The 288358-nt window shown below is 49.9% G+C and overlaps 4 protein-coding genes, 1 long non-coding RNA gene and 4 other non-coding genes across 15 annotated transcripts; 2 read left to right on the top strand and 7 right to left on the bottom strand.

The window, feature by feature from the left end:
- Positions 1-13175: 13175 nt before the first annotated feature.
- Positions 13176-30428, bottom strand: LOC122385836. The gene is made up of 8 exons (XM_043374417.1): positions 29754-30428; positions 27015-27380; positions 22196-22325; positions 20462-20634; positions 19979-20032; positions 14105-14140; positions 13722-13806; positions 13176-13528 (listed from the first exon to the last, which is right to left on the bottom strand). The coding sequence occupies exons 1-8, from the start codon at positions 29815-29817 to the stop codon at positions 13525-13527; spliced, it is 912 nt and encodes a 303-aa protein (XP_043230352.1). The 5' UTR covers positions 29818-30428; the 3' UTR covers positions 13176-13524.
- A 20139-nt stretch (positions 30429-50567) lies between these two features.
- On the bottom strand, positions 50568-91236 carry LOC122385835. 2 transcript variants are annotated; one of them, XM_043374415.1, is made up of 8 exons: positions 91064-91233; positions 72786-73154; positions 69400-69532; positions 68449-68627; positions 63220-63339; positions 62966-62989; positions 56044-56167; positions 50568-50941 (listed from the first exon to the last, which is right to left on the bottom strand). In XM_043374415.1, exons 1-7 carry the CDS (start codon positions 91122-91124, stop codon positions 56082-56084), a joined length of 972 nt encoding a protein of 323 aa, XP_043230350.1. In that variant the 5' UTR covers positions 91125-91233; the 3' UTR covers positions 50568-50941; positions 56044-56081. The 2 variants fall into 2 exon arrangements, with proteins under 2 accessions (XP_043230350.1, XP_043230351.1); XM_043374416.1 differs by lacking the exon at positions 63220-63339 and having other exon boundaries at positions 91064-91236.
- Positions 91237-96304: 5068 nt separating this feature from the next.
- LOC122385834 (hemicentin-2-like) lies at positions 96305-195297 on the top strand. Of its 3 annotated transcripts, XM_043374412.1 has the most exons (23): positions 96763-97066; positions 170672-170858; positions 172249-172403; positions 173089-173250; positions 175261-175422; positions 176409-176575; positions 177460-177610; positions 177824-177935; positions 178830-179011; positions 181672-181872; positions 182162-182359; positions 183132-183241; positions 183614-183770; positions 184690-184817; positions 185130-185355; positions 185708-185827; positions 186273-186413; positions 186687-186938; positions 187330-187470; positions 191211-191320; positions 191841-192314; positions 193574-194084; positions 194565-194702. In XM_043374412.1, exons 1-22 carry the CDS (start codon positions 97009-97011, stop codon positions 194024-194026), a joined length of 4047 nt encoding a protein of 1348 aa, XP_043230347.1. In that variant the 5' UTR covers positions 96763-97008; the 3' UTR covers positions 194027-194084; positions 194565-194702. The 3 variants fall into 3 exon arrangements, with proteins under 3 accessions (XP_043230348.1, XP_043230347.1, XP_043230349.1); XM_043374413.1 differs by lacking the exons at positions 191841-192314; positions 193574-194084 and having other exon boundaries at positions 96305-97066; positions 194565-195297; XM_043374414.1 differs by lacking the exons at positions 191211-191320; positions 191841-192314; positions 193574-194084; positions 194565-194702 and adding an exon at positions 188314-188415.
- Positions 195298-206538: 11241 nt separating this feature from the next.
- On the top strand, positions 206539-261788 carry LOC122385833 (hemicentin-1-like). 4 transcript variants are annotated; one of them, XR_006257271.1, is made up of 24 exons: positions 206539-206980; positions 240640-240826; positions 242922-243076; positions 244587-244748; positions 245492-245653; positions 246304-246464; positions 246683-246833; positions 247027-247138; positions 247744-247925; positions 248493-248669; positions 249048-249209; positions 249549-249658; positions 251739-251895; positions 252806-252933; positions 253252-253477; positions 254279-254398; positions 255375-255518; positions 255728-255979; positions 256945-257085; positions 258661-258694; positions 259124-259209; positions 259720-259868; positions 260184-260287; positions 261197-261788. XR_006257271.1 is itself a non-coding variant. In XM_043374410.1 (23 exons), exons 1-23 carry the CDS (start codon positions 206896-206898, stop codon positions 261509-261511), a joined length of 3510 nt encoding a protein of 1169 aa, XP_043230345.1. In that variant the 5' UTR covers positions 206539-206895; the 3' UTR covers positions 261512-261788. The 4 variants fall into 4 exon arrangements, 2 of the variants coding, with proteins under 2 accessions (XP_043230345.1, XP_043230344.1); XR_006257272.1 differs by having other exon boundaries at positions 206540-206980; positions 255378-255518; XM_043374410.1 differs by lacking the exon at positions 259720-259868 and having other exon boundaries at positions 255378-255518.
- Positions 261789-268744: 6956 nt separating this feature from the next.
- LOC122385855 lies at positions 268745-268862 on the bottom strand. The gene has a single exon (XR_006257282.1). It is a non-coding gene; the product is annotated as a U5 spliceosomal RNA (small nuclear RNA).
- Positions 268863-269895: 1033 nt separating this feature from the next.
- On the bottom strand, positions 269896-270062 carry LOC122385860. Its single transcript, XR_006257287.1, has one exon. It is a non-coding gene; the product is annotated as a U1 spliceosomal RNA (small nuclear RNA).
- A 14668-nt stretch (positions 270063-284730) lies between these two features.
- On the bottom strand, positions 284731-286318 carry LOC122385832. Its single transcript, XR_006257270.1, has 2 exons — positions 285659-286318; positions 284731-285040 (listed from the first exon to the last, which is right to left on the bottom strand). It is a non-coding gene; the product is annotated as an uncharacterized LOC122385832 (long non-coding RNA).
- A 143-nt stretch (positions 286319-286461) lies between these two features.
- On the bottom strand, positions 286462-286579 carry LOC122385856. The gene has a single exon (XR_006257283.1). It is a non-coding gene; the product is annotated as a U5 spliceosomal RNA (small nuclear RNA).
- Positions 286580-287632: 1053 nt separating this feature from the next.
- Positions 287633-287799, bottom strand: LOC122385859. The gene has a single exon (XR_006257286.1). It is a non-coding gene; the product is annotated as a U1 spliceosomal RNA (small nuclear RNA).
- Between the last annotated feature and the right edge of the window lie 559 nt (positions 287800-288358).

Below are 288358 nucleotides of genomic sequence, written 5' to 3'. Positions count from 1 at the left end.
TTGCATCCGGTATAGACAATGGAATGCGACTTAGCTTAGAACACGTACACATCAACTTAAATTTAAATCAGAACCTTCAACAATCATCTGTAGAAGCTTCATTACCCGCGTGCATTTTCTTAATTACAAGTCTGAAGAAAAACCTGTAAGCTCGGTGCCATTGAAACTTACAATTGGTTAATTCTACCGTATGTTTACTTTATACGACTCAGTTTATTTCGCTTAGTAAGATAACGGTGGGCTTCCACGTTATGCATGGAAAAATGTTCATGTTCCCCTTGAAAGTTACCATATTTCATTGCGTAATTGAATAATCACCGTAATTCATCACGTAGCAACGCTGCATTTTTGGAATAGTTACGGATCATGGGAATGCTTAGCAAATTCCTTTACCTGCTCTTGCTGCGCATCTCGCATACCTGGCGCGGCTAATAATCACGTTCGTAGCTGTAAATTGTAAGTTAATGCCATCACCCAGCCAAACAACTCATTTTCAAAATCCATTATTTTTGTTAACCATTTTGTTTTAAAGGCTATAGCGTATCTACTATGTATTTCGTTTTTTTTTCGTTCTTTCTCCAGAGTGTAGAAGCTCCTCTCTTTGCAAGATGGTTATTTTTTTTCGGAGACCACGAAATGTTTTGGCGTGACAGGAAGTCGTAATGCGATTCCAGTAGCAATCAAATCCACCTAAATCCGAACGACTCTAATTTCGGTCCCTTTACGGCCGCCCTGCTGCCTACCTGCTCCCCTTGGCCCCTGACCTATCGATCCCTGCCACCTTCTAATCCTCCTCCTCCTCTCCTCATCTGCTGACGGGCCACGCGCCAGCGGGGGCGGCATCCGGCTGCTGTCGGACCCCTCATCAGCCGCTCTCAGTGACCTGACCGCGGGGCGCCGCCGGAACCTCCTCTGCCCATCATCTCCCGAGTATGTCGCCGCTGCCGTCGCCGCCGGCGCCGCCGCCACAGACCGGTGCTAACTTTAACACACCTTACGACCAGTCTAAGTTAATGACCGTGTAGTTTTTCCTCATCAGCGGCAGTAATGCCGGCCACCCAGCGGTTTCGGCGAGCGTAATTACACGAGCGCGCCCCCAGAGCGGTCATCGCGCAGATTGGAATAGCCGCTGGAGACGAACCGGGCCGCGGCAGGCGGCGGTTCGATTCCCGCCGCGACCCGAGTCGTTAATAATCAATTACCGGCGCTGGATAGCAAATAGGACGCATTATGCGGACAGATTTCGTCTGCGGCCCGCTGTGGTGACGCGGTCTCCGGCGGAGGCTGGTGATTACGGTCGCGTCCCCGGCGGCGGCGGAGCGGCGAGCCCGACCGGCACAGAGACGCACATTCCGTGTCGGTCGGGTGCCCCGAGCAGGCCTCCCTCCGGGTCAGGTCGTCTTTCGAACGGGGGTAACGCGCAGCGCGGCCAGCGGACCACCGCGCCCCGACTGTGATCACGATGCGCGCCTCTTACTCATTAGGTGGTCACCGCCGGCGTTTGGCGTTTTCATATGCAAATTGATGATCAATTAGGCTGCAGCGCGCGGAGGTAACGCGGGGTGACTTGCCGTGCGTGGTCGCTGGACCGCCGGAGTCGCTTCAGCGAACATCCCCGCAGCCATAAGCTCCCCTTATACTGGTGACTGTTCTGGGGTGAGGCGAGCTGCGGCTGTAGTGTTGTGGTTTCATTACGTTTTGATTTTTGTGGACAAGAGATTGTCACGAAGACAGTGAGTGAAAGTTGTAGACGTAAAATACCACCATTATTCTCGGAATAGAAGTTGCTCAAAGGACTATGTCGTTTGACAAGCTTGTTATTCGTGGCCCTATTGCTGCATTCATTATATAACTTCTTTGTGGTAGGACGACTCATCCCTTGTAAACCTTCAGAGGCTGACCCAACGGCCGTGCTGACATTGCTAATCTTAACAGATGAGAGGGATGCTCGTTCTTGGGAAATCTACCGAGATTCAGTTCATAAGACTTCTTATCCGATGCATTACTGACCGATAGAGGTGTCACGTTTTGTTATAAATGCCATTGCAGTCCATGCTCGCAATGTCTTTCAGTCCTCAGCATTGAATCCGCCTTCCTCATCCGTCAAAGCTGTAATATGGTGATATCATTTGAGTGTCGTGTTCCTTGTCAGTTTGTGAATAAGCTCTTTCAATGACATCCATTTAACCTCATGGTAGCCAACAAGCGCACGCAAATTCCTCGCTCAAATAAGCACGAGCATCGTGGAAGGTGATGTCATATTACAGCCATTGTGCTTTTACATAAACAGGCCAACATTTTATTACTGCGATATCGCGTGACATGCGTGTAAGCATATTGCTACCATGCATTCAGTTCTAACACATGCAAACAAGTTTAAAACATCGCCACCACCCACGTGGCATACATGATATCACGGCACACTCATATCACCTCAAAGTGGTTTTATGGAACCGATCTTCTTTATCCACGCCTAGAAAAACGTTTGAAGGAACAATATGCGGACATGAGTCGTCCAACATGTTTTTCTACAGCCCCTCTTCCACACCCTTTCTTCAAGACGTCTTCGTACCACTTGTCATCTCTCACGCTTCCACGTCAACAGTCTACCCACATATCTGGTCACCAGTACGTCAGCGCGTCAGTGAACGCCGCGGCGCCGCTGGAGACGACTGTTGGCGCAGCGGCGGCGACAAACGGCGCAGTGGGGACAAAAACGATCGGTCGCGCCTCGACGACAGCCGTCTGACGCCTAGAGACAACTGTGGAATGGGAACAGGAGATGCGGCTTGGCAGCTGCCGCCGGCCGCGCTGGAAGAGCACCGGCACGTGCACTTTGGGAGACTTTTTGGCACGTGCTGCTTTGTGTCCTTTTGGAGGAGCTGAGTGGGTTTTTGTTGCTGTATGCGTTTATTCAATGATGTAGCACATGCAGATGCTCAAGTCGGGCTATAAGTAAGCTGTGATGTTTCCATGGTATAATTTTAATATTTTTATTATATCTCGTGACCAAACAATGAAGATCACTGTTTACATCGATTACCAGCTAGAAGCATACCTAATTATTTTTAATGGATATCTTCCATTGCATGTGGCTGCAATTCGCCTATTCCTCTTCTCTATGTGAATGCTGGGTATCGCGCTGTTTCATTTGAAGCTAAGTATAACATTTTGCAGTTAAATAACCTCCCAGGACGCGATTAGCGCCCATTAATATCAATGGCGGACGGTGGGGCGCCACCACCGGAATGACCTGTTCATTTGACCCCTGCCGGGATAACCGCCGCCTTTGTTGGTGGCAACGGCCGCTCGCAGCGAGATCAGAGATACCAAGCGCAGCGCCGTGTCACGACGTTTGCAGAGCTGAACTTCCCGTGTCTGAAATGGACACGGTCGTCAGGAGCCATTTGGTTGCAGCTGTGAAGTGTGTGAACACTGAACAATCAGTCGCCTTTGTTTGCAATGCTGGTTTTGACCAGAACAACTTTGTTAGAAATTTTAAATGAATTCGGACCGGCTCTTTTCCAAAAGTATTTTTTTGTTTGATTCTTTGCAAAGAAATACAGAGTTCCGGCGAGGAAGATATTCCTTGACGACTTCGAAACTACTTCCGTTGCTTTGATGACGGTCCATCTTTCTCTTTTAGTTTACTCTCTCCTCTCTCGGTTTGTCTCGTTCTTGGAGCTGCATGTCAACCCTCGTTCAGCTTTGTAAACGGAGGTCAACCTAAAGAACCCTACCTACAAACAATCCCTATTAGCGGCACAATCAGCGTCTCACCAATCCTCCCGGCTGTGCCAGTTTTTGGCCAATCGCTCCGGGTCTCGTGCTGTTCTCGCGGTGTGCTCCCGCATCCCGGGGCGCTTCGTCGACGGATCGGGAGCGCCGCCACACTCGGGTCGCCGCTGCCGACCCGACAGCCCGCTGATCGCTGCCGGGGACCTCGATTAATTGGTCCGAGTGTGCGCCAAATTAGCCGCGGTTATCCCGGCGGGCGGCCAGGGATCCCGGGGACTCCGGCGTGGTTTCCCAGCCTCCTTCCGCGCCTATGCCGGCTGTGACGGAGAGTACGCAGCCTCCCGGAGGTTCCTGCGTGCCTGTGAGGGCCACCACGCCCTGCCCGCCAGATATTGGCGTCTCAATTGCGCCGGTGTGATAATGATCGCGTCCCGCTGTGACCGTCGGGCCACCGCCCACACGTGAGGTCAACAATTTGACGTCTCAGCGACCTTCACTTGGCTCGTGGAAAACGACAGCGTCATGGTACTGGGGCTTAGCCTGATGCTAACACGACTGCTGTGATGCGATTCAAGTTGTACGCAGAGTAATTGCGAAGGATGTTCACTGTTCAATGACAGTGAAACGGTATGGAATGTCTGGACACTGGACAGTGACACTGTATGACAAATGGAACGGGTCAGTTAGGAAGGCTGACAAGGGGAGTGGGGAGGGAGGGAGGGGTCAGTCGGTGGAGGGGAGATGCCGATCAGACGCCGGTCGTGACCGCCATGACGGCTAATCCCGGAACTGGTGCCGTGACAGCGGGGGCAGGAGAGTCCCCCCCCCCCCCGTCACGACCGGTCAACCAACCGGCCTGACAGGCTGGCGCCAAATCTGCAGAAAAATGCGCCACCCGCTCTGGTGGAAGGAGCTGGGCGGAACAGTGCAGGGCCGTTCTGAATGGATGGTGGTTTGTCATGACAGAAGTTGGCATAGGATAAAGACTTCTACCTTGCCTTTGAAATGTTGTTTCTCTCCCCAACTAATGGGTTTGTCGGCTGGTGTCATTCTCTTTGGTATTGAGCAAATGCCGGACCATAGACCTCTGAATGCTTGTATAGAAAAACAGAGGTTGATGGTCGAACAAATTTAATGATTGTTTTGCAGCGGTAGGCATTAGGTGACTCAAAGGCAACGATCTGTGGTTTAGTGTCGTGTCATGTGTCATAAGCTAACCTTAAAAATTGCGAAAACGTGCACAGGTGGCTATAGAATTCAGAATTATGTAAAACTTTTCGACCGTGATTTCAGTACAGCTCATGCCAATTCCATATGGGCTTTGTTGTTTTCTGGAGCTATTAACCCTCGCACGACCAGGCCATTTCTCATAACACGAACGACCAGGGGGGGGGTTGTTACGACCCCCCCCCTGGCGTTTCGAAACGGAAGTTCGTAGAGCTTAGCGGAAAAAACCAACGGATTGCTCTCAACGAGATCTCGCGATTGGTGGTATATTTTTTGGTCCTAGGTCAACATTTGACCTACTTATGACCGGTCAAAGGTCAAATTTTCCGAAAAAATCAAACTTTTTCAACTTTCCGCGGCGATTGCGGCAACACGGTGGGAGATATCGACTTGAAACCTTCACTATCGTGTTCCTTGATCAATTCTCTATCGTTTGGTATGTATTTCGTTTCCCTAGCTCTAAAAATGGCGCGTTGGGAGCGCCGGAAGTCGGCAAGGTCACAGTCGGCGGCAGAAATTCGAAAAATCAAAATTTAAATTTTTGAAATCTGATTGTATTTTTGGATTTGGGAGGTCCATTTGCTCCCTATAGAAGCTAATATTGCTGCATATTCCCATTGAGGTGACAAGAATTAGCAAAATAGTGGTTCGGGCGCTTTTCAAAAATAGTACCGGACGCTGTTCCTCTTGTGACGTCATAGCTCCGTGACCTGACCTGACCCGGTCAATTTTCTTGCACCACACGATAGCCAATGCTTGCCCCAACATGCATGGGAAGTTTCATCATGATCCATCAAACAATGCATGTGGGTATCACCGGCAGAAAACCTAGGGATTCGGCGCACACGTTTGGTAACTGTCGGCCGGAGGCTGTACCTCTTATGACGTCATAACTCCGTGACCTGACATGACCCGATCAATTTTTTTCGGCAAAAGATGCGCAAAGGTTGCCCCAGAGGGTATTGAAAATTTCAGCCCGCTACGACAAGCCGTTTAGCGTGCACTTCGAAAAAACCTCAGGGGGGGGGGTTGATACAACCCCCCCCCCCCCTAGGCGTTCTAGGGTTAACTTTGTCATACGGCAAAGTAATCTTTTTAATGGGCTGAGTTCAAGTTCTTTGTACTGTGGTGCGTTGATTTCATCGCTATTTATGATGGGTGTGTTATCATGAAATAAGTGATGGAAAAGAGCTGAATTTTCGTTTCAGCTCGCAGCTATTGATCCCTTGAGTGGTTGTGGTGACGCAAGGTACCTACTGGGGCGACCAGATGAAAAGGTGCAAATTGCAATAATTGCATGCACTGAAGCACCTCTCTGTCTCGGGCTGTATAAGGTGCATGAACCTGACGGACGCTCCTGATTTTGTCGTGAACAGAGTCTTGGTTATCTTTGTGTTTGTCTCCTTGTCTACTGAATCCGACACTGTCTGTCAGATTGGTATCGTTTGTCGACGGAAGAAAATGACTGTGAGGAGGTGTTAAAACGTTATCGGTTATTTTCATAAAACCGTACTGTACGAATTTACCTTTACCAGGTCAATGCTCTCGAGTGCTAACAACTGAATGCGAAACGGTCCTTTTATAGCACATGTTTTGATAATATCGTTGGGAGAGTCCGACAATTCATTCATACCGAGACAAGATATGCAGGAGTTTCATGAGCTTGGTTTCATAAACTGAAAGGGGATTCGAAAGGGTTTTCTTATTCAATTGACCCCAAAACTTATGAAAACCATTATAGGAGACGGATTATCATTTAGATGTCGTCTGATGTAGGCCATTACACACAATACCCACCATCATATCGGTGTTATGATGCGCCAAATCGCCCGGTTCCCATTGTTCTCCCGTCCAGTTAAGGACTGGGACGCACAGATGGGTGAGCGGTCATCTGGGTGTCCCGGGACACCAGACCGTGACGTCACCACAGAGGTATGGGGTCAGGTCAGTCCCGCATTCTATCGCACCATCACCGAGGCGCTCCGATTAATTACACTGGATCGTCCGACCAATCTACGTCGGTAATTAAATCAAACTGCACTCGGCTCTGTCAGAGAACTCACCTGAAAGTAACACATAACGGCGCCAGCTAATAAGGGAGCTCGATACTTCGTTACAAACACACCAATTAATGCTCATTTGTAGCTTATCGGTCGAGCGTGGACCGCAGCTCTTTTTTGGGCACGCAAGAGGACTCTCCTCGGCATGGCGATGTGGGGACTGCCGTTCTTCTCTCCTACTTGTTACGCTGTCTCCGTCTCGAGCGGCGTCCTATCTTTCCATCGCCCGGTGTCCATCCCACCCGACCGAGGTGTGAGGTCGTGGAGGGTCCCTCACAGGTCGTGGAGGACCCCTCACACCTTCCCCTGAGTAATGGCGGGGTAGGAATGTCCCTGCGACGGCCACCCCCGTATCACCGCGGCGAGGGTGGTGGAACGGACGTTACGCCGCCCAGAGGGACGAAAAAACACCGCCGGGCAGTGAAGACAGCGATCGGGCACAGATAGGTGTGGAAAAACACGGTAAAAATGACAAACTGAGACAGCTCAATGTGCGTCCTCGACCAGCGTTTGTTTTAACTGCCCGGAGTGGATAGGTATGTGTTTTCTCAGGAACAATAGATACTTAACGTGGCAGATGTCCCATAGTACTCTTCGTTAACGCCTCGAGAGCAAAAGCATTGTGCGATAAAGTGAACTGTTTCTCTTCATCAGAACTTTGCTGTCAAGTGGCTATGGAAGGCCTTGTAAATGTGGGTGGTCTATGTCTGGTGGTTAGCCGCCCGATCGATCGGATAAACATGAAATCGGCATTGCTTTATAAGACATTTTCTAAATACCTATCGGTCGTTTTAATTCATGGTTCGTTTTTGAAACATCACATCACATTTTCTGACGACATATATGCTGTTAGTTTTTAGGAGCAGATATATGTCATAGTAAGTTTCCATGTGTTCAACCACACAAGCCAATATTTATACCAAACAGAAAACGTGAGCAGACTGTCACATTGTTTCCCCACAATTCCGACCTCCTCCTTCACCCAGCGTCCACCTGGATTCGGGCGGCGCCGCTCTGAAGTTGGCTTATCTGGTCCTGTCGCGGCCCACACACGTACCGGTAATGTACGGCCGGGGTCGACTATTTACGAGTGGCCTTCCAGTCGCGTGGCCCGCTGATCCCTATCTCCACCCGTTTGGTGCGGATTCGATCGGCGCTTTTGTGTTTGTGCCCGTGTGCCCGAGCGAAACCCCAGTCAGAGTTTATCGCTGAGGAGATACAAATCGCCCGGTGTTGGAACGCTATTGGATTTTTATGGGCCTAAGGAAGTAGTGAGGACGGGAGGGATACAGGCAGTCGGAGAGAGGACGGAAAAGGGAAGGAGTGGGAGAGGCAGAGGAAGTAAAGGGCAAGGAGATGGTAGACAAGGACAAAGTATTCAAGGAAGAAAAACCGAAGCCGAATACCATTAAAAATACTTGTCAAGTTCGCTTGCTGACCTAAATTTGGTAAACTGTGAACTTTCTAGCTTTTAGCAGGTTCATGGGCAAGCATGTGTAATAGCTTCCAAGCCGAATACTTTCCTAAGTGTTAAATATGTTTAAATGATCATTAGTCACGCACTATTTATCATCACGCATTAATCTACAATTAACTTTTTATCAGGCCGTCGTCACGGTTCCGGCTCAGGAGGCCCTCCAGGAACGCTCATCAAACAGCAATAAAACGCTCCTGAAAACTAAACCACGTCAAAAATGCTGACCGGTCGCTGATCATCGTATAATTACCTCCCAGCTCGCGGCACGAGCCAGGATCAAAGCTCCATTCCGTCTGGGCGGCAAAAACTTCCAACAGGACACGGTGACCGCGTTTGGTGGCCCAGCCGGGCCGGTAGCACAACTACAACGTAAATCTCGTCAGGCGTGCCCGTGTAGACCCGAATGTCCAAACATCCGCCATTCGGCGTGTCCAAGTACCCACACACGCATAAAACTGGCCGCGTGTGCGTGTTACGACGCCGAGCAGCGCCGCCCGAGGCAGCGGCCGGCACACCCCGCAGCGGCCGGCGCGCGCGGACGGTGATCATTTCCCCGCGCTGTCACACTCGGACCGAGCGAGGAGCCGAGATTGACGTAAATGGCGCGCCGCCCGCACTGCTGCGCCACGATTGTAAACAGGGCGTCCTGACCCGGATCAGTAGTGGGAATACAGTGGCGAAGGAAGCGGGCGAGACTTCTGCGGGTGCCGAGGTCACCTGACGACTAATGAGTGTCCTGTTCTCAGCATGAACTATATAACTTATCCAAACTCAAAGCAGTTTGGTATAGCTTCGTAACAGTCATCTTTTTAGTTACTAGAAATAAAATAATAGGAACAAACCATGATCCCATTGAGAACGCTAATCTCCCGACCTGTGCCTTATCATCGGTTATTATCCTCTCGGAATCCCGAGAAAAAAAAATGTGGTGATGAAAAGTGCACGAAGTGAAGACTCTGTAAACTTCCGAAGTGTCGCTATGGTGGCCCTGATTTTATGATGCTGGTGGTCTGTTATGTGACCGGTCATTTCAGGTTGGAGCCATTTACTGGATGACCAAGTATGAATGGTGCTTAGCAGTATAAGTGTTATTCGCATCAGGCGGCATATCATCTACCTGGGTGGAAAATCGATATAAGATTTCTGTCTAATACCTTTCAGTATGAGAGTACTATTTAACCCCGTGAAAGTCAGAAAACTCGGCGGGGAACGGATCTCATTTCATCTGTTATCGGCCCCATTTGAGATTTTAGTGTGCCATAAATGAAATAGCACCAGAATGACCAGTCATTATGGAGATCGTTAAGAGTCGTTTCATATAACTAACTAAATGAAATAACAGCCGCGCCATCAGTGGTGGTATCAACGGCGGTCCCCGTTTCTGAAATTTACGCCCTGGATATCAGAGGTTATTCTTCAGTTTTATTCCCAATCGGTGTTAAACCTATTTGTGAATGCGCTCTCTCCTTATGTTTGACATTACCTGGACCTTCCAAATAATCACGAGTGTGCACACTCATTCACACACATTCCCCTTCATGGTTTGTGTGCAAACACCAAGCCCCTTGTTAGGTTTGACAATGCCAGCCTCCCTCCTCTCCCTCCCCCCCCCCGTGCTGCACGGGGTAGTGTCCCGCCGTGCCGTGCCCAGGCGCGCCAGTGTACCCTGTTTACCGCCCTCCTGGGTCGGTCGATACCTCTCACCTCTTCCCCTCCCTCTCCCTCTCTCTCCCCCACCCCGCGCCACCGGAAGCGCCGGCCGGCGACCTCAGGTGTGCCACGACCCTCTCCCCTCTGCGGCCCGTCATGGGCCTCTAACGACCTGCGTGGCGCGTTCGTTACCGGTTCGATCGATGGCAAACCACCGCTCTGCGTTGGAGCCTCGGTCTGCAGTGATACTACCGACAGAACAACAAACATTGCCTGTGTTGGGTGGGTCTTTTTCGTGACGGGTGCCTGTTGTTTCGTGACGGGAGTGTTGGTTTAGTGGCTGGCACGTGCCACACGTAGAGGAAGGGTGAAAGAACGTGAGCGCTGAAACTGATTTCAGCGACATCGGGCAAAAAACAGCCTATTACGAAGTTACGAAGGGTAAATAGTAAGCTGAAAAGGAGGAGACAGGAGTAGGCTTTGTCGGGCAGATATTATTTCGGCTCATGTATGGCCCGTCATTGGGTGGGGCCTAGGGAGCATACCTACTCGTAAGTATCCACCAGGAAATCACGGATCCTCTGAATTTTTACTCTATGGAGAATGGATGTAGAAAGAGTACCCGAAGTGCGCTGAGAAGTGTCATACCGGTCATTTCAGACGTGACCTTGTTTATGATCTAAGCCGATGATGGAGGCTGAGTAGTGACACGATCAGCAACGGCATTCGTTAAAACACACACTAATTACCGACCTACATGGTGACCTTCAAGAGCTAATGACCCTATTCCTGACAGGAGCCTACCCCTGCCAAGTCTATTGCCCTATTCCGCTACCCCGGCTGTCGGTGACCACTCCCCCACGTCACCGCCCTGGCGCGGGTCACTGAAGCGTGAGTGGACGCCGGCGAGGACGGACACGTCGCCGTCCGCCGGCTGACCGGAACAGGGGGCTTCCTGCATCCGTACAGGATGTGACGCGGAAACACCAGCTGCCCCGCGGTTTAAAGAGACGGAGAAAAACGCTGCGCCGGCACCTGGGTAGGTGGGAGGAGTGGCTGCAGGGTGCGGGTTTAAAGGGCAGTTTGAGGGGTGTTGGCAGTAGAGTGGAGGAAGTGCGAAAGCGGTTACTTTACTGAGTCACTTGCTAGTGATTGTGTCATGAAAGTGGCCAACAGTGGTGTTACAATAACATGGAAAATGATTTTTACTATAACATTGATAATGTGAAGCAAAAAAAGAGTTAAATGATTTCATTGATGGTGTTAAAATGCAAATCCAAATTCAAAATACAAATGCCAATTCAGACTCTTTTGGTTTTGCTTTCGCTCCTTCCTGGGCAAATCTGCATCACCTTTACCGCAATTACCCCTGTCACATTTGCACTTTTGCACGCAATATTTCCCCAGAAGCCGCAGTAAATCACAGCCACGCTAAGTATGCCAGCTCACGAGGTTGAGGGTGCCTCGATGTGGTCCATTCTCGGAGACAGAGAGGCCACGATAAATGTGACTGTGCCCGTAACTACCGTGCTGCCAGGTCTGCGCAGTGCCAAGTCACGGAGTTTAGGGGGAATTAGGGTAGGTGCGGGGAGCGACAGCGAACGGTGCACCAACGGTCGCGTAATTAGACCCAGCAGCTGCCTCGGAACGGCCCATAATGAGACGCAGGGCAGTGGGGTGGCTGCTGGTTGGAGAAATGGGGACTCGCAGTGGAGTTCACCCTGCTCAATTGTAGAAATGTACTAGCTGGGACTAACCAATGTGCTCGTATTGACTAACGACTTAAGTTGTTTCGAGTTACACATCAACTACCATTGGAAACTATATAGCTCAACCTTTCTGTAGATGCATAGTGGAAGCGCAATTGTACTCTTTCTTTTGTGATTTCATATCCTGAAATGATCGTTGATGGGATTTCTTGTTTATCACTAAGCAGTCGTTGACGATGACCTCTCTGCAGGTCAACTGATGATAATTCAAAGTCACCTTCATTTCCTCACGGCCTCAGCATCAGACCGTTTATTCCCGCCTCCTTTGTACCTAATTGGACGTGGACCACATCTCTGGTGTCGCATCCGTAAAACCCTTTGAGCGGTCGTATATGATTTACCACAATCAAAGGATTCCCATCATATATCTAGTGGAGCCACTGCCCCAAATCACCGCGCAGAATGGGGATGATTTAGGGCGCTCACCACGGCCGCTGTGATATATTGCTGGCAAGAAATGCAGGGAATCGGCGCTGGTCAACTGTTGCTATGTAGACGAACGCCTAAACTTCTGAGCTTCTTTTCAAAACTTTTGATAGTTGTGTCAAATGAAACGGATAAATCTATTGGGAATCGATTGGGCCATGCGTCAACGGCTCTGACACGAAGCGATTTCATCATATGTGTTAAATGCAAATAGCGATCCATAAATTATGACTGTGGGATGTGATGGTGTGAACTGTGACGTCTATTGCACTTAAATTGACTCTTAAGGGAATTCCTAGAATGATCTAGAATTAAATTAATATTAGTTTTCCTGAGCGGAGCAATAGACGAACCATGATTCATTGCTCACGCGAGTTATTTGACAGCGCCTTAATTGCTTTATTGTGCTCAGTGCCTTAATTGCCGCCAGAATTAGTGGATGCTTGAAGCAAACCTGATTCGATTTTCGCCCCTTGTATTCGCTGACAGTGGGTGGCAATTACACTCGTTCAGAACTGCTTTTATTACGGCAATAAATTACATCGTTCGATTGCGCTGCACCAAATGTTCCCACACGTGCAACTGCTGGTTAACAAGAGTAATATCGTGTGACGAACCGGTATAAGAGCGCTAAACACCTTATCGACATTCTGCATTTCCTTGAATACAACCTCAATGATGTGAAGATAAACAGGCCTGTTCTATCAGCGTATTTATCTGTTTAATTTCGTGTTTGTATAAACTCTGTGACGTATTTGCTGCTGTTCATCATGTGGTGCTTTGGGAATTAGTCACTTTGCTCTGACCGTTCAGTTCACATAGAGTAAAAACAAAATGTCTTATATTATGACACGCTATACAGAATCAATGATATGATATACATCCTCAAACCATATATGACCAACCCTCATCACTACCGGACCACAGGCATCACCAGCTAAAACAACAATAACATACATCGTCTCACGCATGTCCATCTCATACCTCACACATCGAGGAACAGTAAACGCTGCAGCATAGACAGCAGCTTACAACCAGGGGCGATTAGCTGTCATCTATCCCTGGTACGCGAGAATCACAGTGGAACTGTTGAACAACAGAATGACTAGTGTGCGAAGGCGCGGGCACTATAGCCGAGCCAGGTCTCTTGGTCCTCGTACGGAAACTTGTGGACGTATCACCTGGAAATGAAGACTTTGTTATGATGCTTTTACGGTTCGTTTAAACAATAAACAGTCCCTCCGTAAACGTTTCCGATCTACAGAAAACACCTGATTTGGCTATAGTAATATCTGATTTTGATATGGAGAATATATGATATTCCGATTGTCGAACGTGCGCAATACACGTTCTAATTGGGGACACTTTTCTCACCTTAGCTCCAAGAAGAGACGCATCAGAAGACTGGCTGCTGAAGTCCATGCCAGAACTGCAAGGTTTGCGGCCACGGATGGAACACCTAAACACAGGAAAACTGCAGTTACACACCCATTTTGGTCAATGAATGTCGTATCATCTCACGTTAGAGTTCGCGGGCAACTGTGGTTTAATCTTGCTAAGTCATTTGATCTAAGTGGTATATAATAGGCTGTTTAAATACGAGCTGAGCTACTCATTCGTGTCTTATCCCTATGCATTACATGTGATGAACCTGGCTGTACATTTGAATAATAGGCAATTGCTCTATCATGATACTTGTCTTTGTCTTTGTTATGATTGTAGTTATTTCGATTTTACCATGACTGCGTTCAACTTACCTGATGCCAAGCTGTTCATCTCTCTCCATGAGTAACCTGCAACAGGGGTGTACCGCTGTTATTACGCTGGCCGTAATTGTGTGCAAGATCGCCGGTTATATTGATCACTGAGGGGTGAATAAGTGCCCTAATACTGGCCTCCCTGAAGAGGAGTGTACCGCCAGAGCAGTTATTGGGTGGAGCTGCAACAGTGGATGTGTTAGAAGTGGGAAAAGTCCACGGCGGTCGCTAAATGTGCAGTGTCAGAACTGATAAATGCCGGCAGGCGGTGATCATCAGACATGTGCTTGGATCCGGAAAAATGGATCTGAGATCCGATCCCATGGATCCCGATCCGAGATCCATTCAGATCATAGATCCAACCCCTAAATTTTGTCGAGAGATCTACTGGGATCATAGATCTGACCCCTCAATTTTGTCGCTAGATCCACTCGGATCATAGATCTGGCTCCCCAACTTTGTCGTGAGATCCATTGGGATCATAGCTCACAGGTGCTCAAAATGTTAGCAACTTTCTTTCATAAGAAGTTATGAATACCAAAGTATGGTTAGAAACAAACAATCTTATACAAAGGACATATTAGTAAAGGCATCCAGTTACATTATACATAATACAAAATAAAGGAGGCTCATGACGGTCACAACTTGAGAGAATGGGGTTGGGAACTCGATTTTTTAAGAATGCATGAAAATGATCAAACTATTTTCACAGAATTTATGGTGCATACCATTGCCTCATAAAATCAATATCCTGAGAGAAATGGGGGAAGAAAGATAGGAAACTTGTTTTGAAAAGTTCTTGAAAAAAGATGCTCTTGATGCTGTTACGTCACATGTCACCTTCTGCGGTTGACAAATAATGGCGCATCTGGCGCACCACAGATTACATGTTATATCAATGGGTGAAAGATGTTGTTTGTTTCACTCTGCCATTCGCGCTGTTTTTAACTTTAAATTATGCTAAAACATTTACGGATGAAATGTTCAGTGTCAAAAATTGATGTGTCTGCCGTGTACTATATTCCCACTTAACATTGAGCGCGTGATAAACATTTTATGTACCTCGAATTTTCAAATGATAAAGATGATGAATCGGAGGATGCTGAAAAGCAAAAGCTCATTCCAATATTTGGACTACTTTACGATTAAAATGTTTACATTCCTGTCATCTAATTGATCATTTATTTGTTCTTTTTTATGAAAATAACTTAAGGCGTTGAGAACCGAGGTAATTTCTATCTACCGTGCCTTAACTTACCAGCAACAGCAACGCCCTACGGTGGCAAGGGAGACTGTGAAAGAAGCGTAAGATGGATTCTAAACAATTCTTTTGTGATATACTGAAGGGCAAAGTGCAGAGAAGAGCGTACAAGTCCTGTTTTGTGCCAGGCTATTGCAGCAGCACTTATGAAACTCCGAAAACGATCTTCGTTCATGTCCCGAGCAACATTACCCTGAGGAGATGATCGTCTTCAATAGCAGGAAGAGCTGATGCAAGTACTTTGAAATCCACTATCAAGTCGGTGCTATTGTTGTAATGATCACTGTGAGGTGAGATATTTTGTGTAAGGGCTGAGTGTAATGCCCAGGAGATGACCTCCATTCGCCCCCTGACCGGTCAGGGTTATAAAATTTGAGTGGATGGCAGTCCGTTTGGGGTTCAGATGTCAATTGTATTTTGTTACTGTCAAACAATACATGTTATGCTGGCAGCGAATGTATGTAACGTCGGTTTTCGAAACAGAAGTTAGAACTGTAACGGCAGAGTGCTTGCTGGTCTCATCGTAAGTATTGTAAGTGTTGTAAGCAAAAGCATTGTCAATATTGTAAGTATTGTGAGCATTGATGTATGGTAGATATCACCTCACATGATCTCGGCTCAGATAACCCTCTCCGGTGTCCCTGTCAGTAAATGGCACCTGGATCATTACAGATACGATAATTTGCCATAATTCTTAAAGAATTGGGTGGTTTTGACTCGTTTACTCGAGGTGCAGGTCGCATTTCAATACTTTTCCATAGGCTTGCAATGTAAAGGTCACGACTCTGACCTAACCTCAGGTCACAGATCAAAAATTCTGAGATATACGAACGACACATACTGCAGGTACTGTTTTGAAGACTTGATGAGAGGAAATAACTTCGTGAAAAACTCAAGCTCTGACGTGTTTGCAAACTTTTCTGAGGTGGGGTCAACAAACCCGCTGCCGCTCTGGTTACCTGACCTGACCTGACCCGGCATTTTTTTTTTTTTTTTTGCTGAGATGTGCGCAATGAGCATTTAGGAAAAGTCACCAAATATGAGCTGAATGTCTCGCGGCGTTTGGCAATTGTACAAGAAAATCCTGAAAGGCCTCCCCGTCCGAAATAGGGTTAATGTGTATATGAAGAGTTGCAGATGCCAAACATACCCAGATCTAAGACTGCAGTTCCCAGCGCCGCTGCAACGTTTTTAAAACAAACATACATAGGACATACAAACATGTTTATTTGCATCTGTTTTGGATAATAGCAACTCATGGCGCCATCACCCGCGATAATTGTTAGGATTTGAGATATATTTTTATTTAGGCCATTAGTTTGGCTGTAATGTTTATTAATATTAGTTGAGCGGAGTTTGGTAGTTTTTTATTTAACTTGTGGTATGTTGTGCTGATTGCGGGTTGTTCAAACCTTTCAAATGTAAGGACCTTATTGAACTCAACCCTACCCCTACACTACCCTACATACGACTGGACGCTTTCCAAGCCCACAAGCATGACGACGCCGAGATGGAATGTAGCCGGGAAATCACCCTCGCCATCTGCTCTAGAACTAATCGTGTGGGGCGGCGTGTGGGGCGCCGCTTAGCCTGGGGGTGCACTTCTAGTGGATGGGGACGGGGGTGCACCTGCACCCCTTTCATATGGAAAGTTACTTCCCTGATTACAGCTCCCCGTATTGCACCTAATCAGGGAACGGCCAGCAAACGGAGGAACTATTTCTGGATGACAGGCGAATAACCGCTCACGCAAGGAGCGGAGCTCCGCCCCGTCCAAACTGGCCAACAAAGCAGAGACAGAGGCAGCATCACATCTTCCATCAAAGAACTGGTTTCTGGCTTGGAAGATGAGCTCCATCTTTGCATCCGAGTCGGTGCTGTCAGGAATCAGCTGGTCTAATGGAGTGAGAGTAGTGAGACGACTAGCTATTGTATCAGAGCTGCCTAGTCTTCGTAGCATTTGCACCGATTCTTCTCGATCGGACTCTGAATTCTGTCCCTCCTGCGTATTACTTGAGGCATTGCTATGTAGCTAAGTCTTTGGCAGAGTTTCATTATCCATGCTTTGCAAACAGTGCCATAACAACACAGTTAATTAAGCACCAAGCTGTTTTGCAAGTTCCAATACAGTTGAATCGCACGCGATTTGAGTGCAAAAATCAAGAAAAGTGCCAACTTGTTCCCGTAAAATATTTTGAATATTGACCTAAAAAATGAGTAATTTCCAGATAAAATAACAGCGAAATCAGTTTTCGCTTGCCAATAAAACTCACAGATATTGAAGCTCCACTATTAAAGGAACATTTTAGTATATGCCATTCTTTATAAAACTTCTTAGCCACGCAATACCAGCGCAAAATAAAGAGGCACTGAAAACATGACCAATCACTCCGATTTACCATAGGAAAATACATAGACAATGTATGTCTCAACTGCGCCAAATATACAGACAGTTATATACCTACATGTGACGTCATGATTAGCCCGACCAATCAGAAGCAAGTTGTTTTCAGCCACAAATAATTAATTTCTGAACTAACTAGGCATGTTTTTAACAAAGTGATTTTAAATTAAATCATTAAAAATTCTGAGCTTTTTTATTTTACCAAAACATACAGAGCATGCAGATAGGTCCCAACCCTATTGAGTGACATGAAGATTATTCACATAGGTACCAACAGAAAAGTTTGCATTAACAATTAACATAGAGGTAAGTCAAAGTAATGACTAATGAACAATATATTACTAGATACCTACCACATCACAATTCATGTTAGAATCTACATAATGATATTGATAAGACAACCTTGCATTAGACAACCATGATGCTTTCCAGTTTCCAGCTAACACAATTGATTGATAAACAATAAAAGATGATACGGACAAATGTGGCTTGGTTAGGTAAAGGTATTTCAATCTATTGAAAGAAATATTTGATAAAATAAACTGAGATATAAACAAAAATATAAAAATATTCAACAGCCTGCGGAAGCGATGGGAAGCGAAATATCAATTGTAATGGCCTTGGATATTTACCGTGAAATGATTATTCAGTATCTAAATAGAACTCGTGACGTCATTTCTAACAACAAATGAGCTAAGCGTTCTATCTTCGAGTATAATGAAAATAAATAAAAATCAAATTGGAAATTCAAAAGTTTGGAGTTTTTTTTTCAAAAGAATGTTCATTTTCTCTGCCTCACATAATTTTACGATACGATTGTTTGTGAATATCATCTTTGTAGCCTTGAATTTAATGACGTAAACGTAAGCTGAAACGGTATTACATGACCTTGAGTTGGGTGTGGGCCTTGCATCTTTATTTTATTCACTTTTCAAAAGAATCACAATATCTTACGTCATTAGTTTGAAGGGCCTATTACGGGGAATCTTCTGGAATCATTACGGCTTTAATCAAATTAAGATTTTTCATTGGTCAAACGATAATGACGTAATAAAACAATATTACCAAAACGTGAGCTGTGAATCCACACGTGGCAGTTGGCACGATGCCAAAAGTTGAAGTAGGTAATCTGAAGAAGTTGATGCCATTTTTGAACTTGTAATTTTATTAGGAAAGTATTAGAGGTTGGTTGCTATTCTTGCTAAATCGAAATTGTGTTGCACATACTAATAGCTCATACGAACATTCTGGATTGGGATTTCATACCTGGCAGAAGTGGATTGCTGGATTATTTTTAACAAAACTGACCTATTTGGCTTCCAGGTTTGATTTCCTAACATCTGTCCATAGGCGGCAGAACAGGGGGGGGGGGGTGGCACCAGGGTACAGTGCCCCCCATAGACTTTGGCATTTTAACATTAGCCCTACTGGCGTTGCATGGAAAGAATGGGACCAAAATGAAAATCTGCAGTGCCCCGCTGCCACTGCATCTGTCTGTACTGTTTGTTCATTGAATCAAAGTGGCTGTAGCTTGTTGATAAGATTGTCATCAGTGCTGTCATGAAAAAGTTATAATTGGTCACAAAAAGTAGCAATGTGCATTGTGCATGTTCTTGGTTTATTTTAAATGTAGTACAAATGTTGTTGATTTAAATGCAAATTTAATGATGAAACCTAATGATTACAACTGGTCTTAACCATGTCCACAAGTGACAATTCTCAATTGTATTGCACTGTAAGGTGTACAATTATGTAGGATAAGGGTTTCATTGGCTACATGTTGTCGTGAGATCCATACAGATCATAGGTCCTCCACAAATTTTTGCCCGCTGGATCCACAGAGATCATAGATCCGACCCCTAAATTTTGTCGAGAGATCCATTCGGATCATAGATCCAACCCCTGAATTTTGTCGAGAGATCCACTCGGATCATAGATCCAACCCCTCTATTTTGTCGAGAGATCCACTGAGATCATAGATCCAGCTCTCGGATCCATGCACATGTCTGGTGATCATAGTAGCTATCTACCGAATATCCCCTCAGATAAAATTGTTCGAGTGTGTAATAACGGGCAGAAGGACAATTTTATTGAGCAAGTGCACCAATTAGCATTTCACCTACAAATGGAGAAGGAATTGGTGTCGCATGAAAATTCTGCATTACCTATACGCGATCAAAACCAGCAAGCATTCCGATGTCGAACTTACTCGTATATTTCTCTTTTCGCCCCAACATTGGAGAGCTTGAGTGAGATGCTGAACCTGAAAATACAGAAAGGCGACCTTCACACCACTGCATAGCTGTCGATGAGTTTCGACTAAGAAAATACCAATAGCACTGCAGACTTTTGCGTTGGATGAGAAGCAATTCAACTGAACTAAATGCCTCTATTTCATCCCGATTCTGGCTCCAGTGATTTGTATTTGTATTTGTATTTCATTTAAAGAGATTAATTATGTTCAAACGTCTACCGCCACATTAGAAGATTAGAAGATTTTTTTACATTAGAAGATTTTTTTTCACATTAGAAGATTAGAAGAGAAGATATTTTTTATCGATGTAAAGCCTATATCTTGTTTTTCCACTGACGAAGGCACTTTGTTGTCGAAACGTCTGGTCTTATTACATTGTTTTTGGATTACATTGACTGTGAGAAAAACGTCTACCGCCACTGTGGACGGGTCACCTACCTCTGATGTGCGGTATCTTCTCCGTGACCGAGTAGCCGGTGTGCGGCAGCGAGATCTCGCAGTGGATCAGACACTGTTCGGGCACCTCCCTGTCGTCCAGTTTTTTGGTCACGCGCACACTGTAGGCGCCGTCCACCAGCGTCTTGGTCACCTGCAGGCCTCGGATGCGCTCCCTGGAGGAGGGGTAATCCTCAGTGACGAACGGTGGACAGGCCGACAGTCGGACAGGGCGCGGCGAGCGGGTGTGTCGTGGGGAGATCACACGCGCGGACGACCTCTGACGTCACAGTCGGTGGATCTAAGTGGAGTATAAGCTATGATGATGCTGGTAGAGACTAAGATAAGATCAGTGATTGAAGATAATCTGCTGCATAGGTAATGTGCTGGTAAATTAATAGGGATAGGCGCATCACGCTACGCAGACCTCTGTGAGATCGCTGGATTTATGCCCATGATCATCGGTAGCTGATGGACTAAGACGTCACGTCCGTCTATGGCCAATGGATTCCTTCAGCCCCTGACTATACGGCGTTCGATTCAGCCCCAGGGGAGTCAGGCACGACAACTTTGTACCTAAATATGCCGATCAATTCCAACCATCAACATACGTCGTCCACTTCAGAAGTTTTGAGACTGGCCTCGTAAAATCCATATGAACAGTGCTAGATACTTGTTGTTCTCACAAGTCCTTACCACAGTTGTTATAAACGTACTTGCGTAATTTTGTTTTTCTACGTTGCAAAAGGCGACAACGGTGTCACCCTGAACATGGCAAGTCGCACGCGGCTTATCACAGTGACCAGTGTAGAGTACAGTCAGGTTGTTCATGTGAAGACAACTTGGAGGGTCGCTGTGCAATAAAATTTTGGGAATAGCTTGGCAAAAATGCCCGAGAAGAAACATAGCAAATTGACTCTCAAGTGACTTGAGACGAAAGCTGGATGTATTTTTACCATCCTGAGACCAAGGGACAGAAGTTCCAATGAAAACACACTGACTCCTTCAGACCCAATAAAGACAGACAGCGCAGGTCCACTGGGAAGCTCAAATTAGTCCCTTACTTAGAACAAAAAGGCAACAACTTCATAACCTGGGTCCCCTACACGGCCAGATGGTCAACAAGGAATGATTCGTGAAGGTTCTGAGGGAGTTGAGAAAGAGATTTCGCCGCAAGAGGTCGGAGCTCTTCAACTGTGGCCATGGGCTTCTGCACCAGGACAGCGCACACACCCACAAGTCCACCATGGAGACGAACTATCTGACACAGATGTGCGTCAAAACCGTCCGTAACCCTTCCCACAGTCCTAATCTGGCCCCCTGGCTTCTGGATGTTCCCCAGACAGTGACAGGGAAGCTCAGGGGCCGTCTTTCGGAGGATGTGGAGGAGATGAGTGAGGCTGTGACAGAGGCCCCAGGCACCTTCGCTTTGAAGGCCAATCAGCAGGCCTTCAGGCAGTGACAGGAGCGCTAAAGCAGGTGCATTGGACTCGGGAGGCTCCATTTCGAGAGTCATAGAAGTTTCATGCTTCTCTGAAACAGACATCTGTCTCTACTGAAAAAGTCTCAAAACTTCTGGAGTGCACCACGTAAGTCTCTCTCGACCATAGATTGTCATGTTTATAACAAGGCGTTGCAGTTTCCCATGTGCAATTAATGTGTCTGGCGGGTGGACGGTAGAGACCCATCTGCGAGCCCCGTTACACCTCGCGCCTCTCGTCACTGCAGAGCGCTCACCGTTTGAAGCGCGACCTCTGGACGAGCAGGCTGACCTCCGGCTCCGGGTACATGCCCTCGGCCTTGCACGTCACACTCATGTGGTGGTGGTGAGGCTCGCTGCTCGACAGAGACATCGACTTGACGGGAGCTGAAAGGACAAGCGGGAGAACATGAGTGGTATGAGTACACCCTTACAAAGGGGCTTTGTAAGGGTGTCAGATTCCTGGAAAAGCTTACAGCAGAATGTCGAATGTTAGTACACCATGTCTTGAAATAAGTACCAGAGCTGTGGTATTTGGTCAGGTTTGTTTTTATCTGTACGTAATTCATTTCAAGGCCGACATATTTCTGCAGATTACAGATGCATCGGAAAGACATCAATTCAAAAGCATCCACCGAACATCATAGAGATCTTATATACATAGAGATGACACGCCTATGTTAAAGCACTTGATTTCGTGGCGATTCAGTGGGTCTTTTTAAGCAAGGTTTTCTGGGGTGCCATGGCCCGTGACTTGCATTTTGTAAGGATTCGGTTAAGGAGATTGTGTTCACATCCGCTTATTTTTAAGTACAGCTTTTCTTTTTTGTCTAGCTGTGACGCTTTCCAACGTTATCATTGAAATGAAATTAGGCATGTTATGCTCGTATCAGGTACTACATGTATCATTAACCCTCGCCGGCCGACGGGGGGACGGTTGCCGCCCCCCCCCCCTCCATAGGTTTTTCACGATAGCTCCGAACACGCCGGTGATAGAGGGCTGAAACTTGGCATACCTAACCTTTGATCCAAGCCGCATCTTGTGACACCAACCGCATTTTCAGGTTAGGTCAGGTCACTGACCTGTTGTGACGTCATAAGTGAACCTCTGCACAGTCCTCAGATGTCGCAACTTCGCAACGCCGTCAGTGCCAGAGGAACTTTCACAGGGAGATGAAACTTACAGGATGTAGTATCCTCCAGAGGTCTCATAACTTGTATATCTCGGATTTTCCCTAAAAATCACATGAGGTCAGGTCGGCCACGTGACCTCACCATTAGGCCTATACCCAAGTCAATATGGAAAAATGAAAACTGCTATGTTAGCGCCGAGAACTATCTCAAACTGTCTCCGGCACATGGAATCGTGATTTGTTGCACGCCTTGCAAGGTCCGATGCTTCACTTTTGCATTGTTGACATTGCGTGACGTCATTTATGGTCACTTGGGTCATTAGAGTTTATCAATAACTCCCCATCAAATTGAGGTAGCGAGTCGGGAAAGCCACCAATTAACTCATGAAGACCTGCCGATTCGAGTAATATGTAACATGACCTCTTTCAACCAACTTCGTGATCTGGGGCGCTGACCTGCCCTTGACCCGAGGTCAACACCTCAAGTTGACCTCACCCGAACAAGAACTATACCATTCGACGCGCCTGAGCGAGGCGAACACGATGATGCCAAAATCGCGGCTCTCCGACCGTTTTTTGCGAAGTTATGAAAAACTGAACCCTTGTGTCACTTGACCTGACCTCAGAGGGCACCGGTTGACCTGAGACCTTAAAATCGGGTACCAGTCGCTGCGTCTTGTAACGGCGCACACGCTTGTTTTTTTCGCGACGCTCTAGCTTCATCAGGGGTGAAACGGCGAGGGAAATCGTTCCAACCCCCCCCCCCCCCCCCTCGGCCGGCGCGTATGTAGAAAACCAATAGGTCCGGCGAGGGTTAATGTATCATTGAATGGGAACATGCAACATATGTATATTTGAGCTTGCATCGTGCTCAGAAAGGTTCAGAACAGCCGTTTTCACGACGGTTGACCAAAAGCGCCAAACTTGACCAAATCTCAAGAAACCTACCCTGAAAATTCCATAAACCTGACCCAAATGACCTTAGACCTGTGACCTTTTTTGGGGGACCATGTCAGGGGGCCAGAAAACATGCATCGCACAACCCTAGTAAAGTTGGTTCATGTGCTGACCCTTGGTGACCTGACCTGTGACTTGACATGGTATTTTCAGTGACCTCTAATAGCAACATATATGTATAGTACCTACTAGGCAACGTACAGGGTGGGGCAGAAAGATTTACCTGTTTGTTTTCAGTCCATAACTCAAAAAGTTTTGGACGGACTTTAGTGAAATTTTGCATGCGGCTTCCCAACTGACTCGTGTATAATTGTTACGATCGTTTTTAATTTTGTCATGATTGTTGCCTAGCTATGGCGGAGATTACAAAAAGAGCCCAAATTGCGGCGCCGATGCAGGCTGGCCACAGCGTCCGAAGCGTTCCAAAACAGCTCGGCGTTACCATAAAAACTGTTAACAATCTAAAGAAATGCCTTAAAGGGACAGGTACAGTGTCGAGGAAGCCCATCCCAGGCAGAACAAGACATGTCCGCGCTAAAGAGCTGGTTGATATCGTGCACAAGATGGTGTCTCGAACTCCTTGGCGAAACATGCGCAAACTGGCAAAGGACCTCGATTTTTCGCCCAAAACGATCAGGAGAATCATAAACGACGATTTGGGCCTTGAGTCATACATGATGCAACGTCGACACCTAATTTCGGCGACATCCAAGGAGAAACGGCTTCACATGGCCCAAAAGATATTGGAGGAAATCAGAAGCGCCGGTAGCAAGGTCTTCCTCTGATCTGATAAAAAGATTTCCACGGTTGAGCCCCAGATGAGCTCTCAAGGCGACAAAATCTTGGCAGATGGTTCATCCAGCATTGATCCTGCTATCCAGGCCAGTTTTGGTCGCTACAACCCTGCTGGTGTCATGGTTTGAGCTGCCATCGCATCCGACGGCTCAAAAGGACCCTTGATCTTCATCAAGACGGGTGTGAAAGTCAGTTCGCACGTTTATGTCCATCTGCTGGAGAAAGATGCTCTACCTTGGATCACTCAGTCGTTCCGAGACGGATGCATCGTCGTCCAGGACGTTGCGTCGTCACAGACGGCCAACTTCACTCAACAGTGGTGCAAGACCCACATGCCTGGATTCTGGGACAAGGACATGTGGCCACCGTCAAGTCCAGGCCTGAGCCCGATGGACTTCACCACCTGGGCCATCCTGGAGAGGGAGATGTGTGCAACACCTCACAGCAGCATGGCCGCTCTGAAGCTGGCCCTCGAGACAGCATGGTCGGATTTCGACGAGGGCACCGTGCGGCGCTCGCGCCTCTCCGCAGGGGGAGGTTTCGGGGCAGGGGTGAAGACCAAAGATGGCCATATTGGTTCATAGTGCCGTTGCTGAGATGTGTACATGCTACTGAATACGTGTACCAAAAATCATTTGAATATATTCGTTCTGGACCGAAATATTTTCAAAAATCAAGAGGTAAATCTTTCTGCCCCACCCTGTATTGCTGATTTTCGACAAAATGCGTTTTAGGTACTCTTTGTTATAGCGCATTCCCCAGAAGATCTGTGAACGGCGAAACATTTTCTCTTTGACCTGACCTGTGATGTCATCGGTGACCCCGAGGTCAATGAAATTTATGAAATTGGATTCCGTCGACAATTTTGACATGGCTATCGAACATCGTTTGAATGTTACGGATCCGTCCAGTAGTTTCGGAGATACGGGAGGGGGCAAAAAATGCCCCCCCCCCCCCCACCGCGCGGAATGTGGCCGGGAGGTCCACCGCTTGCCGGGTTGATGAGAGCCTGAATGAGAGAGAATGTTTTTAGGCGAGCTTTTAAGGAATTCAATAAAAACACAAAATGAAATCATGCTACAAATTTCATTGCTTACCTCAGGAATAAAATCAGCCAGGAAAGAACAGCAATATTTTTAACCAGTAAAACGCCTTTTGGGGCGACCAACGGAGCGAGCGAGAGGGTGGGCCTTGGACAAGCGAAATTGCAAGGGACACCTCCAACTAACTTGTGCACTGCACCCTACTAACCGGTCCCTAGCGATGTGCCAAATTTGAACGCAATCACCCTAGCCGTTCTCGAGAACCAGAAGGGGCACCCTGCACGTGCGCACGTGCAAAATGGGTCCCAACTGACTTTTGCACGGCACCCTACTAACTGGTCCCTAACCATGTACCAAATTTCAGCACAATCGGTTCAGCCGTTCTCGAAATCTGGAATCGACCCCTGCACGTGCGCACGTGCCGCAGCAACCCAACTGTGGCACATGCATATGCATTGCCTAGTGGGTGCCTACCTACATACCAAGTTTCAGCGCAATCGGCCAAGTAGTTGCCAAGATATTGCAACAATTACAAAACTGACACCTCTTCGTTTTGCACGTGGCACGTGCATAAGCGGTCACCAACATGCATCGAAAATAGTCCAATACTCGGTAGAAGGAATGAAGCTACCCTACACAAATTATCGCATGTAAATCGGTCAAGTGGTTGCTGAGATATAAGCCTCGCAAAAGCGTAACCACGGCCGGCCGGCCGCTCATACTCAGAAATTTCCGTTAATCTACGAAAGACTACGCTCGCTTCGCTCGCTCCGTAATGATTTCTTCAGACTAACAATGCCTCAGCCATATTGGCACGCTACTGGCTGAAAATAAGTTGCTTAAAAAGACCCACTGAATCGCCACGATTTTAAGTGCATGTCATCTCTATGTATATAAGATCTCTATGCCGAACATCGGTTTAACAATAAAAGGTGCTTGTTTGCTTTGACTGAGTGTTACATCACCCGCCAAAAGATAAGTTCCATCGATTGCCTAAAAAAAATCAGAAGGTATTACCCGTTATGGATTCAAATCGGTAACTATAAATAAACTTAAAAAAATTACGTGTTTTGGAAACTTTAAAACATGTGGAAATACTTTAAAGTCTGCCTCAACAGAACAGTACTCTGCAACTTAAGTTCACTTACAATAGATGACCATCCTCTTGGTGGCCGTGTCGACGCCCGACCAGGTGGACACCTTGCACGTGAACTCGCCGCTCAGCTCCGGACGAGGGTGCACCAGCTGGATGGCACGGTGACGCATCTGTGGGTCATTGCTGATCACGTGACCCAGGTTGACCCGACCCCGGAGGAGGCCGAACGCCTGCGGCGGGTAGCCGGGGATCCACTGGTAGACGGGTGCCGGGCTGCGGTTGTGGTACCATTTGACCACCAGGCCGGCGGCAGAGCTGTTGTCCAGAGAGTACAGGCAATCGAGGACGATACTGTCCATGGAGCCGTTGAGCACCGCAGTTGGCACCGCGAGGTCGATGATGCGCAGTGCCTGACCACCTGCGAAGTATTGTAGGTCAGTGCCCAGCAGACCTGTTCAATACGTCTTGCCCTGCAGCAGCATAGTAACGGGAACTGCGTTCATCGACGCTCAAGGTTAGATATGATTAATTTTAGCACGTGCGATATATTCAACAGAGAGCGCTGATCATTGTTGCAGGAAGCCGCTTCGGTCTGTCTGAAAGATAGCATCTTTTCTCGGTTTTAATTAACAGTGATCAGTGGGAATTGGGATTGACCGCCATCGTCGTTCCTTCCAGTACCAAAAATAATTCGAGCTTTGCGGAAGTGCGCACTAAAATTAATCCTGCAATAAGTTTGCCAGCGTGCTGGCGTCGTGACCAAGTACTTTTCTTGAAACAGAATCCACTTGTACTAAGGACATACTCGATGAAATGGCTTTAGTTCATCAATATGACATTCTACTAACAAGTGCGTATATCAACACAAAGGAAAAATCCGACTTTTTATTCACTATTTAAAATATATATGCTGCAAGCCTACTTGAATATTTATGTTCATATAAGCTGGCTGTTTGGGCGGAAAATAGAGCAAGGTCTCTTGCGTTTCTTTATAAAAGACACCCTCGAACGTAAAAGAATACCGTAACAACTACCAGGCCACCTTTTTGTAACTTTTTTGTTGCACACTTAAGAGCCTGCCTCTTAAAAGCCGCGGAAGATGAACCGACTCGTTACCATTTTTGCTCGTCATTGTCCTGCGTCTGTGATCGTTACGAGGCTCGTTGGGCGCCGGGAGCTCCCTCCGCACAGTCGGCTCGGCACAGCGCGCGCGGTCGTGACACTCACGAGGACCCCTTTGTGCCGGCGCCGCTGCGCCGATGACACATGACGGGAAATTGCCTGCCGTCATCACCGCGATAGGGGCTGATTACCCAGCCAGCGTCCCTTGAGTGCGGCTCATCTGGCCGCGCAGAAAACCCTTCATTCCACGACGGGCCCTTGTGGTCACGACCAGGATATACTCTCTAAACGCCTCCCGACTCTGAACTCTATCCTCGTGGTCAATACCGTGCGCTTCTCCGGTCAACACCGGCGTTAAATCGTCGTCACGCGCGTGTCTGATTGAGTCGTGACTGCAGCGCCGGGCTCCTCCTCCCCGGAGACTGCAGCTCATCACAACACACCAACACCGCGGCGGTTTTTCTCCGACCGCCGCTCACCGGACGACCTTTAGCTCTCAGCGTCACCGGGGTCGCTCGGACGCGCTCGTGAGCCGCAGTCAGCCGTATCGGACACCTTTGAGGGCTAATGATCGCAGGGTCACCGCACACAGAGATTAGGGGTAAACAATTAGTGCCCGAGCTGCGGAGAGCGCCGGGGGATCCACCGCCAGCTGCGCAGCGCGGGGCTGAGCCGGGCAGATCACTATCTGGACGGGTCGGATCGGGCTGTCGGTTCGGAGCGAGACGTGGGGTGAGGCCAACATGCCGCCGAATCACCCCCGGGGCGCCGGTGGCAGAGCAGCATGCAGCGCTATTCTTGTCGGGCTAGTTAGAAAACTAACTCATTGTTTGCATGTGATCCTACCGTTGTGTAAATGCCAAAGTGTCGAGACTGAGGTTCCTTAGTGAGAGAACAATTTGTTCCACCCATATTTTGCCACCATTACATGCAGTAAAGCAGAGCATTCTTTACCCTGGGCAAACACAAACTGCAGAAGAAACCCATATTGATTCGGTCATGAACACGCGATCAATTAGATAAAGGCCTACGGCGCGGTCGTTGATGTGAATTATTACACCAATGTCCAATTATTGCTAGCATTAGCCTGGTTTATGTGGGCTACTTGGAATAAATATCAGACGTTGAATCTAAGACGATAAACTAATATTGAATAGCCGACTGATGGTGCCATGGGCGGATAAGAAGAGAGAAGATGGTGCAATATCATGCAAAATCAACAAGGTAAACACATTACATTGACATTCATATTCTTTTCAACATTAAAAGGAGACGAATCTCAGTGTCGTGCGTCAGGGGCGTGGGGGGCGGGGGGGGGGGAGTGGATGGTAGCAACTCAAAATTTCCGTTTATGGAATTGTTTTCCTACGTGAGGAAACCATCCATAGGCGGCGGAACGGGGAGGGCACCAGGGCACCGTGCCCCCTTTCATTTTGGCATTTTAACATTAGCCCTATGGACGTTGCATGGAAAGAACGGGACCAAAGTCGGCAGTGCCCCCCCCCCCCCTAATTGAAGGCGTTCCGCCGCGCCGCTACTGAAACCATCGTGTCATGTTGAATACTGTCAACGATGCACTGGCTTTGCAATCCATCTATGAGTGAAAAGCGGACCACTGTTTAGCCAACACAGAACACTGACAAATCACTGAAACAGTACTGAACCTCACCTGATAAAAACACAGTGCAGGCAGCCACCAGGCACAGATGCCACCAGTCCGCCGTCCGACCCATCGTCTGGTGCCGATTTCCTCTAATCTTCTCTTCTCACTCGCATCCCAAGCGGTCCACAAATATCCCAGCTCCTCTCCGATAGGTGCTTGTCACCGGCGCGAGCGTCACAGACCTCCCTCGTCAGCCACACGGCGCTACTGAACACGGCACATGGGGAACACGCGAGGGTCGACAGTGACGCGCCGAGAGTGACATCTATCGGCCGCTCGGGTAACCAGCTCACCGCGCGGGTGACCGAGAGGGCCGTAAAATTATTCGGGTATGCCGCCTCCGCCGCACCGTCCACGGAGGAAGCAATAAAGTTAATTTGGCGCCGTTAATTTAGAGCAATGAGTTTCGCTGTCTTTGAACCCCCGCGCACCGGTTAGAGTAGGCAGAAGCACTCGACACTGCCTAGCTTTATGGCTGGCTGTTTGAAAACGTATTTCAGAGTAATGCCGCAAAAAGCTCCTGAGCATGACATCGGCTCTTTTATTGTGACAAAAACTGATGAGGGGATCGTTTTTGTGCGGGTTTATTAGAGGCACGTCAGTATTGGTAGGGAATGATGAACGGTTTCGATATAAACTGCTTTGGATGATGCTCACTTCTGAGGGGTGATCTTGCTGTTCAAGATCAGATGACCTCGTAAAATTAATTAAAATTACGCTACTTACTCACATTCCATGGAGATATGCACATTTGATGCCGCCACTTTAATATTCATAGCCTTGCCTGGAACCAACAGGCTACCCCGTAAACAGACAAAATCCAAGGTAAAGTCGGAATTGCATGCCAACATAAACTGTATTGTCACTTGGTTTCAAAATTGAATGCGCCCGTGGCCCCGTTAGTTGTAAGTATTCCTTAAGCCATGGATGAGATCATACTATGTTGTTTTAAAGTCATTTTTTCCCAGGAAATTAGTTATGTATGGTCACTTTTCGGATTATTCTCTGGGATAATAATATCTAACTCACATTACTATCACATCACATATCTAACTCACATTGGACTTGTGAGTTAGATATTATTATCCCAGAGATCATACTCCTAATCCATGCTTGCTACGTGCTGCTAGTGTTCAGCATATCGTCATTAAAAACTTAAGCTCGCCGTCTTTGGACGGTTCCGCTCCGTGAAATTATTTAAATAAAAGTATCTGACTGTGATCCCGGCTAATCACAGCGTAACCTGTGGCCGTCACCCCGGCTTAATCGATGCTCCCGTTCTGCTCACTGTGTGAGCTGTCGCCTCCCCAATACTGTAACCGGCATTCTGTTGGTGGGTCTCTCACCGCCGTGACTGTGCTGTAAAAGGCTTCCAACGCCCAAATGTAGGCCGCCTCCAATGTGGATGCATATGTAGTGCACCAAGCTATAGTGAACAGCTAAGGAAAGTCTGAGTCATTGTGCGCTGATGCGAACGCCAGCCGGTGCTGTCTTAGAAAATATTTAATCGGTGATATGCTTACTTCTTTGGTTGGATGAATCTAGGTTGCACTGCGCTTTTCCTTGGAGTTTACCTCGTTGTTTGCTAATTTTACGCCAGATGCTGGATATCCATGCGATTAAAATTTGTAATCCGCATGTCGATAGCCGTGAGCATTTCCAGGATTTTCTTTATTTCATTTCTCGTTTCACTTTCCTCTATGTATTATAGTTACCAGTAAAACGCCTTTTGGGCGACCAACGGAGCGAGCGAGAGGATGGGCCTTGCACGTGCGAAATTGCGAGGGGGTACCTCCAACTAACTTGTGCACTGCACCCTACTAACCGGTCTTTAGCGATGTGCCAAATTTCAGCGCAATCGGCCTAGCCGTTCTCGAGATCTGGAAGCGGCACACTGTACGTGCGCACGTGCAAGCGGGGTCCAAACTGACTTTTGCACGGCACCCTACTAACTGGTCCCCAACCGTGTACCAAATTTGAGCGCAATCGGCCCAGCCGTTCTCGAGATCTGGGAGCGCCCCCTGCACGTGCGCACGTGCTGTAGCACCCCAACCTTAACACATGCAGATGATTTATCTGATGGAGACCTAACTGTGTACCGAGTTTCAATTCAATCGGCCCAACCGTTGTGCCGTCATTGAGGTTGCAATTTTGGGGGTTCTTAAAAATGTCCAACTTTACCACGCGCCACGTGCGGTGGTTGGCAAGAACGCATGGTGATTGGTGGCCATCACACCACAAAACTTTTACGTCCAAGTGACATTCAGTAAAGAAGACCGCTTGTCAATCGGATGTCCCGTTCCTAAGATATTAGCTTTTGAAGAGCGTCCCCACGGCCGGCCGGCCGCTCATACTCAGGATTTTCCCTTAATTCAGTATAAGACTCCGCTCGCTTCGCTCGCTCCGTAACAAAACATGATACATGGCAGAATATACGTTACACACATGGAAGCGATGCGCCTCGGCGCTTGCAAGTCGCAACCTTTTTATTTTCACCCGATGCCTAGTCACAGACCGCGTAGGTTGGTGTGAGTGCCGCCATGCCAGCTTTGCCATTCGTGTCACGATCGCATGTTTGACACGGTTTCTAACTAGGCGCAATATGATTATCATTTCAGCGTCACTATCGGTTACCATCGGACATTTAAACAACAGATGTAACACTCATCTGGCGCTATTTATGCAGCGTATCTTACGATCATGCTCCTATGGTGGGAAAATGATGCTTTTTATTGGAATTTATTTCCGCTACGTGATGCTCTGCTTGGCACATTTGTGCTGAAAAGTTAGCGGGATATTCCCGGTTTCGAGTGCAGATTAGATGTTCTGAGGTTCGGAGTGTCATATCTCAACCGGTCTGGCTCTCCTGTCTGGCTGCGGCCCAGCCGTCATTAGATTTGCATGAGTTACTTAGCAACATTGGTGTCGATATGGCTTACAACTCCGACGCCCTGCCATTATCAGTTTACAGCTCTGATTGTCTCGTAACTCAGTCTGGTCGCCCCCCTCCCCGCCCCCCTCCAGCGGCAGACGGCCCCAGCGCGGGATTGAGAATGATGCCCCGTACTGCGGTTATCACGGGGCATCTCTTTGCGGCATGGAGCTGTAGCTCTGGCAGAGAGCTGTTGCGGCCCTATTGAAGCGTCCGCGGACGACAACAAATGAGCCCCTCCTCGGCAGTAGAGAGCTTTACGCCCCACCAATACCACATGGTGATCGGTTTGTCAGGCCGTTCGACAGTTCATGGCTCTGTGGCCGCTTGGCATGGAGCTGATATGGGAGAAGTTATGGCAGGAGCTGGTTCGTAGTTTGTCAGCAGTCTCGGCTCACCGGCACGTGATGTGTTTCTTTTGGCGCCCGCTTCACAGCCGCAATCCGCATACATCAGCTGAGAGCCTCCGCCTGTAAAACGTGGCCCAGTTGGCGCTTACATGTGTTAGCAGCATGTTCTAGTCGTGTCGTGTTACAGTCACAGTACTGATGTCAGCTGCATGAGAAAATCCCATGAAAAAGGCGTGAGCTGTGCGTTATGCAAGCCCGTGATTTCACAGTTGCCAAGCTCGATTGACGAGTTGAGAATAGCACATAGGTATGTAATTTCTCTTGCCGAAAGTAATAATAACTTTTTACAATAATTTTATTAGTTCTTTTCCTGTCGTTAAGGTGACAAATTTACTACATGAATCAGTTGAGTTCCTGTCGCTGGCCGCGTGGTGTCAGGGTTCCTCCGTGACTATATCGGGGAGGAGGGGACCTGTCAGGGCAGAGGTGGAGGGTGCCTGGTCGGGGCGGGTCAGGCCGGGCCGGCACCGCTCAATGGCCGCTAACGAGTTGATGCGGTAGACACGTCACTCAGGGCAGGACGCCGGTGGGTGGAGAGAATGGAGAGGGGAGACGGATATGGGCATGGAGAGGAAATGGATGGGAGGGTGGATAAACGAACTTGTATCTGCTCTTATGAAAGTTCTCTTCTTAAGTTTTTAGTGGATTCGTGATTGAGCATACAGACATAAAGAGCTTTAAAAATGTTTTACTTAACCTTTTAATAAAGCATTTTACAAACTGATGCGCAGCCGTTGCTCTGAACTCTTCTGCTCGGCACATGAAAGGGTCAGGCGGAAGAGGAAGTGGAGTGACAACTGATTAGATCATCCCACCTCACACCTCCACATGGCTGGGTCAGAATGGGTACATCTGCGACGGTCATCCCCGATACTGAGTCCTGCATGTCACCACCCCGAAACAAAGGCCCGGCCACTGCCGCGGTCAGCACACCATCGCTCTCCGGGACAAAACAAAGACATAACCGGCCGGTTGGCGCCGTATGCGGTCCCAGTGGCCACTGCCCGGCCACCCTCTGTGCCGGCACACGTGATAAATTAACACCCGTGCGCGATGCACCCGCGTGACAGCGGCATGGTGTCGAGGCCCCGGCGGGGTGGCGAGGTAAGGCAAGTGTGGAGTGGGGAGGAATGTTGGAGTGGTGGTCTTGTGACGGTCTTATCCAAGTGTTGTTGGTAAAGGAAAGGCCAAGGGTTTCATGATAATTGTGTGCATTTGTCATTGCTATATGTGTAAATGGTGTGTTGCATTTGGAGCTTTTCAAATTTTAAAACAGTTAAATTTCAAGCTTTTTAATCTTTGAATTTACGCATTTATTGCATGTCTTCCGATGCCGCCACCGAAAAATCACCGCCGACTGCCGAGAGGTGAGGGTCAACCATTGTAGATGGCGGTGGTTTACGCACGTGTTGACCACAGCCCCGTACCTCAGTGTCAGATAACTCCTCTCTGTCCGGGGACCGCGGGACGGCACACCTGGTCCAAGAGCAGACCAAACACCACGCGGAGGGCAAACAGCGAGCGCTCGGAGACAGGCCGGGGGACGGCGCGCACCTTTGTCAGCCGAGTGGTGTTCGCAGCGCCGTCCTCGTGTTTGCGCACGCTGAAATGTTGACACGGGGACACTGGAGGCCACTTGAGAGGCCTGAGAGCATTGTCAGTGGCTCACGATACCAGTATTCAGTAGCGGATATGGATAGAATAGGACTTATCCTATTGTTGGATGAATTTACATTGGGGAGATGTCCGCAGCCGGCAGGCTTAGTTGTGATCTAAAGCTCCTTCTCATAGGTATGTCCTCTCGCATGCTGAAAGGAGATGCAACCATCAACAAGCAACCCAATAGACATACAACCTTATAAATAACAGTGCCCAGGGCTGCGGAGTCGATGAATTTACGGCGACTCCGACTCCGACTCCGACTCCGGCTTTCAAAAACCAACTCCGACTCCGACTCCGACACCGGGCAGAAATGTCGACTCCGATCGACTCCAACTCCCGACTCCGACTCCGCACACCTGGCACGGCTGCGGAGTCGACAGATTTTCGGTGACTCCGACTCCGACTCCGGCTGGGGTTTCCAATATCGACTCCGACTCCGACTCCGACTCCGGTCACAACTGTCGACTCCGACCGACTCCGACTCCGACTCCGACTCCGCAGCCCTGACAGTGCCTAACGCTGCACGTGACGAATTGATAAGATGCCTGCACGTATACATGTCTCCACTCCCGGTTGAGCTCATGTCTCACACCTCGGCGCCGCTGCTGACGGGGGTCGTCGTCAACTGGAAACATACACCCCGTTGATCCCGCCTTATTCGGTCACTGCCTCTGCCACCCCGGCCGCGCCTCCCTCCGGTCAGCAGACGCCGCACCGTGAGGGAGCTGCACGACCGAGGCGCTCCGTCAGACGGCTCTGTTCGAGCCCTCCCGGGGCGTGGCCGGTCAGATTTGGCACGGCACGGCCTCTCGTAAGTCGTAATCAGTCCCGCCCGTGATAAACCTCCTCCGCCCGGCCGCCGGACGGTGCTGCCACCTGTGCCCCGGCGGCCGAACTGCACCTGGCAGAGGGCCGCGCTCGAGTCACGCTCGGGAAGAAAATGACTCCGGCCGTGAGTCAGGGGCGCTCCCGAGCGGTAGACGCTTCTGTCACGGTTCTGGCAGTGTTGGCGCCGCCCTGGCAGGTTTTCTGATGACTCGAGGGAGGCGAGTCTGATCCACCGTCGTGCAGCCAACCAGGCGTGGCGGCTTACGAGGAGCCTTCTCAGGCTCCGGTTAACGATTTTACTGGACCATGGCTCTCGGCATTCCGCCGATCGACCTTCTCTCACACTCCGTTTCCCATTTCCGCGTGGTATGACCAAAATAATCCCCGTGTAATCGGCCCGTGCATACCACAGTGACCTCTTTAATCCCCGCCGCCATCAGCAGCCTGTCCACGGCGAGTCAAAATATTTAAATTGCCTGCGACCGCGTCGCTCTCATCGTATTGTGACCGGCCGCCGCCAGACCAGCCTCAGAGAAGTCATTCGAGCGGTGCCCGGCGCGGAAAATTTCCGAGGAATGTCGCCTCGCTCGGCCGGGGCGCTCTCAGGTCCCCCATTGACGTTTGGTCGGGTCCCGGCCGGCCTCACAAAGGGGCCTAATGACTGCACCGGCGGTGTCTGGCGGTCCTACCGCCGCCCCGTCAAAATATTGCCCCCTCGGCGGCCGGCGCAGAAAGGGCGTAGCGGATCTGCGGCGTACATCAGGGCCTGTTATTGAAAACGGGGCCTGAATTTGTCACAGCCGGATGGGAAGTGGGCGCTGGGACGGTTGTGGCGTCAGCGGTAACGCCGGCGGCTGAGGCAGTAATGGGAGCCAATGCGGAGAGGCAGATGCCCGGTGTATACGTAGCGCAGTGTGCCGCCGCCCGCCCGCCTGTCCCGGAAGGGAGTTGTTTTGATGTGGCCGACAGTGACCGTGATTCAGCCCCGCTCGAGCCGCTCGGTGTCGGGCCGAGGCCGGACAAGTGCGGCTATTTTGGCGCCCATCTGACTCGATCGCGGCGCGGCAGACGGAGCGGCAGACGACGGGTGTGTACGGGCGGCGAAGGGGAACGGACAGGCGGACAATACTCCGCATCTACTGCCGTCACTGGTTTGACAGGCGGCTTTATAGGAGGCGGACGATGGGGGTCAAAGGTTGAAACACACGGCGATGGACTTAGGCTGGGGGGATCCGTGCTATCGTAAGTTATATCGGACGTGGCTGCGAAACTTCTCTCGGTACGAAACTTCTCTTGATCGGAAGAAAATCGGAGGGATGAAAAAGAAAGAGGGGCAAATCGGAGCTACGTTGTACGTAAGTTGTTTCGCAGCGTTTAAATGCCAGTTTTACTACGATTTAAATGCCAAGCAGATCAGCTGACCTCGTAGTACCATGTCGATAAGGTCGAATTCCCCATACGTCTATAGTGTAAAAGTGACCCCTATTGCAAAGGGGCTGTCAGGGACATCTCCTCCTCTGTAAATTTGGAGGGATCATGTGTCGGCATTCCCGCGTTCGTTTCGGAGTCCATCTGTTCCATTTGGAGCCCGTCAGTTGTCGTCGAGAGTTGGCGCAGCGAGCGCCCCGAAGACTGCGTCTGCGCACGAGGCTTCGCGATAGAGGAGTACACCTTTTTGCACTCAAAATAGGCATCTTTTCATTCAATTTCGGCGAATTGCATTCAATTTTAGCGATCTCTCTATTCGAAGCAAATGAGAGATCGCTAAAATTGAATGCAATTCGCCGAAATTGAATGAAAAGATGCCTATTTTGAGTGCAAAAAGGTGTATTTTGACGAAATCGCCCTCGCTGCAGAAGAAATAGAGGGACTTGTTGAGAAAGAGGAGGCCGCAGTGTGCCGACGACTTTAAACTGTACGCCAACGCCAAGACCAAGGCAATCAGGGGGCGCTCAGATGATCGGGAGGTTTCAATTGATCAGGGACCCACCAGGTGACCAGGGAACCCTCTGATAACCAGGGGTCCTTCCAATAACCAGGGACTCCTTCAATAACCAGGGGCCCCTCAGTAAACGTGGGCCACTCAGGTTACTGCAAGAGACAGGAGTCCCTTATAACCAGGGACCGGCAAGGTCTCTCAGGTCCGTTTTTGACAAAGCTGTTATTGATGTCATATGCGAGCCCTTTGCCACCAGCAGAGGGCCCTTTCAAGCCTTTTTAGGGCCGTTTAACGTCTCTTGAGTTTCCTTTGAGGCTAAGGGCCTCTTCAGCAGCCGAGGGGTCTTTGAGGCCTTTTTGAGGGCCTCTTAACGTCAGCTGAGGACCGTTGGACGCCATCTGAGGACCGTTTGGGGCCTTCTGATGGCCAGTAGATGCCAACTGAGGGCTCTCTGACACCAGCTGAGAGCACGCTGACACCAACTGGGGGCCTCCTGACACCAACTAAGGGCGCTTTTATATTTGACACGAGCTCAGGGCCCTTTGACGCCCTTTGAGACCTTCTGAGGTCCGTTTGACGCCAGCAGAGGACCCTTGGGGGGCATATGAGGGCCCTTTGCTGCCTTCTAAGCGGCCTTTGAAGCTTTTTGAGGGCCGCTTGACGGCACCTGAGGACCGTTGCGGTTGGACTCCAGTTACGGACCGTTTGAGGCCTTCTGATGGCCATTTTGCGCCAACTGAGGGCCGGGGGGCCCTCTGACACTAGCTGGGGGCCCTCTGACACCAGATAAGGGCCCTTTAAGGCCTTCTGAAGTCCGGTTAACGCTAGGTGAGGGCCTTTTGAGGCCAAATGAGGGCCCTTTGAGACCTTATAAGGGCTCCTTGAGGCTTTTGAGGGCCGCGTGACGGCATCTGAGGACCGTTGTACTCCAGCTGACGACCGTTTGAGGCCTTCAGATGGACTTTTGGCGCCAGCTGAGGAGGGCTCACTGACACCAGCTGGGGGCCCTCTGACACAAGCTAAGGACTCTTTAAGGCCTTCGGAGGGTCGTTTGACGCGAGCTCAGGGCCCTCTGACGCAGGTTTAGGGCCCTTTGACGCCCTTTAAGGTCTTCTGAGGTAGGTTTAACGTTGGCTGAGAGCCCTTTGAACCCATCTGAGGGCCCTTTGAGGCCATCTTGTGGCCCTTCATTTGGCCATCTGAGGGCCCTTTGACACCAGATGAGGGCCATTTGACTCTAACCGAGGGCCCTTCGAGACCATCTGAGGACCCGGTGACCCCATCTGTGGGCCCTTTGAGGTCTTTTGAGCCATTAAAATTTCACCACAATACCCCTGGCTGCGCTACTGGGCATTTATGGACTCGTATGGGCCTGCTGGGGAACGAGATGGGCCCTCCCGGTCTTTTTAATCATTATTTCAGTTCATTTTACATGGTCTTCGGCGGTCTAAAGATTAGGGGCCCCAACTCGAATGGGGGGGGGAGGCCCGTGTGCCCTCTCCTGTGTGCGGCCTTGCCGACACTACACCGCTTCCCCTCCCTCCGCCATAAACTCACCGCTGCACTGCTAGGCGCCGACAAATACGGACCGGCGCCGCAACCGGCTCCCCCGCGGCCTGCCTCGCGTTGACATAGCCCTCCCCGAACACCAGTGTAACCCCCACGCGGCCTAGGTATCGCCGCGCCCACCTGTCCGCGGCGCGGCCTCTGATGGCGTATCGGATCATTGATGGTGCGATACATGTTTTGGTCAGATTTTCGCAATTAACGCGAAAAATTGCCCAAAACACTTTTTAAACTTCAAAATTGAAAAAAAATAATTACAAAAATGACGTGAAAGTGACCGTTTTCAACGTGTAAATTTAAAACGCTCTAGCGCAGCCATTTTTGAAGAAATCGACTTCAAATTTTGCACACGTGTTCATCAACCATATTTGTTTAACATATATTTCGGTTTTGTGAAAATTTCGAAAATTTCTTATATTTTTCTCTTGAGAAAGAGGTAAAGCTTCGCTACGATCGGCCTTCCGATCGACCGAGAAGATTCGTAAAGTTAGTTCGTATCTTCACCATTTGCGATACAACTTGCGTATCTACTTAGCCTACGATGTGATGGATCCCTCCAATATCTGTTCCGATTCAACTTACGTTTGATCGCAACTGCGAGGTGCCTTGCGATCACATGGATCCCCCCAGCCTTAATGACCTCATGCGGCAGCCCTGCAGTGTGATCCTTATCGAGCCTCGCAACACTGATGATGTTACTATTTTGAAGCCGGATTGGTTATACAACGGTTAGTACATCGATAATTTAGCCATCGACATTCGATGCTGTTTGGTTATTTATTACCCCTGGCATCCACTAATTACTTTCGACATTAATGAGCAATTACGAAATCGGCAACTTTGATCGCCGGGGACGGAGACGCGGTCGCCCGGGCCATCAATGTTGCAATGGGATGTCAGCAGGCGGCTCGGACAGGCAAGCCCTTCGATCGAGTGAGCTAACTTCGGCTCGCGTCACTCGATCAATTCGTTTAATTTTCAGCGGAGCGGGAAGCTGCACAGACGCTGCAGTTGGGAAATCCGCCCCTGATATTGGCATCCTGTCCGAAGAGAATGTTCAGGCATTCAGGCAGAGAAAGATCACACAGGATTCACCCGGAAGATGGCAGATATAACAATGTAGTTACCAACGTAGGTGTAGAGTTAGACGGAGTAGGAATATTGCATAACATACCTGCAACAGGTAGGACGGAAAATAGCCACGCAAAAGCGTCCGTTTGATTTGCACCATCACAACTTGGGTGAGAGGCACGTGACTCGGACATTTCCCGTCGTTTTCCGGTCGGCAGTGCAGCGCGGCCTTCCCGACAGTCAGTGTCAGTAGTGATCACCGTCGGCGCGTCGAGAGTGACCTCCGGGGTCGTGTCTGACCTTTGCCGAGACGGCTGACCCCAGAGGCGCACCTGGCCAGTTACGTCACCGCTGCCGGCGCTTCCCTTCCCGTCGGGGTCAGACTCGCACCTCTCACGGCTATCTCCACACCATCACCAGGCGTGATTTCCCACGCCTGCCCATCTCTGCTGATTTCATCTCATCTCAGAAACGGAACTTCAAACATCATAACAGCGGATTAATGATTCCACCATGTAAGACCGGCTATGGTGCTCGTCTCTCGAATGCTCCCTTCCTGTGTTCGATCTCCCACAATGCCTCCCTCTCCCTCTCCCCCAGTCGCTGTGCTCCCCTCCCGTTCCGTTTGGGGGCCGCGTCATGGCGCTCTCCCCACAAACAAAGCTAATGCGCGGTCCGGCCGCTGCTCTGGTCAGGGTCGATTGATCAACGCCTCGTCTCTGACAGCCGGCCGACGCCGACGACGTGGCCGCGATCACGGCGTCGGCTCCGACGCGGAATCGACGCGAGGTCGGCGAGGGATCGGCGAGGGATCGACGCGAGGTCGGCGAGGGATCGACGCGAGGTGGGCGAGGGATCGACGCGAGGTCGGCGAGGGAGCGACGCGAGGTCGGCGAGGGATCGACGCGAGGTCGGCGAGGGATCGACAGGAGGTCGGCGAGGGATCGACGCGAGGTGGGCGAGGGATCGACGCGAGGTGGGCGAGGGATCGACGCGAGGTCGGCGAGGGATCGACGCGAGGTCGGCGAGGGAGCGACGCGAGGTCGGCGAGGGAGCGACGCGAGGTCGGCGAGGGAGCGACGCGAGGTCGGCGAGGGATCGACAGGAGGTCGGAGAGGGATCGACGGGAGGCCTGCGTGGGAGAGTCGCGGGCTCCACGCGAGATCGACGGAAATCGGCGACTGGTCGAAGAGGAATCGTCAGGGACGAGCTAGGGTTAGAGAGAAGTGCAGGCAAGGGATGGATGAAGAATGGTGTATGGAAAGGCGCGAAGGATGGACCAAGTCTGTGAATGAAGGGTAATGGACTGTAACTGAATGACGCGAATCGCCTAGCAGTCAAAGAGATTAGCGCGATCGATGGTGAACCGGGTTGAGATCAACGGACGCGGCCGCACCAAAGGAAAAGCATGGTCGACCAGAGCGAGGGTTCGGCAATGGATCGACAACGGATTTGCGTCGGATCGACGATACATCGATATGCGTTGACACCGCTGAGAGTGGCGAGTAACCGATAGAGAATGATCCTCGATCGATGCGGGAAGGACTTTCGGTCGGCGTGAGAATGACGATAGCGCCGACACTCAACGTGCATGAGAACGATAAAGTGATCTGCTTTCCTGTGCAGGGTGTGCATATAGTAATGGTGAAGCGAAACAAATTTTCCAGGCAAATATCAACCATGTAGAAATAAGCTGGAACGGGACCGAGGTCACATTGTGTCTCAGGAGATGGTAAGCTCAGCTGCTCAGACGGGGGGCGGGGCATACCTCTGATGTCGTGAAGGACAGGGCGGGGCGGAGGGAAGGCCTGTGAAGTCGTGAAGGACAGGGCGGGGCGAAGGGAAGGCCTGTGAAGTCGTGAAGGACAGGGCGGGGCGGAGGTAGGGCCACGGAGGCTGGGTGGCAGGCGCCCTGTTTGTCCCGCTCTGTGGACGTTGGCACGGGGCGCCGAGCCCACCGGCCGTTTGGGAGGTCAGCTGGCCGACTGCTGTAAACAGACTGCGAGCACGGCGGCCTGACCCCGCGGCGACCTTCGCCCGGTGGCGTCCGCCACACGAGCGGCCAAAACGGCGCTCCTCAGACAGCTGCGACTGCTCACGGAGACGAGATAGAGCTGTTTACAAACGGAGCAATATTGGCCAACGTCGGGTGATGGGGTGCTCTCGTTTTCTGAAGAATAAGCTAGTTGCTTTCAAGCTGTGCTTTCAGGTGGCAGAGATAGCGAAGAGAGAAGGGAGCTTATACCTTTTTTACAAGGGTGCGCAATGCACACGGCCCTCCGACTTGTAAAATAGCACGACCTTTTATCGGCTTTAGTAAAACGACCATTATCTGGTCACCCTGAAACCGCGCCGGGTTCGAGCTCAATCGGTCCCGGAAACGACATTTCTAGCGGAATCGTCGCGCCATTTGACCCGACATTGTTCCCGATCTCACGTGCCCGGCGTCGCCGCTGGTCTCGAGGTGCGACCTCAGGAAGACAAACACCCGCCATTTGGCGGTGAATGGGCGGCCAGCGGGTCGGTCTGCCGGCCGCTCTGGGTCACGTAGACGACCTTCCGAGATTCGGCGGCCGCCGACCGGCCCGTGGAGGCTCCGTCTCGAATCGATCGCCGCGGTGGTTGCGTGAGCGAACACTACTTGCGGCGGGCGCTGGAGCGGTCCCGGGCCGACCGCGCCGTGCTTTCCGTGGGCCCTGTTAATGCAGACATCTCGCCATCCCCCCGCGGCCCGACTCCCGTCGACAGTTAATTAACTTGTGTCGGGAGAAACAGACGAATATATTAGGCGGCCGAGACACGGCAGAGCACCGGCACCTGACGTGCAATAAAGCGGAGACTGGGCGCCAGTTTGTTTGACTTTGTTCGTGCTTAGATTGTGAACCGGGCCGGAAATATGACGTCTGCAGCCGAAAATATTCGTTATGCAGTTATTTGATTGTGTTTGTCAGTCGTTCTGGTCGGTCGCTGCTGATTTCACGGCCGCTGGCTCACCTGACGTGGCGTTGAAAGCGGCGTCTCCCCGCGGTCCAAATACGTCATCCGTGACTCACCAAAGCTGTCTCCTCTGAAGGCGCTCCTCCCCACGTCGGCGCCCGTTTGCAGTGTGCCCGAGCGTGGCCGATGCTTTCAAACTGTGGCACGCTTCACCGGCCGGCTGCCTCCTTACGGCACGCCGCATACGCAATTAGAGCATTGTCCGGTACGGACCGGTCGGCCGCCCGGGGCGGGCCCTCGGACGACGCCCATCTGTTCTGCGCCGTGAAATCGAACAACAGGACTACCGGCCAACTGTCTGGTGTGTGTTCTCCGCGCACAATGGGGCCGTTTTCAGATGCAAATCGTCGGACATGCCGCGGCCAGACGGCAGTGCGGATCGTGGAGTTTGTGCCCTCCTCAGCGCCGGCTTGGTGGAGCGTAGGATCGTATCCCCATGGAGAGGGCACTTCATCGTCAGCCTTAGGGCACGGTGTGGAGGACTAAGTTCAGTGATCGCTGCCCGCTGGAGTGGTCTATGACAGTGAGCAGTGTCTGAGGGTCCGAATCAGAGTGCAGTCGGATCGGTGTTTTGTTTTGAGTTTGTTGCATCAACGGATACCAGTGGCTCCATTATACATACGGTGACGATGATGGACAACTGATGGTTGGTGTCTCAGACAGATCCAGATCCATCTCAGACAGATCCATTTGGTATTTGTTTAATCCTTATGCTGGTAATATAACAGAATGTTGAGTCTTGTTGCAGGTAATTTGGATGCCGACAAGCAATCACGAAGCGGTTATTTCATCTTATTTACGGATCAGAGTACAGATTGCTTGGCCAGCATCAGGTTGTCCTGGCAGCATATCAATGGTCTCTTCAGGAAGTTGTTCCTCTTGATCAAATCTCTAACTCACTTCATATTAACATATATTTTCGTGGCCATACGTATCATTCGTGAGAATGCAATCCCTTCCACTTACATGAATTAACATTTGAACTTTATTATTCAGCAATCCAAGCACCTTCAGAGTTTAATGGGTGCAGCCCACTGGCTTCCTTGCATTTACCCTGCACCTCGGAGACTATTCACTGTGCCGGGACCTTTCCTGAAACAGTGCTGTGTTCTCAGCTCTGAACATTTACTGCTCTCACCCACTGTGTGGAGTGGCACACGGGCGCTAATGATGTTTCTCATTGAGGCTTCCCGGCCTCACCTGCCTTTGTCGGGCGCCGAGCGGGTGTCACGAACGTTAGAACGGGCAACAATGGCTAAAACACACTCCGTTCTGCGGGGCTTCGATCGCCGGGGGAGCGAGGCTGGCTCTGAGGTGCAGCTCTGCTGGTTTTGCGGCCACTGAAGTAAGCACTAAATGACAATGACGACCTCTGACAGCAAACAGGAGTTTACTCTCTGTGGGACCTGTCCCTGAAAACTCGTGGGGAGGTTGACTTTTAGCCGGTTGGTCTACTGAATTGATGACCTCTGGGAGTGGGGGTGTCACGGGTCATCTCTCAGCGCTCTGTTGGTCTTGTGAGCGCTATGAGGCGCTCATCTGCTGTTTCCCTCGCTCGCTCGGCCTCTCTCAAACCCTCCCTGAGGGACTGCCGTGACAGACTCACCCGCTCACTGCGGCCGGCTACAAAAGGAGGCGTCGTTTATACCTGCCGACCGTCGTCAGGCTGGCTGTAAGGTGTTTGGACCGCGCCCGGTGTATGCTCGCTCAGGTGCCGTACCGTTGGACTCCCGTGGAGACTACACGGGTGTAGATAAACATGTGTTCTTACCTGGAGGCGAGGGTTTTGGCAAAGACGTAGCGCTGTTAAAACATTAGTGGAGGCAGGCGCTGAAGGCAGGTAATGGTCTATGCAGTTGGCTTCTGGCTGACAGAATGATGAGTCATCTGCGGCTGTTAAAATGAACTCGCCATGACAGGGGGCGGTTGCTTACACTGTTCTGTTTGGCTGCGTGGTGTTTGTTGTTTGTTGCATGGTGTGGCTCATGATGAATGCCTGTCGACAGTTTGAGAGAGTTGAGAGAGTTCTGAATTTCGATTGCTTGGGTGTTGAACAACACAAAACGAAATGATTAAGAGATAGGCAGAGGCAACAGTTATGTGTTTTTATACGCATTTTTGCGTAGCCTTATAAAGCTGCAAGCAACGCACCGCCGCCTGCGTTAGTTAGCCTATTCAGCTGCCTTCTCATCGCCTCTCTCTCCGTCTCCTCATGTTCAAGCACCCCTAATTCTACGCCACGTTCCGCGGCTCCGTCGCTGGAGTGTCCTTCCGATAGTTAGGAACGCGGTCTCAGCACTCTTCTGCCACAGGCGGGCCTCGGTAGCCTCCGCTCCCCTCTCCCTCCCCTCTCCCTGCTCTCCCCGCGGCAGCTGCTCGCGTCAGCCTCCTCAGCAGCCAGTCCTGAACGCGTATATTCGAATCCAGTATGAGTAGGGCATGGGTCCCGAAAAATTCTTCAGAAACTAGAGAAATTCTCGCGGGGCAAGACGTCTGTCAAACTATGTAGAAGCGAACAGCGAGCAGCGAGTCCAGCAGCGAGAAACGTGCCATCCCGATTTAGCTGAAAATTTGCTCACAGAGCCTTCTCAGCACGCTGATTCCGAAAATCATGGTCTCTAGGGTGGGAATCTTTACCGTTCTCGAGATAGAACCCTCTAAAGTTTTCGACACCCATGACCGGGCCATCCCGATTTGGCTGAAAATTGGCTCACAGAGCCTTCTCAGCACGCTGATTCCGAAAATCATGGTCTCTAGATTGGGAATCTTTACCGTTCTCGAGATAGAACCCTCTAAAGTTCTTACCACCCATGACGGGGCCATCCCGATTTGGCTGAAAATTTGCTCACAGAGCCTTCTCAGCACGCTGATTCCGAAAATCATGGTCTCTAGGGTGGGAATCTTTACCGTTCTCGAGATAGAACCCACTAAAGTTCTTACCACCCATGACCGGGCCATCCCGATTTGGCTGAAAATTTGCTCACAGAGCCCTCTCAGCACGCTGATTCCGAAAATCATGGTCTCTAGGGTGGGAATCTTTACCGTTCTCGAGATAGAACCCTCTAAAGTTCTTACCACCCATGACCGGGCCATCCCGAGTTGGCTGAAAATTTGCTCACAGAGCCTTCTCAGCACGCTGATTCCGAAAATCATGGTCTCTAGCACGCGCAGTGGAAGGGGGGGCGGATTTCGCCCACCCCTCCTGTTTTTCGCCAATAACTCGCGCCGCAAGCATAATATCAATGTGAAATTTCGGCTACCTGTCCAGAATTGAATTGCGGATCTTCTCATGCAAAAAGTAAGAAAATCGGTTCACAACTTTTCTAGTAATAGCGGTGTAAAGTCAAACATCCTGCCGCCGCGGCGGCGCGGCGGCGCGGCGGCAGGCGCTAGCCGTTACGCGCCGCCTGAATTGTAGACTGTGCCGGGGCGGGACGGTTCCGTCTTTACATCGCGCTCCTTACCGCTGATTATATTAGATTCGCGTCAAATTCGGTGAGAAGACTGAGAAATGTACAGGCAATCATATGGTCAAAGAATTTTGAAAATCGGCCGGTAACAACTTGAGTTATGAGTGTGTAAACACAAAATTGTGATTGCCGCGTTTCCCGCGTCGGCCGATGCCGCTTCAGCCGGCGACATCTTACCCTTAGCAGGCTTCTAACTGCCATATTTATTGTTGGATTATCTAGAAATTCACCATACATACTCACAAATGTTTGCTCTTTCGTATAGTGAAAGATTTAAAAAAATCGGCCGGTAACTTTTTGAGTTATCGGCGTGTAAACGCAAAAAAGTCGCTAATATGGCAGATTTGACCACATTTGACCTCATTTGACCTTGAAGATATTGACTTAGGGTCATGAAATTCACACACAACAGAGTTCCCCATAGCCCCCACCTACCCTCCAAATTTCGTCTTTCTAGCTCCAGTGGGAGCTGAGATCTTAGGGGGGGGGCGACATCCGCCCCCCTTCCACTGGGCGTAGTACTCGCAACCCTTCCACTGCGCGTGCTAGGGTGGGAATCTTTACCGTTCTCGAGATAGAACCCTCTAAAGTTCTTACCACCCATGACCGGGCCATCCCGAGTTGGCTGAAAATTTGCTCACAGAGCCTTCTCAGCACGCTGATTCCGAAAATCACGGTCTTGAGGGACCGTTTTCGAGATAGAACCCTCTAAAGTTCTTACCACCCATGACCGGGCCATCCCGATTTGGCTAAAAATTGGCTCACAGAGCCTTCTCAGCACGCTGATTCCGAAAATCATGCTCTCTAGGGTGGGAATATTGACCGTTCTCGAGATAGAACCCTCTAAAGTTCTTACCACCCATGACCGGACCATCCCGATTTGGCTGAAAATTTGCTCACAGAGCCTTCTCAGCACGCTGATTCCGAAAATCATGGTCTCTAGGGTGGGAATCTTTACCGTTCTCGAGATAGAACCCTCTAAAGTTCTTACCACCCATGACGGGGCCATCCCGATTTGGCTGAAAATTTGCTCACAGAGCCTTCTCAGCACGCTGATTCCGAATATCATGGTCCCTAGGGTGGGAATTTTTACTGTTCTCGAGATAGAACCCTCTAAAGCTCTACCACCCATGACCGCGGCGCGGGCCATCCCGATTTGACTGGGATGGCCCGGTCGATTTGACAATTGACAGACCATGATTTTCGGAATCAGCGTGCTGAGAAGGCTCTGTGAGAAAATTTTTAACCAAATCAGGATGGCCCGGTCATGGGTGTCGAAAACTTTAGAGGGTTCTATCGCGAGAAGGGTTGAGATTCCCACCCTAGAGACTATGATTTTCGGAATCAGCGTGCTTAGAAGGCTCTGTGAGCAAATTTTCAGCCAAATCGGGGTGGCCCGGTCTTTGGTGTCGAAAACTTAAGAGGGTTGTATCTCTAGAACGGTAAAGATTTCCACCCTAGAGACCATGATTTTCGGAATCAGCGTGCTGAGAAGGCTCTGTGAGCAAATTTTTAGCCAAATCGGGATGGCCCGGTCATGGGTGGTAAGAACTTTAGAGGGTTCTATCTCGAGAACGGTCCCTAAAGACCGTGATTTTCGGAATCAGCGTGCTGAGAAAGCTCTGTGAGCAAATTTTCAGCCAACTCGAGATGGCCCGGTCATGGGTGGTAAGAACTTTAGAGGGTTCTATCTCGAGAACAGTAAAGATTCCCACCCTAGAGACCATGATTTTCGGAATCAGCGTGCTGAGAAGGCTCTGTGAGCAAATTTTCAGCCAAATCGGGATGGCCCGGTCATGGGTGGTAAGAACTTTAGAGGTTTCTATCTCGAGGACGGTAAAGATTCCCACCCTAGAGACCGATGATTTTCGGAATCAGCGTGCTGAAAATGGCTCTGTGAGCAAATTTTCAGCCAAATCGGGATGGCCCGGTCATGGGTGAACTTCAGAGGGTTCTATCTCGAGAACGGTAAAGATTCCCACCCTAGAGACCATGATTTTCGGAATCAGCGTGCTGAGAAGGCTCTGTGAGCAAATTTTCAGCTAACTCGGGATGGCCCGTTTCTCGCTGCTGGACTCGCTGCTCGCTGCTCGCTGCTAGTTTGACAGACGTCTTGCCCCGCGAGAATTTCTCTAGTTTCTGAAGATTTTTTTCGGGACCCATGCTCTACTCATACTGGATTCGAATATACGCGTCCTGAACAGTGAGCTGTCGGCTGTTTCCTGTAGCGGCGATACAGGACCGATAGCCGGCTCGGTCTTTGTGGCGTCAATTGACGCGCTGGTGAGACGAGCGACTGATGCGCGCCGAGATATGGACACTCGGGGCGCGATTTATGGCAGAGCCACGGGAGGTATCCGTCGCACGGACGCGCCTGCGGGGGTCATGTCACGCGTGCTGCTGGAAATAGGGGCTTGGGATGGAGGGAGCGGGAGACACAAACAATAACGATGGCGGCATACGGTTCACGTGACTGGTGATTTATATGATACCATTGGATCGTTGATCCCTTATCAGTAATATCAAAGCGAAGAGGTGCCGAAAGAGCTTCTTCCATGGGATCTGAGAGCACGATACTTTTCAGGCTTCAGTTATTGATTTTCCTCTTAATCATCATCAGTCATCGCACTCCCTATTTTTAGCGTCACAGTTTTAGCCGTACCGATATATTGCGCTGCTGGTACAGAAACCTTTACCTTCGTTTGAAGTCGTTTGATAAATGCGTCCAGTGTGGCAGGCAATAACTCAATGGTGGCAATTTACGGCCGTGCCAGCCCCCGGACGGAGTGACATTCGATAACAGCATTGCTTCGATTGATACTCTGAGTTATTGCCATCGACAGTCCGAAGCTTTGGGTCAAATACGCCTAAGCTGACTGCAAAACTGGAAAACATTACCAGAGGCCAGAGGCAATAACGAACTCCTTCGGAAACATTGCAGGTAGTAATATTCTCAAAATAGAATCGTGAGCTGGGTACATGACACCCGTGCCGTTCTAAATTGGACATTAATATTCCATTTGAGGCCAGCATTCAGCCCAAAGCATCGTCACACGGCAGCCGATGCCGGAATTCAAATAACCTCGTTCCTACACACGCCCATCGCTGTGACATGTCAGCGATTTTCAGCTGCCGCGGGGACACGCGTTCTCGGCGGGCCGGAGCGGGGGCTCAAAGACAGAGCCGTGACCAGAGCTGGCAGGTGCGCGCTTTTTTACCGCCCGTGGGTCGAGGCTGTTTGGCACGCCTAGAGACGAGAAGGGCAGTTACTGGGCTACCTGGGGACCGTTTGGCCCCGTTTCAGCGACCGGAGTGGGACCTATTCCAATGACCGCACTTAACAGAGAAACGCTAGCTAACAAAACTGAGGCGTGTCGTGTACTGTTTGTTGGAGAAATAAACACAGCTTTGCTGGACCTTATTTGTCACCGTTAGTAAAATGTCGTTGACACACGATTTGGGTAGTGAATAGTTGCAAAACGATGAACACTTGTAAAATATTGCTGTTTTATGGTTTTGATACATTTTTATTCAAAACACACACGTTCAGCAGCGCAGCGAGAAATAAAACCATTAGCGAGCGAAACAACATGACTCTCATTCGTATACTTCTACGATCATCCCAACATATTCGAACACCGAAGACTAGCCGGATCACGAACAATGCCTCTCGCCAATAGCGTACACGAATATCATGATGATCACAGAAAACCGTTCAGGTTTCACGGGCTCAACGAGGCTGATGCGCCACATTCGTCTAAACTCACACTCCATTCACGCACGCCCACTGTATATCGCCACACACAGGAAAACAAATCTACGATGAAATTTGGGCTCGATTTCGTTAACGGATAAGTGAATGACAAAGACAAAATACTAGCTTTAATGTGGCAAAAAAAAGGAGAACCGATGTCGATTACTTTAAGACAGCATGAATCGGCTTGCCTAATACAAACTACTGCATTCTGCTTTTTCAATTAGTTGGCTACTGTATCCAACAAAACAGGATGTATCAACTCACATACGCATTGGTATGTTTACCATCATTATCCTACTGCCTCCTACTGAATTCTTGCGATCCAACAACTCAAGAGCACAAACAACGGCACGAGCGGGCGGGGCGACGCCGCCAGCGCGCCTGGGACTAGACGGGAAGGCGGGGACACTTTGGCGACGCGCTTATCATTGCACTTCACAAAATATAGCCATTCGTTTGGCCTCGTCCCGAACACTGGATTCGCAGCCGGCAGCTGGCGTCAGGTGGCTTCGATTGCATTGTCAGCCGGGTGTCGAGAGCACTCTCACATATGGGCAGTCGCCTGCGAGAAAATAGAACCGTCAGTCGTCGGAAAATATCCGAGAGGTCGGGATGTTTTGCAAGATCGTGACAGTCTCGGTTAACCCGCGCCCGGCTGGGGGTCCTGGATTTCCACGCCCTGCTGGGGGGTGTTTGAACACCCCCCCCCTTCTAACTCGGCTCCTGGGCCACGTAGCGATACGCGGAAGCCGGCGTTCGAAAGAGCGTCAAAAATAATAAGGAAATCACTTCTGTTCAATTTTTTGGTCCGGTCAAAGGTCAGGTCACTAGAGGTCATTGAAGGCAAAATTTCGCCGATTTTCAGGTCGAATGTCGACAATTTTCAAGAAGCCAACGCATAACTCGGGAACCAATAGAGCTACAGCGCCGCGGAAAAGCGCATTTGATAGCCCAATTAACGCCCTTTCTGAGTAATTCTCTCAGATTTGACCTAACGTCAACGGTTTTGCCTGCAGGCAGGGTTGTATACCAATCAAGTCGATTGAATTGATTGATTTGTTTCAACGCGTATTTTGAGTTGATTGGATTGAGTCGATTGACTTTTCGAGATGACTGGTTGACTGACTCGTCTGACTTTAGCGACTGGTTGACTGATTTGATTCCTGAAAATTAGAGTGACTCGTATGATTGAGTCGATTGAAAGGAGAGTTCAAATAACTTTTAGTTGACGAAAAATAATGACACCAATTGATGACATCAAAGATCACAAAACTACACTGAAAACTGCTTGTCATCACAACTGCAATATGGGGTAGATGGCCAAATAAAGAACAGGGCCTAAACATGAACAGCCAACTTTGACTTTCAACTGCAATAACTGCACCAATCCTGGTGATAGAACCTGGCGATGCACCTACCTACCTTTCTGCACTCAGCAGGAAACGTTTTTTTTTTCTAATCCAGATGATAAAGTGCAAGGCCCTATATACTAATAAAGTGTGATTAATTAATAATTCACATCTCCACATCTCCTCAGAAACAACCCACTGAACTCCATAAATATCTGAAACCCCTACAAAAATAACTGAAACAAAAGCGCCGTTTTCGTCTCGCTATTTACGTTTACGTGCCTAATTAATAGCTAATTTGCTGCATTGTTTAATTTGCAGCAGAACGTTTGTTGATCCTTTTCCTCTGAGAGCCTAAGCATAACATATTTAATATATTTCATTTTCCTTGAAATATTTTACCGAATATTATTAAGTGGTTTTATTTCAAATAAAATAATAACTAAAACGAAATTGGTGTTGTATAACCGATTTATTTTATAATGATCTACCATACTACATGATAATCAATGACGTCATCTTACCAAAAAATCAAAAGACGTAGAATAAGGATTTATAAAAGCTTAGCATACTTATTGGCAAAACGTTTTCATGCAGTCGCACCGTACCGTTTTCTCGCGTTTTAATTTTCCTCGTTCCCACTTCCTTTGTCCTTAACTTATACTGTGGTTCCAGAGTTCCTGTCCTCTCCATTTCCTTTTAAATATATTTTTTAACCCTCATCCCTATCCCCCAGTCCTAACAGTTTCAAATTGTATTGCAATAAAATTCAAACACAAATGTTTTGAATTCTTCACATAGGTACCTAACATTGACATGCCACGTCCAGAGTCGTGGACCGCTAAATACTTCAAATCTCTTCCTTCCCAATCTGACAACATCCCACGTCTCAAATGCACATTGTGTGGAAAGATTTTTCAGGCTGCCCGTCAGTCTCTGTCTAACCAAAACCGTCACATACAGGTAAGATATTTATTTCTATTTCCCTATGGTTAATATGTTATTGATGCATATAATCCATTGAAATAGACATGGTGTAGGGTAAATGGCCAAATCACGAACACTGCCAAAATCCGAGCAGTCAACTTTCAACTGCAATATCTGATATTTAGTGTAAATGGAGTTGGAATATGGCCAAAATTAAATTGACAACTTTTAGGTGAAAGGTGGTGATTTGGGTTAAGGGGCAAGTCAACTACTGGGTTATTTTGCACCCATTAAATGAAACTTCTGCTCCAATTCTACCCATTGAACCTCAATATCATGATCCACCTGTCCATCACTAGGTATCCTTCCTTATTACATAGAAACTTTGAATGGCATGGCAATTTATAATTTTAAATGACAATATTTTTATGTTTCTTCTGTAGGTAGGTAGGTAGGTAGGTAGGTACACCAGACTGCTATGGACACTTTTCCAAGTTGGTGGGCAAAAACCTAATGTATGTCTTGGTTTGAGTCGTTTGATTGAGTTGATTGATTCCTTTCATTGTCGCGTTTGAGTCGATTGAATCAATTCCCGAAAACTGCTCTGACTTGATTGATTTGATTGGTTTCCCAAATTTGTCGTGATTGAATTGATTGCTATTGACTGAGTCGTATACAACCCTGCCTGCAGGGGGCAAAAACTGCAAAAATAGCCGATTTTTTCGGAAACAGTTTTTCTGCAATAACTTTTGACCCAAGCCTCGTACGAGCTTACTTTTACCGGCATCGTGTTCCTGTTGCCAAGACGCATCGAATGATCTATAACTTGACCTTGAAAGGTCAACTTGAAAATTTGACCTCAGGTCAAGGTCATGACCTGACCGGAAAGGGTCATGTTGCATATCAGTCGATCCGTATCGGCGAGCTGAACACATCTAAGGCGTTTTCATCGCTCTAGCATGCCTCTATCAAAAGTTATTTGCGAAAAACTGTTAGATACCATTCGTGACCTAAGATGACCTCAGGGCATAAACAGGGGTCACGGACACCATTTTCATGTTCAGTGTGTCTAAACCACTTGTAATTCAGTGTTTGGGAGTGTTTATAATGTCTTTCGTCCAAAAGAGGCGCATTTCAACTTTCTCCCATTGACTTATAATGGGGAGGTCGCAAAATTGACCTGACCTTAGGTCATCGATATCAAAATTCTGAGATATACATTTTGTACATGCAATTGCTCTTAGCAATCGCTGAAAGTTTCAAAGCGATCGGTCACTCGGTGTAGCTATGACAGACATTGAAACTTTTTATGAGGTGAGGTCACTTCAAGTGACCTGGTGACCTGACCTTGAATGACCTTGGTCTGAAATTTTCACAACATGTGTAGAATTGATGTATGATAAGGTGTACCAAAAACGGCGGCGCTCCGCGCCGCCGTTTTTGAGATATTCGCGAAAAAACACAAGGGGGGTGTTCAAACCCCCCCCCCCAGCAGGGCGCGGGTTAAATTCGAAGAGGTCAGACAGGATATTTTTTGTCTTGTTTTTTTTTTTTACACAAACAATGAAAACAAAACGCACAGCAAGCTGCGTAATGGTATATATAAAACTGCATAAAGGTGTTGAATAAGTAACAACATTTCCGTTTGTCTTTAAGTTGCATTTCGTTAAACCGTTCCTTTCAAACCAGTCCGCGACAAGTGATTGGCGCCCAACATTTAATTACGATTGAACGATTATCAGTTTTACCAGCCGGTTAGCCCAAGAACGTATACCGTTTAGCCTCGCACATTGCCCTAACCCTGAACATCTCCACTACGACCGACCACCCGCGCCGTCCCGGTGGCAACGGCCATCCATCTTCGCGACAAACGCCGAGATCGCGACGCGTCGTTTTTGTCGCTGCCGACGAATCCGGCGCGTGTGACCGGACGCGTCTAACGTCCGCCTTCCCCTGTGGCGTAGCGTCCCCTGTGCCAGCCGTCAGAGCCAATCCGAGACAAAAACCGGCGCACCGCCGCGCTACAGACGCCGCCGCCGCGGACGACGGGGCAGAGGAGGGGAGGATAAGGGGATAACGATATCGATACGCATCCCCTCCCCTCTCCCCGCTGCCGTGATGAGGCGAAACGATGCGCGGGCCGCCCGCCGCGATGTCCTTTTTTTCGGCGAGAGAGGGATCCAAGAGGGGAGAGATACCAGCGAAAATGACGATTCATCACGGCATCGTTTGATATTCCCAAATCCCAATCCAATGTTTCACGTCCTCACACGGCCCAGTCGTTATAGAGGTGTAAAACGTAATGTCTTCAGCCAGTGACATTACCACGGGGACTTCAATTTGTGGTAAACGGTCTTGGTGACCGCGAACCTGAGGACCGACCCCGAAACTGCTGCAATTCTGCGACCACAAGGCTTTTCCGATTACCCGAGGGCTAATTCCTGGAAAAGATGTGGTCCTCGCTCAAACTGCTCAGTTCAAAACGACTTGTGGAATGTCGGGCAAAGGGGGTTAGCTCCACACTCGAGCGATGTAAGCTCGAGAGGCAGTCGTGTAAGCTCTGGGGACGAGTGTGAGCTGCGGAGCCGAGCTATACGCCCAGCTCCGAGACAGCTGCCGCTGCGGCCGCTGCCGACACGGGCCAATTTCGCCCTCTGCCTGACCGTCGATCGACCGGCCAGCCGATCGGCGGTCCGAACTCCGAGGAACTCTGTCGGCGCCAAGTGTGGCGTGACCTCCTCAATTCGGGCGCCCGATTATTGAGTTATGAAATGAGTTCTAACAGCCGTTTGACGCTGTTAAACACACCCGACAGCGTCTGTGATATGAAGCTTTAAACGTCTCTCTATATATCCGGGCAAACGGTCAATGAATTTAAAGCGTCTGCTTATTGGCATCGATCTTCGTTCGGCATTGGATGCGAGTCACTCGCCGAAACGAGGTCATTTCATCACTAGTATTTCATCCTTTCCATCGCCAATTGACCACACAGTGGACGTCAGTATGCAATCACGACCGTAATGACCCACGATCGTGACCGTTACGAGACGCGTCACGACCCGTCACACGCACGGTCACGTATGTAATTGGTGCGGTCACACGCACGTCGTTTGTCATTGGGTAACGCTTCAGCGCTTCACGGTAGCTGGGCCCTTAGCGTGATGATGGGTGCGCATCTTCGGGCAACCATGCGTGGCAGCAAGTCATGCTTGTTGATGGTACAGTTTTCAGTTGGTGTGCGCCAGCTTATAACCACGTGCTTGCTCTGCCAAGCGATCTATCCTAAATAATGCTCATTGTTTTTCGCTTGACATTGCGCCAGGGCGATGTCTTAGTCCCCTAGGACTAGGACAGTCAAGATCAATGTCAGCAGTGTCAAGTTCATTACCAGTCTCTCAGGCGCAGAGCGGTGCTGGTCGCCCTCTACTATCGGTACAGTGAGATCGCGGAGAGCAGGCAAACGCCCAGAAGACCTGATGACAGCACCCCCGGCCCGCTGGCGCCGTTCATCTCTGTGGACAAGAGCAGAAGGGGGTCACTGACATCCGCCGGAAGCTGCAGAGTCGATCTGGGGAAGTTAGCTAAGCATGCAGTCAGTCGGGACAGAAAGTAATCCAGGACTTCGTGAAAATGATCGACGAGATAGTCACGGTGGAGTGGGATTCTCTGAACATATAATGACAGTTAAATCCACTAATTAGGTGACAGTCTAATATGGGATGGCTCAGAACGGATTATTCTTTATTCCGTCGGTGCTAGGAACTTAGTAATATTTTTAATTGGTTCTTGTTTTGGTTTGTGGTTGTATATCATAATTACGTTGAATTATCTAACCTACAAAAAGTATCCTGCCTTTATTTGCTTTATCGAGGCGCTAATGTATAAATCATTAAGTGTTTTGGTTACATCATTTTTGGGTAAATCTCTACACAACCATGTCTTTCAAATAGCGACGACCGATATAAGATAGGTTTCCGCCCTCATTTCTCCCTCATCCTTCGCGAAGCCTCTCATCGCCAGCCGCCTCTGAGCCCAATATCACTTACTCTACCTAGGCTTCCTATTCACCCGCCTAAACCAATCTCACCTCCTTCTCTCCCATTCCCGTCAGCCCATCGCCCATCTCTACCTCTCTGCTGTACAACCACACCGATACACCGGCCCATCAATCCGCTCTGAGGCTGCGGGAGCGCGGCTCGACCCACCCATTCACCGTCGGCGCCGACCAGGCCGCCGCGCGCCCGTGCGTCGTTCCCGACGGAACGGGCGTGTGGAGCCGTCGTTGCCGACGCCGGAGCGCTCGCTCGGCCCCGTCGGGACGGACCGGGTGCCAATTGGGATGGTCAGCGGCGCGCTCGGCCGGCCACGGGGCGGGCTTACCGGAACGAGCGGCTCTTCCTACTCTCATGGGCCGGTCGGCGCTCGGACGAGGCACTCCGGCTGGAGCCGTTCGGATCGTTCAGGGCCCGTTGTAGCCAGTGGCCGTGCCGCTCAGGGTGTTTGAGCCCGAGGAGATTTGTTCGGATTTCGTGTGAATTGTCAGGCGGCGTTGAAATGTTGATGCTAACAGCGACGAACTGAATGGAGCGGAACAATACAGGTAGACACGTTATGTAACGTGCTATTGCGAGCGTTTTGCAACTTTCTGTAGGGCAGCATTTTATACAATGCGAGCCAGGATAGTATTTTATTCGTCAGACCCGAGACTCCATATGGGCTTTATCGCCTTCCCCCTGATGACTCCGGGTCATTGCAGGAGCTCCCCGAGATCATTAGCCGCGGTCCCTGAGGCACAAGTGGCTCAGCCCCCAAACATTAGCACTGCGGCGCGCGCGCGCGACGGTGATCAGGTACGGCTCGTTTGTGCGTCCATCAGTGAGCATACGCATAGCTAGACACACACGACCCTCCCAGTACTTCACATCGCAGGGCCGGGGGGCCTCCGGTCTGTCATTGGCGAAGTCTGTCCCCCATGTGCCGTCCGTAAGTACGACGTTCGGGCGATGTCTCACGTCCGTACGACATCCTATAGTACGGTCATATGACGTCCGTGCGACTACAGACTAAGGGTAGATGGCCCTGTCTGAGGCCTCGCTTGGCCTGTGTCTGCACTGAAAACTTTTTTACCATTTCCTGAAGGGTAAACCCGCCATAGCATGGTAGCTTGACACACAGACGTTTTTTACCACCTTCCAGATGGTAAATTTTACTCTTTCATGAAGAGTAAACTCGCCAGGGAGGGGTAACATGACACACAGACGTTTTTTACCATCTTCTGAATGGTAAACTCTTTTGATTTACTCTTGTCTAGAGTGTAACATTTTTTGGGTTACACTCTTTGAAAGGGTAAATCTTTAACGGAACCCTTTTTTAGGGAGTAACGCATCATCTACTCTGTGCTTTACCCTCCTACAGAGAGTATATTCTTATGTCCTACCCTTTATCACATGGTAATGTTTACTCTTTCCTTTAGTGTAAACCCCCCAGAGGATGGTAACAGACCCACAGACGCTTCCTTCAGAAGCTTCACGAAGCTTCTGTTAACCGGAGCTCACCAACTAAAAAAAATGTTTCAAGAGCAACAATGTAGGTGTATTTGGCTTCCGTACAAACAATACGAGGGGCACACCAACCATGAACATTGTGAGACTCTTCACTTATTCATACAAATTTATACAAAGCGTTCAGCAATGCACAAGCGGTAAATAAACACCACGATACAACTTGAATGCAATTTGAATATGAATACAAGACATTCAGCGCCCTCATATTGGATTAGGCAGAGCGCACAATATTTGAAGTGAGCGACGGCGTTCCTGGGTGGTCGCCCGTCTGCGTGAGATAATGAGACTGGATCACTACAGTGCAAGGCTTTTTCAACGTCACCAACAAAATGCATAAACTTGTAGCATCACAACAAAATTAATGTACGTACTCACAACACTAGGCCACGTGGCCGTGCACGGGGTCCTGTTAACCAGGTCAAATTAGCACCACTCAACGGCACGCAATGCTCTAGCACATCGGTACTTACAATAAAATGTCCACAGAGGCTCTATAGGCGATGCACAACACACAAGCACAATCACCAACGGCCACGCCGCGCGGCACCGACACTGCTCACATCCGCTCTCGGAGACCAACGGCCGAAAACTGACAGATGCGCGCGATGCGCGCGGTCTTCAAACCGCAAACGGCCGATCTCGTTTCTGATTGGCTGATTGTTTCCATTTCAAATATCATCTTCACGAGGGTAAACAAGATCCACGCATGAAACGACTATCTGTACCCGAGTCATGATACCCAGGAGGAAAGAGTTTTCGTGATGTTCTGGATCGCGAGAGTAATATTGATATTTACATGGTAATGATACTCTTCGCTGGCGAATAAGCTCATATTAACCACGTACCGTTACTATGCACATAATGGTAGCAGCGAGTTACCCTTTCAATATACTATTATCTTGCGGGTTTGATGAAAATGAACTCTCCAGGAGGTAGTAAAAAAGTTTTGAGTGTGGTCACGTGTTCCGCCCGTTTGAGGGCGAGGACCGCAGGGTCGTCTGCTGTGTATACCGCAATGCGGAACGGAGCCCGACTGCGTCGGATGAGGGGATGGATTAGTCGAGGGTAGTTGCCGGGGTGTGCAAGGCAGCGTGAGACGATGAGCTATTTTTGCTGTTCTTGGCTACTTTCTATGATGTTTTTGCTCAGACTTGTTTCACAGTCGAAAAAAATCAGTTATCACAGTTAGAATTTAGGATATCACATATCCCCTTATGCTCAAACATATCTTATTCCTGATGGCACGTTAATTTAAACAATAACATTTAAACTGGAGTTGGTTTGTTACCCATCACGCGCGCCATGACACATAAAGCACCTTTGTGTCTGCCTCCAAAGGCGGAGTTGGACCTCCCGGCGGCCGTTCAGTGCGGTGACCGGCCGGTATCGGTCCCTGCGGGGTGACCTCGGTCGCCGCCGGCCGCCGTGCGGTCTCCCTGCCCCCGGGCCATCAATCGCCGTCACCAGGTCACACCCGCCGACCGATCGGCCCGGCTGAGATCAGGCGGCTGGCACGGGCCAGGACGATATTGGCCCAGACGTGGCATCGGTGGACGGTCAATATTCACAACGTGGTCTTAGGGTGAACAATGTATGTCAGTTGACCATTTTGTGGTCTAACCAGTGTAGTGCACTGCAGCGGAAGATCAACGTCCACGGTCTGTTCTAATCAGCTGACTTCCGTGACGACGACAATTCTAGCCTCTGAATATCTATTGCCACCATTCCCCATCCACTGTCCTATACGTAGGTCCCCCACCAGCCACCTTCCGTTTTCAGTCTACGGCTAGTCCACCTACCGTTCACCATATGTCCACCCCATTCCTGCCCCCATCCCTATCCCCACCTGTGTCAATGGCGGTCGTTCGATCGGCCCAGAGCTCAGTCTACTCTAGGTCAGGCCTGCGAGCCAATGTGAGTCGCCACCCGCGCCGGAGACGACGATCTATTCCTCTGCGGGACCCTCCCAGACCTCCGGACGCCTGGAGACGATTCGAGACGACTTGAAGCACTTGAGGTCGATTCGAGTGGGCGGCAGTTTTGTGCGGAGCTCCCGGAGAAGCTGGATCCGGTGCCCGCAGGACTTTGGGACGGGTTTAGATCGGCGACACGGCTGAACGGGTTGTGGGGAAGATGTGGTGAACTAATCTGCGAGTGGAGGCGGAGCGGGTCGCGAATGTGATGTATAAGCTGGGCAGAGATGTGAGGCAGCAGGATGTGGTGGGGTAGAAGGAAAAGTGAGTAAAATTTGTTTTGTAATCACACATATAAGGATAGATTATCAGCTATCACTATTTGGTATATTTCCACACAGAGACGCGATGAGCCGTGGCCAAAACGGTGGATGGCTCAGATCAGTGTCTAAGTTTCAAGGCGTGATGGGCGGTGGGTGTGGGCGCAGCGCGCCCGTATACCGTCCATCGATTCTGCGGCGCGCTCATCAGCCGCTCGACCGAGCCTGACCGACAGGGCGGTTAGCAACGCCGGAGCCTGACCGACAGGGCGGTTACCAACGACGGAGCTCGACCGACAGGGCGGTTAGCAACGACGGAGCCCGACCGACAGGGCGGTTAGCAACGACGGAGCCCGACCGACAGGGCGGTTAGCAACGACGGAGCCCGACCGACAGGGCGGTTAGCAACGACGGAGCCTGACCGACAGGGCGGTTAGCAACGACGGAGCCCGACCGACAGGGCGGTTACCAACGTCCGGGCCCGACAGACCGACAGGGCGGTTACCAGCGTCCGGGCCCGACCGACAGGACGGTTTTCAAATGACGAACCAACCACGGAAATAACTACCGATTTGTCCAAATATAGGAACACCGTCGGCGCTCGTCGCAAGGCGATTTCCATAAAATGAACGAGCGTTATCAGAATGACAAATTTCGTGAGGGATTGCAATGTCATTTATTTCACGAAGGCTTCCACTGGCCCATCGTTGACTTCGAGACCTCCCTGCTGTATATGTAAACACCATGTTTTCGCCAGTTCCATTCCGATCAGACGCTTATTCACGCCCACCTTTTGATCGGACAGAATCCAATAAAATCTCATCTCGGCCCAGATTCGCTCCAGCGTGGCCTCCAGCCATCGGTCTCTCGCTGTGCCACAGTCAGGGAGCGGCCAGAGATGACCATTAACAATCAATTACCCCGCGGAGATGGCAAATACTCTGTTGGCGCCGCTGGGCCCAATATCGGCTCTCGGCGGGCCACTGGGAGGACGCAGTCGGGGCCGGACCGCCGCCGTCGCTCAGAGGAGGGCTCCGGAGTCGATAGATGAGCGGTGGATGCATTCCGAGCAGGTGCTGAGAGACGGCGAGCGTCGAGCGGAACGGCCGAGCAACTGATCTGGTTCAATGGTCTAGTAGATTGGTGATATGGTATAGAACGACTATCTGACTGGCCAGAAATGAAGTGCAACGGCTAGACGACTATCCCAACAGTCCAGTCGATTTTCACAATTATTAAAGCGGACGACGACCCGACTGTGACCTTAATTATGCACGTTGTATGATTGGGCTAAATGTCTCTCACACTTAGACTTCTGATAGGCTGGATGACGGGCGTCTGAACGCCTTGGTCCCTGGGCGGCAAGCATGTGTGTGGCTGCAGAGGCACACAGCCCTGGAGGTGTGCCAGCCGGTCACAGGTCAATCGGGCGTCCAATCCCCACCGGACCGGCATGGAAATGGATGGGCCGTCGCACCGGACCGATTGCTGTTAATCACTGTAAGGTGCCGCCGGTACTGTTCGCCGGGGAATCCCCACGCGGCGACGTTCAGGTCAGGCCGTGTCAGTCAGCAGTGTGACCTCCGTCAGGGCGTGCCTTGCCAGGTCAGGGGGCCTGTCGTGGCCTAAAACGGAAGCCCCGTATATTTTTTTCAAGCCCTGTGAATGACTGTAAACGACCATTGCATTACTGCATTACGGTGCAATTGCACTAAATCGCTGCACTTTGCGCTAATCCTTTGTAGACAACCGCCAACAATAGAGAGCATTGTCAACAGACAAAGCGACCAGACGGTCAGCGGATCTGTCAATACGCAAACAATGACCGCGGCGCTAGCCAAACACTGGAACATCCCAGCAACGGCCATTGGCGTCAAAAACCGCCGCCGGTCGCGGTGCAGAATGGAACATCACTATTGCGCACGGTGTGATGACCAAAGTCATCCTTGAACTTCGGGTCGGAGTGACGGTTGATTTTCGGTATTCGCTTGCGTCGGTGCCTCCTTATTATCGTGACCAGTGGCGGATCCAGGGGGGGGGGCAAAATGGGCATTTGCCCCCCCCCCAAACGGCATAATTTTAACATTACGCCTATGGACGAGGCATGGAAAGAATCGATAAATTGTTATGGTTTGCCCCCCCCCCCAAAAAAAAACTCTGAGCTGGATCCGCCTCTGATCGTGACGCTAATTTGTTAAAAGGTTTTGTTTCAATTAATTGTCGTACCTACCACATGACGTATTGGTGGTAGTACGAGGGATTGTTGCTATCGACGCTTCACAAGTTCCAGCGCAAAATCGATGCCGTATAGCAAACTGTAGCGCCGACATACGAATAACTAGTACCAAAATTAAGTACCTAACTATTTTGCTGACCCTTTCGCCAATGTGATAGCAATCTAAAATGTCTTCCATCGCCCGCCTACCTTTACACGGCGAAAAGCTATTTATTGGTGGTATTACAATGAAATATTTCAAATCTAACAGCTGTAAATGTTCTGTCTGCACACTCACCTTTGCTGGCTGCCAGCACGGCACCTGAAACAGAAGAGAGAACGGCCATTAGCGCGGTGTGGCAAGCAAACGTAGACACTGGATGGTTGTAAAGAAAAACTTATTGTTACCTCAGGTGTCGTATAAAACTATGGTGCAAATAAGTTAAATCAGTTTCTGTCAACAGACAATGCTCCGCAATTTCCAAAGGAAACACAATCCCCACCAATCTAAAAGGCTACATCGCCATGCAACGAGCCGCGTGTTGTGCTTACCCTCCAGGACCCTGTCGGGACCGTAGTCCGGACCCAGGTCAGCCTCAGTAGCGTTCAGAGGCGAAGGTGCAGCGATTTGCGTTTCGTTATTAACGGAAGAAGTCGGACTAACAATGTCACCTGCGACAGCGGAAACGGAAGTTGAAGAAAACAGCTGAAAATAAGGCAAGACAAACACATGCGAAGAGCGAAGAGAGAAAAAAGAAAGCGTTTAACGGCTGCACCGTCAAGGTGACACCGTGAGAAAAGACGAACGTTTAATTAGCAACATAGCAGCGCGAGCAAAACAGAACAGATGACAGACAACATAAATAAACGGAGACAGGAGAACAGACGACGGAGCTGGCGAACGTCGACGCAGACGCCGAACAGCTGTGCGTGGCAGACACATTCTTGGCGGCTGTGTAAATCCTGGCAGACGGCGATAAATGCCCCCAGTCTGCGGTCTGGCCCGCATGTCTGCAATAACCGGCGTCTCGCGGAGACGTCTCGTCGCCGTTGCGGTGGCGTTACGCCCGGTAACGACTGCGTAACGCTGCCGTTACGGAGCCTTACCACGGCGGTGTCAGCTGCGTGACTCCCCCGCTCACCACATCACACGCTGGCCCGTCTGTTTCCAGTTATGTGTGCTTATGCATGACCCGTGTTCAGACGTGGTTCTGATGGGGCTGCGCGTGGTTTGTGTTGGCGAGGAGACAGAGGACGGGATTATTTAGGGCGCCATTTTCCGGGCTACCGGAGCTGTCGGAAGGTGACGCAGTATCGGTCTGGGATGACCCACGGCGGGATGGAGGAGGACGGCTTCCATAAGGCACTTACTCCGCCGCTGGTGCCTGTAGCCTTGAGGGTTGAGAGTTAAGACTTGATAATTCGGGAAAATTAGCATCAAATTGCATTTGAATATTTTTGATACGTGTGAAATGCGTAAGTTCTTGGATAAAATATGGATACAAGTCCTTATGCATAATATGCAGTGATAAACGTTTTTTTATCTTTTTGTTTTTAAACACTTTTGCGAAATCGTGCAAACCACGAATAGAAATAGTCACATGAGAAACAATCCCGGACAGTCGCGTTAGGTCCGCATTATATAAATCAGTCATTTTCCTGTGATCTAGTTACTTGGCTTTGAACTCAACTTCATCAACAAACCATTTGATTCCTCAGTAAAGGGCGCCTTTTACGAGATTCCGACCTGTTAACTTTGAGTCGCCGCCTCGGCGGACGGTTTTCACGGAGTGCCTTTGAGAGCTCGGCCCGTCTTTTATTGGGGACGGTATTCACAAGGCGGCTGCGCCTGCATGGAGCAGCGCTCATCGGAGGGTCAGATTGGATTTTAGTGGGTTCGCACTAAACGTAATCTGCAGAATGTCCAGCCTGTCATGATTAAGTTTGGTTCGTCTGTCATCAGCGAAAGTCGTACGGTGAAAAACCTCGGACTTGTCATGGATCGCTATCTCACGTTCGAATACCATATCACCCAGCTTGTAACTAAATGTACCGGTGTTCTCATATCACTGTCTCATTCCAAACATGTATTGCCTTCGTGGACTGTCGCCCATGTAGTGAACGCGCTGGTTGTGAGTTCTATTCGGTACTGCATCTCCGTCTATGGGACCTGTTCCAAAACCCAGCTACATCGTGTGCAAAAGCTGCTAAACTTTTGTGCCCGAGTCATCAGCGGGCGTCGTAAGTACGATCATATTTCCGATGTACTCCGTCAGCTTGGGTGGCTGCGTGCCGAGCAGCTTGTGAGCTACCACAGACTCTGTCTAGTCAAAACCGCCTTAGGTACTCGTCTGCCTGCCGATATAGCTGCAATGTTTTCGTTCGTTGACACTTCCTATGAAACCCGTCAGAATGGCCTGCTTTACTGCCCTCGAGCTAAGACATGTTCTGGTGATAGACGACTGGTTCACTGCAGTGCTGTGTTCAATCGGCTGCCTTGTGATCTGAAGTGCCTGAGGCGGCCTGCGTTCAAGCGGCGGCTGAGGCAGCTGCTGTTGCGTGAGGCCGGGGCCGGGTAAAGCTGAGCCTGTGTGCTTGTGTTGTGTTGTGTCGTATGGTCAGCACCGTCGCTTTTACCCGCTCTTTTCATCTGTTTTTATTCGTATTGACGCAGTGTGACTCGGGTGCGAAGAGCCATTGTATGGTGGATGTACCTATGAATACATTGATTGATTGATTGATCGCACCTGGTGGGATCTGGTTAGACGGGTTCATACTATATCAGAAAGTGATAAGATCTAGATACCAACAAGGTGAGGCACGTATACTGCCATCTGATTTTGCAGATTTTCAAGAATAGATCTACGAGTGGATATTACATTCTCCAATGAAAAAAAGCAATTCAAATATCCTTGACGACTCCATCTTGTTTATAATGCATATCTATGCCGTGTATAACCTACATTTGGTTAGTTCTAGGACGCCGGTGCTCTGCCCCGTCCAAAATGACGCGGTTACGCCGAGTTTAATTAAGTCGACCTCCTGTGTGCGGGGGATGCTCGAGTGGGGTGTGTTGCCGTGCCGACAAGACGGCCTGCGTGAGTGCCCTTAATCCCACGGCCAGAAAGTTAGTAGCCCAGCTTCTTCAAGTCAGGCGCCAGTCTGCAGTTACGCGGTCTGCCCCGGTGTTAAATATTTGGAAACGTCTCGAATAAACTCTGTCAGGATCGGAGCAGTTTTGCGAGGGCTCGCATGACGAATAAATTCCTTAAAACCTGAGCTAACTTTGGCTATAGGAGTTGGGCTATAGAAGTTTTCAGTATAAGACCCAATCTCGGGCATGTTGAGTTATAAGCGTAAGGTCGTCATGAATGTCTTATAGTTTTACCACATGCCGAGATATCCCTTTAACATTAGCACGTGCATTTGGGAAATGGCTTCGGCCCGCCTCGGCTAATGTTGAAGGTATTTGGGAAACGATTCGGCCCTAGGGCTTTTTGATTTTCCCAGACAAAGTTTTACTGAATATTCTGAGCGGAAGAACCAATTTCAAAGAAGATATTTACGGATTGTGTGTTCACTAACAGCAACAGCAAAAGTAAGTGACTGCGTGTTTACATACTTTTGCTGTCAACGTAATTCAACTAAACAAGGTTATCGTTCCAATGCCAATGTATTTTATTGCTGCAGAACATGGTCGGAATAATCATTATTTCTACATAATGCACGCAAAAAAACGAACAATTTAAATGCGTGAAGCATCTTTACTGCCACAATGAAACATTTGATATTGTTCCAGCTGGGATCCAAGATGCGTTTGATTCAGCGTTTCACCCAATTTTTAGTTTTCCTTACGGTTTCCTCACTCCTGCTGGACTCCATATCTTTATTCTAACTTCTGGCGTTTCACCATCTTCATCCTCAGCTTTTTCAAACCCTAAATAAGGGGGAAGTAGGAATTTCATCTTTTATACTCAACGCAGCCTAATAATGAAAAACACAAACAAATAATCACGGTGACTATATATATGAACATAGTATTAATATAATATTAACACAATATTAAGATTAAAGTGTAAAATATCAAATGAATATGATATTAACTGTTGCGCCGGTACGGCATGTGGTAAATCTCTTCCCAACCTTGGGCTGTGAAAATGCAGTTTTATTCACCTCGGTTTTTTGCTACGGACCTCGTGCCTACCGGCACTCGGTCCTCCGCACAAAAACCTCGGTGAATAAAACGCATTTTCCCAGCCCCGGTCGGGAATATATAATCCTAAGGAGGATACACAGCAAGACGATGACAACCAGTTGTTTGATTTCCCTAGAAGAGAATTGTCCAGTGACAGCATTTTTTTTTTTAATCACTTACATACGCATTTATGATCAGTCTTGCAAATTGTTTACAAAAGCTGCGAATTTAGGTTTATGTGTACAGTTCAAAAAACAAACATTTGTCCCACCAAACCATTTGTAAATAAGGCACGATGGTTAACATAAGCATTACATGAATTTTAAGATAAAAAATATCCAAAGAAACCGAAGGTTCTACATAGCAGAGTCGAAGAAACCCTTCCCGATAACTTCTGCAGTAATGATTCCCGCTGACAGTTTTACAAATTATGATCATGATGCAAGCCATCAATAGCCGGATTCAGCGACGTGCCGGCCATCTATATTCCCTCTCCGACATCCTCGATTATTTAGCAGGCTGTGGGAATTTCAGCGAACACCTTTCCCACCCTGATGATTTATGAAGGAAGAAGCGTTGGCTCAAGTATCATGAGCTAGTTGCAAGGTTTGGAGTGTAAACGCCCACCAGCGAACGCACCCTGCATTATGAGCGATGCGAGGCAGTCACGATACCGAAGACTTTTGGTCGAACATCTCATAGCTTCTACACATACCTATTGCCAATCTGGAGTTTGTCTTCAAATCACGGTTGGTGATGAAAATCTAATACACGGTTTTCCTAAATTTGAACGCGATGCGGAAGAATTACTTCACCAAAAATAATCCAAAAAATGAATACAATTTTCGAACTCCCATTAATTGGTTATTACCGAAATGGAATAAAATTGCCGCCACTGCACTCAATGTCGGTCTATACCTGAATGTTGCAACATTTTTCAGGTTTCTCAGGACCAATGTGTGGAGGAAAATGAAGAGCTAATGCGGCGGACTGCAAGGCTGTCTGTCTGTCTCGGATTCATTGTGTCCACAACGAGGCTATGGATGTCCATCCTGATGAAATGGCTAGGTGATTGATATCGCCATTGTGTGTCCAATAAAGCCGTGATATTGTGGTGACAATGGCATATCGTTTGTCTTGCAGACTGATGTCAAGTTACTCTATTCCAACTAAATTGGCTCCGCTAGTGTTGTTTCTTATTCCAATGGTTTTAGAGTAATGTATGGCGCTTTCTTGTTTGTGTGTTGCAGTATTTTTATGTACAATTTTTATGCACTGGTCTTTTTTATGCAGTATTTTTACTGCAGTATTTTTACCTTTTTTTGCTAGAATAAAAACGTAACTACAAATCCAATCCAATGCATTGCGTTGCAGGCTTATCGTGTCTTATTCGCTCGAATAAAAAGAATAAAGAAAAGAAATAATGATGGAAAAGTACCAAATTCGTCAAAGAAAGCGAAAGTATGCGAATTGCGAGCACGTGCCGGTTCTACAACTCACCTCCTTGAATCGATGACTGCGCCCAGGACCAGTATGACCATTCACCACTGCCGTTCTTAACCGACCACCCGCTCTAAAACACTCACCATACGAGTACGTGATGGTCCGTTTCTCCATGTAGGGCGTGTCGGGAACGCTCATAACACACTCGAACTCTGTGTTGCCCTCGAGGGACGAATCCTCGATGGTGGCGTGCGCCGCGGCGTCATACAGGGAGTCGTCAGTGGTCTCTGTCCACTCTGTGACGTCCGCCAGTGGCTTCCGGCTGAAAGGAGACGCAGACGTCAATCGCGGTCATAGCGCGGGCCAGAGACACTTTTTGAGTGATGGACATTTGAGGAAATTTACGGCGCTTATGCTTTTGGTCGGTGGGATTTGGCTCATAGGCGGTACAATCAAGCACATTCAAGGTTTCAGGAGTGCTGGCATGACATCAGTCCCTCTCAAGACTGTAGTTAGCCGAGTCAAACGTAAAAGGCCAGTTTTCCATTCAATACTGAGCAATAGGATTGAATTCATTGTTGGTGTCGCCTTGTTTTTTATTGATGCTGATGCAAAATTACAGTCATTTCTCCAGATACCATTCTTTTTAGCAAGACTGCAATGAATTAATGCCACTAAATATGTCTGCTATCATTAAGCACTAAAGGTGGTTGTGCCGTTTGTTTTTCTCCTTCAACATCCCTGAGGACTTAAAAAGAAATATCATAAATCGTTACAAATCACTGAAGTTTCAAATAGATGTAACTGATTCGCCAACAAACACCTTTGAAGCTGGCTGTATTTTTCCGTAACGGTTCAACTTTTATCGCTTTTTTTAACTCTCTCAAGTTTCTCTATCGGGAGCTCAACTACTGCAACATGGGTAATTGAGACGACCAACAGTTTAGTCGGAGTTGGCCGGGCGATTGACTTACTTTTTGCTAAGATAACAGCTGAACGCTTTACGTTGGAGAAATCACAATAATGAAGGGAAAATATTGCATCGGAAAGGGTCATAAAAAGACAGATTTGTTGCGTGCGACAAGTGAGCTCACCTGTCCTTGTTGCCCTCCTGCGTGACGAAGAGCTCCAGCTTGGGGGCCGGATAGACGCCCTCCACCAGACAACTGATATTGACTGATGTGGGCGAGGGCTTGTCCTCGGTCAGGTTCATCGTGCGCGCCGGGGCTGAAGGAGAAAGAGAAACACGTCAAAAGCTGATAGAGGGGGAGAACATCATCAGTACCTGACAAGTGAGATAATGATAATCTTTGTGGATTGCACGTGCATTCGTGAACGAATGCTGTTTTCATAGCTCGTCCATTACCCTTCAAGTTTCCGCCTCGCCCATGCCAAGCCACACTTCCCGTATGGCCGTCATCTTCGCTGCCAAACCCGCTCGGCACGAGTTCTCCCTCTCCCCATTCCCCACATCGACCTCGATGGCCCTCCCACTAACTTGTCCTACTGGCTATACGTTGAACAGGACACAGGCATCCAACTCACGCCCGTCTTGTCTGCGATGCGCCCCGCTCGCGTCCCGCACGACGCACAGAGCACTCACAAACGCCGGAACGCGCGCCGCGCACTCCGACGTCCACCCCGCATCACACACCACCCAGTAATTGGCGAACGGTTCGCCGCCGACTCGCCCCGCCCCGGGGCATAATCAGTGTCATGAACGGCAAACTTCGAATGAGCAATCAATTATCGGGAGCGGACGGGGCGTTCCGAAGGGTGGAATGCGGTCAGGTCGGGAGACGGGGCGGGCTTGGGAGGCGGCTGGGCTGAGTGGTTCGGAGCGCTCTGCTCACTGGCACGCTCCCGCTGCCGTGCGCGGAGCTCGTAACTTTGGAAGACACCGCCGCGCGCGCCGTCCTGAAATGTGGACGCCCACCGCGAATGGTATCAATCGCCGTCTGTGGCTAACTTCTCGGGGCAATTTCGGGGCGCGGTGAATTACCACACGCCGGCAAACAGCCGCTGCCGTAATTGAATATGGGAGTAGTTTGGCGCTGAAGTATCTGATGAGGTGGCGACGAAGTATGGAGTCTATGTTGGCATAAACGACTGATGACTGACATTGTGGGGCCGTTCTGTTTTGGATGAATGCCAATAACCATGAGGAATAATGCGCCCAAGCATGTAGCATTGTTTTCAGTGTGCATGCTCGACAATGTGCTTGAATGTAATCAAAAGCCAACATTCTTCACGTCTTTTTTGATTTGTCTGGATCATGCGAATTTTACTTATACGTTATGAACGTCGGGGTCTCATTTTACCACATTTTACCAACATTGACTGCGTTTGACATGACAATGCTAGTGCTTTCTGAAGCAGCTTAGCAATTTCTTGGAAAGCGTGAATTTATTATCCATCAAGAAGCCAATATTTAAATCGATATTCATTACAAGACTACTACCGGACAAATATGGCATAAACTTTTAATGGGCTAATATAACCAGGATATAACAATCTAACTACTCGGCGATAGGATCGACCAGCGGCCACCACATCAGCTTCCCCCGGGCCTCTGGGTTTGATGGACGCCACAGGGGGACCGTTAGAGTCGCTCCTGACCTCATCCGGCCCAGTCCGTCCGCCCATCACTCTGCCGTGAGGCTCGCGCCGCCAACTAATAACACATTACCCGGCCGGCATTATAGTTTAATGAGTGCACGCGCATCGTTCGATTGAATTAGACTTCTGGCTCGGACGGGGCGGCCTGCGCCGCGGGCTGGAGCCGCATACTGGAGTGGTGCGCTATCCGGCCGCAGAGGAATTTGGACTGATTTCGTCTGGGGTTCGACGGTCGGCGCCCCGCCCTGCTAGCTCTGCCTTCCCCGCTCGGTCGCGGCCGTTGCCGCTGTTCTGCTGTCGCTTTCGATGCCCGGCGCTGGGCAGTGTGAGTGATTTTCTCTCTCTGTCCGTCTGTCTGCCGGACGGCTCGATGGTTGAACAGCCGTCAGTCGCGCGGCTGGTCGGGGAGTCAGCCCGGTACCCAGCTGTTGGGAGACGGATAGCTGCCGACCAGGCGGGCCAGCCGGCGCGGCGGCAGAGCTCTGGGGTGGTCCCTCCCCCGGCCGGGAGCTGACCCATCCCTCCCGCCGCGCCGGGCTCAAATAGACCTGTCGGTCCCCGAGGGCAGCCGCGGTGGTCAGCCGACGTCCGACAGACCGACAGACATACCCAGACACACAGACAGACAGACGGGCATACAGAGGCCAGACGGAGCTAGGCAATCGGCAGCGGCAGGTGGTCGCTTTTCAACCAAATAAGTCGGCAGTCGGGTAGTTTTTGCAGTAATAAATAACCAATTTGTAACAGTTTCTCTGGTGTAAGTTTGCGACGGTTGAGCTGTTGGCCAAACATGTGGCCAGGTGATGGAAAGTTATCGGAAAGTGTGTCTCGAGTTTGTATTTCTTTTCAAAGACTCGCCGTTTCACTCGATTGATGAGTTAAACACTCTAGCAAACTGTCGGACATGTGGCTCAACATCAAAGCTCTTGTGTGATACTTGCGAGAAAACTTGACTCACTACTTGATTTGTGGAGTGTCGGCTGCCAAGCTATAAGAAGCGACCGAGTTGCAAGCGCACGGCTACATCCCGAGACAAACTGGGCCCAGCGAACTCAAACAACCGCCACCTCGACCTCCCACCGCGGGAGACCCGAGATGACCGTGAGTTTTATCGGCCAGCTGGTAACCAGTCCGCCGTCACCTGTCCTTCACCATCGGCGCCAGCTGTTCCCGACCCGCCCGAGTTGGCAGCCGGCACTCCTTCAGTTGGCAGCCTCCTCCGGCGGCGTCAGAGCCGGGGATGCGGGGGCGGCAGGGGGCCAGGGCGGCGGTGGTCGGCTATTATTAAATCCACCGGCTGGGGATACAATCTGGCCGCCGCCACCTCCTGGTTTGTGAAGAGAGGGTCGCTGTGTCGCTTCGTATGTAGGCTATGGTGCCACTACTAACGCGAGGTGATAGCGGGTTGCACGTGAGGTGGAGGGCCGCGAGGGTCGTTGAGGATCCGCTGAGATACAGGCGCTGCACTGGTGGGACGCCGCCGAGGCAAAAGTGGAAATGGTGTTGCGTCGTACCCGGCGACTCCATGGGAGGCTTCTGAGCCTCTTTTTTTAATTGACTTTGCCACTTGCAGATGCTGCCGAGCAGCTTATTAGAACACTTCATAGTTATCATAGTCTTCATAGTCTTCATAGTTAGCATCTTATTTTTAGACTTACCTAGGTATATTCGCAAGAATTCCGCTACAAACCGGCTGGTTCATATAAAAGAGCGACACGGACTTTCATCAATCCTGAATTGCTTAGTTGGTGTCATTAACAAAGACTATTCAATGATGACTGTGTGTCTGTATGTCTGTATGTCTATATGTCTGTAATACACACATTGTAATCAAAACACTACACTGAAGTGACGAACTCACCGTAGACGACCATCTGTTTGGAGCGGATGTCGAAGTTGACCTCTGTGGTGACCTTGCACGTGTACTTGCCGCCGAGCTCGATGGTCGGGTTGATGAGGCTGAGCGCCCTGTGCTTCATCAGCGGGTCGGAGGACACTTCGTGATCCAGATTCACCCTGCCCTTGAGGATGCCGGCCGCCGAGGGCTGGCGGCCCTTCACCCACTGGTAGACGGGGGCGCTCAGGTCGTTAAAGAACCAGCGCACGATCAGCATGCTGATGTCACTCTGCTCGCCCAGGTGGTACTCGCAGTCGAGCACGGCGCTGGTGTTGGTGTTGTGCTCCACCACCGGCGGCACGTGCAGCTCCGTGATCCGGACACAGTCTGAAACTGGAGATGGAAGGGAGTTAGTGGTGGATCAGATAAATAGCTCTGGTCATGGGGTGTGATAGTGTGATGAAATGTTGAGCTTTGTTATTGTTAATTGTTGTTACATAAAAATGACTTAGATAGCTTGGACGGAATGCTGCTGATCCGACAAAGTGAGAAACACATCGCCAACCCAAGTTTCTAAATAAGGTTCTTGTTAGTTTGTTTATATAAACAATTCCGATGTAGCTGTCGGAGAACTAGAAACATTGGCTATTTGCTTTCAGAATTGGAGCATATATGATTTCAAAATGGGCTATTCAAACGCTAAAATGGGATGCGTCCGTTGCAATTAAACGCGCTAAATCCGAGACTAATCCTCGACTGAAAACGAGCCTTCTCGCGCCATTCATGCATGCAAATCGGCCGGCGGCAGTTGGGTCGTGCTGGTGTCTGCTCGTATCCTCTATTATTAGCTGCAACAGCAGCGCTGTGAGGTAACGCGTCGCGGCCTTTGACTGTCGGCTGAGCGAGCTCGACCAGAGCGAGCTCGGCTCCGGCCAGGTCCCGGAAAGGTCAGCTCTGTCTCTGTCGGAGTTTGTCGGTCCCACCCAGGTCAAAAGGTCACGATCTGGGCCGGTGGCGCTGTCATTATGTGGCCCACTTCTAACACAGGAGTCAAACGCTGATAAATGTTTACAATTTAGGTGGGATGTTTGTGGAAAATTAATGGGTTTCCATTCTGAGAAGCAAATGGCCGATTTTATGGGTTGTTTGTAGGAAAGGTTTTTCGACGAGCTACTATGTTTTAAAAGGACATTAACGTTTATTCTTCCCTGTTTGATTTTTCCTTGACTTTCAATGTTGCCTTTGTATGAGCAGCATCGAAGTCAATACGTGACCCTCCTCTCTCGTGTCCCATTACTTCCGATACAATAGGCACGGTTCGTCGGAAGGTCATCTCAGGCTCAAAAGAAACGATAGGGGAGAGCGGGGCCAGTTGAAACACGGGGTCAGATGAAACATGGCTTTATTTTCAACAGTATGCAACATATGGCGTTGCCGACACCACTGCGCATCCGCGCTCGACCACTTCCTTTGTCAACGGCGTTTGGGCGGCAAACGGACGGTAATTTTGATTTGACACTTGTTTTTGTGTTTTTGAGGGGCGTTTGGGAGAAATCGTTTTTATGAATATTTTGTGATATCTCATATACCTTTGTTTGCTGAAAGAAGAACTCTTGGCTCCGGAATAACACCTTATTTGGCCCTTCATTCAGCATGATGCCGTCCCTCCAGCTCGTTTGACATGTGCTTTACGGTGCGTGCGAGATGGCGGGAGCGGATGGGGTCAATTGAAACGCTTCTCTGAGGGTCAGTTGAAACAGGGCCACAGGCCGTTTCAATGGACCCCGGTGACCTTTGCAATGGTTATTGTTCAGGGGCTGTAAACATTAAAGGAAATAGTCCACCTTTGAAATGAGCTTTTAAACTGAAATAGTAGTTTAATAAAGCTCAATTTTTGACCCCTTTTCTCCAGCCTTTTGCTTGAAAGCACACTATAGCCTGAGATATTTCTCATTTTTCTCATCCGCCCATTTTACCACAGTCTATGTACTTTATGTCACCTATTATGAGGAACTTTGCACTTTTAGCTTTCCAACGACCTATTGAGTGTAGCATTTGGAAAAGTAAACCGGACAAAATATCTCCTTAAGAAAGTGGCCTTAAAGAGGAAAACATCCCATTGTTAAGGATAGGTGCAATTGACCCCATGGGCTGGTTCAATTAACCCTCGCATCGGGGTCATTTGAAACGGGCGTAGAGCTGTTTTATAAGCATGCGTTTGGCAGCAAAATATGTTTGAAACATAATTTTACATATCTTAAAATAAAGCCAAAAGAGCATATTTTTTCATGGCATTGTGCATTTTTCGATATGACAACTAGATCTCGCTGTGCATGTCAATGTATAAAAAGTGGTTCAACTGGCCCCGCTCTCCCCTATATACCATTCGAAAGCTGACGGTGAGCTGATTCCAAAAATGTAATTTTTATAAAAATCGATCGATGGCCTTTTTTGAAAATTGCGTTTTTGTAAAAACTTAATAATCTTTTATTCAACGGGCTGTCCCGGACATTCTTGAAAACATAAACATGTATTTTTAAGTTCCAGTGAAAGCTGAACGCCAAAAGAACAATATTTAGCGAAGCAATATTTCCAATCATTCATATGCGTCTCCTACAGCCGACAATAAGGCGCAATCACACAGCTCAGTGTCACGATGGGCCAAAGTCCGCCACACAGAAGCGTGAAATGACCCTTATCGACTCGCAGACCGGGCGCTCTCGGCCCGCCTGACCAGCCACGGAAAGAACGTTCGGCTCTCGTTCTACTAAACAAATGTCATATTTGTCAGTTTAACTGTCCACATCGCTATTAAAGTTATTCAGGATACCTGTGAAGAAAATTCATTGTTCTGTCATCTTCACATCATGCATTAATTTGCATTTGTTCATGTCTACTTTGCTCAATTGAGCTTGGTATCATGCCCATATAAGGAAAATTGGCCGCGCTGAAATGTCAGAGGTTGCACCGGCCTCAGCTCGGGTGGAGTGGGGGTAGCGCCCGGTGGGGCAGGGTAACCTTTGACCGGTCGCACGGCCGAGCAGCTGTCATCAGTACAGCCTCTGACAGTGAAACCTCGCTCACTTCCCCTGCGCGGGCACTGATCGCAGCTGGATGGAACAAAACATGTATAAGAAAAATGTAAATTAAAGCATGTTGTAAATCAAGCAGAACAATGAATTTTCTTCACAGGTATCCTGAATAACTTTCATAGCGATGTGGACAGTTAAAGTGACAAATATGACATATGTTTAGTAGAACGAGAGCCGAACGTTCTTTCCGTGGCCGGTCAGGCGGGCCGAGAGCGCCGGGTCTGCGAGTCGATAAGGGTCAATTCACGCTTCTGTGTGGCTGACTTTGGTCCATCGTGACACTGAGCTGTGTGATTGCGCCTTATTGTCGGCTGTGGGAGACGCATATTATTGTTATGAAATATTGCTTCGCTAAATATTGTTCTTTTGGCGTTCAGCTTTCACTGGAACTAAAAAACACATGTTTATGTTTTCAAGAATGTCCGGGACAGCCCGTTAAATAAAAGATTATTAAGTTTTTACAAAAACGCAATTTTCAAAAAAGGCCATCGATCGATTTTGATAAAAATTACATTTTTGGATTCAGCTCACCGTCGGCTTTCGAATGGTATATACCGTTTCTTTTGAGCCTGAGATGACCTTCCGACGAACCGTGTAGGACCCTGGGGTCGTCCCTGGTAGAGGTAGTGACGGTCACGTCCTTACCAGCCTCGTTGGGAGGTTCCTGCTGACCCAGGGTCGTGTCTATAGGCAGTGAGGCCACTCCGGTCCGTCCCGGCTGCTCAGTTCGGGCTAACTTTTTCCACACCACGGCGGGTGATGACCCGGCCAGCTCATGGCAACGGGGAGTGACTCGACCAGGCCATGGCAACGGGGAGTGACCTGACCAGCCCATGGCAACGGGGAGCTGGGGTGGACGTCCGGTGGTGGGTGGCTGGAGGAATTTCCAATATGATGCAGGGTGGCCGGACATGTGATAATGTGAAATTAGACGTGATGGGGTGTGCGTATGGTGTCAATTTATTTGAAATAACAAATCAACGTGTAGTGTTTTATCTGTTAACTTCATCTGCCGAAGAACGGGTAGACAAAAAATTGACGCGGATTTTTAGTTCCTAGACGAAAGAACTTAACCTTGACGAACTCCATTTCAAGCCATGTTTCACCATCTAGAAGTGTATCTGTTTCTTCCTGTTCATTAACTCTGCACACAGACCTTCATTTCCTCTCCATCAGAGCCGCAGCTCCGAACAAATGCCCTCACATCGGACGATGACACGACAACCACTCTCCGCGGGACTCACGCTGTCCCAGCTACAAATCGCCCTACGCCTTTGCTGCAACAAAAACACAACAAAAACGACCGCCCGGCTCGGTCTCCCTCAGCGGGCTCTCTCTGACATTCAGTTTACGTCTCTGTCCGACCAAGGTCGGTCGCCGCTCGGCGCTCTGAACCGTTTGTCTTTTCGTCGGGCCCCGCGGCCAGTTGGCGGTCGCGACGGTTTGGTTCGGACGCCCCAGGAGAGAGGGAGGGAGGGGATGGGGGAGGAGGGATGACAGTGGGGGGGTGGTGAGACGGTGGGTTGCTCCAGCAGAAGCCCACCGAGACGCCGCGACTCGTCGCCCTGTTCTGGGCCGCGTCACGTCCTCCAGTGACGGCGAGCTGTCCCCGTTAATTGATTCCTTTACGCCGAGCTGGCTTTGCGATTAAACTGTGTCAGAAACGGGCGGCTGGTATAAGAAAAACGGCCCGGCTTTTTGTCATCGCTGGCGTCTGTCGACACAGCAGCAGTCGTGCTTAAAAACGGGACGTCCCGACGTTAGCGCGGTGGGTTCGCGCCGGCTCCCTGCTTGGGCTCGTGTGAGCCGGCGCGTGGGACCGGGTGGAGGCGCGGCCCGTGATGGCACCCCTTCTGCCGTCGGCGCTCCTATCTGGTCATCAGAGGTGCGAGCGGCGCGAGGGAGTAATGACAAGGTCCTCCGCGGCAGGAATGTATCCCGGTCACACCGGCGGACCAGCAGAAAAACGGCCGCAGCACCTCCACTCAGAGGGACAAACGATCCCGCCCAGATAGCGCCGCCAAAAACAAGATTAAAATGACAAATGGTGACAGTTTTGTGAATGCTCTTCACAAAGGGTTGTTTGAACTCAGAGAAATGACTTTGTTTTGTGCTGTGGGTCACGCGCAATAACGTTTAAAACGCACGCACAAGTTCAAGGATTGGTCGGTTTTTCAAACAATTGTGTATGAAGTCTCATCAGCTGTCTTTGAAAACGAAACCTGTTTGCTCTGGTGTAGCTATGAGACCTACCAATTCGCGAATGTTTTTTTATCTGCAAATTTCAGGTGCTTACGAACTTCGTATAGAAATACATCTTGTTTGTCTAATTGTTATTTTGTTTCCCAACCACTCGCTGCTCACTGCGTCTCAGGAAATTCCTCCATGTCTTTTCTTGTTCACTGCATGGCGTTCCGTGCGACTAAAAGAAGAATCCCGGGGTGGCTCGGGCTCCTTTTATGTCCGCTTTACGAGTCGGGCAGTGGTGGAAGTGATAGGTCAATGAGAAGGAGGATACATGGCTAACCGTCTGTTGTGCCCCAAGCGACCCGTCTCTCTCAATAAGGATCTTCCAAGGCACGTCCGGCCGATTCAGGCTGGCCTGTAGAAAAACGCTGAATAGAGCGGCAGGGAGATGGCAGCGCAGCTGACAGACCTGTCCCACGAATAGCTAGAACTGAATGAAGACAAATACCGACCGCAGAATAACATCTGTTGATACGAGTGAAAGGAAAATCGAGCACGACATGCAAGAGGAGTAAAGTGGAGAAGATTTGTTTAGATTCTTGCAACCGAATGCCTACTAAGCTAAGCAGAAGGCACCAATTGAACCAAACAATTCATTTTGAGACTTGTATCCCAGATGTCTATCGGATATACCGACAGCTGGGCGTGTTGGACAAATATCGGCGGTGTCGGCCGGTCGCGCCCTGCCGTGTGGTCCGGTTTAACGGATCACCTGGTGGCTGTTCTGGACAGCGCGCGCCGCTCATTATGCTCATTAGGGCGTTCGCGGCGCCCCGGAATGCGCCGAGACAAAAGACGGCGCAGACGGCGCCCGTGTCGGCTGAAAAGGGCGACTCATTTGACCTGGGTAATGAGCGGTGGCATATCCAGTCAGATGAGCCGGTAACGGCCCGGATGAGGCCCCAACGAGACGGCTGAATGGCCTGTCGTATCGGCCGGCGGCGAGAAACGACGCGGCCGCCGCGCCAGATTTGCGTTTCAATGAGAGCAAAGCCGCGGTCGGGTGGCTGGTAAGCTCATGCTTTGTCTAAGGAATCCGGAAAATGTCCGAATAACAAGCCAAGGAGCTAGTGAATCCAGGGCGTCTCTTGCTGGTGTAAGGGAATAGCTGTAGTGACTACCGAGCGAGAAACAATTCATACATCCTCAAAGCATAGATGAACATTGAACATATTCAGTAAAGAAACAACAAAAGGCAGCAGCCGCAAGCATGCGTGCAATGAATGGCAAGTAGTGTTTTCATCCTATCAGCGTATTTTGAGCCCCGTTTACGACATAAGCTGCCAACGAGCAAACACAAATGGCGTTATGCAGTCGGTGTGTGCCCCCGGTTCACCATTCTGGCCTCCCTCAGCGGCCGTTTGGGCGAACCATCTCGGGACGAGGCCCATATATATGCGCTTCTCGGTGAACTACCTACTTCTCCCGGCTCTGGCAGCTCAAATAAGGAAGCGTCCAACTGCGAGCCTAATTGCCCGCCCGGAGAAGGTTTTTATCCCGCGGAATTTTGATTAATCCGACAGCCCGCCAAAACACGCTTGACCCTCGCAGTGACCTGTACTGCCCCATTATCTGGCCACGTTCGTTTAATAGACTAATTTAATAATAATTAGTCATCGCGGATTTAGGGATCGGCAACCGTTATTCGACTTAAGAAGTAGCACGCAATTACATTGCAGTCAGTCACAGAGAAAAACCCATCGAGTCGGATCAGTGGGCGGACCGAGCGTTTTACTGTGGGTCGTTCATCTGCTCATCTGGTGGACGTCAGCTCTCTAGTCGTTACAAGTTCTTATTTGTCACGATTAATTTGGTTTTGATCGCCGTTTACCAGTGATCGTGCCGGGAGTAGGGATGATTTTTCTCCAGTCACTATTAGGGGATGACGCGCGATGTTTAACCCATGCCTCCTGGTGTGTTTGGCGACCTCACTAATACACAGGACTGGCCAAAATGGACGGCTTGGTTATTTATCTCTGCCGGATCAGGTACCCTTTTAGAATTAGGTAGACGGATGGCGAGATGATTTATCAAGGCGACTCAGAACTCAACCTGGAAAAACAAAAGACCTAAGGAAGACTTTGGAATGAAAAACTTTGTTTCTTGAAAACTGTGCTTTGGACGGTCAGTAGGTATATGTAGCAGTGCCGCCTCCTTTCCACATATATTTAATGTCAATATTATTGTCATTGTCACAAGTAAGATATTTTTCCGATGATACAAGTTACCGGTTTAGATTGTTGACATGCAATCATTTGCTGATACAATGCATTGGACCCAAACACAATTTAGCTTAGGTGTTATTACCAGCACGCCATATGCCTGAACTCCCATATGACATGTCCGCAGTCCTGAGCAGCCAATTTGGGCCTGGCGCCGGACGGTTTAAAGGAATGCCACCACTGACTGCGCCATTATAAATCACATAGCCTCCATCCCCTGATGACGGTGGTAAATCCTCATCAGCTGCTGTAAATCAGACGGAAACACCCCGGCTGCAGTCGCCACTTCGATTGGAAATCTTAGCAGCATGCCTCTTCCAGAAACTAGCTCAAGGAGGACATCATTAGAACACTGCAAGACCAGCGCTGAGCTAGAACGAAACCCAAGCAAAAATGTATTCCCGGACAGTCTCGGCCATTTCAGCATGAGAGCTTCATTTCAACGGCCGCTACAGTTACTTAGGGAACGGAACGGCCCACCAGAGAGTGGATATTTCGAATGAAAGCTTTCTGACAGCTTTAGAGTTGGCAAGAGACTGCTGGAAGTACCCAGGAACGCAGTTACGATGTAATTGTGTACCAGCTTAGAGTGGGCAAAGGCACATACTGCTGAGAGCACTATGACGCAGCTGAGCTCTGACCGTTTTCTGTTTTTGTCTAGGTACAAACACGCCTACTAGAAGGTTTTCTTCAAAATGTATTTGATCCTATAAAACTAAAAAACAAATCGTGTTACCATCATGCTGCAGTGAGGGCGGAAGTATATTTATAACAGTTAAGCATTCAAAAGTTATGCATGGAACACGAGTGCGGCACTTGCCATGATTAGTTGCGACTTAAAGCATGTACATTGTACATATAATGATGATGTAATCTTGGCTTAGTAGCGGCTTTCGTGCACTAATAGCACGGCGTAACGGGAACTATTTTATAGGTTGGATAGCGCACGCAATCTTGCTATTAATGCAATTATGCAGTACGTAAATATTTTAGGTAACAAGTGGTTGCTGCTTTCAAAGCCGACCAACATCTCTCGTTTAAGCTCGTCATTTAAGTATCTTAAATCTAAGAGCATGCAGACAACATGGAATGTCGTCACCAATCGTTCCCGTGGAGGGGTCTGAGCGACAGGCAACATCGCCTGGAATGGTCCCAGTTCATCAAACGGCGACCGATCTAAAGTGCAATCTTTATTCAGCTTTCATTGAATGAATTTCGCTGCCGCCTTCTATTCATATATCTGAAGACGTTGTGATAAATTCAAAATGATGCCTCGCTTTGTGCATGCCAATCTGGCAGTGCTAATTTAGGTCTATGCAGTTTCACGACTATGCCGTTGCACCTTTTAGTACTTATGTTAAGTGTTTTTTCTATAATTTTCACTTCTAACACTCCGATGGATGTTTTTCTTGTGGTTTCCAATGCATCAAACATTGTTTTATTCACATTCTCGAACGTATTTCCTTCCATTGCTTTGATATCTCTCGTACTGTATCGCATAATGTGTATTTTTTATCTCTTTTATGTATCCCAGTCATACGTAACTATGTACGTTACAGTAAGTGCAATTATCAATTTGATTTTTAGACAAACATATTAGCCTGAACACAAAATTGTTTTGCATACAGGTATTCTGCCCTTAGCTGCTTACCTACACCTATCCATCAATGTTCTGCGTTCTGATTCAGCACGCTTTTGCACTGCTTACGAGCTAGAGAGACCCATAAAATCAATCCGCTGTTGGTTGGTTGCTGAGAACGCAGGCTTGACGTTTACAACGTTGCAGAGTAGGGTTCCTTTCATGTCTCTTCCATAATAGATCAGCAATCAGCGCGGCGCGGACAAATGTGGCATTGCAGTGCAATGCCTGCGGAGTGGAAATGCCTGTGCAATGCCTGTGATATCCCTGCGGAGTGGAAACACTCCCTCGTCAATCCCATCCATAAATCCGGCGATCCTTCCAATCCCGTCAACTTCAGGCCCATATCCATCATCCCAGTTATATCCAAAATAGTTGAGCGAGTGGTGCAGCGACAGCTGTACCACTACCTCACTATCAACCACCTCCTTTCCGACACCCAACACGGCTTCCGCACTCGCCATTCCACCGAAACGGCACTGGTCACCATTTCGGATCGCGTTCTCCTGGCTAACGATCAAAATCAAATTTCGCTCCTCTGCCTGCTTGATCTTAGTAAATGTTTCGATGTCATAGACCATTCTAAGCTTCTTCAAAAACTTCAGTTACACGGTGTGGACACTGCATGGTTTGAGGCGTACCTGCAGAACCACACACAGAGCGTCAGCTTCACTGATGTCTCTGGCAACAGGCAGACATCAACCGCGCTTCCGAACAACATGGGCGTTTTTCAAGGTTCGGCACTAGGTCCCCTCTTATACACCGTCTTTCCAAACGACCTCAGCCTGTTCGTGCCGGATGCGACCGTTGTCCAGTACGCGGACGACACCCAGGTCATGGTCTGCGGCAACAGGACAGCCCTGTCAGATCTGACTGAGCGCATGGAACAGGCCTTTTCCTCTCTCGACCTCTGGTTCCGCGCAAATTCTCTCAAGGTGAACCCCGACAAAACTCAGTTGATAGTTTTTGGCAGTAGACAAAATCTGCGGAACATCACACCTTTCGGCGTCAAATTCCGCGAGCGTACAATTCAGCCCGTCTTAGAAGTTAAAAACCTAGGGGTGGTCTTTGATCGCCACCTGTCCTGGGACGCCCATGTGCAAGAAATTACGCGCAAATGCTTCGGGATCCTCATTGGCCTGTCGCACATCCGTCACTATCTTCCGGTCGAGGTCCTCCCCACCATCGTAGCCGCCCTGGTGCTTTCCCGCGTCCGCTACTGCCTCCCTGTGTACGGCAACGGCAGCCGAAAGAATCTAGACAAGATTCAAAAAGTGATTAACTTTGCTGCGCGTGTCGTATCAGGTCGAAGGAAGTTCAGCCGTTCAGCGGACGTCAGGGCGGCACTGGGGTGGCTCGATGCGGAGGACCTATTTAAATTTCATACGCTCGCATTACTCCACAAAATTTGCATGCATCACACACCAGTGTCGCTTTCATCCTCACTCCAAACAAACCGTGAGGCACGAGAACGGAGCACTCGACATGATGATGACCTGCGTCTGCCACGTGTACGGACGGAGACTGGGAGGCGCCGGTTCTTGTACCGTGCACCGATGCTGTACAATGCCCTCCCAGTGGAAATGCGCACGATGACAGTCGCCAATTTTAATCACACTCTCAAGCGAGTTATTAGCACGAGGGAAACATAGGAATGCGTGTTTTACTACTAGTTACTTGCTGTCGTCGTCATTATTGTCTTATTTTAGTTTTTCCCTTTTTATTATGCCCGTTTTAGTTTATGTGCATGTGGAAAGTGTGAATGTCTTTTTATATCACTGCATTTCACAACTTGACTGATGGCAAGGAATAGCCACTTTGAGTGGATTTGCCTGAATAAAAATTGGTATTGGTATTGGTAATGGTATTCCGTCACATTTCTAGAACATTTGCTTGCAAAGCTCTCTAGAATCTGACATGAAAAAATAAGAAATGCATAAATGAAGTTCTTTCGAAACAACTCCATGCATACCTACCAGACTGCAGGTTGTAAGCTATACCTACGATATGAAAATAAACGGGCGCAGTGAGGTTGTGCTTCAGGAACATATGGCACCAGATTACTTCCAATCTCCTCGGACATTGTGTCACATTTAGTGTAACGCATAGGCCCACACTTCCCTACAATCTACATGTAAACTCGTATCATGGTTAACGGAATTAAAGCTGATTTTTTTCTCTTAACGATGTCCAGTTTTGCTGTTCCGCTATAGCATAGGTCTTCCAAGATTCTTTCGCAACAATTTCGATTCGCAGCGAACGACGCCATCACACAATATCCCCGAAGCATCGGCTGTCAATTATCCTCTTTATGGGTGTCCCACCCCACCTGCGCCCACATTGTAACGCCCTCTTCGGTATTGGTCCCGCATGACGGACGTGAAAAATCGCCGAATACTTGCCGTCCGATTACAGAAGTTCAGTATTCATGAAACAGCTCTCCGACGACGATTTCCGAATCGAACTTCTGAGAGCCCGGTGGAGCTACGAGCTATCAGTTACGTTTCCGCATTTAGTTGTGTTATTTGATATTTCATCACTAAACTAACACATAAAACGGTGCCCTCTGCTATAGCGTTCATCCGATTCTGGTTATTTTTCTCCCTTCACGTCTCCGCCAGACTTGCATCTGTTCAGATCCGTCACCGTATCTCTGGCTGGCGGCCAGGCCCGGGGTGGGGGTCGGGGGTGGGACTCCTGCACCAGCTGCAGGCTCGGACGGCGGCGGGATGGGCAGGGGCGGCGGGCTCGGCATGCATAGCGCGCCGTCGTGATCGCCGTCACGTAGCTCCGCTGGCCAGCCGGCCGATTGGAAGCGCTCGTTACGTCGGTCGGCGGTGCCACTGAACGGCCCACACCGCGCCCCGATACCGCCAGCAGAGAGCGGCGAGCGGCGGAAATGGTCGGGGCTTACCGAATGTATTCGTTAAAGGTTTTGTAGGACAATTGGCTTGCATACATGTAAGATTTGTCTGAATTGATGTAGTCATGTAGACAAGAGTGTACCCAATTTTACAAGTGATACAAATAACATGTTTAATTTTTATTTCAAATGCAATGATGACCACTGCCATTCGTTTCCATGTCGTGCAGACAACCGATGAGGCTCTAACACCCTGAGACCCCTGACCACGCCAGAACGATATCATTCACCATAATGGGACAATCGAAAGGCGCTAATCGCCACCATGAATCATATCAAAGCGGTGTCGTCAATTAAGCCCAGAGTCTGGTGGTGAACGGTTACTGGGCTGGGCTGAGGCCAGCGCTGGAGCCGTGAATCCTGCCCTATATGCCAGGTTTTCTAGGCCTGAGTTAATAATTGTAGCCCAGTCTCATCCGTCTGAGGCGGTGCTATAGGGCCCAGAGCCGGGGCCAGTACAAGAGTCGGGACTGGCCGCCCCAGTCCGAAGGGGTATGGCGACCGATTCATTCGCCAACACATTGGCGGGCAGTGAGGTGGAGGGCATTGATAAGGGTAGCCTCCCGCTGACCGGCCGTCCAAACACTGTCATATATCACCCCACGTGTGGCCGGATCCCGTCTGACAAGACGGGCAGGGCGGAGATATGCCGGAGAGGAGGGAGGTTGGCGGTGTCAACAGCACCGACCGTGATTTGATAGTAACTTGCGGCCAAATTCTGAGCGTAGCGTAAGGCCAAAGGCAGTTATCTACTTATTCATTGGTCCCAATGCTGTCGTAAAATGGCGTAGGTATAGGTAGACCCGCATTGCGAATATTTTTGTTCTTCTCCAGCAGCTTCAATTGCGAATGTTTGCCGTTGACGAGGACGATGCTGATGACGATTGCTGCCATTTTCCCGTTGCTGTACTCAAATCCACAAGCGAAAAGAATTACACACTCGCATTTTGCATCCGATGTTTCCCGCTGCTACACACAAAAGCCCAGGAATTCTATTGATCTGCACTTAACGGTATTTCTCCGAGACAGAATTACAAAGCCGCTTCCGTTGGCGAGGGCTTTGGCAGCGGAGAAGAGCCCCTGAGGATAGAACAAACAGCAGACAGCAGCGGCCGCAATCCATAGATCAATAGGGGGTAAGTGGATGGGTTTGGGCCGGTGACCATTGACGGCGGCAGCTCGAGTATCCTTGTTTGCCGAACTCTCTGACGGGCAAACAATGCCATAGTTCGGACATGTGTTGACTCGTTAAGTCAAGAGGGCATACGAGTTGACACATTGTTGGGGAACATACCACACGCGTCCCATGGGAGCAGGCAGGAAACATGCGAAAAATGTGAACATCTCAAACGGTTATCCCAGCCATTGTGCACACGATGCGGAGTTTCAGTTCGGACAGTCCGTTAGCCCATGGTTCTTGATCACACTTCCGTTGAACGGTTACGCTGTCTGACCCGTCCTCAATTATTAGCGGACAGCCGTTGTAGGGACTCTGCTGGCGGTGCTGGCTGAACCTGAAGCCAGTCACGGCCCCACTGTCTGTGCTGTGGACGGCCGGTCTGACATTTGCCGTTTCCCCAGTTGAATCAATAGTGGTGCGTGTCGACTCCAAAGGCACGCCGGGTGGTCCTCATTGCTGACAGTCGCTCTCCCTCTCCCTCCTCTCCCTCTCCCCGCCTCGTGCCCCCGTGGCACCGTCCCTGTGCTCGTGCTTCGCCAACAGGGAGCACCAGAGAGGGAGAACAGGGGCGCACCGGAAACAGGTGACATGGCTCAGGTGCTGCCCAAACCGCCCCCAGCCGCGGTAACGAGTCCCGGCTACTGGGTTACCCTTGAACCCTCTGTGGGGGACCGATCACAGCAGGGGTGGACAGGGGACCGGTGGGCGGCGGCGCACCCTTTACCAATCCAGCTCCACCGCGGCGCCGGCGGACGGCACGCGCCCCAGCCGTTTTGAAGGAGTCATTAGGGAGATCGGTGAGGCGTGTCGCCGGTCGCCTCCCCCCTGTCGCAAGTGTCGGCACGAGCCCGGTCAGCGGAAGCGGTTTGACGCGCTTCACCTGGTCACAGACACGCGGGCGGTGGCCGCGTTTGAACGCAATCATCTGCGTTTTAAACGGAAAACGGCTGAACTGAGGCGTGACGCGCCCGCCGTCCAATTGTGGAACGGGCTCGATCGGCGGGGGAGGTGGAGGTAGATCAAACGCCGGTGCACCGGTGAGGGGCTCTGTTTGTTATCGTTTGCACGGTGGTCTGCTAACTTTGGAGATTCTTTTCTCGCTCCAGGCGTTGTTTGGGTTAATGATAAACCAATGCCGTTCTTTTTGCCTGGCATTTGATCCTCCACATCCGGTAAGAAGAGATACAATTACATGAGTTTGTGTTGGCCCGTAAACCAAAAGCTTATTGTCACTAAAACGTTATGTTCTTTCCAATTTATGCATATCACATGCAGTAAATTTCAAATAACGCTAAGGGAATATTTTCAGAACGCCCCCACACATACCGTGTCGAACAATCGTCTGTTCACTCCTCCCATGTACAATAAACACATTCTGTTCGACAGTTCTCATCAATGGCTGTCGACGCGCTCTGAGGCACCATCTCCATCCTAAATCTCCCCGAATCCCCGGGGCCGAATCCATCCCATCTAACATTCAAACTCCCGGGGACGGCGCGCGTTCAGCCGTCACCTCGGTAGTCGAACCGGGACACGTGTGGTCGAGCGCCGAAATCCCTCCCCATTGACCTCTGCTTTGGTCGCTGCGGTCGCCACGGGTCGCGATGGTCTCCACTGCAGCAATTTCGGTCGCCACCGTATGCCGTTAGTCTCTCAGTGCGGCAGACTCTTTTAGAATCCACGGTGCACATTTTCGTGCCACAGACCGCGCTGTCTGCTCCGCTGACGGAGCGACAATAGAACAATCTGCCGCGGCCCCAGTGCGGGGCCGTTTTTCCGGCCGATTTCGGCACACCACAGGGCCGCGGCGGGCCGCGGCGGGCCAATGCGGGCCGTAGCCGGTCGTAGTCGGCCGTACCCGGCCGTAGCCAGCCGTAGTCGGAGTGAGCCGAACGGTCCGTGCAACTGTTGTAAACAGCTCGGAACGGGCGGTGAGGCGCGGCGCGGCGGACTGAGCGCCCGGGTGAGATGGACTTGGGCGGCATGGCCGGCCTTGGAGTAGAGGATTAGAAGAAATGGGGCAGAGCTGAGCACGAGGAATGTAGGCAGAATGGAAAGGGAAGCTCGCTAGCAGCCTGTGATAGAAAACGGCATAGCGCAAAAGTATTGCAAGGATGCACCGTCACTCAAAATCGCGAACTGTTTCAGTGAGCTGCAAATAAAATATGTTCTTTCATTGAAGCGAAATTTATCCTTTTTTTGTTGTAGTTACATTTTTACAACAGCAATTTACCGGTTACATTCAGTGGAAAACACCATTCCTGATCGATTTTTCGTTTTTCTGCTGGTGATATAGGTTTTTACAGCAGTTTGAAGGATATGGCATTGGCGAGTCTGTTCAGTTACAGTGGAATAAAAAAGTGAGGACGGTAGCCAGCCACCCGTTACATTTGCGTGCGTATAATGTAACCGCCAGATGTGAACGTTATTAGGCTGATTGAATAAAATACGCGATCGATTCTTATTACACGACGCTGATTGAATGAACCGACATTGTTTCCGCAACAACCTTACGTCTGCTAAGAAGTAAATGCATTGTTACTGTTACGGTTGGCTGAGATTCAATGAAGGCTTGACAGGCTGTGATTGATTCAATCACCCGTGTCAGAGAAAATGGGCTAATTCCTGTACAACTAGTAATTGTATCGAACGAATGACATAAGAGTACCCATGACGCGTAATGCATGTCAAATAGGCTTAGGTAATAATAGGTATACTGTGCCAGCGTACAGAACAACCACTTTGCTGCAACGTAACTAGGCATGCTAGTCTTTGGTGATCAAAATGATCAAAACTGTATGCAGTGTAAGTTGTCTCACGCCATAACTACATCCATCATCCATGCACTGCGCATAATTTCAGGAGGATATGTGACCGATCCTGTGAGTAGACGCCGCCACCTTGGTTGACCCTGCTGGTTTAGAGGGGCACCCTGCCAGCCTGGCCTCGGCGGTCCTGGCCCGGTGCCCACCCCGGGCGCTCCCTATGACGCGCGCCTCGCCGCCTGAACTCACAGAGAGCATTTTCCCGTCCGCTTGTCATATCTCCGCTCGGCCCGACCTGTGCCGCAGTATCATCACCATTCCATCGGGCGCCAGAGCGCCGCTGACAGGTTACGAGGCTCGGCCGCCGTTTACAATGCTGCACATTTCGTCCCAATTTCCGCCGAGTGCCGGCGGTGTATGCCAGTTGACAATTAGTTCGCCAGTCTCCCGGTTTGTCGACAATGGCTTTGATTGGGACGAGTTTGTTTCGCGAAATTCTCAAGCGATGATTCGAAAGACAAAAGTTAAACAAGACGACGACGTGAAACTTTGTGAGCGTCATCGGTGTGAATCAAGGTAAGGTCCCCTGGCACACAGACGTGCCAAGGCCAGCCCAGACTCTGAGCGCTGCTCGTGTCGCCGCGGGCTGAGGCCGACACCAGCGTGTCATCTGAGCACCGACGCCGCCGGGAACACCTCCCGCCTGTGTCCCAGCTCGCCGGCTTTAATTACCCTCTGGAAGCTACAGCACCGCACCGGGCCACTCAGACTAATGCCTCCAATTCGACCTACGGCCACATCTCCTCCGCTTTTCATCAGCTCCGCTGCCGAGAGCTACTGCTGTCAGTCTGTCTGTCCAGCGGCCGACGAACCCACCTGTGCCGTCAGAGTGACCGGCCGACGGGGCGGGCCCGCTGTCCGACGCCCGATGACCTGTCAGGGTCGTGTCAGGGTACGGATGGTTCGTATGGCGCCGACACGGGAGTGTTGGGCGGACGATGGAACGAAATTGGCTGGAGGAAAAGAGAAGCGCAGACGGGGTTAATGGAAGGTGACCAGAGACCGAGGTGAAACGAACCGAAATGCGACCAAATCCCGGTGAGTTTAGGGTTCAGGAGAGCTGAAACCCAGACAATACCACTGGGATTGAGCCAGCATGGAGCAATATCGAGCCGAGTTCGGCTGTGGGCAGACAACGCGGACCTCCCTGAACCTGCACAGCTGCCAATGGTTGCCAATCTTTGATGCCCACTGTCCAATGTCCAGCTTGCCAATCTTTGATGCCCACTGTCCAGTGTCCAGCAGTGTCCACTGTCTGTCCCCACTGACCTAGGGAGTCGGGGTCTCTCGTTGCCAATGACGCGGATCACAAAGTTCTTACATATATCAACTCAATGGCTACTGGTCAGTCTCAGGCACTTCGGGCCCGACTCAGGACAGCGTGTCTACCTCTCCAGTGCAGTGGCCGACTGGGGTCAGTTTCCGCCGCCCCAGTGTGACTGACTCGGGTCAGTTTCCCTTGCCCCAGTGACTGGCTCGGCCTCTGGTCAGCCTATCGCTCTAGTAACCGACTCGGGCCACTGTCTCTGCCGGCCTCGAACCAGTCGCCGGCTGACGAGCCGTGTCGATAGCCGCCGTCAGCGCCCATTTCCGATCGGTGTGCCGTGACGCCGCGCTCCATTGGCGCCCGCCTCTGCCCAGCCGGCGCCCCGCCGAGGGCGCCCATCGGTCCGACCGACCCTCGGACAATGCCGCCGACCGGCGGGAGGTCACGGCTCGGCCGACCGGACGCGGCTGTTATTGGTTCGGTCGTGATCACGGCCGTTGCGGGTTTGAATGTCGCATCGATCGTTAACTTTTGATATTTTATGAGGATGACAATTAGCAGAGGTCTGCTCAAATGGAGCGCTGCTCAGGTGGACATTGAACAACTCAAAGGTCAAGGTTGATTGCAGTTTTGGCAGTAATTTACGGTGCCCTTGGGCTGCAATAATGCCCCGCCACCCCTCAGGAAGCGGTCATTTCACGCACCGGAGCAAACAGCCTAAAACGTGTGAGCCCGACTAAATGAAGAGACACGCTTAATTAGTTTGCCTCACGAAGCTGTTATAATGGTCTTGTAAAACAGAATTGCCCTCTTCCCTCAAAAAGCGATACTTTGCGGAAACAATCATTTGCAATTTGCAATACGATCCGAGTGGTTCGTCACCTCTGCACGAGTCGCCGACACTTACCTCGCACTGAGAGCAGGGCCAGGCAGGCCAGGCCGAGCCTCCAGCGGCCGGCCGCGGACATAGCTGCCGGCGATGACTCCCTCCGTCGGCCGCGAGCACCCACGTTTGCCCGCCGGTCGCTCCCGCCGCCGCCACCGGCAGCAGCCGTGTGCGCGCGCCACCCGACCTGCAGCGACATCTATCGCCAGAGCGGCGAACTACCACCCAGCGGCGGCGGCCGACGGAGCGTCGAGCGGCGGCGCCAGCGGCGCGGGCCGACCGTCGTCAGCCGGGGACGCTCCAGCTCCCGCCCCGCCGGGGAGCGAGCGGAAGGCGGGCCCCGGGAGGGGAGCCCGACAGCTAATCAGCGGAAATAATTTGTGTGGGACCGCGCATTACGAGGGCTGATTAGTCCCCGCTGAGGGAAGAGGATCCGGTGGGAACTGAAGACGCCGCGACGATTTGGGACGACGGTGTTTTGCCATGCTGAGCTTGAGCAGCAAACTCTAGGGAGCGTCAGGTCGACAATTTGAGCAAATGTCGCCTCCGTGCCTGTCGATGCGGTGCCGCGAGGTCTTCCTGACTATGTTAAAGGGACTATCCCACCTTTAACATGGGGTTTGAGTTGAGATAGCCAAGTTTGCGGCGAGGTTCAGAAACCACTATCTATCTAGGTTGCAACCCCCGCGGCCTCTTGGTGTTGAAGAAATTCGTTCCCTTCATTTGAAAATGGGCCTTGTACAAGGCCCTATCTTCAACATGGAGCGACCGTTAGTGTGACGTCACCTCGTTTAGTCATTCTGATTTAAATGGGTTTGTTCGTTGAAAAATTGCTTAAAACTTGGTCTGAACTTTGTTGTCGTGCCTACAGAGTAAAAAGAATCAGCTTTATGACAGTAATGTGGCCTGGGGAAGGAGGTAATTTTGGGCTGTGACGTCACATATTTGAAAGTTTGTGTTTGGAATATGGGAAGCCTAAGATCTTTAACCTTCGCCCTGGTGGGGGGGGGCCATTTTGGCCCCCCCCTGTGGTTTTTCAGCGATAACTCAGAAACCACTTGAGTTAGCGCCCTGAAACTTTGTATAGCTGTTTATTCAACATTTTTACATCATGTCCTTTTTTTGGGGGTTCGGGTCAGGTCAGGTCAGGTCACAAGGTCACCAAAACTGACACCACCTCTAAAAAAGTTCAAAGCTCTCTCAAAGGCACAGCTTTTATCCGATCGATGTAAAATTTACAGTACTTGAAGATGTCACCCAGCTCTACAAAATGGCTATCTCGGATTTTTTATAAATGTGACCTAAGGTCAGGTCAGGTCATCGCTGCTCCCCATTATAAGTCAATGGGAGAATCGAAAAGTAGTTGTTTTTCAGCTAAATCGGGCGTGATTGTTCCTATATTTCGTTATTGAAGTGTCTTGGGTCAGCAAATCACAGCCCATGTGAAACCATTTGCTTGTGACCTCGCTGAGGTCACGCTAGGTCATCTCCCTGGTCACCAGAGGTCACCAGCGGTTTTTCTGCACTTACTTGTTATTGAATAGAGATAGAGACTCCGTTCGACGTTTATCGTGTTTGTCTCGTCAATGCGGATCGAATGATATGCAGCATGACCTATTTCGGTAAGGTCATGACCTTGACCTGAGGTCAAATTTTCAAAATGACCTTTCGAGGTCAAACTATATATCATTCGACGCGTCTCGACGAGCCAAGCACGATGGTGCATGAATCGTTTCTCTATTTTCTCGTGAATGCATGCTATAGTTAAAAACATTTTCAACGAAATTTGCCAAGTTGACCTTGCATGACCTCTGTAGGCCAAACCGTTGAGCTGAGGTCAAATCTGACGAACCTTGGCGAAAGAGCTTTAAAAGAGCTATCGATTGCTTTTTTCCGCGGCTCTCTAGCTCTTCTAGTTTCCGAGCTACAGCGGAATATGTCCGGCAACACCGAAAACACTGAAATTTGACCTATGATGACCTCTAGCGACCTCAATATTGACCTTAGCGAAAAAATGACCGAAATACTTTCGAACGTACTTGTTATGGGCTTTCGTTTGCTTTTTTCCGCGTCTTCCTAGCCCTCTTCGTTTTCGAGTTAGACGGGGGGGGGGTCATTTTGGCCCCCCCCCACCAGGGCGAAGGTGGCTCAGACCCACACCAGGGCGCGGGTTAATGAAAAATAAATGCCAGAACCGTGTTCCTGGTCATCCAATCTATAAAGTCGGGCACAATTTAATTGGTTTTAACAACATTTTAGAAGGTGGGATAGTCCCTTTAAACACCACCGGCGATGCGGCATCAAATGAAAATAAACGTCGGCCGAACCGGCCGGCTTTGAACAGTTGAGTAGGTTCCAACAACAACCGGGCGGCCGAGTTTTGCCAAGCCCGCTAATTTTGCTGCCGCCGGTGAGGTGGCCTCGGTGGTCCGTTCGCTGCCGGTACAGGTAGGAACGGGGTAGAGTCGCCTGTCGTTGGATCGTGTTTCGGAACTGATCTACTGACGGGAACCGTGTCAGTGTGCAATTGGGTCAATTAGGGAGCATTTGTAGGTGAACATAGTAGACGTCCTAAACGAGACGATTGGTCATTTGCAACCAACGGATTTTTCCTTATAATTGTGTTCTTGATTTTCCCAATCAAAATGGACCCGAAGTTCGCCAATATTGAAGCTCGTAATTACAGAGAGCCACAGCAGACAGTCCGAATAAACGCTGTTCTACGTTGAACACTGCAGTGTTCACTGCACTATCACCTCTGACTGAGCAGTGAGCACGGCAGTGACACGCCCTGCGCCTATAACCTCTGCAACAACTCATCACTTACTGCACGTATAAGTCATGAACGATTGCACTTCAAGCGTCCGATGCATTTATGGGAACATCAATATGCCACCTTGTATTATAATTCACTCATGAAATCGTCGCTAATTGATGTTGAGCTCATCTTCAGGAATGCATGTATCTGTGAACTCAGGTCACCAATGCATTGCCTGATGTGCAAAAGCCTTGGTGGGAATGGTGACGAGTAAGCGACACTGGCGTACACACCAGCTTTTCCGACCTTTGTACACATATCTTCAGATATCTTCAGTAAGAGGCTCCCTAAATTATTCAGAAATGACTAATTTTCAAAGTAATCAAATGGTTTCTCCACTACGACAGCATAAGTGTTTTGAAAGGAAACGCCTAAATAAGAAGTGTTATATCACAAGAGTGCTACAAATGCACAAATAGTAACATTACGTGAATGTCTGGAAGCAAACATCAGCCGTGTTTGCGCAGTGCACCTTATAAACGAAATTCTTTCACATTTTCTTCGATTATTACATAACTTTCCAGCGAATTTGCCACTTGCCGGTCTCTTAGATCTAATGATTTTTGACGAACGATAAGCATAAAAATATGGAGAGTGTTGCCCAGTGCAACAATGGACATTGTTTATCGTTGGAATATTTTGATAACGATTTACTAAAACAAATAAACCGGGGAAAACGTGGGTGATTGATTCATCTTTTTACTTGTTTTCTAGCTGAGGTCAGTGATGGGATATTGGCGTGATCCCCAATATGCGCCAGATTACGAAACCCTTTGAGCCTCCGACCCGAACGGGGTGAAAGTGATAGATCGACCAATTTTCTCCGCGTCCATGCTGTCTAAGGCATTAGAGCTAATGAGTCAACTCATATTCGTGCGGAGGCATCTGCCGTGCAGTAATTTTACGTCTTGCTTGTCCTTGCACTAATGAGTGCACCGTGCAGCGCAGTAACATCCCGGCCTCCCCACCTCTGCAGCGTTCTCCGCATGATCAAGACACCCGCTCATTACGCCCGACTTACCCTCGCCGGCCGGATGTCCTCGCATGGTTCCGATCCGGATAAGACAGATACTACTGCGGCGATAAACCCGCCGCGGCGCCAAAACCGGCGCAGCAGCGCCATAATGGCCGGAAACCCGGCGCGGCTGCAGAGCGCTGCCGGAGCGCGCGCGCCGCCGGCGCTTAGGTCACCGGGGTCAGTGCCGTATGCCCGGGGGTCAGCGCCGTATGCCCCGGGGTCAGCGCCGTATGCCCCGGGGTCAGTGCCGTATGTGCACGGTGGGTGCGTAATGATGGCGCATTGGCCGCCGGCGGTGCTAACCGGCCACTCACTCGACTGGGTTCCCAGGGGCTGGATGGCAGGGAGGGGAGGGTGGGAGAGGTGGCGTCATCACGGCCTGCTAGCGATGCCGATGACGCTGTCGTCAGGTGACGGTCGCTATGGACGAATTTATATCGGTCCTCCGGCTGTGACAGATTTGCTGTCCGTCTGTGACAGATTTCTGGCCGAGTTTTCAGACTGTCTCCCGGGGCGGGCCAGGTGGCCGATTTGACAGCCGCCTGCCCGGCTCCCTGGCAGACGGCCCCCTCGTCTCATCTCTCGGTCAGACACGGGGGCGGAGTCCTCTAGTAAGGCCACTCAGCCGCCGCCGGTGCCGAATCTGCCGGCGGCCGGGCGGCGCCAGTCGGCTCCGCGTGAACCACAATCCAATCAAGGCCTAATTCGGCTCCGTTTTTATCCGCGGCCGTCTCTGGCAGCGGGGCGTGCCGCCACCACGCCAGCTGCCGGCAAAAACCCTCTGTATGGTCTAGGCTAATGGAGAATATTGAAAATCGCCGCCAGAGCAGCGCGCCGCTGGTAAAAACTCGCCGCTCAAGGCTGTGGATACCGCCCGCCGCGCCAACAGCCGTAAACAGGGAATATCAATCAATGAGTGCGTCTATAACACCAGCGCGGCGCGGGGAGGGTAGGCTGTGCCGCAGGGATGACGTGCTCGCCGGCACAGCCGCACGACAGGGGACGGGAGACTGCAACGAACGCAGAAAGCTATCACCGGGTGGTGAGATTTTACAGCCGTGCAACGATGACTTTACGGGGCGGTATTTTTCGTAATTTGAGTCCTATATTAGCGGAGGAATGATTTGCCACAAGATTCACGACTGGATCAACATTCTTCCTGAAATGTTATGCGTATTCGTGCCAAAAAGTGTGCCGCAAACATTGATAATCTCCGGCTCATCTCGGGCGCCAGGGAGAGCCAACGGGTTGATCGCATCTGTCATCGCGCGGCACGCACTAGCGCCGACCAGCAGACGGGGCCCGAAATACCTGGCGCCGCCGGCTGCGCGTCGCGTCCGTCGCGACCGGCGCGACCCCGGTCCAGCTGGCGGCGCCGCCCGAGCTGCCGCTGCCGCCCCGGCCGACCTGAGCCGCCCCCGCTCTCAGTTGGCCACCCAGCCAAGGTGGTCAGGTGTCTCGGTGACCGTCTCCTCTGTTGGGAGTGCTCTGTGCAGAGCAGCGCAGCGGGCGCGGCACTGAGCAGCTCGGACGCCGCCGCTGCTCAGCGTCAGTCCTGTTTGCTAACGCTCAGTGACAGGCCTGAGCGGTTTGTTGTGGTCAACGCTAACCGGGGCGGGCGGGCGGCCGCCGTCTCGATTTTCGCCGGAACGGAGCTAAGCCGCGCGCGTCTCTCGAGCGGAGGGCGGTCTCCTCTGACGACAAACAGGATCACGGTGACGGAATCCGTGAGCGCGAGCGGACAGCGTCCATCTCCGAGTCCTCATTCCCACCAGGGCTCGGCGACACAGGATCGGCGGGCCGGCGCGGCGGTCCACACCAGCCGCAGTTCCGCCTCCCGCCGCCAGGGGCGCTGAGGTCGGCCGCGGCCGGCCGGGCGGCGGGAGCTCATTTCGAGTTTGGCGGCGGTGACGGTAGGGCGAGTGACCAGGTGCACCGTGTGCGTGAGCATGTGAGGGACCGGCGGTGACGTCAGAACGCAGCTGATGCCAGAGCTGTCTCGGTGGACGCTTGGAGAGGTGGTGTAGAGTTCAGCGGACGGACTGGGGACTGAACTGCGCCGCACCTGCGGCTGAGGTGTGCCGGTTTTAGTGAGCAGCGGCCGCGCTGCGGACTCTGAGGGCCGCTACGATGGAGTGCCGACTACGGTGGGGACTTCTGGTGCTGATGGCAGCGACCGTCGTGCAAGGTAGGTCAATGTTTGCTTGATTACATCCCCAAGAATATCCTGTATCGGGTTACATGGGACAAATGCTTTCAAACGTAAAATATTTCTGTTGAATAATATGAGAAAGCGCTTGTTTGAGGCTCATGATGATAAGTATAATGATGAAAGAAAACCGAAGCCTCATAATAATGAATGTATTCTAAATTATGACCGAGAAGAAAGAGATAACAGTTTCAGGCATAGCCCATCATCAGATCTCCTAAAAGATACATTTTGAAAATTGTGATCTCGCCTTTTAACACATCCTGACACATTTAGCGACCATCCTCTTCTTTGAGAGTGTGATACAAAGTTAGATGATTGTGAGTGTATGCAAGTAGCTTGTACCAATAATAACGATGTAAAAGAATAGAAATTATTAATAAGCATATTTGTGAGAGGAGTATGTGTGTGAGCTTGTAAAGAACGTTCTTAATGTGTGTGTGTGTGGGGGGGGGGGTTGTGTTTGTGTGACTGACTATCGTGTGTATGATTGAGAAGTGTGATTGTAAGTGGAACTGAGTTATTAAATTTGAAGCATGAGCATATATATTACACATGGTACCTATTGCTTTGGACCTGAGTAGTAAGTAACTTAATGAATGAATGAATGAATGAATGAATGAATGAATGTACAGCTAAAGGAATGAGATAATGAATGGTGAGAATGTGTGAGAATGAATAAAGATGCATATTGAATACTTACAAGCGTGAACAGGCGGAGTGAGACGTCTTTGTACTCGTCTTTGGACGTCTTTGTACTTCGTGCTCGTATACTTACACCTCTGCTACTATCATGGTCCGTAGGGTGGTGGAGCTATCAGCTTCCAAGATGATGTTTGAGTGTTGAGTGTTGGGCGTAGGTCACGGATGTACTTTGATTCAGCGATCTTAAGTTCTGCTACATCTTTGCATCTACGCATGATCTGTAGCTGCATAGATGACGCTGATATGATGACGTCTGGATGTTGGGTACGTACGTGGTCACCGAAAGGAGTGTCTGCTGTCTTGTTTTTCGCATCCCGTAAGTGCTCATTGAATCTAAGTCGGATGGGTCTCTTTGTTTCTCCTATATAAGTAGCGTTTTGACATGTGGCACAGGTAATTTTGTATACGACGTTTTTGGATGTGCATTTTCCTCGAATGCCTGCTTCACAGGCATTACACGTTTTGTTTCCTGACGGGCATTGAGGGGGATGAAGTGCCGATCGCGTAAGAATACTGGAGATCGTTTGTCCTTTTTGCCATGCAATTTTGATAGGGAGTCCGGAAGATTTCACCTTTGCGTTGATCTTACGTGAGAGGTCATCGTCTATGAAAGGAAGTGAGATGAAGGTAGTGTTTTGGTTTCTGTCTTTCCGAGTTCTCCTCTCCTGATCTGATGTGTGGCTGACTTTGAAAATGGCGCGCTTGATGACGCGTTTCGGATAGCCGTTGATTAGAAAGATGTTCTCCACTTTTTTGGTTCCCCTCTCTATCGCTTTTTGGTTCGAGCCATTTTTTCTAGCCCGCGTTAGTTCCGAGTTAAGGACAGCTAACTTAACTTGCATTGGTTGAGCTGATGTGAAATGGATGATGACTGGTGACGCCATCGGCTTAAAGTAGAGTTCCGTTTCATACTGTCCTGTCGGATGGACTGTGATCAGGGTATCGAGGAATGGGACACTTGAGATTTGGGTTGGGTCGGTTCTTTCTAGAGTGAACTTGAGTGAGGGGTGGAATGAGTTGACAAATTTGTGATACCTTTCTAGAGCCTCTACGCCGTGGGTCCATACGCAAAAGATGTCATCGATGTAGCGAAGGTAGATAGATGGCTGTTCCATTGGTGACGCTAGTAGGAGGGATTCCACCGTGTGCATGAAGGTGATAGCCAAGGGGGGTGCTACTCTGCTTCCCATGGCTATCCCTTTAGTCTGTTTGTAAAAGTCATCGCCAAATCTGACATAGTTGTGATGAAGGCAGTGACTAAGAAGGGCTTTGAAGTTGTCGGGTGTGAGTCCAAATAGGTCTAGCTTCTTTTCGTGAGTCTTAATCAGTTGATAGACAGCATCTACAGCTTCATCGGTGGGTATATTTCCATAGAGGTTCTGTACGTCCATCGTGAAAACAATGGAACCCGGTGGAAGAGAGTTGGGGAAGTTTTCTTTAAAAGCCGAGAGATATTGTTCTGTGTTTTTTAGATGCGCGGGTATGAATGGGAGAAGTTGCGTCACAATTCTTTCCAAAAGCCAAGTCAGTTTGTCTAATGGGTCGCCACATGCAGAAACTATGGGTCGGAGCGGAGTGTTTTTCTTGTGTGTTTTAGGTAATCCGTAAAATTCTGCCGTTCGTGAACCGTTTGGGATAATAGTTTTGATGAGTTTTTCTGAGACGCTGCTGTCCATTTCCTGATGTATGACTCGTTTGGTTTGTGCTTCTAGTTTTGGAGTTGGATTTTTTGGGATGTGCTCGTACTCTGTTATTATAGCCTTAGCTTTCTCTATGTATGAGTCTTTGGACATCGCCACCATGCCTTTGCATTTGTCTGAACGTTTAAAAATTACGTTGTCGTCCTTACGTGCTTCTTCCAGCGCATCTTTGTCTGCTTTTGAATGGTTTGATTCACATGTTTTATGAGTTTTATAAGCCGAAATAATGTTTTTCTTAAGTTTAGTCATGGTCTTCTCCATTGCTGGAGGAGCAGATGGAGCCATTTTAGCAGCAGTGTCTGAAAAGCGCGGTATGAATGAAGAGGGTTGCACCGGACTTACCTCCTGTGAGCCTGTGTTTGTGTTGCCACTGTCTTCGGTGTTTTGCTCTGTGTCCTTGTTTGTCCCTCCTTGTCTGGATTCAATAAAGTGGCGCCAGCGAAATGCGAATGCCCCCCTTTCAAACCCGATCTCTGCGTCCTCTATCACTTTCTTGTTGACGGCCCTAGATAATGCAAACTTTGGCCCCATATTCAGCATACGGGTAAGGTCAGGTGGAAGTTCTGTGTTAAGGAGGTTGTGCACCGTGCTACTGTCTTTAGTGGTTCTCTGTGTCGTAGTTTTGGCATGTGTCTGTTTTTGCTGGTCAGTAAGCAGGTGGGTTGTGTTCGTCATGCTTGCATTCTTGCCTGGTTTCTGTGGCAGAGATGGTTTAGTGTCTGTCTTTGGTTGGCCGTCGGGCGTCTTTCGGTGCATGGGTGAAGTGTGGGCGTGTGTGTGCTTGGTTACACCGCAGTTAGGCACATCTACATCGCTCACATTAAACACATCGCTCACATTTTCCACAGCATCGTACCATACTTCACTTAGGTTTTCTACACGTTGCAAGTTCCTCGACACGTAATCGATATCGAATGTGCCCGAATATAACGAGAGTGCACTTGAGTGCTCGAAAGTATCTGGATCCTGGGCATCGAACCAAACATCGTCCATATCATCGCTATCTTGGTTACAGTCCGAAAAGGTGATCGAATGCTGACTCTCGGCGCTGTTAACATGAAAAGCTGTTTGGTTGTCGCTATCGTGCAGTCGATTCGGATTGCTCACCTTGTCTGAATCTGGAGAGTTCACCTGGTACTGTGGATCTGAAGAGTTCTCCATGTCCAGCTGGTGGGTGGCATATTCTGCTACGACGGCTACATCTGTTTCTTTCGCTTTGTGTCCTATATCTTCGGCTGCCTGAAGTCCATGAGGGGTTTGAGATTCGGTTGTGATCTCTGTTGGTCCTGTGGACGGTTGGTCTGCTCTATAACGCCAACGCCAGCATAAAGAAGACAAGTATATAGAAGAAGCCTACAGGGATCTAAATAGAGCAGACCAACCGTCCACAGGACCAACAGAGATCACAACCGAATCTCAAACCCCTCATGGACTTCAGGCAGCCGAAGATATAGGACACAAAGCGAAAGAAACAGATGTAGCCGTCGTAGCAGAATATGCCACCCACCAGCTGGACATGGAGAACTCTTCAGATCCACAGTACCAGGTGAACTCTCCAGATTCAGACAAGGTGAGCAATCCGAATCGACTGCACGATAGCGACAACCAAACAGCTTTTCATGTTAACAGCGCCGAGAGTCAGCATTCGATCACCTTTTCGGACTGTAACCAAGATAGCGATGATATGGACGATGTTTGGTTCGATGCCCAGGATCCAGATACTTTCGAGCACTCAAGTGCACTCTCGTTATATTCGGGCACATTCGATATCGATTACGTGTCGAGGAACTTGCAACGTGTAGAAAACCTAAGTGAAGTATGGTACGATGCTGTGGAAAATGTGAGCGATGTGTTTAATGTGAGCGATGTAGATGTGCCTAACTGCGGTGTAACCAAGCACACACACGCCCACACTTCACCCATGCACCGAAAGACGCCCGACGGCCAACCAAAGACAGACACTAAACCATCTCTGCCACAGAAACCAGGCAAGAATGCAAGCATGACGAACACAACCCACCTGCTTACTGACCAGCAAAAACAGACACATGCCAAAACTACGACACAGAGAACCACTAAAGACAGTAGCACGGTGCACAACCTCCTTAACACAGAACTTCCACCTGACCTTACCCGTATGCTGAATATGGGGCCAAAGTTTGCATTATCTAGGGCCGTCAACAAGAAAGTGATAGAGGACGCAGAGATCGGGTTTGAAAGGGGGGCATTCGCATTTCGCTGGCGCCACTTTATTGAATCCAGACAAGGAGGGACAAACAAGGACACAGAGCAAAACACCGAAGACAGTGGCAACACAAACACAGGCTCACAGGAGGTAAGTCCGGTGCAACCCTCTTCATTCATACCGCGCTTTTCAGACACTGCTGCTAAAATGGCTCCATCTGCTCCTCCAGCAATGGAGAAGACCATGACTAAACTTAAGAAAAACATTATTTCGGCTTATAAAACTCATAAAACATGTGAATCAAACCATTCAAAAGCAGACAAAGATGCGCTGGAAGAAGCACGTAAGGACGACAACGTAATTTTTAAACGTTCAGACAAATGCAAAGGCATGGTGGCGATGTCCAAAGACTCATACATAGAGAAAGCTAAGGCTATAATAACAGAGTACGAGCACATCCCAAAAAATCCAACTCCAAAACTAGAAGCACAAACCAAACGAGTCATACATCAGGAAATGGACAGCAGCGTCTCAGAAAAACTCATCAAAACTATTATCCCAAACGGTTCACGAACGGCAGAATTTTACGGATTACCTAAAACACACAAGAAAAACACTCCGCTCCGACCCATAGTTTCTGCATGTGGCGACCCATTAGACAAACTGACTTGGCTTTTGGAAAGAATTGTGACGCAACTTCTCCCATTCATACCCGCGCATCTAAAAAACACAGAACAATATCTCTCGGCTTTTAAAGAAAACTTCCCCAACTCTCTTCCACCGGGTTCCATTGTTTTCACGATGGACGTACAGAACCTCTATGGAAATATACCCACCGATGAAGCTGTAGATGCTGTCTATCAACTGATTAAGACTCACGAAAAGAAGCTAGACCTATTTGGACTCACACCCGACAACTTCAAAGCCCTTCTTAGTCACTGCCTTCATCACAACTATGTCAGATTTGGCGATGACTTTTACAAACAGACTAAAGGGATAGCCATGGGAAGCAGAGTAGCACCCCCCTTGGCTATCACCTTCATGCACACGGTGGAATCCCTCCTACTAGCGTCACCAATGGAACAGCCATCTATCTACCTTCGCTACATCGATGACATCTTTTGCGTATGGACCCACGGCGTAGAGGCTCTAGAAAGGTATCACAAATTTGTCAACTCATTCCACCCCTCACTCAAGTTCACTCTAGAAAGAACCGACCCAACCCAAATCTCAAGTGTCCCATTCCTCGATACCCTGATCACAGTCCATCCGACAGGACAGTATGAAACGGAACTCTACTTTAAGCCGATGGCGTCACCAGTCATCATCCATTTCACATCAGCTCAACCAATGCAAGTTAAGTTAGCTGTCCTTAACTCGGAACTAACGCGGGCTAGAAAAAATGGCTCGAACCAAAAAGCGATAGAGAGGGGAACCAAAAAAGTGGAGAACATCTTTCTAATCAACGGCTATCCGAAACGCGTCATCAAGCGCGCCATTTTCAAAGTCAGCCACACATCAGATCAGGAGAGGAGAACTCGGAAAGACAGAAACCAAAACACTACCTTCATCTCACTTCCTTTCATAGACGATGACCTCTCACGTAAGATCAACGCAAAGGTGAAATCTTCCGGACTCCCTATCAAAATTGCATGGCAAAAAGGACAAACGATCTCCAGTATTCTTACGCGATCGGCACTTCATCCCCCTCAATGCCCGTCAGGAAACAAAACGTGTAATGCCTGTGAAGCAGGCATTCGAGGAAAATGCACATCCAAAAACGTCGTATACAAAATTACCTGTGCCACATGTCAAAACGCTACTTATATAGGAGAAACAAAGAGACCCATCCGACTTAGATTCAATGAGCACTTACGGGATGCGAAAAACAAGACAGCAGACACTCCTTTCGGTGACCACGTACGTACCCAACATCCAGACGTCATCATATCAGCGTCATCTATGCAGCTACAGATCATGCGTAGATGCAAAGATGTAGCAGAACTTAAGATCGCTGAATCAAAGTACATCCGTGACCTACGCCCAACACTCAACACTCAAACATCATCTTGGAAGCTGATAGCTCCACCACCCTACGGACCATGATAGTAGCAGAGGTGTAAGTATACGAGCACGAAGTACAAAGACGTCCAAAGACGAGTACAAAGACGTCTCACTCCGCCTGTTCACGCTTGTAAGTATTCAATATGCATCTTTATTCATTCTCACACATTCTCACCATTCATTATCTCATTCCTTTAGCTGTACATTCATTCATTCATTCATTCATTCATTCATTCATTAAGTTACTTACTACTCAGGTCCAAAGCAATAGGTACCATGTGTAATATATATGCTCATGCTTCAAATTTAATAACTCAGTTCCACTTACAATCACACTTCTCAATCATACACACGATAGTCAGTCACACAAACACAACCCCCCCCCCCCACACACACACACATTAAGAACGTTCTTTACAAGCTCACACACATACTCCTCTCACAAATATGCTTATTAATAATTTCTATTCTTTTACATCGTTATTATTGGTACAAGCTACTTGCATACACTCACAATCATCTAACTTTGTATCACACTCTCAAAGAAGAGGATGGTCGCTAAATGTGTCAGGATGTGTTAAAAGGCGAGATCACAATTTTCAAAATGTATCTTTTAGGAGATCTGATGATGGGCTATGCCTGAAACTGTTATCTCTTTCTTCTCGGTCATAATTTAGAATACATTCATTATTATGAGGCTTCGGTTTTCTTTCATCATTATACGTAAAATATTTCTACGTATTTTATCCGAAGGTTGGGACTTTTCAATTAAGAACAATCACTATTCTTTAGAATTGTGATTTTCTATTGAAAATCCCAACCTGAGCTACCTCTCTAGGGGGGTGTTTAGCGTTTCTGCCGCGATTTAGGACATCTTGATACCCTCGAAAACGGCTCGTTAGATTTTCTTGCCATTTTCAGCGTTTGGTCCCCTATGGGGGAGCTACCGGCTGGTACCGGTCGCTTGAAATATAATTAACCCGTTTTGGGGTAATCGGCACGTGCATTTTCCCATAGGGTTAACATGGGGAAAAATTGAAAATGCGATTTGCGCAAAATCTGTTCAGTAATATTTGTCCACATTTTTAGGGTCAGTTCTTGGGCTGGCACCTCACCTTCTGGGGGTAATTATTTAAAATATAAATGACAAAATTTCGGGTAATCGACGCCGACAGTTACCCCATGTTGAGCCTATGGCAATTTCAAAAAATTATTTTCAAATCGATTTTGTAAAAAATTTCCACGTTAGATTTTGAAAATGTTCCAATATGTTGTGCCCCGGGGTGTCGGCTACCACGTGGTATGGGTCATATATGGGGCGATTGAAAAGCACGTGCCACGTGCAAACGTGTTTGATGGGGTAACCCCAGGGAAAATCCGACATTGGCCAACTGGGGGTCCTATGGCGTGGAAACCACTCCACCTAGCGACACCAAATCAACGCAGCCGGTGAGCAGATGAGTCCAGCTTGTCGCACTAGTGGTCACGTGGCGCACGTGCTATTGCACGTGCCGTGGCAAAGGGTCAATTTTGGTGCTTAAATATACTAGCATTGTGAAATGCAGGGAATGGGGGAAATGGCCGTCAGGCCGTCAGTTTTTATGATAGGGTCGATCTGAAAACGGGCATAGACACAAAATGAAAGGGTCTAAGAAACTGCTATCTCGGATTTTTTGTAAAATGAAAAATTGAAAATTCTGGTGAAATTATATATTCGAAAGGTAAAATTTCCCTCAATTTTCCCCTTTTTCAAGTTTAGCCGTCCACTGTTCAGAGACGGTGACACCGGCCGGGGTCATCTTTTACATGCCGATGGCCACTTATATTGGTCATGACGTGGCGTGAGCCGTTAAGCTGTCAAAGGTCCGGCACGTGCCACGTGGCCACGTGTTTGAGCCGAGTACCTCCCACATAATGGTGTTTTGGCCAACTGGTGGCCGTATAGCGTGGAAACAGAACCAGCCAAGAACACTAAATTGGGTCAGTCGGTGAGGGGACAAGCCCTGCTTGCACCACCGGTGGTCACGTGGCACACGTGCAAATCTGGGCACCTCCGTTGCGGAGATATTTTATAGTGAAATATTCAAATGTACATAACTTTTTCAGTTTAAGTCCGATTGGGCTAGAATTTGGTGGGTGGATGAATTGTTAAGCGACATGAACGAATGCGCCATGTTTGTTGCAGTGCGCCACGTTTGTCTCAAAGCGCCATTTTTGCCGCAAAGCGCAGAATGTGCGTAACTTTGTCGAACATGGGACGATTAGGGTGCGCTTTGATTGAGGGATGGCTGCTTAAACGGCAGATATGAATGCACCACACTTGCCGCAAGGCGCCATATTTGTCTTAATGCGTCAGTGTTTGCGTTTTGCCTACGGCGGGCGTTTTTTGCGGCGGTGTTTGCTTTTTCGGTGGTTGCGTTTGACGGCGGGCGGCCGTTTTTGCGTTTTTGGCGGTGTTTGCGTTTCGCGGCGGGCGGCCGTTTTTTTGCGGCGTTTTGCGGTTGGCGGCGGGCGTGCGTGCGTTGCGGGCGTTTTTTGCGGCGGTGTTTGCGTTTTTTGCGGTTTTTGTGTTTGGCGGCGGGCGGGCGATGCGGGTGTTTTTGCGGTGTTTGCGTTTGGCGGGGGGCGGCCGTTTTAGCGGCGGTTTGCGGTGGGCGGGCGTTTTTTTTGTGGCGTTTTGCGGTTTGCGGCGGGCGGCCGTTTTTTGCGGCGTTTTGCGGTTTGCGGCGGGCGGCCGTTTTTTGCGTTTTTTGTGGTTTGCGGCGGGCGGCCGTTTTTTGCGGCGTTTTGCGGTTGCCGGCGGCCGGGCGTTATTTGCGTTGTTGCGATTTGCGGCGGGCGGCCGTTTTTTGCGGCGTTTCGCCGTTGGCGGCGGGCGATGCGGGCGTTTTTTTGGGCGGCGGTGTTTGCGTTTTGCGGCGGACGGGCGTTTTTTTATCGGCGTTTTTTGCGTTTTTTTTCTGCGGTTTTCGGAGGGCGGGCGATTGTTTTTTTGCGAAGTTTGCGTTTGCGTTTTGGGCGTGCGTTTTGCGGTGTTTGCGTTTGGCGGCGAGCGGGCGGTTTTTCACAATTCAAGTCCCAACCTTCGGATCCGCAGAGCTGTTCGACAAGCGCTGCCCGGGCCTATCACGCTGTCTTGATCTGCTTCGAATGTTCAGCCTAATCATTTTGCAGCATGTACTTTTTAGACAAAAAGTCTTCGAAGAAGTGCCCAGTCAGCCTCGGTCGTTTACGCCCTTCGTTCCCACTTGTTGCGTCTCGTCATTGTTCCGGTGAGGGTGGCGGTGCGGGAGCGGGTACGGGGGAGGGCTTGATGGCGGCCCGCGCCGGAAGCCGTCCCGACCCCGTCTGGCCGGCGTGGGAGCGGCGCCGACCCGACCCGACCATGGCAGAGGTCCAGGGGTGTCGGCGCGGCAACCGACTGCCAGACCAGCCGTCAGACTGTCGGACACTCAGCTGTCACTGTGCTGCACGTTTTAGTCGGTGGTTCACTTTTTATCATCCAGTTTGGTGGTCACAAACAGTACATTGGCTAATTATTTATCGGCGTTACTTTCCATCTGCTTAGTACTTTGCCCGTTGGGTTACAAGTTACCCAGCTGTTGAGTCATTTCGTAGTCGACGTGTGCATCCGGTGTTCAAACTATCTAACCAGCTGTTCATCCTATTTGACCTTCTGTCGTCTGCATCCTAACCCACCGCTAACTTTGGACCGTTCGTCAGTCTGGTATCGCCCCACTCCGGCGCTGCTCGGCTGTTCAGGTAACTGAGCGCATGGCAAAGGGACGCTTCTGGTAAATTGAACTGTCTGCCCCTGGCCCGTGCAGCCCTGCGGAGCAAATTACCCTTCTGCAACGTCCAGAGGACAGGGGCGCTTTGCTCGGGTCACCTCGGGGCACCAAAGTCTGCACGGAATGCGGCGTGTGCCGGTCGGGCCCGCGGACGGTCGTTGATGAGATTTACCGATTGAACTCGCCGCGCTCGTGTGACAGCGGGAAATGAGAAGGTTAGCGTACAATATCCTCCCCACTGATTGGCCCGATCTGCGGCTGGCGTCGCACAGAGTTCAGGTGGCTTCCTTGGACCCTTCTGACTGAGGATAAAACCTTACGACGGGATTCTCACTTACTATTTTGCGAACAGTTATGTAAGCACAACTTTGGACTGTTGAGTGTGAAATGCTGTTTGCGTGTTTGCGATTTTGTATGGGAATCTGTGTTGTTTTAAGGGCGATGATCCGAGCTTAGGCGAATGACGGGAAGTGCGCCTCATGGAAGAATGGCTCTTGAGCTTTTCTCCGGAAGCGATGCCACTCAAGATAGGACATGCTTTCCCAGCGCTGATGGGCTTTATTCCCATGAGCGGAACGATCGCATCAGCACGTCAAAAGATGTAAAAGATCACTCCCTCCTACATTCAACTTTCGAGCCGCTATATCGGAAAACGTCAGACTGTGCATCAAAGCCACCGGCGAGCCACCAAAATGACGCCCGCATTACCTTGGAGCTGCCGAGCGTCATATGATGTTTACCTGACAGGACGCCGGCGAGGACGGCGCCGTCGGTGATGCGGCAATTCCATACCGGCCGACGGCGTGGACAGCGACGAGCGCACCTCGACTTCGGCGGCGAATGAGTGATGGCGCAGGTTTCTCGCATGTATATCGCGCGGGCCTCGTCTCGTGTCCACGTCCGCCCAGCATCACTTAGCGCCGTGGCTCGTCCATCAGTATCTGCGTTATTAAATTTGCATCAGCGACTCCACCTTGCGATTGGAAGTCACACCTCGGCTAACAATGCGCCGGCTGCACGCAAGTGTGACGCCCTGCGCGCGCCTGCTAACCCCATCTATTGGCAGACGTTGGAACTAGGCCGAACCCCCAGCGTGCCAAGGGCGGCCGCGGCCGGGGCCAGAAATACCTGTGGAGATGCCGACCTGCGCCACACTCTGCCCCGGAGTTTGGACGTTTTGGCCGCCTTCTTAATCCACGGGTAGCGCTGAGCGGCGTGCCGAACGTCTCACCTGGCGTGACCCGTCAATTATCAGTCATTTGGTCGGCGGCGGCGCTGCAAACTTGGCTGCAAAGTCGAGCCGAGATAACTACCGGGCAGACGCGCCACGCATCGGGGGCAGCTCTGTCAGCACACAGTGAGATGCTGAGAAGCCGGCGATGCACTGCTTATTATCATGCTAATACCGAGATCCGAGCACTTATGGCATGAATGGGCAGGCCCAGTGGCAGCGGTGAGTGGCGGATACAGAAGAGAATGTGGGGCAATGAGCCAACACTAGGGCCTAGGTCATTGATTTCCCTCAGCGCCTCCTGGAAAATGTTTGCTTTTTACGATTCTTCTTGCTTTCCCATGCTCTGCAAACTATACTTCAATGGGATTAATTTCCGTGTTTGACCCAGTATTTAGATCTCACCGCGTCTTTACTCTTCGTGTAGTTCTAATTAAACTTTAACGGGCTGGCCGCCAAAAAGCTTCTCGGGTTAGATGATGCACTGTGGATTTGATATAGCGTCTCTGTTATCCAAACAGACCGATTAATAACGCTAAAGATGCCCCCGAACCGACAGCCAGCGCAGGAAAAACGGCGAGACGTGCCGTGGAAGGTCAATATGCGCTCCGAACCGTCCCAGAGCGTCCCCAGCAGCTTCGGGAGCTTATTGAGCCGACACGGGTCCGAGAAACAAACAGAACTCGGACATTTTGGCTCTGAGAGCTGGTTCATTCCTCGGCGGCTTGTGTGTCGGACGGGCGGACTGCCACGGTCGGGCGCGGGCCTCCGGAGGGCCCACACCCAGCTGCGTGTGCGTGAGGGCGGGGCGCGCGCGGCCAGCGGGAGACACGCACACATTGTCTCCCTCTGCGACTCCACCCAGCCCATCTGAAGAGGCTGGCCGCGCGCGACGCTGCGAGCGGTGTCATAACAGGTCGCTCGGTCAATGGTCTCGCGACCTTCGTCAGAACACCTTGCTGTCTTGAGATTGCTGATAGAGATGGAGGTATTGCTTTTACGTTCTTGCCACCCATGCTTTGGGCCGGTTCAGGTGCGCCCTCCCGCCGTCTGAGGCCAGGTCAATCACTAAACACTCGACCTGGGGTCACCGTCGTCCATCGACGGCGATTGATAGCTCGGGTTCCCGATTACCGAACGCAGCCAGTGATTTCGCCACCGACATTGCGTGGTCCATGCGCCATCTGGTCCCCCATCTGCGTCGGTCAGTCGTTGGGCCAGGGACGGCAGCGCGGCAGATTGCGGCAGGCTGCATTCCTACCGCTGTGCGCGACCGGACCGAGAGACAGCGGGGACAAGACGATTACGCGGAATGAGTCCCCATTTGTCGGCCGTGTCGGGTGCGATGTCATTGGTCTGGGTGGGTCCGGCGCGGCCGGCGATGAATCGCCGCCGCGGGCCGGCACTGGGCGGAGGCCTCGCGCCGGGGCCGCGCTGCCCAGCCGCCGATGCGGAGGGCGATTCGGCCGTCTGCCGGGCGTGGGAGACGGCGCGGGCCTACGCACATGTTCGCCGGCGTGATCGTATCGCGGGCGTCGCCGCTGAGAGCCGCAGATGAATGTCAACATTGGTTACACCCTTTGTTAGTATCCGCAAATGGAGCTCCTTGGTCCTGCGGCTGTCTGTGGTGGCCATATATGATAATGTAGTCCTATTAATCTGCGATTCTGCACACCCACCGCCTCGTCGGGCAAAGATTTAAAGTCGCCAACGAGGCCTTGTTGAATGTAGGCTCGTCATCGCTCATTGCTGTAGCAACCCGGCCCCTCTGGTGGAGCAACTGAGTGTAGGATGGGGACAGTTCATCACTGGGACTTTGTTTAAAGCCCCCGAACGACGGGCGGAGCTCCTCCGACATCGCCTATCGCATGACGGACACCAGACACCGTCTCGGCACGTTTTTACGCCGCGGCTTTTTGCCGGGGTTCTGACGCCGCGCGCTGGGAGCCGGCGCCCCTCCCACACCCCCAATCAGGGCGTATTGTGCGCGAGCGGAGCAACGCCGATCGCTGGCCTTCCGCGCCGCCGCCCAGCAGGGCTCCTGGGGATGCGTTTGAGGGCACCGCTCCGTACCGACACCGTCGACACCCAAGGCTGCGCAGAGTGGCGGGGATCGCGCATGTACCGATACATTATCCGGCTGGAAATTAGATGCAAATACCTGTTCCGGGAGCCCAAGAGCACAGGCCCTGTTTTGGCAGCTCAAAAGACTTCACTTTGATGTGCTGTCTGTAGGGAAAACTGATAAGATCGGCTCCTTATCTCGGCGCCACGCCGCAGCTCGTCGAGAGGTGCGGTGAAGAGATGGGAACTTCCCTGACTGGTCTGGCTCGAACTTGAGAATCCGGTACATTACCTCGGTACGCTTTGATCGAATCTTGAGGGGAGCGTTCAATCCCGCCCTGTCGCAAGGCGGCAGTGGTGATGGCAGCGGTGTTAGGGACATCGGTAGCTACTGCGGCGTCAGCCGAAGCTGCTGACTGCTCCTGTCACCACAGACGACCCGCCGACCACCCGTCGACCGGTCAGATTGCGGGTCTTCTCGCCCGAGACCGGATTAGAGCGGGCCGGCGACGTTCCTAATTACATGGCGCTGATGAGGCGGCCGGGCCGCCAGGACAGCGGCATTGTCCCGGGCCGGCCGACGACCGGAGACGGATCGGTCCGGCCTCCCCGGCACACGAGACGAGGTGGCACCCAGAATGGGCGGCCAACGGACGGTCGGGAGGGATGAACGGGACGGCCGGGCGCCTGGCGGTGGCTGTCTCCGCCGCGCCGCCGGGGGTAGAAATGACATCGTGATGGGCCTTTGTCAGACCGGGGATCGCTCTCAGGATTGTTGTTAGCGCCACCAAATCCGGCGTGAGAATACGGCGAGACCCGCTGACAGCACGGCGACTGGAAGATGCTTCAGCTTCTCAGGGCCTCCCAAAGGCCATGTAACTGGACAGTGCTGCATTCTACAAAGAACTCCAGGCGTTGCAGAGAAGCTTCCATCGATTCTGCAAGAGGTCACTCTCATATGTCCGATTCGCCGCTGCTGATGAGCGTAAAAACTATCAAACCCATGTAGTTCACACACGACCCGAAAGAGCAGTTTTCTGCGATAATCCCTAATGTCCATTGGGCCCACCGTGGGTACTCGGACCGGTGCGGGGTCGCGAGATTCCCTAATCCCTCGCCGCCGCCCGGCGCTCCGATAACAATGTGGGAACATTCCTTCGCCAGCGCCGCCTTGTGCCGCGCGGTATGTGAACGATGCAGTTCGCACCTCTGCAGTGCTAATTTGCGCCGCCACGAGGCCCGAACGCGCATACACCGGATGAAGTGGTCCATACCTAATTATTATTCAAATATCGCAATCAACTCGCTTTCTTTAGGACTATCCCAAGAACCTGTTCCTAGAAAAAGCTTCCATGTTTTATGCGCCGCCATTCAATGGAGTTAATGTATCTTTATAAACCCGCCACCCACGCACGAAGGCGACAAAAACCGGTGACGTCACGTCACAGGCCGGCAGTGACGTCACTCGGCCGTTGAAGCCGCCTTGTCTCGGTTGGCCGGCGGCCTGGGGCTGGCGCGGCCGGTCGGCAGCCACCTGCCCGTCAGCCGGGGGCACTTCCTGCCCTGGACTGGCTCCCCTACCGACCCTCGGCGACCGGTACTGGCACACTGGCCACCTGTGCCCCTCGAGCGAGCGCCACTTCGGCTTCCACCGCCACTGATATCGCCACAGCCACGGCCGTTACTGCCACCGCCACCGCGGTGTCAGCCCAGATTCGTTGGAGTGGGATTGACACTGACCAGACGCCCCTGATGGGAACTGGGATCCGCAACGATCGGGTTAGGGTGAAATCCGGCCTGTGGTAGCAGCGGGCAAATTGTGCGGCGCTGATGTGTGCTTGGCAATGGGCATGCGTTTTTGCTCATTATTCTGGCTCGTTGCATGACATTCATTTTGTTACGCATGCATAATTATTATTCAATGTATTCACACAATTAACGTACGCATATCGCTTAATTGTGCAACCACCGGCCGCGTCCGACACAAATGAACTTCGGCCTCTCACTTTTAGCTTAATTTTCAACTTCCACGTGTCTCATTTCTCGTTCAATTCATTGCTAGTTCCGCTTTACATCTATCTTTTCCGTGCCATTTTATATGTCAGCCAAATTTAGCACACTCTTATTTTACCCGCAACGAAGTGGCATCAGCCGGCTCGAAGCCTCCCCCCTCTAAGTGACCACCCTCTCAGTTGTCTATCTCCAGTGACCCCCACCTCTTGCTGAGGTCACGGTGCCACGCGCGCCGTGGGTCATCTGAGCAGCCGTCGCCAGCCTCACTCAGAGCTTCTCAGCGGGACGCAATCTGGCACAGTCTGAGCTGCAAAGGATGTAATCTGCCTCAGAGATGACCGAGCCACTGCGCCGGCTGGGTCGGCCGGAGACACGAGCCCGTGTCGGGGTGTCGGCGGGCTGCCCAGCGCCACTTAGAGGATCGTTTCACAACCAGATGGCCAGCCAACGACGGACATTGTCTTGGCGTGGCTAAATTCGTCGCAACTGACGACCGTAAAGTGACGGAGAATTGACGTCATTGCCTAGCAACGGACAAAGGCAAAGTGAAAAAGAATACTACGTGGTTGTTTGTTTTCTATTCTTTTGTTGAAGAACGCAGATTGTTTGTTTTGGTTGACCTCTAACTTTGAATACTATCAACGCCACACAGTTGCTGTTTATAAGAACTATACAATGATGAAGTTGTCGCAAGATTTATCTTTTATATATTTTTTTTTAATCTAGTTAAAAGCCACAGGAGAAGTTTAACCACGCTCACGTTTCCTCCTCCCGCTGTTTCCCGACCGACCCCAGTGCGGTTGACCGGTCCGGCCTCCCACCCGTTCCTGAAGTCGCCGTCTCGCGTGTGGCACCCACACCGGAGTCGCCCGGGGCTCCTCATGAGCCGGCCCGCCGCCGCCGGGCGCGTCGTCTCACCCAGATGATGATGATGATGATGATGGCCATATGCCGCCGCCTCCTCCGAGCAGATGGGGTTCGGCGCGGTGACCCGGCGACCGGCGCTGGCCGCAGCCGTGTCGCGCCAGTCGCCGCCCAGGTTTCTCGGGTCCTTCCAGGTCACTGCACTGCTCCGTGCGGGTGGAGGGAGGTGCTCCGGATCCGGGGCGTTCTGGGTCCGCTCCGCCCGGACCCGGTGCCGGTCGGAGCGGAGGAGCCATTACCGAGCGGCGGCTCTCGAAGCGCGCGCCACTGAAATGGAGGTATGCGGCCCTTTGTCCATGTTGTTGACGCTCTCATCAGATGCGCGCCGGTGGAATGGTCGCTGGCTGACTACCGTTGCCCGGTCTCGGCACTCTCGTCTCCGGGTCGTCGGGTTCCGGCTCCCATGACCCGCCTCTGCCCGTTGCTGGCCTCGCTGATGCATCATTATGGCCAGACTAGCGCCATTGCTCCGGTCTCGGCACATCCTGTGCGTTAGCGGAACCTGCCGTCATCATCTCTCCCATAATCCGCGCACATCTGCCACATTTGCCGGCATCTGCCGACGGCCTCCGCCGCCCCCGGGGAGAAGGCTGCAATAATAAATGCATGACTGCAACATGTGGTGACAAGTTGGCGCGCTGCGGTGTGCCACGTGCGCTGAGCATCCATCTCAGCTGTCTGGTGCGCGCCGTTATGGCCGAAAACGTCGCTGACTCGACGAGCCGCGACCATTAATCGTCGGGCATCTACCGAGAAGAACCGCTGGTCGTGCGAGACACCGGGCTGACCTGGCTGAAATAAACCGGCGAGTGAGGAAAGGTGGTGGCATTTCTGCCCCCGCTCACCAAAGGCGCAATTGGTGGAACATGGGAGATGCAGGCTCTGTCCTGTGGTCGGCTTGTAGTCCAGATTGTGGCCTAATTGGGGAAGGATCGATCCGAGCTTAGAGCGGATTGCCGGGGATGTTCGGCTAAGCCAGCGGAATCGCGTCGTAATTTTTCAGATAACGGAGCAGTCAATTGAAAGACGCGCCGACCCGCTAACCGGTTTCTCCGGCCTTCCAATACACAACAAATGACTGTTCGTTCTCCAGAGGCATTCCAATGCGTCAAATGGCGATACTCGATCCTGTCAAACACGATTCGTCAGAGATGAGTCGACGATATATCACCAGATGACAACCCAAACGACCTCAGACGACCGGAAACGACGAAACGACCACTGAAGCCCAGAGACGACCGGAGACGACCAGTCTACCGCAGACGAACAACCGCAAACGACGCAGGAGAGGTGCATATGTGATGCTCCCCACCCGCACTTTCACCTGCGTGGCGTCCGTCCGGGCCGGGGACGTGCCGCCACCCGGTCATTACGGCCCGCCGGAACCGATCCCAGGCGTCTTCGACGTTTCACCCATCGCCGATGACGCTTCCGACACATCCGCCCACACAGCCACCCGTCTGCCCGTCTGTCTGAGTATGCATGTATGTCTGTCTGTCTATCTGGGTGGCTAGCCGTCCGGCTATATGTCTGTATGTCTGTCTGTCTGTGTGTCTGGCTGCCTTGCTTGCTGGCTTGCTAGCCACCTGTTTACCTGCATTTGTGTACGTATATTCGACCGTCCGTCCTTCGGCACGATCGCTCGTTCGTTCCGGACCGTTCGCTCGCTCTCATTTGTTTGTCTTTGTTCATCTTTCTGTCCGTCCGTCCGTTGCAACATCTGCCAGGCGGAAGGAGTGCTCAATTTTCCCAGTGTCTATGACGACACCTCCGCATGGCAAGGAGTGGCTGACGGCGGCCAATGACGACGGCTGCTTATGACAGCTGATGACGTTCATAAAGGGAGACAAACGCTGACGCTGAACACGGCCAATATGGCAGCGGCTGCTGACCGCTGACGCTGACTGGCGGCTGTCGTGCTGACGGCGGTGGCAGAGGGTTATGATGGCGGCCAATGGCCCTCTTTTACCGTCTCCTTGGGGCGGATGACGGCGGCATCCGGGGAGGGGAGGCGGCGGCGGCGTCTCGAGGGTCGGTGGTGGCGCGGCAGCGGGCGACACCACCTCGGCCGTCCTAAGTGGCCGCCACCTGTCGCGCGGCCCGGGCGGCGGGGAGGCCGCGGGGGCCGCACGCCTCCCCGGGGAGGGATCCCGCCCGCCGCCGCCTGCCCTCCCACCTCCGCCATTGTGTGCCCCGCGTGCCTGGCGCGGAAGGCATCTGAGTCCCCGCAGGAGGCGGGCCGACCAGCCGCCGTCCCATTATCACCGCTCCGAGAGAGGTCACTCGGCAAAGTCGGACGCTCCCGGCTCGAGATGCGTGCTCGATGAGACATCGCTCATGGGAACGGACCGACTCAGACGGCATTCTTTTGTATTGTTCTGTCATGTGTTTCGGCGGATCTTGCGCGGCTGCAGAGGTGCCGATCTGAGACTGTGGGAATCCGTGGGACAGGTGCGGCCGGTGTCGCCGTGTTTCCCAATTTTACGGATCGCCCCTGAGAGATCCCCACGGATCACCCCACCACTGCCATCACAGTGCGCAGCCTTTCATCACGACCCCGTACAAAGCCCGGATTTGTAAAAATTTACGCCGCATAATGGATCAAAGCGGGGCTGTTTGTGGGGTCCAATTTGCGCCGCCGTAACTAAGCCCGCCGCGAGCGGCCCGTATTCGCTCAATCTCACCACCATTGTGAGCTGCCTGGTCTCTCGGTGGGCGACCTTCTCAGTCTGCGCGGCGGACGGGCAATCCATGTTCGTAAATTAGCGCCGCTGTTCAGCCGCGCGGTTTTACGCGCACCAACCGAACGCTAGTCGAGGGCGTCGTTTACAGCTTTCAAACGCCGATTGGTGGAGACGGAACAGCGGAAAGACGACTCGGTATGCTAATGCGACAGCGGTCCGCTCGCTCGCACACCGGCCATTTGCAATGCACATGTGTGCCCATTAGTGGTTGTAAGCGCTAGTCGGAGAGGCGATGGAGGGATACGCAAAATTGATTGCCGAGGTTATTTAGAGTCCGGTAAGCCGACGCCCACCCAGCGGCCCGCTCTGTCGACCCGCGCGCGGCGGCACGGGCTGGTCAGGTCAGGGATACTATGATAGATGTCGGCGCGGGCGAGCGGCTCTTTCCAGTGACCCAGTAACTGGCGGACAGGGTCACTGGAGCCAGCGGACGGCAGATGGTGTGTCCAGGACACGCCCGGTCCCAGACACAGCCCGGTGAGCGGCCGGCGAGTCATTACCACCAGATGAGGCCCGGACCATCAAACCGCCAGCCACCATGATAAATCATACCATACTTTATGACAAAGTTATCATTATTCCCTGTCATAAATTCGGTTGTATGAATGGAATGACAGGCGTTGCCCGACATGAGAGGGTATTTATGTCAAGGCTGGCGGTGGACTCCTTTTCAGAATGTAAACAGTAGTGAGAGTCTGATTACACAGCGCTCGGGAGACAGAGACAGACAAAGAAGCCAAGACCGTTCACCGGTGGGCCGCATTTCGTAAAAGGACCTGACCCCGAGCACCCCGTTGTTCGCACACGTCGAGACAAATGTGGCCCTAATTGTCTGAGAGCGTGGGTGGAATCCGCGGGAAGTGAACCGTTACACAGCTCGAGTCGTGTTAACAGCCCGTTAAACTTTTTTAATTACGCGTTGTAATAGTTTGGTCAATTACATCACATTTTGCATACACTTCTGCCGTCATTAGCCACGGATTAAATTTATAAAAGATCACCCTTAATAGTTTTACCTTGGTTCCAGAAGTTTGCATTGGTGCATCACTCTGGTTTCAACAATGCATCGACATCTTCATCGCCAGATCATCATTGCTCGTTGTGTTTCCCGTGTTGCCTTAACAACACATTCACAGCTATCATAAACATTCGAAGGCACCTCTCAACCACGCTTGCTCAATAACACACACCTCTCTGCACGGTGCTTCCATAGAACCCATCTCCCGGGTCCCGTGACTAGTCGCCCAGGGTCACGTGACGCGCTCCTCACCCGCCGTGACCTGTGACGGCAGGGTCACATGGTTCAGAGGCGAAGTCGTGCCTTCAGCGGCGCTCAAGCGACACCCGGAGTTTCCACTTTCACGTCTCTAGCGATGGCCACGGCGGCGCGGCGGCGCGTCTCCGGGGGGCCTCCTCGCTACAGGAACAATGCATCAGCTATGTGATCCACCCTGATCTTTGCCTCAGATGGGCGTTAGCGGTGCTGGATTGGGTCATGGATGAGGTATGGTGTCACTCACAGTCGAGTGTTTGGCCAGACGCCCGCCGCTGTCATATATTGTCACCGGTGGTGACTGGTGTCATGATTCGGGTGGTTGTGATGTGTGACCTGTCACTGGTGACTGTCGCAGTGATGTCGTGAGTTCTCATATGACGCCGTGAGATGTGATGTTGTCACATTAGGTGAGAATTAGCAGCGGTTATTACAAGCTCTCCTTGCATTCCATACAAGGCAATTATGGCTGCAATACACCCACTCTTATCTTTGATGATGAAGATGAAAAAGATACTGCTTCAACGAAGAATCTGTTATGACACATCACCTATCACCTTTCACACCCTTTGGTCATTGGTCAACACTAACAGGTCCCATTACTACTGGCATCAATTTCTAGATCTCTCACCTGCCCGTCTCATCCTACCATTACCTGTCAGAAGGCCTTCAATGAGTAATTTCTCACATCTTCCTCACTTCTTCCAACCCCAACATTTCCATCAACCTCCATTACTACCCTCACTGGCAGCACCTCCAGTCTGTGCGTTCATCGCGCCGCCACCGCTGGCCGGCGTCCTATACCGTCATGACCTGACGGGCATCCCAGCCGCCGGTCATCCTATTCCTCTGAAATGACCTGTCAGTGAGGGACGGGCCGACGGGTCGGTATACGGTCGACCCGCTACCGGCCATACGCCATACTCAATATCCGCTGCACCCGATACAGCAGTGGCATTCACTGTATAACATATGCGTCGATAAAGACGCCGCTTTTGGCAGCATAACGCCATGGCTGCTCCATGAAGTTTGTGTCGTTGATAGACGTGCTCTGTCGCGGATGCCGGTGTTACTGGGGCGATGAAACTGTTCGCTGCACCTCTGGGGTCATCGGACCGTCGCCAGCGGCCGAGACGGGCGCCATTGTGTCCGTTTTCCACTCATCGCCACCCTGTGGCCTGCTTCCTGTTTCGGCGGCGGCGATTTTTAATCAGTGGTAATTATGATTTGTGTGACAGCGCGAAGAGCGGTCCATTCGCGACGAACGCTGAGCGCTGTTAATATTGCATTGTGCGTCTTGTCAGTTGTCGCAGCAAAGCATCATTATCTTTTGGATGTCCTTTTTGGACGTAAAAGCAAGATGGATGTTTTGCCGTTTCTGGGCTTATGTATGCAAATACTGCATATACCTGGCTTATACAGGATGGCTGGTTCACCGGCTTCCTTTCATCTTCGCCAAAATGAAAACAGATCACCACATCAAACACATCATGAGACATCTTCCATCAACTTTTGTTTATCCCAAACATAACTTTGTCACCGTTTTGGGACGGGACGTCAACACACGCCAATGAGGTCGCTGCTGATCTTGGCCCGTCCTTAATCCTGCGGTGGCCACCGTGACGCGTCCATCCACCTGCGTCCGCGCGACCCACATCCTGCCGAATCGTCCAACGATCCATCGCCGTCCCGAGTCGATCCGCCGCGGTTTGGGGATCGATCCGAGTCGTGAAAATGTCTCCGCAGAGCGTCCGGGGAGTCGTGGAGAATTCGCTCTCCCGCCGGCCGACCCACGCCTGGTTCTCCATCACTGATAACGGCCCAGAAACAAACCCGAACGCCCCGCTCCACCACCGCCGCCACTGCGAGCCACAGAGTGAGACAACCACTACAGAAAATAACAAAGTGATTCATTTTTGTCGGGCGATTAAGGTCCGAGAGGAGGTGACTCTAATGACCCGTGGTAATGCATTTGTCTCACGGAACACGGCGTGTGACAATACTGAACTTGTTACAATTAGCTCCGTTGACGCGATGAAGGTGAATTACTACGAAATGGTAATGCCTAAACCTTTAGCCCTTTTGCAGTGCCGGCTCATTAGATTATCAAGTCGTGAGAAGTTCTTGTCATTAGTTCTGGAGCTTTGAAAAATACATCATCATTATAGTTGCCAAATAAATACATACTTCGCTGACTGGTGCCTGCTTATGATATGTGTCCTTCATTTCGACTAATTCACATCGGCCCCTGAAAGCCTCTTCATTCACCGGACAGACCATGAATGTCACAGAGAATGACCTCCACGACAATTCCTCTCTAATAGCTCGTACAAATATGCTCCTGATCCCACCGGGCATCTACCTATTATAGCAGAATAAGTGGCCACTTCCGCTCGCTGCCCCGCTCCAGCTGCACGCGCGGGGGCCTTGATGCCGCGGGCAGATGGCGTCGTGCCCGTATCGCCGTGCTACACCTGCTTCTGATCCGTTCCCATCATTATCCCCGCCAGCAGTGGAGAACACCGCAGTCGGCTGTCCCGCTGTGGTTCCCCAGCCAGCGTCTCCCATTGTGCCAATCGACGGCACGCGTATTCTTTCGACGCACAATGGAGCCGGTGTTTTGTGTTGTGTCTCAAAAATGTGTCGGCTTCCTTTCTTGGCGCACGGCTGGGGTGTACTGGACGTCTGGCGGACGCCGCTCGCCGTTCTGCGGCGGTGGAGGGAGGGCGGAGGGCGTTGTCTGCCGGGTGTCTGCGGTCAGCGGTGTCTCGGCGGCGGGACGCGTGCGTGGGCCCCGCGGCACTGGCCGGCGCCGACGCCCTCGGCCACGCCCGCTCCGTCCGACCGCAATCAGCGCCGACCGGGACGCCCAGCTCGGTCCCCAGTCCGGCCAGTGTCAGGTAACAGAACTCAGAACTCACAGAGCTCTACCAGAACTCGCGGCTCCGCGCTGAGTAATCGAGAGGACGGACAGCTGCGCTATGAGTAACAAACAGGACAAAGCTCCACGCTGAGACTGCTACTGAGCCGCCCAGAGCTTGTTACGGTACCAGACAGGGAACCGAGTCGCACCCTTCTCTTCAGGAAGCTGGAGAGCGCTCTTCCATGTATTTAAACGAGCGTAGAGACGTTCTTAGCAACGCTTAGTTGAGTTCTTTCAGCGTCAGACTAAACAGTGGACTGAATTCCGCGAAGCTCTGATCCACCCCGCACCTGGCGAGGGGCCAGGTGATCCAGGCCGCTAATACATCCGATTCTTCTTAGTCTGTCATCCGGGTTCTGCTTTTAGAAGACTAAACCAACGCGTCACCTCTCAGCCCGAGTGTGCATTGCCCACGCACCACGGCACAGCGAGCCCGCAGTACCACAGCCGTGCGCTCTGACAGACGTGTGAGCACACCGGGCGCTTACACGACGTAATCAGCGTGTGAAATGCAATTTGCCGTGCGAAATAACGAGCCGGTTCGCTCCCATTGTTGGTCTGACCTGGGACCGGACCGTTTTGACCTCTGTGACCCGCCGCTCGCACTGTTGCAGCTCGATTGCTCGGCGATGGGAGGGGCGGCCTGCGGTGGGAGACACTGCACTTGGTCACGATGTCCAGTCGCTGTCCGGGCTCGGGCCGGGTGAACTGACAGTAGCTGGCAGGTGGGGCACGTGCCAACAGTCGGGGGGCCGGCCCGGCCCGGCGCCGGCGGCTGCCCTGGACGGCGCCAGTGCCGACAAACGGCCTCTGGCACCCTCCGAGACGCCTCCAGAGCCGGTGCAAAAATGACACAGCGCCGCCAGCTGCCCCGACACCGCAGCCGTGACTCACTCGGCTGCTGTTTTTGTGTGTCGGTGCGAGGTGTCCTGGAGGCTCCCACCCCCGCCCCCGCCTCTACCGGCGTTGTCGCCACCGCCGTTGCCGTCGCGGCGGCTGCCTTTCCGCCTGGTGACCCTCCGTACAATAGCGTAATGGCCGCCCAACTTCCGGCGTATTGTGGCGCAGCGCGAGTGGGCTGTCCGGTCGAGGAGCCGCCAGCGCGGGGTCACGGTATCTCACCACTGGGTGACGCTCCGGGCAGACTGCGGTCTGACGGTCTCACCCAGGGGTGCAGATGACCGCAGAGGTGCCTCTCTGAGCCACCCGACCAGCGCGGCGCGTGGCTGGTGAGGAGAGAGACCGCCTGTATCTGGGCGGCCGGCTGTCGTCGCTTATAGAAACAGGTGCAAGTCACGGACTGGCGGTCCGTGAGCCCACTGATTTCGTCACAGATTGGCCCGGTCGAGCTCAGAAGCTCTGGCAAGCTGTATGTCTGTCATCGTTGGCGAGAATATTGACCGAAGCCATCCATCGGCACTCATGATTTTTCACACACTCATTTGTCACCGGGACCCAATGCTGACACGGACGTATGCTCAAAGCAAACACGTCTTCACGCTCGATGAGCGCACGACAGCTCCTAGGGCCCAGCTCTGGCCAACAAGGCATCACTATGCTAGCGTCGTCCAAGCCGAATTAGGTGACAATCGCATTACTGCCCGGGTGCTCACGGTGTCTCAGAGTGTTACCCAGAAGGCAGCTGGGTGTCAAAATGGTGTAGGTAACAGAGCAGCACAGGGCGTCTCCGAGCCAGCTGAGACAATGGGGAAATCTTGTTTGCTCTTAGCAGGACGGATACGAGAACACTTGTAAACAGATTTGCATATAAACGTGGCCTGCCTAAATGGACTAATTAAGGATCTGTTTCATGCATTTGCTCAGTCGTAAAGTAGCAGCTTTGCATGATTCAGCTCCAAGCGTAAATCGTTTGCCTCAGATATAGCCTCTAAATGGCAGGGATGGGTCATTATCACGTACTGAAACGCACTTTTAAGTTGATGCACAAATATGCAGTGCAGATGGTAATTATTTTTCAACGATTATAGACCGCTAGCTGCTAGAATGCAAGATAATTTTGTAATCAGTAATATGCTAAAGGCACCTTTATGGCAAACGCAGCGCCTTTTTGAAGGAGCCACACCCTAAACGAAGTGAATAGAGACGAGAGAATAAACAAGAACATCTCAGCGAGGTTTCCACGGTTTTCGCCGCAGTGTTTTTACGACTTTGTGGTCTCCTGAGGAACCGTCCTTCTATTCTTCCCTGTCTGCCTTTGTCGATGCCTTTCCTGGCACAAACTGCAAAGGAACCCAAGGAGAAGGCAGATGCGTCTCGGCAAAAAAGTTTGCTCGGTTTAACGGCCACCTCTGGGGAATATACGCTTTTAAGGAGCTCCCCAGGTGCCACTGTCCGGACGGCGAGGCCCTTCGCCGATCACGAAACCTCGAATTACGATCTATATCGCTGCCTCTATAATTTCTCTTTACGGTTGGCGTTCCTGTATTTAACGGAGCTGTTTGTTCTGGGGAGCGGGACAAGATTAAAGCCTGACACGCGTTGCGATAGCACCGCGGCCGACCAAGTGCGTGCTGTGGTGCTGGGCGCGCCGCTACTGAGGAGAGATTACATGCGTATCTGGCCGGCAGGAATTGGGAAACGGGCGTGCCTGTTGTGTCTGTCGGGTCAGAGACGTTCGCGACGCCGTCTGATGTGGACCGACGCGACCCTCCGCAGCTGTGTCACGGGTCACTTGTTTCGAAAGGCTGACGATGAGTGGGGTGAAGTCAGCCGCGGGGTTGGCGCCGGGCCCGACCACAGGCGGTCGACAGCTCATCCCTTTCTCCCAGTGATATGGCGTGCTTCTTCCTCCTCTGAGCTCATCGGACAGATATTCTTTCACTCAGAACATTGTGTCTCGCTGTTCAACTACCACCTTTTCTTTGACTGAGCTATGCTTGCCAGTACTCTCTACCGTTGGTCCTCTCTTTAATGTTTCTTCCTTTGTGTGGATAAATTCTTACGTGCTCCCCCTCTGACTTGGTGCTCCCCTCTGACGGTGTGCTCTCTCCTCTGACCGTGTGTTCCCTCCATCTAACCTCTCTGTTCTCTGTGTTTCAGGTGAGTGTCTCCGTCCGTGACAGATGCGTTGTCTCCCGATAGGGCGGCGCCCCTCGTCCGCGCCCTCCGGTGAGTCCTGTCCCGGTGGCCGCCCCGCCCCGGAGTCGCCGACCGTCACGACCGGTGTCACACTCGAACCATTGTCTGTTTAAATGGCGGTGTCGGACGCCGGTGCCGCCGCCGTCTCGAAGCGGACGATCGCTATCCGAGGGGCGCCCCGCCGACTCTAACAATGCTCTTACGGGGACGCACAGGAGCGTGGCATGGCGGTGTGTTCCCCGACTGGGGAGCGGCACCACTCACTGTCTGGCAGTGGTCACCGCCAGGTCACTCTGCCGGTGGTTCTACTCGTGATGTCGCGTCACAGGAGAACCTGGACTGACCCTGAGGCCCGTGGAGGACTCTGGCCCTCTCTGGGAGGCGGCGCGCGCCAGGGTCGGCCCGCTGTGGACTGGTCGGCATTTGAAGCGTCCCTCTCCGACTAAGTGTGTCGCCGGTCCCAGCGGTGCCTGGGGCGGTTCGGCGTCTGCCCACTCCGTCACATTCACAGTGCGCCGGGAAAGCCGCAGTCACGCCACGCGCGTCGGTTTGAGCGCCGGCCGTCCGGCCCACTCGAGCCACCGCCCTGTCTCCATTTATCGGTAAAGCTCGATAAGATGAATGGGTCTATTAATTGTACAGCTAGCCGTCCGAGCATTCCTCGCGTGCGGAGATACGGGCGTGGGGAGACCAAACGCGGCCGGCTCGGGGCGCGCCATTACCGAGCGATCTGGACCGATCTCCGCCCACTCGGCTACACGGAACGCGGGCATTAAAAGCGCGCGCCCGCCGGCGCCTCACCGGTCAAAATAGAGATGTAAATATAGATGCCGGACGCTCTCGGCCGAGGCATCACGCATATCGCCAGAGGTATAGGCCTGGAAATGAAAACAACACGACTGAATTTCGATTAGATGGAGCGTAATGGTTTGGAGCTGTGCGCCGTAATTGTAATTGTTGTTTTGCGTTGTTGCGTGTGTATTTCAGTCCTGTTATCACAGTAAGAGCGTAACGTAAACCGCTTATGCGTTCAGCAGTGCAAAGCCTTCCAAAACAAATACGATGATGAACTGGTGTAACCAATCTTCTGATAGAGTTAGTTTTTGAAATAGTGATACTCCTGTCTCGTCATTGTTTTACACCAGTCCGCCGGGAGTTTAGAACACCATAAAACGTGATGGGTTCTTTGGATACGACCACCATTTCACGCACGTAATCGTGATAGTCACCCTGGTGTGGGCCGCTGCTCCAAACTGGAGTTACCACGCTGCTCGAAAACGCCCCCGCTGTGCTTTACTGGTCCTGTGATTCCGGCGCCACACCGAGCCCATGTCGGGGCAGCGCGGCCGACAGGGCCGTTTGCCGGGCTCGCTCGGTCCCGATCTGATAACCCATCCTCCTGGCCGGTCCCTCGTAAAGCCACCCCTCCAGTCGGGCGTAAAAACAATTCCTGTGTCACCGGCACTGGCCTATTTGTCAGACCGACGCCACGCAGCATGCGCGGCTCGCTGCTCGGCCGTTCATCTGGTGGTACATCTTCCCACACCTCGAGACTGTAGAAAAAACGGGTCCGGCCCGTCCCGGTTGTGGTCGGCCGAGTCGATCCCCAGAGCGTCACGCGGGAGCAGAGCGAACCCGAAAAATGGCAATCTCCCACGTCCATCCGATCGTGGCGAGCGCAGTACTTGTTTCGCAGAACCGGGTGATCGTTCGGCTCGTTTGCGGAGGCGTTCTCATCATATAGAGTACGCAGGAGAGGGCGGGGCGTCGGGTGGCCGCGCGGAGCTGTGCCGCGGCGGCGCGGTGCGATGGTGCTAGTGCCCTGTGCGACACTGCAGTCACTGCGCCGCGCTGCACTGCGGCACAGTATGCCCGCCGCGCGGCAGGCGCAGCGATACTGTCGTGTGCTGGCGCTGCAGTCTCCGGCCGGGCGCGCGGATCGGCGGGTGTCATTTCGACACCTGCATGTGACTTCCAACAATGGTCGGCGGCACGAGGCCGGCGGGGTGCACAGTTCGCGTGATGCGCGTGGCTGCGCGCCGACCCAACTGCTCTTTAGAGGCCGCGAACTGCACCGTCAGGAGGCTGCTGGGAACAATGCGACCCACCGCGGGTCGACGTCGTGACCGCCGCGCCATTGAACACAGTCTCAGCCGCATCGGGCTGCTCCACCCGAGCCGCCGCTACCCTACGATGGCAATCTAGCTGGGACGCGTAAACCGACGCTCGTATATCATCAAAACTGCCGCCGTGGGATTTCGCGAAGCGCCGCCTCGTCTTCGCGTTGTTGTCCCCACCACGCAGTTTACCATTTTGTGCAGATATGTCTAATTTATCAGGTCGTCTCGTCGTTAGAATGCGGGGCGGATCTGGGTGTTTTCTGGTCATTACTCCTCATCCGGGTGGTCCATTTATTCCAATGCTGCTACTACAAAGAGACGGGTGCGCGCTATAATTTTTCATTACGGCATAGTCCCTGACATCAGGGCGATAACTGATGGTGAATACCCGGACCCCGGAGCGTATGTAGCAGTCAGGAGTCTGGTTACCAACATGGTTCTGTGCATGCCGGCTTCATATAGCTATGCACCTATGCGCAATGCACGCACCTGTTCGCACATATTAAAAAGAAATGGACCTACACAAAAAAAAACAAAAAATGACAATTTACAGAGCACATCCGGTATTTTTTTTAAGGAAAACAAAAGCTGCCTTACTAAGTTCAATGCATTACAAAGAAGTTTTTTTGCAGCTTTCATAGCACACTAACCAGGAGACTCATATGTTGTGTAATTTAACCACTCCTAACTAACCCTTCTTTCGAGACACAAATATCGAAATTAATAGCCCGTTTCTTTTTCCTGCTTCGATTTATTTCATACCTTGATCGGGCCGATATCTGTGACCCTGCGTTCAGTGAATGAGGTCGGCCCTGAAGATTCCTCCCATCCGGCTGAGAACGTGTGTGAGGCATTAAACCAGCCCTATCATCCTGTGTGTCGTGACCCTGGAATGTTCTCTTATCAGATCACTCACCGAAGCGGCTTGACAATGAAAATTTAGAAGCATTTATAATGAGCGTAAAATGAAAGCTGGAATGGTTTTCACCAGACCAAAGAGTTCAGAGTGTCATGAAATGGCACCCAAGACACTACGAATGCGAGCCAACTGTCACTTATGTGACCGCCGGACCATTATGTAGATCTTAGGAGGAAATGTTTATTTAATAGTGCTAAATGAATTCCTAATACCGCTCATCTCCATGCCACCCCGGAAAACAAATGTCGCGGGTCGTGTGTACACGGACTCAGATAGGGCTAATGACTCGAGGAACTCGTGCGAACCGACTCTCAGACGCAGCCCACACACGGGCTGCGTTTTTCCGATCTCGGCTACATTTCTGACTGTGATTGATGCCGCTCATCAGATTGTGCAACTCGTGCTCGTCGGCCGCGGCGGGGTGGGTCTCGGGCCGGTGCAGACCCGTCCTGTGGAACGTCACGCCGAGCGGCGCGGCGCCGCTGCAGCCGGCCGGCCGGCGCATGGCTCCCAGTGGCGCCGGGTCGGGGTACTGAGAAGGTCACCGCCTTTCACACAGTTACAGCGTCATTTTGTCTGCCCCTGCAGACCTCCGGCCTGCCGGGTCGACTACGTCGCTGCAATCTTCCCTTCGCCCCGCGCCGCCGCCGCCGCTGCCGCTGCCCTGTTTACTCAGCCAGCACAGAGTAATGGATGTAACAAATTAGTTTTAATTGTCGGTAAAACGAGATGAGCCGACCGGCCGGTCAGGATGGCTGGGTGTCGGACGCCGCTTGAAATCGAACTCGGTCGCGACACTGCCCATGTAACCCACGGTCCGACTTTTGCCCTGGCTGTCCGACATTGTGGCGCAACGCGGCGCAAAGCGTTGTTTACGTCGGACCGTAAAATACAGGCGTCACGTGCGTGGGAATGGCGTGGCACTTCCCACGAGGCCAGGGCCGGCCGATTAACGCGCGCTGTTTACTGGCCCCGTCTGCCAACTGAGATTGCTCGAGTACTGGCCGGGCAGGCGGAGTTGGCATTTGATGGAAAACTGGTAAAAACCCGTGGATTTTTATTCGTCACCTTATGACTGGTGCGTTGAAGATGAGTGAAGATGTCGCCTTACCGAATGATGATTATTTTCTGAAATTCAGTTGTTCTCCGTTTAGTGAAAAAAGAAAATCTCGCCACATTTTCAGACAGAGCACATCTACCACCACGAACTCGTTGCCTGATCTAAAAAAGGAACTGTATTCCATTGCGTGAGAGGGCAAAGTGCATTTTCACCTTTACCAGTGAAATCACGGCTGACGGATGCGTGGGCATCTGAGAATGGTTTTCATCGTGAAAACAACAGTTCTGTGTTGTAAGAGTGGAAGAATGACAAAAAGCGCAACTGCAGTTGTTTGTATCCATTCATTCTGTCACAGGAAGTAGGGAGCGGCGGATGGCTTAGGAGAACAGGTAATTGTTTTGCAAGTGATTCTTTGTTTAATTTTACTTTACTACCAGTGTTGCAAAATTAACTTCGTTTTTAGTGGTAGACAGCCCTTTTAAGACAATTTATGTGGGTCGAATTCGCACGCACGCTTCCATTGAATACCTTCCTAAATATGTGTTAATATATTCACTGGTTAGCACGGCAGTTTTACTGTGTGATAATTCGATATATTGTTTCCTGACATGCAACTTCACAACTCACTAGCGCTAAATTTGCATAACACAAACGAATAACCCCACCTAGTACAACTGTAACCACACATGTAGTTCACAGCTTGCCCGCGAAACCGATATTACCCTCTTCACGGATCGTGTCATGCCGAAGGCAGCAGCACGGCACTGACTGCGTCCGCAGACGTGTAACAGCTTATGAAAATACCCCGAGATGAAATTCAGCCACCCGCTCCGGTCACCGCAGCCGGCGACATGTCCCGCTCCACTGTCAGTCTTTAGCAGCCGGACACGGTCCGATTGTCGACAGAAATGGCGCGCCGTTCAGCAGTTGGCAGATACGGCGCGCCGTTCGCCAGCGGGCTAAAGCACCCTGAACGAGGCGCCGTCCCAAAGAACAATGCCGAATGGGATTTTCTGAGCCCAGTCTGTGAAGATGGATGGCAGACTATAGGCTGGATTTCGGAACGTTTCTGGGGTTGTTCTCCTTACCTCTCTTGTTCTTATATGCTACTTGTACGTTGAAGTTTATGAATTAAAAGAATTTGGGTGTGAATAGAATGCTTTCCTGTACCCAACGTTACATGCTAATTAAGAGGAATTGGCTTAGCGCTCCTAGTCGATTTTAATTCTTTTAAACAAAGTAGATCACAATTAACTGGTACCCAGTTTTCTCTGCTCTTCCCCTTATCCTTGGTTCCTGCAATTCCTGCAGCAACCATAACAAGTAGCTATAAGCGACACTGTTTCTCGGAACCTGTTCCTGCTCGTGCATTTATCACGCTGGCTTTCTCGCTGACACGTCTGCGAGACGCCTCCGTCGGGTGAGTCTCCTTGCAGGTCATGGTCTTTCCCTGCCCTGCTGACCTTTATCAATGGGCTCAGCTCGAGGACATGAGAGAGAAGAGGCCACTGAGAGCGACACTTCCTCATGTCTCTGCAGAATAGACTTCCTGCCTCCTCCTCCAGCCTCCAGTAATGGTCTACCGTTAGCTGTTTTTCGTTTGCGAGGAACTCCCGGTGCGTCTTGTAAGTCAATTCAGCCAGACCCTGCGGCTGCCCCCGCGTCTGACCCAGACTGAAAGGTCAGCCGCCGGGGATGACAGGAAGCATGGCACACAGCGCAAACTGCTTTCTCTAGACAGACAGGGGCGCCAGCGCCTCAAATCCGACATATAGCGCATTCTTGTACATTTTGATGCGACGCCGTGCGTCGAAATAAGGCTTCAATGTGCGTTTCGGTGCGTCTGAAACTGTCTCTGTGTGTTCCGAAGAGTTTTGGGGCATTCTTGAGTGTGCCTGCCCGTCTGCGGCTGTCTCTCTGTCCGTCTTGCTCCCTCCCTGTCCATCTCTGCCTCTCCCTCTCCTCTATTTGGCCCGTTCTGCCCAGCCCGCGGGAGCACCGGAGGCCCCGTCTAACGGCTGCTGTTGTCAGCTCCTCCCGCCCGGGAGGAGGGCGCGCGAGCGGCTGTTTTTACGCACCTGCGTACGGGCCGTTACGGTGTAACGACGCCGACCGAGTAACGGCGGCTGTCAGCCGGACAGAGGCGGCTTCTAAGGTCACCAGGGGTGAGGCCAGACTCCGGACGGGAAACTGAATCTTGGGGTTTGCTGTCGGAGGGCTCGGATGTCGATTAATGATCGGTGTTTTCTTTGGCTAACGCACTGTAATGTATTTCCTATTCGGTTTGTATTGGATGCTAGTGCCCTATGATCAGTTAATCGAGATCAACGGGATTCAAGAGAAGGCCTTTCATGACGCTCTAATTCAGAGTCTGGGAAATGCGATGCCGGGATGTGGGATGCGCTCTCATTCTGAGCGGTCAGCCGCCATCGGGCTGTTGTTTCTTCACGGACAGACGGAAAGCCATTGTAAGCTGCTGGTAGCCGGGCAACCGCTCTGAAACTGGGACAAAAGGAGCATCAATTTCACAGTGAGATGGTGCCGAGCACCGAGTCCTGACTCTCATACATCACTGGGCGGGTTCGGGGCCGATCTTATAATTACGGTGGTAGGCCACCTGCCGAGGATGCGAACATCCCCAAATGAGAACAGAGAAGCTCCACCAAGACGGAATAGCCGCTTTTAGGCAGATTAATTTCTAATGAGATATATTAAGCTGGTTATTCACGCTTTCGTTTCTTTCATAATTTAGACATCAGTATGATATGTGGGGCTTGATTTTGATACAAAGATGCTAGCGAAGCGTGCAGGATTGTCCGCCTCGATGAAAAACTATTATGAGGATGCTATCCCAGGCGTTAAATGCTATTGCCGTTTATATTTGATCCATTTTGTCTGATGGTTTATGCTTTTTTTTTGTGTGTAAAAATAGGTTTGCTTTCAGTCACAGTTTAAAAATATAAAAATATGATCTTTGTGAATGTTCGTACATTCCTAACGAGCTGACCTCAGCAGTGAATCGAAAGAGTGTTAATGATGTCATTACAAAAAATGAAGGATGGCGAGCTATCGAGTACGATGAAAGGGAGCACATATTAAAATTAATACAAATAATTCAAAAGTTATTTATTTATTTTTCAAATTTATTTAGTTTATTTAATTTATTTAATTTAGTTATTCCAAATTCAAAAGTTATTTTCCTACTTTTGCTTCACGCTCACAAGCCAATGTCCAACGCATGCATCACTGGCCGATGCATCCTATTACACACCCCATCGCACTCTGACGCGTCTCTGGTATTGACACGTGCCATAGCGCACACCCCTGATATTGACACGCGTCATGACACGCACGCACACCGACACCCGTGGGTACAGGATTCTGACCGAAAGACTGGCTGAGGCACTCTCTCGCCCGAGTAAAGCTAGGCCAAGTAGAAATTGTATAGTTATGTTGAGTCGTAGACCACTATATCTGGTGGTCTAGTAGTATCTAGTGGCAGTGGATATATGGTGGTCTATGGCTGAGTTGGACTGGTTTTGAGTTGGTGTGAGTCGGGTCGGATGGGGTCGACTGGTTAAGTGAGATCGAGAGCTGGAAAACGTATGGGCCCGATTGTGACGGACGGCATCGCTCTCCCGGCGGCGCCCGGCATGCACCGGTCTAATTATGCCAGAGCTCATTTTCACAACAGGCATGCCAATCGGCTAATTAATGAGGTGGTGGTGCTTAGGAAAACAGCGAGTGAGAGTGGGACGGATATCTCACCAAGTGGCCGTTGTGCTGGACTTTGTGCTTGCTCCTTTGGTGTTAGCGTTATCTATTGAGATGCTTTTGTATAAGGATTGAGCTGAAAAGAAAATCGTTTTATTTGATTTAGCTCTTCTTGCAATTACTGCATAAAAAAATCGATGCTGAAGACACATTTGAGACAAATGTTGCGATACACTCGAATAAAGATGTTTCAGGCGGAATTTTACTAGCGGTTAGGAAAAGAAGCGAATCAAGTATAGAAGATGGATGAGGTCTACATCGCCTCAAACTGATAAATGGCGACGGCTTCACTTATGACAGCCATGAAGCTAGTTTTATAAGCAGATTCAGTGAGTCGCCGAACAAGTGAATCCATGTCACGTGAGATGATGAACATCTTGTTTTATATGTCCCGGCACCCGCCCGCCTTTTATCGCCGGAGAATTTATGAAGTCCAATCGTGGTCCCCAATGTATCATATGTCCACGCGAAGACCATGTTTCACTCCTGTTCCATTCTGTGACAAATGATCGGAAACCGCTCAGCGTCTCAGCTCGAGTGGACGTCGGTTCTTTTTTCATTCACCTCCTCTCTTTTCCCGGACCAGTTTGTATCCACCCGCCCCTCTGCCGATTCGGAATTGACCCATGCCGTGCGCTATCCTTCCGTCAGCGCCCGATCGTGTACCCCATAATCACAGCTGGACGAGAGGATACCGGCCGACCCGGGAGGAGCCCCGGGCCGCCGCGCGCGCGCGCCAATTGATTTATCTACGGTGTGCGTGAGCGCGCCACCACCTGGATGAATAATGCAGAGGAATATTCGATCGCTCCTCGCCGCCGGCCGGCCGTCAGAGAAATAGAAACAAACACACGCTCGTCTGCCTCGATTGCCGAAAAGTGATGATCCGTTTCGTTAGAATAATGTGTCGTGTTATTTGCGCCTCTGAACTAATGTCGTTATCACCTAAGTGTTGCTTTGGTTCGCCAAAGTTTTTGATGAAATATCGCCAAAGGTGCATTGACATCTCGCTCAAATCTTGCCAAGAACTCGCCAAGATGACGCGTGGCGCGTGGCCCGCCGGCTCGGGCCTGCCGCAACCTGTTTACTATTCAGTCTCTCTCACTGTGTTCCATATGCGCCACTGCATAATACCGTCTCGTCTCTGTCTGGCGCGGAGCCTCGGGCGTGATCCCGGAATACCATCGGCCGGAATTACGGCCCGCGGCCGCGTCGGGCGCGGCGCCGACGGCCCGAGTCGCCGTCAGTGTCCGCCGCCTTTGACCGCGCCCTGAGATATACCGCTCAGAAATCAATGAAGAATCTGTGGCCGGTCCATCAGGCCAGCACTAAATAAACGGCCGAACGGCGGGCCGCCCCTTCAGCAGGCACCGGCGCGCGTGCCGGCACCGACCATAAAGCTCCGGCCGCTCATCGCTGGCCTAAATTATTCAGTCCCGGCCGGTCGGCGCAGCTCCGAACCGTTACCTTTATAACGCATACTTGTGAGGCTTCCGAGATGAAAAATTGAATTCATGACTGACCGGCGGATGCGGCGGCTGTGCAGGGGGTCGGTCGTGCGACGTGCGCGTGCTCCGGTTGGACCCGAACGGGGTCAGGCGGCGTGCCTCTTCCCCCGGTCGCCGCCACGCCCCGGCCGCTGCCGGTTACAATGATTGCACGCGCAGTAATAGCCCGGCTCGGTCGTGACTGGGCGGTCAGCCGGTGAGGGAGAGGGAGGTGTGAGAGGCAGAGGAAGAGAGGTGTGAGGGGGAGAGGTCAGAGCCGTGATGGGCCCCGGTCTCGGATCGGCGAGGTGAAACTCGGTAGGTGCCGCGCCGCCGTCGTTCCTCGCGTCGTTTGTGCTGGAACGAGATCCGAAATTGGTTTGTCTGGTGACAAATGTATGCCCAGATTGGATTTGATCGGAGCAGCTCATCTGTGAGTGAAAAAATCGCCGCTCAGAGATTTAGGATTCAATTATTCCTGGTATATCACTCGGCATCATTACGTAGAGTCGAAATAGTCGAAAGACCACTCTCTACCGAGTGACAAATGTTACACGGGGACCATCCATACTGACATTGTTCTCTCTCGTTCCTTTCTCTCGTATTCACTTGACCTCTAATTACCACCCGGGGAATGATCACCGCTCCTCTCAGCGTTCGCCCGTGTTGGCCTGTCTCTGCCGAGATGAGCGCTCAGCGCCACATTCGACCCTTCACAACCCATCCGCGCAGCGAGAGACTGTGCTGACATAAATCACAAAGGTAGAAAGTGTTCTGACTTTTCCGTGACCCGGCAACTCCAGGGCTCGGCTCAGCGAGCACATGGCTCTGCGGCACAGATCAATAATTGTGTTTTATGCGGGTGAAAGTGAGCATCATTGAAATAACGCCCGCTCTGCTGGCGCCTCGCTTCTCGTTGCGTGGTTTGCCTGTTTGGGACAGGCCGGGACGAGCCGGCACTGACAAAGAAAATGCTAATACGAGTCGGAAGTTTTCCGGTCTGCACACGTCCGGTGTCAGGGCGTGGTTTACGCAGCTGCAACTCTGCGCAAATCTGCGGAGATGTTTTCGAAAAATGCTGGCGTATTCGGTCCGAGATGTCGGCCGAATGTGATTCTTTTTGGCAGAATGTTTGGTGTAGTGTGCCACCAACAACACTCTTCCCAGAGGAAGGGAAACAGGATGAGCAGCGGTCTGTTTAGCCAAAACAACCACCGCGATGGAACAGAACTACTACTCCATCTTCCGGCTCAGTTGTTACTGTCCATTCCGAGTTTAGCGCCAGCCCTACATCTCGTTTTCCTAGTAGTTCGTCATTAAGCTCCCTTGCGAAATGTTTCTTATAATTATCACTCCCTGGGGTAACATTTTTAACTCCGCCAGCGACTGCCATCGCAAGCAACCGGAGCAGAAAATTTGTCGCGCAGAATTTCCTCTCGTGAGTTTCTTGGTGGCTTTCTTTTGGGCGGAACTGTCGCCTTTAAAAACCACGCTGCTGGTATCCCATTTCTAATAACTGCTTTGGTCGCTCGAAGATGAATGGTGGCACGCAGCAAGGCCCAGAGACGGCGAGCTCAGTCACTGGCGAAAACACTATCCCTGAAAAAATAAATTCCAGCCAAAGGCGGCGTGTATTGCCCGCCCGTCGTAGCTCCGCCAGCCAAGAGACATCTTTATCTCGCTGGAACACGGTTCATTGTCTGGGAAGCGACCATTAATTGCGCACTTTTGTTGCGAGGAGCAGCTGGGTGCAGCGCACGGTGCTCTAGGGACGCTTCAAATTAGAATACAGCTCCGTCTGATGAGTTCACAGCAACGAGTAACTGTCTGAACGTACTCTTCACTGCCAGTCGTCTAAATTACAGTCTCTCAGACCGTTGCTATTCCGGTGTGCGAGTGTGCCTCGGGCTCGGCTTCCCTCATCAGCGGCGGAGCGGCTGCGCGCATTGTTTCGACTGGCTCGCAGCAGTCGGACGCCGCTGCTCACTCTCCGCCTGCCAGTAGTCGAATTACCAGATAAAATTAGACGCCGGCGCGCCAGCACAGACGATATTTATCCCTCACGCTCAGCCGGGACAGACTGGAGGCAGCTTGTGAGCGCTCCTGAAAACACAATTGTCTCCGGAACGATGCGAGTGTCGTGTATTATACCAGTGTAGCAGATTAGATTAGCTTCGTGCCTCCTTCGCACTGAACCGACACAGAACGGTCAACGAACGGTCGGGGCGAGGGCTGAATGCCGTGACGTCACTGGATCTGACAATGACGTCATCAGGGAACGTGGTGAGGTCATTGCGAGTCTCACAAATTATGTGGGAAGTGGGAAGGTCTCTTCGCTCTGTTGGGCGGTAAAGTGGCGTTCCGAACGACTTCTTTGCCCAAGGATGTCAGTGAGAGATCACTCGAGATTCTCGATCTCACAATGTTGGATAAGCCGTGGGCTCCCGTTTGTCTGCTGTATCGCTGGGTAAAAAAAATAACCCGCCCCCACCTGAGAGAACTGTCGCTTACGATAAATCGGTGAGATAAATCAATCTACAGCCTCTCCTCCATCGCGACACCCATGGCTAAATGAATCGCCGTCATTATTCCATTCCAGTCTATCTGACAGCCACTCTGAGAAACCTGCACACGGGCCTATCGCTGGGCTGATCATTGGTTAACGCCTTCCCATTACCGCCTTCCGCCCTTCTGACCACATACCAACCCAATGACAAAAAATCAATCTCGGTCGCCCCATAAGTGTATCTTTTAATCTGCTCCAAACAAACATTTAACACTGTTGCCTGGCCCCAGCCGGACCACATTCCTAACCAGTCACACTAAAAAGTCCCATCATGTCAGCTCGTCTAAAACCTCCCACATGTTCACACGTCAAAAGTGGACGTCTCCATCGCGTCCTTCCCCATGTCCAACATCCCTTTTCTCTGAGGACCGCCTACATCTGATCACACGCTGATTGCCGGCTCCAATTTGGTGGCCGCGAGCGCACCACGATTGCCGCTGGTCGTCACAATCACGGCGCACCACTCATCACTGGACAGGACGACCTTTGGCGGCGGTAATGGGGCTGTAAACGGTCGGCCGACCCGCCGACGCCCGGCCCCGCAGGACACGCGGCCCGCTCAGCGACCTGCTGACAGACGGACGGTCTTCGTGGTCTGCGTAGTCTCCCTGGTCCTCAGATGGTTCCAGTGGTTCTCAGATGGTCTCCGTGGTCCTCAGATGGTCTGGACGGTCTTCAGATGGGCACATCTGTTCTTCAGGATACTTGGAGACACGGAAGTTATTCGTGGCATCGTGGTAATGTTTTGACAGCTGGCATTTATGATACAAGCAGAGACCTAAGGTTCCGGAATGTGCGGATGGTTTTCAAGGTAGGGGGCAGCTCGCTGATGGAAGTTTATACGACTGTTGGACGATTTCCCGTTGGGATGACCTCGCCGAAATCCAGGCCGGATCTGGTAATGGTTCCTACCCGGGTTCAAACATAATTATAGTGTACGCGTACTCGAAACATGGGACATTATTTGAAATGACTGAAGATTACTAGGGACAACGTTTCGAATGGTCCCTGTCCAGGCGACGCCTCGGATAGCTGAATTGCTTTATAACGGTCTATGTAAACTGCGTCTCACTCGTTTTCCAGCTAAAGTTTGAGGTTTCATGCATTTGTGGGGACCCATGGCGCCGGGCCGGGCCGCCGGTTTGAAGTTTCGGCCCGCAGGGACTCCATTTCAGCGCGCCCGCAGCCACCATCGGCTCATTCCAGCGCTGCCGGTCGTGGGACTTCACTGCACGCACGGGAGTGATACCGGACACCCCTCTGGGGGGCGGGGAAAGGGGCGGGGAGGGATGAGAAGCGTGCGAAAGGCTTCGCCGACAGCTGTATGCACCACACAATCCTTGTGAACACAACAGCGAAAGGGACGGATCATTCAGTCATAGTGCACCCTCTCCAAGCAGTGAATTAGCCAGCCGTTGCAGCCAAGGTCAGCAATCAGCAAAGCATTGGGAGCTTGTCCGTCAGAGGCGCCCAGCTGTCAGGCCGGTGTCTAACACGTCACGCTCTGCACGCCGCGTGGAATGCCTACCGGAGTGATGCAACAATAACAGTGCAAGTAACGTGCACGAGCTAACCTCGGCGCGGAGATAGAAACACGCTTTCTCCAATTTTCTCTGAGGATGATCTGCAGAAAAGCGTGCGTATACGGTCGGGTTCTAATTTCGTCGAATGGCCTGAGAGTATCAGTATCCCACTGAGAGCGAGAATGTTAAAGTTTACATTTCCAGCTCATCCCGAGCCCTGTTGGATACCAAACAAGTACCTAACGATACACCACTCAAATGATGCCTCCCGTACTCACAATCGTAACTCGAGCACTCGAGTGAAATCTGGGAATCGGTCCGACCTTTCTGGCCATTCAGTCGAGCTCGGAGTCCGCGCTCCGTCTCTGGAGACACAGGCTCCACTCTGCGGGAGGCTCATCGTCCCGTCGGGCGGTCCGGGGTGCGCTCGTAAGCGGTCTCGTCGAGTGCTGATTGAAACCGTCCGCCTCCTGGCGCGGTGACAGTCCGCTAAGCGTCCGATTCATTCAGCACCACCGCCGGCTCTGATCGATGTGTGCCGGCAGCGGCCGCCGACCGCCGGGTCACCCAGCAGCCGTTATTAGTGTGATGGATGCAGGAGCGGCGCGGACGACTCTCACCAGGCCGACAATTTGTCCGGCCACAAATGGCGCTGGTCGTGATCGCCGCCGCTATATCGGGGCAGTGTTTCAGTGCCCGGACATGTTGGGCTACTGTCCGCCGCCGAGACTGCGGCGGCAACCACGGCCATTGTGCGCTGCATAAGTGGATGTACCGGGGCGCCATTATGCGACCTTGGCTGTCGAGTGGCCCTCTGTGCCACGGCCAGGTGGGCACTCGGTGGCTGATGAGACTGCTCCGACAACAGAGAAGGCGGAACAACATCTGGCCGCCGGCGCCTGAGAGGCCGCGGCCGGGCGACGGCCGCCGCGCCCCATGTCACTAATTAAATAATGTGCCCTCTAATTGGCGGGCCGACCCCTGCCGCGAGAACGCCGGACTGGGCGGCGCAGCGGCGCCGGCGCGATGGCCCCGCCGCGGCAAACTAACGCACACGGGACGTGTGGCCCAGTTTAATTAGTGGCACTAAATTATCGGTGACAGGAAGCTGTTGTGACTGCCGTCCGCCGGTCCCCCGTGGGGACCGGGTCCCAGGGGCCGGCCCCTCTGACCCTGGCGGACAGGCCGGGACCGCCGCCAGATTACCTGTGAAGTGACTCGGCGACGAGACAGGTTCAGGGGTCATCAGCCACTCATAAAGCGATTAGAGATCATTGTTCGCTGAGTGGTCAATTCGCCGGTACCAATGATCCGTTTCGGTTTCGCCGCTCTCGCGGTTTACAATCGCCCCACTCTTTTCTGTTCCCATTACGTTTACAGCACTTCAATCGGTAGTTCTCTATCATTTCTCTACCCTGGGATATCTCCCAATCCTCCCTATTCGTTCCGCCATAAATATCCGTGACACGCAGCTACACGAGTACCGATGGCAGAGTCGGGCAACTTTATGAGTGCCTGGAGCCACCGAGTATTTTCCTGCCACCTGATACTCGCAATGCCTCGGGCGTGTTTGGTGCTCCCGTGGGTAAAACGGTGGCGCCGGGACCCTGGGGTCTCACCCCTACACCGCAGCCCACATTTCCCACCGTCGCCAGGCTCGGCGCACCTCGGCGGTCGTAAGCGGATACGACCTGAGCCGCGGGACCGCGCGGCGGGTCGGCCCGCGAGCTTATCCTCACCATCGCCAGGTCAAATTAATTGTCTGGGAACGGGTGTGCGCCTGACGGGGCCGCCCTACAAACTGCTACGACTGACGCCCCAATAAATTATGAAATGGCCGACCGATTACCAGTTTACGATCCTAAACAGGGACTGGGATGACACGGACGGACTGTCGAGGTGTGTTCGCGCGTTACGAAGCCCGCCTTCGCCTGGTGACGGCGTCTAGTTCACTGCCTCACGCTCTGGCGTGTTGAATGCCTATCGGTCGCTGGTCGTCTTTCTTTCAGTCACTTACTGTCTCTGAAAAGCTTGCTCGTCGTCTCTCACTCGCTGTCTTTCGCTTGCTCGCTCGCCATTTCTCGATTCGCCGCTCGCCGCGGCCGCAGACGCTCGCCGTCTCGTCTCGTCGCGCTCGACGGTGTCCGAGTCGACGCGCCGTCACGACGCGCACGAGCTGCGAGCGACACGGCGTCGCGCGCGTGCCCCAGCCGGCCCTGTCACTTTCTCTGGGGTTCGGCGCGCCGCGATTAGCGGTTCGCTCTGCGGCCGTCATCCTGACCGCTCCAAAGTATGACTGGCGTGCGGATCGCGCCGCCACGCTGGCAGCGATGCCGTCGGTTGTGAGTTTAGCCTGCCCTAACCCCCGCATTGCCGTCGCGTCGCATCGCTCGTCGATTCGCCGGCGTCGCGTCGCCGCTACACACAGCGACGAGAGACGAACATGCGGGTAACGTCGAAAAACTACACAGCCATCCTGGTGGCTCGCATGTCCCCCGCGCCGCACCGCCAGCCGACCGGCAGCTGGGCTCGGCCCTCTGACAGACAGCGGCCCGGAACAATGGCAGCACGCCGCGCCGGCCGCCGCACTGAGCTGCCGCCGCCGGCGGCGCCCCGCCGAGCCATCTAAATGACCCGGTGCGAGCGCGGCTGACTCGGGTTTCGCTCCTGCACGCCGCCGCCGCGGCTGGTGAGTGGTGCGGTCCGGCCGCCACCAGGTCGGGTCAGGTTACCTCCGGGGCTGGCCGGCGTGGGTCGGTGGACTCACCGCCGGAAGTGACCTCTGGGAACGGACCCAGAACGAGGGTCACTGCAGACGCTGAGGTCAGACAAAATGCAACTCATCCAGCTGACCTCCAAAGTTAACAAATTATGCTAATGATAACCTATGTAAATGTTATCCAGTAATCATCAAGCGAGCAGCACCAAAGTTTTTAATTTGTCTTCTTCTCTTAGACTCTGTTGTATTCCTCCAATGCCAGGCATCAATCGATCCGTTTCTTTGATATTTCCCATCACCTGAACCACAAGCTATACCAATGTCAAACTCTAAAGATATCACCATAGCCCACTGTTGATCCGACCACCGGCGACGGGCCGGCGGCCGCTGAGCTCGCCATCGACGTCGACGCTCATCGACATCGACGCCGGTATCGACTCAGGTCGTCCCCGGAGGCGATATCCAGCCGGACATGAGCGCACGCCCCGAACGAGACGGGTGCCATCGTCATAACGGCGGCGACACCGATCCGGCCGCCGCCGCGCCCGCTCCCTTTACGGCGTCGGTTTATCCGCCCCGGTTTATGCCGCACCATCATCGTCGCAGACGACGCTGCCGTCGTCGGCGACGCGCGCGATCTGTCGGCTGATTGGCCGCAGGATTGGCCCGGCGGCGACCCCACACGGTCGTTTATTTGGGACGGGCTCGTGGTGCCGCCGGCCGGCGGCCGCGCCAAGGTGTAAACCGGGGTTCGATGACGCACCCGCCGGCGAGGCGAATGTTTATCGTGAATGTTGGCCGATGCGCAGGTGGGGGAGTGTATCCTGTGACACGGTTCTTGGCGACGCCGGTCTGGGGTGTTTCTCGACACCGCCGTGGTTGTCGATAGCGAGAGACGGAGCTCAGATAGCCAGTCGCACGTGGGACGTAATGCATCCCAAGCGGACGCAAGACAAACGATCCAATTATAAGGGATTTGGCAGCGTTCGCACCCGCCCGTGCCGCTGCCAGCTCACAGAACAGAGGCAAATGCGCCGAGAACGCCGCGAGACGAGGGAGAGAAAGAGATGAAAGCGTTTGAGACGGCTGGGAGTGGAGCGTTGGAATACGACGGATGGACAGCTATTCTTCCCTCCGTTGAGAGCGAATATCTCAGGTGTTCCTCGACCAAACGACGCGCCTGCTCCGACAACGGGCGATGTAGCTGAGAAATGCGGACAGCCGCCCTGCCGCCGCCCATATATTTGTAGCGGGAGTGGCGCCGCCCGTCCGAGTGTTTTCACCGCCCGGCAGAAGAGTCGATTGTGAGCGAAGTGTGGCAATATTTTGTCAGCAGCGCACCCTGGGGATTTATTTTCCCAGAGTGGGGAATATTCTGTTGCCCGACCGGCGCCGTCCTCACAACACTTCAAAGGAGCATTAGCGGTTCAATCTCGGTGGAAATCTCTGATGCAGCCGCGGCGACTTGCGATGCACTCGGGGATATGCATCTGGTTGCATTTGCCGCGCGAGAATACACGAGACGAATGATTTGAGCTGGAGCTGATCCTTCAAAACCGGTCGAGGATGAAGTCGTATCAGACGCGTATCAGCTGTCACCTTCAGCCGCGCACACGTGTTCAGATTTATGGATACATATTCGGGGCGCAGGTTCCACCTTCCGGTGTGCAGGGCAGCGTCAGCCTTCCACCACGCCCACAATCTGACAGCCTGGCCTTCCGTCGAGCTGCCTTCCGTCCCGCCCGTCGCCCGGCGGCCCTGGCCTGTCCAAAGTACGTCTTCTGGGGCGGCAGCGAGGGTGGCCGCGCCGCTGGCACCGGATCAACTCAGCTTTGTCTCCGGAGGGCAGGTACTGAGCGTGCTGAATAGGCGAAACAGTGGCCGGCCACACCCCAATTACACCCTTTGTCCGCGTCTCCTTCCGTCCCGGTCCGCTGGCCGGGCGGCCGCCGACAACGTCTGTATTGGGGCCGTGTAATGCTGCTAATGCGACCACTGGTGACGGCAGAAAATATAGACTGAAACACCCTGGTTCACAGCAATAGATTGAAACGGTCCACTGGGCATGTAGTTGTCATTTTATTTGTTTGGTGAATTGTGGCTAATTTTACGGATTAAATTTCGCAACTTGCGGAATACGGTCGGGTATATTCCCTCTTACTCGTACAAATCGCATGTCAAGTTACCGTGCACCGTAGAAGTGGTGCTACCTTATATGAAGTCCACCCGTTGACTCGCATACTATCACTTTGCCATGTTGCGTGTCCAATTCCGTGCACACCGCTGCACAGTATTGCTCCCAGAACTCGCACATACTGTATAAGCCAGCCACACTATGATAGCGGCGTGAGCCAGTGACGTCACCATGGCATTCAGCGGCGTGCTGTGATGAATGGTCTGTCGTGTGGCCACCAGGAGATATGGATTAAAATGATGTATAGCAATTTTCCAACCGGCTGGTTTGTAATGATCCGTGATATTAGAGCGCGTCGCAAAGCACACGGCAGCGGCGGCAGGACCGCAGAGGCGCCGTGGATAGAAAGTTAGCGCGTTTCCCGTCTCTCGCCGCATATATGAATGAGAGGCAGACCTAATACGGAGCTGACTTGCAAATTTCCTTCCGATTGGGGTGAAGTTTTGAAAACAGTTTATCTGTCGACTGATTGTCGCATGTTTTCCGCGTTCCGAACCGGTTTCCGATTGGCATATAGCTAAACTTTGTCCTCTCTTTCCAGGTAAGCGAGCTGAAGCCGGGCCTCTGCGTCTCAGCGACGGACGAGGTCGACTCGAGATCACCGATGCAAGGATAAGTACTGACCGGGCCGCGCTGGAACGCTCGAACTTGAGCGAAACTGGCCGGGCTGGGTTGTTGTGTTTGGCCGCGGCCGTGGTGGAAGCGGGAGGCGCCGCGCGTCGCTACCCGCCGGCTGACCTCCGGCCCGCCCCGGCCAGCCGGACCGCTAAAAACACGGGCTGCCGGACGCGCAGGAATGAGCACAAGGCGCGCACTTATTCAGCGCCGCCCTCGACGGAAAGTCAGCGCTGACGGATGGGGTCAACAGGAGGCGGACCGACGGCCGGCCGAGCGGCGCCTGAAAGCCGGCTCGGACGCGCCCGGTGACTCGCTGTGATCGCTCTAATGCAGGTGCAATTCACGGCTTTCAGCGCACCGTGTTTTGCAGTATGGCTGGCCAGCGTAAAATAACCAAATGGAGGCCAATTTTGGCCGGGTAAACAGCCTTGATTTGGAACAGTGCCGCTTAGGTAAATACCAGCTTTAGACATTGTCCACGCTGGTAGTTTTTTTTCTTGTGTTTCGCCTCGCTGCAGAAAATACAGAACGAAAAGAAATTGGTAACGGGAAATATTGTCGGTAAGAGAGCCGCGTCTGTGTGGTGTTTGTTCGGTCATTAGGTTTGGTTACGCTGTAGCTCTATCTGACGGTGCGCTGGGCCTGGGGATGGTTTCTGTACACAACAGCGGCTATGGCGGAGACCGGTATGTTTTTCTTGTTTTGTTTCTGCGCCACCGCTGGGTGTGCCGGACATTCGTCCTGTCCACTGTCCACCGACCGTGCCGACCGACCGACCGACCGACCAGCCGACCGCGCCGATCGACCGACCGACCGACCGACCGACCGACCCCCGACCGGCCACGGACCGCCGGCCCCTTACCGTTGTTGGTCCCCGCGACAAAGACGCGATCCCAGGAGTGATAGCGGCCACAATGGCGATCACCACACTCTCGCCTATTGATCTTGACTGGAGGAGATTTTCCGGGCGGATTTGCCGGCCCCGCTGCGTGCGGTCGGCCAAATCTTTCCCCTCATATCGTTCGCCCCAGAGTAGGATACATTCCATGTGCTATGACGGTGGTTCCGTATCTCTCTGAATGAGGGCGGAAAACACCGCCGGAAAGTCACCCCAGTTCTTGGAGGTGATCTCGACGCGATCGGTTTTCTCGCGTTGGTAGATCATTTTCTGGGTCGCGCGGCTATTATCGTCGTCCTGAGGAGGTTATTGTACGGTCTGAGTAAAATGAGACGCATCGCCCGGCTCCAGCGATTTACGGACATCGATCAGTGCATATAGATTAGCCATCAGGGAAGCCAAATGGGACATTTTCATGGGTTCGTATGATATAAGCTAAGCCAATCCAGACTTTACCTCAACACCACTTGACGCTATTTCTTGAACACTGAACGATTTGCAAAACGTTGAACGTCTTTGATGACTTTGATTTTTGGCACATTGACTTTCAAGAGGCGCCATCTGTCCACGCCATGAATTGCATTTAGCTGCCATCAAATCTGCTATTCCGGGACCACCTCGATCAGAGCGGCAAGGTATGGACACCAGGGCGAATTGAATTTCGGCTGCGGCGTGTGATCTCCAGGGCAGAGGACGTGACGCGTGTGCAGGGTCGGTCCTCATTTCCCCGAACGACCTCTGCCAGATGGCCTTTGATCTGTGGTCTGTGATCGGTGGTGTGGTCTGCCTGGTCTGGTGTGGTCTGGACGAAATGTCACCGAGTCTCTAGTCATGGAGCCATTATTCGAGTAGCCATTCGGCCAATCGGGCGCCTCCCACACGGCCCCATACTGGGACGCGACTGCGTGGGGGCTGATATAGAGCACCGCCTGCAGGCATAATTGGCGGATTGTCTCATCGGTACCATCAGGAATATACGCCTTGTATTGGAGATGCTATCCACGCGGAGGCCAGGTCCGATCAGGCTGTCGACCTTGGCGCCCCATGTCTGTCAGACTGATCGGTAGTGGGCGGTGGGTGGGTGACCCGACCCGGTGACCCGTGTCACGGCCCGGGCGCTGGCCGGCCGGTGAGTCGCACTGGCCGTGGCCGGTGATGGGATGGCCGGGCGGCGTCCGGTCGGCACCGCTGGGATTAGGTTTAATCAGCGCCCGGTGGGCCCTTGCCAGCTGGCAACTCCGGCCGACCGGCAGCGTCGGCCCCACCGCCCCCGGACGGGGACCGCGGGCTACCGCCCGATAACGCCCGACCGTCCCTGTTACCGACCACCGCCCGATATACCCCATCTAGCAATCGCCAATCACCCTTCACTGCCTTTCTCTGTGGTTTCAAGAGCATACCCACGCGTGAACCGACTACAGGCACGGAGTAACCGGCAGACCCCTCGATACTGGACCCTGTCGAGCTAAAAATACTGGCCGAAGCCACTCGACCACACTCTCTGAACGGTGTGTTGACGACGGGCCGGCGAGGTGCCCTTCTGAAAGTTTGTGGAAGACGGAGTACGCACTTGACCCCAACCTCGCGCCGCCCCCCTCAGTTAGCAGCGTAACAAGACGCCTATGTTTTGCGCTCTTTTTCCGTCGTCTGTTACACCACCCGTCCAGCCTGTTTTATCACGCAGCTTGTTTTATCCACGGAGCCGCCACCTCGGCTCCCCTAACGACATCCGGTGGTGCGGTGGCTTCGCCCGGATCGAGGCCAGATTAGAGCGGGCAGGCTTCACGGGTCGCAGGGCCACCGCCGCCGCAGCACGCGCCAAAATAGCCGCTCCATATTCAGATGCATGTCGGCGCCGTCGTCGGCCGCGGATGTGAGCCGGCGCGGCGGGCGCCGACGGCCGTTGGGCTGAATTGTGAGACGGCTCGCCAGACGATGGTCTCCTCTCTCGCTCCTTCCGTCCCATCCGGAACGCTGCTGGCCAGTCGGACGAGCGCCGCGGCCGGCAGAGCAGCGAAATGTGACAATATAATATTCTCCTCGGCGGCGTGGCCATTGGGAGCCGCGGCGATGGAGACGCCGCGAGACGTGGATCGACTCGTCACCGCCAAGACCGCAGCGAATAACCAGGCGTCGCACGTCGCTCGGACGTTGACCAGAATGGAACCGACCCGGAGCGTCGATCGTCGATTGCGACGCGGCTGTCGCACAGTGGGCCGGGCGGCCGCCAGGAGCGCTGGAAATTATTTGCGCTCGAGTTATCGTTCAACTGACTGTGAAAACATTTCATTTACAACGTTTAGCGAGATACCACACCAATAAGATGTAAATTCAAGACTTCTAATACCATGCATGCATGCATGTTGCAATTTGCATACACTGCACTTAGTTTACTGAGGAGTTCAAAAGGCGTCATTCCTGGTAAGATTTTAACACACTTCCCGGCACTCACAGTTTCTCCATTAATGACCGACACATGAATTGGTCAAGGATACAATCTTCTCTCTCTCTCTCTCTCTCTCTCTCTCTCTCTCTCTCTCTCTCTCTCTCTCTCTCTCTCTCTCTCTCTCTCTCTCTCTCTCTCTCTCTCTCTCTCTCTCTCTCTCTCTCTCTCTCTCTCTCTCTCTCTCTCTCTCTCTCTCTCTCTCTCTCTCTCTCTCTCTCTGTCTCTCTGTCTCTCTGTCTCTCTGTCTCTCTGTCTCTCTGTCTCTCTGTCTCTCTGTCTCTCTGTCTCTCTGTCTCTCTGTCTCTCTGTCTCTCTGTCTCTCTGTCTCTCTGTCTCTCTGTCTCTCTGTCTCTCTGTCTCTCTGTCTCTCTGTCTCTCTGTCTCTCTGTCTCTCTGTCTCTCTGTCTCTCTGTCTCTCTGTCTCTCTGTCTCCCTGTCTCCCTGTCTCCCTGTCTCCCTGTCTCCCTGTCTCTCTCTCTCTCTCTCTCTCTCTCTCTCTCTCTCTCTCTCTCTCTCTCTCTCTCTCTCTCTCTCTCTCTCTCTCTCTCTCTCTTTCTCTCTCTCTCTCTCTCTTTCTCTCTCTCTCTCTCTCTCTCTCTCTCTCTCTCTCTCTCTCTCTCTCTCTCTCTCTCTCTCTCTCTCTCTCTCTCTCTCTCTCTCTCTCTCTATCTGAGGGTCGAGGCTTCGCATCGGAGGGTCGAGGCTTCGCATCGACCCTCCCCTGCCTGTTGTAGGATATAGAACCCCTCATATTGAAGGATATATTTCTTAAACTAGCAGGGAAAAGCATACAAAATCGACTACGGTTGGAAAGTGTAACACTAGCCCAATCTTTTTATACCGTCAAAATTAGGTGCCCGAAGTTACATTTTTATAAACGTATAATTTAATACATCTTTAATATTTCCTCTAATATTTTTGAAACCTGCTGCAAGCTTACTATATATAGGATCAAGTGAGTGATCCCAATGAATTCGGTTATGAATACGATCACAATATGCCCCTGTAGAAGGTATTGTAAAGTTCAGAGCGCTGGGCATCCCCGTTTTTGCACTGTCGCGAAAATAAGGTTTCGCATCGACCCTCCCCTGCCTGTTGTAGGATATAGAAACCCTCATATTGAAGGCTATATTTCTTAAACTAGCAGGGAAAAGCAGAAAAATCGACTACGGTTGGAAAGTACAACACTAGCCCAATCTTACTATGCCGTCATAATTAGGTGCCCGAAATCACATGTTTGAAAGAAATGTAACTCAATGTATCCTTAGTATTTTCTCTAATATTTTTGAAAAATGCTGCAAGCTCACTTTTTATAGGATCAAGTGAGTGATCCCAATGAATTCGTTTATGAATACGATCACAACATGCCCCTGTAGAAGCTATTGTAAAGTTCAGCGCGCTGGGCAACCCCGTTTTTGCACTGTCGCGAAAATAATGTTTCGCATCGACCCTCCCCTGCCTGTTGTAGGATATAGAACCCCTCATATTGAAGGCTATATTTCTTAAACTAGCAGGGAAAAGCAGAAGAAATCGACTACGGTTGGAAACTACAACACCAGCGCAATCTTATTATGCCGTCAGAATTAGGTGCACGAAATCACATGTTTGAAAAAAATATAATTCAATGTATCCTTAATATGTCCTCTGATATTTTTGAAACATGCTGCAAGCTTACTATATAGGATCAAGTGAGTGATCCCAATGAATTCGGTTATGAATACGATCACAATATGCCCCTGTAGAAGCTATTGTAAAGTTCAGCGCGATGCGCATCCCCGTTTTTGCACCATCGCGAATATAAGGCTTCGCATCGACCCTCCCCTGCCTATTGTAGGATATATAAATGAAGCAATTTGCAATTTTCAGGGCTCAAACGATAGAAAATTGAATTTTCTACAAGATGGTCATCTCGGATTTTCAAAATATTGAGTTTTAGGGGTCCAAAATGTCAAACCAAATTTTGAGAAAAATTTGATTTTTTCAAAAATTTGAATTTTTCAAAAAAATGAGACAAGTTGTCCTCGGGCATCAAAAGAAGAATCAGCATGCAAAATTTCAAGTCCGTAGCTCAATATTTGGTTGCTATAGAGGGCGCAAAAAGTAACAAAATATCCAATTTCATTTTTCAAACTCAAATTTTTGGTACTTATAGGGGTCGTAGAGCAAAACAAAAGACATTTTTGGAATCCTGAGATAAAACTGCATCAGATAGCATGTTTTGAATTCAAAATTTTGAATTTTGAAAATTTCGAATTTTTAACCCCTTTTTTCACTTTTTCACCATTTTGCGGGGGTCAAATCTCCAAATTCTTGCCACCATCGTGTTCTACGTCCAAAACTACCCCAAAAACATGTGTCACACGGTATTTAAATGTTATTTTGAAAATTCGACTTTGTGTGACCTTTGGTGACCTGACCTTGACCTTGACCTGTGCTCCAATTCGCTTTAGACACAATGAGACTTTTCTTACATCTTTTGGGCACATGCCAAGAAATTTTGAGCTCGCTGCTGTCGGTAGTTCGGTCTCTGGGGCCCAAAATGAAAACCCCTATTTTTTACCTTTGACCTGACCTTGACCTCAAGTTTGACCTGAGAACCAAATTTAAGTATTCATCAGATGCGTCTTGTTTAGAGCTTTCGTTTGCCGCCTCGCCTGTCCCGCTGCGACTAACCGTTCTCGAGTTATGGGCTGGGGACGTCTGACGGCCCCCCCCCCCCCCCAGCAAGTGGTGTTATGAAAATACCCCAGCAAATGCCGGGTTTAAAACAAGTTTTAAATGCTAATCGAACACATCTTGTTGAGACCTTTCGATCGCTGCCATGCGCATCTCGCTGCGACCATTTGTTCGCAAGTTATAGGCTAAGGACGTTCACTACCCCTCTCCCAACCAGATGGTATAAAAATACCCCAGCAAATGCCAGTATAGCTCCTAAACTAGCAGCGAAAAGCAGAAAAAATCGACAACGGTTCGAAAGTACAACACTTGCCCAATCTTATTATGCCGTCAGAATTAGGTGCCAAAAATAACGTTTTTATATAAGTCTAATTGAATATAAGCTTATGTAGATGTCTGCAACATGTTGCAAACTCACTATTTAGAGTGCAATCAGATGAGTGAGCCCAATGAAATTGGTTATGAACATGATCACAATAACCGTGTGCATCATGTGCAGTCGTTTATTTTCACCAATAAGATGTTCATTCATGAGAAAAGAGCAATTCAAAATCTAGTCGAAATCGTTCAGATAGCCGCTTCATTCCCTAACCGTCAGTTAGACTGTGTTCGGAGCTGAATATTGGCCGTGACATCGGTCTCATACTTATTCACGGCACGGCATCGTATCCTATGATCAATTTCGAGTCTGTGGGTATTAATTTTTTGCACCCTGAGCACGTTTCATTTTTCGGCATTTCTAGCGCTCCTGGCGGCCGGCCGGCCTACTGTGTGTCGCTCGCTGTCAGTACAGCGCTCGGTGGTGGGCGGGGGAGGGCATCCGGTCAAGGATCTCCGATGTGTTTCCGTCGAACGAGGACAATGCTCCCGATCTCGATGCTTTGCCAAGCTGCTCGCGGGTCCGAAATCGAACTTCGAGGCACTGTGGCGAGCCAGCGTTGTTTCCACGCAGCCCTGAATGGCTCCGGCCGCGGCCACCGATGGGAGTATGATGGACGAGCGTGTAGCGCTGCGGCCGTCCCTGTTTCCAACTCGGTTCCACGCCGGCGGGCCGGGCCGTTTACAAACGCTACCGCTACGCCCAGAGATAAACATATGCAAATACCAGCCCGTATACTGTAGACAATGAGGACCGTTGCTAGAGCCACACAACGCTTCACGACCCGCTACGACGCCTGGCCAGTGTGTAGTGAGACTCCACGACACCCCACGGCGCGCCGGGCGCCTCCGAGACGCCACGATCGCCCGTTGCGGGTGACAACGTGTGGGCATCGCAATCAGCACTGCCATCTCGCTCGTCTGCAAGATGATACCGGACCGCCATGGCGCCGCCGGTCCTGGGGCCTGCACCCGGGGCGAGCGATGTGTTGTCAGGTCGCCGCGTGGGTGGAGTGGCAAGACAGCACGCCCTCGGCTGCCCCCGGACCTGCCGCTGGCCGAGACAGCAGGGGCGGCGGCGGTGGCGCGGAGGCGCGGTGGCTACCGTTTCCCACGCCCGGCCGACACCGGACGCGGGGCCGGAGTCGGTCCGGCCGCGCGCTCGTTTGCGGTTCACCCCGAGTATCGGTAACATTATAGGGTTCACCAACGCGGGGTGGTACCGCGACTGGTCATAGCGGGTCAAAAGACGTCCGGTGGGGGAGGGGTACCCTGGGGCAGGGGTGAAGGGTGCCAACTCGCCGGGTTCTGGAGTGACACGGACATTTCGTGACATTTTGAAGTCGCGTGATACTGACGAGTGAGACTAGCCATGTTCGTGGGTGACGCTTTCGTGACGATAACGTGACGTTCGTGACAGTGTGACGCTCACGGTGTGACGGTTGAGTGGGATCCGTGACGGTTTCGACGGATGCCTGTCCTCTGGCCCTGGACGGCATCCAGTTAATGGCGGGGAGCATTCATTCTGGCCAGGGTTCATAATGTCCAGGGTACGTTATGCCCAGTGTCGAAATGGCCAGTGCCTTAAATGGGCCAGAGTTCATAATGTCCAGGGATTGCATGGTCCAAATGCGGCCAACTGGCTGCAGATAGGGTATATTCAAAGAGGCCAGGGTTCATAATGTCCAGGGCACGATGTGTCCAGTGTTCGAAATGGCCAGGTTTCATAATGTCCAGGGCACGATGTGTCCAGTGTTCAAAATGGCCAGAGTTCATAATGTCCAGGGCACGATGTGTCCAGTGTTCAAAATGACCAGTGCCTTGAATGGGCCAGAGTTCATAGTGTCCAGGGATTACATAGTCACTGAAAGTGACGCCATTATGTAAAAAACACGGAACCAGCTCAATGCGAAGCAGTGCAGTGCCGAAGGCAATGCCTCAGGAGAGATTACAGGCAATAGTAAATCAAATATTTTTAGGTTAAGTGGTTATGTATCTGGCTTCAGGCCGAAGGCCTGAAGCCTGATGCATAACCACTTAACCTAAAAATATTTGATTTACTATTGCTTGCAATCTATTCATGCGAGAAACTATTTCCTTATCCCCGGTAGGCAAACACCATTACCTTAGGTTAGGTTAGGTTAGGTTAGGTTAGGTTATTTTAGGTTAGGTTAGGTTAGGATAGGTTAGGTTTGGTTGGGTTGGGTGGACTATGTAATCCCTGGACACTATGAACTCTGGCCCATTCAAGGCACTGGCAATTTTGAACACTGGACATATCGTGCCCTGGACATTATGAACCCTGGCCATTTCGAACACTGGACACATCGTGCCCTGGACATTATGAGCCCTGGCCATTTCGAGCACTGGACACATCGTGCCCTGGACATTATAAACCCTGGCCTCTTTGAATTTACCCTATCTGCAGCCAGTTGGCCACATTTGGACCATGTAATCCCTGGACAATATGAACACTGGCCAATTCAAGGCACTGGCCATTTCGAGCACTGGACACACCATGCCCTGGACATTATGAACCCTGGCCTAAATAATACGCACCCCCGCTACCCTTCACCAGCGACCTTTCACAGAAACAACTCATCGTCTAGGTCGTTTCAGGCCTGACAAACACCGCACTGGGACGCCATCGCTGGTTCATGACTTTTCCTTCTCTGGTGGACCCCTCGCAGAGATGTCACATGTCATGTCAGACATCTCAACGTCAGCCATAAAGCAGCAGCTGCCGGGACCAGCTACCATAAATTGACCGGCCGTCATCCTGCGTGTCGACTGACATCCAACAGCGCACGGACGTCCTCACCTGCCTCCCTCCTCTGACGGACATCTGAATTAATTCCTCAGGGAGGAGGCGCACCAGCCGGCTCGTTGTTTTTCACTTTCGCCTCTTATCGTCTTCGTATCTGACTGTGGATCGGCGGCGGCGGCCGCGCGCACTTCCCTCGGTCCGGGCCGTTTCCCTGGTTCGAGAGACAATGGGCCGGCACGGGGCGGTTTGGGGAGGGGAGGGGAGCACACCGTTCCGGCGGCTACCCCCCACCTGCTCCTCCGATGGTGACTTCAAGGCTGCCCGCGGCGCGGCGCGCACGCGCTCGCTTGACGTTCGTTTCACTCAGCGTGTCCTTTTCGGCTCTGCTGGCACCGTGCTCCCATCAATTCTGACTGGATGGTGCCTGAGGCAACACGTGCGCACCTCTCGTGACATGACTGCAACCGTTGCCGGCGCTGTGATTGGTCAGGAGGCGTCCGGTACCAGTTTTGATTAGTCACATGTCATACCTGCACAAAGCTGAAGTCCTGTTAGCGGATGTCACTCTGACGTTCATTATTTGGGATGCCGAGGGGCGCAACGCGTCATTTCTGTGAATGATTTTGGTAGAGGTTAAAAGTATGCAAAATCGCAATACCTTTGATGACCATGCCACGATTCATTCAAAATTACATAGACTTCTTGCCTGTGTTAGATTACTTTGCTTAAACAGGGGCTTGGTAAGTATTCATTGCTTCAGGTGTAAATATGTAGAATAAAGACACACATTTGCTGCTTAACTATTGAAATTACTGGCTGTAGTCTATTGTTCTGTTTGAATATATCCATTTCGAATGATGGATTGTGAGTGATCGATATTGGCAAACAATAGCTTCGTAGTTCTGTTTCTACACGACATCCTTTGATGGTTTTCTATCCCATTCTCTCGCTTCTCTGCGTTGTTTCGTTTCGAACCCCATCTCCAATAAACTACCATTCCGTATTTCGCCGCTGTGACCGACGATGGCAGTTCGCCGCCCCGAAACGCTCCAAATCCGGCAGCCATGCCGACCGCAGCCGCAGTCCGCTGACTGCTGACGTCAGTGGAGCATTGTCAGCTGACTGGCGATGTCACGCAGCCGGAGGGTCAGCGGCAGCGGCCCGCAGTGGCTGACCCCAGCCGCGGGTCACGACCCGCAGCGCTGACACACGACGGGAGAGCGTCGCGGCGCGACCAGAGCGAAACCGAGGGACGTGCAGTATGTGCTCGCAGACTCAGCCACTGGACTCCTGACTTTGGTTTTTGACCGGCGCTTGATGTGTCATCTCCTTTCAGGACGGTAACGGGTCGAGCTAAGATGCTTGCGTCATGTTTTTTCCTGTCTCTCTATGTGTCTTGTTGTTCAGTCTTAAGCAGTTTGTTTAGTTGGCACATTTCCTACGAAGGAACTTTGTCTCCCCCATCGCACTACCTGCTCTCCGTCTCCTTTTCTCTCTTCTCTCTGTTCCTGTCTCCCTCTCCACCCACACCTGGCGCCCGCTGATGCCCTGCGCCTGGCGGCACTCCCTACAGCAGGCGCACGTCCCGCGTCACACCGCAGGCCGACACGTGCAGGCGCTCACCAGGTGCGGATCGCGCTCACCAAATTTACCACCTCACTTACCACCTCTTTGTGGCCGGCTGCCGACGGTGCTCCAGGCTGTTAAATTCGCGCGAGGATACAAGGTCTTCAGCACGGATTTTTCGACTGCAGAGAGACAGCTGTTGGGTCGCCATGGCTGTCTGCAACGGCAGCGGACACCAGCTGGTGGGCGTCAGCTTCGAACTGCCCCCGACCAGTTAATGTATGCGCAAATGACCTCGTGATTGCTTCTGCACAGAGGCAGGCTCCGCCCGTCTGCCTTGGGGCGACACGTGCCACCAAGGTCATAACTCTGCCTCGGGGGCCAATCTGGCCAAAGGGTCGCCCTTCCGTCAGCAGAGGGTAGTTGATCACAGGGCGGTGCTCGCTCGGGCAGTATCTCGGCGGTACACCGACTCTCTGAAGCGTCATGGGGGTCCTGACGGGTCGGTATCAGCAGTGTTGCAGCTTTCTGAGCGAGGATGGAGTGCTGTAAGGAGAGACGTAGCCCAGGGATCGACTGGCCGCCTGGCTGCCCCTCAATCTCGGTCTGGATGAACCAAACACCCTCCGTTCAGCTTCACAAACACAAAGACTTCGCGTTTGTCATCTGGGCGTTACGCAATTCTCTCCAGGGGTGACGGGAACGACCAGCACGCACCGGGGGTCACCTGAGGTCACCGTCGGCCGCGCGGCGGGGTCAGCCGAGCGTGCCGGCAGCGCCGATGGACGCAGCTCACGCTCTACTGCGGCTGCGGCGATGGGGGAGTGATGGCGATGTGTCTCGGTGCGTTGCGTTTGAACCCCTCATGGCGTCCGCCACGTGTCCCTGACGTCCGACTCTCACCGGCAACTGGAACACGAGGGCGTCTGGCTCACCCGCTCCTCACTTCTCCTCGCTTCTTCGCGCCGCAGCGCTGTCCACCCACACCGGCTGAATCAATCAAGCCGGTGACTTTTTGTCGACCACCTCGAATGCCCTTTCGTGACGAGGCGCCGCGGTGGGAGCGCCCAACTGCGGGTGTTATCCTGCGTCGGACACACCCGAGCCGTGTCCGCGGCGCGGACAGGGACACACACGCCCCGGAGCAGCGGACAGGGACACGGTAACACGCCCCGGGGCGACGGACAGCGGGTCGATCGGCTCATCAGAGGCCGTGTCAACATGCGCCGTTTGCCGCCGGCCGCCGCGTGTCAGTCACGCCAGTCGCGGCGGGCTCGGGTCGGCGGCTCAGATTTCGCCAGAGGCGCGACCCGGCGTGTCAGACACAGCTGCCAAAGCGGAAAGGCGGCGCGATGTGAGCTCCGATATCGCGCTAGTTTCGCTCCAACTGGTGCCGTTACATGGAGACGTGAAGGTGACGCCAGTAGCCGGTCACAGTTTGGAGAGATAGCGCAAGTTGGTGGTCGTTTGGTGATTGACTACCAGGAGGCGCTGCAATTAAAAGTTTGTCTATTATTTGTGATAAGCGGCGGCTGGTCGGACGGTGGGCTCCTGTCTCAGTTAATCTTTACCGGATGGGTTGATCGTGACGATAAGGCTTGGTTTTCTGGTTAGCCCAAGTGTTATTTGAAACATATAATTAGTCGATGCCAATCTTATACAAATGAAAATTACACAACGGTTTCTTTGCTTGTTCGTTCGTTTCATTTCCTTTGTTTTATCTTAATAAAATATTTGAAACACACTCTTCTGGCACAAAGCTGCGCTGAGCAGCTGTTCGAAGGGATATCGAACATCTCAATTCGTCAGAGGATTGTAATACTTCGTTCTACGATGCTAAACAGAAGGCAATTACACTGATACATGTTTGATTCAAGGATTGCAAGGGAGCATATCTGTTAGATTGCACAACACTGAATGATTGACTGTCTTGTAGGAAAATACTAGAAATGGTTACGACACTTTCATCTAATCCCAATTTTTGAACGCATCTATCACCTTTCACGTGTCTCTTGTTCGATACTAATTACCGCACGCTCCTATCGAAAATCCCCAAATAAGAGAGCAGTTTACACCCAAAGTACCCGACCGTTTCTTTTCAAGATGCGCAGCATTAACCGGTTTTGAGACCGTTCCGTGTTTAAAAGGCGCAACTTTTTACCAACATACCTGGCTATCTTCGGGATGAATACCCATGCTGTGTGACGAATGGTCATCACAAAAACCCATCATAGCGCTGGAAGTCGGCCCGGTGGCCCAGTTTGGGCTGCAGCACCCCGCCGACTGACCGGCCGGCCGGCCGGCCCGGCCCCGCTACCGGGTGGAGTACAGGTCAGGCTGCAGCGGTGGGGTGTCCGCTCCTCACCTCATGGAAACTATTGCCCTGACCCAGCCGCTCTGTCCTGCTGTCCAGGCCACCTTCCTTACCTCTCCCGGCCCGCCCCGCACCTTCTAAACATTCAAACGGCGCTATCTGGGTCACCGGCAGCGCCCAGCGGTAGTCGGCCTAAACGCGCTCTCATGGAATGCCGACGGTCGTCTGCGCGTCGCATCCCGCTGTCTACGCTACATTCCACACACAGGTGCCCGCCTCCAAGGACTCCCCTGTAGACCTTCCCGCCTCCCAGGACTCCCCTGTAGACCCTCCCGCCTCCCAGGACTCCCCTGTAGACCCTCCCGCCTCCCAGGACTCCCCTGTAGACCCTCCCGCCTCCCAGGACTCCCCTGTAGACCCTCCCGCCTCCCAGGACTCCCCTGTAGACCCTCCCGCCTCCCAGGACTCCCCTGTAGACCTTTCCACCTCCCAGGACTCCCCTGTAGACCCTCCCGCCTCCCAGGACTCCCCTGTAGACCCTCCCGCCTCCCAGGACTCCCCTGTAGACCCTCCCGCCTCCCACTGGACCTCCTGGCGGGGTCGTCATTCCCCGTCAGCTCTCGCTTGCTGCCCTGTCCTCTCTCCCTCTCTTCCCATCTTCCTGTCTCTCTCTTTCTCTCTCTCTCTCTCTCTCTCTCTCTCTCTCTCTCTCTCTCTCTCTCTCTCTCTCTCTCTCTCTCTCTCTCTCTCTCTCTCTCTCTCTCGCTCTCTCCCCATCTATCTGCCTCTCGCACTCTATTTCTATTTCTCTCTCTCGCTCTCCCTCTCTCTCTCTCTCTTTCCATTTCTCTTTTGTTCTCACTCTCTCCCACCTTGTCTTTTCTCTCACTACCCGGTGATCCGCAGCATCTTCCCACCAATGCATCCCTCTTTCCTCTCCTCTATCCCCGCGGTATCCCGTTTCTCCATCTCCCACACACTGTTCGCCGTCTCATAATCCCCGCCGTCACCACCGACACCACTCCCCCATGTTCTTCAACCACAATATGCCACTCCTGGGACTCTTCCGGGCGCCTTTGTGACGCTTCTGTGCCACTTTTGTGACGATGGTGACGCGTCGTCACATCCGTAACGCCTGTGATCCCGTTGTGACGATGGACACGGCAGTGGCTTTGTGACACTTTGTGACGCCGCATAACGACTCCTACCTCACCACACGTATCTTCGTGCCGTGACGGTCACCTTTGGAGGGTGCCACTGTTTGTGGCGCTATCCTGTGCGTCGATGTCTGTTTTTGCGGTTCGGGAAGACTGGTAAACAAATCGAGTCGAAGACGGTAAGACGGTGGTGTGTGGGTTCGGGACCACTGGGACCAGTTACAAACTACCTCCCATGACGGCTGTTTGAAGTAGTGAGCGATCGTCGGCAGCGATGAATGACGTCATGGCCAACGACGGGACGACGGAAACAGGTTTTGAATGTCGGGTGGCCTGTTTGTGACACTCAAATCCTAAAGTTCTGCTAAAATCGACAGGCGCGCGTAGGCGAGTGGCTCCGAAACACACAGAGGAAGGAGGAGAGCCGACGGTAAGGCGATACGGAACACCGGAAATGGCACATATCCGGCGGAAGCCACGCGACTTGGGGCGGCCGCCGAGACGGCCTGTCGCCGCACCGGCTATCTCCCGACGCGGAAACCGATAATTCGTCGAAGACGACGTCCGTCGGCTGATGGTTCGGCGAGCGCCACCCGGCTGTGGCCCAGACGCGAGTCGGGGTGTCGGGTGGGCTGCCGGGGCCTGTGTGCCGCTGATAGCGTCTCTGTTCCCGGCTGGATGATGCTCGAAAGGGCACTCGTCGGCGCCGCTGCATGTGCTTGACTTGTTACCGAAAGGTCAGCGCTAGCGCTGTGGCGTCATGATTGGGCTTGGATAGACCGGTGATTTCTGGTCGTTTCTTTCCTTGCCTTCATCGTGTTTTTTTAAGAAACGCTATTAAAATGCGGTTTCTGCGTGCGTCTCTTCCAAATGCAGCGATGTCTCTCCCTCAATACAGACAGTAGAGACATCTCGTGGCGGTACATTGCGACTACGGAAGCCTTTCCAGCTAGATGGCAGCACATGTCGAGTGCGGACTGCCCGTGAGCTTATCGCTGTGCCCTCGGCGACCAGGCACGGCGGAACAGTATTCAGAATGCTACAACAAACGCCATTGAACACCCTGTTTTTGTATGATGCTAACCGAGCTCGGGTACGATTATCAGCCTTGGAGTATCACCCGTTCGGGCGTGCCCCCCGGACCTTGGGACTAATGCTGAAGCTAGCTAACGACAGGGGTGGATTTTTTTGTTTTTTATTGGGGTTGCACAGCCCTGAAAGGGCGCCCAAAGCGGTTCCGAGGGGCGCAATAGTCCGGAAGTGGGCGCCACCAGGTACGGTCGTAAACTTGGCGTTTGGGGGGGGGCAAATTGGCAAAGGGGCCCCTGTAGACCCTCGCTGGGGGGGGGGGGGGGGGCGGTGTGTTAGCCTAGCCCGCGTACCGCGGAGGGGGGCGAATATCCGCCCCCCTCCCCCTGAAGTTTTTCGTAAGTAGCGGAAAACTTCTGAAACCAGTATGAGACCCTTATATAAGCCCGGCGTAAGATCATTTAAGGCCAGTATTGAGATTGACCCTCATAAACCGGGTGAGACCTCGCACAGCAGTATGGGTCTTTGAACTCCAACGTGGGTCTTACGAGAGCTGCCTGAGCCATCAGAGGCCAGTGCGGGCCCGGGGTCATCAAAGGCCAGTGCGGGGTCGTCAAAGGCCAGTTCGGAACCTCTGAGGTGGTGTGAGCCCTTGAGGCCAACGTTGGTCCTTACTCCTTAAGAGGTCAATGTGGGACCCCTTGACTGGTATGGGCCCTAAGAGACATGTGTGGTGCCAATGCGACCCAAAATAGACACAACTAATGACATGGGGCTCTCAGAGACTAGCAGCGGCCCTTAAAAACCTGCACGGGCCAAACAGATCGACAGGGGCCCTCCGAGATCGGCAGAGAATAAGAAGATAGCATGAGGCGCCTATGATGGGCAGGCCCGGGCTCTCGAAGACCTAAATGGAACTATCAGAGACCAGGGACCCTTGGCAGCAGACATGGGACCTCAGAAACCGATGTGACCCCGATATGGTACATAATAGACCTTAATGCCGGCCCGCTGCGACGAGATAACGGCCCTCTAATTCCGAAATTCCAACATGGAGACCAACAGAGACTGACAGGGAACCTTGGAGGACAGCATGAAACACCAAAAGTTCTTCCTTGGACCCCAGAGACTAAAAATGGGACTCTCAGAGTCTGGTGCGGGGCCCTCTGAGGCCTGTTTTGGGCCACCAGGGTCCGGTTCGGTCCATCAGATGCCGGTTATGGCCCTCAAAAGCCAGTTTGGGACCCTGAGTGGCCACTGGCCAGTACTGGCCCTCCAAAACCAGTTGGTCATCAGAGGCCAGCCCAATATGATCCCTTACAGGCCAGTGTGGAGCTCTCGGAGGTCAATGTGGGCCCTCAGAGCCCAGTGCGAGGCACCCAAAGTTCAATCGTGAGCCCCCAGCGACCGGAGTGGGTTCATCAGAGGCTAGTGTGGGTCCCTCAGAGGAGTCCGATTCGGGGCCCTCAGAGGTCGGTGTAGGACCCTCAAAGGCTAGTATTGGCCCTCAAAGGCCTGTAGGCTGTATGGGCCCCCAGGCTCAGAGACCGATGTGGGCCCTCAGGGACCAGACTAACCTGGCACCCCAGAGACCATAATAGGGCTATCAGTGGCGGTGTAGAGACCCCATAGACCGGCTGGGGCCCATTGAGGCCAGTTTGGGGCCCTCAGAGTCCAGTGTGGGGCCTGTTATAAGCGACAGTAGGGCTCCCGCTTGCATTGTGTCTCGAACAAGACTGGTCCACATTCCAACCGCGCCCGCTGACCCCAGCCGTCGGCCCATGCGCCGGCGGGCAAGTCATCGCAGAGGCGGCTCCAGGGAGACAATCGAGGAGCACACTACCACAGGGCCCCTAGAGACCGTCATGGGTCCTCAGAGGCCGGCATAGAGCCTTCAGAAGCCAGTACGGGGCCCTCAGAGGCACCCAAGAGACAAGGGCCAGCCTTGGGTGTCAGTGACAGAAATGGGGTTATCAGCAGCCGGTGTGAGACATTTAGAGGCCGGTTTGGGGCCCTCAGAGGCCAGTTTGGGACCCTTAGAAGCCAGTTTAGGGCCCTCTGGGCTCTGAGACCAGTACAGGGCCTTCAAAGGTCAGTTTGGAACCATCAGAGGCCGACGTGGGTCCTCAGAGGCCAGTGTGATTTCTACAGACCAACGTGGAGCCCTCAGAGGTCAGTATGGGGCCCTAAAAGACCGGACAGAGTGTCCTCAAAAGCCAGGATGGGCCCTCAGAGGCCAATGTTGGTCCTAAGAGACCGGCATCGGGCCTCCAGAAGCCAGTACGGGCCCTCAGAAGTGCCCAAGGGTTAGTCTTTGTCCGCCAGAGACAGAAATTGGGCCATCCGAAGCCACAGTGTTGGGCCCTAGGAGGCCAGTTTGGGCCGTCAGAGACCAGTTTGGACCCTCAAAAGACCAGCGTGGGTCCGTACCGGCAGTGTGAGGCCCTCAGAGACCAGTACAAAGTATCTTATCTATCTTACAGGTACCTTACAGGCCAGCGTGGAGCCCTCAGAGGTCAGTGTGGGGCCCTAAAAGACCAGCATGGGTCGGTGTTGGACCCCAGAGGTCAGCATAGGGCCCTCAGAGGCCGATACCCTTAGAGACCGGCATCGAGCCTTCAGAAGTCAGTACGGGCCCTCGGGGACACCCAAAGGCCAGTCTAGGGCCTCCAGAAAAAGAAATGAGGCCATTAGAGGCGTGGACCCCCCCCCCCCCGAGAGACCAGATTGGGAGCCCTCGAGACCAGTACAGGGCCCTCAAAGGCCAGTTTGAGGCCCTCAGAGGTCGATGCGGGCTCTTAGTGACCGGCACCCAAAGGTAAGTCCTGAACCCCAGAGACAGAAATGAGGCCACCAAGAGATCAGTGTGGGGCCCTCAAAGGACGGTTGGGGGACTCCTGATGCCGCTTTAGGGCCCTCAAGGGTCAGTGGAGGGCCCTGAGAGGTCAATGTGGGCCCTCATCGGTCGATGTGGGCCCTCATCGGTCAAGGTGGGCCCTTGAAGGCCACTGAAGCGCCCTCAGAAGTCAGGATACTCAAAGACCGGTATGGGGGCTGTTACATAATACCCGGCGTTGGTTTCTTGAGCCTCGTAACAATCGGGTAAGAGCCAGGGCCCCTACGCCTATCGGGGCCCATCGGTTGTTTAAGGGGGCAAATTATATGATGGCCCCTGATTTGTCTTTGGGGGGCCATGGCCCTGATGCCCCCCTGCGACCTCCACTGGGCACCCCCCCCCCCCCACTGAGCGGTGAGCGGCGCACCAGGAATCGAAATCCACGATTTTGTTAACTGGTCATTTTTGCATGTCCGACAGCTCTATACGGCCTTGTGACAGCTCAAGCTCTTGAGAGGAGGGTAGTACCTACATTAGAGGGGGCGGCGATGGCATTTGCACTTGAGGCGGCAGCGCCTACACTTAGAGGGGGCGGCACCTACATTACATTTTATGGGCAGCACCCTAACTTGAGGGGCGGCACCCACGCATGGGGGGGGCATCTATCTACATGTGAGGGAAAGGCACCTTCATTTCAAGGGGTGGCACGTACACTCAGGGGGTGGCACCTACATTTGAGGGGGCTGCACTGCAACTAGGCCCTAGGGGGCGGCAACTACACCCTAGGGTGCCAACTACATTCGAAGGGACGGCACCTTCATTTTATGGGATGACCGATGACACCTATGCATAAGTGGCCGGGGCCAACATTTGAGGGGGCGGCGCGGCACCTTCATTCGAGGGGGCGGCACCTGAATTCGAGGGGCGGCATTTAGGTACATTTGAGGGGGCGGCACCTGCATTCGAGGAGGGCCGGCACCTACATTCGAGGGGGCGGCACTAACATTTGAGGGGGCGGCACCTGCATTCGAGGAGGGCCGGCACCTACATTCGAAGGGGCGGCACTAACATTTGAGGGGGCGGCACCTACATTCGAGGAGGGCCGGCATCTACATTCGAGGGGGCGGCACTAACATTTGAGGGGGCGGCATTCGAGGAGGGCCGGCATCTACATTCGAGGGGGCGGCACTAACATTTGAAGGGGCGGCACCTACATTCAAGGGGCGGGATTTAGGTACATTTGAGGGGGCGGCACCAACATTCGAGGGGGCGGCACTAACATTTGAGGGGGCGGCACCTGCATTCGAGGAGGGCCGGCATCTACATTCGAGGGGGCGGCACTAAGATTTGAGGGGGCGGCACCTGCATTCGAGGAGGGGCGGCACCTGCATTCGAGGAGGGCCGGCACCTACATTCGAGGGGGCGGTACTAACATTTGAGGGGGCGGCACCTACATTCGAGGGGGCGGCACTTGCATTCGAGGAGGGCCGGTATCTACATTCGAGGGAGGGGGCGGCACTAACATTTGAGGGGGCAGCACTTACATTCGAGGGGGCGGCACCTACATTCGAGGGGCGGCATTTAGGTACATTTTAGGGGCGGCACCAACATTCGAGGGGGTGGCACCAACATTCGAGGGGGTGGCACCTACATTCGAGGGGATGGCGCCTACATTTAATGAGCGGCGCCTACATTCGAGGGGGCGGCACTTACATTTGAGGGGGCGGCACCTACATTCGAGGGGCGGCACCTACATTCGAGGAGGGCCGGCATCTACATTCGAGGGGGCGGCACTAACATTTGAGGGGGCGGCACCTACATTCGAGGAGGGCCGGCATCTACATTCGAGGGGGCGGCACTAACATTTGAAGGGGCGGCACCTACATTCGAGGGGCGGGATTTAGGTACATTTGAGGGGGCGGCACCAACATTCGAGGGGGCGGCACTAACATTTGAGGGGGCGGCACCTGCATTCGAGGAGGGCCGGCACCTACATTCGAGGGGGCGGCACTAACATTTGAGGGGGCGGCACCTACATTCGAGGAGGGCCGGCATCTTCATTCGAGGGGGCGGCACTAACATTTGAGGGGAGGCACTTACATTCGAGGGTGCGGCACCTACATTCGAGGGGCGGCATTAAGGTCCATTTGAGGGGGCGGCACCAACATTCGAGGCGGGCCGGCATCTACATTTGAGGGGGCGGCACTAACATTTGAGGGGGCGGCACCTGCATTCGAGGAGGGGCGGCACCTGCATTCGAGGAGGGCCGGCACCTACATTCGAGGGGGCGGTACTAACATTTGAGGGGGCGGCACCTACATTCGAGGGGCGACATTAACATTTGAGGGGGCGGCACCTACATTCGAGGGGGCGGCACTAACATTTGAGGGGAGGCACTTACATTCGAGGGGGCGGCACCTACATTCGAGGGGCGGCATTAAGGTACATTTGAGGGGGCGGCACCAACATTCGAGGAGGGCCGGCATCTACATTCGAGGGGGCGGCACTAACATCTGAGGGGGCGGCACCTGCATTCGAGGAGGGGCGGCACCTGCATTCGAGGAGGGCCGGCACCTACATTCGAGGGGGCGGTACTAACATTTGAGGGGGCGGCACCTACATTCGAGGGGCGACATTAACATTTGAGGGGGCGGCACCTACATTCGAGGGGGCGACACCAACATTCGAGGGGGCGGCACCTACATTCGAGGGGGCGGCACTTGCATTCGAGGAGGGCCGTCATCTACATTCGAGGGAGGGGGCGGCACTATAGTTCGTTTTTCTAAGTTCGACCCTCACTGTAAACATCTTTTTGAACATAGCACGAGAATTGCTAGCTGAATTACTCAGAAAACTGGTTAGCGCACATTGTACTGCATACATCAATAATATTTTGCTAATAAGTTTTAAACACGGATGATATACCGTTCTGTTAAACGCCGTGCGATCTATTGATCAGTTCAGTTATAATTTATGACAAAATGTCTATCCCTGTGGGGTTGTATATAAAGGCAAATACGAGCTAGGAGTCTGGGAAATAAGAGCCAGGAAGAAATATTTTTTGAGTAAAACTAATCGTCTGTGAAATCAATGTGCGCCAGCCAGTTTTCCAAGTAATTCAGCTAGCAATTCTCGTGCTGTGTTCAAAGAGATGATTACAGTGAGGGTCGAACTTAAGAAAAACGGACTATAACATTTGAGGGGGCAGCACTTACATTCGAGGGGGCGGCACCTACATTCGAGGGGCGGCATTTAGGTACATTTGAGGGGCGGCACCAACATTCGAGGGGGTGGCACCTACATTCGAGGGGATGGCGCCTACATTTTATGAGCGGCGCCTACATTCGAGGGGGCGGCACTTACATTTGAGGGGCGGCACCTACATTCGAGGGGCGGCACCTACCTTCGAGGGGCGGCACTTACATTCGAGGGGGCGGCACCTACATTCGAGGGAGCGGCACCTACATTTGAGGTCTAAAGAGGCGGCAACTAGATAGTTGAGGGGTGACTATTGCCTACATGATGGGTAGGGCTCTTTTGAAAGATGGTGCCAAGTCAACGGGTGGCATAGAGTTTTGGGATGGCTCAGGGTTATGGGGGCGGCACCATTCGAGTCGCCAGCCGATTTATTTCAGTTGTAAAGTTGGGGTTGCACAAACCGATGTTGGGGTTGCACAATTCAAAGTTGGGGTTGCACGTGCAACCCCAACTTAATATAAAAATCCACCCCTGGCTAACGACATCATAAATCCAACGATATCAGTGTTATCACCGGATGGGCGCCAAGATCAAATGTATATTCACCCGCATATCTCAGTCAGATGACTCTGTTGTGGCGCGGACCTTTTTCTGCCTCTGACGACGTTTGACAAAATGGATTTTTTATGCGAATGCTCACGCCCCGTAGCAAAAACCTTCATCACTCCCCCAGCGGAGCACGCAATAAACCGAGACGAGCGGCGTATCGTCTTCCCCGCGGCGCGGCGCCGCTCGGGGCGGCGCGGACAAGGGGACGATCAATCGCACCCCTTTGTTTTTTGTCTCCCCTTCGAACCGAGTCATTTCGGTGATAAATCAGACGTTCTGGTGATAGATCAGTCGTTCTGTCGGCACTCGGACGCGCGGCCGTCTTATCACTTTCCGTGGTCTCCCCGTGAGAAATTGTCGCGCCCACCTCTGCTGTCGGGGGTTTCCGTGTGGGCACGATAGCTGTCCCCAGACATGATGGCGGCATATCGCCAATGGAGCCATTTGACACATATGTGACCAGTCCAGATGAGCGCTATTCGACGCCGACCCTTGAGCCCCGGATGTAATTGTCGGCAATTGCAGCCGTCACACATCGCGAAAACGGGCAGTTTCCGCTGGTTTATTGGAGCAAATCACCAGCCAGTAAACTGCAGACAAGAACCACTATAACCCTTCCGGCTTGATTAAGGATATCGATGTTGCGGACGGTCTGGAACCGAGGAATTTGCTGCAGGATTATAATGCAAACTGGGACATTTGCCGACGGACGCTGTCGCTGGAACAAAGCAGGATGTCACATAACTACCGTCTCTGGCCGCCGCTCCGCTGTGCCATTACGGAGGCGGTGCAGTCTATTCGGCAGTCGCTGGTCCGTATCGTGCGCTGCCGTCGTCCTGTCGTCACAAATTCACCGCACTGGGCCGGCTTAGGGAGAGAGAAGAACGGAAAGACAGCGTGCGTCGACTGTGCCGTCTCTGGGTATGCAATTCATAAGCTGCGGGCATTATGTTTATGGTAAAAAAAGAAGACTTTGAATATCAACGTAGCGAAATATGAAGGATATCAATATTACTCCAGTTAATATCACAATGATTTCCAGCTAAGAAAGCAGTCTTTCAATCTCTACCCTAGAAAGTTCTGCGCAGGCGGCCGTTCTCTGTTGGCGAGGTGTGAGGGCGACTGAGAGCCGGGCATTCAGTGACCGCTAAATTGGCGCCGTGACGTATGTGGCGCAGCTCGCACCGGTGCGTCGCCGCCGCCCTGGAAACCCAGCGGCCTTTGCTGCCGCCAAACACACTATTCAGCTGATTGGCTGGCCCAGAGCTCATTTGATGCCGGCCATTCACTACGCGGACCGGCCGGCGCGGCGGCAACCGACAGCCGGTGGCAACTTTTCCCCGCGTCGCCCGCGTCGGTCGCACCTCTGCCGTCGCCTTCGACGACAGGGCGGGCACCGCACTGAAAGGAAGCGAATTAGCTCGCTCGATGATCATTAGCCCTGTGGCTGGGGAGCGACGAAGCCCGCCGTCGCCGCCGCAAATTGAAACGCGGTCCGATTGGGTCTCCGCCGAGAAAAAGGTGGCTTGCGTCGCGGCCGACGACGAAGGCGACGTTGCTAACGGCTGCGGCGGCTGCGGCGGAGCGATTGGCTCCGTTGGCGATGAAGTGACTGTCGAGGACGAGGCGAGCACTGCTCTCCGTTAATCCAGCACACCGCTAATGGAGACGACCACAGGACAGGTAGAGCAGGAGATAGGCAGAGCGGTGTTGGAGTGCTCGAGTAGCCCGGGCTGCCACATATTGCTGTAACATGGGCCGAGATATTGTCGCCAGTTCTGAGAATTGCTTTGAGAGCACTGCTCTCGGACCTCGTCCTGCGGGGGTCCAAGCTGACAGCCATATTGACATACTCACCTTTCCGAGCAGAGCATACTCGGGAGAGACGTGTGAAGGTACACCGAATACGCGTGCAGGCGCGTAGTTCCGCACTCGAAAAGGTTTGAGTTCAAATTGATCCAGAGCACTCCCCAGAGTGAGTGAATCATTTTCCACTGGCAGCCCAGTCTGCTGCGAGCTGAATTCAAAGCGACCTTGAGAGCTCCCTGAATGGACTGAGAGTGATTATTGACGCCCGTCCCGAGAAGCCTTTCCCAATAAATTTCGACCAGCCGCTGCTCCGCCCGCCGCCCGGGAGTACCCACCCAGTGACCGGGAGTGCTCTGGGACCCCTGGGGAGTCCGTCTGAACTGGTAGCTGCGGGTGCGTGGCAGCCGACTCGGGTCAGATCATTGGGAGACCACCAGCGTCCCATTCCGCGCTCTGAGGTCCACCCGGATCACATATCGCGTTACAGATCCTATGCGGGCACCCCACTATGCCAACATCAAAGACCCCAGCGGGCACTCCAAGCCAACTGCAACCAACACCGTCAAACACTCAGCGGCCCACCAAACACACCCAGACCCTCCCCGGGCCCGGCCTCTGACGCCGGCGACTGCCACTGTGCCCGGCAGCCCAATCCGTCAGGGACAGATGTCTGCGGCCGACCCTTCCGCCTGTCGGCGCGGCGCCGGGTCTGTCGGCTGTGATACGCCTCCGTCCCAGCCGGCTGAACCCGCCCGGGGCTCTGCAAAGTGCAGTGTACCATCACGGCTGTGTGTTCCGCGGCGGGATGTGCCATTTTGCACCAGACAGCTCTGTGAAGGGAGGCCAGTCGAGCGTTGTCTCCCGGGGCGAGTTCAGCGGACGTCTCGCCCCGGGTCGTGTACCCCGAAGAGGAGGCCGGTGACTCGGTCTGTTTGATGTTGCTCCAGTTCGGGGAGGGCCGGCGACCACATGTTGCAGGCCGATTGAAGCATTGGGAAGCCGCGCGCGCCGCTGCCTCCGGTCTGCAACCATCCGTGCCGAGACTGAGCGCAGTCGCTTCTCTAGAAGTGATTATGGAGGATAAAGGATAGAAAGAAATCAAATGTAACGAATGGTGGTTTTACCATCAACCATTTATATTTAAAGGAAACGGAAGCATTATATCATGATTATCCTCCTAGCAATATCGAGATTTCTAGCATTACGTCATTGTTGCCCTTTGATGCCAATTGATGCACAAAAGACGGATACAACAGTAATTATTGAAATTATTTCCTACTTTTCACATCATGTTTTCCTTTATATGAGTCCTTTATTTGCATTTTTTTACATTGCACCTATCTAGTTCATTCATCAAAATAATGATAGGTTTATGGCGACTTTTTACATGCACATCAACCGCATTTTCACAATGACAACATCCCGAAACCCAATACCCTTCAGTTTGCACGATGTATTCTTCCCTATGCGATATAAAATACACAACCACACCTCCGTTGGATGCCGCGCTCGCAGCTGTGTCTCCCCTAACCCATCTGCTCCCCCTCTGATTACCGACATCCGAGATGAATGCGCCACGACCGCCGCCGTCTCCTGATGGCGTGTTCGGCTAATTCGACGCATCGCCAGCCGTGCTGCCCCGTCCACCGGGCGTTCATAACCCGTCCGGAGGCAATCACGGTCCTACCGGAGGGCAGGGGCGGTGCCAGGCGTCATATTTGGGGTGGCTTCACACTTCTAATTACAATGGGAAATAATAGGGAAATGTTTGTTTCCTCTGATTACGAGTAAATATTATATTTTCATAGAAGAAAATGTTGCTGATGCAGCCAAATGACGACCTCGCGGCCCATGCTGCCCGTCCTCACGCCAATCTGGTTTCGTCGTCTTGCGCTGTTCCTGGACGCGCCGCTGAGCGATGCCATTTTCCGGGGTCGCTGCGCTGCCCACGGATATAGTGGCCCGTCATCAGAGCAGTGCGCTGTGTCATCACGTCTCCGCTGAGGAGGGCCCACCTTCTCGCCCCAGTGCCTGCGGGTCGCCCTCCCCAGCTCCTCCCCGGTCCCTCCCCAGCCCTCCCTCGGTGCCGGCGATGTGCCCAGTGATTGGCTGCACCAATGGTCGCCGCCTGGTGGCCATGCCAACTCATTAGGCAGGGAACTGGTCTGGCCAAAATCGTCACTGCCCACCGGACCTCTGCCCACACAGCTGCCACCGGAGCGACTCTCTCTCTCTCTCTCTCTCTCTCTCTCTCTCTCTCTCTCTCTCTCTCTCTCTCTCTCTCTCTCTCTCTCTCTCTCTCTCTCTCTCTCTCTCTCTCTCTCTCTCTCTCTCTCCGTATCACTGTATCTGAACTCATCCCGCACCCACCTCTCCTTTTACCTCCATCTCTCCCCACGCGCCCAGCGGACCACGTCGTCCGCAGGTTACTTCTGTGTCTTCCCGGTAGCAGTTGTCAGTAAAGAGGTGGGGAGCATTCATTCTGGCCAGGGTTCATAATGTCCAGGGTACGTTATGCCCAGTGTCGAAATGGCCAGTGCCTTAAATGGGCCAGAGTTCATAATGTCCAGGGATTGCATGGTCCAAATGCGGCCAACTGGCTGCAGATAGGGTATATTCAAAGAGGCCAGGGTTCATAATGTCCAGGGCACGATGTGTCCAGTGTTCGAAATGGCCAGGGTTCATAATGTCCAGGGCACGATGTGTCCAGTGTTCAAAATGGCCAGAGTTCATAATGTCCAGGGCACGATGTGTCCAGTGTTCAAAATGGCCAGTGCCTTGAATAGGCCAGAGTTCATAGTGTCCAGGGATTACATAGTCACTGAAAGTGACGTCATTATGTAGAAAACACGGAACCAGCTCAATGCGAAGCAGTGCAGTGCCGAAGGCAATGCCTTAGGAGAGATTACAGGCAATAGTAAATCAAATATTTTTAGGTTAAGTGGTTATGTATCTGGCTTCAGGCCGAAGGCCTGAAGCCTGATGCATAACCACTTAACCTAAAAATATTTGATTTACTATTGCTTGCAATCTATTCATGCGAGAAACTATTTCCTTATCCCCGGTAGGCAAACATCATTACCTTAGGTTAGGTTAGGTTAGGTTAGGTAGGTTAGGTTAGGTTAGGTTAGGTTAGGTTAGGTTAGGTTAGGATAGGATAGGTTAGGTTAGGTTAGGTTAGGTTTGGTTGGGTTGGGTGGACTATGTAATCCCTGGACACTATGAACTCTGGCCCATTCAAGGCACTGGCCATTTTGAACACTGGACATATCGTGCCCTGGACATTATGAACACTGGCCATTTCGAACACTGGACACATCGTGCCCTGGACATTATGAACCCTGGCCATTTCGAACACTGGGCACATCGTGCCCTGGACATTATGAACCCTGGCCTCTTTGAATTTACCCTATCTGCAGCCAGTTGGCCACATTTGGACCATGTAATCCCTGGACAATGTGAACACTGGCCAATTCAGGGCACTGGCCATTTCGAGCACTGGACACATTGTGCCCTGGACATTATGAACCCTGGCCTAAATAATACGCACCCAAAGAGGTCGGTAGCAGCCGTCTGTAAAGTGTCGGCGGCGGCACAGTACCGACCGTCAGATACGGGGTCAATGGGGCCTGCCACCGTGAGATACGCGGCCGGAAATTTGTCGTGTTCCTGTGACAGCTCAGCCGGGCTGACACGGTGTCATGAGCGCGGATGAACGGCAGAACTGATGGAACATCTCGCCGGCGCTGAGCTGAGAAAGGCCGCATTCAGGCGGAATTGAGCGCCATGATAGCGCTGGATGGTGTGTGGTCTTATGCTGCTGCTGAACATGTTTTGGGAATGTAGGCACACGTGTGTTATCCTTATATGCTATAGTGTGCTTGCAATTCTCTGCTTTGATTTTATATTATTTCGCAGGTCTCGGTACATCGATGTTTGGCTATTTCATTGTCAAGGTGTTTTCGCAGAACTTGGATAGCGGGCACAGTGCGTATCAAGTTCTGTAACAAGGTTGTGCTAGTTACCTTGTGTGCGCTTGGAAAATTGCTTTCAGAGACAGATACTGGCCTCGCTGAATTGAACACGGACATGTTGCACTGATCTCATTTGTTTTGTAGACTGTTCTAGCTGACTGCACACAGTTTGGTTTCTTGCTCGTTATCAGGAAGTCAGTGTGTTGACGTTGGCACATCTCTGTGTTCCAGGTCGTGTCAAACAAGTGGACATCACAGGGCTGGTCGGGGACTCGATCAGACTGCCCTGTGAGATCGACGAGGAAAAGTGCGGCGAGGTTCACAACATCCAGTGGTACCGCGGCGACGGAGACACACGAGTCTTCGTTTATTCCGAGCTGGCCAAAGTTGACACCAGCGAGAACATGCTTCAGGACAGGTAAGACGACGATGCTCCTGGACATGCTCCAGAGCACAGCGCTAAACCCACATAGAACATGTTTAAAACGAGATCAGGCTAGTAACCATCTGTTTTTCATCAACCGAATTCCGGAAAAAAGTAATAACCCTGTGGCAGCTGAATCTTTCCAATTGTAAACAGCCAACTTTGTTTGAACCCCCGTGTCCTCGGCGTATGTTTCCGACATGTTTGTTAGCTCGCGTCTTTTTAATCGTCGGGCCTGGAGGCGCAGGTTTGCGTCCTTTGCCGTCGGCGGAGTGAGATGGAACACTGAGCGTCTGATCAATACCGAATAACCGAGCCATTCATCGGCCGGCGATAAAATCAATGACATGTCGGCCGGCACCGATCGCTGGCGATCATTGCTCGTCGACCAGCTGCGGCCAACGCCCCGAACGCCCGGCTCGGTCGAAATGCTATGCAGGGTATCCAAACCTCTCTCTGCAATACTCGAGAGTTACCGCCGCAGCAGCCGTCACTGCTCGCCACCAGAGCCGCCGTCCAAACGTCCAACGCGATAAATAAATCCCCGAAACGGATCGCGTCTCCGACGAATCCAAATTAGTCCGACGTCAGCATCGATTCAGTGACTGAAATCACGACCGGCAGACCTGCCGACCGGCTCGGCCATTCGGCTCGCCGTCGCCGGGGCCATGCGCAACGCCGCCTTTTTGCTGACGCCAGCGTATTGGAGCTGAGATGAGGCCCTCCGGCCGGCATTATGAGGGCGCCGACTCGTCAGCCGGACGCGGGGTGCCGTTTGGCGTAAGCGATGTGCCGGTCAGGGCCGGACGGGGCAGGGTGGGATGTTAAAGGCAACGTCTGGACCGACGTCCGCGGTCATGTGATGACGATAGCGTGTTGGGCGGTCGGTAACACGTTCGTCGTTCCCCCAAGGCTGGACAGGGTGCGACTGATATCAGGTGTCGGATCGAATTGATAGCTGCGACGGTTGCTGAGTAGTAATGGTGCAGCGGGCAGGGAGGGCAGAGTGCCGGACTGATTGACGCTCACGACCGTCGTCAACTGCTCCAGTCAGCAATATGTCCTCTCCTCTGGAGACATTCCGGTTATACGACGTCCTATTTCCCCGTGATTTGTGTCTTTGATCACGAAGTTAGAGCGGCGCTTCGTTTAATGAAAACCAGTGATGTTTTTGCTACAAGCTATGCACCCGACGATAGAAAATTCAGCGACAGAATACCTCGAGTGACCTGTTGATCTAAATGTTTTTCCAATGTTAACAATGCGATGTTTAAATGCACCTGATGTTGCAGCCTTATGCCTGTAATGTTATAGTTAGTTATTAACCGATGTTCGATGCGCTCACGATTTACAAGTAACGAGTATGCAATAATGTGTTTCTTAGGGGCTACTTCCAGTACACGAAAGGCTCTTCCCTGACGGAGTTGGAGATCCGTAACCTGAAGGCGGATGACGAGAGCTTGTACAAGTGTGAGCTGACGTATCTGGAGGTCCGCGACAACTGTGCCGTCATTCAGTTCGTCAACCTCACCACTATAGGTAAGATAAACATAAACAATTGAGCATATTTGTTACTTAAATGTTGCAACACTGCTAGAAGATAAGTTTGTTGTTGTTTTGATAATCATTTTCATAATTTATGTAAGCGATGACCTTGTGTTCTTTTTCCCATAACTAGTCTGCAACCTATTTATGTCTTCTTTGAATGAGTGAAAAATCAAATAAATTTTGTTCCAAAGTTAGGTAAAGGGTCCCTCGGATGTTCAATGCTCATCTTATAGCGCAAAGAAGTGTGTTGGCAAGATTTAGGATACCGCCAAATTGTGTGCAAACTTGTGATTGCTTCCATTCAATATATCACTACAATTTCAACTCTATTCATGCTATCGAGACGCTACTTTTTCACGATGTGATAACTTTGCCTCGTTTGGCTGGTCCAACTTTTTGGCGACCCTCTCAAAGAACCGTGTTGCGTCGCTTCTGCCTTCAATGACTACCAAGACATGAATAATGAAATTGGCTTTCTGTTTTGATGCTGGTTTTCCTAAACAAACTTTATATCAATCATGGAAATATATCTCAGTAGCTACTAACCAGTTGCCACGCACGATTCGGCGCTGTGAAATATTGAAGCCTGGCCAAAACTACACAGATTACTTTTCAAAGATAATGACTCAATCCGACATTCGACTGGGACCCAACTCACACTCTGTTTTATTCACAGCCAAGCCGAGCAGCATCCGCATTCTGCTGGAGGACGGCACGGAGGCCGGCGCTATGATTGGTCCATTTGAAGAGGACGCCCAGCTGTACCTCAAGTGCGAGTCGGCCGGGGGCAAGCCGGCCGCCTCCGTCACCTGGTGGAACGACACCATCAACATGGGAGGTCAGTCGGCACACCGCGCGGGTCACCGGTTCAGGGGGGCAGGGACGGGGGCAGCGGGCGCGCCCAGCGAGAGGTCACGTTCTGATACGGCCGTCAGCCGCCGAGGCCGGCGTAGACACGACCCAATCACCGCCAGCTTACAGGCGTTTGGTTTTACAGCATGGGGCGCACGGCATGGCGCCGAATGCAGTGACGATGGCAAATGATATGGGCGCTGGAGCTGGGACCAGCTGCTCGGGCATGGTGGAATAGGAGTTACTTGTCGATACAGCTTGTGCAGGCTTGCGCTACGGAGGACTGGAATGACAATTATTGCAACAACAAAAATATCACTTTAAATTGAGCGGCTGGTATTTCGAAGAAGCAGGCATGGTTCTGTAGACCTCGCGTCATCAATGCAATCTCATTTCACTGCACAATACCAAGACAGCTGAGCTTTTATAGAGAAATCGTTTAGGCTCTGTCATTAGGTCGTCGGCCGCCGCGACTATTCTGAACATGCAGCCGCAGCAATATGAGATAATGTCACTGCTGTGTATTAATGATACCCCATGAAGGCCGTTCGTTTAACGGTAAGTGGCTGATTTCGGCCGGGCGGCAGTGTCTCTACGTCACTCCGTCTCTCGTGGGTCATGTCAGGGAGGAAATATTGTCCCCAGAACCTGCCATTTATAACGCCGCGACACTATGGAGGTTGATAGTCCCGCATCCTTCCGGCGCCAGGAGCTCGGGGACAGTCGTGAGGGATATTAATTGCGGAAAATGTATCATTAGGCAATGCTGGGGAATCAGCCGAACCGCCAGCCATTAATTCAAAATGATAAAATGCCGGGTCCCCGAATGACATTCAGGAAATTTGCCCATGAATTAAAACCACAGATGGAGGGCGTTTCGACGAAGCTTTTCCAAATACACGGCCACATCTGGAAACTTCCCTGGGGTAACGACTCCGTGTTCAAATCACCGCAGGCGTCCCAAACACAATCCCAACGCCGAATAGGACTTATCGTAAAACGGAATATATTTGAGATCGTGCGGAGCGGCACCGCAGAATTTCGTCGTCATCTTCAACGAAGATGCGGCCGGCTTATGCGAGGTTATTTTCAATGTGGCCGACGCCGTGAATAGCGCTTTACGAGCGTCCGTCCTCAATAAAAGTGGAACTCAATCGGTGCTCCCAGCGATGCGAGCAGGCACTTGGGCTAGCTGCCGCCCGCTGGGCCGACAAGCTGGTGCGAAACTTTACAGCGAGGCTTTAGATAGACAACCATGTCAAGGACAAAAATGTCAACATGCTTGTCACTTATTCGCATCAATGTCTAGCGAACCGTTTGCTAGCCCCGGAAAGACTGATTGGTGCGTTGCTGATGGCAAAATAGAATTGTGTATTGCTGTCCTAGACCCTAGTGCTTCAAATGGTCGATTGAGGGAAGGCATGTAGGAGGCAACACCGCGTTGTGATACTATGTTTTATGCGTTCAGTGTAGCTACAATCCTACCATATAATAATGCTTATAAAATATGTAAATGGTATCGAGCATAAATATGCCTATAGTAGATATGCCTATGCCGCCAATTATAATATACCGACATTGGGACAATGTAAAACACAGTCATCAATGTCCACTTTGCTGAGTAGAGTGGAGCATCGGCCACGGCGGCGGTGTATGGGTGACTCGGGGGCTGCAGTTAGCTACAAAATGCCGTGCCTCTCATACAACCCCTTGATTACACAGTTCCGCCTTTGAAGTTAGTCTGTTGTGTCACGCGACACATGTTATTCTTTTTATTAATGCAGCAGCTACACTGGTCGTCACGCTGGACTCATCAGTGCCCCATACGAATTGAAACTTTCACCGTAAACCAGGCATCAAATACGTTCAAAATTAAACGAACCGAAACGCACGAATATAGCTCAGTTCGAAACAGAGCCAACGTATAAACCTGTTCGCTACTATAGCTGCACGGACCTTTCAGCTACCCTCCCTGACTGTGTTGTCGCACCCGCAGGTGATGTCGGCGCCATTCTCAGTGAGGACGGCACCGGGGTCGGCATGAACGAGCTGCGGGTGCCACTGACCCGACATGACCTCGGGTCAGTGTTTGAGTGCCGCGCCTCCAATGAGGCCGTCGAGTACCCGCTGAGCACCAAGGTGACACTCGACCTCAACGGTGAGTGACGTTTGGTAATGTCAGATTGACGGTGTGTTTGGGTGATATCCTAACGTACCAGTATGTGTGATGTAGCTTGGAGATCCGTAATACGGAAGGTGAACAGACGGTTTGTTTGTATTCTCATTTACAATGCTGTTGGAATTATGTCGTGTGATACACATACATATTTTTATAGTTTAGTCAACACTCATTTGTGATGGAATTTAGGTAATTTTTGGGTGTCTTGTGATTCAAGAATGTGATTGCCGATAGCTTCGCTTCGGATGTCGCTAGTCAACGCTCACTCAACAATACAACAAGCATAGCACACCCTCATGTTCAAAGCGATTACAGCTTCCATCGGTGATAGCCATTGTTCTTTTTCCACCTCGAAGCTCTCCCGAGATATTTGGCCGTTTCTCGTAAGCGCACTGTTACCCAGACAGATAAAATAAATTTGTCTGGTATCTTGGAACTTGGTTATTGTCTTGAAACTTTTACGATTTGTTGCTAGATTTATTGTTTCTAAGCTTAAATTCTTAGAACATGTCCGTCTTATGTGTGAGAGATAAACTATTTCTTTATGAGTCGCTTGCAAAACTGATAGCGAAGTAGGCAAAAGCGTTTCTTGCTCGCTATTTCTTATAAGGCTGACAGTGTTAGCGGGCTTAGCTCTCTTACGGCTAGTTCATTGTTAATGATAATGCCTTATTTTTGTAGAATGTCCCTGTACTTGTGACTCTAGTGCTTGCTATTAGCAATTTACAAATAGCTTTTGTATGAGCTCATCTCTTCTTTCTTGATTATCTTCAGGGTATACACATATACGTCACGTACCATTTTTGAAAACTGATCGCACAAAAAGTACCAGACGATCGTAACTACATTAGCATACGCTTTCGTTCGTGGCAAAGCATGCAAAACATATCAAACGTGAACCGTATTTCCTATCCAATGATGTTTCATGTGATCTACAATATCCCCTCTCCCACGCCCATTGGCAGTTCGGCCGCGGACGATCGAGCTGTCGGGTCTGGAGAGTCCGGTCGACGAGGGCTCCCAGGTGACGTTGACCTGTAAGGTGACCGGGGCGCGGCCGGCGGCCAACATCACCTGGCTGCGGGGCACCGACCGGCTGCTGGAGCAGACTTCCGACTCCGAGAGGGTCCAGGTGAGCGGGCGGATAGTGGAGGAAAAGAACGGACCGTTGGGATGCTTAGGTGATGATTTAAAAAAGCTACTTCTCGTACTAGAATCTCAAATATTATGGGGAAGCCTGGCAACCTTAGCCAACTAATCTAAAAAATGTCATGGGCCTCATTCCTGTGGAGCTCAATTCAATAAACAGCCTATTGTTGCGACGACGTCAGATATCTGCCAAAGGGTAGAATGCTAGCCGACATGTTACAAAACTATTCTGTTCCGTATGACACGCTTAGATTGGGGAAATCATCAGTGAATACGTAAGTCTTGTGTTGATGGACAGTCGTACCTTGGCGCTAGTGTTTTTCCGGGAGCGTTTTGTGGCGCTAGATTGAATTTCTAAGTAGGGTTATGACGTAGAGTTTGCCATTGATGTACCCTTTCTTCTTTCTTGTGCCCTGCATCCGGTGCATCGCTGAGTGTACCCTTAGCCCGTTTTTACCCCTTTGGAAATCAATTTTCCTGCTTTTATGAATAGTTTGTGCAAAACTGTGGACACGTGTAACCACTTTTTCGCAGAAATGTAGCTCTGTGACATTGTATGTGTGAAAGAAATGCATTTTGCTATGCTAGACTATATATGCAATGAATTTGTCACATACAACTTATGCTCTGAACCATGTTGACTACCCTGACTGCATGCCCGACTTTACGTCTTTTTACCTTCGTCTACTTTACTTCTTTAAATTATCTAACATAAGTGTTTTACCATGGCGCACCCCAAGTCATGTATTTTTTTATTTTCTTAGCCTTTAAAACAAGTTAGAGGTCGAAATAGACAATTCAGACCTCTAGCCTCTGACCCCCTGACTTTTGACCTGACCCGCTGACCTCTAACTTTGACCTCCTCAGCCGGACAGCACCACTGAGACCATCAGTCGGTACACGTTCACGGCCACCCGCGATGTGAACGGAGACGACATCGTCTGTGTGGCCACCAACGCCGTCATCGAGAGGAAAAACGAGTCGCCTCTCAGGGCGCCCGTCAAGGTCCAGGTGCTCTGTGAGTATTTCACTAATTTGTGTCTAATACCTACACAATCTTGTGATGAAGGTTGACGATGAAAAGCAGCATTTTCTGCGTGCTAATTTTCGTTTTGATTATACTCAATTTGTCGTGATAGTTCGCTACTGCATACGCCTACCTAAAAAACAGAACCTCTTAGCCATGCATTTATTACAAAGGTAACTATTGACTGCTTTCAACCGTTTCCAGATGCACCGCAGGTGAGCGTTGAGCCCACCAACATCACAGTGAATGAGTCGATGGACATCCTGCTCTTCTGCGAGATCGACGCCAACCCCACCAACCTCTCATCGGTCATCTGGTGAGTATTGGTTACTGCGATAAATGAACATGACGCGCAAATTGTGGTGATTGTTATACGCTGTAAACCAGGTTTTGGGTCTAGAGCGTGCTCCATATGTAGGAGAAGTGGTGCTAGTGTAAAGAATAAATGAAACCCAGCTAATTTCACGTCCCGGCTTCAGACACTGACAGCTCATACATCGCAGTTCTACTAACTATCAGCTTACTAACAAAACCCAACCACCGAAAGACAAAACTCCAGCGATATCCTCTATCTCCTGTCTACTTTGACCTCCTCCGTCACCAACACTCCGGAAATCCTCCAAAACCCACCCTGACACTCAACAACACATCGTCTCAGAATACGGACATGCCGTCACACCCCTGGCTAAAGCCGGTAAGCCGGCGGTCGGCTCTCAGTGAGGTACTGTTCGGGGCGGAGCGGCCGGCGGACGGGGTCTACAGCCGTCCGCCGACCCCAGGGATTGGCCCTGGGATCGGCCCTGTTCGGAAATGGGTCGCGACAGGCGTGGGTGTAGCTACTTACGGCGTTAGGACAGCAGTCGATGACAATTGATTGGAGCCAGGCGCAGAACGATGGCGTCTGTGTGTCTAAATTTGAACCCGGATCAAGTTTTCAGGGAAATATAAGATATTTCATAAGTGCATATGCAGGGCACGTCATAATTCATCGATGTCTTCGATTTATCTTTCAGATATCTTGCATGTTTTGATAACCTTTTATGAAATACCATTCGACTTTATGTCATCATTAATTCCGCCCAAACACTGCAAATTTGACCTTGTTCATGAACCTCAACTTCGAGACATCCATCCACATTTAGCCCAACATCGTTCACCAGCCCTTTACCCCGCTGCGGAGTTTGACGATCCATCTCTCTCCGTTCGTCAGGTACAAGGACGGCCGGGCACTGGACCTCACCGATGAGGAGAAGTTCGAGGGAGGCGCCCTGGACAACCCGTCGCTGCTGATAAAGAACACGTCCCGCCGGGACGCGGGGCGGTACCGCTGTGAGGTGGCCAACGACGTCGGCGTCGGCAGGGCCGACAACGAGGCAGTAGTGCACGTCCAGTGTGAGTATAGACAGATATTTTCTTCCCAGAATTTCTGACTTACATCGATAAAAATGTGATCGCTGGTATACAGGGTTGGGCAGATAAATTGGGACAAATTTCAACTTCCTCTAAAACGACTACTTTTTGAGTGATAAATATAATTTTTGAACATAAATATAGGCTAATGAATACGTTTCCATGTTATGCAGGTTGTGTTGTAATTTTGAGTCGGCTGGTCACAGAACGTGGGCTTAAGCAAGCCACTATTAACTTAGTCCGCGCGCATATGCGAGCCAATACTCTAATTATGCTCCATCAAATGGCTGAAAGTAGTGTGTATCGAACAGACGTAAACGTTGGTGGAAGAGATGATATTGACTCATCCTTACATACCTATTGCATTGACACCGGCCGCTCCCCCGGATTTCCAGGGGGGCTAAAAGGCAAAATTCAGTTAAATCAGAGGATCCTCGCGAAAACAGTGGCGCGAGCTTACAACGAAGGTAGCCGCGCCATGAGAAAGCAATATTTGAATATACCAGCACCTCAAACATGCACTCTTATGTATTGATGCATATCAACCTGTCAACATAGATGTTGAAGCAGCTGTGACGTTAAAAAGATTGTTTCCTCTTGAAGGGCTTGGAGAAGCGAGCAAGCACGTGCAGGTCTTTTTCGACGATGGTATCCCCATAACCGAACATATGAACAATCGCAAACACCATGTAACATCGCAACCAGCCCAGAAGACGTGATCTTAGTTCCAAAAAGCATGCAGCAGACATCGGTGATGGCATTCCACCCGGTGACTTCTGACGGTCACGTGGGGCCCCTTATTTTACGGAATCGGGAGGGGGTTCGCCATTACAGGGTACCTAACCATTATTCCGGCAGTTCGAATCAACAAGATGAAAGAAGGCAACATCCTGCATGGAGTGATGCTCTTCGAAGAGTCAGCTCCCCGGCATACAGTAAATTAAATACAAAATCTCCTGAAACGGAGGATCCCGCAAACTGTACCCAAGGGAAAATGCCCCCTTCCCCAGTAAACCTCAGCCCACACAAGTTCTGGTTGCTTGGGCGTTTTTGCGCGTGAGTCTAACGAACGTCCCCATGTGACTGTGGTGAGCCTCAGCAGTGCCAGTTGGCTACAATTACGAGCCATTTCAGACGGAAGATCTCGCCGCGCGTGCGGCCAGTCCAGGCACCGATAAGGACTGATGCAGGTGGACAACGGTGACCATATTTGGTGAAAATGTGTAAAATTGGTGTGACAATATGTGATCCAAATTTGAAATGCCTATGTTTACAAATTTCTAAGCTTCGGCGTTCTAAGTGCAAATAGGTATTTTGTCCCAATTTATCTGCCCAACCCTGTACACGAAACAATGATGAGGATGTGGATTGTGGAGGATTCTTTTAGCAACAACTCCTTAGTCGTGCCCAAAGTCAGGCTCAAAGTTTCAGCGCAGTTTTTATGCGTCGTGGTCTCTCCCAAAGCCGCGCTCGCCTCAACAAGTACCCTGTTTTGCTGCTGCCTGACACCAGGCTGATTTTATACGCCTCCGTCAACCTTGTTTACCGTTTGCCTACGTCGTACACATCATTTTATAATGGAGAACAGAGCGCCAAAGTGCACCCTAAACTCAATATCCGCCTCGCGTCAACCGTTGTCACAAGTGTCAAAGTGGCAGCGAAGTGCACAGATTCGCTGCCAAGGCCGATAACACACACTGGAGGGGCAGAAAACCCAGCATTAGACGGCATTTACGAGAGCAATGAAAGTCGTTAAAAATATAGAAAAAAAATACGTCAAAAGAATAACTATATAGCAATGCGATGTGGTTCAGCACAGTTTGTATTTAGTCTAGCCTGTAAAAACAGTAAACGGTTGTAATTTTAATTTTTATCGAGTTTCGATATTGGTACAAAACCAAACCCACTGACTAAATTTATCTGACTTTATCTGACACAGTGTCGAGCTCTCATTCCCATATCTAATTTACGTTTCCGTTTGTTTTTGTTTAAGGCATCAATATCAGTTTACAAGTTACAACATCCCACTTTCATAGTTTGAAGCTGCCTCGAAGGCCCTGTTTGGTTGCAGTGGTTTTAGCATCCCGTTATCCTTTATTTTGTTACCATCATTTTCATCCGGACGATTCCCTTCGAATGAAAACATCGTTTATTGCCAATTTCACTTGGCGACGCACTCCAGGGAGGATATGGCGCGGAGAATGCCACAGCCCGACCCTCGCGAAACGCTGCCAAAAGCGGCCGGATGCTGGTTTACAAAACAACCTCGGTAAATTTATTGCTGTATATCTGACATTGCATAATTGCATCAGCTTCTGCGTTCGCATGCCTTTGAAGGAATGCGCAATACAATGCAGCCGAGTGCCTCAAATAGATGTGGCAAAGTTTTCCACCACACGTTATGAAAATGGTTGTCGGCACTCTGCTGGTATATTCCACTGACTACTACACAACTATACAGAAGAAGACTGTATCTGACGGTTCATAACATTGTCTCCGCAAGTCTCTCCCAGCTGTCGTAGATAGTTATCTCACCTGCCTCCCTCCCTCTTCCCCTCTTTCTACAGTCCCGCCAAACACGGCGATCACTATGGAGACGGCCATGATCCCCATCTGAATCCCCCCCCCCCCCATCTTTACAGTCCCGCCAGACACTGTGATCACTATGGAGCCGGCCATGGTGCTCGAGCGAGACCGAGAGAACGTCACCTTCGTCTGTGACGTCACCGACGGCAACCCGGACGAGCTGCTGGCCGTTCGCTGGTACCTGGACGGTATCATGCTGCGGCAGGTACCCGACGAGAACTGCACCAACACCACCGAAATCAACGGCACCGTCACCAGTGAGTGGTGCTGAGCGAACTATGACGCTGTGGGGTGTTGGTTGAGGGAGGGGAGTGGTGCCTAATGGTGCTGTATGATGGTGTTATCGGTCTGCCGCATGAGGAATGACCATTAAAGTGGCTGTGATTTACGGAGCAAATCTTTGGTATAGTGACGATGGTGAAACTGAGTATAAATTGAGTTTGACCTTACCGCATTCATCGCATTATTCCTTGATATTTACTCTCATTTACTCCATTTCTTTGCTGTCTTACTTTGACCTAACCACCCCTTCTCTCGCCCTCCCAGCTCTGCCGTACGACATTCAGGACTACTACGACCCCGACTCGAGCGAGGTTCTCCAGCTGGAGGAGCTGTGTGGCACCAATCCGGCGCCACTGGTCCTGCTCTCCGTGGAGCGCTCCTTCATGGCCAACTACAGCTGCTCGGGAAAGAACGCCGCCGGATGGGGGCCGCGCTCCAAGGAACGCGAGCTCGTCGTACGATGTAAGTCGAAGGGAAATAATGAACTTTTAATGATGTCTGAGGGCATGTACTGAACTGGGATTGTTATAGCAAAGTTTAAAACCTGGCACCCTGATTGAACTGTTCGCTGTTTGGTCGTATAAGGTATCAGTTTCTCCATTTATATTATCACTTACGTGAGACCGATGCCTATGATGCTCTGCTCTGCATCGAGAGTAGTGTTTAGAATTAGAGTTAGTTGTTTGCAGTAACTTACCGTTTATCTGTAGGAGAAATTCAAACACGTCTTAGTCTGGTTTTGAGCCTGGGTAGCGCAATATGTAGTGCCGACCCGGCTGTCCAGACCGCTGTGGCACGACCCCGCCGTTTGAGGCAACTCATCGCTCGCCCGAGCTAAATGAAACACACCCAACTGTGTCCGCCTCCAAGTTTGCCGTCGGACAAATTAGATGTCTCTGAAAGCCAATCCGGCGGGTGGCTCATCTGGCCCCGGCAGATCGCTGCCGCTAACACCGCTTATGAAGCCGAGTTCAGTGGAGTTGAAATGTTTGTTTTCGAATGTAGCCGGCTGGTAGGTTTGCAAAGTTGATAATCGTTCAGATAACAGTCTCTCTTTCCGGTGATATTGGCGCCAACTTTTGTCGTGAATTTGAGATTCACACTGATTTGTAGATTAGAAACACGAATATCAGTTAGTATCAGTCAGCTACACTCTACACTCTCCAGTCACTAGCACTATCAGCTTGACCTATATGCTTCCCTCACTAACTAAATTACCCCGTTCGTGTTTCAGATCCACCGCGGCAGACTGCTCTCGTCTACAGTCCCCCCACCGTGCTGAAGGGGTCAGCAGTGACCCTCACCTGTGAGGTCGACGACCCCGGCTACCCTCCGGCCAATAAGGTCAGACGGGACGCCAGCTGATTGGTCGGCAGCTCATACGTCACTGGACTTTTTACTGTCGCTGATCGATGGTCCGGACTTAATTGATGGGCTAGCTAATTGGGTGGTAGGCCATGAACAATGACGTTTTAATTTAAGGAGGGCTGCTCAGTACGGTTGAATACATTTCACTTCTGTCATATACTGGCCTACACGAGCGATAATATCCAGGTTTAAAAATAAATCAAAAGATAAACTTCATGCCACATTTATTTCTGTCATTACCAATGAAATCGACTGAATAGCTTGCATGAAAGCAGAAAAGTGGAAGCACCTTCTTCCCACAACTCTCAATAGCGGTGTTCTCTGACCGACTCTGTTCTCCATCCGCAGTACATGTGGATGCGCGGCAACCACCTGATCTCGGACGTGCAGGAGAGTCAGTGGCGCATCAACACGGTAAAGCTAGAGGACGCCACCACGTTCAGCTGCACGGCATCCAACGAGGCCGGCAACAGCCTCGAGGGCAAGGTCGACCTCAAAGTCTACAGTGAGTGGCGCGCGAGCATAGGGGCGAAGGATAAGTCAGGTGGGGGCTGGAGAAAGAAAGGGGGGGGGGGCTGTAAAAATAAAGGAGTATCGAAGAAACTGTCTGCTTCATTTCGAATGCTATGAGTTTAGTGGATGCTCTGTAGTAATTAATTTGCCTTAGGCATTTATCCCCAATGATCACGAAGGGTCATGTTCCTTGGTTACGGAAACCGTAACTAATCTACCCGAGTGGATATCATAATCCATTGTTCGGAGAACTCGGTAACCCTGATTCCCATTAATTACCTGAGTGGTCAGTGAACTATACCACTTACATCCATCACCTCAAGCGAAACCACATCAATCAGCTCAAACGAAACCTCACCGGACCTGCCAGAGGCTAGTTCTGTAAATCTGCGCACAAGTCTGTTCTCTAGAATCCGTCCGCGAACACTAATGAACCAATCAGTGGCCGTCAAATTCACCCGTCGGCTGCAACTTGGCTCCAGCAGAGAGAGGGAGAGAGAGAGAGGGCACGGCTTCCAGAGATTTGTCAGGCGATGGGTAGAGCAGAGAAGAGGAGAGAGGGAGAGAGAAGTGGTGTTAGGTTAACGTCATACGTGTCAGGCTTCAGCGGTCTGTCCCAGCGTTAATGGACTTTGACAAAGTCGTAAAGGGTGGATAGAGATTTGCACGAACGGCAAAGGGATGAGCTTGAATGTATGTCAACTCTTGTTTTGTATCGTAAGTATGAGGTAGCACATATTGACATTTTTGGTATCTAATTTATAAATGGAATCGATAAAAATCCCTCGTTTACGAAACAATCAAAGAAAACAACTTGTACCTTCCAAACAAACCACGTTATAAACACTGCTGCTGACCTGCCCTAAGTAGTTCTCGAAAAACCCTCTGATGTTGTTTATTCTTTTTTCCAGCGAAGCCCCAGTTTATCGAGCGCCTGCCGCTCTACCTGGGCGCTCTGATGAACTCCTCCTCTATCTCGGTCACGTGTCGGGTCGAGTGCTCCCCGCTCTGCAGTCTTCAGTGGCTCAAGGATGACGAGGTTAGTGGTAGCCCCGTCCGAAGTGGGCTGATTGATGGCTATGGATGCATTATGTACCTTAAAAATATCGCTATATGTCATTACGTGACGTAACCGCTTCAAACTTGCATTCTTGTTAGTAAATATTTTCTATTATCCTGCTCAGTGCTCAAATTTGGATGCAATTTTGGTAACGATGGAAGGTGGAGTTTCAAAATCGTCCAGCGTTGTGGAGCATTAAACATGCTTTGCGTGATGTTCATACCATCTCCTGACCGATGTGACAACGCCGTCATCCCTGCTCCTTTTAACAGCCGCGCCGTCTTTTCACAGATTATTGAGGAGGACAGCCCGCTGTACTCGATCAAGACGAGCACGCTGGACCCCGACCCGCGCACCAACGACCTCGAGTCGGTGGTGTCAACTCTGACCTGGAACATGTCCGCCTGGCCGGGTCAGATGCTCGACCGGGTCAAGGACAACGCCAACTACACGTGCAGGAGCACGGCCAACCCGGTGGGGCCCGGTGTCAGCAGCACCACCTTCTTCACCGTCGAGTGTGAGTGACATCACCGCTACAACGCCATTGAAGTCGGTAGTAGAGTTATTGAAGTTTGATTGTAACGTATGGATGAATTTTCTGTTGAACCTTCCGGAATCGGCTACGAGTGAGTAGCCTCAGGCAAACGGCCTGAGTAGGTAGTAATAGCGTTGCGAACTTCTTCAATTTAAAATTTCAGAGAAATCCGTACTGCACTCGCTTATGCTTTATTTTACCGACATTAATATTTCATGACTGTCGAGTATTTTTCAACATACTCGGCGCGATTGCAAGTCTTAACCTGCACACTCATATCGATCTATATTTGCCTTATTCCCGTGTCACCATTCTACCCTGTCTATTGTTACAGACCCGCCGGAGAACATCAGTCTCAGCTCTCCAATCGTGGACGTGGTGGAGGGGGAGACTCCCGACGAGGTCGTCTGCCAGGCCAACGCCTACCCAGACGCCAACTACATCTGGAAAAAAGGTCACAGCACATGTCAAAACATTGTTTCTCTTGATTATCTTGCACTCATGTAGTTAGACTCTGACGGCTTAAAATGATTGTGGAATTTAACAGCTCCATTCGTATCGTATTGCTAAGACCGTTGTTAAGGTGACGTTTTTTTAGCGCGGTAGTTGCTAAGTTCAAGCAATAACGTGTCTAATTAAACCACTTTTCTCAAGTTCAAAAGAGAACTTCATTGTACTTGCTGGAGAACTCGTTCAACTAACTAACTTGCCTCGGTCGCTGTTTGACTGCGCGTGTTATGCGGCACAGTATCACTCCAGGCGCTACTACTAGTGCCATCTATCGGCCGTATATGTAACCATACTTCCCTTAGCCATCCTTCGCGGTGATACTCAAGCAATGGCTATAACGCGACACACTCTTGGACCGATGCTGATTTGGATGCGGTATTTCGTTTCAGATGACGCGGCTCTTCAGACTGGAGATCGGCTCCGGCTCAATTTCCAGGACGGTATCAAACGGGACAAGGCTGGGGAGTACGAGTGTGAGGCGCAGAACAAGCACGGCGTAGCCTCTACCAAGGTGTTCGTGAATGTGATGTGTAAGTAGCTCACCTGGCACTCTCCAGTCCTGACTGCCGTGAGTCATGCAGTGAGTTATAGTAACAGCTCTGTGTTTGAAACTATCAGAGGTTTCGGTCTCAAAGGTAAATGTTACTGATGACGTCATTCGCTTGTTTACACAAACGTAAACATGGTGACTCAGTGCATCAGAAGCTCACATGAGTATAATGGTAGGCATAAATCAAACACGTTTGTATTTGCGGACGAACGAGGAGCTTTTTTATAACTACTATCTCGTTTTTCGTTTCTAGACAAGCCCCAGTGCGCGATCCGTCAGACGGAGGAGGACGGGGAGTACCTGCTGCTCTGTGAGGTGGACGCCGTGCCCGACGACGTCACCTTCGGCTGGTTCTTCAACAACCAGACGCTCAAGGGCGACATCCACACGGAGGGCACCGTCAGCACGCTGATAGTGCGTCCGGGCAGCCGTGACTTCGGCACCTACTCGTGCCACGTCAACAACACGGTCGGCGCCGGCGTGCCCTGCGAAATCGATGTCAAAGGTGAGCACTGAGAACGGCTCAGAAAACTTCGCCGGTTAGGACTTCCATAGCAGACAGTTTTCGCATAATGAAGATAGGCAGAACTTTGTTATAGTTTTGAAGGAATCCAAACTCGGCGCGATTCATAAGGAATGGTGTTGGTCCGGAACAAAAATATCGATTTTATCAAAAATGCAGGGATTGTGAGGCACTGCAAGCTTTCACGCTCCTTTAAAAGTTTCAGCGCATTCAAGAAGTCAACACTTCAAACTATCCGCCAAACCGTCACATAAATCCTCTTCGCATTCAATTATGCAGGTAGCTGAAAGCCGTTACGGCCTCCGCGTCAGCCTGTCATGTCATTGAAAGGTCGCCATCACCTAACTCTGCTACTTCCCACCCCTTTTAACAGGTGTCAGCGGCTGGGGCATGCACCTGGGCAGCATGAACTTCATCATCATCATTGTGGTGGTGGCCGTGGCGCTGGTGCTGCTGCTTGTCGTCTGCATCATCGTCATCCTCTGGTGCCGCCGGAAGAAGACAAAGGACAAGTGTGAGTAGTTCTCAGCTCCTGATGTTGTCCCTAGTCTCTCTCCCTCTCGTCCTCCTGTTATTGTTTCTGTCACCTTGCGCTGGATACAGTCCCGAATCGCTCTGAGATCTCCAGATGGCGACACCGCGGCCATGAGAGCCGGTGTTGGCGACACATCGGTGGCATATCATTGTCAAATTATCCTGGAAAGATTCTATTTTCCATCGCAAGAAGTCTCAAAACGTGATTCATTGCTAAATTGAAGATGGTAGTTCAGGGCTAAATTCGGCTGTAAGTCGTCATCTTGGCCTGGAAATCATCGATGTGCAATTTTAGCCGGGCATTGTTTTCTACGGAGGTATTTTTTATATTGAAAGTAACGCAAAAATATTTCAGAGTTATTGGCTGCCTCGTGGTAATTGGAAAGTAAAAACTGACAGCCATTTGTTGCTTTTCCGTTCAGTTGTAAGAAGTATGGTTCGCTTTACTCTCTCTTCGCGGAACTTTTCTTAAGATGGAAACTCCTCGTGCTTTTTATTTTATGTAACTAAATAACCACATCCTCGATAAAAAAACCTACCGATCCCATATGGCCTCGAGTTCGAATACCCAATGAGAGACCCACTAGAAGCGCTAGTTTGGTTTTGCTGCTGTTTTGCTTGATACCCTGTGTGTTCGTCTGCCTTTCTGTCCAGTGTGCCATTACTGACTGTGCTGTCGAATCATTACCGGTATGCGTTACACGCCCTTGCCGAGTTTTATCACTAACCGCGAATGCTGCCTCGCTCCCTGCCGGCTGCGCCCGTGTGTCGTTTTTGATTAGTGGCTAACGTTTTGTTTTGTTTTTGTTTGTCCACGCTTTAGACGGCGTCCCGAACCCTCTAGAGGAGAGAGAAAGTGAGTACACATACCAGCTGCGGGCTATAGACGAGCAGTAGTCAGTCGGGAACTCTGTCAACTCCTGTGGAATTCTGTCAGAGCGTAGTGCTTCTTCCTTCATGACCCCTTTTTGCAATTAGTTCTGGAGACCTTTAGCTGTCTGTTCAGGTGGAGGAGACTTTGATAGACTAACAGAACCACAATTGCATAGACCCCAACTAAAAAACAAGCCAGCCTGGTCGCTGTGTAGTGTGTAATTGTATACGATTCTCCCCTTTTGACATTGTGTTTGCCTATCATAACTTTGATATGGTTGAGCTCCATTTTGAGAGTAAATGCCATCAATTAACGGCAGGTTGTCATTTTGGTTAACAACTTCTGGTCATCAACATGTTTCCCGAATCGTCACAGCGACCCGACTGGCTCACCCCTCCCCACCCTCCGGTGGTAGTCTGCTGCCCGCCCAGTTTCCCACTTTGTCTGTCTCTCTGTCTGTCTGTCTGTCTGACGCGCTGCTCTCTCGGCTAGCTTCTACCGGGGCGAGGCGCGTGTTCTGATTCGGCCCTCGCTCCTTCCCGGTCCCCCGTCAAACCCCGATATCGTCAAACAGCCAGGTAACCGGACTCAGCTCGCATCCGTCTGCCTGGCGCCGCCTCGTGCCGCCTCAGTTTGCCTCGTGCTGCTGCCTGGCACTGCCTCGTGACGTATTGAGCTCATTTTAGCAGTGGTTCGTCCTGATGGTTTTCTGGGAATTCTTTCTTTCTCCCATACGTCAGACGCCTCTCCGCATGCTGTATATATGCGTTCCCTTGCCTGTTATGTGGGGCCTTTATATCTATTTTTAACTGAATACTTGGTACAAGACTATCCGTTCTTCTCTTCGACAAAGGTTTGCGAACATTGTTAAAGCTGAGTGTAAAATAAATAATTATTATAACGTTATTTTCTTTTTGTTTGTTTGTTTTTTGCTAGTTCATTGAAACTTTTTATGCTGTTTATTTTGTTAACATCTACCAATTGCCAACTGAACTTTAACGTTATCTCTTTCCGTGCAGATACCTTTAACGATAATGACAAAGGTACGGTCAATATTAGAGCAGCGACCTATCCGCAGCTTTGCGCATGGACGTTAAACCAACCGCCCTATCGTTCCTCGATCGCTACCTCGAGATTTTCATCATTACCCGTGTTGGCTCCCTAGATATAGCTGTAAAAGCAAGCTCTCGAGGAGCGACGGGGGTGTTTGTGGCCCGCCTGTGTGTCCGTGTTCCGCCGGGCCGTATTTCTCGCTCTGTGTGCACGCCGTCTAACCGTCTCCGTCCGTCCGTCTGTCCGTCTCTCTGCGTGTGTCAGTCCGGACGGCACCAGCGCCACCGCCGGCGGACAGGGCGTGCAGCCGCTGCACAAGTGGCCCATCCGACCCGGTGTGCACGTGCACGTCACTAACGTGCAGTCGCTGAGCAAACTGAGCGATCAGCCGGCCGAGCCGGCCACGCCGCCCGCCACAAACGAAAAAGGTGTGCTTACAGAGACGGCAAGATCTTATTCTTTTTTATTTCTATCATCAATTTATTTCTCACTTCTTTCCATTTCGGCTATATTTTCTGGCAACTGAGCTACGAGAAAATTACATTTTCACCTTGTCAACTTTTAATAAACGTTTAACAGCACAGTATATAACGTCACTTTGCACTATTGACTTCATCGAGTTTCTTGATTGAAAATAGAAGAAATGAAACAGCCTACTCGTGAAGATCATTTGTTTTACGTTAGAGGCATTCGTGTCACTTACGTATCCTAGACTGTTTTTGTTGGCTTTTTATTTTTGTTCGCGGTTTGGTTTGCTAACCGTTTTGTTTTGCTTGTAGTTGTAACCTTTAGAAGGGTTGACACGGACTCCGACTCCAAGGAGGACAACTTGAATACAGGTGAGGATCATTAGCATTGTAAGCATGCTTGTTCAATGCTAACCTGCATCATCAGCCAAAGTGTACCTATCCGTCATGTTGATGTAATTGATCTGATTGTTGTGAATATTTGTCCGTATGTCTGACTGTATCTATGTAGTTATATGCGTCGTTCCTTAATATGTGTTCGTGTCATGTCAGCGTTCTTTCGCTATGCATTGGTGTAAAATGTTCATGATCATTGAGAAACACTTCACTATCAGATCAAACGATTACTTAAACAATGTTGCGGAGATCTGTACGAAATCTTCAAATTCGATGGGGTTTAACTTCTTCATGCGTTAAACACTTTCTATCGTCCACTTCAGGTCACCTTTTCCCTTCGGTCTGGTAACACTAATATTCTTCTTGTCACTAACTCTGTACTTCATCTACACTGGACCTCCCGTCTGGTCACACGGGCCCCGGTGGCAGGTGCTAACTGGCCGCCCGCTCTGCTCTCGTTGCAGGCGACTACGGCGTCTATCTAGTGTAGATGCGCTGAGCGCTGTGTTTAGCCACTGTTTGGTTCGTTTCCTCGCGCCTGGCGACGTCTGCTCATTTTGTGTATCGAGCCGTGTCTAGCGTAGCCAGCCTCCAGCACTCTGCCTGCCACTGCCGCTCCTCGCACTGCCTTCGTACCTGACCGTTTTTCATCCGGCTCTCCTCCTCTCCTCGGCACCTAGCGCTCGCTCGCGCGCCGCCTCTCTCTCTCTCTCTCTCTCTCTCTCTCTCTCTCTCTCTCTCTCTCTCTCTCTCTCTCTCTCTCTCTCTCTCTCTCTCTCTCTCTCTCTCTCTCTCTCTCTCTCTCCGTGTGTGTTCGTGTCTCTCTCTGTGTATGTGGTCCGTCTGCGTCGTCTGGTGCTCGCGCCGGGTCCGCGCCGGTCACCGGCGTCTCAGAGTAGTGACAGTGACAGCACGGACGGCGTCTTACAGTGGGCGACCCGAGCAAAGACAAGTCGTCACCGAACGGCGCCGGCGGCCCCGACGATCGGGCCGTCTATGAGAACCTGCCGTTCCACGGCATGCAGCAGCCGCCGTCCAAGGTGAGCCCCTAACGCGCCGCCGCCGCCGCCGCCGCCGCCCCGCCGTGCCCTGAGCGCGCGCCTCCGTATATATTTTAATTGACACCCAGATGAGCGCATGGAGCTAACGGGCACGCGGCGCTCCGTGCCGGCCGGGCCGATTAATCGCCGTGTTAATCACTCTCACACTGACTAGCCGTTGTTCCATTTTGGTTTGACTATATCATATTCTCTGTTGGTTGACGCGTGTGGATATCGACTGACGATCGGGGCCACGGTACCGCGCAGTGGGCTCGGTAGTGACGCGCCCCCGTGCCCTCCGCACTCAGCCACGCATGCCCGGCTCGTGTCGCTCGCGTGCCTCCCGCCTGCCCCCGCTTGGCTCGTGCCCGTCGCCCGTGCGCGGGCTGCCTGCCGCCCGTATGTGTATGTCCGTGTGTACGTGTGTATGCTAGCTAGCCGGCCCACGGACGGCCGCCGCCTGGTGCACATGGTTTGGTTGCGTTCAGCTTGGCAGGCATGCTTCTGTTTGGTTTCGCAGCTCGGCGACGGCAGCCCGGCGCGCGCGGACGGCACCCAGAGTCGGCCGCCGAGCGAACTGAGCCAGAACGGCTCCTCCGGCTACGGCAGCACCTTCTCACAGGGCAACCCGCAGTACGGCTCGATGCGTTCGCAGCGCAGCTTCCAGTACGGCTCGACGCGGTCCCAGCGCGGCGAGGGCGACCGGCCGGCCGGCCACCAGCTGCTGCCCATCCCGCAGTCGCCCGACCTGCCCGAGGCGCCGCTCACACACGACAAGACCACGCAGAGTGAGGCCAACAACAACGAGGAGCGTCCGGTGCCGCCGCAGCGCGGCCCGTCCGCCAAGCCGCCGTACCACAACCTGAGCCTGCCCTACCGCGGTCACCGCGCCCGGCAGAGACAGGAGATGAACCAGGCGGAGCGGAGAGCCGCGCAGAGCCAGCCCCAGACCGAGACAGAGCCGCAGGCAGACTCCTTCGAGATGTGGGAACAGGTTTGTCCACCCTTCTTATGTTCTAGTTAGACACGCTGCCCGTTGCTTTTTCATTTTGTTTATTTGTGTTTCCTATGTTTATACCCTTCCCATTAGTTTTAGTTGCTGGTCGACCTTCCCGCTCCCACTAAAATCCCATTTTTGAATTTCAGACATACCTAATTTTGAGTCCCGGGCCTATAATGAAAATAATTCAAAGTAAATTGAACATAATAAGAAGTTAACGTACGTTTCATAACGCTTTTAAACTGTCGAATAAAACGATACTCAAAGAAAAAGAACGTTCAGCCGCTGGTTTGAAAAGAATAAGAAAAAACTACCCGACCTGGAAAACTCATCTGAAATCTTACCGAGACAACATTTCTCCCTTTTTGAAGCCATGCAGCGACGTGTATGTGCCGACGTGCCTTGTGTACGTCTCACGTGAGTCTGTTCGCTGGGGGAGGTGCCTCCTTCTGTCGGACCAAATCAGTCTCATTGTTAGCAGCCAGGATCCCAGCCTGCATGTCCCCAGCACTCCCTGAACGTTGCACCTGCCGCTCGCTTCAGCTACATGTGAATCGTGTCGCTTCCCTTCCTTGACTCCCTGTCCATTTAATGTTCTAATGAGAGAAGTGTTAGACGTTCAGTGTTAAATTCTGCATTGAGCATTGCTCTGTTTGATTTGAAATTCGACCTTCATGTTCAAATTTGTTTTGAACGTCTACTGGATTTTTTAATTAGGGCTTACCGGTCTTACAAAACGATGCATTACGCAAATATCTCAATATTTACAGCGACCAATGACCATGCTTAAAAAAAACAGACTATCGTCTGTAAAATGCTCCAAATATCTTTCAGGCATTTATATGTAGATATTGCATCGACGATTGCTGGCATTTGAAATGGTTGTAATTATTGTGAGATCCATATGTTGTAAACGGTGCATGTTGTATGTAAAATTGGTGGTGGCTGACTTCGGAAAACCAGTTAGTTATACGGAATATGACAGTATTTCATAGATCTTAAAATATTCGCACATCTTGCTTAACAAAAATACGGTAAATTTCGACCGTATCACGTTAAATGTGTGACAAGCAGAACGGCAACAGACGCTCATTTATTTATTCCTATGGCCCGCCCGCGCACTCAGTTTCTCCCGTTACTATCTACCCCACCTGCCGCTGGTCAGAGCAGGCCTCCCTGCCCCTCCCCGCTCGTCACTAACCGTCTGTCGTGTGTGGCTCCCCACTAACCGAGGCCGTGCGGCGCCTTTACAGACCCCGCCCCACCCGCTGGCCAACCGCGGCTTCTACAACTGCAGCCAGTCGCAGCAGAGGCTGCCGTCGGCAGAGCCGTGGGCGCCGCCCCACCAGCGGCCCAGTAGCCACCTCAACCCGGCGCACAGGCCAAGACCGCACGGCAGCCGGCCGGCGGCGCACGGACAGATGAGCCAGCACGGAGGGCCTGCGGGACCCCACGGAGGGTCCGCGGCTCCCCACGGAGGGTCCGCCGGACCCCACACGGGTCCCGGACAAGTACCGATGCCCGCCGGCGGCGGAGGCGCGGGCGCCCGAGGTCCGATGACCTACAATGTGAAGAACGGCACCGTGTACGCCGACCTGGAGTACCGGGACGTGTGCGGTGCGCCGAGTCGCGTCCAGAAGGACTACGTGCCCACCGAGTACGCGGTGCTGCAGTTCTCGGGCGCCAGCCACGAGATTGATGTATGAACCGGCCTCCGCAGAGGCACCAAGAGCGCTCAGTGTACAAATCATCTTCATCGGGACGGTGAGAACGCCGCCGCAGCTGCCGTCGCTGCTGCTGCTGCTGCCGCCGCTGCTGCTCGTGTTAACGCTCTGACAGAGCCGCAGCTGCGGCCGCTGACTGCCTCTGTGTTTGTGTGTCTGTGTGCCTGTGCCTGTGCGTGCCGAGTGCTTGTGTCCGTCCGGCTAACACACACAAGGCGTGTACCACGTCGGGTGAACGGTTCTCTTTCGACAGAGTATCTTTTCTTGTTGCACCAGGTTGCGCGCCCGTTGGTATGAGAGCGTAAATTCCACGTAACCGCAGTGTCAGGACGTTGATAGTGGGACTAACCAGCGTTTGCACCTCAAGGTTTTCAGTCCTGTCAGCAGGCTTAGCGTGTGCGTGTGTGTTGATGTGTGCCGTGGCTTGCGCCCCTCGCCCCCGCCCGGCACAAGTGTCAACTTCACTGTGTTATCTGCAGCTGTCCGAGGAGGAATTATCTGACGACTTCGTGCTCTTTAGCCGCTTGGCCCATGGTCCGATATGGAATATGCTGACGTGGACTACAAGTCCTACGGGCCAATCGACTACAAGCACGAGAGCCAGCGAGTGCTCGCCGAGAAGCGGTCTCTCCAGGAGGCAGCTCAGCGGGGTGCACCCGCTCGGCCACCCAAGGTCTCCTCTGTCTAACAGACAGTGACCTGGTCAAGTCTTTCAGCGTTGGGACGAGAGTGCGCGCGGCAGACGGTGGACGGCCGGCCCGCCGGCTGACGGGCTATGTGATTTGATCGAGTGAACTGAGTGATTTGCGCCGCGCGGACGCCGCCACACACGTTTTGATACGAACTACCGTCGCGTGGCCGGCGCGCCGCGAGCGTTGGTGTGTGGTGCGGCGCCCCGTGATAGTGTCGCCGCGCGTTGTGTGTGCTATCTGCGGGCCCGCGCGCTCGCCCAGTGGTGAGGTCCGCAGCCGCCGCGCCGTGCTGTGTACTGAGTGTGTCGCCAGCCGCGGCCCGGCTGGGTCTGTGGGTGGCCCGCCGTCTGTGTGTGGGTGCGGTCACCGGTCCGCCTCCGCCCCTGTGTCGGCGAACGGAGTAACATATACACGAGCTAGTCTGCTGAACCTATCGTGTGGAATCAGTGTGAATGGTCCTAAATGCACGTTAGACGCTGTTGATTGTGTTGGCACTTTGTATGTTTAGTGACTAAGATAGAGGACTGTTATAACACGGAATTTAATAAATCTGTATTTGTAGCCGGGTTTGCTACCGTAAACAATCTGCTAGTGACAAACGAGCATTCAAAAGATGAAACGCCGCGGAAGTTGTCTGAAATACGAGCATTGAAAAAGCAGTAACTCGTAAACGCGTTGTCTGCTTGACCCTGCACACATAACACTGGTTGTTTCTATCATTGGATTAGCATTGGATTCGTTAATACTTGTGACCAGAAACACAGTTAGTCACACCTTTTTATAAATAGATCGCATTCATGTAAAACTTCAATATTGAGCGCTTGTTAACCACACTACGTAGCAAAATTTCGACTCCATCTACGACTCCAAAGACTCGGCTCCACGCTGATTGAGGCGCTGAGCCAAGTTATGTAACGGCTGTTTGATGTAGAATAAACACTTTGACGGCACTCGGATACACTTACCGAGCTGAGATGATGTTCCATGCGAGTAGCAGGCCCTTGGTAATCAAGTTATGCTCGGATAGTGGCTCAGAACTTCACAGGGCACGCTGCCTCTCGGCTCCCTCACACTCACCAGAACTTGTTCGTAGTTGGCTAATAATGGAACGATTTATCCCAACAAATATATTCCGAGCTTCAATAACCGACAACTTACGAGCTAAATGCTTAGCCAACTTCCATTGCCACGAAGTTATGCCTCTCCACGCTCAAATTGGGCGGATTCAAGCGAGTGAGATCTAAAATTTGCACCCATCTCGCCGGCTATACCCTGCTGCCGAGTGTTTCCATTCGCAGCGTGCCGAGGCCATTTGTTCAGAGCGGTCGGCCAGACGCGACCGAGCCCATGCAGAAACCCCCCTCTCCCCCCTCCCCGGGCGGCTCAGCTGGGGGAGAGGGGGGCAGGTAGGCGGCCAGCTGACGAATCACGCCCTAGGGGCCACATGGCGGACGGGACGCCTGTCCGCGGTCGGAGGCATCGCCGGGGCTCAGCGGCGAGCGGGCCGGACGCATTTCTGGGACGGGAGACGTTGTATTATTTATTTCAATGCGTGTCAGGATTTGTATCCTCAGAAATGATGAAAAAGTAGTGCCGATGCATAACTACCGTTCTTCCCATACACAGTCGTGATGTACTTACATACGTAATATCAAAACTTGTGAGCATTAAATATGTTTCTTTATTTTCAAGTCATTTTTATGAAGAGCAGTACGGTATGAAACATACAATAAAAATGTATTTACCTAAATAAGAAAGTTCGACTTCCCCAAGAATTACCGTAAACCGGGGTGAGTTGATATGGGGTGGTGAGTTGATATAAATTGCTCGAAAAATGTTAAAATGTGTGCTGCTCATCCATTTGTAAACCAATTTTTAGTTTTATTTTTCTGTGAAGTGAAGCAACCAATAAGTGATGCATATAGCTGAGAAAGGCAAGCATGTGGTGCAGTGCCTTCTTAACACATTACTTTTTTCAAAGTCCTTTTTTTCTTCTGATTTTGAAACTAAGGAAAAGTCCCCACCCTACAGCAAAGACGGTGGATATTCATGAAACAACATGCACTGGGAAAGAAACTACCATCAATTTACTGTTGATCCCAGGTAGTTTTGGGTTTCACCTATAACAACGCTTTTTTATAATTTTAAGAAAAGTGACAGGTGGTGAGTTGATATGCCATCAGGTGGTGAGTTGATATGCATGCATATAAAAGCTGATACCAGGCTGGTAGGCATGCAAATTAGCATGAAATATGGGTCTGCAGGTAAGACAAAGTCAATTAGACCAACTCTTCTCCTTTTCTTTCCCCACATCATTCCATCAACCCCAAAAGCTTTAGTTTTTTCTGAATGCTTGAGACGAGGCCTGTTAGTATCACTGATGTTAGTTGTCGGACTTTCGTCCCCGTCTTGAGTTGAGATGTTAGTTTCACAACGTTTCAGCCAGTAGCTTCTCCGGCCGTAGTCAAGCCTGCCTCGATAGTGGAGTGGTTACAACCGTGGACCATCACCGGGGAAACCCGAGTTCGATTCCCGCTGACTACAGGAGCTTTCGAACTGTTTGACGCGTACGGCGCAACGCCACCAACATCCAGGTCCTTGAGGGTCAAAGAACACCTGACGAGTGACGACGGCCGGAGAGTAACTGGCCGAAACGTTATGAAACTGAATCTCAACTCAAGACGGGGACGAAGGTCCGATAACTAACATCAGTAACCCCAAAGTTTTTTTTTCTGTGGACATACCTAACATGCAAAAGGCACAGCACAGCTCCCTGTCAAGTCTCAAGATGGCTCCCTACAAGCTACAAAGGAACACTATGGAACACCTATATTACATACAGATTAAAAAAAACTGTTATATTTATTCGTAGTTTCGAAAATGACAGAACTGTCATTTCTGTATGGCTAACAGCGCGGGAATTCTGATCTCGTGAAACTGATTAGTTTTCCTGCTTGGCAGTTGCCAACCGAGAATGAGAGGCAAAATGAAATGGAACAAACAATATAAAGAAATTGACTGGTGTTTAGCCCTCGCCCGTATTCGTGTTTTGCCAGCGTTTAACGTATGGGGGGGGGGGTCCGTTGGAATCCCATCGTCGTTTGGCCCCTGGTGGAGCTAGAGCTTCGCGGAAAAAATGAGCGTGTTGCCCGAGACGCGAGGAAGCCGATGATAACCAACTTGGTCATTGGTTAACCTTCCAGGCCAGGTCAATTACCCAGAAGTCGGGAAAATAGGGGGTTATTTGAAGTTCGTAAAGCGAGTTTATTATTTTTTGGCTGTTGCTGATCGCGAATGTCATGTTAGTTTTGCTCACAGATGTCTTCGTACATTTAGGCCAGGTCAGGTCAGGTCAGGTCAACCAGTAGGTGTCCTGCCGGCTATCCATAGGGAGTGTCAAGTGTCAGCTACCACTGACGGTGTCGTAACATGCTACGAAGGCACTAAAACTACTTCATAAATGATCAAATGCATGTTAAATTCGAAATCGGCCCGAAAAAAACTACCCTAGAAACATGTAAAACTCCAAAAAGTGAACCGAGGTCACCAAAGGTCAATGACCTGACCTGACCTTCAGGTGACCTTGACAGTTGACACCCAAAATACTGCGTGGGACCAACATCATTTACATGTTTGGACGTTACAATCACAAAAAGACTGGAAATGCGCGGATAATGTGAGCCGACTACGCCAAATCGCGATTCCGGCCAAGCATGGTCTCGAGAATCAGGTCACAAGTCAAAAACCATTTGAGTCAGAGTCATGAAATCTTTAGAACATGTGTAAAATTGATAAACTCGAGAGGTACTGAAAGTTTCGTCGTGATCGGCCGCTTTTTGCGCGAGTTATGTGCGAAAAGCCGAGGTGGTCCGTTCGCCCGCCTATAAGTGCGAGGGTTAATTTTGGCTTTTGATGCCGAATTCTGTTTTATGTCGCTTAGAATACAGTCCGAATTAGATTCGCTTCACTTCACTTCATTAATATTTTGTTGACTACCAGTCAACAAAAGCTCAGAAGTATATGTATTCTTTCATTTCAATCCATTATTTCTGTCAGAGGCATATCAACCTTGACCCGCAACTGACAATGTGTTTTAATTACAAGAAAATACACTTGTAATTCCAAAATATATTGCCAGTTTTGATACCGTTGGCTTGAGGACACGTGACTAGCCAAGTTCAGAATGTTCTAAGTAAAACTAAGTATCATAAAGCGAAAAAATGATGCTGCTAAAATCAAGCCATTTTGATCGCGCTGTGTTGGACATTATTGCGTTTTCATGAATGTGAGGTCTGCTGCCAAACTACTAGCATTTTTCTAATGGTTTCTTTCAGGATGTGTTCTCTCATCCTTTTTTTTAAACACTGGCATTTTATCAACTCACCTCTGAGCTTCTTTAGCCGAGAAATTTTGAAAAATCCAAAATCATATCAACTCACCCCCTGTGGGGTGGTGAGTTGATATGAACTTTGGCGTTTTAAAAAAGGGGCTTAATATATACATTTTTTATTCATTTTTGCTGATTGCCTCCCCAAGGCATGTGCCATGAAACTGGCACAAAAAGAATTCCGTAAATGAATGTGGCTTTTAACGAAATCTAGAATAACCTCAAAATCCATATCAACTCACCCCGGTTTACGGTAGTACTGATTAGTTTCTGCCTCCATAAGCAAACACATGCAAGTTAGCAGGTGTTAACTAATTGACAGTGATAAATCGTCACGTTCTTATTCACTACTAAAGCACTGTTTAATGTTTATGGCGGGCACTAAATCACTTATGTAAATCCATAGGGCCAAACGCTCCCCGCTAGGGTGTTTCCAAGCGATCTAACGTCACATTCATTGTACCCACTCATTGGAAAATTCACCGGGAATTACTGCTCGATCGTTAAATACCCCACCTTTTGCGACCCGCCCTGACCCATCTGCACTCAATCCTTCCCCTCTCACTCCCTCCCTGCAGCTATCACGCGCCCCCGCTCTCGAGTCTGTCTGGAGGGCCCGCATTTGCATGTAGCCATCAGTGGGCGGCTTTGTCCCACCCAGCGCTCCCTACAGATGAGGGCGAGTACTTCGAGTGGGACAGCGGGCTCAGACTTACACCGGAGCTCTGTTCGCCCCCCGTCTATTTATCAGCAGGCTGCGAGCATGCTGCTACTTCTTGGCTCCTCATTGGTAAAAATTCAAGTGGTCTATTCGTTAGACCAATAGGAGGCCAAGAAGCGCCAGCAATAACTTCCTTATATGGGGAAAACCGACAACACACTGATATAAAAACAGCGAACGAACAGGGCCAGGGACCGGGTGACCGGCGCACGGGTCAGCTATTGGTCTCCCCTACCTCAACCTGACCTCTGGCCTCGACCCGCACCCGTGAGTCTGGCGCGGTGATGTGGGGGCTGACCCGGCCAGCTGCACCGTGACGAAGTTTGGAGCGGAGGCGGAGGACACAGCCTGGACGGCAAGACGTAAGGATGTGGTGGTATGTATCAATGTTTTTATTGTGCATTGATTCGTAGTTGGTTATTGGTATAGGTATTACTTACGCACAAATTGTCACCGATAGTCAGATGGTTGGGACTGGTCCATTGCGTATGGCTCGAACACTTAAAATGATAATGGAGAACACAAATTATCGATTAAGACTGCATTAGCATCGCATTTGAATCCACTGTCTTTCCATTCAACTATATGGTCTGGCTGGCAGTAGACTTGTTACGAAAGACCGGGTGCGCTGCTGAAGGGTGGAGCAGACGTAAAACGTCTGAGCTGTAGCCTCACTGATCAATCATTAGAGGTACGGTGGTGCAGATGAAGCACCACATGCCAAAATTAGGCAACAAACCGTTTCCATGTATTTCATTACAAATGACCTTCCCGTCGCAGTTACAAATGGCTCCATTTAAACGTCACCACTCCCCCAATATGTAACCACACTGAGCAGTGAGCAGTGAGCAGCCCATGATCCCATTTAGATACGATGAATCGGCGCAAGCGAACGCCCACAGAAGCACAACTTACAGGGGTGGAGAGTGAGATGACAAAGATGACTTCCTAACGTGCCCGCCCACACAATTGTGAATACAGACGGGAGTGTTCGGAGCGACTTATCGCAAATATTAGTTTTACATTCACTGTAGCATTTTAACATTTCTTACTTTTCTCTAGATCGATATCGTACCGTGTTGAGCACTTGCACTTGAATTTCATTGTTTCAAGCTCTCCCCTCTGGCCTGGGCTTTCGTCGGTAACTCCTGCATCGCTCCCCCCCGTCCTATACTTTTCATCCTCAGCCACCAAGCCGGCCATCACTGAACCCTCCCCTCTTAGACCTCCCACGGACTCCTCACGTCCAAATTTTCGTGACCCGCCAGTTCAGCCGTCTGCCCAGGTTGCCGGTGACCCTGGAGGCAGCTGCCCAGTCACGCGCCCGGAATCCCGCGCTGCGCCGGCCGGCGAGCGCCACGTAACCAGGTTATACGTGTGGCCGGCTCGGGTTTAGAGCCAGCGGCGCTGGGCTGGGACACACAGGACGTGCACTGCTCATTAGTAGTGCCAGGAATGAAGAGGCTTTGCTGGGATCTTTATCGGAAAATCATCAAATGATTGTGCTACGAAGAAACTTTGCAGTAGGTAATTGAACACAAAACAAGATTAATCGAACAGCTAGGATGAAGCATAGTGTAATAATTGGATAGGATGTAGAATGTAGTATCTAGGATGTAGGATGTAGTCAGCACCCATGTGATTTGGATCGTTTGATCTAAATTGTACTCTTTGACTGCCTAATTAAAATCAATGTTAAGCAACTTATGAACGATTAACTCCCCCTATACGATCACAAACCATACCGGTGATTTAGGTCAACGAACCTTTTATCTCAGTATGTCGACCACATGAGTGCTCGCATAAAAATCCTACCAGGCATATTTACTTTTCGCTTTAGCAAGCAGTTAAGCACTGGCTTCATTGCGTAACGGATGAGCTAAGAATTAATCTAGCATCCCGACATAGAGTAACTTTGGGTGAAGCAGTTAATCTGACGACGACATAGTTCATTTAAAGTTTTCCTATAACCTACAAAGTTTGCTGAAAACAAGGTAAATTATATCCCAATATCTCACAAATGACGTGGAGGGCGAAATTGATCCCGCTACTGATATGGCTCCTACGCATTGAAATTACGCACTGAAATGCTGGAACCGTTTCGGAGGCGGTCACTCCAGCTGATTGCGTAATCCATCTTTCTGCATGCACAAACCAAGTCACGTTCATTCAAAGGCCATTCATCTGGTCATTCATTTGGCCTGGCAGTCGATGGTGATTCCTCCGTGCGTGTCGTATAAGCTCACGCAGCTCGACTAGAACTCGTAGTCAATTCTAACGACCTCGCCTGGCCGTCTGTCTATCCTGCATCTCAAACCATATCTTTGTTTTGGCCACCTTCTAGTACTAACGAACTCGCCTGGCCGTCTGTCTATTCCCGCCTCAAACCAAGTCTTTGTTTTGGCCACCGCCAAGCGACTACCATCTCTCACCGCCCCGCAGAGACCCCGGGGGATTTTATGGAATCGGATGGCGCTCATGCATATTTGAGGCGGCGCGTCCGGCCGCCGAACGCTGCCGTTCACTATCGGCCGCGGTCACAACTCAGCGACCGCCGCGGCGGCGTTCGACACCTCTGCAGACGGTGGTGTGGGGACAGTGGCCCCCACGCGACCGACCGCCGAGCCGCAGGGTTCGATGGCCAGCCCCAGCCAATGGTGGACCGGACTATCGCTAGTGAGTTTATGTGGACGGTTCGCGGGGCAGCGCTGACTTATGGAATGCTGGCATGTGGCTTGAGGTCCTGTATCGCGCTGGTTGTGAATTCAGGATTGGTGTGTTCCTTAGTGCGCGAAAATATAGAAAAGTCGCTTTTCCAGGTTAGATACATAGATATACAATTATTCTTCCTTTACGTAGATAGCTGTTTCTTCTTTATTCAAACAAAATTTGGTTCTATCGTTCAATGTTTTTATTTCCTGCCAGCCCATCAATGCGCCTTTCGTTTCTGGCTTTCAGCGCGGGATAAAGAGCACGTCAAGTCAACAACGGAGCGGAGCATCATCCCTTTTGTCGCATCCATTTGTGCCACTTCTAAAGGCGGCGCCCTTTGATCCACATCATCCGAATCGCTATTGACTGAGCCGGAGAGTTCGGCCTCGGCCAGCGAAATAACCGCCGGCCCTCGCCAGAAAAGTAAACACTCGGAAGGCAGTCAGATCTCCATCGAGACCAGAAATAACTTATTTGTCTCCGGGGAAGCGCAACGGTGGAAACGCTGGAGAAAATCTTAATATGCTATCAATGGCGCGACCCTAACGACCCAAGAGAATCGTTTCTAGTAAACGGCTATTTCTCAAAGTGTGTACTCGACAGGAATGATAATTTGTCTGTGTGATAAATGGCGCTGAGTCGCCTTTCTTCACCCCAATGTGACACATAACCGCACCAACTAACGACACATCACGTCTGTAGAAAACGAACCTCTTGTGTCGAAATCGCGCTCAGGGGTCTGAGATTGGCCACGGGCGCTGCCGGCGGAACTTTACACTCGTGCTGACAACACGGCCTGTCCGGAGCTGACACGAGAGCTGGCCGTTTGTGGTGACACCAATTCCCGGTGCCGCTCCCACGGGCCTGCTCGGGATTTGTTCATTTCGTCCGGCCGGCCAGGAGGTGATTTTTCGCGGCGGTCGGGATTGGTGCGGCGCTGACCAGCGTTCTGGCACTCTGTAATCCGTCACCAGCTCCCTGGATCGGTCAGCAGTCGTCAACTGAGCCACGAAACACTGAGCTGAACTGAGGAGCCCGCGACAGAAAGCTGAGCTGAACTGAGCAACCAGCGACAGAAAACTGAGCTGAACTGAGCGAGTCGCAACAAAAAACTGAGCGGGCAGTGGCCTAAGCTGGATAAACTTGAGTGCGATGGTTATGAGACACTTCTAAAATATTGGATCGGTGTATCGAGTTGGCATGATCTAAATGGAACAGAAGGGTGACCGAGGATTGAATTGTAGTGAAATATGACTCGAGTTGATTGGACCGACTTGCAGCCAGTCAATTTCTTGGGTAGTTTCCCCATGTTTGAAGTATGATGAATCTAAGCTATAACAATCTTGGTTACTTGCAGTTTGGATATATTTGTCGTTAGTCTCAGTTTGTTAAACTATATTTAAACCAGCTTCACATAAGTTTCAGAAAATAGGTCCGGTAATGACGAATGGATTTCGGTATGCCAGGAACTAGAAGGTTCCAAATATCGTACCACATACATACATGGTAAGTTGCCATTGGGACATCCAGGGGGTTTAAAAGTGAAAACTGGTCACTGGCACCCAGGTTTCCTGAAGCATTCACTTATTTTACTGACATCTACTCCCCTATTTTACTCCCATGGCAGCACATAAGGGCCGCATTTGATTCTTCGGTACGCCTATTTGCCTTCCCGACCAAACTCACTTATTATTCTGTATTTAAAATTATAACATGTTGACGGCCGAACTGACGCTGCTGTTGACTCGTCCCATTTCCGAACCGCATCTCTGCGCCATCCGTTTCTCCCGTCCACCATCATTTGCATTGTGTCTCTAATGCAGTTCATCCCACAGTGCGGCACGGGCGGCGGCGTCTGGGCTGAGGGCTGTTAGGGCACTTCCGCGACCCCGCCTCCGCCCCAGGCGCCCCGCCCCCTCTCAGTCACTCTCAGCACCGCCACGACCCCGCCCGGTCCCATCATCAGAGCCTCTCCCCCCACCCCCACCCCCACCACGGCGACAGCTTTTGACGCGTGTCCTCGCCCGATAGTCGGCCTTTTAGCGGCGGATGGTGCCCTGGGGGGCGGGGGTGACAGGGGGACACCATCAGGAGGAAGTGGGGAGGGGGAGGGGTGGTGACTGGTGGTGGCAGGACGGTTGGGTTGACAGGGCACCTATATGTATGTAAGCTGCATTTGCTGTGTCAACGGGGTGACTCATTAGTTATGGGTGATGGTGACACGTGCCAATAAAATTATGTAGACAGTTTGTGTCTCCAGGTATCGTTCACGAAGACGAACAAATATCCTTCAACTGACCCTCAACTTCCAGGTCTACGTAAACTATGTTCAATATAAAATAATTGTACTATACTAATGAAGAAGCACCCCACCACAAGTTTTGGTCTGAAACGAGCCTCAAATGGAGTTTTAGTCACCAGCAAAGTGTAAGTTTTGAGCTTGGCACAATCTTCAAAAATTTGTGAGATATGGCATTAGTGTTGGACAAAGGACGAACATTTATTAACAGAAAGTTTAATGTGTTGGATGATTAATTAGCTCTTTATATCGTCTGGCACCGGGCTCTAAGTTTTATTCAATAATCAAATAGCGTTTGAGTTGCAAATCCCAGCAGTGATTACCATAATACCTCATCGGTAGTCAGCAATTTACACCAAAACAATAACCCCTAATTGGACTACTTGCTGCATTCAATATTGTGCCGATGAGCCGACCTCAAAGGGAACCACATACGTGGATTCGCGCTCATTCCACTGCAGTTGAGGTCTCCCTAATTGAATATTCAGCCTTGGGACGTCCCCGGGCAGCGCTGGTAGCGCTGAGCCATTTACCACAGCAGCGGGGGTAATTCATCCGACCCAATCTGTATTTCCCGGCCGTCGACTGAGCCTAATTCTCGGCGCTGAGTCCGATTAAGTATGGCATAGCAATGCGATGCAACTAGCGACGACACATGCGGAAACGCGCCAGCAGGATTTACCACACTATAGGACAGACGAGGAGTGTCAAATAAGCAAGCCTGCCAGGTGGGTACGTGATCAGTTATGTTGCGCCACCATTTAATGACAGTTATGCTGATAGTTTATAGCACCCGAATATTAGATGTTGTTTGGCTGTTTTTCGTCGTTTCGAAATCCTTAAACGTTATTTTTTTTAAGCGTCTGCCTGTTGGTCAAAGGCGATAAGGCCTGGTGGTTATTTACATATGGGTATTACATGTACATATGTCATTTTAAAGAAGTTGCAGCCCTATTATTTACAGTGCATGTAAAAAAGAAGCTTCTTCAATAAATGAACTTGCTGAAAATCGTGGTAAAACCATGCTCTCGGCTTTGATTAGACGCGTTCTTCCCTTTTTCGCCGTTACTCGGTCTACTTCCCCGCCCGTGTGCCGCCATCTGCAGTTGAACATTTACCACTTGCTCGGGAGAATCCAGAGCGATTTTCCCTTCCCCCGGTGAATTTGGATTGTGTCGACAGGCGTCGGCGGATAAAATAAAATCCGCAGTTGTAAATGGTTCGTCTTGGTCTGCTCCGCGAGAAATGCATTCACTGACTCTCGAGCGGCACGCCAGTGACGAGAAAAGCTGCCAAAAGTTCTGCTCAAAGCGAAAGTGGACGCACTTTCTAATAAACGCAGTGTAGGTAAAAGAACAGCATCAAAGCTGGCAAAGTTATGGCTTCAAGAGCAATCAGAATTACACAAAAGAAACGCTTCAGCATGATTTCAATTCAATGACTTCTGAAGAAATGCTCCTGTATGATTGCCGTATGAATTGCAAGTGTTTCATTCATAACTCAAAGATTTTGATTTAAATTGGTCATTCATATATTATGCTCTGGCCTCTGCTTCTCCCTGAAAAGTGAATATCCTTGCCTTCCCTTGTAAAACGGCCGTCTCCCTATAGCACTTTCACAATCTGGCCGCCAGGGGCGCTGCCGTCTGTCGGTGCCCTGGCTGTCACCGGCGCCCGAGGCCTCAGTCGGTCGACCGCGGCCGCGGGTCGTGTGTGAGGCGGTCGACGCTGGGACTGTGTTAGGCGTGTGGACATACCAGTGGACGAGTGGATATCGGTAGTGCTTACTGTACGAAGTGAACAAAACAGAACACTGAACTGTACCGGGCTTATCACTCCTGGGATAGCGTAGTTAGGTGTGACAAACGCCGAGACGTGGATAAAAACGATTCGCCGGGGCTCAGTGATATGATCAACAGCGGACCCATCATGGTCGTCTCGATTCGGATGCCACCCTTGTCATTATCATCTTAAAGAAGAAGATCTCCTCAGTCTACCTGCACTCCTGGAAGACTGGAAGGCGTCTTCCCTGCTCTCCCGGATGTCGTCTTCCCTGCACCCCTGGAGGATGAGCTTCCTGCGAGGGTGGGCGGCTCTCCTGACCGTCAGCCTGGCCGGCGTCACTGGTAAGCACCTGATAGAGACAAATGGCTCAGCGCTGTCGTGGGGTGGCTCTTATGTTACTGTTTGGGAAATGGTGAGGGGGGGGGGGTGTTATTGAGCGCAATGACGCGTGGGAAGAGACCCAGACTTGAACGGTTTTCTTATGAAAATGGGTATTAATTCAACAAACATTTTACGGGTATAAAGATTAAGAATGAAAGAAAGAAAGGGAAATGATTGTAGTTGAATTTAGATATACAGAAGTAGTGTATACGTGTTAGCTGGATTGTGTCTTTTCTTAGTTCATTCGCTTTTTTTTTTTTGATCGATTAAGCACTGGAACGATGTGAATCATAGTTCGCTAATTTAATTATGTTTTTTTTTCCTTTCCTCCTTGGCTCACAAACTTTCGCAGTGATGCTTTTATTATACTCGACTGTCTGGAAAATAAAGCCCGTCATTAATATTTGCATTCGAGGCTGCCTATGCGTGCGATGGAGTATCTCGGTTAATCCCGGCTTTCCATTCCGACTGAGAACTTCTATGGCGTGGTGCCAAATCGGAATCCACGCAGGAGACGGTTCCAGCAGGGTAAACTGAGTCTGTGACTCGACACTTCGCACATAGGTAATAGATTGCTGTGAAAGAATGAAAAGCAGATGCGCATTGACTTCGGCCGTGCATACTATAGTAATAGTATGATACTATCTACTTTTTTCCTGTAGATAGTATGCATGGCTTTTTTCCCATTCTGCTGTCTGCTGAAAGGCAGCTGAGATTCGTTCTGTCCGCTGGATGGACCGAAATCAAATGTCAAATGAAACGCCAAGCATAACAGATCGAGTGGAAAGAAACTCTTTCTGAAACTTGTTCAACAATTTCTCATTATGCATGCAATCATGTGTTAAAGATTCTATTTTGTCAAAAGTTAAGCTTGTTTGAGCCCGGAGCTGATTGCTCTGTGACTTTTCTAAAACGTTGCAGTGAATATCATGATATTCGGTCCCATTTATCACTGAAATTTTGAGTGACTGAATCTGGAAGGCTCAGTACTAGACCTACCTAAACATGACAAAAGAGCTGATTACCAGGGAGCGACGCGACCGGTGCAGTGCCGACTCCCAAGCAGTCCGTATAGTACCCCCAGTAATGGAGGCGGGTTCGCTAGAAGTTATGACACATTTGACGGCTAAAACTACCGACGGCGCCAAAGTGAAATGGAAGTGCAAGAATGTCTGAAATTGGGCTAATTCCGGGGCGTGGCTTTACGAGGTATAACGGGAAGCAATTTAATCACTACTGCGCTGTCGCCTTAAATGTTCCATTGCATGTTCATTACGAATACCAGGAAAAGTAACACCCGCTCACTGGTGGCTGAAGCACTTGAGTGTAAGCTATGATTAAATGCAATGAAATTGTGTTTATTGGATTGTTCCCGTCCAATAAAAAAAAAAAATGCAGGTGCCTCATGTATACCATTGGATGGTCGCGTGCATGGTGCCCTTCATCCTTATATTCGTACATGTGTTTGCAGTAACATTGATATTACACGATTGGATTGGCTGCTTCTGTTTCCAGTGATAATGCAATGTGTATGATCGTTCTAATTAGCTGAACAAATGTTTCCAAAGATTCCGCGCGCCTTTCAGATTTAGGAAAGTGGTTCGACGTTTCTCACTCACAAATCAGCACTTGCTTGCCTGCTTGACAAAATTACAGATGCCATACCGATGAAAATGCCGGCAAAATAGTTCGTCTATAATGAACGAACGAATGACACTCCACCCTCAATGTTCGAAAGCTTCCCCAGCTTTTAAAGCAGCCGCGACTCTATTTCTGCCTTTCCTACGCGGAGACAATATATCATCGTTAGCCGACCGATATCTTCCGTTGTGATTCAGATCGTCCTTTTTGCGTGACCTCCGCTACTTCACTGCCAAAAACGCTGCGGCCATTAGCGGAGAGTGGGCCGAGAGGGCTTTTTAGCATATGATTAAATGTTGGATGACGCCGTAACGGCGCACTGGACCGAGCTGAGGTCGATACTGCCGTCCAGTCTGTGTGTCACTGTGTGACAGTTTATGTGTCAGGCAGTGTGTCGGTCTGTGTGTCAGTCAGTGATGATGTTCCGAGTGGACGTGCTTTCCTGCTGGAATGGTTGATTCCAGTCCCAGTGATGTTAGGGGAAGACATTCTGCCTGAGATGTAGACTTGTCTCTAAGACACTGAAGAAGACGTCCCTGCCGAAGAGTTATCTCATGTTATACACAGGTATGGGGAGATGTCCCCTATTTTGGATGAGCGGATGTGACCCCGAGAGACTTCCCCACCAAGCCAGGCAGCCTGATGTAACGGTCAGTCAGTAAACTGATGTGACCCGCTGGTCTGGAACGTACTGATATGGTCGCCACTGCCGCCATATAGACGCATCCTAATGAAGTCGGCTCATGCACTCCACAAGGGTTTTGTTTTGACTAGAGGTGTTATTAGAGCGCCTTGAGTTTTCTCAAAGGGATGGTGCATTTTCTAATGAAATTTTACGCGGCGCCTTGCCTGGTGAACTATGCTAACAGACTAAATAACCTGGACCTCCACGGACACGCAGATGCTTGGGTATTTAGAAATGCAAGAGGCAGGAAATATTCTGCTTACATAGCCACGCAAACCAACGTTATTTGTTTTTCATCTGACTACCCAATTGCATATCAATGAGCTCTATAAGGCCTATGTGTCAGGAATTTTCTCTACCGGAATGACAAGGACCGCATACTTGTATGGATGATTGTCGGGCTCTCAATGTAATGTGTAATGCAGATTTATAATGACGGGTACGCGTGCTACTAAATGATAAACATGACACATCATAAATAACGTAAAATGATACGCCGCCGGCTATAATTACCAATCTGTCATGTATTCCTATCTAACGTCCACAGCCCTCTATGTATCGGTCTTAGGCCAGCCGCAGCCCTCTAAGAATTTGTCTCATCCCCAGCAGCAGACTTCTACGAAATAATCTGAGCCTTAGCCGGCTGTATGTACATCGAAGCGTCAGAACGCCGTCAATTTTTGGGTTTCGGTTATTTTGTAGCAAATACCGTCCCTCCATACTCAGCCATGCTCCTCTTCCGCAACAAGGTGTAGGCGCACTTTCTCCTGACCCATCCCCTCTTATTCCTTCCCTGCCCATCCTCATGCCTCACACCCTCTATCTTACCTCTCATCATCCCCGTTAACGCATTCGTCTCCTACTTTTCCCGCTCCCTCCCGTCTTCCGACGCTCGACCTGCGTGCCACAATCTCCCGGCTTTTCGCCGGCCCGGAAGCAGCCTGGCATTACGGGCCCTTATGATGTAAATGGGCCGATCCCCGACAGATAGTCGCAGCCGCGGCGCCCCGGCCAATTGAGACAGATCGGCCACCGCGCGCCGGGCCGCGGCTGTCGGCGCCCTGAAAGACGCACCGCCGAGGGAGAGAGACGCACGGATTGGATAGAGAGACGCATCTCCTAGGATGAAATGAAGCAAGGGTGATGGGCAACTTTTGGTTACCTAGTCACCCGTGGTAGTCACATACACGATACTCATTAGCAAAGTTCCTTAGTTATTGCGCCGCTTTTGCGACTGACCATCTTTTCGTCGTCATCCAGAAGTAACTATAGTTCATCGATTTTGTTGCTAAATATTGCGTGCATGCTGTAGTGTTTGCATGTTGAGTTCATGGTGCTGCCAAATAAAGGTATTTCCCTATGTGGCAGCAATGGCACATTGGTGGCGCACACGTGACAATTGTAGTACGGTTTTGGCGCCAAGAGTTGACCTCTGGTGACCGGTGACCTGAGGTCAACAGACTGGTCTGGAGTGTGGCTGAAGAAGCATTGATACTGTTGCTATTTATCTTGTTATTAATATACCATGTAATTGTCAAGACTTGATTGTGTCAAGACACTACACATGCATATGTGTAATGACAATTCGATTATTCTACTTATGACTCCCAATCGCTAGCCATCCTTCTATCGCGTTAGCCAGCCCTCCCTCGCTGTCACTTGACCCTTGGTAAGTGACCCGACCCCATCGCGGCATCCTTACACATGCACTCACTGCTCCTCCCCATCAGATTATGTTCAGTCCCGACCACCCAGCAGAGAAAGAGCCGCAGCACCACAAGCCACTGCTGCCGCCGACCCTGTAAATGGCGTAATGCGTCCTGCGAAGAACAGATCGAGATTAATGTCCAGCCAAAATAGACATCGACCCTCCTGCTCTTCCCGTATCGGTATTGATGTGACCCCTTTCGCATATGGGACGCCGGCAAAGTGCATCTATCCAATCTGACGTTAGCCGAGACGACGGTGTCGAGCTGGAATACCTCACTGTGTTGTGACAAAGGCGGAGGGCGGATGTGCTGAGCACTTACGCTGGGATGTTGAGGGGACGAGGATGGAGATTGTTTGCATTGTTTATAAATGCAGTGACTTCTTCATACAGATAGATCGTATATGCAGGTCAGTTCTTGGTCGTAACGTCGTAACTACTTTGTGCTTGTCTCCGTAGACTTTAAGTTGAACTACAATTTCTAAGATATTTATCTCTTGCCTTAGTGGCACGGTCAGCGCATGCTACATTTAATCGTCTATTGAGACAGTGAGGGATATTTTTATTTTCAAAATAAGAACATCTTCTTAAATATCACATATAATCATTTCGCAGAATCATTTCGGATTTCCCAAAATAACAGTATTCATTCTTGCTGCCATGGAAATAACTACCAGTATAGCGCCTTTTGGGGCGACTAACGGAGCGAGCGAGAGGGTGGGCCTTGCACGTGCGAAATTGGGAGGGGGTACCTCCAACTGACTTGTGCACGGCACCCTACTAACCGGTCTCTAGCGATGTGCCAAATTTGAGCACAATCGGCCCGGCCGTTCTCGAGATCTGGTAGCGGCACCCTGCACGTGCGCACGTGCAAAATGGGTCCCAACTGACTTGTGCACGGCACCCTACTAACTGGTCCCTAACCGTGTACCAAATTCGAGCGCAATCGGTCCAGCCGTTCTCGAGATCTGGAAACGACCCCTGCACGTGCGCACGTGCAGCAGCACCCCAACTCTGGCACATGGATATGCATTGCCTAGCGGGTGCCAACCTACATACCAACTTTCAGCGCAATCGGCCAAGTAGTTACCGAGATATTGCAACAATTACAAAACTGACACCTCTTCGTTTTGCACGTGGCACGTGCGTAAGGGGTCACCCACATGCATCGGGAATAGTCCAATACTTGGTAGAAGGAATGAAGCTACCCTACAAAAATTACCGCGTGTAAATCGGTCAAGTGGTTGCTGAGATATAAGCCTCGCAAAAGCGTGACCACGGCCGGCCGGCCGGCCGCTCATACTCAGAAATTTCCGTTAATCTAAGGAAAGACTACGCTCGCTTCGCTCGCTCCGTAACAACGTCACCTCACGATACACTCGGTTATGTCATTTCAGTCAATGCGTAATGACCAACCAATCTCAGTTTCGGGAAAGTGAAACCAGGTGAAATCACTGAATCAATGAAAGCTCTCACCGTTACTGCAGTCGGTAACAATCGGTAACAAGGCGGGTTATTTGTTATGAAACTGCGGACACCTCCAAATGGCTTTATGGATTGAGTGGACTGAAATGAGAGCTCCGTCATTGTGGTGCAGATACATATAGATTGATTTGATTTGATGTTGTTTCTTTATAAATTCAATAGCAGTTCATAAATAACGTTCTAATCATCAAAATTTTAGTTTACTGTATATCACAGAAAGTCGAGTATGACCTCAACTCAAGAATATATATTCCCGACCGGGGCTGGGAAAATGCGTTTTATTCACCGAGGTTTTTGTGCGGAGGACCGAGTGCCGGTAGGCACTAGGCACGAGGTCCGTAGCCAAAAACCGAGGTGAATAAAACTGCATTTTCACAGCCCAAGGTTGGGAAGAGATTTACTGTATGCCTGGCCTATTCAAATACATTAGCCAGAGGGGTGTGGTAATAACTGGTGTAAGCAAATTGACCACGGTCAAAAATGCATTACCAGAATGCACTTAAGCCAACATTTTGGGATGGTCTCGTTCCTAAGTCGGCTAAGAGCTTCGGTCCAGAAAATAAATTTATCGTTGGCATACAGTAAAATACATACCAAACTCGGCCGGTGATAAATTTTCAAGACCTCAGTCCTTACTGATTTTTGAACTCGGCCTTCGGCCTCGTTCAAAAATCCAGTAAGGACCTCGGTCTTGAAAATTTATTTACACCGGCCTCGTTCAGTATTATATATTACCACATGCCGTACCGGCGCAACAGTTAATATCATATTCATTTGATATTTTACACTTTAATCCTAATATTGTGTTAATATTATATTAGTACTATGTTCCTATTTATAGTCACCGTGATTATTTTTTGTGTTTTTCATTATTGGGCTGCGTTGAGTATGAAAGATGAAATTCCTACTTCCCCCTTATTTAGGGTTTGAAAAAGCTGAGGATGAAGATGGTGAAGCGCCAGAAGTTAGAATAAAGATATGGAGTCCAGCAGGAGTGAGGAAACCGTGAGGAAAACTGAAAATTGGATGATACGCTGAATCAAACGCGTCTTGGATCCCAGCTGGAACAATATTAAATGTTTCATTGTGGCACGTTAAGATGCTTCACGCATTTAAATTGATCGTTTTTTGCGTGCATTTTGTAGAAATGATTATTATTCCGATTTCCGACCATGTTCTGCAGCAATAAATACATTGGCATTGGAACGATAACCTTGTTTAGTTGAATTACGTTGACAGCAAAAGTAAGTAAACACGCAGTCACTTACTTTTGCTGTTGCTGTTAGTGAACACACAATCCGTAAATATCTTCTTTGAAATTGGTTCTTCCGCTCAGAATATTCAGTAAAATTTTGTCTGGGAAAATCAAAAAGCCCTAGGGCCGAATCGTTTCCCAAATACCTTCAACATTAGCCGAGGCGGGCCGAAGCCATTTCCCAAATGCACGTGCTAATGTTAAAGGGATATCTCGGCATGTGGTAATAAAAAGATGACTCTTATACGGCCTTGGCCCAGCCGGTTTTGTGTGGTCCTCATTCAGACAGAACTGCTAGCAACAGCCGGTAGCCTTTCAGCGTCAGCGACACGCCAGTCTTCATCTGCGCCAATAAAAACCGTCATACGTGCTCTGCGGCGAGCTGTTGTCTATTGGCTTTATTTGACATTCCGGACAAGGTCTCTGGCGGCAGGCGAGAAGCGGCGCGCGCGTGCGGCCCAATTGTCGGCACTAATCCTGTGATGGCTGTCCCGAGGCCGCGCTGGTCGCCGTTTGACCGTCCCCAGGGTCCGACCGTGTGCTGTTAAACCCATGGCCCGGTGCGACGGTACCGCTGGTGTGGGCGACTCGGTCTGTAAGCGCCGCTCACGGCACTCCAGTGCCGTTTGTGACCCGGGAGTTGGCCGGACCGGTCTTAGGGGCGATCCGACTGGCAGGGAGATGGGTATTACCTGACACAAACGGTAGACAGACGGTGGTTTAGGAGATATTTTTAGAAACGCGGGACGGAGTATAAAATCCGAACGTCCTGCAACGTCAATATATTTATTATTTAGATTATTTTCTGACTTACGGTTTCCTATAAAACTAGATATTTTGATAACTTCCTCTATTAATTACGAAGTTTGGGCATAACTTCAGAACCATTGGCGAGGGCAAGAAACTGAATTCGCATGAGTGCATTCACTCGTTTTAAATTTAAAACGTTTTACAAACATCGAGCTGATGATGCTCTCAATCCCCACGTCTTTTTCTCTGTCCCAGCCAGTGTGAGTTTATCTGTCGACTGTTCGGCATGTGTTATCCGTTTGGACGTCTGTATCGCCTCTAAGAGGCTGTCCGTCTCGGGGCTCTGCTTCTCCGCCCTGATCCCACTATAGACGCAGTCAGTCGGCAGGCTGACAACTCCAATGACAGATTCGAGTTCGGTAAATAATGCATCAGATCACACAGAGACAGATGGTTCGATTTAGTTACTCTCCAGAGAAAAGAGCGAAAGCGTTCACGGTGATTGTTTTGGGAGTCTGGAGGCGAAGTTTTTGACAAGTGATGAATTGTGTATGTTCCACTTGGGTTCTGAATTCGAAGAGCGTGCCGTTCCACTTTTGAATTCAACACACAAGGAAATTCAACAAAAAAGTTACGCGTTCAACAAAAGCCAAAGCGCAAACAGGTGTCACATGAATTGGCACCTAGGTTTTAACCCCGTTACCCCCGTACGAACGGTGCTCCGGCCTCAAAATCCGTTTTAACTGTCCAGGTGGCACCGAGGTGATAAATAGATTCGCGATTATTTCAGCCAGGGACTGACAGCTCGGCTAGCAACGGTATGTAAACGCTTGTGGAAGAAACCTGATATACGTCAGCTTCACAACAACAGGAACACGGCACCTTTATGCTAAAAACTTTCCGTTTCTCAGCATTGTAGCTTGGCCTTAGGCTGGCTCACCTTCGGTGTGATAAAGGCCACTCCGCGCTCCGCTGAAAGACGCGAGGTGCTGAGCTTTTTTCAGACACTCGGATCATCTCCTTCCCCAATCTCACACTGGGGTGGCTCAAGGAGGGTCTGTTACCAGTGTGGGAGAGTATGATTGGTTTCTGCACCACCTCCTTCTCTGGCAGCGATAAGTGCAGATTGGTGCCGGCACCAGGGGAGCAGTATTCGCGGGGAGTCGGTGCTGACTGGAGTCACCCTCAGCACGCTACCCTCTGGGGTCGGGGTGAGACGCCAGACCCGCTCATTTCGGCACAGTAACGGCCGGCGACCGGCGGGGGTTTTCAGCTCTCCGAGACGATATTGAACCTCCTCTCCGGATCACGTGCCAGCTAACAGTCAGAGGTTGGAGAGGACGGTATGATTTTTAATCCAATTCTCTCAGGTTTTCTGAAAAGGCTTTGCTTCGGGTAGAAAAAAAAATGTATAACAACATTCAACACTGGTCTCGACCTACGACTTAATTTCGGTTTTTGTGCTATCCCACACAGGAAATAAGATGATATCAATAATGCATACGCAATGCTCAGACATTATTCAGGCAGCCCACGCAAAAAGCGGTTTCAAGGGTATAACCTGCGACACTATTCAGCAGCATGCACGGTCAGGATAACCGACAGCACAAAGCTGGTGTGGACAATACCTCGCCACTGGACGGCGTCACAGGCGCTCAATCGCCACGTCAATGTCTGAGGGCCTTGCAGTGTCCAAGCAGTGTCTATGTAGTGCAGTCTACATAGTGGTGCAGAAATTATTCACCTGCAGAAAGCTTGCAGACAAGGCTTGCATAGTCTGTCGTTTGTGAAAACATGCACCTGCCGAGTCTGTCGGAGCACCTCCCTCCTGTTTCTCAGTCGCTTTCAGAGGCGGCTGGAGGCGGGATCGATCTCGTCGTGGGAAGGCAGTGTGCTGGCCACCGGGGCGGCACCAGGCGGACACAGAATCGTACGACAGTCGAGCACGGTAACGAGCACGGCACACGTCCGGAAGAGCGCGTGGGAACAGCGCTGTTTGTATGGGTGTGTGTAACGGGTGCGGGAGTGGGAGTGCAGAGAAGCTTGTCCATGGGGTAGGTAGTAACAGAAAAAAAAGAATAAAAACAAAAAGTGCAATACAAAGGTGCATTGCAGTGCAAAATTCAGGGCACTTTTTGGACAATACTTTATTGAATGACCATTTCTTCCGATACAAACACTATCCAAAACAACAGAAACCTTGTGCAGACGCATATTTCGTATTTTGGTACCACTCAGCTACTGATGGTCTCCTGCGACCCCTCCAGCCTCTGTGGAATTGGCGAGCCGCAGACGCGGCATTGCCATCGATTTTCGATAGCCGCCGCTGGGCCATGATCTGAATTTGATAGTGTTTCCGTCCCAATTGAATAATCTGAACCAATCCAGCTAAGATGTGATTTACCGCATCGCCGAGTGAAGACGATGACTCAAATTAACTCATCTGAGCCAATTCAGAAGGCAAAATATGGGAGCCAGTCGCCGAAGAAAATTGCGGTTCTCGCCTTCCTTTGACGTGCAGAATGGAATTGGCTGGCTTATTGCGTGGGCTGTTTATCATGAGATAGCTAGGTATTCATTGCCGGAACTGATTGAAATCTAAACTTTATCCCAGCAAGGACTTTGCTAACACAATAAGTGTGAGCACCCAGCAAAATTATTTTCTTATTCTTCAGTGCATCCTTATTTCAGACTAGCATCAACTCCTTTTATGTGAGTCCATCACAGTACACTTCTACATACACTTAACACAGACGAATTCAGTCGGGTTTCCGGGGAGGACCGGTTACACGTGGCAACCATCTCTCTCCTCCCCGGTCCCCATGGTATTCCGTTGTGACCTCCCGTCGGTCAGCAGCTACTCGGAGGTTGCCCTCGTGTTGAACGATTACCACCACACTGTTTCTAATTGCCACTGGGTGGTAATTAATAACCTCCACAGACCGGCCGAGCCACAAACAGCCTCGGTCGTGTGTCGTGGCAGGGGGCGGTGTCTGACGCCGTCAGACACCGACACTCTGTCCGTGAGAGATGTCATTTGTCAACTGACCACCGGGGCACTGACGGGACACCATTCTATATCACGGCGCCGCCGCCCGCCGCCGAGAATTTCGAGCCGGCTTCACTTTTCCCATCAGCGCCGGAGAAAGAAGTCGAATAGGACTGATTGGATGTCCCCTGGCACTCAACGAGCCCGTATTGTTTTTTCGTTGTTTATTTTCGAAGGGAAAGAAGGCGAAGGCTCGCCCGCATTCGAGGGACGGAGACAGACGACCGTCGTGTGTGGTGTAATTGTAATGTGGGTGGCTTGATTTGAAGATTATGTTAAGCACCCACATATATTCATGCTTTGGCTAGCGGGCGGTAAGCTGAAAGGAGCCTTCGTGTGGGTCTAAAATTGTCTTCTGAGGCTGGCCGGAAGAGACAATCGATCATATTTCATTATTTATCAACGTTGACATACCAGCATTGTTTGCTCCGTTACTGAAAATGAAATGTCCAGCATTGGCAATAGACCTCACCACATCAGTTACCATTCTGAGCCAGACTGGCACATTTTCCCATCCGTAAAGCCTGGATAATCGCAGTTGTATCTCGCTTAGCCCCGGACGTTGGCATGAGCTGACTACAATACAGTCAAATAACCCACATGTAATCACCGCGTAAAGCTTCCAGGCAACCATGTTCTGCTCAGCAGCCGGACAAGCGACATGATTATCAGCATGAGGAGGAGATTTGGAACGGTACTTTACCCCGAAACCAACTTGCATCGGCGTCAACGGTTTCTCCACTTTCTGCACAAGCGTCAGCTCACACACACTGCAGAAAGGTTTACTCCGACATTCCGAGTCAACTTGAGAGTTGTGTCTCATCTAAATTCATGCTATTCATTCGGCGGCCGGTGATTTGCCTCCGGGGTTAACTGGGCATTGTGTTGGAGCGCCGGTGGTCTCGCTACCGGCTACCCGCGCTCCAGGGTGTCGGCAGAGTCATTATTGGCACATCGGAGGCTGAATTATGGACGCAGCTCGGAACGGATCCGGAAACAGGAATCAGTGCTCGGAAATGAGGACACGGAAACACAGGAATCAGTGCTCGGAAATGAGGGAGAGACAGGTCGATCAGTCCAGTTGGAGAGTTTGAACGCCGAGCAGACCGAATATTAGCCTTCGATTGGAGCGAAAAGTGTACGAGGATGGATGATTTGTGCGCCAGCTACTATTGAATTCGTACTACGCTGGAGGAAAAATACAGGTGCGTGCTGTTTGTCCCCGATTCCTGCTGGCAATAAAATGAACAGATTCGAGCGTTGTGTGTTGAACAAAGGCAAAAACAAGCTAGGTTGTAAGCAATACCGGTTGAATCATGGGGTGTGAAATTTTGCGTCGTTGCGTTGTTCAGCACTTCTTCCATTGTGTATAGTTCAGGTGATAAAAGCTGGCAGCGAATAAAATGTAATATTTTAATGCTTCCTCCTTCACTTGTTAAAAATCTTTTTAATATCAATTTTATAAGAGCTAAATATAATTTGAAAACTTCTCAAATTGCATGTGACAGCAATTACACAAGTTAGGTTGTGGAGGGTCAAGGGATCGTGAAGGGTGTCGTGCTCCATGGCATTTAGCTTAGCTTTTGCTGCTAAGATAAATATCCCTCGATCGATTGGGGATAAATGGGACGGTTTAGCTCTGGCAATATCAGAGTGGGAGCCTAATGCGCCTTTCGCTATCGCTGCTCCCAGAGGCCACGAGGGCAGATGGAACGTTAATCGATCTGTCAACGGATTTCTGCGATTGACTTATTAATCTTACAAACCATATTGCCATCCTTCGCGACGTAAGTATCTAAGCTCTACGACTAAAGAGGTTTGAAGTTTTTCATTCTTCCTCCGACCACTTTCTCCCTTTGTCTTCCTGTAATATTTAGATTTGGTATCAGTTCTGATAAACCGATTGTGCTGGATTGAATGAGCGCCACTTATGTGATTTATTAGGCGAAAAGTGTTGAACAGTGAACTGATGATTACTCGCATTGGCAATCGGTTCTCAAATATATCCTTTGTTTCTTTCCCACAGGCCGCAACCATGCTCATCTAATCTTTGCCTTGTTTTGTTTCCTCTCTCACACGCATCATCTCCCCTCTGCCTTCCGGCGAGCCCAGTCGTCCCAGCTGGGACGCTGTGCGGCGTCAAAATAGTCGCGTAAATAGCGGTTAGGGGGCTGGCGCCGCCTCCTCCGAACCCGGGCGGGAGTGTGTTGTATCACACACTCCTTCCAGGAGCTGCTCCCGAGGGACGACCGCCTCTCCGATGGCACCGCGATGAACGCGAGAAAAACGACCACTACCGCAAACACTCAATGATTGGATTTTCGAAAGTGAAGTTTGGCCGTTTTCGAGGTATTTGTCACTGCTGAACGGGATGATACGGGGCGTTAGACTGCGGAAGAACAGGGAATGAAGTGACTAAAGTGATGTTTGTTCATGTCAGGTAGCATTTTGAGAAGACGACTGACTTCATATTTTGAAACCCATTACTCCCCAAATGCTTTCAGTTCAATGTATTTCGAATCATTCCATTGCATTACTCATTTAATACTTACGGACTTCTTTGTCTCATATTGACACATGCCCTTCTAACCGCAGCCTTTCTCGCCTACGTGTGACGCCATTTCAGTGCGGCCCCGGTGGCCGGAAACCGGTGATCTCTAACGGTCGCCTTCAGCAAATGACCCGCTCTGATCCGTTTCGCCCCAGCGCTCTTATCTGGAGCGGGCCGATCGGCCGGGCGGATTCCGCTCCCCGCCGATGGCCTTTGTCGAACCGAACGGCGGTGTCTCGCAGTCAGTCGACCGCTCAGAGCCACCGCGAGACCGGCAGTCTCACCCGCAGGAATTTCATTACGGAGCCACCGCCGATCTGACGAAATATGTGCATATCTTGGGAAATATGTCCAGATCTTGAGAAATATATTAGCATCGACCGGTGAATGCAAAGTAGGTTGGCAATTAAGAGTGCTTAGGGTCCCCAAAAGTTTGAATGAGTTTCGTCGACAGTTGAGAGAGTTTGCTCGGTGCAATGAGACGTGATGGATATCGGCAGATTAGCAAAAGTGAGGGAGTTAAATCGAGACGTAGAATGTCCCTACTTTTTCAATTATTGGAGCCCCGCTTAACTTGGCCTAATGCAACCAGACCAGTCCTCCGGAGCTGCGACAACTTCAAAACTACCATAGTGCTTGCTAATAAATGTTTGAAATAGCTAATTGGCTTCAACATTTCACGTTAATGGCTTCTTTGGCACTAAACACTTCGCCGCTTTTATATGACACTCTTTATGGTCAAACTGAATGAATAAGTTCGTTGAAAGTGAACAAAAAGTGGGCTTTACTACCGGAATGCATTGCTGAATGTCAATTTAGATACTTGTGTGCGCCTCGCACCACGGTTTGTATTTGCATCTTTTGCGGAACAAGTGAGTATCTGTCGTAGTATTTGTGGTGCAGCCACAGCACAGCGTAGTTCGTACACTTTTCAAGCATATTTTGACTCACCTGACACCGACTTCATACCAAAGTTTATTTCCCAATGCATCCGCCTGCACCACTTTGGAACGGCGCGGCGGCAGCGGCGAGTTTACCTGCGTGGGTAGGCTGTACCGCTTAACACCCTTGTGCGACGGGTGGCCTAACCTCCAGACTACGCGGTGCTTCGAAGTTCGAACTCCACAGCACTGCGGCTAATCCAAGAACCAGCGGGAATTATTTCGAAACAGTGAGGCTTACACGGAATGTTCATTCATGCAACAGATGTTGACCCACTCAATCATTCATTACCTCAGCACACAGTGTATCGCCCTCTGGTTATTTCTGTACGGGACGCGGAGTCGAGGTCTCCGAGGACTTCCCCACACCCCTTTCACCACCTCTCTCTTCCTCTTATTGACTCTCTCTCTCTCTTTCTCTCTCGCTCTCTCTCTCTCTCTCTCTCTCTCTCTCTCTCTCTCTCTCTCTCTCTCTCTCTCTCTCTCTCTCTCTCTCTCTCTCTCTCTCTCTCTCTCTCTCTCTCTCTCTCTCTCTCTCTCCCCTCTTTCCACTTTATCAGCCTCTGCAGGGCAGGGTCGACCACACATTCACGACCCTCCTTCCTTTCCGGTACACGGCCGGTCTGAATGGGCCCATCTGAGACCGGCGCGTCCCGACGTGAGCGCTCCTCGCGCCGGTAATCTCACGGGCCGGCGAACAGACTCGCTCCGAGAGTACAATCAGCTGATGGGGCGCGGGCGGCTGCAGATGAGCCCCCCCCCCCCACCTCTCCCCCACCTCTCTCCATTCGCGCGTGCCAATTGATTTATCGGCTTGTTGATGGAGACGGAAGAGATTTCTGTGAATTATTCAGTGCACGGCTTTTCCTCATGCAATAGATAGTTGGTAGACCGTAAGACACCACCCAGGGGAGGCATAATGAGGTTTATGGTTTAACTGACACGTTACTATGAGCTGGGGACGGGTAATGGCGTTCGATATGTTCGCTTTTGTGGTTATATGGCTCCCGGAACGGGATAATTACGTCCATGAAATGTGTGTGTATTGTACATTTACTGCGGCTCGTCAGCGTTACGCGGGTAGTTAATAACCCAGCCGGCTAGCAGATAACGCAGCTTCTCATTCAGTCCGTGACGTCATCAGCGCAGGCAATGACGTCACTACTTCACTTCACTAAGGTAAGCTTAGCGCGTGAAACGGGCTCCATTGTAGGTCTGATAACCATTCTGTGCAGCGTTGGCGCCCAGATAAAGTCCTAGTCCTGTCTCCGTGCCTGCTAGATTAAAACTATAAGCGCGCAGCAAGACAAACGACTGTTCACTTGATGTTTTAGCGCGGCGTGAGAGAGGAGTTGGAAGGAACCACTTCTGCGAGATGGGCACTCCGGCAGCCGTGGTTGATGAGGCTGGTAATGCCGAATAACATCTTCATCAGCGCCCTTACGCTATTCCGTCAGCCGGTTAACACCTAGGAATTACTGCACCAATGTTTGTTTGCATATTTTACATATAAATGTCGAAACATTTATAAGACGATTGTCCTTCATTTAGTGTAGTGCTTACTTCTGATAGATATTCAGTTGTGATCGTCTTTGATTCTACCTGTGATATGTAAGTATTATGTGAGTATTAGTATGTGAGTATTATTAAGTATTATATTTAAGTATTATGTGATATTTAAAGGGAGATAATGAGCTTTCTTTTTTCTTAAATAAAAATTACTCGACATCTATACTATTTCTACTGTAGTTTCTATAAAATATGAAAATTTCCTAGCACGTTTTCGTATGTGAAAAAGGTTTTTATTTTTGCAAAAAAGAAGCAGTACTTGCAGTACTTGTAACACCCACCGAAATGCGTTGTCCTTCTCTATAAAAAAGTCGCAGTATATGGCGCTTTTGTTTCAAACAGCGACGCTTGGGTTTTTGTTTATGTTATCGCCTTGTCGTTGCTTGGTTGTAAGGATTCTAATTTGAATTAGAGTTAATTCGGTTTAGAATTAATTAGATTCTAATTCGGGGGTACATAGTGCCTACTCTTCTTTGTTTCCAAGTATTATTTTGCGCCACAAATGAACGGCATGCGCCAGAAACGCAGCCAAATCTTGCGATTGCGACTACGAAATTCATTATTTTGGCGTCAGAGCCTGAAGCGAAAAATACAAGCATATTTATTTCAAAAAGACTTCAGGTTTGTCGAACGGTGTTATGAGAATTTTGATAACAGTACTGCATAAGTTTTTCAGTGATGCCGCAAAAGTGTTGTATCTATCTTCTTTTATTGTGCAGTCGGCGGGACCGATTCAAAATTAAGTCGTTGCTACTAAAATAGCAGCATATGGCGTCAGATGATGAACAGGAAAAATAGTTGCGTAAATTTAGACATAAACCACCCCCAAACCATGAATATCTTTTGAAGGCACTATAGACGACCATTAACTAACTAGATGTGATGAAGATCAAATGTAAGGAACACGCTCATTTTACAAAATTACATGCAAGTACCAAAAAGTGATGTAAGTACTTATTCAACGGTCATTTTCAGCGCTCCCCGCTAACGTGACTTCAAGTTGAGATATTTGCGGCAAGGTACCGAATTGAGCAAAATGGTTTTAATTTACATTATAACTTGTTGTGTTTTGTCAGAAAATGGTCCTAACTCAGATTTTGTGGAAAAAGGTCATTATCTCCCTTTAAATATAAGTATATATTACAAGCCTACAATTGTTGGCACAAATGAGCTATGCAGTTCAACATTGTTTAATTGTAAAATGAGGTGTTGTATTTTTTGGTACTTGTCAAAAAAAAAATGTTTTAATTTTATTGCTGTTCGCTGAATTTTTGAAATAACTCAAGGTTAATAAATTGCGATTCTTACAAATTCGACTACAGCTATCTAAAATGGGCATTTCCTTTTGAAATTACTTGCGAGATTTCACGCCTACTGATACCATTTTCAAAGGGTATTTTACTGTCACCTATCTACAGCCATTAGGATCAGCCATTGTGGATACCATTCTACAGTCCGCGGCGACTTTTACGCGGAACGCAGGCCATCCGTCTGGCTGCAGCTAGCCGGCGTTTAACAAATCGACATTCTGCGGCCGTATCGCAAATGGGTTCCAGCAACCACTTAAACCACATCGACTCGCATGCTTTTTGGTGCTGCTAGTGAACGCTCAGGCGTTTGACGAAGGACCACTTTGACAAAACGATCGGATGCATTCAAGGCCCTAAAGAGCCTGGTGGTTTATGTTGTTAACATGTCACGGGTGACAGCTCGTTTGACATTCATTCGAAATATTTCCATGCATCCATCGGTGGAATTTCAGTGAACCGATTGCAGCAAAATATAAACCATAAAAACTTAAATAATATGTTTCATTTCTTTTCATGATGTGGTTAATGCATTGCACATGGTATTTAAATTAAGAAACACTATCTTTATAACCAGTAAAACGCCTTTTGGGCGAAGAACGAGCGAGCGAGATAGTGAGCCCTGCACGTGCAGAAGGGTGAGAGGGTACTTCCAACGGGCTTGTGCAAAGCACCCTTTTAACCGGTCGCTGGCAGTGTGCCAAATTTGAACGCAATCGGGCCAGTCGTTCCCGAGATCTGGAAACGGCATTCTGCACGTGCGCACGTGCAAACGGGGTCCAAACTGACTTTCGCACGGCACCCTACTAGCTGGTCCCCAACCGTGTACCAAATTTGAGCGCAATCGGCCCAGCCGTTCTCGAGATCTGGAAGCACCCCCTGCACGTGCGCACGTGCAGTAGCACCCCGACCCGCAACACATGGGAATGCATTGCCTGGTGGGTGCCTACCTGTATGCCAAGTTTTAGCGAAATCGCCCGAGTAACTACCGAGTTATTGAAATGGGAACAAATTTGGCACCCCTTCTTTTTGTATTTTGCACGTGCAGTGGGGGTCACTCACATAGACCAAGAGTATCCGACCTTTGGTAGAAGGGATGAAGCTACCCTACAAAAATTACCGCAAGACAATCGCCCAAGCGGCTGCTGAGATATGAGCCTATCAAAATCACTATTTTTGCAATCAGCTTGAACACCCTTGGCTTTTCACGTGGCACGTGCCACGACGGTCACTGAGATGCATCAAAAGTAGTCAATTACGGGGTAGAAGGGATGGGGCTACCCAGCAAAAAAGACTGCAGGGCAATCGGTCCAGCGGTTGCTGAGATATAAGCCTCTCAAAAGCGTTACAGGCCGGGCCGGGCCGGGCCGGGCCGCTCATACTGAGATTTTTCCCTTATATTGAAAAGACTTCGCTTCGCTCGCTGCGCTCGCTCGCTCGTAATCATACATATCATAGATTAATTAGGTTGTTTAGCTTGTTATCTCCATAGTTACTGTGTCACCAGCCGCGTTTTACTTTACAACATTTTTGATGCGTCAGTTCTGGGACAAAGTCCAGAATAGTGGCTCTATGTAACCCAAATACTGCGAACAGCGTCGACTACCTGTTGTGATCTATAATTAGCGGTTGCAATTGTTCAATTAGCCCGTCTCAGTGCGTCAGAACTGTGCGCCACGTCTCTTGTGCTGTCAAACTTGTTACGCCGCTGGCTATGTTTTGCCGTGTCGGATTGTATGTCAGATTACTTGGTTCGTTTCGTTTTGAGCAGCACTTCCAGGCAGAATGACAGCAGCGAGTATTGATTACCGGGTGTCAGAAGCACCGACTGTTTAATGCCGGCCGAGTGAATTATTTCATTTGTAATGTAGCACAAATTGCTAGGACGAAATAATATTTGAATTATTTAAATTCAAACTCACTATTAAGTATTAAGTCATGTTAAGTCTATAAAACATTTTTAATCTGTAATGAACTACACATGAGTTCCATACCATAGTGTTTTGCCTAAGTTTCAAACACTTACGCATATCACATTCCAACAGTGGTATCTGCTGTCTGCTGTTGTCTCTGTATAGTGTATGGTCTACCAAAGTGCTTATATACTGTCATTTGAGACATTCCTTAAGCTCAACTAGCAGCTCCCAGCCCCCCCCCCCCCCTGTATCGTCTTCCATAGCGCGCTCATATTGTCACTGGGGGCAGTCCTCCCGCCGACTGGTCGATGGGAAGGAAGTCCCACCAGCCGGCTCAATTAGACAGGCTTTGGCTCCGGAAACTGAGTGGCCCTGAGCTGACCTGACGTCCTTCCCTACTCCCCTCCCCTGAGGGAATCGGATAGGGATGATCTTGTCGAGGGCATAGCGTAGCGCTGTAGGTGAAGCTAAATAGCAACCAGAAAGTGAGAAAAGAGGGAGATGGAAAAAGAGAAGAAAGTTGGTGGAGAGATTGAGGGGGAGGGGGAGGGAGAGAGAGAGAGAGAGAGAGAGAGAGAGAGAGAGAGAGAGAGAGAGAGAGAGAGAGAGAGAGAGAGAGAGAGAGAGAGAGAGAGAGAGAAAGAGAGAGAGAGAGAGATCACCGTGTTAAGTTCATCATGAAGTCGTTTGTAGGGGAGAGTGGGGTAATTTGGCCGGTGGTGTAAATTGGCCGCCCCCACCTGTACGATGTCTAATAAAAGTGAGTGAAATAACTCTAGTCTCTATTCATTTGTCATGGGTAGAAATAACTGGAGGACAAATGTCAAAACTTTGCCCCTCGTAGTTTTATTTAAAATTAATAAAACGTTAATTTCATTAGAAAATTGTAACTTTTACTTCTGTTTACAAAGTTGTATAACATGTAGTATTTGTGCTAAAAACGAATTCAGACATTATAGCGCCATTCTTGGGGGTGTTCAGCGGTTCCAAGAGCAATTTCATCTAATTCCGTATAGCCTTGATGACTTTATACACAAACATTTTCAGAATGGCAATATGGGGTAATTTGGCCGGGACTAGCGGGGCAACTTGGCCGGTGCGCTCATGGTCACTATGCTGGGACGGCCGAGTTTTCATGGTCAATTGTACCATAAATGACATAATTCATGACCAACTTTGACTACTTTGATGCCTTACTTCCGATTGGTCAACTGTAAGAGCATGTGACGTCATCAAAGGTTACCAAACGTTTTTTGCTAATAAATCCTTACATAAAAATGGTACAGCCGCACAAATGGTCTCATTCTGTTCAGCTCGCCAAGGCGCATCGAATGATATGCATGATGACCTTGAAATCACGTGACCTTGAGGTCAAGCGACCTGAGGTAACGTGACCTGAGGTCAACCTTTGACCTTGACTTCTCGAGGTCAACACATATATGTTTCGATGCGGAATGACGAGAGAATTACGATGGTACTCGAAGTTTTGGCCTAGCTTGATTACTTCAAAAGTTATTCGTAAAAAACTGTCTTCGCATCTAGAGCCGCTAATTTGGCTATTTTGACCCCTGTGACCCCATGAGTCAACCTCCAAAATGTGGTAAATGCGTCATAAGACACACGTCATTGCTGAATCTGAAGCTGACTCGCAATATAACAGAAAATTCTGACCGCAAACTAACACCGGCCAAATTGCCCCACACCCCCGGCCAAATAACCCTGCTAGTGGGGCAATTTGGCCGCCTTGCAGACCTTTGTAATACGTCACAATTTCAATATAAGTAATTACTCTATCATTTCAAGTTCACTTCCCAGTAAATAAAAATGAATGCGACACTTGCCAGCGTTGAGAAAATGCAGAAATGTGTCGTCAATTTTAAGTTACATCGTTTTCTAAAAAAAGCGGCCAAATTACCCCACTCTCCCCTACATATATCGCAAGCTTTCGAACTGTAATGCTCAACAAGATTCGTCTTGGGCTTCCAACAATATCAATAACTATACACGTGCACATTCTGCGCACAATTCGCTCCGATCATTGGTCACAGCGGTCGAGCCTCCACCACCACCACTTGACACGATCGAAGTGAACTCTGCTGACAGCGAGACCAATGTGACTAATGAAAATTCAGCCGAATTCAATTCGAAAATGTCGGCTGGTCATAGCAGGCTGCTAAAATGAAATGGTGTACCCCATGGTTGTTCATAACCAGATTATCATGGACTACATTGCAATATGCCGCTGAGGGTGTAAGACTAGGGGTACAATGGCAGCCGGTATTTTCATTGCCTGGCAATGGAAACAACGAAATGCAGGTTGCAGCTGATGCACACAATGCAGATGAAGGCGCTTCCTCAATCCTCATACTTATGAACATTCGCTGTCCGCCAAGGTCCTTGTTACTACATACTTCCACTCCACGCCTATGCGATATGTTGCGATAGTTACCTCTCTCAGTTCATGATGAAGACAATATTGTGTGTCTGTAGCCATATCTGCCGTCTGTCTGTCTGTATGTCTGTCTGTCTGTCTGTCTGTCTGTGTTCACGGTCGAGTGGGCGTGAAATCGGACAATGTCTCGCTGATCCCTCAATCTGCCGTTCTGGCTATGGGCTGTCCGCCAACTGGCACCACTGGAGCTCCGGTCTCCGGTCTATTGCCTGTGACCCTGTGGTATGGGGGACGTGGGCCCAGGGGTCGGAATATAGTCTGTGACACTGTGGTATGGGGGACGGGGGTTCGAGGTTAGGAATGCCTATGACCCTGTGGTATTGTGGATGTGGGTGTGGTGCGGTATAGTCTGTGACACATTGGTGTCGGGGGGGGGGGGGGGGGAGAGATGCGTTGTGACTGGTGGCATATTTACTTGCCGCAGATAAAGGGAACATTAACGATATAATGTTGTGTCTTAGCGTGTTGATGGACACTGGACAGTGGACACTGGACAGTCTTCTTGAACGAGTAATGCAAGATTAAAATTATAACTTTACGAAAGGCGAATGCCAATCCACACATTCCACCACGAATTTCCGAGCTGGACCTTCTTTAGCTTAGCATCCTAACGTCGTTGATCATCCTTCTTTTCGATACGAGCCGGTGTTGGCACCAAATTGTACATCAACTAGCTCTGTAGTTGAGCTCCGTGACAGCCGGTCTTTGCGTTGCTACTGTATTGGATTATGTCCGGGCCAGCTGAAAGTCCGGACCGTTCATTGCATCAGAGGCGGACCTTGATTACTGATCCGGGGCCCTGATTAACGCTTATTGGAGGACAAGTTCTTGCTGGTTCTCGGCGGTCTAGTTATTGGGTCAGTCTTACTTAATTGGATTGAGGGATCAAATAGCGTTCATTTGGGACTATCGCACACTGGATAGGAGGTCCCTGAAATGGAAAATCAATTTTGGCATGCCTGGTTGGTGAACCTGAGATGCGATCTGCTTATAAGTGAACTATAAGTGCAGATCTAGTTATTAGCTGATTGATCATTTCTAATGGGAGGAAATCATATGGGCTGTTACGAACTACGACACAACTGAAATGTTCAAGTAGCACCTGGAACTGGAACCATTAAGTAGCACGCCATCATGCAATTTGATATTTAAAAAGGACAGCAGCATTATGCCGAACAACGAACTAGCCAGTCAGTCCTATACCCAGCCTTGCATTCGTCATCAACGATACTTAATTGCTGAAAACGTCAGGATGTCAGACCAGTCGCTGCGCTCTCAATTTTTGGCATTGACATAACGCGCTTGAAATCACACAATTAGTGGGATCATAGTGCTAATTAATTAATTTGACGAAATTGTGTGGTTTTAAGCAGTGAAAATATATAATGTTAATTGTTAACACCGGTCTGGGCCGGGGGAGTGCGGTCATTTGTTGAGATTTCACCTCCAGCCGCCCGCCATCGACCGGTCACTTTTCAGCGGCGGTCGCTCCTGCGGCGGCGGGCGGCGACGGTCGTTTCTGTGGCCTCAGAGCCGTCACGGGAGGGGATATCGTCCCGGCCTGTCCCACCGGGACTGTTGGCCCAAAACCAGTCCCTATTGTCTCTCCGAGGGGCTGGCGTTCTGCCGCCCCTCTCACAGATACCCTCGACCAATTTTGTAACCCTCCCCTTTATATCCCGCAGCCTGCAGCTGTGACCAGCAGACGATGTTTTCCTGTTCATTTGATGTAATTTCTGCTTATTACCTGAGACGGGATGGAAAAGTGTGCTTTGATGTTCCGGTCATTCCTCAACATTCTAAATCTGCTTCCTAACACATTTTGCATTTACTCCTATCCTTAATCGCTATAAGGGTAGGTCGTCAAACGCATTCACGACTCTAAATTAGCGACCCATGTTGCTATAGGTTCCCGCTTTTATTGGCCGGCCCCAACCACTTGTTACTCATGATAACAAACGGACAACGCATTAAATATTTCACCATTTCCGGACCAGATTATGTCAACCGATTGCGGATTATCTCTTCGAGCTTTGCCATACAATGGTCCCTCTCAAGCCGTCGTAAAATGCTCACTCCTAGTGTTATCTAAGCCGTCCCCTAAAACATTCTACATTATTCTACATGGCAACGCTGTCTTTCGGTGGCGCGCTGTCCCCTGACCCGTCACGCCGCGCGGCGCTTTGAGGCGCCTGAGGCGGCGGGACCGGCCCCGTCTGATCGATCCTGTATGGGGGCGGTCACATGGCCGCCGGCCGACCCTCGACAGACACCGGGCCACGGCGGTCGAGAGGTCAGACCTTTACTCATTGACAAACGGTGGGAGTGGCGCTGGGAGGCGGTCTGTCCGAGAGCTAACGAGTACAATGAGGGCTGTGTAGAGAGGCGCCTGTTTTAGCGAGACCCCAGTCAGCACTTTGAACGAGACCTTTAGAATTTGTTTGTTAGTGAGATTAGAGTGATCATTTGGTCTGAAGTTAAAATTTTGACAAACTAAATCATCTGTTAGTGTTTAATCGGCATATCATGCATTGACATTTATGTTTCACAATATGTTATTGCCCTAATTAACAGACGTGCATTTCAACCAAACACGCAATGGGTCTTAATAAGCATATACCTACAGTGGACGACATATTTGCTTGATGAAAACGATAGCAGTACGGGACATGCTGACATAGTTACAAAAAAAGTGAAATGAAGATAACGAATGCCTTAGTGTGTGAGGGCGATTATCTTCAGCAGTCTGTCAAGTGATTATGATTGGTTCCGTTTTTTACGTTTCACTTCTTGAGAGACTCGGGTTTTCCTGAACACCGCTCTCTGCTTCCAACCTCCGCCTCAATTCCCCAGTGAGCCTGTCTGTCATAACCACCGTATCGCGTTCCGCGCACGAAAACAGCGGCTGCCGATGTCCTAATTAAGTGGTTGTCTTATCGCGGGAAGCCCTGTTTGTGCTGCCGGCGGGTGGCCGATCGTTTCCCGCATCTCTTTGCTATGGAAATGCACGCTTTGTTCTGAGCGGTCGTCACCGCTTTGCATACTGCTGATCAAACATAGACAGGAAGCTCTGTCAACAGTGAACACTCGGTCTGATGCATGGGGAGAGGGCCGACACACTTCAGCATCCACCAGGGGTCCGTCTTTGGCCCCACACGAACGCTTTCGCGGAGGAATTGCGAGGCTTAATGGACATCCTTGTCTTGATCTGTATGGATTTTGGATGAGTGTGAAAACAAAGGGATACCAAAAATTTATGCAGCTGGTTATGCCACACCCACTTATGCCTCAGTGTATCAGTAGTCCTCACCGCGATGAGGGGACAAATTTGAAATCAATGGTGCCTTTGCCGGTCTGTTACAATATGGTTACAGGAATTTAATTGCGTGGCGCTAAGAATCCTACCTTTGTCCGCACAATCGACATAAGAGGGTTTCGTTCTAACGATGCCCTCGTTCCTGGGTCGTAAACTTGACGAATTCCGCTGAGCTCTACGAATCCGGTGTCATTAATGCCGAGCTGTGCCTTAGGGTAGGCGGCTAAGACCTCTATGAAAATGAATGTCTTAGTTTGTGCGTCGGCTCCTGCTAGTGTCATTATGACAGTGATGAAACTCGCACTGCCAGGGTGGCATGACATTTAGAACGTTATGGAAGTTCGTTATCCTGTCATAAGGTGTCTCGTCTCAACATTTCTTGAAGCGTGAGTCATTGTATTATGTGTCGCTGCAAGAAGAGATGGAACTGAGCTATGTCAGATCTCTAGTGTTTTGTTCTAGTAGTTACTTCAGTAAACAACTATTGATGCTTATCAGATAGCATTTGGAATCGTCCTTTTCTTTCAACAACATGAATGCACATGCAAATGATATAGCTGTTACTGCAATGTCTGAAAACAACACAACTGGAAAAGTTGCTGATGGAAAAATTAACAAGCTTTGCCCTAAATCGTGATACTTATGAGATCTCATAATCCGATTCCTGGAATGAAAACATCAACTAAAGAAATATCGAGCTGCAGTGTCTTCATTTGATGTTATATCAAACGTGACATGGCCATTAAACTTCGTTAAGAGATGTCTTTATTCTATAGCCACATTCCTCAATAACATTTTGGCCGCGGCTTGTCTTTTTAATGCATTCCACAAAGATGCATCGTTGTAATGTTTTAATGTAACGTGCAACAGGATATGAACGTCAGCACAAATGTTAGTAAGTAATTATAAATTATTCTGACATTTCCCGGAACATTTCATACGTCTCACCACGTCACGGTGTAACTCATTTCGCAAGGCAGCAAGTGCAGGGATCTGGCACTGGGTACGATTGCAGTTGCACTTTGCGTGAGATGTTGGAGGCAGAACATGCAGTTGGCGGCGTGTGCTGCCTATGGCTTCAAGCATTAGCCAATGCCGTATAAACCTGCAATAGCCAGTGAGTGCTCATTGCTGATATGCTATGATAAACAATAATAAGTAAACAAATGAACCAAATATTTTATAGGCTTTCGCCGGAACCATCTATCTCCATTTTTGCGCTCCTTTTCCGTCCCTCAGTAGTGCGCCTTTTGATTTAACTCCTGGTTTTATTGAATTTCTTGACACTTTCGAATGAGGAAGTAGCATTCCTCAGTCTGAAACGCACCCTTCAACGTTGGAAGCTTCAGCGCATTTCGCAGTAATTTATCGCCTTAATTTAAGGACGGCTAACTCACTAATTGTGCCACAATGAAACGGACACCAATTAAGTGAACTTACTACTGGACGAGATAGGACGGATTCGGGACTGGCCCTGGGGGCGGCTCGTTTTTGAGAGTGGTGATTAAGCTGGACACATCCGACCTTCGGCCGGGCAAATTCAGCTCCCGGGCCGACCTGAAACTGGCATTTATTGGATAATACAATCTGAGATAGTGGGTAGCGGCGGCGCGGGCCGGCCGGCAGATGTAGGGTTCTGAGGAGGGGCGTCAGCCGAACAGTCGGGTTAATGGTGAGGGGAGTTGGTACTGGCGGTCAAGGTCTCGTAATAGACGGAGTTGGAGTTAGAGGAGTTACCAACAGGGTCAAGGACGGAGGAGCTGCCGTGACTTGGGTTTACTGAGTTTACCCGTTAGGTTGTTGAGCAAGAGGCGGTTTTTAGTCATTTAGTGGTGGTTGAATGCACGCGAATGGCTAAATTATTGCCATGAAGATGAGTGCGTTGGTGAATGAATCACCATGCGTTTGGGTAAAATAAAGATGCTAGTGAGAAGACAAGTCACCGCCAGCAGTGAGGTGACCTACATACGGCAATCGATGCACTCTATCTGCGCACGGTGATCTGATACTACCATAATGAATGATGGTCGACTTCCGCCTGTCGTTTCCGCCAGTGATTTTGTCCGATACGGCCCATATCTGATGAGTCCCAGTGTGCTCTTGGACCACGGACCTGCGCGGATTTCTTGGAGCCCCGCTTTACAATCTGGCACGCAAAAGGTATTATATTGATCAAAGGCTCGGTATAGCTAGTCGGTCCAAAAATCCATCGCATTTAGAAGGGGCAATGCCTTGTTTCAAATCAGATATGTTCCATCCTTACCAAATCAGGGTTTCAACATTCAACAGCATGGTTTTAACAGTTTTTTTTAATATGTCTCATCGCATTTTGTCTCCAGCGCCCATCTCCAAGTCAAATTGCATTAGGCCGTTTTCCGTAAAGATAAAGTGGGACACTCCCCGGCACATTGTGTCTGATCATGTTTCACCAGACACGTGGCCGAAGTTAGTTTCCCAACAATGATGAGACGTTCGGCAACAGCCCCTGCCCGACCGTTCTGTGATGAAACCTTCCGGTTGCCATAAGTCCCGGCGCGGTCCCAGAGCGAACGTGCCATCGACTGATTGGAAAACGGCGCTTTGTTCTAGCCAACAAAAAGGCGAACAACTTAATCTCGGTGTGCAAAAAGAACTGCGACTGTTCCACTCAATTGACTCCGGTCGTAACTGGAAGCTGTGCTGCTAGGCGTGCCGTCCGCAACTTGACGACTTTTCTCCAGCTCCGCAGCAGGAGACGGACGGGGAATTTCCACACTGTTTGCCAGATCGTGCTGCGTTTGTTCAGAATGCAGCGGACATGACGTAAGTCTCTGATCCCGCCTGCCACACGTCGCGCCCTCGCCACCATTTGGAGTCCGCCGCTCCGCGGACCACCAGCTGATCAGGCTAATCTGTCAGCTAGAGATCCTCGAAGGTCGGACCGCCCGAGGCGATTTCAGCCGACGAGCAAATCAGCGTCCGACCTGGTCCGGCCGGGTAGCCGCCGGCGCAGCGGCCCAGAGCGCCCCTCAGCCGGCCGCGACACGGACAGAGCCGGCCGAACCGGCAGCAAACTCGAGCGGTGATTCGATCCGCACTCGGCGCGCGCCTGAAGTAGTTCCAGGCTGAGGAAGCGGCGCTCGCCCGGCGTCCGCGGCAGCTCAACAGAGAGCGTCCGCACTAGATTGCGGCGACGGAGAGCCGGCCTGATGCGCGTGATTTGATTTCGATCTGGAGCGCACGTGTGCCCTTCTACCGTAACTCGCTGCATCGAGCTGCCATTTGGGAGGGAGTTGGTGGAACAAGTGGAGACTCACGGTTCGAAAAGGCCAGAAAGATGAACAAAGACAACCGTGAACAAGGAACATGCATAGTAGCTTCATAACGTAAAAGTATTATTTCTATTTCAATAAGCTTTCAAGATTCAAGGTAATAATTTAGACATTTCGGTAATTGAAAGGAAGCGATCAAAAGGGACGTTACGCATATTGTTTAATTCTGAGCCGACGCTCATAAATTTAGGGAAATGCCCACGTCTTTACATTAACTATTTTCCTCCCTCACTACCCTAACCTGTTTTCCTTTCATTCATATTTTAGCTGCACAATCATGCATTAATTCATTCATCAATTACTCACCAATCATGCATTTAATTAGCAGCCATTTTTACCTTTATTTGATACGATAATTTTGTATTCATGGATTAGAAACCATCACACACATGCAATAGGGACAGGACGTGGAACACTTTCTGTCGGTAAGCGAACAACACATCAGTGTAGTTTGGACTTCCGAAGTATGTGGCTGGCCGGACTGTAATTGGACAAGTCCAGAGCCGAGTTGGGTCGTCTGCCCGGCACGTGGTCGCCGAAGCTCAATGACGTCGGTCGTAAGGAGACCTCGTGACGCACCAGCGGCGGTCGGTCGTCGTTACAACTCCCAGTCGGCCGCGCAGGCGTTCAAACTCACGCATCGGTTCGGTTTAGTTTGGGGTCAGTCAGGGAGAGGGTGAAAGTCATGTGAGCTTGGTCTCGTAGGTCTCGGCAGGGCATGCAATTATTATCATTCACCTCTCGAACCTCTCGGTTCATATGGTTTCATACAGTTTTTTTCAGCATACTCATTTTTCTGAAGTTACTGAGGTTAAGAGACCTACAGCTAGTTCTTGTAGAAGTAACCGCTCGTACTGCGAAGTTTTCCGACACCGATCAATACATTTAATTGAACACTTATAGAAATATGAATGCTAAGAAATAAAATAGAAGGTAGAAGTTGAGCCTTCGACGTGCCGATATACCGTACTGCACACAGAGAGATTACAGATCAGATTACAGAGGATCAGACCTGCAACGCGACCTCTGCCATTGACCACAGGTTATCCCCACCCGCAGCAATTATAGGAAACGTCGAAGCAGCTTAAACTGATCTGTAATTTACTAGTAGACTTTACGGTTAGTCGGTCGGCTGGTTGAGCTATTCTGAAAGAAAATCTGCTCAGATTTGGCGTTGGGAGTCTCCTTCACCACCATTCGTCCCCTCCTGCCCTTCTCCTTCCCCCTCCGCGGTTGGGTGCGTGAGGGTGGACACTGCCAGTCAGGCCCCATTTGTCGACGCGTGATTAATTATCCCCGTGTCATCAATATTGGTCGCATCGATCATCATCCGGTGGCACTGTGCGGCAGCTCAAACGATCATTCCCCGGGGCCACACAGATCGGTAACGTCATCTTTATGTATGACGCAGCCGGCGCCGCACGGAACGGGAGTCGATGTTTAGGGAGAACGCAAGAAGCAGTGGCTTAAAGTCCCGTTGCCGTGGCTTGGAATGGATAAAGATATTTGCTATACTCGTAATTGTTTGATCCTGCAAATAATAATCAGGGAAAAGGTGCCTATTCACGCAGATATGCGCTTCTCGCACAACGAAACTTTGCCATTGAAATTCTAATTACGTTGTTTTAATTGGTTTACTTCCGTGGTCCTCTGCTCAGGATGATGAAAACCAAGATGAACACTTCCTTACATCGTACCCTGTCACGGGTGAAAAATGGTGCAGCACAGGGCTGCGTGCAAAAACTAATTACGCTACCATCCCAGGTGAACCATTAATTAATTTGTACGCAGTAAATGTTGTGTCTGAAGGTGTCATTACTGTCAAAGGGTGCTGTTGTGGGTGACTGTGCTTCCATGGACCTGAATTAATTATGTGAAAGGCTTCAGTTACTGGGTGATAAATCATCCTGGTAAGAAGGTAGATTGTATGGACAGGTACAAACTAGAAAGTGATTGTTCCTTTAGATATCCTGAACAAGTTTTTTTTCTTCTACGAAACTATAAAAGATGGGCAGAAAATGTCCGCACACAGCCAGCGCAGAAGTATGACAGAGGGAATCTGCCTCCGAACAACGCGATAGCTGCAACGTTGCGACTTTGTTGTGGGCATTGCACTTATGACTGCGACGCGGTACCAATAGTGGCAGTTAAAGGTAGTGTGCCACCTTTGAAAGATTTCCCGTTTTATTTTTCCTAGGATAAGAAGCTTCTGTTTTTACCTAATATCGCAAAAAAAAAAATCAAAAATGGGCCTGGAATAGTGCCTTTTTCGCCTAAAAGTTTATCGGTTTTTAGATATGTATAACAACTGTAGTGGGCTCACCTGCAAACAGGCGTCGGGCAACAATCGTTGCCCGACGCGGCGCATGCGGCGCACTTGTGACAATAAGCAAAGGTCATTATAGTGTTACGACCATACGACGTACGGGAATGAGTTATCAGCTGTCTAATCGTAGACAACACAATGTCGAGCCTTAAACTGTAAGCCCGTATTGGTATTGTTTCTTAAATTTGGCTGTCGAACATTAATTTGTGGTTTGAAATATGATTTTATGTAAAATAATTGATATGAAACAGCCGTCTCTTAAGTTATGACCCCATTACACCACACGCAAGTGGCAGAAATGACAATGATCAGCTGACGCATTTTTCTTGGCCGAAGTCAGAGCGCGCGTCCCGGCATATTTACGTCTGGACAACGAGTTGCGGGGAAAAGTGCTGATTTTGTTGCAGTTTTAGGAGCCGGTGATTAGGCTTGATTTTTGGGTTACTTTTTCGTTCCGATTCATGTATTTCATAGTGTTTGGCTTTTGAATATTTTAGTTCTTTCTGATAAATATTACTTGCCTTACAATTTTTGTAAAAACGTTTTATTTTTTATAAGCCGACCTCCAGAGTCCTAAAAATACATCAGCACTACAATCATTGTAAACAAACAAATGGAGCACCACTTGGATCTGTTCCAATGCGCTTTTTAAGTTTATCTGGTGGTTTCCGTACTCTTGTGCGTCTTTTTGTTGGATGTTTTGAATCCCTTAAGATTGACTTATATCATATTTAAGAAGCATGTGACTGAATACAATCCGAGGTATCCAGGAGGCTGACAGAGGTCCTGACTCCTGAGCATTGAGCAATATCAATATCAAGTAGAACTTGAAGTTATGAAATTTTGGTTGATAAACGCAAGTTAAACAGGCTCATATATCAGCAAGAAAAAGTAAAATTAAAAGAGCTTATTGGCCGAAAACAAGCTATAATATTGCAGATCTTGGAGTAATACTGAAGAGCGCGCTGAGCAGGACAGGATCATGCCAGAAAATGTTGACTGATGAGCGCACTGCGCATATTGATGTATTGGTATGAATATTGAATGATAACTTACAACAGCAAGATAAATTAGTGCTATGAAGTTAAAAATCTAGAATGAATGGACTTTGGCAGCTGATACTATGCTTAGATGCTATGCAGCTTGTAATGTGCATCAGGTAGGTACTCAGTGTCTGGCAAATGAAACATGCGATCATTCCATTGCTACTGGAGGAGAAAGCTTGGATCACTAAATCCACTTTATGTTGATTTTGATGTTAATCATTACTGTATTTCTTGAAAAAAGGATTGTTATAAAATTGTCAATGTGACAATCCATGCAACGATGTGATCATATAATGTGTTCATAGTCATTCGTGATAGTGATTGTTGGTCCAATATACAATGGCAAAGCTCTCAGTCTCAGCGTTTCTTCCTGTGGATGGCCAGCAGTGACTCAGAGCTTAGAAGTATTAGTTTTCTTCACAGGGCTGGGATAAAAAAGGTACTGAGGGTTATCTTCCACCAAGGAACTCTACCTTGACATGGTACGAGATGTAGGCACAAGTAGGTAGGTGCTTAGTTTGTATAGTCAGCAGTTGTGTAGGTTTAGTCGGGTTAGCTTAGATAAGGTTATGTTAGTTTTTTATTTGCCAAGTGTCCATAAAAATGTGACCTGAGCAATGAGCATACCTGAATAACCTGACAGCTTACCTAACCTCAATCATCACACATATTTGCAGCCTACCCAAGACCTGCATAGCAGTAGCACCCAGTTATAGGTAGGTACTCAACCTAACTCAATCTTACCTGCTAACCTTCAACTTGCCAATAGTTAGCTCACCTTGCCAAGCTGCATCCAGGGAAACAGTCAACTGAGGAACTGGCTCATTGGGTGGCTGGTGTGAGTCTGTGCATTTAAAGTGTTTCTTCTCTGAAGCTGCTCTGCACTGCTGTATGTCATGTTAGATGCTCAGAAAATGTGGGAAATGATTACTAAGCTACTTAAGTGCTTTGTTAATGCTCGAGACATGAACAAGTACAGATCCTGCAGAGTGCAGGGTACAGCTATGAGTTAGGTGCCAGGTGAGTATGTTATGTGAATGTGCTGTTCCCTGTTTGACCATAGTAAGTATACAAACAAGCACAGTGACAGGGTCACAGTTATATTCAATTATTCAATCTACACATAAACAGACAACAAAAACGGCCATATAGCCTCACTCCGAACACACCACAAAGAACTTTAGCCTTTGTAGGCACAAAAATGCTTTGATTTACAGGACAGGTATACAATATAGGTATCCTCTGTCCTTGGGGATCTTGCTGCCAAGTTGAGGTACGATGACTGAACTTCAGGATTGATCAACCTTTTCTTCTTAGCCACTGCTTATATACGAGAAAGACCAAATGCTTGTTTGTAAACTGCCTTGAAAATTTAAAGATCCACCTTCAATTCTGACATGAAGGCACAAATAAAATAGTTCCCTCTCCTTTTGGAATACACAAAGCAAAATATTTAATAACTTCTACTTCTAGTGGATGGACATTGGACAAGAGCAATTCAAATTAGCATATCTCCCACTCAAGTTATCTTCTGGCACTGATGAATTACACTGACGCTTATTCGCTTCATATTTTGTAACAAACGCGCTAAAACTGCAATATAACAGCACTATATGCTTCTTGACAAAATGCAAAAGTAGTAAAAATTTAGCCCTGATGGCATTCATTCTTGGTGGAAACGTAGTTACAAAATATTTTGTAGTAGCTATTAAATTCTGGCCGAAAACAGTGCACGGTTTAAAAAAGAATCATTCCAATGACGGTCCATTCTTGCGGTCCTGAAATCGCCACTATTTCCGGCCTCTCCAACGCAACTCGTTGTCCAGACGTAAATATGCCGCGGCCCGACGCACCACGCGTATTTGGAAATTCCGACCTCGACGAGCATCAGAAGCCACCTAACAGGCGTGTTCGAAACCGCAGGAGATGATGATGAACGGGTTTATCGAAACTTGATTGGATGAGCCTATCGGTAATAGCGATTTTAGTGTGTGCATTTATTGTTCATAGTGGTGTGAAATGTGGTTGGGGTACGACCGACAACCCGTCGGGGCGAATTTCGCACTGGGGTACTCAAAATTTGAAGAATTTAAGACGTTTCCATAAGTTTTGAAGGTATGGATAAGTTCTAAAAATCCGGTTCTCCTTATCCCGGTCATTAACTCCATATGGTCCAAGAAAGCTGGCACACTACCTTTAAGAAAGGCAGCTTTCAAATCAGTGACTGACTTTCTAAATCTTGTGCCTGAACACCACATTCAGTGCATGGGCCTTAGTAATAAATGACACCCTTTGTTCTGTATCATTCCAGGTCGGGTACAGCAGATCGACATCACGGGCCTGGTCGGGGACTCGGTCAGACTGCCCTGTGAAATCGACGAGGAAAAGTGCGGCGAGGTACACAACATCCAGTGGTACCGCGGCGACGGAGACACTCGGGTCTTCATCTACTCGGAGCTGGCCAATGTTGACACCAGCGAGAACATGCTTCAGGGCAGGTATGGTGCCGAATCGCTGGAATATCCTTCAGGTCAGGTATGGTGCCTAGAGGCTAAAAACTATGTCTGCTTCGGGGATGGCATTGTGCTGGGACTTGGGACATGTTTCGGGACTGGTATGGCAATGGCATCGAAACTCTATGACATACTTCACGATAGGCATGGTGCTGAGGCTCCAGGGCCTTGTTTCATAAAGCGAGTCCGTAACTTACGCCGGTTTTTTGGTATTGTATTGCAAGTGCCTGTGAAGCGATGACGATAGCTTGAATCGTTGAATTTATTTATGTTGCAAGCAAGAACAGAAGGGAGAAGGGCAAATGAATTTATCGCCTCACATGCGCTTGCAATACAAGCCCAAAAACTGGCGTAAGCTACGGACCCGCTATATGAAACGAGGCCCTGAGGATATCGTTCAGGACAGGTCAGTTATGTTTCTCAGAAGACTCCGGTAAATCGGCGTTGCTGCGGGTCAAATCGGTTGTTCACCGGCCATCTTGGAGCGGCGGAAATTACCGCGTAAATCGTGTCATCACAGGGCAGGACGCTCCACTCCATCAACCGGGATGTGCGGAGATTGAGTCACACTAATTAGCCTGAAGGACGCATCGTTAATTTTATTGACCGTGGAATCCTAGCGCACCGGGTGTTGGTTTTACATGTGCGAGTTGCTAGTTTATGTATTATGCATGATATGCTTACGAGCAGCTGTTTGCATCTCATGAAACACCAATACGTTATTAAACCTACATCAAATACTCGTTGTGATCAAAATATAAACCCCAGTATAAGGCCAATGTGAATATCGCGTTGATCAAAGGCCGATATATTGCAGAAAATGAAGCTAACGAGGCCAACATTTACATTACCGAAACATTTGCTATTTCCTTGATAACAGATAAACGCTTATGTTGAGGCCTTTGTATGTCAGCTACAGGCAATAAACGAGAGCTCCTACTGAAAAAATCGTATTGGTCCACATAAAAGCAATGAAGAAAATCTTACATGTAAGAACAAATGCCTTCAATCGAGCAGCAACTACTCGGCTGGGTCGTGCTCTGCATTATTTATATATAGGTAGTAGCATAGACTACTACATATCTATGTATAAATAGACTACATATCTATGTACATATCTATGTATCTATACATATCTATGATATGTAGCAGTCTATGGTAGTAGCAATGCAATTAATTCACAAATTAAAAACAATCATTCCAACACACTCTTGCGTTGGACTACATTCACAGCTAACGGTATCACAGCTAACTGTCATCCTCCCATTTTCCGGAATTCGCGCCCCCCCCCCCCCCTTCCCACTAGCTCGCATATCAACGCCGCCGCCCGACCGTCGTCTGCAGTGTGTCGCATCAGGACGCCATTTGTCTCAGCAAATCTCAACCAGGCGCCCTGTGAACGGCTAATAAATTACCACAAGCGCTCTCCGATCTTTCCCACACACCAGAATCGATGCATGCCGGCCGACAAAGATAGTCCGCGGGTAAAGGATTTACTCGTTGTAAGTGGCATTGGTGGTGCTTTGCTGTGGACTGCGCTGAGAACGGCTCAGTTCTGATACAGCGTGCTCGCTTTGATGTGTGGTGTGAATGCCTATAAAAATTGTTTGTCATTTGTTATATTTGTTCGGGGACTGGGACGGACGATGTAAAAACGAAAACCATGGTCATTGGTTGCCCACCGTATAAATGATCTATCGTTTATTTCAGATGGTGCTTGCAAAATAATTCTAAATATTTTATTTAATCCTAAATAAAATGCAATTCGTATCAACCCTGCAGCCCCGCCATGATACACACAGACGTCTGGAATATTTTCGAGTGATTTCTCTGCAATTAGACAAGATAGCCGTCTGGAAGATGGCCGGGGGAGGCTGGACTCTCTAACTAGAGTTGACTGCTCTGACAGGGCTTTGGAGGAAATAATAACTCAGTTCATTCAGCAAAGGGATTATGAAAATAAACAATGTAGTAATCAGTTGAACTAATCGTATAATCTATTTTATGTTCCACTGCAGATCCTTAACCGATCTTGGTCCCATTGAGACAGCAAGTATTAACTTCAGTTTGTCTTTTCCAGAGGCTTCTTTGAATACATCAAGGGATCCCCAGTATCGGAACTGCAGATCCGTAACCTGAAGGCTGATGACGAGAGCTTGTACAAGTGTGAGCTGACGTATCTGGAGGTCCGCGACAACTGTGCCGTCATTCAGTTCGTCAACCTCACCACCATAGGTAAGTTTAGGCCATGAAACACATGTAGCAGTACTGCATTTCTGATGCTGCTTTATTCACCTCCTTGGACAATAAAACAGCTTGTGTCGCCTGTCACGGTAAAAAGTAAAACGTGTGTAGTAATTATGAAGGAATGCATACAATATGCCCAAGCGAACCCTGCTTTGATTTGGGATATCATTCTGTGGCACTCGGAAGACCTGGGAATCGGCTATAATATCTTACCCTGACCGTAACTGATATGAGGCGAGCGCCGAGCAGGCATCACGGGTCACAATGGCGTGTCAGGACACAGGCCATCGCCAATGACCCTAATTGAACGACAAACATTGTTGCCAGCCAAACGGCCGATCCAACCGTTCGACGATGACCCTTTGGAAGATACGGGACAGCACCAATAGCCGCACTGGTCTGTGGGATCGTGTTCACCATGAGCGGCACCACCAATTCGGCTGGCCGTCCCGAACAAACTGCCGTGTATATCGGCCACCGAGCTGTCTCGAATGCTCCGCTTTCCGAGCTGTGTGACGTCTCGGATCCACTCGCGTTGATCCCGGGGTGTGCAGGGAGCGGTTGAGAACGGGCCAGATGCAGCGGCTCGCAACCGTCCAAAGGCGGTGGCAGGGAATGAAGGGGACTGAATATGGTAATGGCAACTGTGCGCGGTGGCTAGTTATCTGGTGAATGCATCTATCATATGGGACACAAACGGCGTGAATGAATCCAAAGCCAAGTCCTGCGCTTTAATTGAGAGGAAGCAGAGTTCGAGTAAAGCGATTCGACACTAATGTACGCATTTACCGCATTGCTATTTCGTTTCAGTTCAACTTAAAAATACAAATGTCTGTTTTGGAATTATCATTTTGACTTTTGAAACGTTACTGATTATGGCTCGGCATGTTACTAGGGTACAGATATCAGATACAAGTGAAATTGCTCCAAATTGAAGAGCACGATAAAATCGCCATCCAATCTGGTGGTTGTCCCGAGGGGTCGCCTGGTCTGATTCGGTTGTCTGTAATGTCACTACTTTGTTTCTGGCATCAAGGGCAACCGCTTACAAATAGTCCAATTATGGACGGGGTCATCTCAACAAGTCCATAGCAAAGCAGTCAGTTACTGGGCTGCCATGAGAGAAGTTCGTCATCCGCATCCAAATAAGACATTGGACAATAATGTTTGTACGCATCTAGCGTATGTAGCGTAGCTGTCTTGCTGTCTCAGCTTAAACACTTGAGAATATAGCATCTGTTGACCCTAGTCCTACACAGTTGTATTCTTTTCCTAACGAGGTCTATGAAGAGAGACATTGCATTTGTCAAAATTTAGTTTGTCTCACACCAAAACCGACGTCACAAAAGAATATACGCCGGTCAGCAACAGAAATAGACATTTGCTAAAACCAAACTATAATTGATTTTATTCATAGGGCTGCGGCTATCGTGACCAACCGAGGCCGTTTCAGTGTCCACACCGCTATATTCTAAGCTCGTCACCGCTGTATTCACAGCCAAACCGAAGAAGGCCAGGATTCTGCTGAAGGACGGCACGGAGGCCGGCTCTATCATTGGTCCGTTTGAAGAGGACGCCCAGCTGTACCTCAAGTGCGAGTCGGCTGGGGGCAAGCCGGCCGCCTCCGTCACCTGGTGGAACGACACCATCAACATGGGAGGTCAGACAATATACCAGAAACATGGGGTCATTGGTGTTTCACTTTCTTTCGGGCAGACGAATCGCATAAAACTCATTTCAATTTGCCCTTTTTCGTCTTGTAAGATGGAGTTCTTTTAGAAATAAATACAGTAACCATGGCTCTTACTACACCGTCAATCAACAATCCTCGGAATCTTTTGCTGCCAATATTCGGTACAAGCCGGGGTGTTTGAACTCAAATTCCCGGGATCAGCCATGGTCATTGGCCATCTTGTTTCAACAGAGCACGAGGCAAAATATTATTGGTGTTCGATGACTTTCTCTAGCATTCGTTTTACTAGATGCAGAATTTATAAAATACAAAATTGTATGTCAACATCCTTACGGCAGTCAACAATCTAAGCGCCAGACACTACAAATGATCATTTTTCTTCCCACGCCACTCGCTCTAAAGATAGAATCTTTGGGAGTCATTTTCAATACATTGGTTATTCATTCTGACAAAGAATGATCAGTCGCTTGATTTCCAACGACACAAATAGAACGGATGATTAATATCAGAGCCCTGAATATCGCTTAGTGGACAAAACACTCCCTGCTGCCACTTGATGTGGTTAAGGTCATAAACCTTCTACCCAAGAGTATTACGACCAGCAAGGATTTTCGTAGCAAAAATAATACACATTATGTGCATTTCGTTCGAGCCAAATTCGTTTCATGTTTTTCTCACAATTGACCCGTACTGCTTTTTCACATCATCAGGTGTCGCGAGTTCTACTCTGTCCCCCGACGGCACTGCTGTGACCTCGAGCGAGCTGCGCACCACGCTGACCCGATATGACCTAGAAGCCAGCTTCGAGTGTCAGGTCAACAACGTGGCGCTGAAGAACCCCCTGCGGTCCAGGGTTTACGTCCTGCTGCATGGTGAGACACGGGGAACCGAGAAGGGTTTATCTGTAAATATTATGATGTTATGCTCATGATACAATGAAATGATAGCCCGGTTTCTTTTTCTAACATCATAATATTCATCATGTTTTCTAACATCATAATATTCATAATTATGCTCAAACTAGCCATAGCTCACCTCCAACGAATTTATCTGTAAAATTTGTGGTCGGACCTGATAGAACAAACGCAAGTATGAAAAGCATTTCATTTTTTTTTATCTGCAGACTGGTTATGGGACGTGTTATTTGACGTTCAGCTGTGCTTTACTAATTTTGCTTTTATGGAAACGTAAAGTGAACTTGGTTCCAATCGATTTCAAAACAACAACCCCGATCCGCAAATACATAAATTAAACATTCCAGAAGGCCGTTCGGTCTACACCACAGTCCCGTATGGTCACTGGTCATTTCGCGACGCAGTAGCTGGAGAGGTATTACGCATCGAGAGGTAGGAGAGTTATGAGGAAATTTCAACGTAATATCACCATTGAATGGAACTATCACTTGGTCCTTAGCTGATTGAACTCTTGGGACTCACTTCTTGTTGTCCACACCCTAGCCTTGTGCTGGTATACTGAACATTCCCTTTGCATTCACGACGGTGACCCCTCATCTCTCCCGCAGTGCGCCCGCTATCCGTTCAGCTGACGGGTCTGAACGGACCCGTGCTGGCCGGCACCAAGGTCACGCTGGTCTGTGTGGCCAGGGGTGCCAAACCCCCCGCTAACATCACCTGGTCGGGGTGGCCCGGCACCGGCCTGCCCAAAACGACCGTCTACACCCAGGTAAGGGATTCATTGGGGATGCGTGCCCCTGACAATTTTACTGGTAGTCTTGCTAGGCTTGATACTGGAACCACTTTCTGATTCACCAATTATCAACTGTAGGCATTGTCTATCTCTGTTGAATACTCAACACAGACACTACTGGTTCTTTTACCATTCACGTAGCGTTATATCTGAGCTTAACGCTTCCTTCTCTGACCTCGCCCCGTCTCTGACAGCCGGACGGCACTACTGACACGGTCAGCAGTCTGACCCTGACCGCCACTCGGTCAGCCCACCTGCGGACGGTGACCTGTGAAGCCTCCAACCACGTCACCAGGGTCAAGGCAGAGCCTCCACACAGGGCGGAGGTCGTCGTCAAGGTGCTATGTGAGTACGCAAAACTCAATACCAAAAGTGTCAATAGTACACTGTTGGTGTGGAGCTAGAGTATCGTGATATCAAACCAAGTTCCTTCAGTAGCACAATAAGGTGTGTTTGAAAGTCCAGGGTACCTATTAAAACCAGGCTTGAGTCAAGTTTATTTTCATACACTTCACAAAAATGCAAATTTTTGTCGCAGACGCTCCGGTAACGACCGTCAGTCCAGCGGAGGCGGCCGCGAACGAAACGGACGACGTGTTACTGTTCTGCCGGTACGACTCGAACCCAGCCAACCTGACGACCGTCGCATGGTGAGGAGGGGTGTCTGTGGACGGTCGGGTAGATACGAGGGTAGAAGATAGCAATATTAGAGGTTCGCACGAATTAATTTCATTATACCGATCACTTCCTAGGGTTTACGGATTTCGAAACCTTCGGGCTTATAAGATTATGCAGAAGATGAAGCTTATCTGATGAGAATCTGTGAAGTTGCTCGTACTGAATCGACACCGAGTAAGGTACTTTGGTCTTTGACTATTGGCCGCACTATCAGCCCTCTGATGTGACGATGCATGCAATGACCCTGGAGGGAATCCCGATAAGACGACCGCACTATGAGCCACTGATCGCGGGTACTTTGCCGTGGCTGCACGCCGCCCTCATGGTTCGTACCTCTCAGATTTGGACCGAGATGGGAAATGGAATTGTCCGTGAGATCGTCCGGTCAGATAGGAGGGTAATCCCCACTTTGTGACGTCACTAGAGGTCAACTGGGGTGTTTTGGGTCGATAAAACAATGCTGCACTTACGTTTACTGCATTTGCAGTGCCATTTACGTCCTTTACCTAGATCTTCCAACTTGTAGTAAACCTTTGAGAAATGATGATGCTACCGCTAGTTTCTCTTCTGCTGTCAGGTACAAGGACGGAGTTCTGCTGGATCTGTCAAAGACAGAAAAGTTTGGAGGCGGCACGCTGGAGAACCCGTCGCTGCTGATAAAGAACACGTCTCGCCGGGACGCGGGACGGTACCGCTGTGAGGTGGCCAACGACGTCGGCGTCGGCAGGGCCGACAACGAGGCAGCAGTTCACGTCCAGTGTGAGTATAGACAGAAAAAAGCGGACAGATGCGGTTCATGTGCTTCATTCATTGCGTTGCTTAGGCTCAATTTTAGCGCACATTATAAACTGTTTTCTTTTTACAGCGGAATTGTCCCGTTCGTCTTTTTTGATAGCATCAAATAAAAAATAAATATAAAACTCTGAGTACTGGAAGGATAAAGAAATGTTGTGTGTCAGTTCTGCCGGGTCTGTGAAAGGGCTTGTCAGAACCGTCAGAAGTACACGTGCAGTGAGGAAGGACGACTGTAAACAAACTCGCTGTCAGAAGCAGAGAGGAAACCTCTCAGGCTGGCGGAACTCACCCACAGGGGACTTTCTGGGAGCAGAGTATTAGCTGCGTTGTGTTTGATCTTAAACTGTTGGTCTATAGGTGATAGATAAAATGCTATTTGACAAGCAAAAATATTTGTTTGCATTCTTAGTCTTAAAGATATGCCTGAGTGATGACTTTCCGTAGAGGAGAGTCATCTTGCTTACATACACGACAAGAGCGGATCAACCAGCACAGAGCACCACTCGCTGAAATCGTTCGTGTTCCTCATAGTTCCTCCGGAGGTCCGACTGAGCGTCACTCCCAGTGAAGTCATCGAGGCTGACCGTAGTGACGTCACTCTAGTGTGTGACGTCACTGAGGGTGACCCTGCCGAGCTGCAGGCGGTCCGCTGGTACAGAGACGGAGAGCTGCTGGCAACGCCGGCGCCCTGTCAGAGGCTGGCTATCGGTGAGGAGGGGTTGGCTTTTTGTGATCCCGTGTGCTCGTTTAAGTGGTGTTACAGCTGAACGTTTTCCCTCAATTTTCGCCATTAACGATATCAAAGTAGAAAAGAGAGGCGCTGAAAATGTCGATAAAAATCCGGATTTCTTACTACGTTTTGTTTAAGCATTAGCATTAGCAGTCTTTTCGCTGTTTTCCTTATCGGTGTTCAGTCAGATCAGATGTCATTTGGAACATAAGTGTGTTCCAATCCAATACCACGAATGCATGAACTGTGAATGGAACGGAACTCCTCAAATACCCTCCTCACAGTTCCATAGCCTCCCCATGGCCATGCTCTATTTCATCTCAGTGTTGTTCATCTTTCTCCCATATCTCTTCCAGCTCCGGTCAGTGACCGGTCGGGCGGCGCGCCGTGTACCGACGGACCCTCCCGTCTGCTCCTCTCGGCGGTCAGCAGGGCCGACATGGCCAACTACAGCTGCCAGGGACGCAGCCGGGCCGGCTGGGGACCCCGCTCCGTCCAACAACGTCTGCTGGTCCAGTGTGAGTGGCATGTACTGCAGTGTGATGTGACTTGCTCGGCTTGAACTGAGGGCCAGGGAGACGGTGCTTTGTGGTTTCGGCCAGCGTTGTTGACGTCCTTCGAACGTTAAATTTCGAATGCAATCAAATGCGGATTAGGGCGTCATTGTAGCGATGTCAAAATACATCTTTCGAATTTCAAAACATGATTAGGATCAGCTTATGGAAGTCTATCCATATCTGTAAACTTATTTGAGACATAATTTCAAGAACGTCAATGTTGTCAGTAGAACACATTATTACCGGACCGCCAACAGTTTTGTTTTCCCCATTCATTTAACGTCCATATTTCCGTTGCAGATCCGCCGCAGCGAACTATTCTACTTCACAAGCCGGCGGTGGTACAGAAAGGTCAGCCGGTGACCTTGACCTGTGAGGTCGACGACCCCGGCTACCCTCCCGTCAACAAGGTACGAACACCCGAGCACACGCCTCCGGGCTATGCCGGGAGTTGTTGAAACACGAGTCGAGCTACTGATGAGTTTTCCAGCCCGGCAGTAACACAATTAGCTACCCAGCGGTGCCAGATTGGTTCGCTCGGACGAATACCCGGTCCAGCGAGTAACCTAATGCCGCCAATGCTTAACTAGGTGGTGATTAAATTCACGTAGAGCGTAACTGACACGCTTGTGTTAAAGGAAATAGTTCACTTTTTAACATGGGTTTTGAACTGGAATAGCAGTTCCGTAGCTTGGGCTGAGACGAGCATAAATCAGGAGCTTTTACAGCCCAACGATCACCCTAGGCAAAGATATTCTATTTCTCGTCCCGAAAAAGGTGTCTTGCGGTGAGGATGTGTGCCTTGCATATATTTCCATCCAGTATGAAAAGAGCATGGGTCCCGAAAATTCTTCAGAAACTAGAGAAATTATCTACGAGAACTCTAGAGAAATTCTCGTACTGATCAATTAGGACATTCAGGGGAACATTATCAGATCGAGCAGATCGCCCAAATGCCGGTGGCTGCAATAATTTCTCTGTTTCTGAAGAATTTTCGGGACCCATGCTCTTTTCATACTGGATCGCGTGTGCCTTACAGAAACTGAAAAGTTCTTCCTATATCAAAATATAGAAAAAAAATCTTTTGTTACAAAAAGGTTTTATTTTCTTTGCTGATTATTTTGAACATAAAAAATCATAAATCGTTGCAAAAAAAATAATTTCGTGAAAGTGAACTATTTCCTTTAACCCTCGCCCATGTAGGGGGGGGGTTGGTGCAACCCCGTTACCCCCCCCCCCTGAGGTTTTTCTTAGCTACACGCCGAACCGTTTAAGATAGCCTGCTCAAATTTTCAGTACCCTTTGGGGCATCCTTTGCGCAACTTTTGGTAAAAAAAAATTTGTCAAGGTCATGTCAGGTCACGGAGTTATGACGTCATAAAGGGAACAACCTCCGGCCAGATTTACGCTAAATTGGAGATTGCTTCACATTGGCATAAATGCCGACTGACCTGACACACTGATGGATTGTTTTAGAATCATAACTGGCTGATTTGACATTGGCACAATGTCCGTTGACCTTTTCAAGGTTACTAAAGGTCAAGGTCAGGTCAGTGACCTCGGTTGACCTGTAATGACTTCTTGCACTTGTATGCCTTTTCGGGGTATTTTGATGCCCTGAATTCGAATTTGCTATCCATTTCAGGCATCGTCGGTTGTTTCTTGTAGTTCTTTTGGGTCAGGGTCAGGTCAGTGACGTCACACGCCTGACGTGACTCAATGCACAAATGACCTTGCAGACTTCCGATGCTCCCAACGCATCATTTTTAGAGTTATGACATCGAAATACACACCAAACGATAGAGAATTGATCAAGGATCACGATAGTGAAGGTTTCAAGTCGATACCTCTTACCGTTTTGCCGCAATCGGCGCGGAAATCTGAAAAAGGTAGATTTTTCCGAAAATTTGACCTTTGACCGGTCATAAGTAGGTCAAATGTTGACCTAGGACCACAAAATATACCACCAATCGCGAGATCTCGTTGAGAGCAATCCGTTGGTCTTTCCCGCTAAGCTCTACGACGCTCCGTTTTCAAACGCCAGGGGGGGGGTCGCACCAACCCCCCCCCCCCCCTGCATGGGCGAAGGTGGCAAAACACCGTTTACGGGCGAGGGTTAAGATCCGAAAAATTGATGACAATGCATGTGATACCCTTGTCAGCAGCCTTTGTGCAGATTATAATGCTTGGTTCATTCTTTTTGTTTCGCATTGCCTACAGAGGCAATAAATCCCTGCAGGTTTTACCTATCGCAGCCATAATGTAGTACGCGCGAATGTTTTATCGTATTTTTAGTTATTTCAAGCGTTACTGCTGAAGATGACAGGCTCATTCAGAGTTGCGATGTTCGTTGCCGCCTCCAGTAAACATGTTCTCAAACATGTCATTCATCTTACAGTGGCGACCCAGTGCAATAATTGATTCGGTCCAAAACACCCACCCAACATTAACCGTGCACCAGTGCATCACGTGACCGTCTCTCCGCGGCAGTACCTGTGGATGCGCGGCAGTCACGTGATCACGGACATCCGGACGCGCCAGTGGCGCATCTGGTCGGCCTCTCTGGAGGAGGACGCGCGCTTCAGCTGCGTGGCGCTCAACGCGGTGGGCAGCAGCGCCGAGGGCACCGCGCTGGTCGACGTCCTCGGTGAGAGATGGCCCCGGCTAATGGGACCGAGCCGCCAATATTGTGCGCAGCTACAATGGTGATGGGCATGCGACGCGTATTTGGTGATGTAGGGAGGGATGGGTGGTGTAGGAATGGGTGGGATGGACTAGAAAAAAAAAACTGGGAAGAAATTGTCTGGATGGCTCGAAATAGGCCTCAGATATTTATGAGTTTGACGGTAGCGTCGCATGTCTGTGTGAATTTGGTACGACTCGACTTCTGAGCTGTGCCATATGGCGAAATGATGGCTTTGACGTGACTGAAGTGAAATATGGTCTGAGCCAGCTCTTAGCTGCATAAGTCAAATGAACCGCAATGTCACCCATAATGCACGTTTTTCACGTGTCTTGCTGCCAGTCAACTGTCGGGGACAGATGGCCTTGGCGACCGTTTTTACATGTCTTTATTTTGACTGAAAGTCTCCATATAATGCGAGGTTAAAAGAACATTCATATATGCTTAGCTAGTGACGATCCCTGAAGAGTTGTCATACCTCACCGTTCTCCCACGATGGAAGTGGAACAAACCAAGAACAAACATTCATTGATGCAAAAAGTTTTTTTTTTTGCGAATAGATACCATGCGCCACGATTAACATGGTTCTATCTATCCAGACAGATGTCTTCTCTCCGTCTTTTATTGGACGATGTTATGTACGACAGCAATATCTGCATAGATCCGTACGGTCATTGACCAAGGTCATGGCCGTTAGCTCAGTAGGGCCTAGGAATGGAGCTAGAGAGAATCATTATTTAGGCACTAGGCAGTAATTTGTGAATCATATTTGCATCGCAGACGTTTTCAGGTCTGTCTAGGTATATAATTATATGGTCATGGATTTCCGTACTTGATTCTGTCGTGTGCCATTGACCATGACTTCCTTTTCCAGCGAAGCCCCAGTTTATCGAGCGCCTGCCGCTCTACCTGGGCGCTCTGATGAACTCCTCCTCTATCTCGGTCACGTGTCGGGTCGAGTGCTCTCCGCTCTGCAGTCTTCAGTGGCTCAGAAATGACGAGGTATGTAGGGACGGCAGTTCTATCTTGTTTGCACCGTATCTACTTGTGCTTATGACATAAATTCGAGATGCCTTGCAATGATTGCAAAAAAAAAATCAATTACTCTGTAATTGTAAAAGGATTGCGATTGAGCCCATAAATGTGACGATTCAAACGAATTCGGCTTAAAATTGCACCCATGCACAAAATGGTTAATGAGAATGACGGTACGGATAAGTCGTTTACGATCGAACATCAAAATAGGCATAATATTTTATCGTGATCCGCGTCCTACTATGCTTCAACAAAGCATGATTGGAACCCTCAACTTGATTGCAGGTAATCAGTGCCAGTAACCCGCTGTACTCGATCAAGACGAGCACGCTGGACCCCGACCCGCGCACCAACGACCTCGAGTCGGTGGTGTCAACTCTAACCTGGAACATGTCCGCCTGGCCGGGTCAGATGCTCGACCGGGTCAAGGACAACGCCAACTACACGTGCAGGAGCTCATCGAATGTGGTTGGACCGGGAGTCAGCAGCACGACATTCTTCACAGTCGAGTGTGAGTCACTGTTGACTTGAGTTAGGCCATAGCAATGAAGCAATAAAAACGGCACGTTACTGTGTAATTGCGTAACGGATCAAAGTTTCAACGTGGTGCTAGCTATCTGTTCTGGAAATGTCAGTTGTCTGTTGAATATCTTATCGTTTATCAGCCGTAAGCCTTTTAGTAATCAGGTATTCATCAGGATACTCGACAATGCTGTCATGAAAAATCCTCAGTAGAAATATAAATAAAAGCTGGCCAAGCTCAAACTGTGCCAGTGAGACTGCACCCCAGGCCGCGTCGCGTCGGGGTTTCGTGAGCCCGTTTTTGTCACTTATTGAATTTTCCGACGATCGCGTGTTGCATGCCTATTGCAATGCCTTCTGGCCACACACGGCGACTCGAACAAAGCAGCCATTTTCGCTGAGCTAATGACAAGGTCTATCACCACTAAAGGCACCCATGAATTATGCGCATAGTGAGGCGCGATTATGTTTTAATTGATATAGCCTTTGTTCATGTCAATCCAACAAATAGCTCGTTCCATTAATTTTTATTCACCAGCGCAGGACAACAAAGGATAGTTATTCATACCCTTGTTCATAATAATGATTCACCAAGGATAATATATGACCCCGTTGAAAACGCGATGGGACCAGTTGAAAATACAATCCACAAAACACAACAAGGTCTTCAGCAGCACGCAAGAAGCCAATTTCGAATGATGCACATCGTTCGATTGTTGAGCCCAGCTGTGGTCTCGGGGGTCCCAGTGCTCCGCCGTTTCGTTAACCCCCCCCCGTGCCTCTCCCGCAGACCCCCCTCGGAACGTGACGGTCGACCCGGCAGTGGTGAACGTGCGGGAGAGCTCCACCCCGGTGGCGGTGCGGTGCACCTCCAACGCCTTCCCAGAGGCCAGCTACGTCTGGACAAACGGTGAGCTTGCCTAGGGGGAAAGTTACAGGTCAAACTAGTGAAATGTAGGAAAGCGGCAATTAAAATAAATAGGTACGTAATAAATAGGTAGGCATGCAGAGAAATTATTCGTTCGTTTGTTTTCTAACAGAAGAAAATAGTATTTCAACAAGTTCCTCACAGCGTCGCTAAAAACCACGCTAAGCTAAGTCGTCATTTCGGTGTTTTCGATGCCATTTTCTATAACCTTAGCATTTTCCATTTCGTTTAAAAAGTTTCATTTATGACAGCAACGGCATACTAAAAGGTCTCCTCCGTTCAAAACATCTTCAAACGCAATCCCCACTTTATGAGATTTGCATTAAATCTGAATAAATGGCCCGTGAAAACACAGGTGATACTTGTGATCCAAAGCACTTCGTAAACACTGTTCTCCAGGCCGCTGTCGATAAGCGGCAAAGCAGCTGATTGGCTGTTATGTCAGGCCGCTAACCAAAACCCGGAGAAGCGTTCAGCCGCTAATCACGTGTCCTCAACAGATGTGACGTTGAATGACTCGTCGGAGCGTGCGATTGGCACCCATTGCGTCGGAAGTGGCCTCCGCATCCACTCCCTTGCCCTCCGGGGGTGGAAATACATGTTGACTTACCAAGTCATTCAGTGCCCAAACGTTTGGCCTGTTCTGCTGATGACAAGCGCATATACCTACCAACACGCAAACGTATTGGGGTGACAGGAATATGGACGCTATAAAAACTGGTTTTTGTGCAGTCGTTTTTTATGAAGAGAACTTCATTAGCGAATGCTTCTAAATTAAACATCACTCGGCTGTGTGTATTGATCTACATAAATACGGCAAATGACACGCGTTATTACGTTTTTTTTTCTCTCTCTCTTTTATGTCTGGCCCACTAACAGGCGCTTCTTTGCCGTTAAGTCTCGTACCCCCCCCCCTTACCCCAAAGCCGCCCCAATCTGACCACTCTGACCTCTTCAGCAGACGGTGATGTAGTCCAGAAAGGTGACCGTCTCCTCCTAGACCCCGAGGGCAGACTGCGCCGTTCCTCCGGCGGTAAATACGTCTGTCACGCCCGGAACAAGCACGGCGTGCTCACGGCGACTGTGACCGTACTGCTGCAGTGTGAGTGAGCGTTGAGAGGGAGTGGGGAGGGGAGGGAGTGGGTTGAACTAAACGAGACTGGGGAATGGGGAGTGACGATTGTAGATTGCGTACTGCTGGAGGAAGAAGTGGTGCTGATTATAAATTCGAGGGTGGATAGTGGACACGTAGTGGATTATGAGATTATCGGTGAATGTATAACTGCCTTCTCATCATTTTTTCCTTTCTAGACAAGCCCCAGTGCGCGATCCGTCAGACGGAGGAGGACGGGGAGTACCTGCTGCTCTGTGAGGTGGACGCCGTGCCCGACGACGTCACCTTCGGCTGGTTCTTCAACAACCAGACGCTCAAGGGCGACATCCACACGGAGGGCACCGTCAGCACGCTGATAGTGCGTCCGGGCAGCGGCGACTTCGGCACCTACTCGTGCCACGTCAACAACACGGTCGGCGCCGGCGTGCCCTGCGAACTCGACTTTACAGGTGATTTTAGATGAGGTCGAAAAATTTAACGATACATAATAACGATATTGTTATAGGTAATGATATATTTTAGCTACATAGTTGCTTGGTGTCATAAAAAAATCACCACGGCGATGCCAAGTCAATACCGGCAGCCGAACACAAGAAAAGAAATAATCGAGCACACAATAGACAAGGATTCATCATAACTACAACAAGCGGCACAACACCGCCTAACATTCCTACTTTCTGAGAGTCGCATCCCAGCCCAATGCGCACATTCATCGCCGCGGGCTGCGCCGTCAGCACTGGTGTTCATCAAAGGGCAGTGCAGCTGGGGCGCTGCCGTGATGTCTGCTGCTTTGTCGATTCTGTCTAATTAAGGCGACTTGTCCGAGAGTGGCGGAGCGTCTCCTTTGGACGCGACTCGGCCGCCGCTGCTGGTCGTGTGAGCCGCCGATTGATCTAATGTATTGACCGCGAGCTGTTGGGCGGCCGGTGTCACGCGCACTGTTGTTAACGGACGAAGGACGTCGAAACTCGAACGGGAAGGTGGTTGACTGGTTTGACAGGATGCGATTGATGGTAGAGTTTGGACAAAGTATGATCGTGATGTGTTTGCACAGGTTGTGCTTCAAATTGTTTAGCAAGTTAGTTTAGTTCGGCTTAAAATCGCGTGCACACTGAAAGCAATTGTTTGCTGACTTTGCAGAACGCACGCTCGCACACTGGTGATATGATATTTGCAAACTTTCTATCAATCCCACATCAGGTAATAACTCTTCTCGTAAACCTGCCGAAACGGCTAGCTACTCATACGCTACTAAACAACGCTGTTACAACCGGTTAACGATTTCCCTAACCTGACCGCAGCTGTAATCATCACGCCTCCCAGCCACGCCCTCGGTCCCCTATCGACCATACCCCACTCCATCCGCACTCTAAACCTCGGTGACCTCTGACCTGACCCCTGCGCGTGCCTGCAGGTGTCGGGGACTGGCGGATCGACTCGGACCAGATCAGTGTCATCATGGTAGTGACGACGGTGGCGGCCACGGCGGTGACCGCTGCCATCGCGTGCGGCGTGCTCTACCTGGTCTGCCGGCGGCGGAGGACCAAACACAACTGTGAGTATGGCGGCGGCAGACCAAAGACAGCTGTGACTATGGCGGTGGCGGATCAAACACAGCTGTGAGCAATAGGTTATAAGGCCCACTGAGTATGGAGCTGGCGAACCAAACACAGACCTGTGAGTATGGGGCGGCGGACCATACACAGCTGTATGGAGGTTATAAGGACCTAACACAGCGGTGAGTATGGCGACGGAGGACCAAACACAGCTGTGAGTATGGGGCGGCGGACCATACACAGCTGTGGCCTGTGAGCAATAGGTTATAAGGAGCCAGGACCAAACACAGCTGTGAGTATGGCGACGGAGGACCAAACACAGCTGTGAGTGTGGAGATAGCGGGCCAAACACAGCAACCGGGTCAGTTATATAGTGCGTTCCTCGAAAGACATTACGAGTAACGAAGGATGTGATCGTAGTCACACTCGTGTGACGATTATTTTGTGTTCGTTCCCGTGATGCTCGTGGTTACTCCTGTGACGTTTCTGATCCTCTGTGACGTCTGTTGTTGATTATATGACGCCCGTATTCTCCCGCGTGACGACCAAGGATCGCCCAGGTAGCTTTTTTTAGCCAATTTGGCCGTATTGGTAATTGGCCTGAACATACATGACCTTTCCCCGAACATCATTTGATGGAGCTTAGCTGACGTATGGACGTATTAGTGGGAATATCACGAGGTAGCTTTGAGAACAGCTTGGTCAAGTCGGTCATTAAAAGCGATGTAAAGCGTCTCGTGCATGGAAGGTCATGTAAGTGATATATTGTATCAACACTGCGCCTTCCTATTGCCAAGGGCTTAATTACCTTGTTGATTTTGCCTTTTTTAACTTACTTCGACGTCCCTCATTTTACCTATTATTAGTGAGCACAACACACAGTTTATACTGGATCTATAAACGATTATCGACACCATAATGACATAGTGATGGTTATTCCTTAGTCCTAATGAAATTTCGATGTTTCCCCGTCACTCAACTCAATTTTCGGCAGCACCGCCTCTTTGCGAGCTTCTTTGTTACCTCACGGCGCGTCACTTTTGCATAAATTCCCGTTCGCCAGGCCCCTCGCTGCGCGGAATGAAGCCATAACCTCATTTTCCGCCGAATTTTATGTTTACATCCCGGTAAATCAGGGTGGCGGGACGGCGTTTTACGTGCGCGGCCCGTCGCCGGTGCTGATGGGATGATCGCAGGAGCAGTGCCGCCTGGCATAACATCAGGGTGGGGGTGTCTACAAGGTCAGCGGCCGGGCTGGTTAACCACAGACCGCTCAGAGGTTTACCCACGAAATACCCGGAGGGATATATCCAAAGGCCCGGCTGAGCATTATTCAAAGTGGCCGATAAAATCGAGGCTTTCTGGCAGTGATATCCTGAAAGATGGAATGAATATTAATCGTCATTCGGGTGGAATTATAAAAGGACGATGTCTGTCGTTTGACCATTATTCTTCATGCAATAGTGATGAGAAGTTTTCAGCTGCAACTCGAAAGGCGATCTTTATCAGGATGACTTTCTACTACAAAGGGTTAGTTTGTGCCTATGGTAACAGCCGTGTTCTTTCATTTTCAGACGGAGAACCAGGCCCGATGCTGGATAGAGACGCGTGAGTAGGAGGGGTTTTCTGTACAAGTTCCCTGTTCATTTTCTCAAAGCTTAGGATGCTAACGCCGTTCTGACGAGCTGCTGCACAATCCGCTTGGCTCATTCAACACTCACATTTTGTTTCTCTGAGGCGCTGATCAGATGTAGGTAAGCATCAAGATGTATACTGTACAGTCTCTCGCGATTTTATCAATTAACTTTGGATGAATAAGCCGTCATTCACTAAAAGCCAATTGTCTTCTCATGGTTACGTGATTTCAACGTGAATGAACATGGAGGGAGACACTTCTAAAACAATAGATTGCACGTAAACTAACTCAACTCTCCTCTGGCCATTATTACATCTGTAGAGTGAATCTACTGGTATATTTTGACTCTTCTCCAGAACCAATAATCTCTGTACGTTACTAACATTCATTGTTGTGCCCAGTTACTACCAGCGCGAGGCTCGTGCTCTCATTGGTCCGTCTCTGCTGCCGGGACCACCGTCTAACCCTGACATCGCCAAACTGCCAGGTAACATCACCAATGCACGCATTATGTACGTAACGAACGCTGCCTGCATGACATCGACATGTGATAGTTTGCATGTCCTACCGTGTGCATTCAGAAGTGTACCTATATTGTATCCATGCACACTGCATTAGTCCCTGCCCTTTTGCTTACCTATATCGTCTGCCCTTCCCAATAGTTGATGGCTTATGTGATTTTGCCCAATAGTAGTGTTACAATTCTTCACATACAGCATGTGACTTTCCAAGTTTATTCAATATGGCATTGTTTTGTACATTCCGATTCATAAAAAAATGTTTAATACGTCATGCATGAAAAGCATCCAAAACATCACATTTATTAACCGGAACCAATTCGGTTATCTACTTTCTGTCTTATGACTGCCGAGTGTACACCGCCTACATTCCCGGTTGGATGTCACCGGGTCGGCATTTATACAGCTACCGTCGCCAGATCGCCCTGCATGCAGGCTTCACTGCCCAGCAGACCTCTGATTTCGTTTGTCATGCCTAGTTCCGACGGTGACTATTCCGATCACGCGGTGAAACCCGTGCACAAATGGCCCGTCCGACCCGGTGTGCACGTGCACGTCACCCACGTGCAGTCACTGAGCAAACTGAGCGTTTTCGGCCAACTGAAGACGGTAGAAACTGATACACCAGGTAGGTTATGTTTTGTTCGTTTTTTTTTCTGTCGGCATGTCGTCAGCATGGAATGAGTCAGTCAACGCACATTGTGATGATTCCTGCATCGAACCTGATACCTTAAAGGAACGTCCAGTTGCCATTTTTGCTTTCTATTGGGAACATGGAACCAAAAATGTTTAGTCGAGTGAATAAAATTGTGCCAAGCATTGAAAAGTAAGCCCAGGATTACTTCAGGTTCAAAGCAGTAAATAGCCTACTCCTTGCTATTTGTCTCTGATGCTATACAATTATACATGTACCAGCCGGGTGACCGCGACCCCACCATTGCAGCGAGTGACTCCAGCACCAAGTCGTCGACAAACGGGTCGGGGTGCAGCTCGTACGAAACGCGGCCCATCCACGAGAGTCTGGCCATGCACAAAACGCCGTCCAAGGTTTGTGGCACAAGCCTTTGTTTCGATAATGCCTGTTTTGCTTAAGTGACTGACGTGTTATAAAAACATGGGCTCTACACTAGCACATAGGCACCTTACTATGCTACTAACGAATGCATTCAGCTTAGTATGCCTCGCCATAAGCAGCTTTTTTAGCTCGGGCTTCCAACAGCGTTTTTCAATATCAAATATCTCCGACAAATACCCACGACTCTCAGATGGAAGAATTCTGCAGTTTACCTAAAGTCCATTAACTATTCCGGCCAGAGGCTCCATATGGAGCTCTTGCCGATCAGTTTTGCGACTTTGACCCGCATTAGCACCTCAATCGTGCGCAGAACTTTTCCCTGACGGTATGCCCCGTTTCAGCTAAATGCGAATTGGATGACGTCTAGTTTCCAAACTAGGAATCACAAGATGCAAATTTGTTTGGTTCCTTAAAAATAAGTCTTGAGATAGGTATGCCTCGTATTTCTGAGAAATATATATCGTTGCTTGGGGGGGGGATGGTTAGGCCCTACGGTCCATATTGACCATTGCAAATCCGGGAGGATGACAGGAATCAGGGAGAGACATTGGCCTGGGCAGGCACCCTAGTGAGTCGCCGGGGCCGAGTCCACCCGTTGACAGGCCGACCAGCCCCTCAACCACTAACTTTTTAGGATGATGCACCCGACTACGGATGGGCACCATTAGAAGCTGCGGTGCGCTCCAACAGGAGCCGCCAGCCAGGGCATTGACGTGATTTTTATCTGAAAAGTCCTTATGTCGTGTTATAACAGCTCTCATAGTCCAGCCAACGCCCGATACATAAACGCGAAATTGACACTCATGCGAAGTACGTTGAGGCTTGACTCTCTGCGGATGCCTTCCTGCTGCCTTCTTATCTGACTTGTCCTCCGCCGGCAGACATTCGCAGCGCCCCCACCTCCGGGCGGTCGGCAGTTCTACACCTCCGGGCCTCCGGGGCAGCGGCAGCGCCACGCAGAGGTGGCGACATCTATACAAAACACGCGCGCCACCCCGCGGCGAGCGCAGACTGCACATTTCGGCCGGCGAAGAGACGGAGACTCGAGCACGGCCGGTACGCCCGTGCACGACGCGTACGCCGTGCAAAGCGGCGTGCCCGGTTACGGTGCACCCAGCAGGGTGCAGAAAGACTATGTGCCGAGTGAGTACGCCGTGTTGCAGTTTTCCGGTGCTAGCCATGAGATTGATGTGTGACCATGTGATTTTATGCTTTATTTTGCGGGGTGTTTGGTAAGAAACTGACGTCCAGCGACTGTGACGAGACCATAATGACAGATTGATTCATGATTGCGAATACGCGTGCTTCAGTGTAAACTTTGTCACAATGAGAGGGTTTAGTGTCGATGTGGTGTGCTGATAATGGCTGTAATAGTTCTCTTTGTTGTTGCGTTGTGACGCAGGACGCTGCATGATCATTGGGTCAATGTGAAATGATACAGATGATAAAACTGGAAAAACAAGTAAAACACTTGGTACTTGTTTCAGCAAACATTATTGGGACTATAGCTTAAAATGAAGTCCACTTAGGAATTGTTCGGCCATCGATAACCACACTCATCCATCCCTCAGTATTCAGTGAGCGTTTTATTGACATGGCGCAGTTCTACATACTCTGCGTATGTACTCTTCTCTTTCTATTCAGTTATAAGTTCACCACCGTCGTGATTCCTGATTAAAACATAAATGTCCTGAACGACAATATGGAAGCATCATGGAAAACGTAGACGAAGTCTACATACCTAATATGCAATTGGCTTGGCATATTGCATAATTGCGCACAAACTAATGCTATGCGTCATTCTTACCAATCTTACCTTCATGATACATGACAAAACAAAGTTAACCCGCGCCGTGCTGGGGGGGGGCGTTTTTACGCCCCCCCCCCTCAGGTTTTTCGCGAATATCTCAAAAACGGCGGCGCGCAGCGCCGCCGTTTTTGGTACACGTGTTCCTACATCATTTCCGCACATGTTGTGAAAATTTCAGACCTAGGCCGTTCAAGGTCAGGTCACCAGGTCACGTCAAGTGACCTTACCTCAGAAAAAGTTCAAAGGCTCGCTATAGCTACACCGACTGAACGATCACTTTGAAACTTTCAGCGATTGATATGAGTAACAGTATGTATAAAATGTATATCTCGGATTTTTGATATCTGTGACCTAAGGTCAGGTCAATTTTGCGACCTCTCCATTATAAGTCAATGGGAGAAAATTGAAATGCGCCTCTTTTGGACGAATATCGTTCAAAACGCTCTCAAACATCGGTTCATAGGTAAACATGACACACTGAATAGGAAAAATGCACCTGTGACCCCTCTGTGTGCCCCTGAGGTCATCTCAGGTCATGAACGGTCGCCAGCAGTTTTTTGGCTATAACTTTTGATAGAGACGTGCTAGAGCGGTGAAAACACGTCAGATGTGTTCAGCTCGACGATACGGATCGACTGATATGCAACATGACCCTTTTCGGTCAGGTCATGACCTTGACCCGAGGTCAAATTTTCAAAATGACCTTTCAAGGTCAACAAATAGTTCATTCGACGCGTCTCGACGAGAGGAACACGATGCTGGCAAAAGTAATGTCATGGCGCTTATGAGTCAAAAGTTATTGACGAAAAAACGTTTTTCGTAAAAACGGCTATTTTTGGAGTTTTTGCCCTCTAGAGGCTAAACCGTTGACCTGAGGTCAAATCTGAGAACATTACTCAGAAAGGTCTGTAAAAGGGCTATCGAATGCGCTTTTCCGCGGCGCTGTAGCTCTATCGGTTCCCGAGATAGCCGTTGGCAGTTTCCAAAATGTTGAAATAGTCAACATTTTACCTTTGGTGACCTCTGGTGACCTGACCTTTGACCTGACCCAAAAAATGACCGAAGTGTTTTCGTCCTTATTTTTGACGCTCTTTCGATTGCCGCTTACCGCGTGTCGCTACGTGGCCCAGGAGCCGAGTTAGACGGGGGGCGTGAAAACGCCCCCCCCCCCCAGCACTCGGCGGAAAGTTCAGGCCACCAGCACGGCGCGGGTTAATACAAAAAATCGTAGTTCAAAATTCACAAGTCGTTACATCGTTTAAACATTCGGATCAATCGCTACATTCTTTTAAAATCGGTTGATGCTCTCACAGACCTATTTGAAAAAATATGTCAAGAACTCAGGTGCTTCATACTTCAAGGCACTTCAAAATAAAGCACTAAGTGATGGTGGCTTAGAAGTAGCCACCATCACTTGGTGCTTTATTTTGAAGTGCCTTGAAGTATGAAGCACCTGAGTTCTTGACATATTTTTTCAAATAGGTCTGTGAGAGCATCAACCGATTTTAAAAGAATGTAGCGATTGATCCGAATGTTTAAACGATGTAACGACTTGTTACGGAGCGAGCGACGCGAGCGTAGTCTTTCCTTAGATTAACGGAAATTTCTGAGTATGAGCGGCCGGCCGGCCGGCCGGCCGGCCGTGGTCACGCTTTTGCGAGGCTTATATCTCAGCAACCACTTGACCGATTTACATGCGGTAATTTTTGTAGGGTAGCTTCATTCCTTCTACCAAGTATTGGACTATTCCCGATGCATGTGGGTGACCCCTTATGCACGTGCCACGTGCAAAACGAAGAGGTGTCACTTTTGTAATTGTTGCAATATCTCGGTAACTACTTGGCCGATTGCGCTGAAAGTTGGCATGTAGGTAGGCACCCACTAGGCACTGCATATCCATGTGCCAGAGTTGGGGTGCTGCTGCACGTGCGCACGTGCAGGGGTCGTTTCCAGATCTCGAGAACGGCTGGACCGATGGCGCTCAAATTTGGCACATCGCTAGAGACCGGTTAGTAGGGTGCCGTGCACAAGTCAGCTGGAGGTACCCCCTCGAAATTTCGCACGTGCAAGGCTCAGCCTCTCGCTCGCTCCGTTAGTCGCCCCAAAAGGCGTTATACTGGTAAGTAACAGAATTGTAAAGCATCTCGACGGTCGTCAAGTTAGATGTAAGTGAATCCTAATCTATAATCTAAGATTCGGAATCAGGTGAGCCCCTACGATTTGGACCAAACTTGGTCAGTGGATAGTACGTAACGTCCTGATTACGATGCACCCAAAATCTAAGCTCGGCCCGCCATATTTACGAAGTTACGGATGTTTGAATTTCAAGGTCATTCGGGAGAGCCCCTGCGATTTCGGTCAAAATTTGTGTACGGACACTGTAGATGCTCCTCATTACGAATATCACAAAATTTAAGCTCGGCCCGCCACATTTACGAAGTTACGGAGGTTTGAATTTCAAGGTCATTTGGGTGAGCCCCTGCGATTTCCGTCAAAATTGGTATACGGACATATTACATCCTCTTCATTACAAATATCATAAAAGTTAAGCTCGGCCCGCCATATTTTTCAAGTTACGGAGTCACAAAGTTACGGAATTTCAAGGTCATTCGGAGAGCCCCTCCGATTTTCGTCAAAATTTGTATGCGGACACATTACATGCTCCTTATTACGAATATCGTAAAAGCTAAGCTCGGCCCGCACTATTTCAAAAGTTAGAGCTGTTTGAATTTCAGTGAGTTTCAAACGTCAGTAACTTTTGAAATAGTGCGGGCCGAGCTTAGCTTTTACGATATTCGTAATGAGGAGCATGTAATGTGTCCGCATACAAATTTTGACGAAAATCGGAGGGGCTCTCCGAATGACCTTGAAATTCCGTAACTTTGTGACTCCGTAACTTGAAAAATATGGCGGGCCGAGCTTAATTTTTATGATATTTGTAATGAGGAGGATGTAATATGTCCGTATACCGATTTTGACGGAAATCGCAGGGGCTCACCCAAATGACCTTGAAATTCAAACCTCCGTAACTTCGTAAATGTGGCGGGCCGAGCTTAGATTTTGGGTGCATCGTAATCAGGACGTTACGTACTATCCACTGACCAAGTTTGGTCCAAATCGTAGGGGCTCACCTGATTCCGAATCTTAGATTATAGATTAGGATTCACTTACATCTAACTTGACGACCGTAGCATCTCGTATGCTGTAGCGTAACGTGAACAACAAACACATAACTAACACAAACAGTGACAGCACATCAGACCTGAGACCACCGCCGTGTTGCGCCCCCGCACCCGCTGGCCGCTACTCAGTAGTTACGCTGACTGCTGAGCGGTTACCGAAGATGGGACAGCCCACCCTGCATGTATGTTTATTTATTTATTTACGATCAAAGTCTCCACGTGGTGGGTTTTAAAGCTTGCGTCATTGTACATTGGGGTGTCATGCATAGGTAAAAACCAGACATGTGCTTGGATCCGAGAGCTGGATCTATGATCTCAGTGGATCTCTCGACAAAATAGAGGGGTTGGATCTATAATCCGAGTGGATCTCTCGACAAAATTCAGGGGTTGGATCTATGATCTGAAGGGATCTCTCGACAAAATTTAGGGGTCAGATCTATGATCTCTGTGGATCCAGCGGGCAAAAATTTGTGGAGGACCTATGATATGTATGGATCTCACGACAACATGTAGCCAATGAAACCCTTATCCTACATAATTGTACACCTTACAGTGCAATACAATTGAGAATTATCACTTGTGGACATGGTTATTGGTTAAGACCACTTGTGATCATTAGGTATCATCATTAAATTTGAATTTAAATAAACAACATTTGCACTACATTTAAAATAAACCAAGTACATGCACATTGCTGCTTTTTGTGACCAATTGTAACTTTTTCATGACAGCACTGATGACAATCTTATCAACAAGCTACAGCCACTTTAATTCAAAGAACAAACAGTACAGACAGATGCAGTGGCAGCAGGGCACTGCAGATTTTCATTTTGGTCCCATTCTTTCTGCAACGCCAGTAGGGCTAATGCTAAAATGCCAAAATCTATGGGGGGCACTGTACCCTGGTGCCACCCCCCCCCCCCCCCCTGTTCTGCCGCCTATGGACAGATGTTAGGAAATCAAACCTGGAAGCCAAATAGGTCAGTTTTGTTAAAAATAATCCAGCAATCCACTTCTGCCAGGTATGAAATCCCAATCCAGAATGTTCATATGAGCTATTAGTATGTGCAACACAATTTCGATTTAGTAAGAATAGCAACCAACCTCTAATACTTTCCTAATAAAATTACAAGTTCAAAAATGGCATCAACTTCTTCAGATTACCTACTTTTGGCCACTTTTGGCACCGTGCCACACGTGTGGTGCCATGCTGTGCTTTTGTTATGAGAGAGCCTCCCAAAAAAAAGACAAACGAAATTCACAGCTGACGTTTTGGTAATATGGTTTTATTACGTCATTATCGTTTGACCAATGAAAAATCTTAATTTGACCAAGCCCGTAATGATTCCAAAAGATTCCCTGTAATAGGCCCTTTTAACTAATGACGTAAGATATTGTTATTCTTTTGAAAAATGAATAAAATAAAGATGCAAGGCGCACACCGCTCAGGGCCATATAATACCGTTTCAGCTTACGTTTACGTCATTAAATTCAACACTACAAAGATGATATTCACAAACAATCGTATCGTAAAATTATGTGAGGCAGAAAAAATGAACATTCTTTAAAAAAAAAAGCTCGACTTTTGAACTTCCAGTTTGATTTTTTATTTATTTTCATTATACTGGAAGGTAGAACGCCTAGCTCATTTGTTATTTGAAATGACGTCACGAGTTCAATTTAGATACTGAATATTCATTTTACGGTAAATATCCAAGGCCATTACAATTGATATTTCGCTTCCCATCGCTTCCGCAGGCTGTTGAATATTTTTATACTTTTGTTTTATATCTGTTTATTTTATCAAATATTTCTTTCAATAGATTGAAATACCTTTACCTAACCAAGCCACATGTGTCAGTATCATCTTTTATTGTTTATCAATCAATTGTGGTAGCTGGAAACTGGAAAGCCTCATGGTTGTATAATGCAAGATCAATGAGATTGTCTTATCAATATCATTATGTAGATTCTAACATGAATTGTGATGTGGTAGGTACCTAATTATGTATTGTTCATTAGTCATTACTTTGACTTACCTCTATGTTAATTGTTTCTGTTGTTGTTTCAAACTTTTCTGTTGGTATGTGAACTGTGAACAATCTTCATGTCACTCAATTCTCTTAAGTTGTGACCATCATGACTCATGAGCCTCCTTTATTTTGTATTCTGTATAATGTAACTGGATGCCTTTACTAATATGGTCTTTGTATAAGATTGTTTGTTTCTAAACATATTTTGGTATTCATAATTTCTTATGAAAGAAAGTTGTTAACATTTTGAGCACCTATGAGCTATGATCCCAATGGATCTCACGACAAAATTGGGGAGCCAGATCTATGATCCGAGTGGATCTAGCGACAAAATTAAGGGGTCAGATCTATGATCCCAGTAGATCTCTCGACAAAATTGAGGGGTTGGATCTATGATCTGAATGGATCTCGGATCGGGATCCATGGGATCGGATCTCAGATCCATTTTTCCGGATCCAAGCACATGTCTGGTAAAAACCATGGCCACAAGTTCATCGGTACAAACATCACAGCCTATATAACGCACTATGCGTATTGCTTATATACCTCACGTCGTACACTTTAAATGCAGTCAACACACTGATCGCAGTCTAGCACGACTTACGTGGCGACAACTACTGGCTCCCTGACAGCCTCCAAGGTCTCGTTCCAGCTCTTGGCGGCTCCATAACAGAAGTGCCGCGCTCGCTCTGAGCGCACCCGTGGAAGCTGCAGGAGACCAGCATCCGTAGCCCGGGTACTTCGGCTTGACACCTCGCTACGCTGTGTCAGCAGCCGTTTCAGATTGACAGGAGCCAGATGCAAGCGAGTCAGCCTGTTGACAGAAAGGATGTCCCTTTCACGTAAGAGAGACTCAAAGCTCAGCCACTCAAGTTGTGTCAGAAGTGGCGTGGCGTATGTCCGTCGTGAACATCCCGAAACGATCTGTGCGGCGTGATTTATAATTTTCTGAATTATATGTCTGCATGCCTTCAGTATAAACATCTTCCTCAAACGGCGTGGCGAATGCGTCTTTGATCAGCCATAGGTGTCAGGCATACAGGTGGGAGAACACTTAGCATCACTCTTCAGCCGTACCCTGGGGTCACGAAATCTTCGTATTCGCATAGATAATACCTGAAACAATATAAAACACACATCAGTGATGTATCAACGATGTCATCGACGCAACGGGGTGCGTTTCATCAGCCTGGCCCCAGCTCCAACGTGTAGTATGTGGAGTACCCGAGACGGGGTTTCAACAGCAAATAAAAATATAAATTATCAATTATCCCACTCGACAATCCTCTATCCCACCGTAAGTGACTAACCTGCCACCGTCAACATCTACTAATAGCAATTTAGGAATGCGAGTGACGACTTCGCCACCCCTAACCCATCCCCATCAACATCATTCGTTTAAGTAGGCCACCATTGTGGTGGCCGTAAGAAATTCGGCGAAAACTCATTTGAGTGTTCCCCTCCACGGAAATCTTTAGTAAAAGGCGAAAGATTTGTACGTTTTGAAGGGAAACCAGAGATACGTTCGGGGGCGAATTTTCAGCAGGTATCATGTACTGGTTAGGTCCTCATTGTTAGTTTCAGCTCGATTGTGGCCAGTACAGCTGAATCTGTATTGTCCTTAGCAAGAAGTACACGATCATATCCTCAAATGAAGCAATCTCCTTCCACAAATTAAATAGCTGAGAAAACCTTTCACTTGTCTACTCAGTAACCACCATATCTCCCCGAAATTAAGGCCCCATCGATTTACCCCATCTAACGAGTGTAGTTGAAACCACAGCTTACTCAACCTGCCGCTCACCAAGCCATCCACTCGGTATCCGCAGGCGTGGCTACGAAGGTGGTGATAGGAATTAGGAGCATCCTGCATCCCTCTCCTCGTCTCTTCATGATAATCTGAAATATATCATGAACTGTTAAGTCAACGTAATTCACTTGGAAAAACAATGCCCTGTCTTACCCTTCAACCATACTGACCTCCCCTGTACCGTCCCTGGCGTCGCCCCTGCGCGCTGTGACGGACCGCCGCCGACAGTGGCGCCTGCGGAGGGAGCGGCCCTGGCAGTCGGCCGGCGGTCACCTGCGCCGCCGGGCCGTGGAAGGTCGGGGTACGGTATCTCGGCGGAGCGGGACTGGGGCGGCTTGCGTCTGCTGAACGCTGGGTGTGCTGATGAGTACGAAGACGCTAGTTAACAAACACAGTAGGTCTTGAAAGCATGTACAGACATCTCGGGCAAGACATGCAAAGCATATCCCCAACGTAGGTGACTTGGGACACACCCGCGAATGCCAGTTCCACCAGTAAGTGTTGGGTAGTCTTGAAAGTACGGTCGTGAGATAGAATAACTTATCGCTCTATAATTTGGTACTATTCGAGTACTCTTGCAATACGTACGAAACGAATACGAAAACACACCTTTCGGAATCTCGCGGAGGTCGCTTACGTACGTATACATTGGCCCACATAATGCATAAATCTACTGGTTTGAGCGCTTCATCGTTACCACTCATTTATCCTGATCGTTTACACTTAACCATTTCAAGGTATTAGAAAGGGTTGGAGCGCGAACGCAACCTACCCCGCTAACAAAAATTGTACTCCCGAGTTATCCACATTTGGGATAATCCAAGGGGTCAACCCAACCGAAGTGCAATGGAAGGGCCTCGCCCTGGGGGAGCCGCCTTCATGATCACGGTATCCCCTGAGCCAGGTAAGTATGAATTTCGCCGCCGAATTTTCCGTATATATCCCGTAGTGACTGAGGAGTACCTTTTTCCAAGTAGAAGTTTATTGGATAGCCTTAACCCTCGCCGGACCTATTGGTTTTCTACATACGCGCCGGCCGAGGGGGGGCGGGTACGACCCCCCCCCCTCGCCGTTTCGCCCCTGGTGGAGCTAGCGCGTCGCGGAAAAAACGAGCGTGTGCGCCGTTACGAGACGCAGAGATTGGTACCCGATTTTAAGGTCCTAGGTCAACCGGTGACCTCTGAGGTCAGGTCAAGTGCCCCAGGGTACGGTTCAGTTTTTGGTGAATAACTTCGCAAAAAAACGGCCGCAGAGCGCCGATTTTGGCAGCATCGTGTTCGCCTCGCTCAGGCGCGTCGAATGATATACTTTTTGTCCGGGTCAGGTCAACTTGGGGTGTTGACCTCAGGCCAAGGTCAGGTCAGCACCCACAGGTCACGAAGTTGGTCGAAAGAGGTCATGTCGCATATCATTCGATTCGGCAGGCCTTCCTGAGTCCATTGGTGCCTTTCCCGACTCGCTAGCTCAATTTGATCAAGAGTTATTGACGAAAAACTAATATGACCTTGATGACGTCATAAATGACGTCACGCAAGGTCAACATTGCAAAAGTGACACATCTAACCTTGCAAGGAGTGCATCAAATCACGATTCTGTGTGCTTGAGATAGTTGGAGATCGTTCCCGGCGCCAGAATAGCAGTTTTCATTTTTCCCCATTGACTTATAATGGTGAGGTCACGAAAATGACCTGACCTCATATGACCTTTAGGAAAAATCCGAGATATACAAGTTGTGGGACTCATAATGGATACTAGATCCTGCAAGTTTCATTTCCCTGTGACATCTCCTCTGGCAGTGAGGGCGTTGCGAAGTTGCGACATCTGAAGACCGTGCAGAGGTTCACTTATGACGTCATAGGTCAGTGACCTGACCTGACCCAAAAATGCGGTTGGTGTCAAAAGATGCGGCTTGGATCAAAGGTCAGGTATGCCAAGTTTCAGCTCTCTATCGCCAGCGTGTTCGGAGCTATCGCGAAAAAAACCCTATGGGGGGGCGGCACCCGCCCCCCCCCCCTCGGCCGGCGAGGGTTAAGCTGATACAAAGCGTTATCAGCGCATTTTGCATTTACAAATTTATCAAGTATTGATCCCCATGAAATTATTGTTAACTTACATCCTATCAAAAACGTGTTGGCATATTTTCTAAAAACTCAGCATAGAATTTTGTGCTGCACAACTCTGCCCTCTATGAGCCGTATATGAAGTTAAGCTTCAGAGTGTAAGCCTGGGACCAACAGGCCAAGAAACCCATGATCATCACAACACAAGTCCACAGGTCCAATTAATTAGTCAGGATACTCCAAGATTATAAGAGTAGTTTTCTTATCTAAAAACCTTTTTGTCAACAACAAACATAAACAACTGAACATGGGTCAAAGGGCATGACTTAGGTAGATTGACCAGCAGCGACTTCTAGCGGGCTACACCAATGCCATCTACAGGACGTCGGCGGGATATCTATTTACAGGGGGCTAGGGGGCTACAACACCGCCACCTATCGGTGGTTGGTGGAGTTGGCCGCCCATCCAGCACCATGATTTCATGGGACTTCTCTTTTGAGGTATGGTATGGACGGGTTACGGACAAAAGTACGTATCGCTAAAGTACGTAGGACAAAAGTGCGTAAGCAAAAGTACGTAGGACTAAAGTACGTATCGCAGAAGTACGTACAGTATAAAGTACGTATGGACAAAAGTACGTCAGGGACAAAAGTACGTATCGCAGAAGTACGTACAGTATAAAGTACGTATGGACAAAAGTACGTCAGGGACAAAAGTACGTATCGCAGAAGTACGTACAGTATAAAGTACGTATGGACAAAAGTACGTCGGGGACAAAAGTACGTATAGCTAATGTACGTACGGTAAAAAGTACGTATGGACAAAAGTACGTCAGGGACAAAAGTACGTATCGCAGAAGTACGTAGGGTATAAAGTACGCATGGACAAAAGTACGTCACGGACAAAAGTACGTATAGCTAATGTACGTAGGGTAAAAAGTACGTATGGACAAAAGTACGTCACGGACAAAAGTACGTATGGCAGAAGTACGTATAGGGTATAAAGTACGTAAACGTATGGACAAAAGTAGGGGAGAGTGGGGTAAGATGCCCAGGGTTTTACAATCTCATATATTTTTAGAAAATGACGAACGGAAAGCAAAAACATAGAGTTTCAACGGAAGCCGACATCATTTTTCTCCAAAAAAAATAACACACTTTCGTGCCTGAAATATGATTGCTTTTATGATATTGAGCATTTTCCTGAAGATGTGAAAGGGGGCATCTTACCCCACAGGGTGGGAAAGACGCCCCTGGCGTTGGGGAAGATGCCCCCCTGCACTATAAGTGACATAAATGGGCACGTAAATCGCCTGAACGAATCAGTAGTCCCTTTGAGCCTGCAATAGACACTAAACGTCATCGTAAGGGCCCTCAAAAGTAGTGGTAAGGGGCTTCAGAGGTCATCGTCAGGGCCATCATAGTTCAGCGCGGCCAAACAAGCCTCCGTGGTTGCGTTCGGAGACCGCTGTGGGGCCCTTACAGGTCTTCATGATGCTTGAGGGCCCTCGAGCCCATCGTGGGGACCTCAGATGCCAGCGCGGCCCGTGGAGCCAACGTGGGAGCCCGCAAAGGATGTCGTGAGGGGCCTTGGAGCCAATAATGGGGCCCACAGAGGCCGTCGGGACTGTGAGGGCTCTCAGAGTCCGATGCCGCCCAAAAAGTCGCTGTGTGGGCCGAGAGACCGGCATGGGGAGCACCCGACCGTACTGGACTCTCAATAGTCCCAGATCGGCTTTTGTCTCTCGTCACAAGTATGTAATAAATGATTTGACTGGTTCCTTGAAGGCCAGCCTACGGATTTAGGGGGGCGGATTTCCCCATCAGGGCAGGGGGCATCTTACCCCAAGGTACCGAATTAACATTAAATCAGTACAATTTGTTAGCCATAAAACTATACCCTGAAACAAACTGTTTGGGACACAGTACACGCATGTTAATGTATCACGACCATAGCAAGAGACATAAAAATTATTTACCTTCTTTGATATTTACAATGTTTTGACACCAAAATATTTTTCGAAAGAAGCAAATAAAAAACATGCAATCACCAGCCAGCCGTTGCCCAACTGAGCTTCGCAAATTTTTGTGCAGTTAACAAGGCAGTCTTTCACTTCACGCTAAGAACATTAATTTCCAGGTTCGATTCTTTATTTCGCCGCTAGAGGGGGTAGGGCGTCTTTCCCACCCTGGGCATCTTACCCCACTCTCCCCTACGTCACGTACAAAAGTACATATAGCAAATGTGCGTAGGGTATAAAGTAGGGTAAAGACGCAAGTTAAAGACCTTGGGCAAGACGCCCCAGATAATTTATTTTGCTACATAGGCCTACCTAAATTTTGTCCTACATCACCTGGAAGGCCAAATTTGTGCTCAATGTGTTCTTTAGACATTTTAGGTACTTTAAATTCCACCACTCAAATTCATTCACTTATGATCGGACTTCTAGCTAGGAAATGATTTGTGAAGCAACTGCAAATGGGGCATTTTGCCCCAGCCCCAGGGCAAAACGCCCCACGGCCTGAGGCAAGAAGCCCCATACTCTAGAGTCTAGCTTAAAGATTAAACATGGTAGTTGGCTAAATCTTATATGAGAGGTCCGTTAGACCACTGGAGGCAGGGCACTGAAGTTAGCACCTTCCATCCTATCAGGTGTTCAGCTATATGACACTATTGTATGAGCAGGTTTTTCACGTGCCTCATAAGACCAAATAATATATTATTGCAATGCAAATCAGTTAACAATACACCTCCTTTGCCATACAGTTGCTGAGAAAAATACATATAAATGCATAGAAACTTGCTGTTCGCCAGCTACCGAACAATTAGGAAGTGGGCAGTCCGAACAACACATGAGGTAAAACGCCCCATGGGTCTTTTTGCCCCGCGACGTACTGGGGCGTTTTACCCCATCACGTATAGCTCGGTCAGCGAACAACGCCTTGCGCTCTAGCAAGACATAATTTAACACGAACCAACCTGGCATTATAAGCGTTAGACTGTAGTTGTTCAAAATACATAAAAGTCCTTAACCTGATGTGGACTACAAAAGAACGCGATGATGCATAATCAGATGACCAAACATAAAAATCACTAAAAAAAACACATTTTTGGCTATATGTCCCTAGAGAGTTTTCACAATTTCTTTCCAGTCTGCTCAGCTCATATAATGATCATATAGTGCACGTTTAACAGAAGAGAGGATCTTTCCCCAGAACCCTGTCAGTTCCGAGAAACATCGATGAGGCCGTGGCGTTTTACCTCGGCGGGGCGACTTGCCCCGGTCTACCCTACGTGTGGACCAAAGTACATCACGGACAAAAGTACGCATAGCAAATGTACGTAGGGTATAAAGTATCGTATCCCACCCATGGGGTGAGTTGATCAATGTGTAATACCTTTCTTATTCTTTATTTAATGAGCATTTGGTACAAGGCATAGCAAAATTTCTCGATGAGTAAATGGGCAAAAGGGACAAAGCTATATTATTTGGTATATGAATTTATCATGAGTTCCCTGTAGTATGGCAACAGGGCAGCAATAAAGAAAAAGTGGCTCAACTTACACTGCTATACCCCACTTCTAGCATACGTACTTATACACTACGTACTTTGGCATACGAACCGTACGTACTTTTGACATACGTACCTTTTACATTACGTACTTTTGCATACGAACTTTTGCGTACGTACTTTTGGCATACGTACTTTATACATTACGTACTTTTGCAAACGTACTTTTGCGCACGAACATTTGCGTACGTACTTTTGGCATACGCACTTTATACACTACGTACTTTTGCATACGAACTTTTGCGTACGAACATTTGCGTACGTACTTTTGGCATCCGTACTTTTTACACTACGTACTTTTGCATACGTACTTTTGCGTACGAACATCTGCGTACGTACTTTTGGCATACGTACTTTATGCACTACGTACTTTTTCATACGTACTTTTGCGTACGAACATTTGCGTACGTACTTTTGACATACGTACTTTAAGCACTACGTACTTTTGCATACGTACTTTTGCGTACGAACATTTGCGTACGTACTTTTGGCATACGAACTTTAGCGCCTACGTATATTTGCGTACGAACATTTGCATACGTACTTTTGTCCTACGTACTTTAGCGATACGTACTTTAGTCCTAAAATCGGTATGGACATGGTAGTTGTGTAAGCCTCGTCGACCTCGATCCTTTCCTTATCAGTTCGGCAGCGTAGGAACATCTTGAAAGTACTGTGGAGTCGCACGGTCCTTAGACCGCATGGCAGGGGCGTAGGATCCTATACAGTTGGGGGGGCTTCAGCCCCCCCAACTGGCTGGTCAGCCCCCCCAACTTGCCAGTCAGCCCCCCCAACATTTTAAAATATGGACAAATCAAAGAAAGCTCAACTTGGCAAGGTTAAATGGTACTATTTTGGGGAGTAGTAAAGCAGGCGTCACACTTCTTTCAGCAACCAAGGAGAGACGCTGTAGGTTAGACTGTAGGTTGTAGGCTTTAGGTTTTAGGTGGCAGGTTTTAGGTTGTAGGTTGCAGGTTTTTGGTTGTAGGTTGTAAGTGAAGTTAGGCCAGGTTTGGTTAGGTTTGGTTTGGTTTGGTCCGATTAGAAAGCATCTCTGGAGTCTGGGTCTGGGGTTGTACGCACAGGTCAATACGAGATCGTGACTGTAATTACACCAACCGTGTCAAATTGGTTCGGAATTCATATGTGTACTGTGGAGTGTGAAGGAACTCCGGCTTGTACTACCATACAAAAAAAGTTGTAAAATGTGTGATTTGGAGCTTTGTTTTGACAATTACTCTTGTAAATTTTCTCAGCGCTCCGCGCCTCCGATTCTTACACCAATCAATAAGAAAGATCGTGACTGTAATAACACCAACAATGTCAAATTGAATCAAAATTCATATGTGTAAGCTGTTAAGGAACTCCGGCTTGTACTAGCATGCTAAAAGGGTCATAGAATTTGTGTTTTAGAGCTGTGTTTTGACAAATGTTTTTTTTTTGCAAATTTTCGCCGCGCTTCGCGCCGCCGATTCATTAACAGTTATTAATAAGAGAGATCGCTACCTAAGCTTCTAATGCATTAGGCTAAAAGTGCGGTAACAATATCAATTTCTGGGTTTTTAAGTCGGTCGATACGTCCCCCCCCCCCCCCCCCCCCAGTGAGAAATCCGTGGCGACGCACTTGTATAGGTGAATTTAACTAAAACTACTGAGCCGAGTGACTTATAACGATAAAGCTTCATCTTAGAAACGACGAAGACAAAATGCCTTTTGATCTCGACATACTCGCTCCCCCTCCCCCGGTGGCCGGTCGTCAGAATTCATCCATCAGACCCGGCATGTCGGCCGACCTGTAACCCCCCCCCCTCACAAAAAACGTTCGCCTAGATGCTCCCTTCAGAGAAGAGGCCTCCCGTGATCCTCCGCCCCCTGGCCAAATTCTAGGTACGTGCCTGCAATTGTTTCTTGCATTTTGGGAGTATTCGTGTGGCTACACGACCTACAACTTTAAAAATAAAATTATGTTTCCAATGATATGCAGAATACTGGAGTTTTGCGAAATACTACAACAGAAATTGTTAGCTGTGACGGTCCTGCAGCTTTACCGATCACGATCGCCTATCTTTGTCGATACCGCTATCGTGGCCCTAGAAGTAGTCGAGGTGGTCCCTGAAACAGCAAAAAGGGAGGCATTAAACAGTCTACAATCTTTACGTACACAAAAACTTGACTCTTCCGAAATGAAGTGGGTGATTGGTGAAAAATGAGTAGGCCTAGATTTTAGGAAAGTGAGGGTCCCTCTAAGGAGCCCCTTAAACAGTTTGCCAAACTAGGGGATAGGAATCTGAATACTGAATCAATCAATAAATTGAATCTCTCATCAGCCTTAACCCGCGCCCCGTTGGGGTCTGCCGAGCAACGCGCCCTGCTGGGGGGCAATTTGGCCCCCTCCCCCTAAGATCTCGAGAACCACGCAACCTAGCGAAAAGCAGCAAACGGCTTTGGATAGCCCCAACAGGGAACTACCTTGTGACCCAATTTCATTGACCTAGGTCAAACCGATGACGTCACAGGTCAGGTCAAATGTCGAATTTTCACCGTTTACAGGCATTTCAAGAAATGCGTTGTAAAATCGAGTAAAGTGCATTTCATTGAAAATCATCGATGGGGTATTGTTTGTCAAACACATATTATGCTATTTAATGTCACTGATACCAGGTCAGGTCACAGAGGTCAGGTCACTGAGGGTCACCATATGAAAATATCATGTTATGCATGTTTTATGGTCCATTTTATATGCCAAATGCGATTTTGTGGGTCAGGCAGCCTTTGGGGTCAGTTTAGATTATGTTCTGGTCAAGGTCAGGTCAAGGTCAGGTCAAGGTCAGGTCAACTTTCAAAGTTAATATTTTTGCATAAAAAGGGTATCTATTCAATGCAGCTCGTCACGGGGAGTTCAATGGTGGTCTTTGTTTTGCGCTACGTGCTCTAGAATTGCCAAAAAGTGAGTTCAAAAATTTGAGGTCATCAATTTTGAACAGTTTTTCGGTATAACTTGGCCAAAAAAGAGGTATCGATCTAAAATTGGTATGTAGATAGAAGAGCGCAGGGAATATCACATATATTCCGGTTTGTCGATAGGCGTTATCACAAGTTTATTCGCGGCCATTGGGGCGACGTAAGAAAAGAAGAAAACAACTGGCCCCAAGAACTTTAAATTATCAGTTAGCATGCGCCTTTTCCTTGATATGTAGAGAATTTACCATTAATTGTTAGAGAAAATTGCATTTAAAATGTTCCATTTATGCTTTTTTCATCGTTTGCACAGTATGTTCTTTTACTAAGCTAGAAACACTAATTAGAAATAGTTCCTGCATCATCAAGAACAATAGGGAAGGCTTGAAGTGAATACAATAATCTAAACGGTTTTGTAATCCATGTGAAGACACTTCTAAAATTGCCTGTAGAAATATTAAAGGCAAAAGTTCCACTTTTCACAAGACGGATGGCTATAAACCTATTCAACGTGTGACAACTCAGCCGGTATTTCGTCGCCTACAGCAAAGCTTTCCCTAGTGACCGATAGAGGCGCTGCTATCGATGTCCGCCCGCGCCGCCTAACGTTCGAAAGTCAAAAAAACTTTTGGGATTTTTTGCGTTTTTCTAAAAAATCAACTTTTTGAATTTTGGGGGTCGAAATTCCACAATTTTTAAAATCCGAGATAGCAGTTTTGTAGCGCAGTCTTTTTTCTACATGACCATATAATGAACTTTGAAATTGCTTAGTAACTGCAGCTTTTGTGAGCGTTTCAAGATTTCATGTTTTTTGCTCATTTTTGCTCGAACATGACCTCAGTTTGACCTCAATAACTCCTGACATAAGGTGACCTAAGACTTGAAATTTTGTGTGAAGGTGTCAAGTTGATGCCCGGTAAGGTACTAAAAATTTGGCGGCGCGTAGCGCCGCCGTTTTCTTGTTATTCAGGGAAAATCACAGGGGGGGGGGGGCAAATTGACCCCCCAGCGGGGCGAGGGTTAAGTATAAGAAGAGCATACATATACTGTTTTAGTGGGATCACTTTGCATTTGAAAAGAGCGGGAACATACACTGCATAAATGTGGACATGTGGTTGTAAAACGTTGAGCCGGAATATAAATAATATCTACGCCTTGTTTTATAAGCCTGAACTTGGATGCAGCGGGAGAGATTAAGTCATATCACTCAAGTCATAGACCCGCTTTTCACCACCACGGTCCACGCTCCCCCCCCCCCCCCCCCGGTCAACACCTTTTCCACTGCTGGTTCCCCTCCCCCCCCCCCCCCAGACAGCACCTTTCGTCGCCGCCCCCACCGGCGTCCGTGGCTCAGCCCCCCCAACCCATTTTGCGATCCTACACCCCTGCCGCATGGGCTCCCGCCTCCCGGAGAACTTATAGGGGTAGTTAAACCTACTGATGAGTAGTCCGCCACCATCACTTTGAGGGGTCACAGTTCACACCGTTCGGTGATTTTCCATCCTCAGGATGGTCAGACCCTTGTTCTTCATCACGCCTAGTTGGACTGTCCCTCCGTTGCGTCGTTTCCATCCTCAGGTTAGTGAAATCCTTCTCCTCCTGCACGCCTTCAACCGCCTGATCTGGGCTGAAAGGGGTCAGTGGGTAGCTCCTCAGGAGCAGAGCAGGCTCACGCGCGGCGAGTTAGACAGAAAGGGCTAATCCAACAAACAAAGAAAAACAAACAAATGTTGTCGGGTGCCACCATCACTTTGGGGGGAGCCACCAACAGTCTAAGGAATAGGAACAGGACCATCACTTTGAGGGGCGGCAACATTATTTTTCATTTTGAAGGGTCCAACAGACTCGCTAACGAGTGGCATTATCTTAACGCATAGGAGGCAAAAAGAGGGCAGTGCACAAGCTAGCCTTCGCCCTGGTGGGGGGGGGGGGCCATTTTGGCCCCCCCCCTGTGGTTTTTCAGCGATAACTCAGAAACCACTTGAGTTAGCGCCCTGAAACTTTGTATAGCTGTTTATTCAACATTTTTACATCATGTCCTTTTTTGGGGGGTTCGGGTCAGGTCAGGTCAGGTCACAAGGTCACCAAAACTGACACCACCTCTAAAAAAGTTCAAAGCTCTCTCAAAGGCACAGCTTTTATCCGATCGATGTAAAATTTACAGTACTTGAAGATGTCACCCAGCTCTACAAAATGGCTATCTCGGATTTTTTATAAATGTGACCTAAGGTCAGGTCAGGTCATCGCTGCTCCCCATTATAAGTCAATGGGAGAATCGAAAAGTAGTTGTTTTTCAGCTAAATCGGGCGTGATTGTTCCTATATTTCGTTATTGAAGTGTCTTGGGTCAGCAAATCACAGCCCATGTGAAACCATTTGCTTGTGACCTCGCTGAGGTCACGCTAGGTCATCTCCCTGGTCACCAGAGGTCACCAGCGGTTTTTCTGCACTTACTTGTTATTGAATAGAGATAGAGACTCCGTTCGACGTTTATCGTGTTTGTCTCGTCAATGCGGATCGAATGATATGCAGCATGACCTATTTCGGTAAGGTCATGACCTTGACCTGAGGTCAAATTTTCAAAATGACCTTTCGAGGTCAAACTATATATCATTCGACGCGTCTCGACGAGCCAAGCACGATGGTGCATGAATCGTTTCTCTATTTTCTCGTGAATGCATGCTATAGTTAAAAACATTTTCAACGAAATTTGCCAAGTTGACCTTGCATGACCTCTGTGGGCCAAACCGTTGAGCTGAGGTCAAATCTGACGAACCTTGGCGAAAGAGCTTGAAAAGAGCTATCGATTGCTTTTTTCCGCGGCTCTCTAGCTCTTCTAGTTTCCGAGCTACAGCGGAATATGTCCGGCAACACCGAAAACACTGAAATTTGACCTATGATGACCTCTAGCGACCTCAATATTGACCTTAGCGAAAAAATGACTGAAATACTTTCGAACGTACTTGTTATGGGCTTTCGTTTGCTTTTTTCCGCGTCTTCCTAGCCCTCTTCGTTTTCGAGTTAGACGGGGGGGTCATTTTGGCCCCCCCCCCCACCAGGGCGAAGGTGGCTCAGACCCACACCAGGGCGCGGGCTAGGAAAAAAATCCAATGGCAGCTTGGTTGGCTTACCTTTGGTGTCCTGGTGTCGCACAGCGCTCTTCTGCCCGGCAACCACTACACTGCTCCGGGCTCCCCGACTCTCTCCCGTCCCCCACTCTCCTTCCCGGACGCCCTCTGCCCAGCTCCGAACGCACCATGCCCCCGAGCCACCAATGGTAGGTACAGGGCAGACCGCGCGGGTCAATCCCTGAGGTTATGTAGCTGTGCTGGTCCGAATAACAGTCAATACTGAATTTAACTGCCTGGTTGGCGAACGCAAGAAGAGATAAATGCTGTAAACCAACAGCAAAATCATTGCATGAAGCCAATACAAGTATGAACGGATATCTTTTTCAATAAATGATATCCGGCAAATACAAGCTGGGGTCACTTAACAATACAAAAATAATTGCGCCGAGACTGAGACCGGACATGAAGGAGTGGACTACTCACGAGTTAAGATTGCTGCACCCGTGAGTGTGTTGATGACCGATCACTGGCCACCGAGCAACAAATGCACGCACAACGCACACCACCGACTCCACCCACGATACCATCCGACCTCCCTCAAGTCTGGATCACAACTAACGAACCGACGCCACCTCGCGGAGCTGCGGCCACTCGGTCCCGTGAGAACCTCCCCCGTCGCCCGCAGTCGCCGCCGGCCAAGCCCCGCCCCCTTGGAGACGGTCCACCGTCCGACCAATCAGCGCGCAGGAACGAGATGCGTCGCCGGCGGGAACTGACGGTCTGGAAATGCGCGCGGGTGGGAAAGCTCGAGCTTCTCACTTGAAAGGGAAGATTCGATTGCGTAAGTGCGCCAGCAGCTATAACGAGGGTTGATGTTGATCATGACTGATATAGTCCAGGACTGCGGAGTAAGAGTCGGAATCGGAGTAAAATTTTGAACAATTGAGTTGGAGTCAAAATTCATCGAGTACCTACGCATACCTGCCAGGGCTGCGGGTCGACAGCTCTTCCTCTGCACGGAGGCGGAGTCGATTTTTGGCAGCCTGGAGTCGGTGTCGAAATCACCGAAAATCTATCAATTTCGTAGTCCTGATTGAAACAACGTAAAAATAATAAAGTACCATCGACACTACCCGTTTCAAATGTTTTCAGATGACAGGAATGTCTAAGTCAGAAAATGTCTAAGTTACTAGCGTAACTACCTCCATCGCTCTACAAATCAATGTCGCCCGTCACTTGGTGTCACGGCAACTGTCACTTGCCACCGCCACGTGTCACTGCAGCTTTCACTTACGTCTCCCTGTTCCGCCCCTCCCCTCCAGACTTCTCGTATTCGCCTCCTCCCGCGCCGCCGACTCTGCCCGTCACGTGATCAGCGTGCGCGTCTCAGTTTTCATTCGGGGCGTGTGGAGGGTCTTGTAGCCGGCCGGTAGGCATTAGATCAGTGTCAGAAAAGTGGTTTGGGGATCTAAGTTCGCAGACTAAAATTTTGAAAAGGTCGCAGAACAAAGTTGGAACTCAACGGTTCCAAATTTTTAATGCAGCTACCGCATTATATCAGTTTCTTTTTAGCATAATGGGCAGACAATGTTGAAATGCAGCATATATCAAAGTGAAACACTTGTACATGACCAACAAGCAATGGTAATCATTAAGTAGGCATCTCACGAGATGCCAGATCTGTCTACAATAGCAAGGTAGGTTGTAGGTTTGTGGATGTAAGGAACCCTAAATCCTAGGCAGTGTCGCATCCTGGCATCCTAGGCAGGCAGTGTTTGTAGGTTGTAGGTTTGTAGATTGTAGGTTTGTAGGTTGTAGGTATTAGGCTTGTAGGTTGTAGGTTAGCAGGCAAGGTTAGATCAGGTTAGATTATGTTTCAAATCTGGCATCTCGTGAGACGCCTGCTTAATGAATACCCATGCAATCTCGTATCTACTTAATAAGCAGGTAGGCTACATTGCCATTGCTCAAGTATAATGATGTATACCTATATAAATATTAATACTCACATTTGCCTAATTTAAACAGGGGAAATCCAAGAACATATCATAACTAAATGCAAGAAAACAATCTGAACCCACCAGAAGGCTACTAGTGTGAAAGCAGCTACCCTTGAATATCAGTTTCTTAGCCTAGGTAGAAGTGAAGGTATAATCAAGAAGGAGAGAAGTTAAGACAAAACACATGGTTTATGTTAAGTATTACCATTACCTGAGCTTGTTACAAAAATTGACATGAACAATCCCACCTCAGATTCCTTGAACGAAGATGGTCGAAGTCGAATGAGTCTCAGACTCAGTATCTCAGCCTTTAAACAAAAATCGTATTGTTGAGTATGAAAAAAAACGAGAAAAATTGCACATGAACATTTAACTCTTAAATTACCCCACGAAATTATACTTCTTTACAATAACTCGCGCAAATCTCGAGACTAACCCGGCGCGTTCGCGTAAAAGCAAGCGTAAAAGCGCGCGAGACAGCGTTGTCTAGTCTGAGAATATATTTATTTTTTAGAAATGTATTTGTTGCTGGTTAAGTTCATTGCCGAATGACAAAAACGATTTTGATGTTCAATTTATTTTAATACAAAATTTAATGAATAATATGCAGCACAAAATAATGCCTTCGGTCGATTTATTACAAGTTAAGATATCTTACTGCCATGAGTTCGAGTAAAATAACAAAAAATCAATTTTTGTGTAATTCAGATGGGAAAAAGGCATCAAAAAGACAATAACTGTTTATTTTGTTCATTTTAATATTATTCACAAAGAATTTGCCATAAATTCGTCCAAGCTCTCTTATGCCGGCACCAAAAAGGTGATACCTCAAAAGACGCTGTCACTTATTATCCCCATACGCATTTTTTTGCTCATTTTTACGAAACAAAAACTATTCTATAACTTTTAGCAATTAATTTCCATTCTAGCAATACCTTGTTTTGCAATGAATGATGTCTAGGTGTCTTAAACGATCCAAGTGAAGCTGACCTTAGCAGGCCCGGAACGACCCCGCAGACTATCGCAAAATATGGGCAGCACACGTTATAAAATTGCTAAATTTTGACATTTTTGAAAAGAAAAATCTTTTTTACATCTACTGATATCATTTTTTCATACTTTACTGCAATTGGTAACTTTTACCAGGGGATAGTCTGCCACCACGGAAACACCAAATATAGTCTGCGAGAATCCAGAACAAGTTTGCGCCCGGTTGCATTATGAAGGGAGCCGGGTGGAGAGCGAACTTGTTGGTGCGGCGATGGCAGTGTTTTAGACGTCAAAAGGCCAAGACTCATGACTCGTCTCCTATATGACTCGCGTGTTATTTTTGTGATTTAGTACCTATATTGATGTAGGGCCTTGGTTTGATTTGTGTGAGAAGGTGATTTTAAAGGTAGGATTGGTTGTGCTGATATAGGTATTATGGGTAATATGCTTATCCAGTACCCATAATTTTCTGATAGTATTTACTACTCACTAGCTTGGTATATGTGTCATTTCTCAGAACAGTGTACATGTAAATTAATCAAGCTGAGCTTTTCAGGTTTATCTCACCTGACTACGTTAAGTTTGCATATCCATTTGGGGCATTGCCCATTTACTACTCACTAGCTTGGTAGTGTTGTTTTTCAGACCAGTGTACGTGTAAATTAATCGAGCTTTTCAGGTTTATCTCACCTGACTACGTTATTAACTTGAACTGCTGTTGCCTGTCAGCTAAGTTTTTTTTTTAAAGCATTCACTACTTTGTAGGCACTGCATGCTAATATGGATATGAAATCGAGCTTTTCAGGTTTATCTCACCTGATTACGTTAAGTCTGCATATCCATTGGGGCATTGCCCATTTCCAGCTCCTGCATGCTGTGTAGTCCTTCATTCATATCATACATGTTGAACCAGATGTTGAAAGAGTGACAATATTTTCAACATTTTTATTAAAAAATACAGGATTAATTGTTAATGCACGCACACACTGTGTGATCACCATTCACAGATCACCTGTTCATAACACATCACAGTTGATGGGCTTCAGGCTGCCAATCTAATACCAGTTATTGTGAGGGACAAGGTTACCAGTGAAAGTTTTGCCAACAGCTGTCAGCTGGTGAACTTAGAGTAGCAGGCGGTGCTGGTTCTTGGGAGTAGGTCAGTAGTTTGTACTGCATTCTATTCAGGAGTCCAGGTCTTCATTCAGTAGCCATGGAGACTGGAGAGAGATGACTAAATCTGCTGAAGAAGAAAAATCAGTCATAGTGGGCAGTCATTACTGGACTGTAATCGCCACGCCCCGCGTGGATTGTCCATGAAGGTAATACAATACAATACAATACAATACAATACAGGCAGTTCGGTTTTTGTTAAGTGACCCATTGTGAAATGCTCCATCAAGCCTGATAGTGCCTAAGTGCTGACATAGATGGGTAGAGGTACATTGTTACACAAAAATCATTGGCCATCTGTTTAGGGAACGTTTGCTCACAGAACAAAAATTGCTTTACTTTAGTCAAGATTTTTCGCAGAACAAATCTTCCGAGTTCAAGAAAACTTAGAAACGGGCCACTTTTCTGACACTGCATTAGATCAGACGATAGTGAACATAGGCGGCGGAACGGGGAGGGCACCGCGGCACCGTGCCCCCCTTTGACTTTGGCATTTTAACATTAGCCCTATGGGCGTTGCATGGAAAGAATGGGGCCAAAAGTCGGCAGTGCCCCCCCCCCCTTAATTGAAGGTGTTCCGCCGCTACTGATAGTTAACTGCAGTGACTGCGAACGGACCATAAATACCTCGCGTCGTACACTTTAAATGCAGTCAACACACTGATCGCAGTCTAGCACGACTTACGTGGCGACAACTACTGGCTCCCTGACAGCCTCCAAGGTCTCGTTCCAGCTCTTGGCGGCTCTATAACAGAAGTGCCGCCGCGCTCGCTCTGAGCGCACCCGTGGCAGCTGCAGGAGACCAGCATCCGTAGCCCGGGTACTTCGTCTTGACACCTCGCTACGCTGTGTCAGCAGCCGTTTCAGATGGTCAGGAGCCAGATGCGAGTGTGTCAGCCTGAAGACAGTGAGTGTCCCTTTCGAGCAATGGAGACTCACAGCTCAGCCACTCGAGTTGTGTCAGAAGCGGCGTGGCGTATGTCCGTCGTGAACATCCCGAAACGATCTTTGCGGCGTGATTTATAATTTTCTGAATTATATGTCTCCATGCATTCAGTATAAACATCTTCCTCAAACGGTGTGGCGAATGCGTCTTTGATCAGCCATAGGTGTCGGGCATACGGGAGAACACTCAGCATCACTCTTCAGCCGTACGAGTCGGGACGAAATCTTGGCATTCGCATAGATAATACCTGAAACAATATGAAACACACATCAGTGATGTACCCATCTACGATGTCATCGACGTCACGGGGTGCGTTTCGCCAGCCTGACCCCCAACTCCAACGTGTAGTGTGTAGAGTACCCGTGACGGGGTTTCAAGTTTCAACAACAAATACCAATATAAATCATCACTTATCACACCCGAAGATCCTCTACCCTACCAAGATAAAAACATGTCAACGTCTAAAGCTACTAGCGGCAATATATGAATAGAATGTTCACTTCCTCCCCTACCGCCACGATTCAAATCATTAGTGCATTAGTAGGCCACCATTGTGGTGGCCGTAAGAAATTCGGCGAATACTCATTTGAGTGTTCCCCTCCACGGAAATCTTTAGTAAAAGGCGAAAGATTTGTACGTTTTGAAGGGAAACCAGAGATACGTTCGGGGGCGAATTTTCAGCAGGTATCATGTACTGGTTAGGTCCTCATTGTTAGTTTCAGCTCGATTGTGGCCAGTACAGCTGAATCTGTATTGTCCTTAGCAAGAAGTGGACGATCATATCCTCAAATGAAGCAATCTCTTTCCACAAATTAAATAGCTAAGAAAACCTTTCACTTGTCTACTCAGTAACCACCATATCTCCCCGAAATTAAGGCCCCATCGATTTACCCCATTTAACGAGTGTAGTTGAAACCACAGCTTACTCAACCTGCCGCTCACCAAGCCATCCACTCGGTATCCGCAGGCGTGGCTACGAAGGTGGTGATAGGGGCATCCCTTTCCTCGTCTCTTCGTGATAATCTGAAATATATCATAAAACTGCAAAGTCAACGTATTTCAGTTGTAAAAAAACAATGCCCTGTCTTACCCTTCAACCATACTGACCTCCCCTGTACCGTCCCTGGCGTCGCCCCTGCGCGCTGTAGCGGACCGCCGCCGACAGAGGCGCCTGCGGAGGGAGCGGCACTGGCAGTCGGCCGGCGGTCACCGCACCGCCGGGCCGTGGAAGGTCGAGGTACGGTATCTCGGCGGAGCGGGACTGGGGCGGCTCGCGTCTGTTGAACGATGGGTGTGTTGATGAGTACGAAGAGTCGAAGACGCTAGTTAACAAACACAGTAGGTTTTGAAAGCATGTAGGTACGGACAGCTCGGCAAGTCACGTAAAGCAAATCCCCAACGTAGGTCCCCATCTAGTAGGTGTAGGTGACTTGGGACACCCCCGCAAAGGCCAGTTTCACCAGTAAGTGTTGGGTAGTCTTGAAAGTACGGTCGTGCGATAGAATAACTTATCGCTCTATAATTTGGTACTATTCGAGTACTCTTGCAATACGTACGAAACGAATACGAAAACACACACTTCGGAATCTCGCGGAGGTCGCTTACGCACGTATACATTGGCCCACATAATGCACAAATCTACTGGTTTGAGCGCAACATCGCTACCACTCCTTTATACTGATCGTTTACACTTGACCATTTCAATGTATTAGAAAGGGTTGGAGCGCGAACGCAACCTACCCCGCTAACAAAAATTGTACTCCCGAGTTATCCACATTTGGGATAATCGCAGGGGTCAACCCAACCGAAATGCAATGGAAGGGCCTCGCCCTGGGGGAACCGCCTTCATGATCACGGTATCCCCTGAGCCAGGTAAGTATGAATTTCGCCGTTTTTTGTTTTGTTGGGTTAGGCCCTTTCGGTCGACAAGACCATTGCAGAGCCGGAAGGATGATAGGAATTAGGGGGAGACATTGGTCTGGGCAGGCACCCTAGTGAGTCGCCGGGGCTGAGCCCGTCCGAAGACAGGCCACCCAGCCCCAAGGCACTCACTGCACCCGGCTACGGGATGCGCTCCCTCAGGAGCAGCGGTGCCGCTCCAAGGGAGCAGTCCGCATGAGATAAAGTTGCCTGTCCAGCCCGGAGGGGGGTTGCGGCGTGGAGGAGAAGGATTTCAGTATTCTGAGGTTAGAAGCACGGATAGGTGGTTTTCGCCGCCCAATTTTCCGTATATATCCCGTAGTGACTGAGGAGTACCTTTTTCCAAGTAGAAGTTTATTGGATAGCCTTAAGCTGATACAAAGCGTTATCAGCGCATTTTGCATTTACAAATTCATCAAGTATTGATCCCCATGAAATTAATGTTAACTTACATCCTATGAAAAACGTGTTGGCATATTTTCTAAAAACTCAGCATAGAATTTTGTGCTGCACAACTCT

This window comes from Amphibalanus amphitrite, unplaced genomic scaffold (assembly GCF_019059575.1).
Source record: "Amphibalanus amphitrite isolate SeventyFive unplaced genomic scaffold, NRLGWU_Aamphi_draft 000233F_arrow, whole genome shotgun sequence".
NCBI lineage: Eukaryota > Metazoa > Arthropoda > Thecostraca > Balanomorpha > Balanidae > Amphibalanus > Amphibalanus amphitrite.
The sequence above is the reverse complement of the archived record's forward strand: the minus strand, read 5'-3'. Positions and strand labels throughout refer to the sequence as shown.

Bases quoted from the DNA above. Each gene is read 5' to 3' on its own strand.
- LOC122385836 (XM_043374417.1), bottom strand. From the start codon at position 29,817: ATGGGTCGGACGGCGGACTGGTGGCATCTGTGCCTGGTGGCTGCCTGC. The intron at 27,381-29,753 runs GTGAGGTTCAGT...AATACTTCGCAG, and splicing joins CTGCACTGTGTTTTTATCAG to GTGGTCAGGCACTGCGCATC. The intron at 20,033-20,461 runs GTAGGTGACCCG...CTGTATTTTCAG, and splicing joins GAAGATACCGCACATCAGAG to GTTCAGCATCTCACTCAAGC.
- LOC122385835 (XM_043374415.1), bottom strand. From the start codon at position 91,124: ATGTCCGCGGCCGGCCGCTGGAGGCTCGGCCTGGCCTGCCTGGCCCTG. The intron at 69,533-72,785 runs GTGAGTTCGTCA...TTTCTCCTTCAG, and splicing joins CAAACAGATGGTCGTCTACG to CCCCGGCGCGCACGATGAAC. The intron at 62,990-63,219 runs GTAAGCACAACA...CTTCTGTTTCAG, and splicing joins TCCCGACAGGGTCCTGGAGG to GTGCCGTGCTGGCAGCCAGC.
- LOC122385834 (XM_043374412.1), top strand. From the start codon at position 97,009: ATGGAGTGCCGACTACGGTGGGGACTTCTGGTGCTGATGGCAGCGACC. The intron at 176,576-177,459 runs GTGAGCGGGCGG...TGACCTCCTCAG, and splicing joins CCGACTCCGAGAGGGTCCAG to CCGGACAGCACCACTGAGAC. The intron at 192,315-193,573 runs GTTTGTCCACCC...GCGCCTTTACAG, and splicing joins CCTTCGAGATGTGGGAACAG to ACCCCGCCCCACCCGCTGGC.
- LOC122385833 (XM_043374409.1), top strand. From the start codon at position 206,896: ATGTCGTCTTCCCTGCACCCCTGGAGGATGAGCTTCCTGCGAGGGTGG. The intron at 249,210-249,548 runs GTGAGTGGCATG...TTTCCGTTGCAG, and splicing joins ACAACGTCTGCTGGTCCAGT to ATCCGCCGCAGCGAACTATT. The intron at 253,478-254,278 runs GTGAGTCACTGT...CCTCTCCCGCAG, and splicing joins GACATTCTTCACAGTCGAGT to ACCCCCCTCGGAACGTGACG.